This window comes from Camelus dromedarius, chromosome 22 (assembly GCF_036321535.1).
Source record: "Camelus dromedarius isolate mCamDro1 chromosome 22, mCamDro1.pat, whole genome shotgun sequence".
Classification (NCBI taxonomy): Eukaryota; Metazoa; Chordata; class Mammalia; order Artiodactyla; family Camelidae; genus Camelus; species Camelus dromedarius.
The window spans coordinates 26,245,901-26,449,932 of NC_087457.1; the positions used below are offsets into that span (position 1 = coordinate 26,245,901).

General features: G+C 44.3%; 1 protein-coding gene, 1 long non-coding RNA gene and 2 other non-coding genes across 9 annotated transcripts; 2 read left to right on the top strand and 2 right to left on the bottom strand.

Annotated features, from left to right (window-relative positions):
* Positions 1–23,857: 23,857 nt before the first annotated feature.
* TRNAS-AGA (transfer RNA serine (anticodon AGA)) lies at positions 23,858–23,931 on the top strand. The gene has a single exon. It is a non-coding gene; the product is annotated as a tRNA-Ser (tRNA).
* A 23,674-nt stretch (positions 23,932–47,605) lies between these two features.
* IRF2 (interferon regulatory factor 2) lies at positions 47,606–163,075 on the top strand. Of its 6 annotated transcripts, XM_010974560.3 has the most exons (12): positions 47,606–47,739; positions 64,434–64,534; positions 65,405–65,476; positions 67,338–67,570; positions 124,513–124,608; positions 132,123–132,222; positions 133,146–133,322; positions 133,649–133,695; positions 142,848–142,965; positions 153,586–153,750; positions 160,405–160,451; positions 161,716–163,075. In XM_010974560.3, exons 5-12 carry the CDS (start codon positions 124,522–124,524, stop codon positions 162,022–162,024), a joined length of 1,050 nt encoding a protein of 349 aa, XP_010972862.1. In that variant the 5' UTR covers positions 47,606–47,739; positions 64,434–64,534; positions 65,405–65,476; positions 67,338–67,570; positions 124,513–124,521; the 3' UTR covers positions 162,025–163,075. The 6 variants fall into 6 exon arrangements, with proteins under 6 accessions (XP_010972862.1, XP_064333637.1, XP_010972861.1 ...); XM_064477567.1 differs by lacking the exons at positions 47,606–47,739; positions 64,434–64,534; positions 65,405–65,476; positions 67,338–67,570 and adding exons at positions 84,633–84,809; positions 84,930–85,077; XM_010974559.3 differs by lacking the exons at positions 47,606–47,739; positions 64,434–64,534; positions 65,405–65,476; positions 67,338–67,570 and adding an exon at positions 84,633–84,809.
* Positions 47,894–58,909, bottom strand: LOC135318915 (uncharacterized). Its single transcript, XR_010377363.1, has 3 exons — positions 58,742–58,909; positions 51,580–51,683; positions 47,894–47,963 (listed from the first exon to the last, which is right to left on the bottom strand). It is a non-coding gene; the product is annotated as an uncharacterized LOC135318915 (long non-coding RNA).
* TRNAV-UAC (transfer RNA valine (anticodon UAC)) lies at positions 83,252–83,323 on the bottom strand. Its single transcript has one exon. It is a non-coding gene; the product is annotated as a tRNA-Val (tRNA).
* Positions 163,076–204,032: the final 40,957 nt, after the last annotated feature.

Genomic DNA, 204,032 nt, shown 5'->3' on the forward strand with positions numbered 1-204,032 from the left:
ATGAATCCTTTTCCACCCGCAGATTTTTCCCAGGGCTGATAGAGGACGGGCAAAGAACTGGGGGGCTATGGGCTAAACCACTGATGCTCCCTGAGGGTTACCTGGGAGATGGGGTTGTGACACGGGAAGATGTTCCCTGTTTACGTACTTAGAAAAGGAATATGAGAAAGTGCAAAGGGCAGTGGTTTTACATCTCTTCCAATGTTTCTATAGTGAACATACATTACTTTTAAAATCAGAAAACAAGATAAAATTCTCCTAATTGGGAATAGGGGATTATTCCTGTTTCCAAGGAGTAGGGGGCGGATGAATAACTTCTTTGAGACACATTTAAAGCTTTAGTTCTGTACTGTGTTGACAGTCCAGCCCATTTTAATCTCTGCTAAATAAAGAAGTGTTAGATATTAGAAAAAGACCAAGAACTCAATATAAAAATGGACCAAGGACATGAACAGTTCACACACACACAAAAAAAGACCCTTATACCTCAGGTTAAAAAGCTTCAGTCGTCATCATAAGAGAGATGCAAATTAAACTAAGGTATTGTCTGTCATCTATCAGATTGACCAAAATCCTCAAGTTTGATGACATTCTGTCAGCTAGGCTGTGGGGAAACGTATTCTCCATTGGTTGGGAGTGCAAAGTGGCGTAATTCTCTGCAGAGGAGAATCTGACGATACCTGTCATTTTTTAGCCTTTGAAGAAGCACTCTCAGCTCTTGCAATCCACACTACCCACACACCAGTCCCTGTACAAAATGTGCACGATTATTCCTCGCAACATTGTTTCAATGGTAAAAAGAAAATAGCAACCCAACTGTAAAGAAGACAGGCTAATACACTGTGATACATCCACACAGTGGGAACACGACTTGCTATGAAACAGAATAAGGCTCTTTTTCAACTGACAGGTGCAGATCTCCAGCATGCTGATTAAGTGAGAAAGATGGAAACACAGAACACTATAGACAGGATGCTGTTATTTTGTGTGAAAAGGGAAGCGGGGGTGGGGAGGGGATAAGAATATGCATAAAGTAAGACCAGGAGGATAAAGGAAATTAACACAAATGTAAACAGTGGATGGGGACAGGAATGGAAGTGAGATTTCTTTTGTGTTTACCTTTCTATATCATTTGCACTTTTGGGGACCATATCAATGTATTTCCTGGCTTCAAAAAAAATGGAATTAAATCAAGGGAAGGTGGGAGAGTGGCACAAAACTATCTCAGGAATGAGAACGTGGATCAGTACGGGGCTACGGGATGCCATAGCTGTTCAGTGCAGCTGTGTTACGAGATTTCATTTAACTTATTCCCTTCTTTGCCTCAACATCTATAAGGTATTAGCTGAGAACATAACACAATATTAGAACTTGGGCCTAAAGTAATTCTCAGCATCAGCTCTTTTTAGTTCAAGGAGCAAACTAGACTAGTCACATTAGCTTCTTAATTCATTCTCTCATTGTTGCATCCTTATCCTTTGCCATACGATTATAATAAATTATCACATGATGAGGCAGAGCAACAAATATCTACCCAAGAATTTTTGTGCGCAGAATCTCTGCCATCTGCTACATTGAAGATGAAAAGAACTGAAGAACTGACATGTTTAGAGATGTTCAGAAAAAGCCAGCATCTCCTGTTCAAGAAAATTCTGCCAAATGCAAAGTTGGTACAAAAGCTATTAAGTAGCTCGTTTGAGTTTACAAGTGTCCATTGTCTGACCTATCCCTTATGCTTTGTTTTTAGGTGACTTGAATGTCAGCTCAGGGACCTAACAGCCTCATACGCGATTCCCTAAGAGGGAAGCGTGTCTGGCTAATGTGTTGAAATCTAATTCATTGATTTTACCGAAATATTTCCAAAACCTCATTTCTGCCTGGCAGGTTTAAGGAGCACTGAGGAGGCCGCTGTGGATGGAGAAGAGTCAGCAAGCAGAAGGGTAAGTGAGGTTGAGAGAGGAGACAGTGCAGGGCAGGGCCTTGTGGATGCTCTGCTTAGAGATCCCATCTGGGGAGAGTCCATGTGCAAAGGGGAGAGGCTCCAGCATCCCGGGACCGAGGAGAGGAGACAGAAAAAGACCACAGGAGCTGAAGGCGGGAAAACTGGAGTACGAGGTAAGAAAGCCACGGGAGGAAACTGTTCCCCAAGGAAGGGGCCAGCTGGGACGAACTATCCAAAATACAGGGGAAATGAAAATTAGAACTATACACTGGATTTGAGACAAGAGGTTATAGGTGATCATGACAAGTATCGAGGCAGAAGTCACTTAGAAAGGATTGATACACGAGTGTCAGGTAAGGAAACGGAAACTCAAAGTATAGAAAACTTGAGAAATTGGCTACAAAGGACAAGAGAAAGAGGGGGAAGTAGCTAGAGAGGGAAGTGAGTTGAAATGTTGTTGCGTGGGCAGGAGAGTTGAGCCTGTTTAAACGCTAATGGCAAGAATCCAGTCAGGAGAAAGGCTGAAAATACTGGAGGGAAAAGTAACTGACCATGTAGGTTTCCTAAAAAATGAGAGAGGGTTAAATCCAAGCATAATTGTGGGGACGAGAGAGGAGGTTTTTTGTTTGGTGGTGGATGGTGTTTTTTTTTTTTTAAACAGGAGGAAATATGAGAGGCTGAGTGTGAATAAAGGAAGGCTTGTAAATTTTTGTGGCAGGAAGTTCTCTTGTAATATCTTCTATATTTTTTTTTAAGGAGTAGAAGACAAGGGCTGTGCTCAAAGTTAACTGTCCAAAGTGTCAGAAGAGTACGGAAGGTTTAAAACCATCGTTGTCAAGCGCTGGAGAGTCGAGTTGACCAGAGTTTAGTAAGATCACTGGGCAGCGTTTAGGGCCCAGATGAAACCACAGTGTTACCAGCCTGCCCTGCTGTGTGATTTTTATCTAGGAACATGCAGATATTTGAGTATTGGCATGTGTTGGCTTCATTCAGCTTTGGGCTTTAGCCCACATTTTTATAAAAAAGGAGCCACGGATTTTGAGGATCCTGCAAAATGAGTTACTGAATTGATAGACCATGGAATCTAAGCTGGATAGAGAAGGAATGAACAGGGAAGGGGGTTAATTTCAGGGAATAGGAAAAGTGGTCCATAGCCTGGTGGTCCTGATGGATGCAAAGTTCCCTCGTCCAAATAGTGGAACAGTAAGACTAAAATGATGACAGATTGTAGTCAAATTTGATCATGAAAATGATGTAGCTGATTAAAAGGATGAAGTAAAATGAAAGACCATTTTGGAAATGATGTCATGGAACTAAGAGGTGAGAATGTTGGATGTGCCCCCACCATATGGGTACTGATTTGCTCAAATGAGATTCCATATGTGGGAGTAAAAAGATAGTGTGATAAAATGTAGTTGTATTTATAAATCGTTGATTTTATGGAATTTTTAAAAATTTATCTTTTGTTTTTGACAAATAACCTTTTTTAAAAAAAACTACCACCTGTTTCCACCATTATTCATAAAAGAAAGGACATTTTAACTTCCGCCTCCTTAATTTCTTCCTCAACCCCAAAATAAGTAGGGGACATAATCGCAGATTAAAGGATCATACTTTCCAAGGGAAAGTGGTGAGTTTATTACACCCACACACACTATTACCTTTACTTTTCTCAGTTTGCCAGAATCAAACCTGCTGCAGGTTGAAATGTTCCTTGTGATACTATGATTTATAGTCAGTGTGTATTTGATCTTCCTCATCCTAGCACGGAGCTCCTAACCCTTGGAATTTCCTAAATGATGAGAGAGATAAAAATGCCTTTTATGTGTCCGTGAGGGGACTTTTGGAAAGCCCTGAGGTAACCTACGGATGAGACCTGGTTGCCTGGAAAACCTACCATGTGATTAGAGGGTTGGAATTTTCAGCCCCATCCCTGATGTTTAGGGGAGGGGAGAGGAGCTGGAGATCGAGTTTAATTACCTATGGTCAAAGATTTAATCAGCCATGCCTATGTCATGAAGCCTTCATTAAAAAAAAAAAACAAAAAACCTGGGTTTGGATTGCTTTCAGATTGGTGGACATGTGGAGATGCGGGGAGAGTGGTACCTAGAGAGCATGGAAGCTCCGCATCCTTTCCCCAAACCTTGCCCTATGCATCCCTTCCATTTGGCTATTTCTGGGTTACATCCTTTTATAATAAACTGGTAATCTGGTAAATAAAATGTTTCTCTGAGTTGTGTGAGCTGCTTTAACAAATTCATCAAACCCAAGACGGGGATCATTTGAACCTCTGATTTATAGCCGGTTGGTCAGAAGCACAGATGACAATCTGGATCTTTTGTTGACCTGGGGGATGGGGGGTGGAGAGTAGGGGGCAGTCTTGTGGGACTGAGCCCTTAACCTGTGGAATCTGACCCTGTCTCTGGGTAAGAGTGTCAGAATTGAGTTGGGTTGAAGGACTCCCAGCTGGTGTTGAGGAATTATTTGGAAGTATGATGGGGAAAGTCTGTTAGAACTGGTATCAGAATCTAAGTCCTTGAGCTAACATTTGTGAAGCATTACTCTAGTTCTTTAAGATAAAATTTCACTTGCCCCTTGAAATAAATTTGTGCTCTTAAAAATTTCCTTCCCTAATGAGACTTGGGCAGTGAGGAGCAGCAAGGAGATATACAGAGATAGATCCAAATCAAATGCAATAAGCACGTGGGTGTCAGGAACGAGGATCTGGGGGTTCCAGTCCCTAGTAGGCCATTTAACAGAAGAGTGATCTTGGTCAAATTATGATTTCTTGTTCCCCTTCTCTCCACAACCAGATGCATGTGGAAGTTCTTTGACTATGAACTCATGTCAGTACCTGTAGGCAGCGTGCACAGTGATCTCTCTCCATAGCTGAAAATAATTGGCCAGAGCAGAAGCAGCCAGGTGAGCGTGGAAAGCAGAGGAAGCCTTGTGGGGAGATGGCCGAGGTCATCCGAGTACAGAGACTCAGAAGAGGTGGCAAGAAAGGAAACAAAATCTCATATTCCGTAATGTCCATATCGGTTATAATTTAACAGTCTTCGAAGTGAGTTTATTATGGTATTTCCAGATCCTATGGTTAATTTATAGTATTTATTTCTAGGTCTTCAAGTTTTCCAAGGCCCCTGCTCATTATTAAAGCTTAGAAAAATAATTGTTAATTCTGCTCAAAACCTTAATATATATATATATTTTTTTGTTTCCAGTTGTTAATCAGAACATCATACAGTCAAAAGCACAGAGTAGAATAATCGTTCCCTGTTTCCAGCGACGCTGCTGTTTCTCTTTTTCTCTGTTTTGACCGTTTACCTCCGGAGCCATTGTTGCTGATGCGAATTCAGAGGGAGAAGACTGAGAAATAAAATTTGCAAGTGGTATCTGTTGAGAGTTTCTATTATTTGTAAATCTGTGAGAACTAGTTGAACTACTGCTGGGGCCTGGGGCGAGTGACCAAGGCAGTTTGTGTAGGAAAATCTTGTTCCCCATCCAGACAACCTTATCCTGCCCTCCCTGTCTGCTTCTCCCCCTCCAGCCCTCAAAGCTCTAGTCAGTACTTTATCTCTATTGATTAACTTGGTAACTTCTAAACAACTTTTCAAAAAAATCTTTAATGTGAGAAATTTAATGTGAACTTTGTGGGTAGTATGACTGTCTCTGATGTTCAAACCAAATATCCTTTGTATTTCATTTGGATTATAAATACAAAATCATGCAAAATTAGAACCTGATTCATCCTGTTCTCTCCCATCCTCTTATTTGCCCTCAAGCATAGGGCAGAATTAAAAGGTTGAAATAGTTGAACCAGAACAGTGGTTTACGTTTATCCAAGGAGAACATGGAAAAGATAGGCTAGACTCAGAGCCACTAAAATTCATTCATATCCTTAAAGTGAACCACTGGAAATGTTAAATGATTTGCTACAAGTTCTCTTTACAAATTTCTTCCTAAAAGTCATCCGGTCACTGATGGAAGCTCGTTGTGAAAGTAGAGTCTTAAGGTCATGAGCCTTAAAGTCATCCATGTTGTGTTCAAGCCCTGGTGTAAAAGTCCCTTCAAACCGCTGTGTTAAAATCAGCTCACTTAGCTGGAGGGGAGCCTCATTTCAAATTGCATCAAGAAAATGCTGGGGAATTCCGAGCTGACAAATGCAGTCTTTGGAGGTTTTATGTATGTTGGGCAACCCTTTTCTTTTTTCTTTTTCCAGCATGTGAAACTTACAGGTAAACTATGACTAAGAAATGTTTTTCACTAAACACAGTCATAGTTCATTTCAACTCAGAATTCCCCCCTCCCCACTTCACCTCCCACGTGCACACTTCCTCTGTTGGGTTTCCTGTAGTTTGGGTAGTACCAGCTCTGGAGTCTGCTAACTAGCTACTTCTCCCCTAGTCTGAACCCCAGTTTCTCCTTCTCGACAATGGGGGCGACAATATCTTCCTTCCTGTAGGAGTGACATAAAAAAATTTTAAGATAATGATGGAAAAGTTATCTGATAAATGAAAGCTCTAGAGAACCCTGGTAGGTTATTCTATGTATCCATCGTTCTGCAATCTTTGGAAATGTCAGTAGAACTAGGGAAAGAACTTTTCTTATCATCACTTACCGCTCTGAACTTTGTGCCCCATCTATTCTAAGTGATTTATAAATATTAACTCATGTCATCCGCTTATCAACCTTATGCAATATCTCCAATGAACAGAGGGAAGAAACTGAAGGAACTTGACCAAGGGCACAGTGCAGTGAGTGGCACGGTCAGGATTTGAACCCAGGAGTCTGGCTGTGGAGTCTACCCCCTTAACCACAATGCTGGGCCACCTTGACAGTCCCTCTGAGACAGTGACAAGCCAGTCAGCAGGTTTAGCTCTGTGTGCAGACAGTCACTGGGGGATTTAAAGTTTTCATTGAATAACTGTTTACTGAGCATTTACAATTTCTTTGCCAGGCATTGCGCTAGGTGCTGGGGCTATAGAGACAAAAGGCGTGTTTCATACCCCAGAGGAGTTCGTTGGATGGGAAACATGAAATAAGAGGCTGGAGGGGAGGGTGTAACTCAGTGGTAGGGCGCATGCTTAGCATGCCTGAGGTCCTGGGTCCAATCCCCAGTGCCTCCACTTAAAAATAAATCTAATTACCTCCCCTCCCCCCCACACCCCACACACAAAAAACAAACAAACCAAAACCAAAAACCAACCTCTCACCAAATAGGAGGCTATTTCCTTTCTTTCTAGTCAATAAGAATAAACTGAGTCAGAGGAAATCCCAAAGCACGGGAATGCTAACTCCTGCCTTGTCCCAGGTAAGCTTTGGCCAGCCTCCCTATCTCTACCTGTTTATCTGTCAAAAAAGAAAGCAAAAGAATCCTGGATGATTCAACAGTTTAGGAAACCAGAGGTGATGCTGGCCAATGTTAAGGCAGATCAACTAATGGTCTTGGTTTAGCCTCCTTCCTCCAGACCACAGAGTCAGGCCAAGCTAAGTCACAAGAGCTCAGCCTTTTAGGGTCTTAATACCCATGGGTGATCCACTTAGCACTCTTGCTCTGGAGAGAATGATATCCTCACAGGCCTGTACACGGGGAGCGAGTGTGGAGACAGTGCATATCACAACGTTGCAACAAGTGCTGGAAAGACACAGGCCACTCACACCTGTGTGCCTAACACCACAAACCAGATTTAGTGCCTCAGAAGCAGAGGAAAGCAATACGGTCCCGTCTTCATGAAGTTGTGTTCTAAGGAAAACAGTAATGAAGATCAAGATAATACTGGAAACATTTATTGGGGATCTATTCTCATGAAGCGAACGTGGAAGAAATAAGCAAATGAACAAATGGGTCTTTAGAATAGAGACTGATATTCCGCAAGACTTTCTAAAATACGGGCACTTGAAATTCCTTTGTGTGGTGTCCCAAATCTCTTTCTCCTGACATCCTGTTAGGTCTTGGGTTGGGGGTCAGCAAGTCAGGCTGAGAAGTGAGGAGTCAGACTCCAGGGCACAAGGCTGTGCGTGACCTCAGGCCTGACGTGGGGCAATTGCAAAGGCTTTACCTGGCAGATCTCGGTGGGGACAGCTGCCCTCCCCACACACACTGCACGCAAAGCCAGGGCCCGGGGCCAGGTGCCCGTGTGCACTGCTCTGATTCTGGAGGGAGACTCAGGCCCTCCCGGAGGCCTGACACTGCATTCCCAACCCAAACACCTCCATCTGGAGCCTCCTTACTGGGGGGCCCGTGGCTGAGTCCCTTTTCAGACACCTCTGCAGAGACCACCTTATAGGCTTGGAGGGTAGGGGGTTCTGAAGACATTTTTCTTCATTCTGACTCAGTTTTCAGTCCTCTTTCACTCCCAGCCCTTCCCCCTCTCCTCCCACTCCCTCCATAAACTGGCAGGAACCTTCTATCTGGGGCTGCCTGTTTGTGCTGGCCCTGTCCAATGGGGGAAAATAAAACACTGGGAAACACTGCTCTACATTACCTAGGAAAGCTGTTAAGAAAATAAATCCTGAGTTCTCCTCACAAGGGAAAAAAAATTTTTTTCTATGTCTTTAATGTATCTATATGAGATGTAGATGTTCACTAAACTTACTGTGGTCATCATTTCATGATGTATGTGAGGCAGATCATTATTCTGCACACCTTAAACTTACACAGTGTTGCATGTCAATTATATCTCAATAAAACTGGAAGAAAACACAAAAAACCCTAAAACACTGGGAGGACTGGTGCTTTCTCCCATTCAGCTCATTATACTCTCCCAGTAAGGGCTTAAAATTAGGCTTGATTCTTAACTCTCACTCTGGTTTGCTGTCTTAACTGGTCATCTTGACGCCTGGCAGCTCCACTCGCTCCAGCTCCACTATTGCAGGAGGTTAAAACAGAAGGATATTTTCTGATCATAATTAAAGGGGAAGTATTAGAACTGCTAAATTAATTAAACAGGGAGGCACTCAGACTCTTTAACACCTGGGCAGCCTGTGTAAGCAAACCTGAACCTAAACCAGTAATGCCACAAGGTTAGGAGATCAAAGCCCGCGGACAACCACCAACAGCTGACTTTCCCAAATAAAACAACCACTGAAGCTGCAGCCGATCAAGTAATTTCCTTCCTTTGCTTCTCCATCTTCCCTATAAAACCTTCCCCCAGCTCTGTGGGTGGAGGCGCTCCTCACCACTCCCCGTTTGGTGCTACCCAATTCAAATTGCTTTTTGCTCACATGAACTCTTTAAAATGTAGTATGCCTCCATTTATCTTTTAACAAGAATCCTAGCCAACGTAACCAAATAAATAACCTGCCAGGAAAAGCCCTAGTCAACAGCCGCTTTTCTCTGTATGGCCCTAGCACCACAGCCACCCTAGGAATGGATCAGTCCCACCAGCTTCAGATGAACCCTGTTACCATTTGTCAACAAGGATCTTTTGGGTGAAGTTTAGCCAAGGGGATGTTCTAGCTTCCAAATTGTATTGATAATTTTTTTAAAAATCACACATGAAGTCTTAACAATTCGCTTCTTCTGTGGCTAAAATTAGCAGCTTAGATCGGAATCTTAAATCAGATAAAGAGGCAACATCCTAGAAGAAAAAGAACGCCATCCGTTCTATTTCTTAGATTGCCTTGAACTAGAATTGTGTATGTGAAAAAACTAAGCTGCAACAAACATGTGTTTGCTTTAGACCTTCTTTAATCCAAGCATAAGAACCATGAGAAAGTAGAGGGTTGACAGGGGACTGACAAAAGAGGGGACCCAGGAGTCAGGAGAGCAGGGAGGGACACCAGATGACTCAGTGTGTGTGTCTGTGTGTCTGTGTGTCGGTGCACTGGTGCATTTGCTTGGAGGTTCAGTTCATCACACCTACTTTCAGGATATCAGCTAATTAGTGATAAAAAGTTAAGGCAACCATAGTTTTTATCCCCTTCTGTCACTATTTTGTGGATGAAAGATTGGATATTTACTCACTGAAAAGTGTATGACATTTAATAAGTGCTTAATAAATGAAAGCTACTATTATTACTGCTACTATTATGAAATCAGTATAACGGGATTTTTTTCCATCTTAGGTTGACATGGGAGAGGAGCATGTTGCTTGGACTTGGTAACTCAAATTCTCTTCCTCCACCTTCAAGGTAGACCCAGTCACATGGTATTGGATAGTCTGAGGTAAAAGGAGTTACCAGCCTGCCTCCAGTATTGCTTCTAAAGGAAAACAGCATGGGATTCTTTGTTACCAAACTTGCCTTTTCTTGACAGCAAGTGGCCCAAAAAGAATCATCTAAGACCTTGGCAGGTTGTTTGTTATCACCATTCCCAAAGCGGTATGTCCTGTGTGTGGTGAGCATAAATTTCTCAACCCACCAACTCCAGTATCCAAGAAACGTAACTGGAGGGGCAGAAAAAAATTTCCATCATTCCTTCTAGGTCCTTTGGTCCAATAATTAAATTGGCATAAGATAGAATAACAGGCAAAAAATTAATTTCACATGTACAGGGACCCCATAAAAATATGAGACTCACAGGCAGTCAGGTCATTGAGGCTTCTATCCCATCCTGAGCTAAGGAGAAGCGGGTAGGGGTCTGGGGCTTCGAAGGGGAGGAAGACAAATCACAGGAAGATGAGAAGAAAAAGTGTTTGCCCTGCCATGCAGCTAAGTCTTTCGGATATTAAAGTAATCTCTGGTCAAAGCTCTCTTCCTGGTACACACCCTTTGTCTGCATTCTTTTAGGCAGTTAAGGGAGAGGCAAAAAGCTTTCCCAGCGCCTGCTGCCTCTTTACTGCCTTCAGCTCAAAACGACGCACGTGCCAAAGTGGCCTGTTTTGGGGTGGCGCATTCTGTTCCCCCTCCTTTCTCTTGTTAAATGGCAAAACTAAAATGATTTAGTAACGAGTCTGATGCCCCTTATTTAAGGGAGATCTATGCATGGATCGGGGGAATACAGTGCCTAAAAAGCAGTGGAACGCTCTTTCTAAGGGCTCTGGGGCAGGAGTGAGTTTTCCGGAGCATTAGAAGAAGGAATGTGGAAACAGGGCCCGATTGGGGAGTGGGTGGGGTTTCCTTTAAGACTAGCAGGCCCTGTTTTCTAGGGGAGGGTGAACTAGCTGAAGCTGGGTTGGAGGATTGTGACTGGCGCATGTCAGGTTTCCCCGACAGGTGTTTCTGGGAAATGCAGGCTCGTTTAGGTTTAGATTTGTGACGTGGGTGGGGCCACTGGGGTGGTCTCCATTTTGGGAGTCCTGAATATAAATTATCTTTATCACTCTGTTAATAGGTCAGGTTACTTGAACCTCGATTCTGCCTGGTAGTGGAGAACTCATCAGTTTAGAGCAAACCTAGTCCATTCAGAGTTAACCAGCCCGCTTGGGGCTCGCCCCCTGCCTGGGGGTTTGTGAACCATCACATAATGGAGGGAGGAGATGGTTGGAGGCATGGGGACTTCCTTTGTCATAGGTGGTCCCTGGGTCCTGCTGAGACAAGCGACATTCCATTTGGTTGTCCTCGCCTCCCCTCTGGGGCATCCATCACGAAGTCTGTGTTCCCGTGGAGTCTCCGCTCTTAGGGTTTACTCGGAGGCCACTCTGCGTCCTCCCGTCCCCGTCACGAGGCCCCTGTAGGGGAGGAAAAATAATTTTCCCTTTACCCTTCTGAGTTTATGGCTGAGGTCCCTGTAATACAAGATAGAGTCACAAGAGAAAAAACAAACAGTGTGTACGTGGGCGAGATGGGGGAAAACTGAGTAGCTCCCAATGTGACATTAACCCACTGGCTTGAGTAACCTCTTCAGCTACAGGCAAAAGAAAGAAAAGTGAGAGGAGGCTGGTTAAGGGGCAGTTACCAGGAAAAGCAAGGTAAACAAGGGTGAGGTTTGTCACTGCCTCCTCCGTGGATGGGTCTCTTATGATGAAGGGTCACCCTCTTCTCGGTACAGAGAGGGAGACACCCTGACAAGTGGCGATTTCCTTTACAAATGCAAATTGCTCTTTAGAAGAAGAGTAACTTGTGCTTTGTTTTCAGGGCTCCTTCTGTTTCTGGAGTTTCTCAAAATAATCCTGTGCCAAAGAGCTATATTTTAGGGCAGCGTGTTCTGCGGTGACCCTTCACCCCTCAAAGTCAACTGCATCTCAGACCACAGAGGAAGATGACTGAGCTGTGTCAGGAGCAGCAGGGTGTCTGGGAGGCTGCCCCCAACCCACGCACTGCTTAAGCCTTTTCTGCAGCTACCGTGATGGGGAGGACACTGGGAGCTTCCCCGTCAGGGACCCAAGCAGGAAGTGGGGTGCCAGTCCCCTCTAATTCGCAGAACCCCAGATCTACGGGGCTGGAGAGGTGGGCTCCCTCCCTGAGGCCAACACAGTGACTCCCTCCGGCTCTTTTCCTAACTGGGTCTCCTCCCTCCTAGCTCAGAGGACTTTGACTTGGTGGCAGGGAGGACAGGGAGGGAAGAAATAGATCAGGCTTCTGCTTCTGTGTCACACCCAGCCTCCAGCTGTTAAACATCAAAACGCAGGAACTGAATGCGACAGTTCTCCTTGGGGCCACGAAGGCCTCGTGTCTAACAGCCAAATCAACAGCGTGGGAGTAGGAGGTGGTAACAGAGAGAAAGGAAGTGAGGATGCCACTTTTGCCTGTAACAGTGGTTACTCCTATGCAATCTCTCCGCGCCAGACGTTTTACAAACATCATCTCCCTCAATTCTTGAGAGAATCTTATGGAGCACTATTATCTTCCCGATTTTGTGACTGAGGAAATGCAAGCTCAGGGGTTAAACAACCTGCCTACGGTCACACAGCCTGCGGCTGGCAGTGCCTGAACTTGAACCCAGGTATTTCTGACTCCCAAGTCTTTGCTCTTTCCCCCCCCCCGACTACTTGCCTCTCCAAAGGATGCCAAATGAAAAACCCAAGCCAGAGCTCGCACTAGAATCTAGCAGAGAGCGCACGTCTGTAAAACAGGCTAGGAAAACCCCTTACACCTGATTTTTAGAGCTTTGCCTCATGAGATATTGAAGCAGCAGGTGTATGGTGAGTTGGTCGCAGTGATAGCAGATCAGAAAGGACTGGGGTCATAGCACGGGCCTTCCTTGGGAGTCTGCGGAGGAGAGAGCAGAACACATGATCTCAGATCCTTAGAAACAATCTGAACAGATGGCAGAGACTCCCGTTTCCAGAACCTGCCCTCAAGATGGCCAAGAACTGTACTTCACCTCATCACGTCAAGAAGCCACTTTAAAGGAGGGCGAACAAGCCTCAGCACAGACTTGGAACACTACAGAGTCAGAGAGCCAACTCTGGTTGAAAGTGGGCAGACCGCTGTCCTGGGATGTGTACACCGGTTTTCTCAACTAAATTTCTAAGTCTCTTGGCAATACATTTAAAACACCACAGTTTTCTTTTTTCTTTTCCTTTTCAATTTTCTATCCAACGCCATTGTTTTTTCACTCATCTGTTACCTTTGGACCCAGAAAGCAAAGCAGCAGCAGCTGTGAGAGCTGAGGGATCTAAACTGGGAGCATCTGTCCATGGTGTTATGTGTGGGTGGGGGCAAACATACATGAGCAAGAAGACAAAGAGAGTTTGGGCTCCAAGCATTGCTCCAAGCCAGGACTAACTGTGTGGGCATGCCACAGGGCCGGGCACTTGGGATGGCGTGGCTCTTGGGAACTCAAAAACAAAGTGGAAGGTGAGAAACAGGAAAGAGCATTGTGAAATTAAAAGTTCATTAGCTTTAGGGTCAGCGAGATCTGGCCACAAAGCCTGCCATCTCCACTCATTAGCTACATGAGCTTGGGCCTTTAACTTACCCTCGGTCAGCACTGGTTTTCTTGCTCGTGAAATAACTGTCATCATGACATCATCCTTGCAGTGTGGTTGTGAAGATTAGAGATGATAAATATAAAGCACACAGCCTAGGACTTCATAAGCAATCAGTTCTGTCCTACATCAAGGCTCACTTATGTCCTAAGGGATCTTCCACAGCTTCCATCAGATTCTCAGAGCCCATAACAGGTTGGATTCACTGCCCTGCTCTGTGCACAAGGTGCCAGCAGCTCCTGCAGAAAGTTGGGGGGATGTGAGTACCGACTGGTCCCTGCTACATTCATTCTCTACCGATGCATAACCATTTAGCACACACTCAGCATCTGAACACAGCACAGGTTTATTCTCTCACAGTTTCTGTGGCCTGGAGTCCAGGCACAGTGTAGTTAGGTCGTCCGGTCAGGGTCCAACCAGGCTGAGATCAAGGTGCCAGCTGGGCTGTGTTCTTATCTGGAGGTTTAACTAGGGAAGAAACCACTTCCAACCCCGTTAAAGTTACCGGCAGAATTCAGTTCCTTATGGATGTTTTCCTGCTGACTGTCAGCGGGACACCACACCTCTCAGCAACTGTGAGCTGCCCTTGGGTCCTTGCCACGAGGGCCCCGCCACGGGCAGCTGATGACATGCTGTGTGCTCCCAGGCCAGCAGAAGGACCTCTCACTTCAAATACCTCCTGCCTTCAGAGGAGGGACATGCCCTTCTGAAGCATTCACTTGCTCAGGTCAGGCTCACCCAGGAGCATCTCCCTTTTTTTAATTCAAAGTCAACCAATTAGAGACCCTAGTTACACCTGCAAAAAACCCTTCACTTTTACCAGGTAACCTCACCCTACAAAAGGAGCGACATCGCACCCTATTCCCGGGTCTCACCCACCCTCAAAGGGGATGGAATCATACAGGTCTGTACACCAGGGGGCAGGAATTTGGGGGGCCATCTGAGAATTCTCCCGACCATGCCCACTTGGTCACACTCAGCTTCAAGTGAGGACCGAGGGCTGAGCCTTCATACGGGGTGACTAACACGTGGAAGACGCCTGTGAATCAGCTTTGATTCATCTGGAAGTTCACAAGATGGTTTTTCTTCTGGCTAAATTAACATATCCTACAGGATCGCAGCAGGAATTCCAGATGCCGCACCCTGAAAGAATACTGTCCTTTTGGGAAATGGTTCGCCCTGGGGGAAGCATCTCTTACCATCTCCGAAGCGCCCCATTCTGTTCTGCAGACACCCATCCACAGGAATTCAGGTCACGTGGCCTGAGATCTAAATTTTTTAAATTCTCTTAATCTAAATGTGGGGAAAGAAAGCCCAGACAGGACCAAATTCACCTGGTCCCCTACTCTGGGCCTCTTGCAGTGATGTCCTGACCAGAATGTCCACAGATTCAATTGAGCAGGATTCCTAGCAGGTAGTCTAATGAGTAGGTGACCACTAGAAAATGGAAAAAATAGAAGCCAGTGTTGGGTGGGTTGAGGCGTTTTCCAAATAAAATTTAATGTCCCGATGACTCCCACTGTAAAGAGAAAGAGATAGTAAGAATTATTTTCAAATTAATTGAAATTGAATTAATGGAATGAATTGAGGAATATTTCTTTTGCATAAAGACTTTTTTCTCATTCGCAGTGGAGAAACAATTTTGTATTAATATTAATGGGCTCCAGTTGTTCAGTGCTTGCCCTGAACAATAAGTTCATCCTGATACAATTGAAAAGACTCAAAAAAAATCTCCAAGGAGATGTTTTTTCAGCCTACCCATCGTCAGTGGGCAGACAGGTCTAGTGACCATCCCGAGCATCAGCAGTGCGCGATGGCGGTTACACACTGGGATGTTTGCTGCTTTGTTGCCGTGCTCCATCTACACTCTCTGGTCAATGAGTCAGGGCAGGGAGGTAAAGGGGGTTCACTCTTGAAAACCAGGTCTCACCAACTCTCTGGATATCAATGTCTTGACCTCATTATGGTCACTGTGGTCTTATCTTCAGGAACGAAACATACAATAGCAATTTGTTCCCTTACTTATCATGTTGATATACAAAACACTTAAATGCTTGAGAGTCGCTGGCATGCACCACAAAGCACGAAGGGAAAATCCCCATAGAAGAGGCCCTTCTCACCTGAGATGCCGTGTGTGACGGTTGAGTAGTAAAAGGTTGAAAAAACAAAGCTCCCCAAATGTTATGGGTAACACAGCTAGTCTAACTTCACAGAGTTTGTACTTTTCCTTTCCAACTCAGCAGAAAAATACAGAGATAATTAGCAACTGATAGATCAATGTGCTTGGCCATTGACAATTCTGTATTGTTAGAAATTGGCGTTTAATCCTACTCTAGGCTACGTTAAAAAAAAAAGTCCACCCAAACACCTGTAGAATAAGTCTAATGCCACTGTTTCTAGATGACAGTTACAATTGGGAAGGAAATAGTAGTTCACGTGAAACAGGAATACTTAGAACATGTTGCAGAAACTGTAACTTTAAAACAACACAGTCAGAACCCTCTCCCCCGGATACTGACAAACAGTGAACACTATATACTCAGAGATAGACTCGGAAAAGAAATCTGAAGAACCAAAGGTGGGAAATCTTACGAGGAATCAAATTTAAAAGAAAACATTACTAAAGAGGCAACAGAATTGTGGAATAAGAAAATGACAAGAAAACTCAACATTCTGTTTGTTGAAAAGTCTTTTCTGTTTTACTTTTTTTCTCTTTTTAAAAATGACTTAAAGTACACCAAATGGTTTCATCATAATCCTTGGTTTGTGGCGTATCTTGGTTCATAGGTCATTCTTGACTGTGCCTGGGCCTCTATGTAAATATATTTGAATGCACTCGAGTAAAATAGTGATCACCTGTGAACCCATCGCACAAGCCAAGAAGCAGGACTCTGACCGTAACATCTACTAACACCTGCTCTCCCCCTGTCCTTTTCCAGGCCTCACACCCTCCAGCCCAGGGGTAACCCTCCCCTGAGTTTTTGTTTATAATTCCCATGCTTTAAAAAAAATGTTTTGTTGCATACACACGATTGCCTAAACAACATATTGCTTGGCGGTGGGGTTTTTTTTTTTTTTTTTAGTGTATAACGTATTTATCCATTCTCCTATTAATCTGTCCATTTTCTTATTGATGAACGTTCGGTTTATTCTCGGATTTTTGCTTTACTCAGTGCACCATGTGAGGGTTTTTTTTGTCTTCTAGTGCACATGGGCAAGAGTTTCTCTCCAGCTTATAGCAGAGGAATTTTTTCTGCCATAAAATATGAGAAAGTTCAACTTCATGAGATAATCCAATTTATTTTCTGAAGTGCTAGTTCTAATTTGAACTCTGACCAAGTAATGAATAGCTTTCTCTCTCACATTTGACCCACAATCTCTCCATATTGGGTGCTGTCAAACTTCTTAATATTTGTCAATAGAATTGATGCAAAACATCTCATTCATTTTCCTGATTACTCAGGTTGAGCAATTTTTATGTGCTTATTGGCCAGATGTTTCCTCTTCTGTGAAACCCCTATTGTCTTCAGCCAATTTTCTATTGCGTTGTTAGTTTTCATTAATTCATAAGTGCTCCTTAAACTGTGTTTTTATATTAACCCTTTGTAGGTTTTAATGTGCTGCAAATGTCTTTTTTATAGTTTTTCTTTAAACCTTTTGATGAAAGTTCTTAATTTTGCTCTAGTCAAAGTCAAGTCATTAAAAATAAGTAACTAAATTAAAGTAAAATCATGTATGAATTGTGGTTTAGGTTGAGTAATTTCTAGTCACTGTTCTTATGTTCACTGCTTTTTATCTTCTGTTTCTACTCTCCTGTTGAGTTTATCTAGCAAGATTTAAAAAAAATTTTTAGTTGTTATATTTGCTTGAATTTAACAGAAAAAAATAACTGAAGTAAAAGTAAAATCAATGCTGACCTTTAGAAGAATAATTTTTTTCACTCCATGACAAGATAAAGCTATTATTCCCTTTTCTCTTTCTCTTCAATACAGAACGTATTAGCAGGGCCCGTTAGGATTTACTGTAGACCTTCAATTTTGGAAACACCCTTGCTCTTCGCCATATCAAATATGTTAAAGTGATCACATATTTTACATTAAATATAATTTTCCTATAAAATGTTTGAAGGAATTTTAATAACACATCAATTAAATTTTTTATTAATTTTTGTTTTCAATTTGAGACAACAGCAAACATTCTTGGAGGTCCTTTGGTTTTCTGGCCCCGGACTCTGCACCTGGGCTGTCCAACGGCTCTGGACTCACTTTTTAAATTAAAAGGATACTTGATTTAAAATGTTTCAGGTGTATAGTTTTTCAAGATATTGAATATAGTTCCCTGTGCTATATAGTAAGTCTTTGGTGTTTATCTATTTTATATATATTAGTATCAACCTGTTAATCTCAAACTCCTAACTTATTCCTCCCCTGCCTTTCCCCTTTGGTAATGGTTAGTTTGTTTCATAAGTCTGTAAGTCTATTTCTGTTTTGTAAATAAGTTCATTTATATCACATTTTCAGATTCCACATATAAGTGATATCACATATTTGTCTTTCTCTGTCTGACTTACTTAGTATGATCATCTAGGTCCATCTGTCGCCGATAGGTGCAACTGGTGTTCCAGGTACTTGTCCCGTCCCAGAAAGAATTCAGAGACAAGACTTAGAGGTTAAAAAGTTAAAATGAGGATGGATAGTACACTCTCAGGGGAGAGCGGGCAGGCTCAGGTGAGCAGTTGCCCTGAGTTTCTTTGGCAAGTTAGTTACATAGGTTGTAAAAATGAATGGGGAGGGAAGAGTTTGGGGTCGTATTCCCTGATTATCATCCCAACTCCACCTTCCCAAAGGGAGGAGGGATTTTTGTCCTTATTTAGTCTGGATCGGAAGCGTCATGGCATCGGTGTATGATGGGTACTTCTGATCTGTAAGGCTAATTTTATTGAAATGAGGGCATAATGAGTAAAATGTTACATTTGGGCACTGGAAATTCCTGCCTTTTCTGACCTTTCTTTGTTGATCTCCAAGCCAAAAGGTGTGGTCCCTTATCAGCCCAAAGATTCCAGCTTTTCTTTCTCTGCTCAAGGATCCCTGCTGCTCACATGATGTGTGGTTTCCTGCATTTGGCCTGTGCCCCTCCTTTCTGCCTAATTCCTGCCATTTGGTCTGTGTCCCCCTTTCTCTGCTCATATTTATCTATCTGCCTGCTCTAACACATCCATGTTGCTGTAAATGACATTATTTCATTCTTTTTCATGGCTGAGTAGTTATCCATTGTGTTTGTGTGTGTGTGTGTGTGTGTGGTTGTAAATAGTGGGGCTATATAGATTGGGGTGCATGTATCTTTTTGAAATAGTTTTCATCTTTTCTGTATATATGCCCAGGAGTGGGATTGCTGGATCATATGGTAACTTTATTTTTAGTTTTTTAAGGAACCGCCATACTATTTGGCTCTGAACTTATTTGGTTGATGAGAGTGGATTTGACGCCTGGCAGAGCCTTGTCAAATTTTCCTTTCTCTTTCATTAATCATCATCTCCTTCTGAAGTGTATAGCCTGGCATTCATTATACTCTTTTCCAGGCTTGGTTACTCCAGGGAAATTATGCTGTTTCTCCTGGGGGTAGTTTATGTCATTTGATAATGAGGGAGGTAAATCCTATGATGCAACTTTATTCAGTCATCTTTACCCAAAAGCCTAACATTTTCTTAAAAAATGGAAACTATCATTTTTGGTCCTTTCTCAGTGCTATCTAAACCAAGACATTGTTAGCTTTTGATACTTTAGAACATGTCTGTCATTCCTTGGTTATCACTTGCTTAGGTAACATTTCTCCCTAAATTACCAATTAAATCCTAATTAAGTTAAATCCTAAATTTTGGCCTGATTCTTTATAAATGGCTCAAAATTGTTTCCATCTTTTTAGCCAAAGTTGCCCAACTCTAAAGCATCATTCTTTGTTTATCTACTAAGAAGGAATCTATTTCAGGTTACTTTTTGCTGAAATTCGTTCATACGCTCCTCGGATCACTGCATACCGCCTCTTTTCTAGCTTCCGTTCTGCATGACAAAGACGCCCAAAGCTCCGAGTCACGAGGCTTCTTTTCTTTTCCAGGTACTGCCTGCTAAGTTTTTCTGTTTGCTTCATTATCATACTTCCAACCATTTCTATTTAATTTGTAAACGGGCTTATTTTAAAAGTTTGCTCTTTCCATTGTTTTGTTCTGACAACCCTAAGTTTAGCAAGTTATTTTTTTCTTCTCTGATAGCTCTGATGGTCGGTGCTGTTAATAACATTAGTGTAAAAAGTGAAATTTGTCGCTTCTATGTTGATACTGGAAAAATAATAAAGTGGTCAATTTAGTAGGTGTTTTTTAAAAAATGTGACTAGTAGGCAAGGGCTTTTTTCTGTTGTTTGTTTTATTTTGTCTTCAAAGTCCTTCATAGACTAGATTTAAAAGTTTATGGAAGATGGGAAAAATTATTGGGTGAAAGTTGCTTCTTGTGACTTCAGGCTGACCTCAGGCATAGAAGAGTGGATTTGAGAAAGACATCATCCTTCTTGGGGGGTTTGCATTTTAAAAGAGGAGCCCGAAGAGGCAGCTATGGAAGATTTGTTTTAGATGTTAGGGGAAGGAAGAGAGCATCTCTGTACCCCTCCACTTAACAGCCTCTGTTGTTTTAGGGGAAAATATGAAAAATGTCATTATATTACCGATTGTAATGCACACCACACTGAGTGCAGTGATGTGTTGATTGTTCATACCAGGGCAAGAACTGTGCGTTCCTTTGGCCAAAGGCTCTGTATTATTCATCCTTCTAGCCCGAGGGCCTAGAACAGTGCCTGGCCCATAGTTCATCTCAATAAATGTTTGCTGAGTAATACTTGGAAGAGTTAAAACATCTTTCCATGGCCTTGTGTAGGAAGTTAAAATGTGATTTTCCAGTGCTGGTACATAAAAGGTGTTTATTCATAATTTTATGGATGACATTCTAATTTCTGAAGACAAGGACCAAACTGAGGTTACTGTAACATTGTTTATAATGATGAGTCATTGTCTGTCCTCATGTCTGTAAATGTCTTGTTTTCCTGGATGCACTAAACGCCTGTGCCCCGTCCTGGGTGTGCCTTCTTACCTCTACCACTGGGGGGCAGCACAGATAACGAAATCAACTCCATCAGTTTACATCCTGCGGAAGCCCTCCACACCAGTCTACGATACACAAATACTCTTTGCTTGTAGAAAACATTGTCAAATAGCAATATGCAACCATTTTAAGTTTTAGGATTATTTTTTCCAAACCTGTAGAAAACCCCAACACATTACCTTAGACCATAATCCTGTGATAGAATCTCATTTTCTAAGTGAGGGTTTAATCTAAGGTTCCTTTCAGCTCTAAGATGACTGTTTTCCCAGGTGGATCCTCTCTGTACCACCCACCCCATTTCTGATTTTTAAATGTGGGGGTAAATAGTAGATGACCAGGTTCACCTTCAGGTCAGGAGCGGCTGAAGCCTCAGGGCAGAATTGGATGTGAGGAAGAACAGCCCTGTGACCCTAATCAGGCCTCCTACTGCCTGGGAACCCTATTTCCTTCCTTTTTTTTTTTTTTTTTTAAATTGCCTTTTTCTTTTAATCCTCTTCCTGCTCCAACTGTTAAAACATTACCCAGAAATTAAACACAAGGAAGCTCAAAGAGCCCAGGCAAGCCAGCCCAAGGGGCGCAGGCTCCCTCGCCCGGAGGCTGAAGTCTTGGCACAGGGGTCCCCACTCAGAGCCCATAGTAAAAGCTGGTGCGGAATAAGGTAGTTCTGGGGACTGATAGTAACCTGGCCCAGAGGGGCTTTCTACAGTGGGGCACCTCTACCAGGGCTAAGACGTGTTAGAAAAGTGTTGTTTGGCCTTGCCCAAGAGCCCCGTCCTGTGGGCATCCAGGAACTGGGTGCTATGTGCCCCCTAGTAGCCAATCCTAAGGTCCCAGATTCACACAAGGTGCCCAGGCCCCCGAACGCAGCCCCTAGCCTGGCCACAGCTGCGGATGCTCTGGGACCCTACTTTCTGAAGCTTAAATCTGGGCAACGATCTGACCAGAGGAATGTGTTTATAGATCTCATGTCAAAAATATGACCTGGGGACTATCCAGGAAAATCTGGAGTCCGCAGTCCTCAGCCGGATGGTCGGCTGCAGGAAGGGGCCGTTCACACTCTGTCCTGTGCATGGTCATCTCTGATGTCAAATTTGGTCGCAGCTTTTTGCCTCTGGTCTGCTTCCCTTCCTTGTTCATTTCCCATAAGCTGCTCGCTCCACCCTGCCTCCCCACGGGCCACAGTCAATTCGGGGAAGTTTTCATCGTGAAAGCAAGGAACCACACAAGGAATTTAGACACTGAAATAGAGGAAAGAGCAAAGGGACCACCATCCCCTCAAAGAAAAATCAAACCAAACCCAGAACCTCTTTAAAAGGAGTTTGGGTTATAATATAAATGTGTAGAGAATATTTTCACCTTAGGAAACGTCCTTACCTGATCTTTGATGAAGGTCACCAGTGAGGCTGCGCTCATGATGTGGTTGTACTTGGGAGGGGCTGGTCCTTCTGTTTCCTAGATTTGTCTCTCTCTTCTTTTGAGTACCCCTCAAAGCAGAGCCTAAGGGGTGTGGGTGGTTTATTTGGGTGGTGATTCCAGGAAGCAAGAGAGCGAGACGGGGAAGGAGGAAAAGCCAAGACCAGGGTGGGCTGCAGAGATTGCTGCTGTGAGCAGTGTGCTGGTTTCCACCGGGATCTCAAAAGAAGCTCATGCAAAGCTGTTTGGAATTGCCCACCCGAAAAGAATGGGAGGCCTGGGATTTGCCCACCTGCTCCTGATCTGCACTAGTTGAGGTTTCCTCCTAGACGGTAACTTCCAGGTATTTCCGGGCTGCATTGGTATGTGTTGGAGACGACCTTGAGGCAGACAGTTTGGCTTTGGCTTGAGGTTGAGGTAAGATGCTGGCAGCACAAGACAGTCAGTGCTTCCATGGAACCATCCACTGTGGCTGAGACTGAAGGGAAAGGGCTGAGAGGACATGATGCCCCATTGGGTTGAGCAGTTGACTTCGTCAAGGATGCCTTTACCTGGACCTTGTGCTTTGAAAGATGCCTCTCTGGCCTTCCCCTCACTGCCTCCCTTTCCACCCAGAGCTTGCACCCTCTCCTCTGGACCACACCCTGGGTATGCAGGACTCTCCCCAAATGGCTGTGAGCTTGCATGGCCTCGTCCATCTTCCAAGGCAGGCTGCTTGCCCAAAGGGTACCCAAGGTGCTGCTGTCTGAAGGGGGTGAGGATGAGTGGATAGAGCTTGAATGGGGATTAGGGAGCCCACACAGGGGATGCAAGTCCCCTCATGTGAGAACAGGGCTGGGGTGACAGGGAAAGGGATTGGCCCAGGGCTGGGGGCCAGCTTTCCCTCTGCCACCACATTTCTGTCCGGGACACCAAGGAGCCTGAGAATTCCAAACTCAACCTTTGCCTTTGCAGGTCATGTCTGTGGTATATTTGTCAAGGTAGAAGTAGGAACATGCTTTATTTAACAATTTGTTAGCTTGATTTATAACTCATAATTACTTAGACACATGGCAAACGTTGGAGTCAAGCTCCATCACGTTCCAATTTTTGTGGCCTTGAACTAAGAAAAAGGAACCTGGAAAAAAAGGCTTTGTATACTTGCATGATTTTATATAGAATTCCCAAGTTCATTAGCTTTGGTAATGACTCATGGTTGTTACTAAAATAAACTTTATATTATCTTTAAAAACCTAGGGATGTTATTTAGGTCAGCAATTAGAAGGCGCTAGACTCAACATTTCTGTGAACCAAAGGATATGAATGACTAAAAGCTGGGGAAGCGTTGAATTCGAGGGTTGGATCTCAGAACATTACATGCAAAATTGTTTTTGTCAACTCAGTGCTGGCTGAAGCCGGGGCAGGAGAGCGTCATGAACAACACATGTGTGGGTCAGTGAGGAAGGTGGGGAGCAAAGCAGAGAGAAGCGGGCCCTGTCTTAGGTGAAGATGAGCCTTACAAGAAAAGGAGACATTTTAGAAGGAAAAAAAAAAAGGTTAGGGGAAGGTTAGAGCTCAGTGGTAGAGTGTGTGCCTAGAATGCACAAGGTCCTGGGTTCAATCCCCAGTACCTCCGTTAAAAAAAAAAAAAAACAAACCCTAATTACCTACCCCTTGCCAAAAAATTAAATATAAATATAGGAAAACACTGAACTTCATACAACAGAAGGAGGCTACCTGGACTTGCATTTGGGCTCCATCAAATTTGGATGCTGGATTATGGTCAAGTTACTTAGCCTCGCTGTGCCTCAGTTTCTTCATCTGTAAAATGAGGATGATTATAATACCTAACATTTATGATTGGAGACAATATATGCAAAGGGATTTGAAGGGAGTTTGTCACATAGAGAGCACTCAATACTTGTCACCTGCTATTTAGCAATAATAACAGACTGTAAAAGAGAGATTCCTACTTCACACCCAGCTTCTCAAAAGAATATCAGACATTGGCGATGTGACAGGAAATGACATCAATATGATTTTTTTTAAAACTCTATTGTGGTAAGAACACATAACATGAGATCTACCCTCTTCACAGATTTCTAGGTGCACAACACAGTGTTGTCATCTATAGGCACAATGCTGTACCACAGGTCTCCAGAACCTGCATCATCTTGCATGATAGAACTATGCCTGTCGATTCGCTCTTCCCCCTCTCCCCCTCCCGGCGGCTGCTGGCAACTCCCATTCTACTCTCTGCTGACTGTCTAAAATACCACCTATATGGGGATCATGCAGTATTTGTCCTTCTGTAACTGAGCATAATGTCTTCAAGGTTCATTCATGTTGTCATGTGTTATAGGATTTCCTTCCCTTTAAAGGCAGAATAATATTCCATGGTATGGATGTACCACATTTTTCTTTATCTGTTCATCTGTTAATAGATATTTAGATTGTCAGAAATATACCTCTTTCCAAAAGGGTTTTGAAGCTACTTCAAAACTTTTCTCTTAAATTTAGGATTTCAGAGCTTAGCTGCTGAATAAGGGGTGACTCCAACAAGCATTTGGTGAGGACCCACCATCTGCTGGCCCTGTGAGGCGTTTGAGGATAACACATGATGGACAGGCAGAAGCTAATAATAATTTATACTTAAGTCATTGAACAGATTATAACATGAGGCAGAAAGTGGCAGGTGTTCAAGGAGAAGAGGTACAAAGAGCAATGAAATTGTCAAAGTGACGAAAATGATCTCTCAAGGTTCGGGAGCATTGGAAGCGTGTCCGGGGAGAAGTCACTTTGCTCCCGGGCTGGGTGATGAAAGATGGGTAAGAGTTTGACAGTTAGAAATGGAATTTTGTGGACTTGGCCATGTCAATAGAATGTACTCATGTATTTTTATGTCTCCCAAGATTTACTCTTTGTACATTTTTAAAGAGTATTTGTTGAGCACTTACTGTGTACTCTGTGCTGAGTGAGGCACGGGAGTTGCAGGAAACTTATGACACAGTTTCTGCCCTTGAGTAATTTACCCTCTAAAATGGAAAAGAAACATGTATATAAACTCAGTGCAGTCTGATAGTCATATGCAAGTCATCATGATTTTCCATTTTTTAAATAAAATTTTATCTATAATTAAAATTATATGTATTTCTATTTACTTTATAAAATTTTAAACTTAAAAGTATTTCCTCCCTTTTCCCCGAAAAACCCATTACATAATCTTAGAGGAAGTTTCAGTCTGTAACCTTCATATAAACTGCAGTAGCCTCTGCTGCTGAGGTACCGGCTTGTGACTGCTGGCAGAGTCCAGGCATTACTGGGAAAGAATGGCATGACTTTAGAGCTGTACCAGGTACTGTCCGCAGATCTCAGAGCAGGGAAGGGAGTGCTGTGGTTGAGGAAGAAGGCGGCATCCAGACCATTCTCCTAAAGCCCCCAAAGTTCTGCAAATACCTTGCAGGCACAAAGCTCCAAGTACATGCCAACAAATCCTCGTGCCACCAAACTGACACCCTTGCGATCCATTTTTTCACAACAAGTTTCCAATTCAGTCTCTTCCAAGATGACTTTTTAATAGCTGCATATTTCTAAGCTTGTATTGCAAGCAAAGAACAGGTGGGAAGGGGACTAAACTTTGTGGAATGTCACCTGCTCCACAGACCGGGCACTGTCTGGGGAATTTGTGTTCGTCCTCTCTTATCCCACGTCAATCATCATGTGTAGACGTTAACCTCCATTTTGCAGGTGAGGAAATGCAAGCTCTGGGGGAGTTCATAATCTACCCCAAGTCGTGCAGTTTGTATATGTAAGGGCTGGAATTATAATCCAGGCTGTGTGATTCCCAAGTCTCACTCCACCACACAGAGCCCATTTTACTTTGCAATCAGCATAAGTGGGCTATTTCTGCCCTAAAATAATCTGTAGGACTACTGGTCTCTCTCTCTCAACTTAACAACCATGGGTCTGCTTTTTAGTATTTGGAAGTGTCATTACATTACATCAGTTTGCTTTTGTTTGACTAGGGGGCATTATACTATTCAGTTTAGAGATTTGTGATATTCTTGTCTAAACTGAATGAAAGCTATTAGGGGGTCTTTAAAATTAACCTAGTTTGATACAAGAAAACAGAAACAAGTTGAATTGCAATGAGGTTGTCACTTCTGAATTTAAAACTAGTCAGGATAAAGTAGATGTTTAAAAAGATCACTATAATCTTCATGTGAATACGAATACATTTTTTGATCAAACAATATATATGTTTACATGTAGGCAAATAAAACCCACCTTAAAATGCTAATGTCATTTTCTCTGTTATTTCTTGAAGCCAAAAAAAAAAAAAAAGATACTGACCTACTGACTATTAGGCAGCAACACAATGTTGAATAAGTAAATAAGATTTTCAGAGATGAATGAGTCATACACCTGCACACAGCGTGGAACAGCATTTAGTGCTTGGAGAATCCAGCTGCACCAGAATTGTGACAGGAAGACGAGGAATATCATAAAGGAAGAATGTATTTAGCTGAATCTGATCGGGAAGTCAGAAGACGTAATTTCCACGAAGAGTTTCTTGCTTTGTTGATTTGTTGATTCTCCACATTCTTCCAAAAAAAAAAAAAAAAAAATCTAATATCAAACTGTTTAATTTGTTAACAGTGTGACTTTGGCAAAAATCACTTATATGTCTTAGGATCTCAAGCACTGTATTTCTTTCTTTTTCTTCCTAAAAATAACCATGTGAATGTACTTAAAGCTGCTGAACTGTACACCTAAGAATGGTTAAAATGGTATATTTTGCTACATGTATATATCCGCAATAAAAAAAAACTAAAAGCTTTTTAAAAATGAAAGATTTTTTAAACATTTTTGATTGAGTTATAGCCATTTTACAATGTTGTGTCAAAAAATGAAAGATCTTAATAATTAAAATAAAATAAAAATTAATTAAAACTATTTCAAAACTAAAGCTAAAATTAATTCTCCCTCAATCCCCACATCTACATGCCAAGTGTGCTATTTCTGCTCTGATCATTCTACTGTGAGTGTCCATCTGTGGCCTCTTCTGGCTGGTTAGTCACAGTAACCTGGGATGGGCACCATTTCTTCTCATTCTCTTCCTCTGGGCCACCAGCTACATCCTACATCCTGCAGACCACCCCAGACAGCTATTAATTATTGCTCTGCCCCTCCCCCAATTTCCTGCGGTACCTGTTTTTTTATAGCCCACCTCCTGCTGCTCTAGGCTGATCTTCATGCAGTTAGATATCTTGGTATCAGTGACTGTGGACCTGTATAAGCAAGAAATACAATTAAATTGCTCTTTTCTCCTTGGAGAAGATCCAGGAATAGGAATATCTTTGGGTGGCCCATCTCGGTCCATTCCTTCCTATTAGCAATGTAACAAATGTTTTGTGGCTTAGGATTTCAAAGAAGAGGAATTTTATTAATTTATCAGCTGAATCCATATTACAACAGCTTATGAAGAGTTTGCAATTGTTTGGATTTAAAGCAGGGACAACAGTGAAACACTTAATGAAAAACTTGTACAAAACTTGAACTCTTTCCAGCAGCTTAGCTATGTGAGAATAACGTTTACACCATGGCAACCCTAAAAAAGACAACATTTTTAACTTAAAGCTGTTCTTCCAGTTGCTTCTTAAAACTTTATTCCAAAACTGAGATTGCTTTTCAGTAAAATGCAATTACAGGCTTTCCAAAACTAAGCTTATGTTTCCTATTGATGAATTTATTTATTTATCTATTTTTGAATTTATTTTTTATCTTTGAATTCATAGAGTGATTGTCAATAGTATTGCTTATAATTTAATTTCCAATAGAATGATTTTTATTTTTATGTGTTAGCAGAGCTTTAATACTTCTTATGATGTTACCAGATTTTATTTTGTGCTTTGTGATGATGATGCCAGCAAGTTACATTCTTGGCCACATTTTGCAATGTTTTGGATTATTAACAGAACTATCTGTGTTTTAAAACTATGGCATTAAGATATACCCTCAAATAATGCCATTTAATGGTCGTGTGTTTAAAACTTGTGTAAATAACTATGCTGTAAACTATTGCTTAAAAAAGAAATTTTTTATTTCTATCGGAGTAGAGCCGAGTTAGTTTGATTAGAAGTGTGATTCTTAAATTGTGTGCCGACGCACCCCAGGGTGACCCGCAAACTTATGGAGGCACTGTGGGTTATTTTAAGTTTTTGAGGAACATAGGCACCTGCTGGCTACCACATGAACTACGACTACGAAGTTGTTTAGACCTGACTACTTAATCAAGAGAATTATTTAGGTATTTCTTTTGGCCTGGGAGCGCCAAGAACCAGAAAAGTTTGGAAATCTCTGAATTAGAAAGATTAGTGGACATGAAATAAAAGATAACGGAGAATTATTTATACAGTATAATCCTGTCATTTTATAGAGGAGAAAACCGAGGTCCAGCATGGTTAAGATCTTAAAACCCATGAGGCCTAAATACCCAGTCTCCTAGCTCCCTTGTCAGGCTGTAAGTAAAAAAACCTGATGAACTTGATCGTCTGTGGGCATTTCCACTCTACACCATTCCTCTCTGTCTCTCTGCTTTCTGGTCAGTAGATCCAAGCTCGGGAGCCCAGCTTCACCATACAGCAGTCGAATAGCTTAAACCAAGGTCCTTAAACTCTGTGACCCTGAATGTCCTCATTTGCAAAATAATCAGGCCGATGATAACGGCTAATCATAGATAAAAACTGAGTCACATGTAGATCAGTAGAAATAATGCACTTGAAAAAGCCTTTGTAAATAGCCAGACACTTTATAAATTATCAGTGTTCATTCAATAGCATTTAAACATCTACTGTGTGCCAGGCACTGGAGAGGCAAAAAGAAAAACAGAATCACCCCTGTGTTTAAGAGCCTTATCTCCCCTGGAGGGGAGAAATAGAAATGATTATAATAAAAGCTGGTAAAGATTCCAGTAGAGGCAGTGACCAGGTATATGGCAGAGAAGGACTCGGGCTGGAGAAGTCTTGGCGGAAGAGGCAAGGGTTGGGTCTGACTTGGAGGGTGAGTAGGTAGTAAGCGGGGGAGGGAGAGCAGTCCAGGGACCAGAAGTGCTCTGGACCAAGGAGAGAAGTGCAGGAACAGAGTGCCTTCAGGAAACAGCATAGCGAGGGCTGGAGAGAGGAGGATGAGAAACAGGAGGAGCAGGATTACAGATAAGAGAGTAAATGTGTGTGCTGGATCCTGAAAATATTAGATGGAATGTCCCATAAATAAATAATTCGTAAGTTTTAAATTGCAGGCCATTCTGAGGAACTGATGAAATCTCATTCCCTCCACTGTGAGTCATCCCTTTGTCCGGGGCATCCATGCTGTACCAACACCTGCCTGTTTGTGTAGGAAAGAACCGAGCATCTGTAGGGATCGGTACTATCTGTGGTTTCAGGCATCTGCCGGGGGACGTGGAATGTCTCCCCTGTGGTACCACTGAAGCCAGGTAAGATCAGCTTCTCAGTGCTTCCTGGGTACTCAGGAGACCATCACCTGCTGCCACCAGCCCCACCCAGGGACTCCGTACCACTGTACTGTCCTTCCCCCCTAGCTGGGCAAAGCCTGGCTTCCACTGTCAAGACGGAGGGCTTCACTGACTTTTTGCAGAGATGCTCGCTTGTTTTCTGTCTCGATCTTTCACATCTGTCACTTCCTCTCAACTTTGACATTTGCTTTGGTCAGGGGTGAATAAACCATGGATGAGTTCAGGCCTAGAAATCCCTGAGACGAAGCAGGGTTCGAACAAATGAGAGGTGGCAGTTCAAGGACCATGCAGCAGGGCACCTGGGGTACATGCCCCTGACTCCCTCCATCCCTGCAGTCAGACCTGATGAACAGACCTCCACAGCTGGACTCTGGGAACTGGGTTGCTCAGCCTCCAGGATTCCAAACTCCTACATCAGGGTGTTGATACCATAGTTTAGTTATTATTTATTCAGTGTTTATTGTTATTAGATGCCAGATATTACAATAATTGTTACTCCTCATAATTGCCCTTTGTGTTAAGTTCTATTGTTATCGCCTTTGAATTAAGCTCTAATATTATCACCATTTTACAGGTAAGGAAACTGAGGCTTATAGAAACTAAGTATTTTCTCCCAAGTCACATGGGCTGTAAGGGGCAGAGCCTGAATTTGAATTCAGGTCTGACTGATTCCAAAACCCCAGTTCCTCACTGAAGGAACGGGAGCAAGAAGAGAATTTCTGCAGGAAGAACCCAGCATCCTGACACTCCTGTATGTGCTCAGTATCACCGTGTGTGTGTGTGTGTGTGTGTGTGTGTGTGTGTGTGTGTATCTTGATCCAGGATGTGTCGGTGCTGAGTGGTTTTGAAAGTCCTAACTGAAACAGTTAGAATATACATAGGAATTAGCCTCAGCTGAGTAACTTGACCTATGTTTTCTCACGTCATCTTTGCGCTCTGAATGGTTAGCACGGACTTTCACATTCACGTTCTTACTTGCCTCTCTAGGACTGAAATAGGTTAATGCATATCTTGACCACAACACGGGGCTTCTAAAAGGCAAAGTGCATATAACATACGACAACGTCTACTGATAATACTTCTACACTGTAAGTTCTTGGTCGAATCTTTACCAAATTTTTCTTCGAACACACTGAGAACTTTCTATGGCTTAAATGAGCCGGAAGTCAGCTGTCCAGCAGTATACTGGCCTACCCTGGCTCACGAGAACTGGTTGTGTAACTTTCCTTACAATTCTGCATTCGGTGAAGTCAGTTATCCATGATGGAAGTATTTGTACCATGTGTATTCATTTCCTAGGGCTGACAAAAAAGTAACACCCAGTACCATAACTGAGAGTTAACTATTCCTGTTTTATATATTTATTAGTTATTTATTATGTAGTATGCATTATTTTCTTAACCAGTGTAACAGAGCAACTGATTAATATTATAAAGATAATATCAGTGATTTAAATGTACTGTATTCTCCTACAGTTCTGGAAGCTGGAAGTCTGAATCAAGGTGTCAACAGCACTATGTGTCCTCTGAGATTCTGGGTAGAATTCTCTGCGTCCTTCTAGTGTCTGGTGGTGGCTGTCAATCCTTGGCATTCTTTGGCTTATAGATGCATCTCCCCAAATGCTGGCATTCTTCTCTTTGTCTCTTCTCCCTTTCTTATAAGGGCACCAGTAATATTGGATTAAGTGCCCATCCTACCCTGGTATGACCTAATCTTAATTAATTACATCTACGATGACCCTATTTCCAAACAAGGTCACGTTCTGAGGTACTGAGGGTTAGAGTTTCAACATATATTTGGGGCAGGGACACAATTCAACCCATAAATAACACCATGGAAATCAGCCAATGCCACAAATCAGAGCTTTTATTTTTTTGAGTTGGTTTCCAGCATATCAGTGTATTGATCTGTCACCTGACACCAGGGAAGGGCCACCCACCTCAATAATCATTTTTCCATGGGAGTTTTTAATCCAAAATTACATCATACTCCAAATGGACTGTACCTCCCCTGGCAGAGGAAGCATTAAAGGTGGCAGGATGCTCGGTGGGATTTTCCAGCCATTTCTTAGCCCTTTCAAAATTTCTATGTATTTCCATTATAAATTTTTTTGAAAAATACAGAAAAATAGAAAGAGTAGAAAGCTAAAAAATGAATTATTCATAGCTTTATTATCCAGAGAGCTATCATTAATTCTTGATAAAGTTTCTTCAAAATATTTTTGAAACTATGTTTCTCTTTATGCCTAACCTGTTTGAATGTTTTGCCCTCTTTTCCTCATGCTTTTTATTTTATAAATTTAAAAAAATGTGTGAGTAATAATACATGAAGATAACGTTCTAGTTATAAAAAAAAATCACACAATAAGATTAAGCAAAATCCATCTTGAACCCTACCCCCTACCCAATCTTCTCTCTGGAGGTGGACACTGTCATCAGTCTTAAGGGATTTTCCCCATCTTTTAAAATGCATTTTCATGCAGAAACATCTTTGTTCATATAAATAATAGTTTTTCCCCATAAACATAAACCATATTATGCCATGTATTTTACCCCACAGCTTACTTCTCTCCTCCCTCCCACTAAATTGTATGTCTTTGAGAGATTTTTATGTCAGATTTAACTTGTTCTCTTTTATTGATGCAATGTATTTCCTTCTACAGATGTGCCAATAATTTATTTAATTATTTTCTGGTTGCCAATTTGTGGGCATTTTCAATCTTCCACAATTACAACTACGTAGCGATGAAAATCCCTGTACGTGCCTCTTTGTGCATATATACAAGTGTTTCTCTAGGATAAATAGCAAGAAGCTGAATATCCAAATTGAAGAGTATTTATCATTTTAATATGACAATTTTCCTTGAAGATCATCCCAGTTCACCCTTCCACTGATAGGGTAAATAATTGAAAAAATAAAGAAATAAAAACCACAAGCCAGAGGTTCTAACTGGACTTCATATTTGTTTCTTTACATTTAGATTGCAAAAACTTCCAACTTTCTCTTCTCTGTATTTTCTAGGTTACATCCAGATTCTCTGGCTTATAACTTATGTCTTAGCTCCAACTATATATTCCTTGATTGGAGGTTCAAATTCGCAGGTGGCCATGTCACCAGAATCCATTCCTCATTTTCTGGTGGCAGGAGACGTTTCATTAGGTTCAAGCACAGTCTCAAAAAAACTAATTTTTCTATGTTTTGTTTGAGTAGTTGTCTCTCTTTCTTGTGGTATCTTTCTATTTAATGTAAAGAAATAAAGATCTTCTTTTGAAAGTTTATTAAGATGTTTACATCTGCAGTGTAATCTTCAGCCTCCAAACTTAAGGGAATTGTTTGTAGTTGTGAAACATGTTTTTGTAAGAAATTTGTATCAGCTTATGACATACATGATCAATACTTTTCTCTTAAGGTGTAAATGGTGACATCAAATATATTTTCTTCTTCCATCTTTGTAAAAGTTATAAAACTGAGAACAATTTTTGGTTTTTGAGATGCATGCCGTGATTGGTTATCTTATTTTTGTAAGTAATGGAACAACTTATACAAGAATTAATGTACTTTTAATAGTTTTCCAAACCAAAGCACAACATTAAACATTGTTTTATAACAAAAATTCCAGGCACTGGAATTCAGGCATTGATTGAAACAGTAGGCTAACAAAGATAAAAAACACATAAATATTTAAATTAAATACAATTTTATGGGAGCACAGAAGAAGGAAATTCAAGTCCCCAGGAAGCCATGAAGGAAAGAATTTATCTGTTGACAATGGAATGGCTGAATGGGAGGGGAGAGAGCGGTGGGAGGGGGGCCATGCAGGGAGAGTGGGCAGCGCGAACAGTGACGTGGAACATGTCACATGATGTACAACACAATTTGTCCAAAGAATTGCTAGTAGTTTAGTGCAACTGAGACATAGCGAATGAGGCAGAAACAGTAGAAGAGGTAGTTGACAAAGCAGGCAGCTTAGAGACACAGCTGGGAAAGGATGCTGCTGAGCATCTGAGGTGGTAGGAAGCAGAGGAGCCAGTAAATGGGCTAGTGCAGTAATAAAGGCAAGGTTCTGAGCTCAGGCAATAACAGTGGAAAAATGAAAAGGAAGGGAGAGTATCGAGGCCTATTTAAAGAGTGGAATTTATAGAACTTAATGAATGTGAATCGTGAAGGAGAGAAGTGTAGAACGTTTCCTGGATTATTGGCTTGGATGACTGGTTTCTATGAATGGGGTCAGTTAGACAGAGGAACACAGGGTAATGGGACAACTTGGACAAATGGGGCAAGCCTGCAGAAATGTGCAAACAAAAAGAAGCAAAAATTTGATTTCGGCTTTAAGAGGGATCAGTAAGCCATCTCCCCAATGTCCTATAACAATAACAACGAAAGTTCACAGGAAGATTAAAACAAAATCACTGTGAACTTTCATTAGTATTGTTATAGGACACGTGGGAGAGGGCTTACTGATCCATCTTAACAGCCTGGCAATTTCTTATCAACTTAAGCATTTGCTTTAAAATGGACATAGCAAACCCACTCTTATGTATGTACCCAAGAGAAATAAACACTAATTTTCACCCGAAAACCTGTATGCAAACGGTTATAGCAGCTTCATGTATATTTGCCTCAAATTGGGAACAATCCCAAATTTCCTTCAGCTGATAAATACATGAACAAAGTGCAGAACATCTGTGTATCAGGATATTATTGGGCTATAAAAAAATCTCCTGATACACACAATGAAATCCCTGAATCTCAAATGCATTTTACCAAGGCTCAAAAAGCTATGTGATATGTGATTCTGTTCATATCACTGTTGTGAATGGAAGGTTTGTATCCTCCATACCCAAACTTACGTTGAAACCTTAACCCCAAATGCGATGGTATTTGGCAGTGGGGACTTTGGGAGGAAGTTAGATGAGGTCATGAAGGTGGAGCCCCTGTGATGGGATTAGTGTCCTTATAAGAGAGAGAGACCAGAACCCTCCCATTGAGAAGGCAGATGTCTGTAAGCCACGAAGCAGGCTCCCACCAGGAACCAAGTCAGCTGGCACCTTGATCTTGGACTTCTCAGGCCCCACCGTGAGAAATAAATGTCTATTGTTTAAGCTACCTGGTCTGTGATATTTTGTTATAGCAACCAGAGCAGGTAAACACAATCACAGTCTCAAAAAAAAAAAAAAAAAAGCAAAACTCCAGGAATAGAAAACCTGTAAGTGGCTCCCAGGGCTTCAGGTTAGAGCAGCTGTCTACAGAGGAGTATGAGGGAATATTTTGGGGGTGAAAAAGTTTAGCTTTGCTAACTACTGATGAACCTTACTCAATAGTTCCAACTCTAATTTTGTTGCTTGTATAACAGCAAAACACAAAGTCAATGCCTGAAAAGAAAAAAAAATCAGAGGAAGAATGAACTGGTTTATATGTAAATGGGCAAGGAAAAATACAACAAATAAGAGATAATTAGGAATGTTGAAAGTAAACCAAAGTAGGAAAAGCTAGTTTCTGGTGAGAAGCTATTCAGCAGAAAAAGACCAGGGGGTTTCTGTGGCCTATAGGTTCAATATATACACATAGTCTGAGTACAGAGTACACAGTACACAATACTCTGTGTTTGTTGCCATCATAGCTAAAAACCTAAAGCAGCCTTAAGCAGAACTCATTAGAAATATGGTGTTCTCTACACTATCAGGGAAATGTTGCTTAGTTCCTGGCATACATAAAGAAAGGTATTGAGAAGTAGTGTAATAAATTTTAAAATAATTGAAATAAAGAAATAATATAAAGTATTATGAAAAACTTAGAATATAGAGAAAGATATCTTATTAAATGCAATGTAAATCTAAAATAAATTATTTTCCAACACAAACAATATGTGTTTCTTGCAGAAAATTACCAAACATGACGAACAAAAGGAGAAAATAAAGTCCCATTTTCAAAATTTAGAAATTGACAAAAATCAAGTATATCTAAATTAAAATAATAATCAGATACTATTTTAAGTCTATCAAGCTAACAATAAAGAAGTTGTGACAACACTCAGTTATAGCAAAAATGTGGATCTTAGAGAATTCACAATCTATTTTGGTGAAAAGAATGAAAAGAGGTTCAACCACTTTGTAGAGCATTTTGACAGCATCCGGTGAAGCTGAAAATACATATACTCTCAGGGGCTGGCCATTTGCATAATAATATTGTTTACAAGAGCAAAATATTTGGAACAGAGTAAGAATCCCTTATCAGATTAGATAATTAAATTGTGTCATTGTCGTACAATGCAATAGCATATAGAAGTTAAACTGAATGAATCAAAGGTGAGGGTATACCTCAAGTGGTAGAGTGCATGCTTAGCACACACGAAGTCCTGCGTTCAATTCCCAGGACTGCCTCTAAAGATAAACAAGCCTAGTTACCACCGCAGTCCCAAAAGAATGAATTAGAACTATATATGTATTATGTTTTTTGATAAATCTAAAAAAAAAAGGATGAAGGGCAGAGAGAAGAGCAAATTATTTAACGATTCATACGGTATGTATGACACCATTATCTGAAATACATACAATACACATACGTATGTAGATATATATACACATATACATAAAAGCCCTTCAGAATGTATATGTATGTGTATGTATTTCTCTGCAGAAGAAAGAACTACATGAGCTATCTCTATTTGTAGAGTTTTTTCCCCTCTGTAATTTTTTTCTTTTAGAATGAAGAGAAAGAAAAAGGTTGGGTAGGGGAAAAGGAGGAAGGAAGGAAGGACCTAAAGTATGGCAAAGCTTTGTGGTAGCCAGGATGTTTAAAACTTGTGCTATATACTTTTATTCATATTTGAAGTATTTTATACAAAAAAGGAATACATAGCCCTGGTAAACAATTCAGAAAATAAAGTGTAAAAAAAAGTCATTCCTCATTAAAAAAAAAAAAAAAAAAAAAAGAATCTTAACATTTTGTTGCATATTCTTCCAGACTGAGACATACTTTCATTAGTCCGCATGCCATACACAAAATGTTTTTGTACTCTTTTCGAAAAGGCAAAAATTTCTCAAAAATCTTATGATTGATGAGATGCATTGATGTCTGTTCTTTCTCTGAATCTTTGGGATAGCTTCCTTTCCTTCTTCATACGGTATTTTCTCACAGTTCCATAATCCTGTTTGCAGATTCTGTGGCTTGTCCTTAGCCCCACTCAGTCCACATGAGGGCTATCTCAATCCATCTCAGATCTACTGTCGAACGGAAGACGACACGCACAGTTCCCAAACCAAGTATCCCTGTCCCACAGGGATTCACTGAGAGCACTCTAGCCGTCTGACCTCTCCTAACTGCACCGTTTGACCTGCTGACACTCTTACTACACGTAATTCAGGAGAAACTACAATCCCCGTGGGGCTCTCCTCCCTGGCGCCCCGCCTCCATCCCCGCGCCTGCGCACTCTAAGCATGGACTACAATTCCCAGGATGCACCGTGCTGCCGCCCTAGCCGCTTTACTTCCTGCCGGGGCGTTTCCTGAGTAACAGTGGCTCGGCGAGTCCAAGAGAAGTTAAAGGTGGGAGGAGTTTGTGGGTGGCTTGGGAAGCTGTTGGGAGTCGTTTTATTAATTTTTTTTTCTGTCACACAAAAAGCTGCACGTCTGCAGCAGAGATTTCTGGTGCGCACGGGCTTGGCTTTTCTGAACCGGGAGCAAGGTCACTCAGGCGGGCCCTGCACAGGGGGTCGCGGCTTGCTCTCGCCCTTGCAGTCCACTTGTTCGTGGAGTTGTCCGAAGTCCCTCTCGGGGTGTGAGGGTGGCTGACAATCCTGGGTTTTCATGGAGTGGTGGATTTTTTTTTTTTTTTCCTCTTTATATCTTCGCAGGCCATTTCGCGGGAAATTAGAAGACTAGAGGAGGCTGCAAGTCAGATATTTTCTCCTGGAAATCCAGGCGCGCTTCTTGAAAGGTTGTTCCCAGTTATAGTTTCGATCTTTGTTTCATTTGGGCCTGGGATTCCTGTTTTTATGGTCTTTCAACTCGTAATTGTTAATGTGCTGTGAAGAGAGAACCCGGGAGCAATGCCTGTGTTTAAGGGGAAGTAAGGAGTCTCCTAACGCACCGCTTGACTGACATCTTTCATATATGTGATTAAGATATGTAATATGACATACTTAATAAGTGTCACACATGGGAAACTGCAGTCCCCACCCCACACCGTTGAAAGTGGAAACGTTCTAGTTCAGGAGTAAGGGGAATGTCAGAGGGAAATGAGTTGAAGAGTGAATGGTGGGCGCGAGGTGAACGATTAATTACAGGTGACCACAAACTGCTTTTTCAAAAAATGTGTTATTGTTGAGGAGAAAGATGGGTGGTGGGATGAGACCCAGCTCTGCTATTTATTAAGGCCGTCATTTCATACAGTTTAGTTTACCTCTGTGGATCTCAGTTTCCTCATCTGTAAAAGAAGGGTGATTTTACCTTTCCTCCCCACATGACAGTTTTTGAGAAGGCAATTTAAAGTGAAGTATATCAACACAGTTCCTAAACTCCGTACTTACCCAAAGTGAGTTGGTAATGATAGTCATGAGGTGAGGTAATGAAAGGCCAGGGCAACTAGGAATGCCAGTTAAAAGAAGAGTTGAAACCATTAATGGTGGGGTCAAGGCTGACGAGTAAAGCAGATGAATCTGGGAAGGGCCTGAGATTCTGGGAGAAGACAGGTTGGTCAATTGGCAGTATGTCTGTCTTTTCACTAAGCTTAAGGAAGGTAGGAGGCACATCTGTATGTTCACAGCTGTCTGCCTGATGCCTGGTGGTGTCCAGCACATGGTGCCTTTGCTCTTATGTCCCCTCTGCTTGGAACACCCTTACCCCATGTATCCGTCAGGATTCTCCAGAGAAACAGCTGGTGGGGGGGTTGTGTGTATACACACCTGAATGTATGTCTTAGTGTATATACATATACGTGCATATTGTACACATACACACACACACCATATATGTGTATTTTAGCAAGCATACATCATGCATACATACCGTACATATATGCACATGTACTATATGTGTCCAGTAGACACGTACAAATATGTGCCTATGGTAGCACACACACAAATAGAAGATACACTAAAAGATTTATTTCAGTGAATTGGCTTCTGTAATTGCAGGGGCTAGCAAGTCTGAAATCTGTAGGACAGGTTGGAAACGTGGGTGGGAGCTGATGTTACAGGCTTGAGGCAGAACTTCTGTCTCAGGGAAACCTCAGTTTTGGTTTTAAGGCCTTTCAAGTGATTGGATGAGGCCCACCCACGTTCGAGGGGAGTCTCCTGTACAGCTTGTAGCTGTTAAAGACAGCAGCAAGATAGTTCCACAGCAACAGCTAGCTTAGGGGTTGATGAAAAAACTCCGTACTCTGTAGCCCAGCCAAGTTGACACGTGAAACTGACCGTCATGTCCTAGAGGGCCTTTGCTCAATGTTAGGTTTTTAGAACACTTAAAATTGCAGTCCTGCACACACGGTCTTACATCCCCTAAGCTCCTTCTCTTTTCTTACATTTCCTTTAGCACCTGTGATCTTTGAGCCATCACTCTAGTTCCTATTTCCTGTGTGTAATGTCTTTCTGCCCCTTGTCGAATGGAAGCTCGTCAGGGCAGGGATCTGTGTGTGTGTTGTCCCCGGATGTGTCCTTAGCGCCTGGAACAGTACCTAACACACAACAGGCTCTCAGTAAATCTTTGTGAATGACTGAAGGGATTAGGAAGGTGGGCACTTGGTAAACATTTGTGGAGTAAATGGAAGGTTCCATCCTGAAGTATTCCTGAACAGACTTTCTTGAAGTGTAGAAGGATAGTGGATCGTGGGGAAAAAAGGAAGAATTTCAGAGTTTAATGTCTGGGAGGTGGAAGGAGTAATGAAGCCGCAGTATAGACAGGTCAGGATGTGCATTCCCTTTGCCTGTTACTTAGTGGTGTGACTTTGGACAGGTTACCTAATGTCTCTGGGTCTCAGTTTCTTCATCTGTAAACTGGGAATAATACTACTTAGTACACAGGATCGTTCCAATAATGAAGAATTGATGTAATAACAGAGTTGGCCTGGGACCTGCCCCAGGATGAGCATGTAAGAGATAGCTGTTGTCATCATCATCACTATTACTCAATATCAAAGAGGCAACATTAGTGAGAGATTGCAGTAGACTAAAAGAAAAATTGTTAGAATTTAAAAGACAAAGGGCCTGGGAGGTTAGTCTGAAGTGAAGTTAGTACACAAGTTTGGGCCCTGCTGAGAGTTAGGGGCATAGTTCACTTTAGTCAGGGTCCTTTGATTATGTTTCAGAACAGAATGGACATCTTTAGGTGTATGTAGCCCAAAAAACTAATTGACACCAAACCCTTCAGCTTGCCCCCAGCTGCCATTTTAACTGCAGGGCTCATTGGTTCCAGGTCAGAGGCCCCATTCATTGGCTTCCTACTGATACATGAGAGAAAACTGTACGTTTTGGCTGCTAATGTTCTGCTCCCCAGGATTCTTTTGTTTTCTCCTGAGGTTGTTGCTTTGGGCAACAAGAGAGATGTTAGATTCCAAAAAAAGTTTTATATATACCCTGACCCAAATCCACCATAATTATTACTGCATACAGCTAACAGGCGTTTTTAAAACAATCCAGAGGCTTAGGCACTCGCATTGAACCCCGGTACCTGTCTTGTTGCTTACCTGCTGATGCAAACAGAATTGCGAGTTTTGGTCCCCTTCGATGAAACCCTCATTTTTACGGTATGTGGGTTGTGTGTTTATCAGAAAAATACTGATTTTGAAAAAGATAGTGTGGCGCTGGTCATTCTATGACATCATGCCTGATTTTAACTGCTTGCGAGGATACATTTACAGTCATGAAGCCAAGTAGATTTCACACAGAAAAAAAAGATGAAGGCTAGATGTTTGAGGTTTTTCTTCTGGTCTTTCTGCTTCCTGTAGTCTCTGACTACAGCTAGTTATAATGTTTTCTGTTAGTTTAAGGAGCAGGCATATTGTGAAAAAATAGATAATTGGCTGCAGCATTCTGAGCTTTGTTTTTGCTTCTGGATTTCTGGTTTGCTCTGTGGTTCTAAGAAATAAACAGGAGGGAGAGCTGTGTTTAAGAACGATAGATTCTTTCAGCAGTTCTTTTTTTGACCCAAGGCCATTTCTTCACATAGGGAGGATTGTAGAATTTGGAGTAAGATTTTTTTTTCAGTGTCATCCAATTTTGGAAGTCTCGACTTCGGTGGGGAACAGTGGTCACCCTGACCTTCCTTCAAGATTAGAAGGTAATTTCGTGTCTAAATGTTAGGGGTAGATCAAAAAAGGATCACTGTTCTGTGCTCTGTTTCCCAAGTGGAAAAAAAAAGCCCACTGACTTAAGTGGAATTCCTCCTTGCTTTCCTTTGTGTTTGTTTTAGACTTGTTCATAATAAAGAATCAAAACAGTGCTTTCACATTTATTATGTTCACATTAAGGGTAATTGAATGTCAGTTTAACTCAGTGTCAAATTATGACTGATTGATGTTCTGTCCAAAGCATTAGAATATCTTGACAAATCCTTTTCTAGTAGGAATAACCTGGGATACCATTGGGTAGGACTCGACACTTTGTTTTGTTTTAGTGGTAGGATGTCTAAGTCTGCATCCTTTCTGATATTGAAAGCATGTAACAGAGATAGGGCCTCACCTTCTGCTGTTAACCTTGTTTCACAGCCTCAGGCATTTCACTGAACAACCCCAGGAGGTGCCATTCACATCAAGTTGTGAGTTTTTTTCAAGGAGGAGACCTTGATGATTTATTCCCATCAATTTCTTAAAAGGCAGAAAGGAGGATGACTGAGGTTCTATTTATACCTTGCTCTTTTCATTCCTGAGATATGACAGTTGTGGTCACTTTTTGAGTAAAATTGGGATTGAATTGCCACAGTTCCTGCCACTTTCCAGGGACGCTCTGGCTCTGAGTTCTTGTTCTCACCTAACTCGCTATCTCAGCCTCCATGGAGGATCCTTTGCTTTGTCTTGCCAGATTCTTATCAGATGTCTTTTTCTCTTGCTTCCTCCCATGTGTGTGGTTCCCCTTACCTTTTCAGTCTCCTTCCTGTCTCCATGGATTTGCATTGATTGATTACAGTGATTCGGGACATTTCATATAAAGAAATCATGTAACATGGGGCATTTTATGTCTGGCTTCTTTAACTTAGCATAATGTTTTCAAGGTTCAACCACGTTGTAGCCTGTATCAGTATTTTATTCCTTTTTATAACTGAATAATATTATATGAATATAGCACATTTTGTTTATTTATCCATTGATGGATATTTGGGTTGTTTCCAGTTTTTGGCTGTTATGAATGAAACTGCTACGAGCATTTGGGTGTAAGCTTTTGTGTGGCTGTGCTTTCATTTCTCCTGGGTATGTAACTAGGAGTGGAATTGTTAGATGACGTGATGACTCCACACTTAAGCTTTTGAGGAGCTGCCAGGCTGTATTCCATAGCAGCTGTACCAGCATTGTATGAGGGTTTCAATTTCTCCACATCCTCACCAAAACTTACTATTTTATGTCTTTTTTTTTTTTTAAGACAGTAAAAACTTTATTATGGTTATTTTAAGAAGATACACTTGTCATCTGGGTTTATTTAAATATTAGCCTTAGGCTGTCCGTCTTTTAAAAAATGGTAGTTGTGAAGCACCTGGAGTTTTGTTTGAGATGAGTCTGTAAGAACTTACACTTGTACTTTTTTTATGATACCGAAAAGTAACCTTTCAATGTGCCGTATACTCATGTACTAATACCACCATTAATTTTAACATTTGATCTCCTTTACTTTTATTTTTTTTTAACATTTTTTTTATTGAGTTATAGTCATTTGACAGTGTTGTGTCAATTTCCAGTGTAGAGCACAATTTTTCAGTTATTCATGAACATGCATATATTCATTGTCACATTTTTTTTCGCTGTGAGCTCCACAAAGTCTTGTATATATTTCCCTGTGCTTACAGTATAATCTTGTTTATCTATTCTGCATATGCCTGTCAGTATCTACAAATTTTGAAATCCTAGTCTGTCCCTTCCCACCCCCCTATTTTATGTCTTTTGATTATTGTTTAGTGTGTGTTAAGTGGTCTCTTACTGTGGTTTGATTTGCATTTCCCTCATAACTATGAAGAATGAGTTGAACATTTTTTCATGTGCTTATTGGTCATTAGTATATTTTCTTTGGGGAAATGTCTCTTCAAATGCTTTGCCCATTTTTAAATTATATTATGTCTTTTTATTGTTGAGTTTAGTTCTTTATAGAGTCTTAATAGTAGACCGTTATCAGATACATAATCTGCAGATTTTTTCCCCTATTCTGTAAATTGTCTTTTCACTGCCTTGCTAGCAAAAAAGTTTTAAATTTTAAGTCCAGTTTATTTATTTTCTCTTTGATTGCTTATACTTTTGATAGCCTATCCAAGAAACTATTGTCTAACCCAAGGGCATGAAAATTTATATCTATATTTCTTTCTAAGAGTTTTATAGTTTTAGCTCTTATATTTAGATCTTTGATCCATTTTAAGTTAATTTTTGTGAATAATGTGAGGTAAGGTCCAAATACATTCTTTTGCATGTAGATATACAATTGTCCCAACATCATTTATTTAAAAGACTATTTCACCCATCGAATTATCTTAGCACCCTTGTCAGTTGACCATTGATATGTAGATTTATTTCTGAATTCCTATTCTGTTCCACTGAGCTATGTGTTATCCTTATGTCAGTGAGACACAGCTTGAAAACTGTAGCTTTTTAGTATGTTTTGAAATTGGGAAGCTGGGCCTTCCAATTTTGTTCTTCTTTTTCAAGATTGCCTTGGCTATTTCCAGTCTTTTGAAATTCCACGTGAAATTTTAGGATCACTTCATCAATTTCGGTAAAAAAGCCAACTAGGATGATTTATGTTTTAAAAGTAACACTATGGCTATTAGGTGGAGAACGTATTGTAGAGAAACCAGTTAAGAGGCTACTGTTAGTAGTCCGGGTGAAGGACTAATACTGGCTTGAACAGGGTATTAGCTATAGAATTGGTGGGAAGTTTGGTTAGAGTTTGAAGATATGACTCCCTGGGCTTGCAGATGGATTGTGGTGTGAGGGAAGAAGAGGACCTAGGGGAGGTTGAAGGTTTTGATGTAGGCAACTGAGCGAACACTATAGCCATTTACTGAGATGGGGAACCTTGAGGAAAGAGAGCAGATTGGAGGACAAGAATCAAGACTTTGCTTTTGGACATGCTGTGTTTGAGATGCCCATTAGAAATCATTATGGAAATGTCAAGTAAAAACTTATGTATGTATAGTTCTGGAAGAGATCAGAGCTGAAATATAAGTAAGTGTACAGATGGTATTCAACGTTTTGGGACTGAAGTGACTGAAGGAAGGAGTGTGAATAGAGAAGAGTTCTGAAGATGGATTGTGGGGGTACCCTAACTTTGAGAAGCTGGAAAAAAGAAGATGGTCCAATAAAGAGATGTAGATAGCTGCAGAACCAGGACAGTGTGTGTGTGGTATTTTGGATGTGAAAGGAAAACAGATGTTTCAAGATAGAGGAAGTGATTAACTGTGTCACAGGCCACGAGTGTGAGTAAAATGAGGACTGAGAATTGCGCATTGGAGGTCACTGAAGAATATGATTTTAGCAATGTTGGGGACAAAAGATTGGAGTGAGTTTGATAAAGAATGGGAAGGACCGAAGTGGAAATGAAAGACTTTTTCAAGGAATCTCTTTTTCTTTCCTTTTTTTTTTTTTTCTCTTAATTTGTTTTACTTACAGACATTTTCATGACAAAAAAAGCAAGAAGGGAGACCCACTTCTAGCCAAGATGGAGTAACAGGGACCGTATTTACTTTCTTGCATGAAGCAGCTTAAAAATGGACAAAATATATGAAAGAGTGGTTTGAAAGATTTTGGGCAACAGGCAGCAAAAGAGAGTGATCCCTGCGAGGCAAGAAACAAATGAGTGAGCCACAGGACCGCTGCAGCTTTCTCTGCCTGGAGAGTGTTTTCAGGCCTCAGCACAGGGACGGGGACAGAGCCTGTAAACTCCCTGAGTTGAGGAGATGGCGCTGGGAATCTAGGGAGATGAAGGTGGCTAGAGGTCACAGGACAGAGTACTGGAGAGAAGAGAGCTGCACAGAGAGAATTTCAAAGATCTGCAGAGGGTCCCCCTTGATTATTTAGCTGAATACTCATCAGCATATAGTCTCTCTGAAAGGATTAGCAGAAACAGTGTCCCCCAGTGGACTGGGGATGGTGCCTTTTCTGTCTACCCAGAGTGGAAAACATCGAGATTCATGTGGCATTTGGTATGGTACCCAGAAGTTTTTGCCTCCGTAATGAGACTAATTAGCCGTAGATGGAACACCTCTGTGTTTTTGCCTGACACATCTTAAAGGCAAGATTCAAAAAGATCAAATCATTGCCAAGTATCTTAACATCCTAGGACAAAGCTCAAGAATACAGGAATACAAAAATATCCAGCACCCTTCAAGGTAAAATGCATAGTTTGTTGTATCCAATTAGAAATTACCAGATACTGATGAGGAGAGAGGACAAAGGGGTGCATAAGGAAGAGGAACTGACAGATCCTTGAGTGGGCAGGAAAGGCTGGGCTGGTGTCCTGTGTGCCTTGGAGGAGAGGACAGCTCATCCCCAGCAGGAGAAAAGACAAGACCTGGGTGGGGCTTGCTTAATACGCCACACTGGCTCTTTGTTGGTAATGATGGTGATGTCAACAATTACAGCCATGAGAACAGTTAGTAGGCATTGAATTCATTAATAGAATGAGTCACACAAATTGAGCAGTACTTGATTTTCTTTGATGAAGTTTTCAACTAGGATACCAGTGAGTATCCTGTTGGTGCAGATTTCTAGGTATCTCCAGCTAAGAAGGGGTAATGCCTGTACCTCCATCTCTCCTCTGAAGCAGTGCTCACTCGGTCTGAATTGGAGTAATCAATTGATAGAGATAGTGGAAAGTCCCATGCCTGTGTATTCAGTGTGAAATTATACTGCCATTCAAGTTTTTCAGTGTAGCAATATTTTCATAAACAAAACCCTCTGTTCTCTATCCCCTGTCCCCAGTCAGTACCACCACCATCACTCCCACCACCGCTACCTATGCAGCAAAAGAAGCAGTGGCTACCATTTGTTAAGTGGTGCCAGGCATGACTGTCTCAACTGCATCTTCCAGCAGCCCTAGAGGGTAGATGCTTCCCCTGTTAACAGTTGTGGGAAATGAGTCTTACAGAAGTTAGATTGTTGCCAAAGGTCACATCTCAGAAGTATCAGAGCCAGAATTAAAATCCACATCCGTGTGACTCCCAAATCCTTGTTCTTAACAAGAATTGTATGCTGTACCACCTCCCCTTGTGAATGAGCAGTTTTCCTGGCAAGAGTGGATTATATGCATATTTTCCTCCAATTCTTATTCATTGCAAGGACCAACTTTTTGACAATAATAAAGGAACTTAGAAGAATGAAAATAATTCAGTTTCAACATCCTGTCGCAGCAACTGTTTTCATTTTTCTCCATTTCCTTTCGATCCTTATCCATGTGTACATATTTTTCATAGCTGTAGATGAAATTTTATATTCTGCTTTCATGGTTAATGTTATACCAGACATTTTCCTTGTTGCTATTCAGTCTTTAATGGATGCATAATATTCCAGTTTGTTAATGTGCCATGATTTAATTACCCCATCCCTGTGATGAACAAAAGTTGCTCCCAGTTTTTTAGTTTTATAAACTATGCCACAGCAAACCGATTTTTTCCCCATCTTTTGTAATTTAAAATATATTGGGGAGTGGAGGGGAGGTAATTAGGTTTATTTATTTTCTTTATTTTTAATGGAGGTACTGGGGATTGAACCCAGGACCTCGTGCATGCTAAGCACACACTTTAGCACTGAGCACCCCACCCCCCTTTTTAAAAAAGAATAAATTCCTAGCAGTGAGATTTAATTTTATTTTGGGGGGGGGTAATTAGGTTTATTTATTTATTTTTATGGAGGTGGGGATTGAACCCAGGATCTTGTGCATGCTAAGCATGTGCTCTACCACTGAGCTATACCCTCCCCACTCCCCGAAATTTTTTTTTTAAAGAATAAGTTCCCAAGAGTAAAATTACCAAACAAGAATTTGAACATGTTTATGGTTTTGGTACTTGAAATGAGAGTGAAATTAGGAAAGTTTGTACCTTGGATCATGGTGGATACATTTCATAGCTGGCACAAACAGATGAACTAGTTTAAGTATTGTTTAGGAAGACCAAAATTGAAGACAAATGGGGAGTGACTGCTCAATGGTACAGGTTTTCTTTTTGGAGTGATGAAATGTTCTGGAATTAGATAGTGGTGATGGTTGCACGGCTTTGTGAATGTACTAAAAACTGAACTGTGTGTATACTTGAGAAGGGTGAATCTTTATGGTATGTGAATTATAACTCAATAAAGCTGGTATAAAAAATTAGACAATTTCATACATTCCAAGTAATAATTTCAGCCATTGCTAAATTGCTATCAGTGTTCTATGTTTGTTTTTATATTTGGAAGCAGTGTTTCTTAGTGTTTAAGAGCATGGGACTGTCAGGATTTAACTCAGGGCATCACCACTTAGCCGCTGTGTAACCCCCGGTGAATGCCGTGCGTTCCTTCCATCCTCCAGAAGCCCGCGCTGAGACAGTGTGGGGTGCAGGATGTTTATTGAGCACCAGCACTTACGAAGGCAGGGCGGAAGCGGGACTGGGTGGAGGGAGGGATGAAAGTGAAACGCAGGTCTGACACAGCCTCAGATGACCCCGCAGGGAGCTCTGGATTGCCAGTGTCCAGCCCTGGGCTGAAATAGCCAGGCCTTTTTTCACGTGGACCTTGCACAGAAACGTGGTGAGTGCTGCCCGGGAAGGGCAGAGCCACAGCTCAGGGTGTTCTGCACCTGCGGTCGGCCCTGAAGGAGCTGACAGCAGAAGGCTGAGCGTTCCGCTCCCTGAAGGGGACCAACATGACCGGGCGTCTGGGTGCCACTTCTCCACGTCTGTCACAGGAAGTTACTTTAACTTCTTTTGCCTCAATTTCCTTCCCTGTAAACTTGACATAGTGATAGCATCTACCTGTTAGGATTGTTAGAGAATTAAATGAGGTAACACACGGGAGACAGAACAGTGCTTGTCTTATGATAAGTGCTCAAAAAATATTGGCTGTTATTTTATTATTCCATCATTATTTATAATAATATAACTATGTTATTAAATATAATTCATAAGTGTAGTTTCATAATACTGATAAACTGTTAAAAATAATATGTAAATACTACATATAGTATTTGTTACTGTCACTGTTAATGAATAATATAGTTGGTTTTGCCCAGACGATGCTCAAGAGTTGTAATGCAGCATATATCCTGAGAACGCTCTGAAGACTTTTTAAAAATAGTCTTTATTTTTTAGAGCAGTTTAGATTCACAGCGAAATTGAGCAGAAAGTACAGAGAGTTCTGCCCCCTGGGTCCCTCTGCCCCCAACACACGTACAGCCTCCCCCACTACTCTGAAGACTTTTAAGAAAAGGGAAGGACATCTTTCTGAGAAGGCTTGTGTATATTTTGGGGCCAGAATGGGCAGGACCTACGAAGACTGAGCTGAATGATGTTGTGAAACTTCCCTGCCCAAGATTTCCCCATGATCCATCTCCTCCCCACTGGTATTTCTACCCCTTCAATCATTCTTGCTTGTGAACACCTCCACTTGGTGAGATGGATTATTGGATCCTTTCTGCTCTGGCAGTTAGCTGAGAGCAGAACCTCAAGTCAGGGAAAGGAGTTTTGGCAAACAATTGTTGAATAGGGGGAGCTCGCCAGTGCCCCAGTGCCGGGGCTCCAGGGCAATGGGCCCCGAGGTCGAGGTCGCAGGCAGCAGAGCCCGTGCATTTGCCGGGGAGAGTAAGGGGAGGCGGGGAGGGAGGGGGCAGTGTGAGCCCCTGGGTGCCCTGCTTGCAGGTTTGCAGTGGGGGTTGGTCAGGAGAGGAAGGCAGGTGCTTGGAAACAGAGGAGGAAGGTAAAGAGGAGTCTTTGTTTAGTCACAGCTTTACCGAGAGCTGACCCTTGAAAGTGGTTCTGCCAGAGGAGGGAAGACAGCTTAGGTATTTCACTCTTTAATTTTGGATTCAATTTCAGTTTTATCCACATGTATAGGAGAAAATTTCTGAGTGTTGAAGCAGCTTTCCTTTTTAAAAAAAAAAAAAAAACCCATCATTCTGTGAAATGGACTTTCAATGAATTTTTTTTTCCAGTTTTTTTTGGGGGTCGGGGAGGTAATTAGGTTTATTTATTTATTTTTAGAGGAGGTACTGGGGATTGAACCCAGGACCTTGTGCATGTCAAGCGTGCACTCTAGCAGTTGAGCTATGCCCTCCCCCTCTATGAATTTTAACACGTATAAATTCACGTCAGCAGCAGCACCATCAGGGTACAGAACAATTCTACTGCCACATAAAGCCCCGTGTGCTCTGTCTTTGTAGTCACACTCGCCTCTGGCAGCCACTGGCCTGCTCTCCATCGCTACAGTTTGAGACAGCTCTGCCTTGAATAATTTTGTCTTCTATCCTCATGGAGTTTGCAGAGATTGTGGGCCTGTGAGTCAGAGAGAGATGCTACCTCCTCCATTATTAAGTATGTGGGTTTGTGGGGGTTAATTTAATGAGACATGGAAAGAAAAAGTAACATATTTATAAGGTCCTGACCAATGAGAGTAAGCCTGTCTTTGCCATCTTGGTAACTTAGCCTTACTCAGCAGATCAGAGTAAAGTTAAGGTTGGGGGAGGCTTGTCTAGACTAAATGAGATAGTTTATGTGAAGTACTTGGAACAGTGCTTGTCATATAAGAAGTGTTCAGAAAAATCTAGCTGTTACTATTTTATTGTTATTCTTGTGAATAATATAGTCGGTTTTGCCTGGATGCTGAAGAGCTGTGTTGCCACATATACACCAAGCAGGCTCTGAAGACTTTTTCAGGCTACAGACTTTATATTTTAGAGCAGTTTGAGGTTCACAGCAAAACTGATTTACAGTGGGAAGGGTAGAGAATGACTTGGGGAAAGGAGGTGATGGGTTTGGCAGATGAGATGAGATGCGCAGAAAGTAAAAGTGTTGACACAGCAGGGGTTTGAAGAGAAAGTCTGCTTTGTTTTGGGGGGACGGGGTTGAGACATGGGGAGAAAAAACTGGATGTAGTTGAATGCTGTGATCAGTAGGGCTTTGGGCAGATAAATGCTGGCGGAGGAGGCTATTATATAGACGTTTTGTTGTGTATTACAGAAGAAATCTTCTATGACATTTTGAAAAGATGAGCAAGATTTAAGTTGCTTTTAAATTATTTTCCGATATAATTTATTTATGTCTTCTATTTTTGAGGCAGACTTTGAAGCAGTGTGACTGTCGTTTTTATTTATTATGTTATAATTATTATGATGTATATACGGGTTTAATAAATGTGATATAAACACACAGGTTTAATCAACACTCTGGGCCAGGCACTGTTGAAGTGGCCTTAACAACTCTATCTCATTTAATACTGAGAACAACCCTAAGAGATAGATACTGTTATCATTATTCTATTTTACGGAATTGGAAATCAAGATTTCGAGAGGTTGGGTAGCCTACTCAGAGCTGTTAAATGGATCTGAAGGCAGGCTTTTTAATGGCAGAAACCAATCATCTAACCATTATGCTATATCGCTGCCACTCAGGTTCAAATTTCTCATCTGTAAGACAGAGAATAATTCCTAACCCATCAAATCATTCTGAGGGTGAAATGAGATCATTACAAGCTCCCTGAACAGTTTGTTCTTATTCTGCTTTCATTCCAGTTGTCCATTACCGTGCCCTGCACGTAGAAGAGATTTCAATAAAAGCACTACCATTTTGGGGGGGAGAGGGAGGGAGGGAGGAATGAATACATGGAGTACAAGGGGTTTTTAGGGCAATGAAATTATGCTGTAGGATACTATAGTGGTGGCTCCATGTCATTATGCATTTGTCAAAACCCATAGAACATACAACATTAAGAGTGACCCCTAATGTAAACTATGGACTTTGGTTGATAATAATGTGCTCATGTTGCTTCATCAATTGTACCAAATATGCCACACTGATGAGGGATGTTGAGTGTAGGGGAGTATGTATGTGGGGCTGGGGAGGGCTATATACAAACTCTCTATTTTCTGCCCAATTCTGTTACCTGAAACTGCTCTAAAAATTAAAGTCTATTAATAAAAAAAGTAAACAGAAAAATTAAAACAATGAAAAAATTAAAAAATAAATCAGTGGTTTAAAAAAAGCATTACCATTTTATGACTAAGCATATTCCATGCCAACTCCAGGTTTTATGCAAGAAATTTTTGAGTTAATAATCACTGTGCTACCACTGGGGATACAAAGATAAATAATGTCCTTGTCCTAGGAGCTTAAAGTCCTGAGGGCTAGAAACATACGAAGAAATCATTCCCATACATTGTGGGTGAGTGCAGTTATAGCAGAAGTACAGACGTATGGTCCGCTTGAAAGCTGTTTTAACAGATAATTTGGAATTCAGAGGGTAGGTGAGTAGGAAAAGGTGGACATAGGAAGGCAAGACACCGTTTGGAGAATGGAAAACCAGTGGTATCTGGTGTTTGTTGCTGAAGCATAAAATGCTGGGCAAGAAGGCAAGACATGAGGTTGGAGAGGCGGGCACCTGGTGTGCTGTGTGGAAAAACTTGAACTCCATCTCGTGGGCCACTGTTTCCAAAACATCTTGTTTTCCACTCTCTTCAAATTTTTTCCATATCCATGTTGTCTCTGTAATAGTATTTGTTTAATATTAAATCAGCTCATTTTTTACTTAATCTTGGCCTGAGCAATAATATCCCCGAAATCAATTTTGTTCTACTGGTTTTATTTTTCTAATACAGTTTACAATAAATGTACTACAATTAAAAATTTAGAAAGTGTTTATCCATGGATAGCTTAAAATCATCTCCGATACCACTGAGGGGTCAGGGGTCGTGCTTGTTCAGGTAATCAGTGGGGAGTCCTTGAGGGGTTTTCAGCAGGGGAATGATTCAGTTAGATTTACTTTCTCTATGAAAGATAGAAATTTAAAAATTTTACTCAGGAGAAGAGCGAGCAAATAGGCATTTCTCATTACAAAATGTCCTCGTTAAGATTTAGGGCTCCTGTTCCCTTCTCTATTCTCTGGATCCCAGACAGAAACTACTTTGCCAGCTTCAGCCGCAGTACTTCTTTTAAGAAGGTCCAGATGAAGCATTTGCTTATTTTTATAAGCAAATACAAAGCACAGTGGAAAAACCATTCTGCTCATCAGTATGTTTTTGTGATCCTATTGATTTTGATTTTAAGAGTTATCTCCTTTTTCTCTTGTATTCGATTTTGTTTTAGAAGCATGCATTCAAAGTAAAATCTACAAAACAAAGTATTTTCAGAGAAATCTAGGTTCTACCCTTCACCTCTTCTTGTTTGCCTCAATCCACCCTATAGGGAATTATTTTGTTTATCTATTTGTGGTTTATTCTCCCATTTAAAAATATGTATAAGATGTATCTCCACTTTGCTTTAATCACACTGTATTCTGGAGATCACTCCATAGCAATGTATAGAGACATTTTTCATTTAGAGTGCAGTTTTGGGGAGGAAAGTGTGGAATGCAGAAAGTCATACGAAGTAAGTTCTCTGATCACATGAAATTAAGCTGTAAATCAATAAGAGAAAGACATCTAGAAGGAAAAAAATTCAAATACTTAAATATTAATATCTTTCTAAATGGCTAAAGAAGGAATTACAAAGAAAGTGAGAAAATATAATTTGAACAAAATTGATGACACACACATCAAGATACAGTTAAAGCAGACCTCATTGGGAAATGTATGGCATTAAAAGCTTATATTAAAAAGGAAGGAGTTCTCAAATTATTAACCTAAGCTTAAAGAAAACCTTAAGAAAGCTAAAAAATAAGAACAAATTAAACCCAAAACAAGCAGTAGGAAGAAACAATAAAAATAAAATCAGATATTAGTGTACTAGAAAACAGGAAAATAGACAAGACAAAAAGCTGTTTCTTTGAAAAAGGTCAATAAAATTGATAAGCCTCTAGCTAGACTGATAAAGAGGAACAACAACAAAGACACAAATGAACAATATTATGAATGAAAGGGGGCCATTACTGCAGGCTCTACAGATATTAAAATGATAATAAGGAAATATTGTGGTCAACTGTATGTCAATAAGTTTGATAGCTTAGGTATAGACATTTCTTGAAAAACATAAACTACCTAAAGCCCACTCAAGAAGAAGCAGATAACCTGGATAGCCTTATATTAAAAAAAAATTGAATTAAAGAAATTGGATTTGTAATTAAAAACCTTTACAAAAGGAAATTCCAAACCACATGACTTCAATGGTGAATTTTACCAAACATTTAAGAAATAAATAGTATCAATTCTGCACACAAAAATATTTTGTGACCTTGACTTAGGCAAAAATTTCTTAGATAATTTAAAAGACTGGCAGTACTAAGTGCTGGTAAGGATGCAGAACCATTAGAACTCTCATTCGCTGCTGGCTGGTATACAGAATTATGTAGCCGCTTTGGAAAACAGTCCTGTAAAGTGAAGCATACACATACATTTTCTCTATGACCCATAACCCCATTCCCATGTATGTATTTAACCAAGAGAAAGGAAGACATGGGTTCATGCAAAGACACATCTAGGAATGTTTCCAGAGGCTTTATGCATAGTAGCCAAACTGGAAACAACTTAAATGTCCTTCGTCTGGTGAATGGATAAACCAACAGTGACTCATCCATGCAAAGGAGTACTACTCAGTCATAAAAACACTGAACTATTGATACCCACAACAACATGGATGAAATCAAAAGCTTTATGTTAAGTGAAAGTAGCCAGATTCAAAGGTTATATACTATATTGTTCCATTTATATCATAGTCTTTAAAAGGCAAAACTATAGAGAGAAAAATCAGTTAGTAATTGTCAAGGTCAGGAACCATGGAAGGGGATTGACTAAAAGGTCAAGAGCTTTTTGGGGTGATGGAAATGTTCTATAACTTGATTATGGTGGTGGTTACACAACCACATACATTTGTCAAAATTCATCAAAGTACTTAAGGGAGTGAACTTTAATATATTGTACCTTTATTAACTTGACTTTAAAAAATATACTAAAGGTAAACAGGAAGCAAGAAGAAACAATTGAAGACAGAAAAACCAATAAAAAGACAGAAGAAGGGAGGCTTATACTAGGGCAGTGACTGCTAAGTTAGAGGCACAGGGTTTAAGAATCCTTGTCTTTGGAATCAGACAGACTTGACCTTGAATAGTGGCTTTGCCATTAACTAGGGGTGTGATTTTAGGCAAGTTGTTTAATCTCTGTAATCATACCCATCTATGAACGCTTAGTACAATGTCTACAGAAGAGACCACCATTGTATTGTTTAAGTAGTGTTTAAAAGGTAAAAGTGATATGATGTGGTGGCTTGATTAGATCTTGGAAGTAAGGGAATAGAAGGAGGTAAGGCGGGTGATTCACAGGCACGGATTTGGGTGATTGCCACCAGCTGACATACGGTTTTGCGGGGAAGACAATGAATTCAGGTTTAAACATTATGAGACTCAGGAGCTTCTCTGACAGACATCTCGAAGAGCCTTCCACTGAGAGTTGTGTACGGACATCCAGAGCTCAAAGTAAAAGGCTATAGCCCATACAGATCTAACTTTTAAAGCAAAGAAATACCAAAAAAAAAAAAAAAAAAAAGTAGAAAATAAGTTGGATTTTTAATTCAGGCTTGTGTTGAATATATACCTCTGAGGTTCCCACTGATAGTCCAGTGGTTAATCTTATTGGCCTGATATCCAAGCCAACTAGTGTTATGATAATTCCCTATGCCTTAGTGCTGAAACATGGTAGGCACTCAACTAATATTTGTTAAATGAATCTGTTGAATATTTACTCTCTGCCAAGTATTGGAGGCTTCTGTAGTCCCTGGACTCACTGAATCTAGGTGGACTTTGGAGGCAGACTCAGAAATTTAAATTCATGGTGTCTGATGGAAGGATGGGAGGAATTGGTGCTACTTGCTACCTGGTTCCAGTGACTTTGCACCAAACTGATGTAGGGTTTTCTTTGTTCTCTTAAATCCAACTGCAATCCTCCCTTATGCATTCATTGCATTTTTTATTGCATTGGCAGTTAGAGCCATGCAGAAAAGACCTGAATCCTCTCTGAAAACTTTTTTTTTGTTTTTTTAAGTTTGTTTGTTTGTTTTTACAAAGTTTGTGACTTTGGTAACAGGGCCTGGAAGTGTCACAGGGAGAATAACTTTGAGCATCACTACTGTACAGCAGAAAATCATTTTGGCTTTATTGTTACCAGCTCAATCCAGTTTGGGCACCAAAGTATTATGTTTCTAATCGCACAGGAGTCTGTGAATTCAATTAAAATCTGGTGTGACTTCCTGAAAATCACCAGTTAGGTTGACTGCATTCCTTTAACTCAATTGGGCAGGATGGCACATGTCCTAAAACTTTCTGGAGTCTCTTATTAGCATCTATTTCTTATTACCCAGAGTCTAAGAAAGTAGTCCTCACTTTCTGGTTGTTATTTTTTTCTGCAGACCCTCGAACTCCCCTTGTGTGTTTTTTCAGCATCCTGTGCATGGAGCAGGTTGGGTTTGAATGTCACGGTTATTGAGCAAATTTGAAAATAAGTGGGTTTGTAGGAGTCAGAGTGAGAAGGATAGCTGGTCTCGTCAGAGGAGTGAGAAGTTAACGGACTGTGGGAGGGATGAGTCACAGCGGCTCTGAGCTTCAGAAACAGCTCAGCCTGGCCAGCTGCGGGCACTGGCCTCCTCATTTTAGCAAGTGAATCTCTCCATCCTCCCCCAAGTGGGCTGGGGCAGGAATGAGTTGGGAGGTCCTCAAGAGGAAACTCAACATTTAAAAATGGTACCTTCGTATCTCAGTTCCACTCAGGGACAGTCTTTGAAAACCAGTCATCAGTCTGAGCTCCCAGGAGTGACCTGAAGGAGTCACTGCCCAGGTGACAGAGGCCGGAAATCCCAGAATCTCCCCCCGTTGCTCCCCCCCCACCCTTTGTGCACAGAGTTAAACTGAAGGATCTGCTGATATTGCATATTCAAAAGTAGGACATCCCTAATGCTTCATCATTTTCTTCTCGGTTCTGACAAAAAAAAAGTTCACATGTACAATTATGCACCACACCCATAAATGTGTTGGGAGGAATAAGTTTGTAATAAAAAGAAGCTGAAAAAAAAAAGGCAGAGCAATGGAGTCAGGTTCCGTTTGTACTGCCCTCCAACTAGTGATCTCATTGGGGGAAAAGCTCAGAGATGTCAGAGGTGTAGAGAGAAGGAAAGGTGAGTAGTTCCAGGTCGGATCAACCATCCGGCATAGCCATTCATCAGGAGCCGTCCCGGGAGACTCCGGCTGATGGAGGCTGCTGCCGGCCGTTCTGATGAGGCTGTGAGGTTGGGCACGGTGCAGGGGAGTGAAGGGAGGGGCGCTCCCCTTCTCCTCTTGTTGCCCGCCTTCCTTCCCATATCATCCTTGGGTATCTCACCAGGATCCCACATTGTCATTCCCTTCATGGTCTAAAGACTCGACTGTAAAAGGTCCTTGAGCTCTTGGGCAAACACAGTAAGATGAAGACACTGCCAGTGCCTCTGAGTCGCAGCTCTGAGTTAAGACATTTGCTCTTGGGATCCTTGCCTAAAGTCCAGCTCTGCAGGCTCCAATACCAGCGTGCTCCCAAGCTGCTCAGCATGCAGGAAACACAGAAAACACTACCCAGTGCTCGCGTGAGAAACCCCAGCAAGGCTGGCTGTATCAGGCCAACGACTTGTCTCCTGTGGACATTATAATGTGACAAACCCAGGGTCTCTTATTCTGAGTAAGGTCCTCAGGTTTGGAACAGGAAGAGAGAAGGGGTCAGCTGTAGCATCTCTGTTCATGTCCTGTGTAACCTTGTATCCTAGGCCAAAGGTCACTTCAAGTCAAGGACAGCTTGGTTCTGTGGAAAGTAAATGTTTTTCTGAACGTTGCCACCTCGCCACCTGGGTCCCATTTGGGAGGAGGAAAATTAAAGGATACATACAGCAACCTAGTGGCAAAAACAAGACCTCTACATTTGGTTTCTGTTCTATTTTTATGACAGAAACCAAACCCAGATGGAGGGGTTGAATAGATAGCGTGAGACAATGACAGTCACACTAGTTATTTCTTTTTTAAATTCTTGAATCTATAATCACTACCCAGATATTCCTCCAGAAGACAGCTGAATTCCGTACTTTTACACTGAGTGTTACAGATACTTGGAATATGACTAACTCTGGTGCGAGCAATCCTGAACAATCTAAAAAAAAAAAAAGTGACAGCAGAGCAATAAACCAGGGGCTAATGTCTTCTGCTGAAATGCGTGGATGGAAAAGGACCTGGCATATAAATGAAATCTGCCGGGACCTCTCTGAGCCCACTGAGTGCCAAGCCAGGTTTGGTTCAGCGGATTCGGCTTGCCGGGCGGCTATGCCCCTTCTCCCTTCACACATCGAGGGGGCCCCCTCCTAGGCGGGTGCTACTGCCTTACAAGAGTATGTTTTTAGAATTTGAAGGAAAAAACTTGAACTCACACTGATAGAGTTTTTGCAGAGGGAATCCTCCCTAGAATTCAAATATTAAAATTATGGTATTCGTGAATTAGTTCATTCAGCTAGCATGTATTGTCTATCCATTGAACACACGGCTTGTTAGTTGGGTGGGCACTCACTTCTTGGCCATTAGATAGCAGCGCTGAAAAATCTGCAGACTTTTCTCTGTCGTGCCTGGAGGGGATCAGGGCTTTGCACCCCCGTTGCATGCAGGTGTTTCCTTATTCAGAAAGAGGGCTGAAGGCTGCTCCAAACAGAGAACTCTGTCATCTCCAGAACAGCTCTTCTTAGAGGAGCTCTTGCTGAATTGCTCTCCCTTTCTTCTCGCATTCAAAACTGACTCTGTAGGTCTGGAGCTTAATTGGAGAAATACTTTAAATTCCACTGATAGGTGGCCCTTCACTGATTCTTGGAAGCGGAAAAATATTTTGCTTTGGTCTGAAGCAGCTCCAGGGACAATGCACAACATTCAGCCTCTTGCACCAAGTGGTCCAACAGCTGCAGGTTATTACAGGGGCTGGAGAACATTCTGTATTTAAAATGAAATCGCTACACCTGACAGCGGCTGTAAAAGCATCTGTGCAGGAGGGAGAAATGGTTCCCACGGAAAAGCGCCTTTGAAATGTTACACACCAGGACCGAGCCCTCCCGCTGTGAGGCAGGGTGCATTTGTCGGCATCCCACAATTGTTCCCTGTGCAATCTCTAATTACTTATTTGGATTGCCACATTTCTTTTCTCCAAGCAGGCACAAGGGTTTGCTTGCCATCCACCTACTCTTGCTTTTGAAAAGTACGGTCACGTGACGAACCATAACTATTAATGAAGACACTCATTAAATAAAGTCATATATATTTAGAATATTCATCCCTGCTGAACTTTCTTACATTAGCATCAAAATGGTTAGAAGGATAAAAAGCCATGAGAATTCCAGATAGGGCTTTAATCCGAAAGCATAGAAAAACCAAACTAACTATATCCCCAAGGCACTCGAGGGCCTATTTTTCTTGCCGGGCAAAAACATAATCTTGGTCCCTAAGAATCATACCTGACATTTCTCTTGATTTAATTAGATGCAAAAAAGGAACAAAGCCATATTTAAATGAAAGAACATGAATGCCTAATTATTTTTGTTGCAAATGATCTGCATGTTTTCCTTACCTTCGTGTGGCTTGCCGATCCTTTTACAAAATGACCTTACCTACGTTATCTTATTTGAATCGCTCAGCCATCTTGTGAAGAAAAATAGGTGGCAGGAGAGACTGTCAGCGTTTTGCAGGTGAGGGAACTGAGGCTTTAAGAGAGCTGGCCGTGACACTCTGCACCCAAAGTAAGGATTTAATCTTTGCTGCTTTCCGGAAGGAACTGAGGCTGTTTGCCAGTACAGCTAATACTTGTGTGTGTGAGTGCCTTGGTCTAAGTATAGAGGCAAAGGTAGCTGGAAGATTAAACAAGAAAAGAATGAAATGGAAAATGGACTAAGAGGGGATGAGACTAACTAGAGAAGTTATGCAAAAGTGTGGTTCAGTGCAGCAAAGTCAGCCCCATGTACCGTAAGGTGGAGGTATCCAACGAGCAGCTGTCCTATGTGCGACACGTCATGATTTCTCAAAAGATGGCGCATAAGAATTCTTTGGCACCCAAGCTGGTCACCAGGCATTGCTCTTAGCAGATATTGTAGTTAGAACATGGAGTAACAATAAGACCCTCACAAGTTTGAGATAAAGTTAACCTCTGGGACTAAATGAGGAAGTATCAAAAGATAATGAGTGAAGTCAGTAAATTATTGACTAAGGAGACAGAGATGCCCTAAGGTAATCAATGTGTTATATCAGGACATCGGTATTAACTTACCTGAGGCTGAAGATAATAGGTATTATTAACCTGGAGGAATATGAATCAGTTGTGTTTGCTTTATCTAGGGAAGAATGACTGTTAACAGGACGGGGCTGGCTGAACACAGCAGGAATTTGGCAGTTGGGGGGTGGGAGGAAGAAAGTAACTGGCAGCCACTGAAATCCTCTATTATGGGACAGGATGCTTCATCAGCGACTGTGGGGCCTGGGAATCCCTATGCTCTGATTTCATGCTCATCACGCAGCCTATAAGGGACCTAGAACAATGGAAGGGGCTGCTGAGATTGGAGTAAATAGTCTTCGGAGAGATCTAGTCCTCCTTATAAAGTAATAACTTAGCATTCTGGTTTAGATTTCAGGTCTTTGAGGACAGCAGGTGTGAGTCTGTCCTCCCATGATGCAACCAATTCCAGTGGTTCTGGATCAGCGAAGCAGAACCCTGATCAAGACGTGTGACGAGCATGCCAAGGCTCTCTGTCCATTCTGACCATCCTGTCTGGTGGACAGTCAGTCTTCTTTGATCACAGCTCCGACGATCTCCCATAGTGACAGTGGATGTAATGCTTTTTTCTTTTATTTAAATGATTAAGTTACTTGTGGCATGTAGGGCAGTAGTCTGGTTCAAGGGCAGATGCAGCCCTATACTAGGACTGGAGAGAATAGGGGTTCTTGTCTTGGTGTTACCACTAGCCACACCTTTGAAATTTCAAGCTATTTAACCTCGGTCTAGGTTTCCTCATCTATACACTGAAGGGATTTCACCTTATTATCTTTGTAATTTTCCCAAGGCCGCTAAGCTGATCAGTGACAACTGGACCTTTACTCCATTACCCTCGTCCTACTTTACTTCTCTCTGTGTAAACTCGGGAGCAGAGCATGGGTTGGTGAGGGGAATGTCCCAAGGAAAAAGTAAGATAGTTTGAAGTGGATTCCCCTTCTCCTTAACTGGTTGGAATCAAGGTAGATTATGCTCAGATTTTTGTTAGCTACGTGAAAACCTTGTAAATTAAGAATTATTTCAACCACAGCCCAGCCTCCAACCTTCTTCATCTCACTGGACACGTGTTGAGAATGATAATGATAGAAAATTATATCTGTATATTGCATGCTGGGATAAACGCATGGAGCTGCATGTGGCCACCCCAAGGGATGAGGGACTCAGTATTTCGGCCCCACCTGTAACATTTGCCTAAATACACTGGCTGGAATGCTATGTCACCAGCCCTCTCAAACCAGGGCACTACCAGGAATAAAACTAGATTCAGTTATCTCCTCTTCCTGTGATCTATCTCTGATTAGTAGAATAATTTCTTCTCATCCAAAACTAGAGATGCAGGTCACAACCTCCCTCTGTTCTCTATTATATAATGATGGTTTAGTGCATAAGGGCTGCTGTTCAGAAGGAACATGCTTCTTTTGTTTGGTGTCTTTATGTAAAGGAAGGGCATGTTCTATAGCAATATACACAGTATTGCCTATTTTGTTGTTGCTTACTTCTACATTTATCATGACTACTGTCTTCTTTCAGCATGATTTATTGAATGGTATAATAGGCTTTTTTCCTTCATGATTAACATCCTAACAGATGGTAAGGAAGCCAACTTCAATCATTTGATACATTCTAGCAATCTTTTTGTATGTACCATAGAAAGCAGAGTCATCCTTATAAAGTCTTTTCCAGTAGTAATACTCGAAATTTTAAGTCCCATCTCCAAATCTCCTAACTTTGCATTGTTAATACGTAATAACTTACTTGAATGCCACTGTTCTGACAGCAGAGATGGAAGATCAGTCCAGTTAGTACATTTTTTCTTGTTGTTTACTTTTTAAATGAAGTGTAGATTACATACAATAAAGTGCTAGTGCATTTTTTTGCACAGCCCCTTAGCTCAAGTCTGCTCATGTTTGCACGCCTTCCGCAGGTGTTTTTGGCAAACCTCTCGAGTATGAGGGACCATACTTGATCTTTTTTAAAAAAATTATTCAGTTTATTTATTTAATATTTTATTTTGGGGGGGTGAGGTAATTAGGTTTATTTATTTACCTTTGGAGGAGGTACTGGGGATCGAACCCAGGACCTTGTGCATGCTAGCATGTGCTCTACCACTTGAGCTATTTCCTGCCCCGATACTTGATCTTCTTTCTCCTCATTTTCTTTTTCTCACCTTATGATTGTTATCTCTTCCTTTCCTATTTCTCTGAACCTGAATCTGTTTTTTTTCATTTTTGGCACATTCCCCTTAAATTTCCTTCTTTCTCCTTTCCTCATTTTCTCTCTTCCACTTTTTACTTAGTCTGTATTTCTCTATACCATTTCTTTATTTCCATGATAATAATTACATTCATTATTCTTCCCCACATTCACAAGGGGTTGCTAAGCTTCTAATCTGTGGAGGCTTATCATTCCCACCTCATGACAGGCCCTCCTTCCTACTTTGCTGATTCCACATCTGATGGGTGAGGTTACTAGGGGTGGATCGTGGAGGCAGTTCCTAGTTTCAGTGTCCGAGGAGCAGGGTTTCCTAGCCAATGAGGAAGTCAGTGGTCTTACTAAAGACCAAGATGAGAAATGCAACCACAGTGTGAGAACAGTGGGGGTGGGGAAATGTTAGCAACCAAGATGTGGGGCTGGTGGCTCCAAGTGGTAGGTAGGATGATAGATTTGGAGAAAGTCTAAGAGCTAATGAATAAGATACTGAAAGAGCTATTTTTATGATTCTGGTTCTAGTTACCTCTTATCGTGTAACAAACCACCCCAACCTCAGTGCCATAAAACAACACAAACCATTCACTATTATTACCTCTCAGAATTGTGGGGTTGATTCGTTTTGTGGGGGGTTAATTAGGTCTCTTATGTGGTTGCAGTCAGATAGGGGGGCTGGGGTTAGAATCTGGGGTTCATACTGGCTGTCAGCTAGGACTTCAGTTGGGGCTGTCAGTCAGAACACCTCCATGTGACTTCTCCATGTGATCTGGGCTTGTGTACAGCATGGCAGCTAGGCTCCAAAAACATTTTTCCAGAGAAAAATCTAGGAGGATACTGCATTGCCTTTTATGATCTAGTCTTGGAAATTACATAGTATCACTTCTCTATACTCTGTTGGTTGAGGTAGTCACGAAGGTCACGAAGGTTCAAGGGGAAGAGACGTAGACTCCACCTCTTGATGGGAGATGACAAGATCGCATTGTTAAAAGAGCATGTGGGAAGGGAGATACTGTTACGGCCATCTTTGGGTGATATGGTCTGCCAGAGTCTGCCCTCTGCCAGCTGACTTAACACCCCTTCTGCCTGCAAAATACACTCATCCCCTCCCCAAGACCCCCAAGTCTCAATGCTTTATGGCATCAGGACAGTTTGGGAGGAACCAACACAGAGGATTTCCCTCATGACTCTCTCTGTCCTTTGCTTTGATCAGAGAGAGTTTCTCTTGGACTTTTTCCTGTCTGTGCAACTTAAGCAGTTCTGAGTTCCAGACTTTTCCTGCATCTATGACAAGAGATGTGGAAGGGAAAAAACCCCAGGACGCTCATTATCTTATTGGACTTTCTTGGAGTTTCGACTTCCCTTTCCAGTCTACCTGCTACTATTTCCTTTCAGTCTTCATTAGTTTCCCTATGTATTCTGTCTAGAGTTTTTAGATGAATTCAGTGGGAGAGAGATTGTGAGATCTGCTCACTCTATCTTGACTGGAACCAGATCCATAAGCCATTTCTTAACTTTAGATGTTTCTGTCACCTGGGAATGAGAAACCATTTTATTTTCAAACTGAGCAAGACCTGTCACCTTTATATTTAAGTGTTTGTTCTTTAGCTTATCTTCATACACTCTCATTTTATGGTAGGCAGCTGGAAGAGGCCAGGTGGCACTTCCAGCACTGTGCTTGAACATTCCATTGGCTAGATCACACAGTTCATTGGTACGTTTTCTATTTCCTGAGTTATCATGGGTATTAGTGTTGCTAAACTTCCCACCACAATATAAAAAAGCCTCCTTTCTTCCAGATTCCAATGACATTTTCCTCATATTTATTTTAGTCTTCACTAACAGACCTTCAAGGCCAGCCCCAAAGACAGTGCACGAGTTTTAGGTTTTTATTACCCCCACTCTGGTTCCAGAATCTGTATCAGTTAGAGTTTGATCAGAGGAGCAAAACCACTCCGAGGTAAACAAGGAACTTACTGTGGGGGTTAGAACATGCCTGATGACGGGAGCTGGTTATGCTCTCTGTGCAGTCCACATTCCCTGAGTCAGGACTTGGGCCTGAAGTCAGCAGGATGGACCAGCTTCATGCGGGGAGGTTGCATGTGAGCTGGACACGTGAAGACAGCAGGCACACCCCAGAACCTGCCTGGTGGATGAGCTGGAACCCATGTGTCCCACCTCCATCTCTCATGCCACCAGTCCTCCAATTTGATGACGAAGATGATCTGCAGAAGAGCTGGTGCCCTTTGTAATGGAGTTACACACAGTCCTTTAGGATTCAGAGATGCTGAAGAAGCAGTTGGAGGAACTGGAGGCCAAGCTGTTGCCCGCAGAGGCACTGCCTTGTGTTTGAGCTGACATAGCATCTGACCCCGCACCAACCTTCTGGCTTCCGACAAACGTGGCTGCCATCCCACTGCTGCCTTCCAAATGTTGCTCAGGTTTTGTGGGATGCGTAGTTCCAGCTCAGCTACACTGACATCATACACAGCTGCAAAATCTCAAAGCTGCCGGCAAGGGATTAGGAGCACAGCCCGAGAATGTACAGTGTTTGTCCATCTGTAATGGCAGACTGGCCAAATATTTGAGGATGTGTGTAGATCAAGTGCAAAGAACTCAGGCAAAGGTAGGAAAAAGTTAGTATTTAATAAATCATTGATATTAGATATCTAACAAATGAAAATGAATAAATGTCCAGAATAAATTTGAATAAAATTATCAAAAATGATTATTAATGCTATTCTTGTGTATGCCAAACTAAGATGTTAATTGGTTTTCTGCATTCGTTTGCTAGGACAGCCACAACAAAGTGCCACAGACGAGGTGGCTTAAGCAACAGAAATTTATTTTCTCATGGTTCTGAAGCTGGAGGTCTGAGATCAAGATGTCGGCAAGGTTGGTTTCTTCTGAGGCCTCTCCCCTTGGCTTGCAGACGGCTGCCTTCCTGCTGTGCGTTCAGATGGTCATCTCTCCGTGCCTGCACCTGTTGGTGTCTCTGTCATCCTAATCTCCTCCTCTTATAAAGACACCAGTCATTGGATCAGGGCCTACTCTGAAGACTCCACTTTAACTTAATTACCTCTTTAAAGGTCCTGTCTCCAAATACAGTCATGTTCTGAGGTAGTGAGGCTTAGGACTTCAACATTTGAATTTTGAGGGGGAGGTAATTCAGCCTGTATCATTTGCCGCAGTACAATAAAGTTTGAGAAACGCTACATGCTCTGTTTTCTTCTTGGAAATTCACAAAGTCCATCTGTATATGAAAGATGACACAAGTCTGAAAAATATCGAAGATTCATCTTTCACACACCCCATTGCTTTATTCCTTAATTGTCAGTAATCCTAAACTGCCTTTCGTCTTTTGTACATTGGCTGTAGTATTGAATGATTGCGTGGTGATCCCGTCCACCGGCTGGTGCTGACGGTCAGGCAGGGAGATGGACGTGAGGTGGAGGAAAGCGAGTACAAACCAGAACCTGGGTCTGACTCTCATCAGAACCTGTGTTGGGCTCTCACCCCGTCCAAGCCTCAAGCTCTGGAGGTGCTTGGTGAATAGCTGTAGAAGAGCTGTGCTGAGAGATCACTTTGTAAGTGGGAGGAGGGTTGGCCCTTGCCATGTGGAATTGCCCTTCCACCGGTACTAAGGGCATCTTCCAGATTGCTAGGGGCTGGGAATGTCCTTGCTCACCTATAGCTGCTGGCCAGGGTGAGTGGCCTTGTATGGCCCAACTTCTGCTCATGTCTTTGTTTTCTTGTTCTTTGCAGGTGAGGCGAAGAGCAAAGCTGTGGATGCCACTGGGGTGTGACAGGCAGCTGGGCAAGGATCCATCCAGGAAGGTGAGGCCAGGTCTGAGTGGGTGGGGATGGGTAATAAAGGTTACTGGCCTTGCATGGTCAGCTAGTTCTGCAGTGGCAGTGGCAAAAAGAGTCCCCTGCCACGCCCCGGTTCCAGATTCCACATCAGCCGTGTAGGTGTTTACACCACCTGCTCGGGCCTTTCCTGAGTCGTGGCCTATTTTCTGCTTCCTCTTCTTCCCTGTACAACCTAATGCTCATTTCAACTAGAGTCCTTTCCCTGGGCCCTGGGTCCCATTCTGAACAACTCCTGTGGCTCTGGCCTTGCATGAATTGTCTGAGGCAGACCCCAGACTCACTCTACACCTCAGCCGAGTGAGGACCCTCCCTGCCACCCTGGCACCTGCGGAAACAGATGGTTCTCTCTGTTCCTGTAGTGCGCTCGTCCTGAATCCCCTCCCGGTGCCCCAGGCGGGATTTGTCCATTTCTGCTGTCAGCTGTGCTTTCACACGGGTATCTTCGCGGCCTAGTGAAGGTCTATGCTTTAATGAAGCATGTGTCTCAGCAGTGACTGGTCCGGCAGGTTGGCACAGGAATTACTGCTTCTCCGGGGCAGGGCACAGAGCGAGTGGCTCCACGTGCACTATCTCTGCTCCTCATGAAGGCCCGGAGAAGACGAGCTCCTGGAGAGCAGCTTCTCGTGGCCAGAGTCTGTCCGAGCGTCGGCTTGGGCCCCGGCCTGTCTCCCGACTCCAGGGCCATGGCCCTCGCACAAGCCTCAAGGCCCTACTAGCTTATGTTAAAACAGCCAGAGCTCAGCATTGTCCTCACTCTCTACGGATTTACTGCATTTCCCCATAAATCACAGTTCAACATCCCCCCAGTAGCCTCTGTCAGAATGCTCCCCGTGAAATTCCAAACACTCAGTTACACGAAAACCACTCCTATTCCGAACCCCATTCCCGCTGAACTGCTTTGGGAAATATATATATATATATACTTCTTTAAAAATTGAAGTATACTCAGTTTATAATGTGTCAATTTCTGGCGTACAGCACAATGCTTCAGTCATACATCAACATATATGTATTTATTTTCATAATCTTTTTCACTGTAAGCTACTACACGATATTGAATATAGTTCCCTGAGCTTTATATACAGTATAAACTTGTTTATCTGTTTTATATATACCAGTCAGTATCTGCAGAAACAGACTCACAGACACAGAAAGCAAATTTATGGTTACCAGGGGAGAAGGGGATGGGAAGGGATAAATTAGGAGTTTGAAATTTGCAGATACTAATGGGAAGTATATTGTTTCTAAATGAAAACTGCCACATAAATGTGGGAGGAGGTGTGATGCTCCTCTCTCCCTGCGCAGCCTCCATCTGCTACCTGTGCAGCTTTCTTTTCCAGAATCTCCCTTTCTCATCGCTGCCTCAGACAGACCGCCCCCTGCCTCTCACAGAGGGTATCGGCATCTTCAGCCGACATCCCTTAAAACCTTATACACATCTTTTCTTTATATATTTTAAGAACAAAATAACACATTTAAGGACATACCCGTTTAACTAAATAGGCTTAATTGTGGGGGTTATCGCAGCAGTGTTTGTTAGGTGGAGTTTGGTGTTCTCGTTTCACGGCATTAAGAGAGGCTAGGTGGAAGACTTTATATTCCTTTAGGTCAGTTTACAAGGCAGTTTTACAAATGTTCTCATTGGGCCTTTAAGAATCTCTAAGAGGGTTAGACAAGTTGGTATTTTACAGAAGAGGATCCCGGCTCCAAGTGGGTAAGTGACTGTCCATGGTCCTGCAGCTGATTTGGAGAGAGGGGGTCTTCTGGTCTAAGATTAGTGCACTTTGAATCCACTACAGACCAAATTCATGTCCCTTTTATCCAGAGGGTGACTGACTTCTGTGGACCAGTGAGCCATGATGAAATAAAACCTCGTTCTCCTTCCCCCATTCACAAAAAAACAAGAATTCTGGACTGCGCATACTGTTTCGCCGGCTGTCAAATGACAACAGAGCTGTGGCTGAAATGACCACAAAGCCGCCTTGAATTGCGTTGAGTCTGGGAGGTGGATGGAGCACACCGTCTCTTCCTCCAGCTTCCTAGTCTCCTGGTGCGCAGGTAAGGAACATTGATTTGCACCGAATGCAGGAGGAATCGCCAGGTCAGTGGGGGTCAGAGCCCACCCTGGCCTCCAGAAAGCTTCTCATTTCCTTGCTGCTGCCAGAAAGGAAAGAAAGAGCCTTGGATCCAATCTCTCTCCAGGGATCCTTTTATAGGTAAAAGATACAGTCTGAGAGTCTATGCCCTCCTACTGGTTTTGTCCATGTTAAGTGAGACCTTACGGAACAAAGCAGCCATGCAAAGAGCTGCAGAAGAACGTTCTAGGAAGAGAGAACAGGAAATGGAAAGCCCTGAGGAGAGAATGAACAGGGCAAGTTTTAGACACAGGAAGGAGACCAGTGTGATGAAAGCAGGGTTCAACAAACTTTTCTTGCAAAGGGCCAGCTAGTAAATATTTCAGGCTTTTAGGGCCACTTGGTCTCGGTTGCAACTCCTCTGCTCTTGTAGCACAAAAGCCGCTCTGGACAGTGCATACACGAATGAGCATGGCTGGGTCCCAAGAAAACTTGATTTCTGGACACTGGACATCTGATAATTGAGCTGTCTATCATTTTCACATGTCACAAAATAATGTTCTTCTTTTGATGTTTTCCCCAACCGTTTAAAAATGTAAAAGCCATTCTCAGCTCAGGGCCTGTCGGCTGGATTTTGCCCGTGGACTGTAGTTTGCTGACCCCTGGACTAAAGCATGGCAAATGAGTTGGGGTGAGAGAGGGGAATCCCAGATGGATTGAGAGAGGGAGAGGTAGGCACGGGCCAGACCACATGCAGGGGTTTTGTAGGCCACTGAAGTGAGTGTGGATTTTATTCTAATTGCTATGGGAAATGCCTCTGCACACTTTAGGCAGGAGTGTGATATGTTTTAGTAACAGTCTGGTACATGTAGGTCCAGAGTGGATAATATCATTCAAAGTGAGAAGACACATGCTCAAGTCGTGTTAATGACTCTGTGAGAGGATATGTGTGTATGTGTGTATTCATATTCTTGTTGAACCACATGAAATAGCTAAAGTTTTTCTACTGATTAAGATTTATCAAGATCATTGGCGTTATTGGTACTCTGAAAACACATTTAGTTTTCATCTATTTAGTGGTCTTCATTAAAAGCATTAATACATAAATCAAACCATCATATTGTACACCTTAAAGTTATACAGTGATGTATGTCAATTATTTCTCAATAAAACTGGAAAAAAAGAATTAATACATCAAAAAAGATTTTTAAAAATTATCCTTAGCTATAGGGAGAAAAAAAATAACAAACTTACTTGGTAACTTTGCCAGAATTAATAAAGAACTAGTCTTCATGTGCCGTTCCATATTCTCCCAATCTCTTGATCTCACTTGGCACTGAATCAGAATTAAAATGTACGAAACACCGAAGTCAGGAATTGGCTGGATATTGGCAAATTATCAACTTGAAAAAGGAGATGAATCACCCTGGACCCCATATGGGACCACATAAGACCATGAGGTTGAGATGAGAGATGATAAAAATCTAACCAGCCCAGAATCTAGGTGTTCAGTAGACAGTTGTAGGGTTAAAGAGTTTATACCTACTTGACTGTGAACTTAGAAAGGTAGAGGTGGTTAGTCAGTACTTACTGATATTGTATATACTGCAAAAGCATAAATCTGACCACAGTTCTTGGCCTCCGAAGGCTCTGGGGAGAGTCCTTCCCTGCCTCGTCTAGTTTCTGGTGGCCCCAAGCATCCCTTGGCTTGCTGCGCCATCACTGTATGCTCTGCCTTTGTCTTCACATGAGCTTGTCTTTAGTGGGGTTATCTTCTCCTCTTCTGACTTCTGTAAGGACACTTGTCTTTGGATTGAGGGCCCACCAAGATGACCCAGAATGATTTCATTTCCGGATTCTTAACTGTCAAGAAGTCTGCTGCCATCTTTGTTTGTGTTCCTTTTTGTATAATATCTTTCTCTTCTCCAGTTGCTCTTAAGGTTTTTCTCTTTATCATGTGTTTTCAGAAATGTGCTTATGATTTGCCTCGCTGTGTTTTATTGTTTGTTTGTCCTGCTTAAGGTTTGTTGAGCTTCTTGCATCTATGGGTTTCTTCAAACTCAGAAAATTTTTGGTCATTATTTCTTCAAAGATTTTTTTTCTGGCCTCCCCTCTCCTCTTTCCCCTCTCTCTGGGATTTCAGTTATTTATATATAGGTCAGATTGCTTTGCATTATCCCACAGGGTCACTCAGTCTCTGTTTATTTTTTCTCTGTGTTTTTTTAAAAAAATAAATCTATGCTTCATTGTGGATAGATTGTGTTACTATTTCTTCATATTCCCTTCGTACCTAATCTGCTGCAAATCTTACCCAGTGAATTTTTTTAAACAACTTTTTATTTTAGAAGAGTCGTAGATTTACAGAAAAAATTGCAAAGATAATACAGAGAGTTTGTGTATACTCCTCACTGAGTTTCCCCTGTTGCCAACTTTTTACAGTACTGCAGTGCATTTGCTACAGCTAATGATATACTAACCCTGATACGTTACTATTAACTAAAGTCCATATTTTATTCAGATTTCCTTAGTTTTTACTCAGTGTCCTTTTTCACATCTAGGATGCCACATTAGGCTTGTAGCTATCATGCCTCCTTAGGCTTCTCTAGGAGCCTGTGTCAGTTTCTCATGCTTTTTTGTTTTGGATGAGTTTGACAGTTTCGAGGAGGTATTTTGCAGAATGTCCTCAGTTTGGGTTGGTCTGATGTTTTCCTCATGGTTAGACTGAATGTGTTAGTTCTTTATTGTTGCAGTAACAAATTGCTACAAACTTAGTGGCTTAAACAACACAACGCAAATTTATTTCTTACAAATCTGTAGGTTGGAAGTTGCAAGAGTCTCACTGGGCCAGAATCAAAGTGTCAGCAGGGCTGTGTTCCTTTCTGAAAGTTCTGGGGGATTCAGTGTCCTTGCCTTTTCCAGCCTCTAGAGGCCACCTGCAGTTCCTTGGCTGGTGGTCTCTTAATCCATCTACAAACTGAGCAATTCTTTCTGACTCTGCCTCCATCCTCACATCTCTCTCTCTGTCTCTGGTGACAAAGCAGTAAAACACCTCCACTTTGAAGGACTCATGTGATTAGACTGGGTTCACCCAGATAATCCAGGATAATCTCTGAATCTCAGGGTCCACACCCTTAATCTCATCTGCAAAGTCCCTTTTCCCATAAGGTAATATATTCAGGGGTAATATATTTTGGGGGCCATTATTCTGCCTACAACATTGGAGTTCTGAGTTTTTGAGAGGAGGAACACAGAGTCATTCTCATTACATCATGCTAGGGGTTGATGCTGTCAACATGATTTATCACTTATGATGTTAACTTTGATCACTTGGCAAAGGTAGTGTGTGTCAGGTTTCTCCACTGTAAAGTCACCTTTGCCCCTATTTCCATACTGTAGTCTTTGGAAAGAATTCACTGTCTGCATCCCAAACTTAAGGGATGGGGGTTGCTACGCTCTACCTCCTTGAGGGAGCTGGACCTACATAAAATTATTTGAAATTCTTCTATATGAGTATTTGCATTAATTAATTAATTATTATTGAATTATATCAGTATGGACTCATAGATATTTATTCTACGCTTTGGGTTATAATCCAGTACTTCTTCTTTTTTCTTTTTTTGGTTCAAACTGTTTCAACATAGGTCTTTCAGTTGGCTCCTATGTTCCTTTGACATACCTCCATCATTTTTGGGTTCTTTTTGAGAACTTTCTTGCTTTCTGGCCCCAGGTTCATCTTGCATTCTCCCTGCCCCAGCCCTAGAATCTGTATTTTCTCCAAGGAGCTCTGGTTTCTTTTACTGGAGAATGGATTTAGAAACCAAGATCTGGCTCTGGATTCATCCAGTCAAACCTTCCTTTCAGATGGTGTAGTTTTTATCTTAGAATTTTCATTTGGTTCTTTTTGATATCTTCCCTTTTTTTTTTTTTTTTTGCCTCATTAGGGTCATATTTTCCTTTAAATATGTGTTCACAATTATAAGAGCTTTTGAAAAAATTTTGTCTGCTAGTTCCATCATCTCTGGCTTTTTATTTGTATCTATTCCTATTGCTTTTCTTCTTGATTATGGATCAAATTTTCTTACTTCTTGGCATGTTTAGTAATTTTTGTTAGATTTTAGACAGTGTGTGTTTCATGTTGCTGAATGTCTGAATTCTTTTTTTTTTTTTTTTTTTTTGGTCTTACTTTAATGAGTTTTTGGCTTTGTTTAGGCAAATAGTTTTACTTGCAATTTAGCTTTATCCCTTTAAGACCTGTTTTTAATTTTTCTAAGAGGTATAGAAAGTAGCCTTCACTCCAAGGATTGTTCAGCCCTACCAGAGACGTGTAAATGACCTGAATGTTCAGTAAGACCTCTCCATTCTGCCTGTTGGGAATTTGATCAGTTGTAAGGTCTGTGTAAGCTCCGGGAATATTTCATTTATGATGCCCCAGCCATTCTTTGTCCAGCATTTTGGAGTACTTGTTTCTACATGCCTGGTCCAGTACTCAGCAATATTAGAGGGGACTGTACAAATTTCTGGAGCTCTTTTTTTCTGTGTAACTACCTTTTTTTGAGAACTCTGCCTCACAGCTTCCAGCTGTCTAAGCTTCTCTGATGTCTGATCTTTGTTTCCTGCATTTCTTCCCTGGTTCTCTTCAGGTCCCCTGTCGCTGCAGCTGCAGGATGGAAACTGCTTCCAATGGAAAGTGCAGGGCTCACTTTATTTGATTCCCTTTTCTCTGGGATCACTGTCCTGTGCTGCCTGTTGTTCAATGCCTGAAAAACAGTTGTTTCGTACATTTTTCCAGCTTTCTTGTTGTTTACTGCAGGTTGTCAAGTCTAGTCCTTATTACTCTTTCATGGCCAATCTATCCCTTCATTTCTTAATTGTGGTGATGTCTTGCTATAGATTTTCACATTATATCTTTGTTCACATACTGTGCTAGACATCGGGGTGCCTTTTCAATTTGAAATGTCATGTTCCTCAAAATTTCCTGAGGAATTTTCTTATGCCTCTACTAATTTCCTGTCCCCTGTTGCCTCATTTCTCATTTTCTAGAATTTCTATTAGATATCAGATCTGTTGCACTGAGTATCCATTTTTCTTATTTTTTCCTTTTATCTATTTCCTTATTATTTTATTATACTTTATATTGAGATTTACTTGACTTTATGTTCTAATTATTCTATAGAATTAAAAAAATTTCTGACATATTTTTAATTTCTAGGAACTTACTCTCTAATTATTTTTTTTACATCATTTTGTTCTGATTTCATTGATACAATATCTTCTTTCACATCTTTAATGATGTTAAAGTTTTTTTACATTGTCTTTCCTGCATCATCTTTGTTTCCTCTGAGTTCTTTATTCTGTTTGTTTTCATCATGGTTGTATTAGAGTGTCTCTTAGCCCTTAGGTTATCCCCTGGGTGTTCCCTCTTGAAAGTAAGGCACCAAAAGGCTAACCTGACCAGAAGCTCTGTGTCCCTACCTGTGTTGACCTTAGACACTGGTGATCTTCACTGTGACAAATTGGGGGACCAGTTGGTGTTTTTACCGAGGCCCTGTAAATATCACTGTTTGCAAGTATTTACTCTGGGGTAGCACCCTCCAATCTCTTCTATTGGCATTTCAGTCTAGATGTTGGTGTTCTGGGGCTGAGCAGTAGAAAGGAAACAGAGATTTCACTGTTTAGCACACAGACTCCCTCAGTTCTCTTGCTTCAGTTGGAACCCCTCCATCTTTGCTCAACTCAGTCTCTGGAGGGAGAAGAGACGTCAACAGACTGCTCGGGAGCTGGAAGAGGGTGGAGAGCTGGAGGGGTCTAACTGCTCCTTACGGAGATTTTTAATTTAATCTTGCTGCCCCCTGCCCAGTTTTCCCCACTTTTGTGGTTCTGTATGGAAAATTAGCTCACGTTTCATAGGTATTCCTCCAACTCCCTTTGCGGGTTCTAGGTTTGACCTTTGTTCTCTCTGCTCAGTCTTTGATATTCCTCTTTCCAGTTCTGTCTCCAAATACTGTGGGTACAGACATCTCTTGGTTTCCTAATGATGGATATGCATCTGTGTTACCTGCTCTTTTTGATGTTTCTTGGTGAATTTTAGAGAAAGTGGTTGGGAGGGTATGTCTTTACTCCATCATTCTGAAACCAGAGTCTCCCACATATTTGTAGCAGAAAACATGACCCGCCATATTATGGATTCTTATAATTCCTTTATTTTTGTTTAATGAAAGCCTAAACTTGGAGAAAAGTGAAATTTTCATCTAATTTGAGCTTTACACTGGCTAATAGGAAGAAACAAACTATATGGAAAAAGGGTTATAGGTCATCAAACATCTGGATAAAATACTAGTTTAGCACACAGGTGTTTTCATTACATGACCACAAGCTAAACATCTGGATATTAGATATTTTCTTTTTAGTTTTCTCCAGCCGTTTGGTATCATGGGATAGTCATAGCCATGTAATTAAAGTAGCTGGTGAGTGGAATGCTGAGTCAATAAATAACTTGAGGCTACCCTTCTCTGCCTCTTGAATGTGGCCATGAATAGATCTAATCCGCTGCATCAGCCCGTTCACCAGTGCACACCCTGACTTAAGAGTGTCCAAGGAATTCACATTGCACACATTGATCTGGTGCCTATAACTTTTCTCTTTCATTTCTATGGTGCCAAAGTATCACAGGGAAATGGTTCTCAGCGTATAGGTTTAGAGGCTGAAGAGCTGCCTCGGAGATCTTATTAAATGCACATATTTTTTCCACATGTTGGATGTTGGAGTCTTTCTGCTGACCCCCCCCATATCCAATTTTTAATTGAAAAAACCAGTTTCCTAACTTTACCCATATATCTACTGAATAATTCAACAAAATCCCTTTGGCCTAAACACAGAACTGGCCTGGACTATAGGACCAGGTGAGTTTGTTAGATGCATCTTCTGTGTGGGATGACAGGACATTTTAAAGTCTGAAAGCTTCTGTGAAGGATTATTAAAGCTGGCTGTTAAGTACACACATACACACACACACACACACACACACCAATCCATCTTTAATTACTCATTTATTTTTAACCTCTTTAAGGTGTGGCTCAAATCCCACTACCTGTGTGAAGGCTTCTGAGCCTCTCTTTCCATAGTCCTTGCTATGCTTCGTTGTTTACTGTGTGGAACTGTTTACTTTTGTGCTTGACTGATGAAAGTGTCACATTGATGTCATGTCGTGATGTCCATTAGGACACTGTCACTCAGTGAATAATTCTTCAGAAGAGGTACAGAGAAAACTGGATGAAGGTCTCGACTTTTCCTGAGGCCACTGAAAGGATGTCGCGGAGGTACAAGTGAATGTTGAGCAGAAATGCACACAGCATTTTATTAAAGCATATTCCGTGTGCTGGACTCCACCAGCGACTTGCTTCCCTCCTGTGAGTGCATCCAGTCTTCCTGGAAGGAAGCCGTGTTGGTTCTTTAAGATGACGTAGAAGGATTCATCAGGAGGAAGCAGAGAACCCTGCTCTGCTTCCTCCTGAAGGCGGGCTCAGGCTGGCATGAGAGCAACATCCTTTATTCCCATGGCTTTACACTTTAGGAAATGCCTTCTGACCATTTAGGTACAGAGAGGGCTACGATGAGCCCTTCCCACAGGGAGAGCAGGCAGGTCCCATGGGGAAGTGAAATGCCAGCCTGCTCAGAAGGGTCTCCATTGGGGTGTATTAGGTGGCTTTGGGTTAAAGCTCTCCTGCCAGAAAAGCCCTGAAGTGACATAAATATAGTAGACAGTCAAGAAAAGTCTATTTGTAGTTAATTATCAAGGCCAGGTCTCTCTCCCTCTCTCTCTCACACACACATACACGTACACACACACACACACACACACACACTCACACACACACACACTCATACACTATACCTAACAAAACAGAAATCAGAAATCAATGTGTAACTTTTCTCTTTAATCTGCTCTGAATTTCCAAATTTTCATTTTGGCTTAAAATTATCATGTTTTCCTCAATACAGAAATAAAGAAAAAAATGGTAATCTACATGTCCTTAAGGTGACCAATATTGGCAGCTTTGTATCTACACTTTTATCCTTTTAAATTCAAACATTTTGTGGGGAGGGAGTCACTGTTGTCTCTGCAAAAAGGAGATCAAAATATGAACATTTCTTTGCATCTTGATCTTCCTTCTATATGATACATCCTGGTTCCCTGTCCAGAACAAGAGATATTCTTAATTTATAAAAACATTCCATAGATGGATCGACCACAGTTTATTCAATCATTGAGTTATTAACAAACATTCACGTTCTTTCTGATTTGATCATGACAAATAAGTCTGTATTGCTTGAATATTCTACTATAACCATATATTATTTGTATTAGAAAATATCATTAGAATATAAAAGAGAGAAGTACTATAAACTCAAGAAACAGATGCTGAATGAATAGATAAATGAATGTATTAAAATGTTACATGGGAGTGGGTACCATTTCTGTCTTGAAATAATCATCTTTCCACTGTGGGTCCTGTCCCCCAGCATGGACTGCAAATGCCCCGCGGTGAGGAACCAGGCCTCTTTCTTCCTGGGCTCCTCCAAACCGCTGGCTCGGCCCTTCGGCGGGTGGGCCGCCCCAGACCCACACAATCCACTGTGCTCTCCTAGTTTCTTTTCAAAACAGCTAATTAGATTTCAGAAGGAAAGTTTCTCATGTGTACAGTGTTATAAAGTGGTACATTCCCGGGTCAGCCCACAAACTCTTATTTTTTATTTTAACCCATAATGAAGGAAAACCATATATTTGTAGGGCATGATAGTTTCTTATTATTTCTATGGGGAAAATGTTCTGACTTGAGTTTCTGTATGCAGAGAACCCTCCTCTCACTGTGTGTGTGTGTGTGTGTGTGTGTGTATGTGTGTGTGTGTGTGTGTGTGAAAGAGAGAGAGGGAGAGAGAGGGAGAGAGAGGTCCCTTCTTTCACTGCCCTCGGATGAGTTGGTTTCCCTCCCTTTCTGCAATTCTGCTTGTATATATAGAAGCCGAGGAAACAAAATCGGAAATATAATGACTAAATGTGAAAGTGCCAGGAAGAAGACAGGCAAAAAAGAAAAAAAATTAACTTAAAAGATCGATATTTTTCTCAGAGTCCTCATTCATGTTTGAGATCTAAGAATTTGAATTCAATTGCTAAGAATATAGTAATACTCTTGCATACAAATGAAACTTCACAAGTAGAAAAGATTCTTCAGTTGTTAGAGATTTCTCTTAATTCTCCATCTTTTTCAAAGAGCATATTTAAAATATGATGTGAATCAAAGCCAAAGCTTATTTAAATATTAATAATGATCATGGGATTTATCACTTATTAATGGCCATTGATCTGGACACAGGTTCATTTATAAGTTTGTTTTTATATATTCCTTTGGAGAGTCAATATTTGAACTGCTAAGATAAAACACAAATGTATTTTTAAATGAATATTTTGATAAAATAAAAGACTAAGAAACTGTATAGCACTTGTAGGAAAAATTATCTTCTCTGTAACTTAGATTTAAAAATTCTTAGGAGAATGTAGTGTAAAATATAAGATGTATTAATCAGTGCTTTCTCTTTTGAAATCTTGTAGAAGAAACTAGCTAAAACTTATAAGTCATTTATATAAAAATCATAACCATGTCAAATAATTTTCTGAAATTGCTTATAAAAATATATTTAATATTTTACATTAATAAAAGGAAAATCTATTCTTAAAATACTAATTTTTCAATAGGAAAAAAATCACCCATAGTTCCATCGCTGAAAGACAACTGCTATTAATGTTTTGATGTAGTTCCTTTTAGCCTTATTTATATGAACATCTTTGGGGTGATCTTATTGTACATATAAAACCTTGTTTTCCTCTTATCCTCAATGGAGCATATATATTTCCTACTATCAGACTTAATGTCATCATAAGGAAAAATACTAACACAGGTGTGTATGTGGTAAAATATTTGTGAGCCTTTTGAAAGATGACAGGGTTAGGGTAATGTTCCTCCAAGTTCTCAGTGAGGGAAAGGCTTGTCCAAAAGCATCATAAAAACATGACATCAGCTGCATATGTTGTGAAACAAGTGGTCAGGATTCTGTTGGTTCTGCATCCCTGAAAAGATGAAAAGTTCTCATCAAGACAGGAAACAAAAACAAGGAAATATGGAGACAATTTGAGCATCTTAAGTGAGGATGAACCTAGAATGTTGGTCCCTTTAACGAGGCTGGCTCTGCCTGGCTCCCCAGCATGGACCCAACCACATCAGCCCTTCTTCAGGCTTCTGTTCCGTAGTCTCCGTATTTCTTTCTCTCCTTCAGTCTTAAGGTTCTTCACTCCTGGTTTGTAGTGTTTTCTTTCTTATCTCCAATTATAGAAAAATGAACCAAAACTAACAGCCATCTTTGGCTGTTTAATCTTTGTTCCATTTTTTTTTAAGCAACAGAAACTTTTCCCCAGATGAAATCTTATTCAGAACCTCAGTACATCAAAGGGAAGAAGTGGCCCTTTTTTGATTGTCAGGAGAGGAGCGGTGCTAAAACCCAGCGCCACAGCTGGACATTGGGAAAAGATGTGATGGGCTGTTGAAACCAGTATTTGCTTTCTAATGACAAACATCCAAGGCAAATGGCGAAGTTTTACCTGTGCTGATTGTTCTGCCAACAAAAATTCACTTTTGTGGAAACTATTTATTACACACAAGGAGTTTCTGACAGAAAAAAATCTGAACATTTTTAGAAATCAAAAAAATGAAATACACTGAAAACCATTAAACTTTGGAATGAATGTTGATCTTAGGGTGACACAATCTCTGAAAATTAGCATTGTTCACTCAAAACAGTCTGAGGAAACTAGCGTGTTCCTGGAATCCACAGTTGTATTAAAAAAAAAAACAGATCTTTTTTTTTTTTTAAGGAAAGTTTTGATGAGGGGTGGGGTAAAAAAAGGAAAGTAAAAATTTACTTCATTTATTTGTAGAGATGAAAATCAGAAAATTAAAGGCAAATAAATACTTTAACTTATAAATACAAAAATGAAATGAAAAAAGATTAAACTGTTTCAAAATATCATCAGTGAGTTGTGTTTCCTCAACAAATTCATCATGTAATGAACTGAGGGGCGTGAAAGAACAGTTGCAAATTCTTCTAAGAAATGCACAAATTGAGAAATCCTTGCATTTCGTTGATGTTGAGGAGACAGTTGGGAAGTTTATAGCGTGACTTTTTAAAACCACAGAACCCTTCAAAATCTTTCCATTGATCTTAGAATAGATCTTAGCTAATCTTAGATCTTAGCTCCTTGATCTGGCCTCTCCCCACCTGACCTCTGCCTGTGTCCTTCTCACCCTCATTCACAACTCTTCAGTCACATTCAATTTCTTTGGTTTCCAGAATATGCCAGACTCCTTTGCTTCTTAGGCCTTTGTCTCCACTTTTCCTCCCTCCCTGGGGAGTCATCACATAACTGATATCTGTTATGTGTTGAAGTGTGTCCCTCTCAAAATTCATATATTGAAATCCTAATGCCCAGCAGCTCAGAATGTCTTTGCAGATGTCATTAATTAGGGTGAGGTCATATTGGAGTAGGATGGGCCACTAATCCAATGAGACTAGTGTCCCTATAAAATGGGGAAGCCTGGATACAGATGCAATCCAGGGAGAACACCACGCTAAGAGGAAGGCAGAGATGGGATGTTGCTTCTACAAGCCACAGAATGCCCAGGATTGCGGGCCAGCCAGCAGGAGCTAGGAGGCAAGGAACAGATCCTTCCCTCACAACCCTCAGAAGGAACCAATCCCGTAGACACCTGGATCTTGGACTTCTACCTTCCAGAACTGTGAGACATACATTTCTCTTTTTTCAGCCACCTAATTTGTGGTCCTTTGTTACAGCAGCCCCAGGAAACTCTACAGTAACCTCTCCTTCTCCAAGTCTTGGCTTAAATGTCATTTTCTCAGAGGAACATTCCTTGACAGCCTAGATTCCTCCAGTATTTTCTATCAAAGCTCCTGTTTGTTTCCTTCAGAACATGAATACAGATCTGCAACTATTTTATTGGTTTGCTTGTTTGTCTGTTGACATCACCCCCACTAGAACGTAAATTCCACGAGAGCAGGGGCTTGTCTTCTTCTGACTGCCTTCATAGCGACCCTCAGGGGGCCTGGAGCACAGCTGGGAAATGTCTCGGGGTTGCATCAAGGGCGAAGGAGGCAGCACTAAGAACTGTATGTCTGAACTGTCATCACCCTTTGGATGTAGTGGAGATGAAGCTTTTTGAGAAAGTGAGAGTATTTAAAAATACTCTCAATCCTTTGTTTTAGGACACTCTTCTGTCTTTCTGATTGGCAAATTTCCAAATAGTTTCAAACAGAATAAGGTGTATTATTCAAGGTGCTCAGGAGTTTGAGGAGAAAGAGAACAGACTGAACGTCATCAAGGTTCACAGGCTGTGAGCAAGGAGCTTATAAAGAAATGGTGGAAGCTGTAATAAAAAGGTCTTCAAATATTCAGACCCAGTGAATCATGTGGTTTGCTGAATTTACGTTACAACTTTGAAATTTATTTTGTGTTTAAAATATTTTTAATACTTGAAACTATTATAGTAATTCTTTATAAAGAACCTCAGGGCAAAGCTATAGACACTTTCCTTCTGACTTTAAAAGCACTACTTTATAGTTTATCACCTTAGAGAAATAATAAATATTTCAAAGCCATATGGGATGAAGTAGAGAAATTATAGCAAAAATAATTTATGAAGTTTTCAAAGTTGAAAGCCTTCCTTTTGGACAAGAAAAAAACCTTATTTCCCCCCCCCCCTTCTCTCTCTCACACACACACACACACACACATATCCTGGTACTTTTAAAGAATATTTCTCCCCTTCATCAGATGAACAGGACAAAATTAATATTTATTACTAAGGATTGGGCAACATGTTTCTCAATTTAAATTCATGATTTTCAGAGAATAATTGCAACAAAATGAACCTCATTTCAGAGTTTCTAGTAAAATGGAAGAAACAATTACATGAGGTAATAGTCAAGAATTTCTCCAACTTGATGTCTGTGATCCTTGGACTTTGATGGCTTTTTCAACATCTTCACAGCTCTACTGTCTCCATTAAAATCTAATGTGACTATATGTTTATTCAACGCGGACTTCACGATATTTTTGCAATGCAGAACTATAATCTATGGCTTTATATTGGCCAACTGCTCTGGTAAGTATGGAACACTCATTTTCCATGATTTTATAACCTCTGCTGAATTATAGCAGCATGGAAGAGAACCTTGGTGGCCAAGATGGAAGTGATACCCAGAGATACTGTGGGGAAAATTAGGGCATAAACTGAGCAAATGGTGATGGATCACTGATTTAATTGCAGCTATACATACTTAACCCTTTAGTTAGTACACCATCATGTTCTACATTCTTAAGTGGAACGTACAGGTCTAAAGACTGATTTTAGATGGAAGTGATGTCGGTGCCATTCCTGGGATGATACAATAGAAATTAACATTCTAATTTACTAGACTGTGAGGAAACGTCTTGGAAGGCAGAGATTTTCCTTTGTTTTGTTCACAAGAAAAGCTCTTAGACACTTAATAAACATTTACTTGAATGATTATTTTCTCAAACTATTCTTATTTATTAAGAAAATAAATGTAAAAACCCATTTGAAAAGGGCTAACCTTGAGTGTATCTTTAAATTTCATTCATGGAGAGATCAGTTGCTACATGGCCAAGTAATCATTGTTCTTTCTCAATTCCCTTGAAAAGAAATGAGTTCTAATGCATCCAGGTAGATCTTCTTTTTGGATGTTCCATTCCACAGGTGAAACACAGACACACCTCACTCAGCAGCTCACTCTAGTTTTATTCTACAAGATTGCTCAAACATCTTTTGCTTTAGACCAAGGTAGCTGGATTTCTTTGGTATGGCAAAGGTTATTTTTTCCAGAAATTTTCAAAAAGGTTATTATATTTTGCGATATTGATCCATTTTCCACAGAGATTTATGACTATATGCGTCAGAAGGCTAAGAAATATTTCTTGACTATCAATACCGTGTGGATTTTAGGGTCATATTTGTGTTTAGGGTCTGCACTGACATGTTTTCAAGGGTGTAAGAACAGAGTGAAATGCATTCCATGCTTATGAGTTTAGATGCCTGGAAATTGGAAATAAGACCTGTGCTTTGGGGAGAGGCTCAGGAAAGCTGGGAGTTAGTGTTGCCTCCCAGTTTCCTGGCTGGTTAATGAAGTGACAGAGACAAGGGGGTAGGGAAAGAGGTTATGAGTTTAGTTTTGGATGTATGTAATTTGTTGTGCCTGAGGAACATATAGGAGGTAAATGCATCCCAAGCTCAGAAGTTAGAGATTTTGGAGTTATCACCAAATAGTGATAGCTGAAGCTTTTCATGTGGGTGAGAGCACTCAGAAAGGATGTTGAATGAGAGAGTAGGAGGGTTGAGGATAGAATGTCTAGAAACACCATAATTTAGGGGGATGGCAGCAGAAGAGGAATCAGCCAAGAAATAAAACAGAAGGATGTCACACAGGCATCAGGCAGCATGATGGGAATTATTAAATGATACAGAGATGCTGAGCGAATTAGGACTGGAAATTGCCCTTTAGAAAAATTACTAGAAGGAAATACATAAAATATCACCATGTCTATTTCTTACTGGTAAGATTGCCATCTTCTTTCGACTTTTCTGTACTTTCAGCATACAGTACAATAACTAGATTACATTTATATTAAAAGATTAAAATATTCTGTTAAAGTCTAAAATAGTTTATAAGAACAAAAGGCAAGGAACTATGAATTCACAAGTAATTGAATGCCTCTGTGCTGGGCACCATGCTAAGGATAAAACAACGAACAAGAGGATAGCTCTGTTGTTTTACAAAAAAGAATGGCAGCTGGTTTGACAAGGGAGGGGCAGAGGGCTTGTGGGGCACAGGAGATGAGGCTGGAAAAGAAGTCTGATGCCAGATATAACAGACTTTCTGTGTTATGTCAAATAATATGGACTTTATTCTGAAGGGTGCAGGGAGGTTTTTGAGGGGCAGGGTTAGGATTGAAATTGTGCTTCACCTGAAGTTAATTTTCTACTTAACTTGGACAGTAGTGTGGCTGTTAACCTAGAGGAGTTGAAATTAGAAGCCCAGGTCCGAGACCACTGCAATACCTGAATGAATGTGATGCAAAGGGGATGCAGAAGGGGCAAGGTCCAGAGATATTTGGGATCAACACCAATAGGCCAGTAGGATGTGTGTTGTGAAGGAAAACATTAAGGACTACCGAGTTTTTAACTTGAGTCCGTGGGCGGGTAGAGTGACAACTGTCCTACAGAGTTTGTGTATAGTTACTTTAATTGTAATGGTCATTGCTTTATGAAATAAGAAGGTGAGTGCTGTGTCAAATAGTATCATATGAGAGGGTATAAGAAATAATGATGTATGTGAGATCTATTTCTGAAACCACAGCCACAAAACAGAATCCTGAACCCTCAGCTATCGCCTCACCACATGTGCATGTTTGGATACTTCTGTTTCTAGTCCATAGAACTAAATCCTGGAGTTATATATTTTAAAAACATTTCAAAGGGCAGGAGGTAATTAGCTTTCCTGTTTATTTCTTTATTTTTAATGGAGGTACTGGGATTGAACCCAGGACCTGGTGCATGTAAAGCACACACTCTACCACTGAGCTATACCCTCCTCCTGGAGTTATGTTTTTAGAAGTGTTTACATACGAGTAGCTATGGCCTTCCGGGAAGGGACTTCCTGTGTTGGGCAGAGAAGTTTGGGAGAAGGCCAATGAGACTGCATTGGGGCGGGATGGGGGGGGAACGGGGCATGGGGAGAAACAGGTATAAGGTGAGAATCTACTTTAAAGCAAGGGACCCAAAAGCAGCAGGTCCCAAGTGAATTATATTAGTTTGAGCTAACACATCTTGAAGGTGACAGGTGCTGCACCTGTATTCTTGCATTCTGTCACTTATTCTCATTTCAAGGCATTGAATACTGAGGCCTTGGGTTAAGCAATATGACCGAAGATGCCCAGCTAGTAGGTTAGAGAGGCTAAGTCTGAACCTGGCTGGAAGTACTATACTCTAAAACCTCTCTCCTGGACCAGCCACACATTAAGACATCCTGTAGGAAAATCCGCTCTCACCCTTGTCCATCTCTTCCTGCAGGAAGGTTACTTCTGTAGCGGACTCAGTCTGGGAGAACGCTGCTGTTGACTTACTAAAGGAAGGCCTTCCTTATCGCCCAGGACCCAAACGGAGCTCCAGGCGGTGTCCCAAATGACAGCGGCCTCTCAGATGGTTGCACCTTCAACTACTGATAAGGGGTCAAATAAAGTTAAGGACGCATCACTTGGCCCAGTTATTGCACTAATATCCAAGTAATGCTCTTGTCAGTGAATTGCTCCTTTTGTTCCTTTGAAGTGGGCAGTGATACAAAGTGACTTTTTATTCACTCAGAAAACAGAGGCTCTAAACACCGCTTACACCTGCCCCACCAACTGGATGGCAAGAGCTTTGCTTCCCCGATACGCCCTCCTCCTCCCTCCTTCCCCACCTTCAGGTAACCCTAAAGATGGAGAGTCAGGTGGGTACCTGCCTTCCTCTCCTACTGCTACCAGCTTCTGGCCGGACCCCCCGGGCCCCCACTCAAGTGTTCACGCGGCGAGTGTGAGCGCCCGGGTGTGCGAGCAGCAGACTCACGAGCAGACGCTTGTTGCGCCCGCTGCCGCGACGTGGGGAAGTGAAAATGAAATTGACTTTTCAGAGAAATGATGAAAGCGGCGCTGCCTGCCAATGAACGGCGGCGGCGAACTTCCGCACCTCCCGGCCCGGCCGCTCGCGCCCTCCCTCCGCCTCCACCTCCGGGTTGCACAAGCTCGAAACAAACACTGGGGAGGAAGGGCGGAGGGAGGAGGGCGGAGTGGGGAGCGAGGGAGGGAGGGAACGAGGCAGGCTGGAGGGCGGGGGGTGGGGGGATTTCCAGCCTCAGCGCTTCGCAGTTTCCTCTCCTTGTTTTGCTTTCGATCTGGACTGTTCTCAGGCAAGCCGGGGAGTAACTTTTAGTTTTGCTCCTGCGATTATTCAACTGACGGGCTTTCATTTCCATTTCACACACCCTAGCAACACTTAAGCCTTGCGGAATTGTATTGATAGCGTGAAAAAGCACACTGAGAGGTAACATTTTTCAAATAATAGTTGTGACTGTGCGTGTATGTTTTTCTCGAGGGCATGTTTATGAGGACTGGAGGGGATATGTGTGTGCGCGTCCTGATGGTTTGACACGATGTTTTGCAGACGGAAAATGCTGAGGTTCATGAATATTAATACTGATTTTTGGAGGAACAGTCGGCGCTATTATGGATCATCTGATTTTAGGGGAAGCAGGTTCTGCTGCTGCTGCTCCTGCTACTTGGGCTGCTGAGGCTGCAAGGAGGAGGAGGAGGTAGAGAGGGAGGAGGAGGAGGAGGAGGAGGTTGGTGGAGGTTTAATTTCACTTTTGGATTTGCAGATGCGGAGAGGTGGCTCCATGGACACAGACCTGCTCTGTGTGATTCTGCGCCCCAGGTGTTGTGTGTGGGGGTGCAGGTCCGCTGGAGTCGGGCCTCCTTTTAAAACAAAATTACCGTGTGCATGTGTGTGCGTGTGAGTGTTTACAGAAACCGTCGCCACCAGATCCGAAGGAGGAGAGCGGGTCCTTCTCGGTGCCCAGCGGCGGTGCCTCTCTCCAGGCAGCCTCTGGCGTAAATAGGCAGAAACGCGCCGTCCGCCCGCAGCCTGCGCCCCGCACCCGGGGCCGGGAGAGGTGCCTCCCGCCGCGGCCAAGGAAACTTGATGGAGCGCCCGGCGGCGGTCCCGGGGCTCGCCCGCCCGCCAGGCTCGGGGAAGGGTCGTGGGCGTCGGGTGCCAGCGGCCAGGGCCGGCGGGCGGGCTCGGAGCGGGTCTGGGCGCGGGGCCTGGCCGGCGCGCCCGGCTTCCTGGGGGCTGGGCCGTCGCCGCCACCGCCTGGGAGGGACGCCGCGTCCTCCTTCCCGCCGGCCAGCGCCGGGCCTGGCCCTGGGGCTTTGTCACTGCACTTGTCCCGGCGCGCGGGGGGTTCGGGCGGCGCGTCCCGGGAGGGCGCCGCGCCCAGGGGTCAGCGGCCCCGGCCGCGGCCTAGCGCCGGGCGCCTCCGGGTCCCCGCGGGCGCCCCCGGGCCGGCCTCGCGCGCTGGGCCTGACCCGCCTTGGCTACGGAGCGGGCGAGGTGGGGGCGGGGAGCCTCCGGGGACCTAGCGGCGCCCTGCTGGCAGGCCCCGGGGTCGGCGTCCCCTAGGGGTCCGGGGGCGCGGGCGGCGGCGCCGGGGTGGGGACGCGAGTGCCCGCCCCGCGCCCTCCGACCCCGCTTGGGGCGCCGAGTGGCATTCGCCCGCTGGCCGAACGTGGTTGGTGCAAAGCCGCGGCCGCCACTTCCTTTCCGCCTCCCGGGCCGGGCTCGCCCACCGAGCGATGCCCGCCGTGGCCGATCGTGGCGCCCGCCCGCTGTCGGCGCTACGGCCTGGGAGCCGGCCCCGAGAGGGGATCGGGCAGCCCTTCCAAGTTCGAAGGGCTTTCAGCATGTAACTCATCCCCCTCCCAGGACGCACCGACATGTCTGTTTGGGCCCCAGGTATGGCCGCGTTGGCCGCCCTCACCCCCTTGCCCCTTTAGAGCGGCAGAAGAGGGAAGGAGGCTGGCAGCAAGAGCCGGGCGCAGAAACAAGTCTTCCGGGCACCAGGCGAGGCGCCCGAGCCAGTCGGTGCGGGCAGGACCCCTGGTCATCGGCTGTAAATGTGACCCCTGGGACTGGCAGTCGAGGTTGCCACATACTAGCGGCGTGGCTTTCAGTCGTTTTTACCGCCATAGCATAGTGTTTGGAACTTGGGGGCATTTTACCCTCTCCCTTGCTCTTCACCCTCCTGTCTTCAGTGTGGGCAGTGGGTCGTGCTCTCTGTCCTTGGTTAAGAAAATGCAATCTTTCTACTTGAGGGAAAGTACTGGCATTTGCCTTCTGCCGCTGGCCTCCCTGTTGCTGTGGCTGGGTGTGCTTTTGATGAATGGCGAGGGAGGGTGGAGGATAGTTACATTTCCTGTTGTGGATTTTCAGGAATCACCAAGGTTGCCATCAAGCCTGCATTCATTTATTAGTTTTCAGACCGACTGCATTGGAACGTTGCAACTTAAAAGCCTGCGCTTTTTTGGTGCTTAAGGGCAGGTGCAGACAGGGGTCTGGTGCCAGACTGAAGGACAGCAAGGTGGATGATCTTGACCTCAGGCTGATGCACGCTTCTTACCACAACCTGCAGGGCGACCCCTGTTTAACTTCATGCACAAAGATTCAGGATTTTCTAGTCCTCCCTCCAGCCCCCATCATTCCTTTTTTTGGAAGGGGAAAGGGTGGAAATAGAAATTTAACAAAAACCGTGTATTTTCTAAGGAAACTTCAGCAGATGGGATATTTAGAACTTAACCTGGCATTTTTAAGGGGTAACCTTGGAACATCTATTGATTGATGGGGCGAAGTCCAGAATTTCACTGTAATTAGTGAATGATTATAATTTATAACTTAGCCTGTTGTGTAAGAAGTTAGATTTTGGTCTCTTAGATCCAAGAGTTCTTGTCTGTTATGTTTTATAACTGCTTCTTAATATTAAACATTTACATATTTCATTCTCAAAGAGTTGGGTTTTTTCTTTTGACCTTCAAAAGTTAGAGATAATTTTGCATATTTCATGAAAATGTTACCATAATGAAAAGTGTTTGTAGTTAAATTGGAAGCCAGTTATGGCAAACAAAAGTCCTGACGGCTCAGTAAACCATAACCCAACTTTCCTCTGCTTTCCCAAGTACTTTATTAGGCAAATATTCAGTATACCAAACTACTTAAAGATTTTTAAACTTAGTAGTGGAAAATTTGAAACTTTGGATGTTTAACATTCGATGCATATCGATTTTCTCATGTTTCCAAAGACACTGTACTTTTATTCTTGGAATTATAGCATATAAGCTTCATTGTTTTTAAAGCATTTTCACACAATTTCCTTTTGATAGAGAACAGACCACTGAATTCTAAATGGGGTATCTGGGACATGGTTTGGTTATGTGCTTCAGACCAAAAAAGGCTTAAGGCAGATAAGGGACGTTATTCATTTAATAACTATTCTTAGAACATTCACCATGTCCCAGACACAGTGCTAGGCCCTGTGGGTCAGCTGGGGACAGGAAGACAATTTCCTTACCCCCTAGGGAAATTGTATTCTACTTGGTGAGCTGACAATACCCGACTGAAAAATAAAAACAGTAATTACCTTTTAGGGTGAGGTCTATGGAAGGTGCTAATAATACTTAACTGTATATCTAATAGGGTTGCTTTGGGGAACAAATGAGATACTGTTATGAAAGAATGTTGCATAAATTACAGCAGTCTACAAGTGTGTAAGGCATTCACTTTGAGAATTCTGTCAGATTACTCTTAACTTGAAAAGCCAGGGAATCATGACTGTGGATTAAACACTGACTTTCTCATATAGAATTTTCAGCAAGACGGGATTTTACTTGTTCTGAGTATATAGATACTGGTAAGGAATTAAACAGGGAATAGCTATTTAATGTAAAGCATTTAACAGTGAAATATGATATTGTCAGTGAGTCTTTCTTCTGTCAGAAGAGAAGTTGGATGGTGTCCATGGAGACCAAATGATACGGAAATAAAAATTATTGGACCAATGTTATTTTCCCTCTTTTCATTGGGGAAAAACCTTCCCAAGCTCACTGTGCTTTAATCTGAATTTTCTTCATCATTGCTGCAGAATCTTCAATTCATTGTCTGTTATTACAAGTATACCCTTAACTGATTTTAGTTTTTCCTATAACATCATTAAAGGGACTCAGTTAACTTGCATTTACTGAATGCGTACTACGTACCCAGCACTATATATGTGAAAAGGATATGTGACAATATATGTGAAAATAAAGGAATATGTAGTATAGATTCATAATACATAATATAAAATATATAAAGAATTATATAAAAATAACAAATTGCTGTGGAATGTCAGTTATTGTTAATAATAAAATCAGTTCTTCTTTTGGTCTGTATGAGGTACCATGTTCCTTCCCACACAGGGCTAGGAAGTTAGGGCTTTCTGTCCCTATTTGCCCCATTTGTGCCCTACTTTTGGCCAGAGTCTGATCAATCTTTGGTTCTAATGTCTGCCCAAGGCAGGGTGAAGCAGTAGCCCCTCACAGTGGGGGTGGCTGGTGGGAACGGGAGTGCGATTTGATTAAATCTCGATTTTTTTCAACGAAGAATGATAACTTATCTATAGGGTCTAGATTTAAACCTGAAGCCGAAATTTTATATACCATACCAAGGGAAATACACAGGCAGGAAACCAAACCCACAGGCGCCCAAAGTTGAGCTGTGACCTGTCCAGAGAACTCATAGTTGCCAGCGTTTTCCCTTCAACGATCCTTTAACAATGATTTCCCCCCTCACCAGCTCCATCTCTTGACAAACTGTCTCTGAAACAGATTGGGTTTAGTTAGGAAGACTTCATATGCCCATTTTTATTATTCAGAAACACGTAAGACTTGCAGTTAGAACTCCTGATTGACTTAAGAGAACTACCATCGTCAAATTTAGTTGATCTGATTCCAGCCCAAAGTAGAGAAACTCGACGTTGTAGACAGCCTGGGCAGCCGTTTTTTTAGATAAACTGATAGTCCTCTTGGGCTTTCTGAGGTTCTGCAACCAGCTACCACCTTCCCACTCCGATCAGTAACTCTGAGTTCTGCTAGAGATCCGAAGACCCTAGCATAGGAACTATTGCAGTAACCCAGACAATTATTTTGTTAAATGAATGCAAACATCGGGACTTGATTTATTTATTACGTATTTGTTGAAAACTAGCTATGTACAGGCTCTGGGTGGTGGAAGGTGCGTGAACTCGAGTCCAGAGGCCCGGAGTTGACTTTCAGCTCTTTTATTGACTCACCAATCACTTCCCCTTTCTGGACCTTAGTTTTCACATCTGTGAAATGAGGCTGCATAGTTTTATCATCTCTGAGGGATGGGACTTATTATGTGTGTATCCGAATCATCGAGGGGAGGGGGCTTTTAGAAACAACACAGAAAAATCAGATTTCAGACCGTCTGCAGCCCCCTTCTCTCCTCGCTTCTCCCACTCCCATCGTAAGAACACCTCCGATGTTCACCAGCGGACCCTCAGGTATGTGGGTCAGAGCAAAGGTGCAGAACCGCTTAGTCAAGGATGTCCTCCCAGGGCTGTATCTTTCTGTTTTCTCGTTGGCTCAGAGGCCAGGCTGTGTGGGAAAGCAGGCAGATGGAACTTGTTATCCACCTTTTAGGCAGTGCTTTGACTAGGGAATCTGGTCCCTCTCTGTGGGCTCTGCAAAAATGGGATCGGTGTTACGGTTGTGATACTTTGAATTTTCCATTCTGAAGAGGCAAGAAAGACTTTGTTTTATGAGTATGTCTCTGTCTAGGAAGGCCATAAAGAGTCATGGGTTTATTATTTTTTTTTTTCTGTTTTGGCTTATGTTCCCCTTTATCAATTTAGTATTCAGCTTCGATAAGCAAGAAAGAACAACAGTCAAGCAAAAGATGTCTTGTCTGTCCCATGCCCTGCGCGCATGCCTGGTAGTCCCATGTTTATGAGAAACAGAAGGCTGTATGTACCCTTATTTCTGGTGAATGGATTCTAAGCACTTTTATCTCAAGGGCAAGACCAGTTTAGTTCAACAAACTGTCTTGATTTAGGGTTTTTTTGTGTGTGATATCAGCCTGTCCAGTTCTTATTAAATATTTTTTGGAGTTAACTACTTGCTCTGTCATTTTCATAAATAATTTCTTTTCAGGCATCCTTCGCAATCTGTTGCTATCTGTGTGGAAGCATTTGATACTTGAACACCTAATGTGATCAGAGGAAATATGAGCTTCCAATTTAGTTTGTTCTTATTGAGCTTACGGATGTCAGGTGTTTATAGGAGCCAAAGAAATACTTTATAGGCAGAATACACTGTCCTGGCCCCATAAGCTTAGATCCTCTTGAATTTCCTACCTCATGAGGTTGACATTTTGCATGAGAAGGAACGGCATTACATTGCTTTGTTTCAAGTCGTATTTAACATGTTATTTGAAGAGAACTTTTTTGTTCTCCTTACCCTAGAGTTATTGAAGATGATGAGAAAAATTACAGTGGTGGACGAGAGCTTCCTGGCGCCAGGAAAGGGTGTTGTTAGTGGGTGAGCGGGGTGGTGGACCAGAATGGGGTCGGCATTGGAAGGTGAGAGTTGGGGGTGAGGAGATGAAAAAGAGAATAAGGTAGAGAGTGAAACAGTGCCTCCTCAAATTTGGAGTAGGAGCGGGAGAAGAGGCATGCAGGTGGGCAGATTTTCTTTCTGCCACAAATGTCACTGAAGGCCTTCTGGAGGTAGGGAGAACAAGGTGGGTAGTTAATTGCTAGTAACTACAGGACGAGTCACTGGAGGACCCTCCATTTCCAGCTTTGGAGCTCGGCCTTTTTACCTGGGGGTGAGATGGAGTCTGATGGGAAAATGACTGAGCATCAGCCAGCTGCACACAAGCCAGCAGGAGGTCGTGAGGCTGGTCACCGGGGCGGGGTTGAAGCCACCCTGGTAGTCGTAGTGCTAGAGCCGGGGAGGAAGGAGGGACGGGTGCCCCCGCCTCAGGCCTCAGACTCCATCTCAACGGGAGGCAACCGGGGCCCCCTGAGGAAGGTCCACGTTGATGAAATGGGTCCACAATCCTGGAGTAGCTCTGTTAGGCTCTCTTCCCTCCTTCATGCTGGTCTTCCTTGCTGCTGTTTTATTTTTGCCAGGTTGTAGAGGTAAATCGGAATCAGGAAAATAGAATCGGCCAATACTGTGCTCCCCTAAGGAACAGAAGGCACATGTTGAGGCTGAACCGTGGGTGCCATGACTGGTGCTGCAGGTCACTGACTTTGAAGCTAAGCTTGTCATATTGTAGTCAGGGGATGGCACTTTGAAATAAACACTCTGGAATTCAGTTTGGTGGTGTCCACTTAGACTCTTAAAAATGTTGACCTCTCTATTCCAGTAACTCCACTCCTAGGAACCTACACACATGCAGTAGCCAGAAATCGGGCAAAGATTTATGTACAAGGATGTTTACTGTTAGCTTTTGTTATCGTGAAAACTTGGAAACAACCTAAATACCCACAATAGGAGCACACTGACGTGAATTACGGCCCATCCAGCACTGAGTTTTAGATAGCTGATGACGTTCATGTTTTTGCATTTAATGGTGGGGAGATGTCTGTGGTGTATGTTGAGTGAAGAAAAAGAGAATATTCAATTGTGAGCCTAATTTTATTTTTTAAAACGTGTGTGTGTGTTTGTATCCACATCATTTTAAAAAAAACTGGAAGGAAACATTTGGTTGATGAGATTATAGATATTTGGCTTGTTTTCCCCCTTGAAACGCTTGTATTTTCCAAATTTAATACAACAGCGTAATTACTTTCATAAGCAGAACAATATTCTCAAGATGACTCTAAAGTGTTCCCTCTGACCTCACCTCTGGTAAACGTAAGATGAGGATGAGTAAACTGGATGTTGCTGACGAGAATGTTGTGTGTGAACTTGGCCGTTCTCGGGCCCTTTCCACCTTGATGCGCGGAGCCAGGGCTTTCCCCGCCAGCGCTAAGAGACGCCACTGTCTCGATTCAGCTCTTACTACATGAGGACACTGAGACTGACGGTCCCTTGGTGACGCTGGGATATACTGTTTCGTCAAGAACTGTGGGGAGTGTGGGCTGCTACCCCACTTGGCAGATACGTCCTTCATGTACGTGAATACTGCAGAAGCACCAGACACCGGAATCGGAGGAGAAAGTTCTTATTGATCTTTACAACCAGATCAACAGCCAGAGAGACGTTACAGTGTTGGTTCCCCTTACCTAGACCCTCAGGCGAGGCTATGAAAACTGATGGAACGTGAGTGTGGGTCACATTCCCTAGATGATGTCAGAGCCAAAGGAGGGAGAGGGAAGGAAGGACACACACCTTTGCTCCTTTGAGTTGGGATGGAAAGGATCCAGGATTTTCATCCCAACAGTTTGGAACGTAAGGCTTTTCCCACCACAGGTGTCCCTACGTTCTGGGCTTCATCCCTTTTGAAATGTACATGCTTAGAGAGATAGGTCTTCCTGGCACCTTGTGAAATTAACCCAGGGGCCTAGTCCACCCTGTAACCATCTGGGCCTTTTGAGGAGATGAGAGAAGTTTGATTATCCTTCTGGATCAGAGCCATTAATTTAGACTAACGGCTAAGATGCAGTTCTTGTGGTAGGTGAAGAGTAAAACGTTTCTGGGGGAAGGGACTGCAAACATTCCCTATCTTTGTATCTCATATGTTCACTGACTTTCTGTTGGGTGCATTCCTCTGTCTCGAGTGGCCAAGCTGTTTCACAGGAGCACTGAGGAATCCGGGGAAGTTTTACTTTCCGCACACATCAGTCTTTACAAGTCCCCGTTGGAGAGTGACTTAATGTCTCAATCAAGTGTGACTTCTGCCTTTTCATAACTGAAGAGGCCTCCAGATCCCTAATTTGTGTCTGAAAAAAATTTTAGACTAGTTTTAATCCCTTTATAGACATGGGAGATGTTTTTGGATTTGTTATGAAACTAGGGTTGGCATAACTGTCAGGAGTTCAGAGGCAGAATGCTAAAGCATGGCCAAAAGAAAAACAGGCATTGATTAGGACGACACTGCCCAATACAGATATCGTGTGAGCCACACGTATAATTTTTAATTTTCTAGCAGTCATTTCAGAAAAGTAAAAAGAAGTAAGTGAAGTTAATTTTATTTTATTTAGCCTAGTGAGTCCAAAATATTATCTTCTCAACATGTAGTGAATATAGAAGTATTAGTGAGATCATTTATGTTCTTTTTTTCATACTCAATCTTCAAAATGCAATGCGTCTTTTATACCTCCAGTACCTCTTTTTTTTTTTTTTTCCCTCCAGTACATCTTAATTCATCTGGTGGTGTTTCAAGTGTGCAGTTGGCCCGTGTGGCTGGTGGCTGCCGTATTAGATGGTGCGGGATTAGGAAATGAAGCAAAGTGTGAAGAGAAATACAGGGAAATGTTGTAACCCAGGGACTAAACCTAAAAGGGCCAGAGGAAAGCAGAATGAGAGTGGTCGGTTTGGCTATCACCGCATTTCCCTGTGCCTCTCCCCCTCCACCAAACCTTACCTGGTCTCATCAGCCTGAAATGATAAACTGCCCTGAATCTCTTCAGAAACAACACACCGGATATGCCATTCCTTGGGTGATTAGTCACAAACCTCTCGAAGCTCTTCCACCCTCTTGAACTCTTGTGAAAACTGTTGGTTCTCTGGATTTTCCCAGTTACAACACCTCCATGGTTGAGTCAGCTGAGAGCTGGGATTGGGCCATATTTCCCTGCACTCCCCACCAGTACGGGATGCGCGGTCAGCACTAGATAAATATTTGTTGATTTGATTTTCAGCCCTAAAGCAAAGGTGAGCTCCGAAGGCTGGACTCCAGCTCAGGACGGATGGCCCAGATTGCCTTTGTGTTAGAAAGCTAATGGTATATGTACTGAGCACATAAACATTGGGATTTGTCACTTTGCATTAGGATTTGTCACTTTGTATTAGAGGTTCAACATCCGGAAGGTGAAAAAATTGTTTGGTTTTTCTCCTTTGTAGCGAGGCCTTTACAAAAATCTTATCAATCCATTCCTTTGACATTTATATTCCACTGCAGATAGTGAAAGCCTTCCTGTGTGCGTGAGTAAGCTACATGTGCTGATAAACTGGTGGCATACATTTGGGAGCTGCTACTTTCTTAGTGGGTTAGTTATTAACGATAACTTTGTTATTAACAAACACAGCCCATAACCTATATGCAGGGAAATTCTTTTGAAATCAAGTATGGTATCTCACAGTTGTCTTCATTTGTTCTCCTTGAGCATAATTGTTGGGTGGAAGCAACAGACTTATCCAGAGAGCCCAGGCAATTTATTTTTACTGAAGCCTACCTAAGAACTGCTTAGGTAGCTTTTCTCTGTGAGATTAAATACGACCTTCACTGAATCATGTTAGCAGGGCCAGCAGCTAGAAAAATAAAGACTAAACCAAACCTTCAGCAAAGAAACTCCCAGCTGCTCAGTGGGTCAGAGCTTTCCTGATTGCTTTCTTCCAATGAAAACACTGTAGATTAGTTTTAAGTGAATTCTAGTAAGTTTGGGGATTTGCAACTGACAGAAGAACAGGAAAGTATAATCTCACCTTAAAATCGTAATCCTGAAGGTAAATCTTTATTGACTCTTTAGGGGGATGTTGAGATCTCTGTTCATCTGGGAAAACTTAACTCATGTGCACTGTTGAGCTGACCTGGAAGGTTAAGGTCCTCAGGGATAAGTGGGGACAGAGAAGCCGGGCATGAGGCTGGTGCCCCCAGAGGACGCCCTGGGCATGTGGGGTGTCCTAGGTGCCCCCCAGGACTGACACAGATCATGGTGCTTCCCTTTTTTCTCACTGTTAGAGAAGGAAAGTCGAGAGGCCCCCAGGAGGGAATGTGGATGAACTGCTATTTCCCCTTTTGGGTGTGGTTCTACTGATTTGGGAAGTCAGGGTGAGTTTAAAATATAGGGGAGGATTTATTTATTTGTCTTCCAGGTGCTCTGAATGCATTAAGACTTTTTTTGTTTGTTTTTGTTCGTTTTGTTTTGCTTTTCTTCAAAGTTAGGTTGCCATCTGGGCCACAGTTAGGGAGATGGGGTAGATATGGGCCCTAAACTGAAACAGTGGACAGTTTGGATCATCCACCCAGTCAGTCATTTACTTAACAGGGGTGTACGCAGCGCTAACTACTCGCTGACGGCGTGCGTGTAAAAAGGCAGAAAGCTTGGATTTGAGTTGGGTGGGTAAATGATCTGCATTCCCTGCAGTTGGGAGCCTGGGTTTGGGCAACCAGAACCTCAGTCCAGAAGTGATCTTAGGTGTGTGCATCCCTGTTAGAGGTCTTCTCCGCCCAGCCCTGGGCCACCCAGGGCGGGCTCAGACTGGAGAGGAAGCGACAGAGCTCATGTGGCACACTTTTTGGCCAATTACATACAGTTTATTTTGTAAAGGACAGAGTCTTAGTAAATCATATAATATGCATAAAACAACAAACTGTTTTGTTGTCATGGCTATTTCTCCACCATTCCCCCCTCGGCTCTCAGTCTGGCACGGAGAATTCGGAGGTTGCCTGGTGTCTTTTGTCCTCAAGTGGCTAAGTCTCCATAGTTATCTCCACCTTCTGCTTCCCTTCCCCCGACGGCAGACTCTGGAGCTGGCAGTGCTGCTGATAAACGCGATGACCCTGAGTCCTCCCCCAGAGGTTTGTCCTGGGAGAACCTAGCTCTTCACAGGCCATCCAGGAGAGGCTTTGTCCCCACGTGGCTTGAGATAACATCGCCACAAAGGGGAAACCGGCTCTTACTTAATTTTGAAAATCTGCTTTTTTCTCTGTGTGTGTGTGTGTGTGGTGTCAGTAAATACTCCAAGTTACCTGGAAATAAAGAATGACCCTTGGCCACGGCAGGCCTCAAGGAAGGAATGACAGCAAGTAGGGAACTCATAAATGCATGTCTTGTCATTCTTTTTCTTTTTTATTGTGGTAAAAGTTACATGACATAAACTTGCCATTATAATCATCTTTAAGTATACAATCCAGTGGCAAAAAGTTCCTTTACAGTGTTGTGCAACCATCACCCCATCCCTTTTCAGAACTTTTTTTTTCATTGTCTCAAGCAGAAACTCTGTACCCATGAAACAGTAACCCATCCTCCTTCAGCCTGGGCAACCACCACTCTACCTTCTGTCTCTATGAATCTGACTGTTCTAGGTACTTCATATAAGTGGCATCAGACACTATGTGTCCTTTTGTGTCTGGTTTATTTCATTTAGCAGAAAGTTTTCCAGGTTCACCTGTGTTTGTAGCATGTGTCATAGTGTCCTTCCTTTTTAAGACTGAGTAATAGTCCCACATTTTATTTATCCATTCATCTGTTGATGGGCACTTGGGTTGTCACTACCATTTGGCTATTGTGAATAACGCTGCTATGAACACTGCTGTAAAAGTATCCGTTTGAGTCCCTGCTTTCAGTTCTTTCAATACAGAGGATCATACGGTAATTCTAGTAGAACCTTCTGGGTTAAACTGCTTTCTACAGCGGCTGCACCATTTTACATTCCCATCTGTAATGCACAAGGGTTCCAATCTCTATATCCTCACCAAAATTTCTTTTCTTTCCTTTCTGATAATAGCTGCCCTAATTGGTGTGAGGCGGTCTCTTATTGTGGTTTTGATTGCATTTTCCTAACGGCATCTTTTCGTGTGTTTCTTCGCCATTTGCTTATCTTTTTTGGAGACGTATTTATTCCAGTCCTTTGCCCATTTTGTAAATTGGTTGGTTGTTTTTGTTGTTGTTGTTGAGCCATAGAATTGAGTCATTCTTTTTGTGGGTTCCAGAGTGACATACTAGTATGATCTGAAAACTCAGAGATTTCTCTCATCACAGTAGGTGTAGCTCGTGGCACAGCCATTTTTCGAAGTTCGAAATGTTGTAGAGCTGATGAAGCATGTGCTGAGGAATTAAATTGCGCTGACTGAAGTAAATCAGATTGGAAGGGGAAATGGGGAAATAAAAACACTTAACCTTCTCACAGGATACTAGAATTGGCAAGTTTCCTTAGAGAGTATAGCCTGCACCTTCATTTTTACAGCTGGAGAAATCAAGTGACCTGCCCAGGGTCTTGTGGCCTGATTAAGTACTTAGTATGTTTTGTTAAACTCAGGAGTAAAGAATTAATTTTATTTTCTATTTCGAATCCCAAAATTTCTGGTGCGAGGGAAAACATAGCAGTGCTTGAATAGGGTAGTGAATTACTTGTAGCACCGCTCATAGTTCCTTCAGTACTTTGGGCTCATAAGAAAGGCCCCAGGGTGCACCACTTGAGTGGTGTTTCAGGATAAAAGTGAGTAAAAGCGGCCTAAAAATAACTTTTGGGAGCATGAGGATTGAAACATAATATATTCAGTAATGGCTCAATACTACTACTTGAGTGGATGAAAAAAAATATTGCTGTAATAACAGGTCTGTGAGGAAAAGGTGAATAGGAGCATTTGTGTATTTATTGTGAATTATCGACAGAATGAGAAACCACTGATTTGTCCTTATAAGAGCCATAGTAGATGAAGAAACCCAGTGAAATATCAGCTTCACAGTGGCCAATTTATTGTTGGTTTACTTTTATGTTCTGCTCAAGTTTTTTCACTTCACTCAATCCTTTTGAGAAGTTCGTCTTTATTGAATAATACAGCCTGACAAAATAACATGTGAATTATAACTGAGTTAGTTGTAAATAATTGGGAGGAAGATAGATAATGTCCGTGTTTTGACATAAGACAGATAGGTAAAAAGGAGTTGCAAAAATGTATATTTCCAGACTTGTGGCCAAGGCTTCTAAAAAGTCCTTAAAATTAGCCCCAAGTACTATGTAAGGAAGTTTGATGATGAAGCTAAGTTGAAGACCCCTCTGTGCAAACAGATATTTTAAATACAACTCTCAGAAAAATGAATTCCTTCCACAGACGTTTCTGGACTGCTGGGGTGACACCCGAGCCGCGGAGATGTGACGTTGACAATTTCATGTTCTCCCAGAGCTTTTCATTTAGTTCGGGAGACAAGCAGGGAAACAAATAAAAAGAATGAAATACGTGCTTAATAAAGCACAGCAGCAAAAGGCTATGGGAGGGAAAAGGAAGAAACTCCATCTTTGACCAGAGAGATGGGGCGGTGCTTCACCACGACTTCCCACCTTCCCACCAGCTGGCGGGAGGGAGAGGGCGGGGTCACCCGGTGGCCAGTGGGTGAGCAGAGCATCTTTGGTCAAATGAACAGCAAGAGCAAAACCAAGAAAGGTTGAAAATGCCCTACACTCTTGGTGGATGGAGAGTTCTCTGGTCTGATGGGAGCAGACAGGTCCGGGGCGTTTCAGGGACAGAGTTCCTGGTGGCCCTGAATACTTCCTTCAGTGTATGCGTTCCTGTGTTTACTAGCAAGGAAAGGCTTTATTCTGACCACAGAGCAAGCTTTTGGCAGGCAGGGTTATTGAGAATTTGGAACATTTTTCCTACTTACATTTTAGAAGATGATGGTAATGACCGTTAGCCGTTGGATGGGGCAGAGCTGTGAGCTGCCCACTTACAAGGAGATAACAGGAGGTTTGAGAATGACACGTGCATTTCATTCATAGACACACATTGCAGGAAGGACGAGATTGTGCTTTTGATAATAACCAGGCCTGTTTTTTGAGATGCTGCCATATGTTTCTAAGAGAAAGTGATGCACAGGTACAAAGCTATTTTTTGTACTCTTGTTTGCTTTGATTTGGTTTATAAAGAGTGAAGTTATTATGAACAGGTTAAGTGGGGAGGAGATAGAGATGGTTGTCTTCAGTAGGGATGAGAAACTCAGGTTAGATGGCAAGGTGCCCCCCAACAACGCCTGAGCACAGTGGACGTGTCTGGGACAAGGCGTCCCAATGTTTCAAAGAGTGACTGGCTCCCCCTGTCATCTCAGCAGTGGGCCTGGCTGTTGGGGTAGGACATGGGGTGCACTTGGCCATGTTCTCCCAGTGACACCACGGAAGACCATGGTAGGGCTGGGGGGAGGGACGGTACTGGCTGCACCAGCTGGGGCTTCTTCCCACCTGCATCCCCACCGCACCACCAGGGTGGAAATGGCTCCACCATCAGGCACAGAGGCCGTGACAGCTTGATTGACAGCTGCGCTGAGAGCAGTTATTGATATTTCCTGGGCTCTTCTCTTCATTGTAGGGATAAAGTTTGAAGGTCTTATTCACAGATCCTGGGTATCTCTGTGTTATATTTCAGTATATCACGCTCTACATTTATTATCAGTGACTGTCTTTTTGACCTGGTTATACATTTTGGAGTGCTGTTATGTGAGGGCCCAGTGAAATGATTTGCATGTACCCGGCCCTCAATCAATGTTGGATGAATCAAACTGTAATGGTTGACCTGGTTCTCCATGCGTTGCTTCCTGTCTGCACACAGACCCTCTGCAGGACCTCAGCCCCAGCGGGGCTCATGTGCTGTGTTTCCCAGCGAGGAGCAGGGACCAGACAGCAGGTGGGGAGCACTCGGCCACGTGTGCCTGTGCCCTGGGGTGTATCAGGGTGTTTCCCCTCCTCTGTCAACAGAGACCCTTGTTAGGTGCAATGACAAACGTCTCTCTGTTAACTGGCCAAGCTTCGCTGAGCCTTCCAGCTGTTTCTCTGCCATCTCTGCCCATTTTTCCTTGGGCACAGCTTCTCCGTGTTCCTGAAGGTTCAAACATGCCATCCCTGCTCTTCCCTCTTGCCTTTGCTGTTATCTTTCCTCCTGTTAGGAGTGGTTTTCCTTCCTTTCTGCCTGAGAATCCCCTACCTTTCCAGGCCCACGTCAGATGCCCACTCTTCTTTGAAATTGTTCTCTCTCCTGGGCTTTTACATAAGATAGTAAAACTCCCCTAAAATGCCTTCCCAAAAACTCCTCTGTATAAAATCCTATTTACTGTGAGGTTAATGCAATGATGGGGGTGAGTCTGATGCAGAGAATGAACCAAGAGCCAGCTGCGTGGAGCGCTCGTCTCGTGTTCAGTCGTCGTGGGATGTGCTGGAACGTGGGCGCGTGGTGGAAAGCTCTGCCATCTTTGATTTGTTTCTCTAGTGTCACCCTCGTGACGCGATGCCTGGTTTTAGGCTTGGATGTTCATCTTCCTGCCTCCTCCATCATTACACCGTAACTTGTTTAAGGACAGAGATCATGTCCTCATCCTCTTTATCCCCCGCAGAACTTTTCACAGGACTTGGCTCTGTAAGATTTTTTTGAATGAAGTGTTCAATAAATGTAACTCAAAAGTTGTTAACGTCCTTAACTTGATTCACCCGGAAAACGTCATGAAAATAGTAAAATTATTCTTTTTGGGTTTTGCATGCTTTTTTGCAGTCATTCCCCCCCCCCCCCCCCCCGCTTGTTTATGACTTGTTCATGTTAAGTTTTATCCATCACAACATGTAGTTCACATCATCTGCCTTTTCCTCTCCACCCGCTGCTCCCAGGGGGTTCTCCAGGAGGGATTCATCCACTTTAACAACAAATAGTTAGTAAATGTCATTGTGTGTAAGGTGTTGTCCTTGATGTTTTGGGAGGTTTAAAGATGAACAAGATCTGATTACTGCTCACAAGGACTTTACACAGAGCTGTGCCTGTTTTCAAGTACAGGAAACTGTGAGCTTTGTTTGAATTTGGAAAGTGAGAGGAATCGGCGGGAGAAGAAGTCAGAAGGGTGGGATGGGGTGGAGTTATGGTGGTCAAGAGCCCAGATTTTGTTCCGTGGGCATCGTGGAGCCACTGCAAGTTTTGAGCAAGGTGATGAGACATTTGGGAAGATGAATCTGGCCAGCACTGCAGGGTGGAGATGATGCTGATATTCCAGAAGATGGACCCTGGGTACTGTCCTGCTCCTTGTGAGAGAATCCTGCTGTGTTCACTCTGCTGTGAGGTGGGGCACTGGTTCTACTGTTTGAATTGTCTTTGGGGAAGTCTTAACGGGGACCGAAACAATCATCCCATATTTTTCCTCCTATTAGCTGCCCTTCATCTGTTTCTTCCTCACAATAGCTCTGCCAAGTTGCTATTAAGATCTCTGTTTGTAGATGAAGAAGCTCAGATTTGGAGACGTTACAGGTTGTGAGTGGTAAGGTCCAAATCAGGTGTGCGCGACACAGACCTGAACTCTCACCTGAGCTCACCTTCTGCTTCAACAGGGAGAGGGAAGGAAACACTGTGGTCCTGGAAGAGTTGGCAGAGAGGGGGAATGGTGACAATACGGTGGACGGCAAATCCAGTTTCCAGGTACCACTTGGAACTTGCTTAGCGGCAGTGAATCTCTCTTAAAAATGTTTGGAGACATTTCTTTGCTTGCAGAGGAGAAATGTGTCTTGCATCAGGGGTCTTCTGCGGCTCAGACTGGGTAGCAGTTTGGTTCTCTTTGCCGGTTGGAATTCATTGGCAATCAGGATGGCTTATGGCAGGAATGGAATCGTTGGTGCCTAAGGTTACAAGTTTGTGTGTTGGATCTCAACCTGATATGAAAGTAAAGAGCTGAACTGAGTGGCTCTATTACAACAACGACAAGTAGTGACCTTCACCGAGAGCTTACTGGCCGAGGGGACAACTGAGGAGATCCCCGAAGGAAAAGCGGCAGCAAGGAGGAAGCTGTCAGGGACCCTGTGGATGTGGCCTGAGGGGGGGTCATTGTCACCCAGGGGAAAAGATGGACACTGCCCTTTGACATCAGCCTTTTCCCAAGCAGATTATTTTCAGGCAGCTGTCTTTCGGGAAGGCAACGGTTTTTAACACCATTGGCCGGTAATGGATTTGAAATCAGAGGGTAGCAAATATTTTTGTCATTTTATGCAAATAGGTTTTCTTAGAAGGTTCCAGGATGCTGTCCCTTCTAAGATTCCCCGTTACTTGATTTTTCAAACTTAAGTACTAAAAGCATTGCTGTCTCCGTTTTCCTTGTGTCCTCTTGCCTTTTCTGTGCTCCTGGTGGGACAAAACACACCCATTGTAGGTCACAGAGCATCGCAAGGCACTGGCAGGTGTGCAGTGACTTGGGGGTGTAAGCAGCTCAGATGCTTTAGGTCCTGCCCAATTCCTGCCATGCTCCTCCTCCCTCCAAAGCTACTGTGTACGGCCCAATGATCCACTTTGTCGTCCGCAGTTTTCTGATGTGCCCCATCTTATTTACCTTTTTCTGTACCTTCCCGATGTACTTGAGGACCGAAATGTCTTTTCCAGGCTTGTGTATTGCTGACTGAGCTGGATGGCTCCCGGGACACCCATCTATTCATGGAAAGAGGGACAGTCTGAAATGAACTGCTCACTTAACTCCCAAAAGGAGGAGTCATGCCTTTCAGATTTTGCTTTGCTGCAAAGGCAGCGCTCAGAGGACATGCTGATTAAGGGAAAAATAGGGTTGCTTCTTTTCCCATTTTCCATATGGAAAGAAGGTTTGAACGTGCAGTATGAGCCTGAGTCCATATGCTTTGAAATCTGTCCATGATTCTTGCTTTGCTGAATTGCAGAATCTGATGCCGTCTAGGTACTTGGGTCTGGGGCCAAACACACCCAGTGGCCCCAGCATGGCTTCAGATATATGAAATACATGAAATAAAAGCCAGTCTACTCTTTTAGGTTTCTCCTGCCTTCTGTGAATTCTAGAAAATACTCTTTTAAAAGGTGATGGATTTTTTTTTAATGCTCTTAGGTTTTCATAATTTAGATATTTCTGGAGAGTAATTTATCTGTGCAACTTCACACAGTTTTCTCATCTTTTTTTTTTAAAGAAAAGAATATTACATTTCTATAAGTAATAGAATTAGATCTTAGTTTTTAATTAATTAATTAATTAATTAGAAAACATGTTTCACACATGATTAAATTTCTTAGGAAACATTTGACCCATGAGTGGGCCAAAGAATATCCTTTAAAAGTTTTGATACCTGTGGCCAAACTACTGTCTGGAAAATTTGTGCCTGTTTGTACACCAAGCCATGGTACGTGTCAGATGTAAAGCACTATTCTAGGTGTTTCACACGGTTCTTATCTAATCGTTGCAAAGCCCTGTGGGAACAGGTAGGGTTCAGAACCTACCCAAGGTCACACAGCTAATAAGTGAGAGAGCTGGGATTTGGAGCCAGGCCCCCAGCCAGGCTCCAGGGTTCACACCGTGGCCTTTTCTGCTCTGTTATTTCCATGGCAGCCTGTGTGATGAGACTCTTCCTTCCTTCTGTGAGTCTTTAACCCTCATTCTTGACGCGTCAGATAAGATAGGTGCAGAATGACTTTCCCGAGGCAAAACCGTTGGTCTTTACATTCTTTAAGAAACTGGACAATTCAGATTGTCTGTCCCGGAAGAAAGATCTTTCGAGATCCAGCCCCTTTCCTCAGCTCTTCCTTGCCCACTGTTCTGCCAGTTGCAGGGTAAGACAGGCAGGAGACAGTGTTAACATTTTCCCCTTATGACCCTCCTTCCTGCCTCATCCTTGCTCACTGAGGTGTTGCCAGGACCCACGCCTGCCCGTCAAGGACCCCTGTTTGGGGAGCCTCACCGTGATTGCCAACATCCCCCTACCAAGGGCATGTCAGATAGAGATGTGAAGGTTTTGCAAAGTTTTGCTCGGGGACTTCAGGTTTTAAACCCATTCCCCTCTTTGCTGCCAAATCTGGTGAGACAGATCTCTCTCTCACACACACACACACACACACAACACGCGCACGCACGCACGCAGTGTTTTCATCACTGCAGCGCTGGGGTCACGCAGAGTCAAAAGACTTCCTCTTTTAGGAAAAGCCCCAGACAGCTCACTCTTCTTGTTCCATCCTCGTTTGTGGATGATTTGTGTTCTTAGTCGCTCCTCCCTCACAACAGAGACGGAACGAAACAGAAAGGGTCAGAAAATGCCAGCCCAGCTCCGGCTCTGGGTTTTATTCTGGATCTGTAGGCCCAGGGGACTTAGATGCTCATGTTCCTGAAAGGCTCTTGACGCGAGGAAGCAACTGTCAGAACGAGCATGGTGTCCACAAAAAGCTCGGGGAACACCCCCGTTTTCAAGCAGCATGTACGTTTAAGGACCCACGGGGCATGTGTGGAGGAACACTGTCCTCCCAAGGCTGAAGCTTGCTTTGGGTGTAGGGGTCTCATGATGGAGCTCACTGGTGGGGAGTCAGCTTGGGTGTGGGTGAGCCACAGCTGCTTCTTCTGAAAAGGGGAATAATAATAGTCCTGATCTTGTAGGGTTATCACAAGACTAAAGGAGATAATGCATAAAGAGAGTAGAGTCTAATACGAGGTGCATGTCACAGGCGCTGTGTGGTCATTCCCACCACCATCTTTACCCGCTGAGGAACGTTCTGGGAGGCAAGTTTGATGTTTTTACAAATATAGTTATAAGCAATTCAATTCAGTGCATGTAAATGTGATCGCTGGTATGAGTGTCTCGGCCCTTTTGGTAGGAAGGTCTCTGGGGCTCCTTCACCTTGACCATCGTTAGCCTTGGTGGGTTTTCTTTTCTCACGCTGCCAGGAGGAAGCGTGTACCCCAGGGTCTCCAGACCCAGTCCCTACCCAAGCACTGCAGAACTGGAAGGGCTCAATGTCTGTTACACTTCCCACACTGCATTCATACCCTTTCGTTCAAACTCATTCTAAGTGTTGGGGGTGAACTTTCCAGGCAGTTCTCTGAGTAAATTAGCATTTGTGCCACTATGGGCATTCCATCTTTTTGTTTCACAGGAGGGTTTCCACAGAGCAGTAGGGCTTGTATTAAATAAGGAGAGTGGTTCGCATACCTATCTCAATGGATGGTGCACACTGCATCAACGATCGTAAATAAACAAATGTGATTTAACTTGACACTCATAAAAGTCTTCTTTGTAATAAATTTAATTTTTGAAATCAACTATTTAAAATGTTGTAGAAGAAGGAAGATGTCATTATGAACATCATCATAAAGGGAGGCAATTTTGAGAAATTTGGGGTCTTATTTAAAGCTTTCCTTATTTTATAAGTAAATATTTTATGTGTCAGATTGAGAAAGTAAAACATATAGCTGTTGCTAGGTAGACTTAATGTAAAGGCAATAATAATTTTTAGATGGCTACTTCAGATGTCAAATTTGGTAAAAATATTCAGCAAAAGTATTCCCTCATTTTGTAACATGCAAAAGCAGTTTGCATTAAACTTTTCTATTTCGGGACTAAAAATGTGCCAGATTAATTTATAACGTAAGTACAACTTAAGGAAGAAGACGCTGATTTTCTTGTGTAACATGGGAATAATAATATATTCCAAAGATGGAAATAACTTGAAATTAATTACAGATCCCAAATCCCTTCTTTGCAATCCCAAAAGCTCTGAAAGTTTTCATTGTGACTCTTTTGTCAGTATAGTCTGCCCTGAATTGGCATGAAGCTATTCTTAGCTTTTACTAATCCCAGTCAGTGTGAATGTTCATGGTTTACTGCAGCAATGTTCCTGTATTGAATTAAGGGGTTCTGTTCTAGAGATTGCTGGAGGCGTTATGTTCTATATGGTATATGCACCGTGTTACCTCTCTAAAATCCCCATACTGCTCGATTCTAAAACATATCTGGTCCAAGGATTTTGAATAAAAGAGCAATTATCTCCTACAACCTGAGCGCCCCCACATGCTGGTTTTTTCTAGGAACGGCCCATCTTTACCTCTGTTTAGAGCAAGGTATAATTATTAATAAGGCCCCATTCACGCTCAGAAGTCTTCCATTTTGGACAATAAATGACGTGGTCCCCATCCTGACTGACTGCGTTCTGGGTGATGGGAAACGCCATGCTGATGGCCATCAGTCAGTTTCTCACGAATTTCCATGTAGACAACTTTGAAACGAATAAGATTCCAGATTGTATCTTGAAACCCTAAAATCATTTAATGCGCTGTTTATAAGAAATGATTTTTAAAACATATCCCCCACTGCTTTCTTAGACAGAATTCTCCATAGCATTTATATAGACACCATTTTTTTTTTAGAACAAATCATCATTTTCCTCATCATAATTGCTTGTGTACCAGCCTTCCTTAACTAGGCTGCAAGCCCTGTCTCTGTTCCCCATCTCGTTATTTTTGCTGCCCAGTGTACACAGTAAGTCTATCGTTTATCTTCTCGGTGTCAGTCTTTGCCACGCTCTGAGGTCCTGGGAACAGAGTGGTGAACAGACAGTATTGGTCTTGGGCCTCATGGAGATTCTTGTCTAGTGAGGCAGACAGATATGGGGCCCCGCCTGGGCTGGGGAGACTAAGAAAGCTTGCTGAGGGTGTGATTTTGAGGTTAAGACCTGAAGAATGTGAGTCAGCCCGTGAAAGGGGATGCCCTTGAGGCTGAGGGATGGTAGGTCCAGAGGCCTTGGCCTGACCCGCTGGCTGGAGGGTCAGGGAGTGAGGACGGCGGAGCGAGGTGACATGGGAGCCTGTGCTTGTGACAGCAGCGGGCTTTATGCAGATCATATTTGTGCTTTGATAAGCGTGTCCTGGCTGCAGGGCGGATGATAGACTGGGGCTGGAGGTGGGAGAGCCATCAGAGTGGCTGCCTGGTGTGGGCTTTGCTGAAGGAAGAGGTTGTTCTTGATCCACTGGTTTCACTTTCTTTTCTGACAGTTAGAGTCATCCTCTCGGGGCACAGTAACTGTGTGCTCTGCTCGTTTCTTGGAGGCCAAACCAGTTACTGAAAATTATCAGCCAAGTTTGAGCAAGTAGAACTGAAGGTTATTCAGGCTCCGTATTCCCCAAGTTGAGGCAAAGTTGTAAATAAGAAACAAAAAGCAAAGAAAGTCCTTACTCATGGTGGGCCTGTTTTGAGCCAAGTGCTTGAAAGGCTGTGGGTGCGGGGCTATTGTCATGTAAGAAAACGAAACTATGCTGGGAATGCCAGCTCTGGGGGCTCTGGCGACAATGTGGAGCTGGCCTGAAATGCCCTACAGAGAACCGTGTGGTGTGGGGCCTCTGAAAGCGGGACATCTAAAACCAGCCGTCCCTGGCAGCCCAGGGACCTGCTTCTGACTTCCCTCCACCGCTGCTGACCTCACCTGCCAGGTAAAGCAGTGTCACTTGGAAACCAACCTTGTGTTTTAAAATCTAAATAACTTCAATTCAATATTAGTACAAAAGTTTGCCTGGAGGTAAATCTTTGATGCTAAAATCTGAAAACCTCCTTTAAAATAGGCAGGCGGGCTTTTTGATCATGTCTCACTTGGAGTTTTCTGCACAACCTACATTTTCAGTGACTTGTGGACCATCTTCCCCAGGAAATGAAGCTTCGAAGTTCCTTGTTCAGATCATTATTGCTTGATCATCTGGCCCCTTATGGATGGGCGGATAAAGTGACTGATGCCTGTACTTAATACAGTGGCAGTGCCTGGATTAAGGGAAAAAGCCGCCAGCAGTTTAATTCAAGCACCGCACGGGAAATTTGCTTGAGTTTGTTGTATTTGCAGAAATGCTGTCGTTTCCCATTCTGGACTGTAAATCACTTGTTATTGTCTGACTCGCCACGTCTTTTTCTTCGCAACTAATTTCAGACTTACATGAAAGTTGCAACAATATCTGCAAAGAATTTTTTTTCTGAACCTCTGTAGAGTAACTTGCCAACCCGAAGTCCCATCATGCCTGAATCCTTGGGTGCATCTGTCCTGCAGATAAGGGCACTCCAACCTGACCGTCAGAATCAGGCAGTTGACAGGAGGACCATCTAATCCACAGACCCCACTCAGGCTTGCCAGTTGTCTTGATAATGTCCTTTGAAGCAAAAGAACCCCATCCAGGCTCAGGTGTCATGCCTTTGTCATCTTTCCTTAACCTGGTTACACTTGACACTTCTGATGATTACAAGCCAGTTATCTTGCAGAATGTCCATCGTCAGTTTGAGCTTGTTGGCAGTTTCCTCATGATTAGACTCAGGTTGTGTGTTTTCTGCAAGAATATCTCAGACGTGATGCTCCGTTCTTACTGTGTCTTCTCAGGGGTGTATGACTTCGACTTGTCCCTTTATTGGCGATGTTCATTTGATCATTTGAGTAAGGATGGATCTGTCAGGCTTCTCAATTGTAAAGTTACTCTTTTTCCCTTTGTAATAAAAATTTTTTTTTGAGAGAGGTACTTGGAGACTATGTAAGTGTCACATCTCAATCTTTTACCTGCTGGTTTTAGCGTCCAGGATGTTTCTTGACTGAATACTTACTACTTGCATCGTCACCAAATGGCCGTCTTCTTGCTCATCCTCTTTCTGTGGTTATTAGTTGGCACTGCCCTTTGTGGGAAAGCTTTCTCTTCTCCCTGTTTAGTTTTTCATAGATCCCATTTTCTTCCATGGTCTATAACACATTTTTATCATTTTAGTGCTCAAAGTGTCTCAGATTTGGCCAGTGGCAGCCCCTTCAAGCTGGCTGCTGTGTTCTCTTGATGTGTTCCCAGCGTTCTTTGAGCACTTCCTTACTTTCTGGCTCCCATGGTGGCTCAGGCTGATCCTCAGTTTTCCCTGCCCTAGCCCTGGGATCAGCCATTTTCCTGGGAAGCTCTGGTTCCTTTCAATGGAGGATGGTATTTAGAAACTAAGATTTGGGCATTACATGTGCCCATCACCGTCAGCATATGGCTGTCCCCGACCCTCTTAGTGGACAGGGTTAGGGAATATCTGTACAGTTTCTATATTTACTTACTTACTTTTTTACACATACTGTTTTACATCTATTTTTATTTCTGTATATATTGAGATATATGAAAGCCATGAATTCAATCCTATTCTAATCTAACCCCCAGGGTTATTCTAGTTTTCTTTCTGTATTTGAACTTCCTTTTCCAGTAGTGAGAAACCTGGCTCCCATTATCCTTAATATATTAGTTAATTTGCTCAATTGCCTGTATGTATCTGATATCATGTCCCCACGGCCGCCGCGTGCATATTATGTATGTATCTGATCTCATGTCCCCACGGCCGCCCCACCTCACTTCACCCCATGGAGTCCTCCACTCTGGACCAGACTGCTGTCCTCCTGGACAGGATCCCATTCCCTCTGCTTGGGCCCTGATACCCCCTCCCAGCTGCTGCCTCCCTCCTGCCCCACGTGGGCTTCAGTACCCCATGCCTCCTCCCACCCAAATGGACACCCTCTTCATGCCCCACATTGGGATGCTTCTGCCTTGCTTCTCTGATGTCTCCATAGTAAGTCTGCTAGGGCAACCATAAGTTCCCACAAACTGGTGGCTTAAACGACAGAAGTTTATTGTCTCGCAGTTCTGGAGGCCAGAAGTCCTAAGTCAAGGTGTGGGCAGGATTGGTTCCTTCCTGGGCCCTAAGAAAGACTCTGCTCCATGGGGAGAAGTCTCTGCTCCATCCTGGTGGTTGCTGGCAGACCTTGGTTTTCCTTGGCTTATAGGTGCATCACTCCAATCTCTACCTCTGTCTTCATATCGCCTTCTCTGTGTCCAGATTTCCCTCTTATTGCAAGGACACCGATCATATTGGATTTAGAGCCCGTCCTAAACCTCACCGTAGGACCTCACTGTAACTTGATTACATCTGCAAAGACCCTATTTCCAAATAAGGTCACATTCACAGGTTCTGGGCGGACATGAATTTGGGGGAGAACACAGTTCACTCCAATACTTCTGCTTTGCTCGGAATGGTTTTTGGACCACATCTTACATAAAGGGGAGGGAGGGAGGGAGGAAGGATAGAAGGACCTCTCTCAGTCGTTTCAAGAAGAATGTTCTCTGCTGCCATAGTCTTATCTTCTAATCTAAAATTAGGGCACCGCGCTGATGTCAGGACTCTTGGAAGACTCAGGACTTGGAGAGAGCCCAGGATGGATGGCACTCACGTGCTGTCGTGGGATTTTACGATGCCCCGCGGGGACTGTACCCCTCAACACTCTGTACTATAAAGCATGCGGCCCATTACTCCAACTGTTCAGGAAACTTTATATGGTGCCGCCTGGGGTTGGGGGGCCTTGCCCCTCCCCACCCTGTCCCCTTGTTGTCCAGTTCCAAACAACTGTGTCTTGGTGCCCCTTGTCAGTCCCGTACTGGGCGGTGCTGGCCGGCTGTCTGTGAGGACCATGGAGTGCTTGCATGGGGTGAGCTGTGACTGTCAGTGCTGGGCCTCAGCAGCCAGGGGGATGTCCTACAAGTTTATTGCCCCAATGGTTGAAAAACGACCCCCACACCCTGCTTTTGTTCACTTATTAGCTTGTATTATATTCTGAGCTATATTAACTTATATATTACTTATATAGAATATATAAAAATACATAGAATATGTAATTATGTTTACTACTATATTACCATGTATATTTTGAGTACTTTCCCATACAAATGAAATATTCTCCTATAGTCACAATATTCCATTATTTGAGCCTGCCACGTTTTATTTAAACATCTTCCTACCATCTGGGATTTGGATCAATTTAGATTTTTTGCTGTTTGTAATGCGCCATCAAACATCCTTGGCCATAAATTTATGTCTGCAGGAACTATTATTAAATATCCACTATTGGTCAGATAGTAGGCTGGGCACTTTATATGTCTTATTTAATCCTTACCACAAACCCTAAGGAAGTTATCCCCATTTTACAGATGAGAAAACTGAGGCATAGGGATCTTGGCTCTGCTACCCTCTGCATTTGGTTCCTGAAGCAGTGCCGTGGGGAGTGGCCCTAATCACTAATGGAGATTTTCCCAGAGCTGAACAGCTCCTAGAGTGGTGGAGTCTAAGGATTTCTGAGTTTTTAGGGGAATGGCACTTTGACTTCTCGTTTAAGGTCATAAATACCCAGTCTTAGCCTCATATAAGCTATGGTGTTAAGGAAATGGCACTGGACTGGCCACAGACTCTCTCCTTGCCCAGGTGTGGGGGACACAGGCACCGCTGAGGCCTTCCCCGGTCCCCGCCCCACCCAGAGTCATGCTGGCTGTCAGACCTCCAGGGATGTCCTGCATCGTGGCCACCACCCTACCGGATGATAGATAAGGACAGTGCTAGGCCCTGTGGAGATCATAGTCACTTGCTAGGAAGTTCCAGCTCAGATTAATCAGCTGAGCCAGACAAGCTCGATGATGTTCACATTCAGCTATTTCTTAGGGCCGTCACATCAGTGTGAGCAAAATGACCCTTGTGCTACTAACTGAATCTGCACTGGACAGGAAGAGCGTTTTTGGAAGGGTAGATGTAAAAATGGCCCCTTGGGCCGAGGGAGGATCTCAGTGGTAGCGCGCATACTTTGCATGCCCGAGGTCCTGGGTTCGATGCCTGGTACCTCCATAAAACAAACAAACAAACAAACAAACAAACAAACAAACACTGGCCCCTTCATTCCAAGAGGGAAGTGAGCTGGTGTTGAGTGTGGAGGACACACAGGGCGCTGAGAGGTTGAAGCTGGTTGAGATGGCGTTTGTGCACCTGGGAGATGGGCACTCCTTAGAGGTCCTGAAACTAAGAACGAGGGGGAAGCCAGAAAGCTTCACAGGCAAGTGACTGGCCTTCACAGACCCTGAAGGGGGTGGGAATTGACAGATACCCACGATGCCCAGCACTTTAGTGGGTTTTAGTGCCTTCCCAAAGTATTCATGCTGAGATGTTGGCGCCTGTGGGGCTTATTTGTGTTCCTGAAATAGTTCTCCAGGTTAATCAGTAACAGGCTGGCCCAGGGCAGGATGCACTTGCCTCCTCCCCAGCTTTCGTAAGACTCCTCCGGGATCCAGGTGGCCCGTGCTCGGGCCAGGTGACCGTGCTTCGTGGCGGAGGCAGAAACTAAAGTGAAACAACTGGAAAATATGCCTAGTGACTCAAGGGGAAAAAGAAGTTCTTTGATTCTTTCCTGTTGCTTCTTAAAGAGGGGCTAGAGGTGAAGGGGTGGAGAGTGGAAAATATCTTTATTTTGGAGTGTGGGAATGGGGAAATACTGTTTTCCTAATACAAATTACAAAAATAAAGCTCTGGCTGGACAGGTTACACAGTATGTCTTGCTGATTTCCACTGGCCAGGAAGGTACTAAAAGGGCAGGAAGGTACTAAAAGGGCAGGAAATGTCATGAAATGGGGTGGGGCTGGGTAAGGAGGTTGGGGAGCCACTTTCTCTTCCTCGGGCCCCGCTAGTGCAGCCTGAGTGGTGCTCGCCAGCCGGCATGGGCTCCCAGGCGGGCGCCGGGTCAGACTGGGAGGCACTGGGGTCTCAGCGCCTCTCTCCATGGACCCAAGACGGGCCTCATAGTTCACAGGCTAAGTCAGGGCCTAAGACTCCTTCTTTTTAAATCTGAGCTGTACCACCTGCTGCGAGCTTAGGCGAGTTACTTAACCTTACGTGCCTCAGTTTCTTCATCTATCAAATGGGGATTTTTAGTAGCACCTACCTTATAGGGGCGTTGTGAATCCTGGCCAGCTTAGAACTTGCCTGACACTTAATCCTCATGAGCCAGTGTTAGTGTCACGTGGTGTGGTGTGGGGTATTATGCGCATGCCCTGTTCCCAAGTGCTTGCAGGTCCAGGCGCGGGGGTAAGGATGACTCACAGGAGCTCCCTCACTTACCAACAGGTTGCTTTCCCTAAGGTGATTCCGCTTGCAGGGGTGAGTCAGGCCTTTTCAAACCGACCTGACTGAAAACACAAGATAGAACACTCTCAGGCTCAGGTGGGCTCCCTGCCTTCTCAGGAACCCCTCACGGGTATCCTGTGCAGGTACGTTGTTTTTACCAGATGCTCCAACCACTCACTGTGATTTGGAAAGACTGGAACGGGCCTTGAAACTATGTCTTTGGGGAGAAATGGTTCCTCATTCACACCAGCCACATTTCAGGGGTTCAGTAGCCACATGTGGCCACCTTGGACTGTGTGGATATAGACCATGTCCAATGTTGTGCTGGATGCAGCTGGTCTACATTTATTGGCTACTTCCTGGGTGCAGAGTTCAAGACCCGATAGTTCTACATGTTAACGTGTGCAGCAATGTTAGCAGAGGTTTGTCTCAGCGGAGCAAGGCATGTAAAATGCAGCATAAGACGCATGTTAGAGGCAGTGTGTTTTATGAATTTCAAAGGCAGTTTTGAACTGGCCGGGAAGGGATTCGTGGAAGACATGGCATTTGAACAGTCTGTAAAGGGGAGCCTATTTCCAGACTCGACCTTTCTCCTGAGCTCCAGCTTCATGTATCAAATTGCCCACCCAGCATCTCTCGGGATATCCCAAAGGTGACCTCAAATTCAGTAGACCTGAAACCAGTCTCAGTATTTCTCCTCTTAAACCTTCCACATTCCCTGTTCCAGAAAGCGACATTACCACCTACCTGGTCTGAAGAAAGAAAAAAAAGGAATCACAGATAATTTTGCAGAGGGAAAGGAGTGAGAAATTCAGAAAGAAGAGTCTGGTGGCCTCTGCTTCTCTCTCTGAAGCTGGAGGCACAGCCACTTGTTGGGACTGATGAGTGTGGAAGTGAATCATGGAGGGTGAGGATGAAAAAATCCGAAAGTGCTCCTGTGGGGAACGGGAACGGGAACGGGAACTGATGAGGAGGAAAAAAAACCTGCAGAGACTTTTCGAAAGCCCCAGTGAGGTGATAAACCATGCATCTATAATGGTGGTGTTGTTATGACTGGGTATTTTTCAGCCCAGTCCTGAATTTTTGCCACATGAGCAAACAAGAAGAGGGAGGCAGTGGTGAGGCCCGTTTGTAGTGAAGTGGTTGCCAGAGAGCGAGGCTTCTGGGGGAGGGAGCAGGAAGCGGAGTCTGTAGGGCGGGGATGGACCCTCTCTTGGAAAAGCACACATCTGTACAGATGTCACACATTCCATATATTTTCAAGGCTTACCCCCTGGATAGAGGACTTCTGTTCTCTGTAGGCTGCACTGAGAACTGTTTTCTAGAATGACTGTTGGTCTCCTGCAGCAGTGAAAAACAGGTATTTTGGTGTCTTTCGGGCACACATGTGGAGGTCGTAAGTCAACTTCTCTATCAGCTTACAGTTGTGATTCAGAGGCTAAATCACACTGTTTCAGGTACCAGGGTAGTTTGTGGTCAGAGACAGGGAAATTTTCGTGAAGTTGCTGTGGTAATGTCTTCCAAAAGGGTATAGAAAACATGCCTAATAAGAAAATTGTGGGTAGAATGGCAAACATGCAGAAGTATAGTTTGGATGACTCTTAGCATGGGAAATTTGTTCTGTGGTATTGAAAGGCATTTAGCATTTTAGTTTCACATGCATTTACATTCCATTCATGATGAAATCTATTCACTACTGGCCTCCTCATTTTCCCGTGACTCAACTGGAGATGTCTGTTAAACATCTGAGATCTGGAAGGCCAATGGTACCAAATGGCAGTGATACCCACACTCAGCTGCCTATCAGAATTACCCTAGGATAATAAAAAAAAATTCCTGGTTCTTAAGCCCTGGAAATTCTCATTCAGTATTTCTAGCATGAGGCCAGGGAACCTTTTTTTTTGATACCCCAGATAATAAGGTTATGCAGGCAGTTTGGGGATGCTGGTAGGTGAACAGAAAGTATAGCAAGCAAATTATAACTGTGGATTATGATATATTGAGAGTAGCTATTTACAACAATCCTGTTAACATCCTTCAAGGTTGGGTTCCTGAAAAATCCACATACTAGGAGAATTCACGGTTGAATTGCTTAAAATCTTGAGAAACACCAGGCTAGAGACCAACATTCTGAAATGAATGACATGCATCTTCTCAGAGTTCAATGAAACAAAACAGTAAATGTGTGCAGTTACATCCATGGTACAATGGGGAGCATACAATTGGTTTCCGTTTCTTACTGCCACTCCTGAAGTTTAATAAAACCTTAAAATTGCTTTTGCCTTGGTGTGGATAACATGTACACTGAGAGGCAAGCTTTTTCCTGTGTCCCGGACCTCCCTTCCAAATGAATGTCTGATTTCCTGACTGGTAACTGTTGACTTCAGCCTACAGCCGCACCAGAGGCTGCAGAGTGATTTGAAGATTGTAGGCAGAGAAGTATTAAGTACAGCCAAGTGAGTAGGTCTCAAACCCCCTCCCTAATGTACAGAGCCGTGTCATCTTAGCCCCGAACATGGTATTTTCATGCCAAGCACATGCTGTTAAACTTCTCTTGTGCATTTCACTTCTGTCTCCCAGGAGCCAGGACCATTCTAAGGCTTTGCCATTTTCTGTCTTCCTGTAGCCTTCTCTCCTGTTTTCTGCTTCCCACCATTACCGCCGCCTCCCCCACCACCCACATGCCCACACACATCTGTGGACGAAACCGGGAAGCAGCACTCTGATAGTTTCTATTCTGTATTCTTGGTTGTTAAAGTGCCGATCTTCGTCCTGTAATGCCGATCTTATCCAGTAAATTGATTTCATGACCCTTTAATGGGTTGCTACCGGACATTTATAAAACACTGGCTGAGAGGTTTCTGACATGTTGTTCGGAGTCAGGAGGATCTGGATTTGAATCCTAGCTTTTCCACGTGATAGCTCTGCAGCTGGGGAAGTCCTCATCTGTAAGATGGAGATAAGATACTCTACCTCATATAGTTTGTTTGAAGACGGAATGAAATAGTGCATGAAAAGCCCTTGGCCTAGGGTCCAGTTCTCTGTAAGGATCATGTGATGGGGATACAGATGATGGTGATGATGTTTTACAATTTTCAGCTCCAGCTTCCTCCCAGTTCACATAACTTTGAGCTGAAATTCTTATTTTTTCTAAAAGATACACAAAAGTCAGTATGAGGAGTGTAGAATGTCATGTAAGAGGAACTTACATTTTTTGGAAGGATTACTGTATGTCCAGGAAAAGTTACCACTAAAAATTGCTGCTAGAGCCCTGCAAGTGAATTGCCACTTTGTGTGTGCGCGTGTGCTTTTCCTTTGCGTTCCCATAGCCACCATCCTGGACCAGAGCAGTAGCCTCTAGCTTATCTCCTTGTCTCCATTTGCTCCAGCTAGAATGCTGCTTGGTTCACGATGCAACATGGCCATTCAGAAGTTTTCAGTGGCTCCTGTAAACACGCTGAATGTCTAGCTGAGCATTCGAGACCCTCCAGAAAGACCTGGGCTCAAATCTGGTTCCCTATCTGGGGCTTGTGTGACTTGTACACTTTTTTCTTTGTCTTTATTCTTTTTCTAAAGTTACTCTTTCAAGCTGTATTTTCCCTGATCTCTAAAATGGGGATAATAATATTTAACTAATGAGGGCTACGGTGAGGGTGAGCGATGACATACGTAAAGTATCCGGTCCGTGCTTCTCAGATGCTGACTGACTCTTACGAAGCTTCCCCCATGTTGGTACCTAAGTCACTTGCTCTGCCCACAACAGCAAATGTGCCTTCCTCAGTTCTGCTTTGGCCATTCACACCGACCTCTGAAGGCTGCCTGACTTGCTTGCAGCCTTCCCTCTGCCTGAGTGATTCCTCCCCCGTCCTATAAGCTCTTCCTTTATCACAAAGCTTTTGCTTATGAACCCATCTAATAATGATTTATGAATGAGTTCACCTAGTTGGCAATTCATCATACACTGCCTTCTGATCTCTACTGCAGTCTTTTATTATTATAATTAGAGTATTACTAGTCAGCTGTATAAGATTTATGTCTCACGCCCCTAGTTAACTTACTAATTCCTTGAGGGGAGTGATCATGCCTTACACACCTTTGAATCTTCCATAGCCCTTAGCACAGATCCTTGTCATGATATGTGTTTAGTAAATGCTTGTCGGTGCCCTGGATGACTGGGAACTGCAGACAGTACATCATGGGAGAAGAGGGTCCAGTGGTTAAGGTTGTGGGAGAAGGTTTAATGGATGAAAACAGATTTGAGCTGGTTTTTGTTGGGAGGATAACATTTATGCAGGTTAATAAGAAAGGTGGCATGTGGCTACGTAGAGAGAGCTGTTAGGTGACAAGAGCCCTCACAGGTACATTTAAAACAAATGATGCAGCTACAAAAGGGATGGGGCTGAGCACTGCTGTGGTCGGTCTCTGTGCCACAGCCTCAAAGTTAAGCCCCGTGCTCAGCAACTCAGTTCCCGTACTCCTGCCTTTCCTCTTGCCCGGTCGTGACCTATCTCCTGGGACGCTGTAACTGGGGACTGATGAGCTGTGGGGCTGCTGACAGTTCTCTGCGTTTTCCTTTGAGTGAGGATGCCTTTGTTTCCTCTTCAATCTGGAAGGAAATTTGCCCTGTACATAACATTTTAAAATAGCAATGATCTTCTTTGGTTACTTGAAAGACATCCTTCCATAGTCTTCTGTTTTCCATTGTTTCTGTTGAATAGTCATTGTAAGGCTTCTGGGTTCTGTGGGTTTTGTTTTTCATTTTCTGAAGGTAATGAGCCAGTTTTCCCCTGGCTGTTTTTAAGGTTTTTCTCTGTGTTTTTGGTTTTCATCAAGTGTACTACAGTATGCCTGGGAGTAGGTTTATTTATAGTTTTATTTATATTAAGTCTGTGGTAGGATGATAATCGATACTGTCTCTTCAAATTGCTTCCGCCTCATTCTTTCTCTTGTCTTTGTGGAACTTCCAATTACTCATATTTCAAACTTTTTTTAGGTCTAAAATACTGTCTATGGATTTTAGGTCTTCTGTTACACTCCTTTGTCTCAGCACTTCATTCTGCATATTTTCTTCTCACCTGTCTTCTGGTTCACATTTTTCCCCGGTGGTGTCTAATCTATTGATAAACCCATCCACCGAGTTCTTAATTTTAATTATTTATCCTTTAGTTCTAGAATTTCAATTGTTTTATAGCTTCCAGTTCTCTGACAAAAATTTTCCGTCTTGTCTTTTATTTCCTTGAACATATTAGGCATAGTTATTTTAAAGACTATGTCTGAAAACATTTGCATATTCATTTGTATATCTGTATAGTCATAATATCTGTATAAAATCTGTGTATATATCCCTATGGGTCCATATCTATTGTCCATTATTACCCTTGGTTTTCCATTTTGTTGTCTTTTATCCTCATATTCCTAGCTATATTGATTGAATGGTGGCCCTTGTAAATGAGAAACGCCAGAGAGAATATGAACCTTAGGATAATGTTATCTTTCCTCAGGATATGATTTACATTGACTTCTGGTAGTTCCAGATCATTTTAATTTGATCAGGAATTGAGATGATTCAAAGCTGGGCTTTAGTCTTTGAAATTGTTCTATTTCCATGTAGTGTTATCCGTTACAAAGCTTGCATGTGGAGAGGACAGTTTGCAGGACTCCCTTTTCCTAGTTGGGTCCTGATCTTCAGTTCTTATCCCCCTGGTCACTGACTGTGTCAAAAGCTCTGCTCAGCTGCGATGACCTGCAGCCTCCTCCTCTGGCTGCAGCAGATGCCCTAGGCTAGGAAAAGAGCTGCCCCAAACACCAGGCTTCCCTTTATGGGATTCTTTGTTCTCCCAGATCTTGCCCTTCTAATTCTTTACTGCCTTCTTAGTTCTCTGATGTTTTTAAACATATTTTGAAAAAGCACACTTTGTCCAGATTTCTTAGTTATTCACTATGAGAGTTAGGTCTGAATTACCTGCTGTGCCATTAGCAGAAGCACCCTGCTCTCGGCCAAAGATTTTATTATCTAAAATCCAGCAGGGACGCTTGGAAGTCTCTAGAACAGAACATTAACATGACTTAAGTGGTATTTTAGAAAGATTAATATGTCAGTGGTAGGCAAAACAGAGAGGAGTTGGGAAAGTCTCCGTAAGTAGAATGGTTAAAAGACCATCCTCACTGGGTGCTTTCTGAAGTGAGAGGAAGGCAGGCGTTATGGTTTAGGAGCCTGGGCACTGCCGACAGACCTGAACAAGAGTCTGGGCTCCCCTACTGACCAGCAGGTTTCATCTGAGCAGTTCCCCAATCTATCCCCTCATTGGTAATACAGGGTAATAAAGTCCCCACCTCCTAGGGTTGTAAGAGTTAAATGGAAAACTCAGAGAAAACCCTGGCTTTAACATTTGGCACATAGTAAGTGCTCAGTAAGTGGTGGTCATTGCTATTACTTTTCCAAGATCTAAACCTCAGTTATTTACGTTAAGATTCAGGGTCACTGTTAATGGCATTAATCGGGACCATAGTTAGCACTGTCAGCTTTGTGGGGGACATAATTCTACGTCCTCTGAGTCGCAGTGAACAGCTCCAGGGCCTTCACACAGCAGCCCTGTGCCAGTGACATTCTAAATACTTGCCATGTGCTGAGTTGATTTATAGCCTGATGCTCTGGTTTTGAAGATGATCCCAACCCCAGATCTCAAAGATGTAATGATAGCTGCTTTTCAGAAGTGCCTTTTGTCAGGCTTGAGCCTAGATGCTTCATATTTTAGGTTGATAGAACCATCAAACTTAAGCGTTTTACTTTTAAAAGCAGCACGGAGTACAAGAATAGAAGCTTACAAAAAAGACGGACCAGATTATGAGCCTTCATGTTACAGAAGGATTCCGAAAATCACGGATAACCTCTGAAACTATCTTTGTGAACCCTATCCTTTTTCTAGATGATCAGAGTGCCGACCACAGAGAGCGAGTGACTGGCCCAGGGACACACAGTGGTAAACAACAAAGCCAGGACTGGAACACAAGTGTCCCAGTTTCTGGTGTATTTTGATTCTCTTGGGAAAAATAGCACCCTTTTGTTTTCTCTACCCAGTTCTACGCCTTCTGCAACTCTGTTCAAGTTTCATGTGGCCTGGGTGTTGGTGCCCATGGGAAACTTGCCTTAAAGAAGGAAGACCAGCCCATCACCTTGAATTTCACTGTTGGAAGTTAGAAAACACATCCACATGTGTGAGTTTCTGGCGCAAGGCTCAGTGTGTAGAATTCCACCTTCCCTTTCTTTCACAAAAGTTAAGGATGCATACTCAACCTCTTGATAGTCATGAGAGATCTACGTCAAACTATAACCTTTTCCTTCTGGGTCATGTGGCAAAACCACGGGTAACTCATTACCTGTTCAGTGTGTGGGAGGTGGGGCCAGGCTGTAAAATCAAGTAAGAAAGAGGAAGTGCCTTCATGAAAAAGGGTTAGCTTTCATTGTGTGTCATAGGGGATGGCCTAGCTTTTTTTTTTTTTTTTTTTTTAAACACCGTAAGACCTGAAATCAGTGAAGTCCTTTATAATAGAGTTTTCCCTCCCCGGATCAGAGTCTTGCTCTTTTTGCTCTTCCTGAACATCTGCTTATAATTAATGACAGTCCTGATGAAAGATTTAGAATTTCTACCTGTGTGATTTCCATAGTATTTTGGCTACATGGGCGATAAACGTTGAGGCTTGGCTGAGCTACATCCTTGTTAGAAAGACACCGTATGTAAATAAGGGAGGGACCCATTGGTAAATGGTGCAGCAGAATCTGACACACTGAGGCTAACGGAGGAGCTCTGTCTGCCAGGATGACCAGACTTTGTAGCAAGTCGCAGAAGAGCCAGGGGAGTCGTAATTAAAAATGAAAGATAATCTGGAGCCTTGCCCTTCAGAGTGTGGTCCAAGGAACTTGGAGCTTGTGAGAGAATCACGGGGCTCACCTAGACCTGCTGAATCAGGATGTGTGTGCACGTTGCTGAAGGTGAAGCTCAGGTCTAGATTTTGTCATCAGCCCTTATCATCTTTACTGTGAACAGCACTGATCATACCCCTCACTGGTATACATCTCCCGTTTTCTCTTCAGTCTTGGGACAACGACCAAAACCCTAGGTGCGGTTTTCCAGGCCTGCAGGGTCAGCGCGTCTCTGGCACCCTCCCTGCGCTGCCTGCCTTCTGTAGCTGGTCCTCCTGCCCAGGGATCTTGCTCTCACTGCCTCAAGGCACCTTCCTTTACCTGTAGACGGGGTGGGAGCCCTGTCATCTGACTCAGAGCATCTTCTGTTTCCTGGGGCTGCCATAACCAAGTACCACAAACTGTGTGACGACAGAAGTGTATTCTCTCACAGTTCTGGAAGCTCGAAGTCCCAAACTGAAGCATTTATAGGGCTCTTCTCCCACTCAAGCCTCGAGGGGACGATGGGTCCTCGCCTCTTCCAGCTTCTGGTGGTTCCATGCAGTCTTTGGCTTGGGGGCTGCATCATGCAGGTCTCTGCCTCTGTCTTCACATGGCCACCTGCCCCCTGGGTCTGTGTCGTCACATGGCGGTCGCTCTGTGTGTGTCAGTGGCCAAATTTCCCTCTTCTTCTAAAGACATTGGGTTCCTGAGCCTCTGATCACAACATTTTCATCAACCAGTCGATAGATCATCTTGTTTTGTGTGTTTCTGTTTAAAGACTCCATATTTAATATGTATTGTAGATTCAGAGATGTTGAACTCACAGCCCACAACACTATAATTCATGCCCGAAGGAAGTTTCTCCAAAACAGGTATTTTCTCCATAAATCCCACTGCAGCCTTGGGTTTAGGGATGCTAGACAGTGCGTCAGACAGACCACTCTCAGGGGCCATTTTAAACAGCAAAATCACCAGCAAAAAGCAGGAAAATGTGAACGATGTTGCACTAGGTAGACTGAAAAGGACACGTATTTATAGTATGAAAGCTGAAGTAAGAAGGCAGAATGTCACCTGTCCGACCTTCGCTGAGAATGTGCATTGGATGGCAGATTTTTCACCTCTCCGTGCGTGTCTGGCAAGGGCCTGGGAACACCCCGAGAATTGCTTTGGGCGTTAGACACACATTTTAGTGAGAAAGTTATTTTGCAAATATGGATTTGCATCTCCCCAGATAGGCTTTCGTTTTAAAGACAGAGGGCTTTTTTAAATACTTCAGGTGACCATTTCTCCCCCAGATGGGTTGTTTGTGAAAAAAGATATGTATAAGGAGATACATCATTATAATGACGAGTTGGAAGTGGGGCCACTCACACGTCCCCTGGCGTTTCCGCATCGCTAAGTTCAGGCAGGGCCGCCGCTGTCGGGGTCCCCAGCTGCTCTGCTGGTCGTCCTGTCCCCTCGGAAGAGCTCTTCACCCCTGTACCGACTCCCTCTTCCGCTCACCTCTCTACCTTCTTCACTGCCCGGGACTTAGCTGCCCCTCTGTGTCTGGAGATCTTCTCAACAGGGAGGCTCTGACTGGGGTGGCTGGGCCAAGCCCTCGCCGTGGTCAGTCACCCAGTGGGAGCTAACGTGGATGGCTTTTCCCGACGCCCCCAGAACTCTCCAGAACTCTTTATCATTCTGCACACAGGACACTTTGTGCGGTGTGTGAGTTGTCTTCTTCCCTGTCTCCCACTAGGCTGGGAGTCCCTAGATGTCAAGGAATGCTGTATTTCGTCCAGTTCCCAGAGCACCCCTCTTGATAGGTGCTCTTCGGCTGGATGAAGGAATGAGTGATGAGAGCAACCTGAGAACCACGAAGAGCAGCTGTGCTGGGGGCTCCCTGTGGCCGTTCTGGGTCCTTTTGGACCGTCCCTGCGGTTCCTGTTACTCCTGAAGCCCCAGATGGGTGGACAGGGCCAGCCTGCAGTGGTGACCCCATCTCGGCTGATCCTCAGAGCGGCCTGGCCCTTGTGCCGCACACCCCCGGGTGGGAGGCAGCACTCGGGCCTCGTAGGATTATGAAAAGACCCCTAAGAGGCGGGGTTCCTGGTCTTGTGATTTTGCAGTTTGGTTCGGAAGAGGGGGTGTTCACAGCTAAAAAGTTTACATTTAAGGTAAGGGTTAGATGAGATAAAGACAACATGATAATAGCTGCCCTAAAGCAATGTTTGATTTTTAAAAGAGCAGTACAATATCCATGAGTATTGTGGGAGCTGGAGGAGGAAGGATTCCTTCAGCTGGAGCATCTGGGAAGGCCTTGCGGAGAAGGCGGGCAGAGGCTGGGTCTTGGAGAATGGATATGGATACGGATTGACCAAGCTTGGAAAGAGGAGGAGAGCAAGGAGCAGGTGGCGCCTGCGCCAGAGGGTGGGTCAGACTCGGGGAGGAGTCCAGGGGAAAGGCAGGTGCTAGAATTTAGTTTTAGAATCGTATCAGGTTCTGTAGGCAGCGGGTGCGGCCCCCAGTGGATCACGGAGTGATGCTCTCACTCTGGCGTGAGCTGGGGGCAGGGTGTAGAGGAGATGGGAAGCCCTTTTCGAGCTGGAAAATAGAGTTATTGAGACATTGATCATCTCATCTCAGCCCAAAGGCCTCTGAATAGAATTCTCAGAGCTCATTTTTGGAGGAGGAAATGAGTAAAAGAAAGATGAGGCAGCTAAGGGTTGAAAACAGGATCGTGTCACACTGTCCACGAAGCCCTGCAGGATGGGGACTTGCGTCGGCATTGCCTGTGCTTTTGAGCCCTTCATTGAATCTAAATGCCCATGTGACTAGGATGACAGCGCTTTGTTAGCGATCCCGCTGGGTATATTTAGGTGGACGAGGGAAAGACTATCTGGAAGTGTGTCTGGGAAGAGGGGGGAGAGGCGTTATGTGGGCTGGTAGAGGAAAGGTGACCTCAGGTCAGAAGGGGAGAGTGGCAGTGAAGAAAGATTCTTGAGGAAGCACTTTTTTTTCACGTGAAAGCAAAGCTGAAGTCAGAGCAAGAGGCTGGCGTGCTCTGCGGGGAGACAGGGTACATCCGGAGGGGTTGGCTAGCTGCTGAAAGACCTTGGAACCGCCCGAACTGATTGCTTCAGGGCTTTAAAATGCCAACGTCAGGGCTTCGAGGCATTTCTATAACCCAGGTACCCCAGAGGAGTGAATTGGTTATCATAACTCTTTCCCACAACGCTTGTCTTCTGTGTCCACCCTTGACTCTTGGAAGGATAACACCGAAGGTATCTGTAAAATCCTGGTCCTCTGAATGCCAGGCACACTGAAGGTATCTGCTGTAAACCCAGCCAGGTGGGAAGGGGTAAGATCTAGCCTCAGGCACGGCCGCTCACCTCCTGCGTGAGCCGGCCTGAGGAGGTGTCTGGGCCCACCTCCTGCGTCGGGGGACCCTCTGAGCTGAGAGCAGGCTTGGTCCACAGAGAGACAGCCCCTCGGGAATGGATGGAGCACTCAAACAGGGGCTGGGGGCTTGAGGGCAAAGACCCTAATACGCTCCCATAGCCCCCTCCTCCCGTGTACACATAAACCGTGTGGTTTTGAGGAAGGGGAAAATAGAAGAGGGTCAGGCAGCGGTGTCAAACTTCACAGGGCAGAACTGACAGTCAGTGGCAGCAATGCCTAACAGTGTGTTTCTCTCCTGCAGAAGGGCACCATGCCGGTGGAAAGGATGCGGATGCGCCCGTGGCTGGAGGAACAGATCAACTCCAATACGATACCAGGGCTCAAGTGGCTTAACAAGGTAAGTGCGTGGAGGCCTGTGTGTGTGTGCGTGCGCGTGTGCGTGTGTGTGTGTGTGTGCGTGTGCGTGCGTGTGTGCGTGGAGGCCTGTGTGTGTGTGTGTGCGCGCGTGTGCGTGTGTGTGCGTGCGCGTGCGCGCGTGTGCGTGTGTGTGTGCGTGGAGGCCTGTGTGTGTGTGTGCGCGTGTGTGTGTGTGCGTGGAGGCCTGTGTGTGCGTGTGCGTGCGTGTGCGTGCGTGTGCGTGGAGGCCTGCGTGTGTGTGCGCGCGTGTGCGTGTGCGTGGAGGCCTGCGTGTGTGTGTGTGCGCGCGTGTGCGTGTGTGTGAGACAGATCCTTACTAAAAGCAGGTGCACGTGGATCTCCACAAGTAAAAGTTGTTCTTTGTGTTCAAAATATGCTTATTAATTACAAAAACCAACCAACCAAAAATGATCATGAAAATATCAAATTGTCACGTAAGAAAGACATACCATCATCTCAGACTGTAGCCTCGACCCTGATTTAAGGCTTCGGTATTGTGGATGAATAGGGGAAGCTTTCTGCTGTGTTTCTGTTCGGTGACTCCTACCCTCTTCCTCCTCTAAATTCCTTTCTTGATCTCCTGGTTTTCTGGGATTAGAGGACGTGGCAACTCTAGGACTTTCTACTGGGAATGGAGCATACTGATTTTCTTCTCTGCGTAAAGAAAACTTCTGTTTTTGTCCAATTTTTTTCCCCCACTATTATCATGAAATCCTGTTTGTGTGCCTATTTGTCCTAAAATAAAGAAGTCTGCCATCATTTACAACCTCCTCCTCGGCGTTTATACATACAGACTTCCTTACTGTCATCCACCTCAGAACTCTCAGTCCAATTGATCCTACCTCTTAGGGGTGAATCAGGAAGACATCGGGTGTGAAAATAAAGAACACATGGAAACATTTAGTTATAATCTAGAAAAGCAACTAATATGTCATGCTTTCTTTAAGACGGCCCCAGAGAGATTTCTCTCCCACTACCAGGAATATTGCAGTTCTTCTGAGCAAATGTCTGTTTCCTCTTCTCCCTCCCCGCTCATCTTTAATCTTAAGGACACGATGAATAATTTAGCAGGTCAGCCTTTACCTTTGTATCACGTGCTCGAGAGCTTAGAGCCAGATTGTGGCTGCTTCTAACAAGTGTACAAAATATTGCAGCATAATTTTTTTTCTTTTTTACTAATACTACTTGTTACTTCATTTTAGCTTTTTAGATATCTCTCAAATCTTATTTCTTTTTGTTCTTTTCCCCTCATTTACTTAATTTTGTTCACATATTTTAAATGTAATAGTATAACCATATTTGAATATATCTATTTCAATGAGTCCCTTCTGAAACAAGATGGGGTAGAAGTAAACAGAAATAGTTAAGTAAACCATATACTCACTTCATGTGACCTATCATATATCTTAAGGTCTCATGGCAAACGGTGTATTTTTCTAGGCTTGCTATGTCTATTGTGTTTTAGATTTGTATCCTGGAGGGGCTTTGTAATTAGCCTCCCCAAAAGAAACAAGAAATCAGGCTTAGCCCCTTGGCCTGCTGGATTAGCAGGGATGCGGGTGGAGGTGTAAGGAAAGGAGAGATGATAGTTTCGGAGCATTGAAGAGGTAAGAATAATGATAATGATAATAATAAAACTGCCATTTACAAAGTGTCAGATAGTCCCCTGTGCAAGATGATGCATTCACTCCCATAATCCCCACTATGGGGTCGATCCTGTCATTCTTTCCATTTTGCAGACAAGGAAACCAAGGCTTGTAGGTTCTGTAGGATTGTATTTTTGAAGAACAAGATAACATTGCCTATATGTATTTAAAGCATGAAATTAAAGCAGATATTCCTTATTTCTGAATAAGTTGTTTTTGCTTTTTCTTTTTTAAAACACACCCACTAGTTGAGGCTGGCTTGATGCATTGGCACACTTACAATGTCATCATGTCTCCTGTGTCAAGTAGGCACTTAATAGGCTGCAGTTAGCTGTTCTCTGTAGTAGGTTGAATTGTGGTCCCTGTTCCCACTGCCCCGCAAAGAAATGTGCACATCCTGACCCCAAAACTGTGCGTGTGAGCTTACTTGGGAAAAGGGGTCTTGGCAGATGGAATTAACTGAAGGATCTCGAGATGAGATCATCCTGGATTATGCAGCTGGGCCAATCCAATGACAAGAGGAGACACACCGACAGAGGAGGAGGCCGTGTGAGGAAGGAGGCAGAGATCGGAGTGATGCAGCCACCAGCCAAGAACACCTGGAATCCCCAGAAGCTGGAAGAAGCAAGGGGAGATTCTCCCTAGAGCCTTGGAAAGGAATGTAGCCCTGCTGACGTCTTGATTGTGGATTTCTGGCCTCCAGAATTGTGATCAAATCATCTCTGCAGTAGTAAGCCGCCCAGTGTGTGGCAATTTGTTATGACAGCTGTTGGAGACTGACACACCCGCTCAAGGTTGTTTCCTTACTGGGACTCTCCACTGAGATTCCTTTTCCTCCACCCATTCTGTCCATGTTTTTTTGGATAGAAGACCAGAACGTGAGTGGATTCCTCTTTGTGCAGCTGAGCACTCGGCCCCTCTCGGGTGGTTCTTACTGCTGAGCCTCACTCACCTGGCCCTTGGCTGGTGAGTTCTCTTCCCAGCACAGTGGGGCCGAAGACTCCTCCACCATCCTGTCTGGCTCCTCTGCTCCGCTGCACGTGGCCAGTCTGGAGGAAGGGGTGTGTGCGGGGGCCGCAGCAGATGGCGCCTCTCAGGACATTGCTGTCACAGGAGTTCCTGGGCCACCGAGCGGCCAACACAGGCCGTGTTGTCCCTGTCACTGGAGACCTCAGATGGCCTCAGGACATTTCCTCCCTGTCTGTCCCCACACCTCCCCAGGGCATCTTTTTATAGCCTCACTTAGGCTTGTTGGCATTTGTCTGTCCACATAAATATTTAACTCAGACCCTACTATTATTTCCTTCCCATTCATAAGCCGAAGAATCCCAGCTTGTATTTTGAGTGGTTTGAGGCCATTCTGGACTCTCTTCTCCCACTGAAGACTGTTGTGACTCTTAGAAAACAGGTGCTGTGTACGGGGCTTTGTCATTCACTTATGCCTTCGTCGTGTTCTGACCGTTGGTCCTTAAGTAACGGTGAAGGACTCCAGGGAGGGAGGTCCCACGATGGCAGGCGCCACGGATGTCTTGATTTTTGCTGCAAACTCCAGGTCAGGTCTAGTGCCTGACTCTCGGGAGGCTCTAGGCAATACCGTTCTGTGAATAAACAGATGAGGGATGGGCACTTGAAGTGGAGGAACACTAGTGATTCTGTTTTTGTTCCATTAAGATAATTAGACTTAAGAACACTAGGTCATGTCTCTCTCGAGTGGGGAGTCCATCAAATCCAGTGCATTCTTAGTAAGAGACAAATCGGTGGTTAATTAATACCTTAAATTTGTTTCCATCTCCTACTTCCTATACATGAGGAGGTGTGGGACGGGGTGATGGAATGGGTCGTCTGGGTTCCTTGGAAGGAGCTGTGAGGAAGTTTGGAAAAGCAGCATTATAGTTCCTGAAATGGGCCATGGCTTGGGCTAGTTACTTTTTATTAAGAGTGTTTGCAAATGTACACGGTATGCTTGGATGCTCTAATGACTAGAAAGAACAGCATAGCAAATTCTCACCTAGATTTAAAACTCACATCTAGATTGAACAATTATTAACAGTTAAAAAAATCTGTGTGTGTGAGATAAAGCAACTCCCTGACAGTGTACATCTATACCAGACCAAAGAACATTTTCTTTCTTTTTTTTTTTTTTTTAATGGAGATACTGGGGATTGAACCCAGGACCTCATGCATGCTGAGCATGCGCTCTACCACTGAGCTACACCCGCCCCTCCAGAACATTTTCTTATATATTCAGAATACTATTATCAATTAGATAATGATAAATTAATCATAATGAGTCATCATTTAAAATGTCATTACTGCCCTGTTCATATTCACAATGCCTTGAGTATTCCTTTTTTTTTTTTTTTCAATGTTGATTTGTTCAGTCAGAATCCAAAGAAAGCCTGCAGGTTGCATTTGGTTGCTCTGACTTGAAGCATCTCCCGCCTGGGGACAGCACCCTCTCCCTTTTTTCCTTCTCACTCTTGGCTTGTTGAAGAGACCAGGTCAGTTCTGGGTTTGTCTTCCTGCTTAGTTGTGGTTCCCCTGGACTGTTTCCTAAGGAAGGAAGGAGGCAGCCACCTCCAGGTTCATTGCTTTTCTCGTATCTCCAATTGATTCCCGCCCTGGTTATTTCTGTTCTCGTTTCTCACCGGAGATCCTCCTGGACCCGGGCGCCGAGGCCACTCCCCAAGCCCAGGAGATCATCAGGTAGTTCCTGACCTTTTCCTTCTCTGCGCTTTGAAAGCTAGCTTGTGCTCGTGTAAATATCAGGCCATCTCGGAACAAAGTAAGAAGTCCAAGCAAAAATAGCAAACGAAATTGGAACATCTTATACATATTGGGGAAGATAAGAGTTTCCACTTGGGGCCAAAGCAGGTTTGTTCGTGTTGCGCAGGATTACCTCAGATGTTCTCAGCTCCAGCTGGGCTTCTCCCTCCTGCCCACAGCTGGGCAGGGTTCTTGATACGTAAACACAAATGCAGTCCTTCCATTCACGGTGTATGATCACCCCATGTGGGGACCAGGTGCTTGGGGACTCTGATGGCACCTACTAATGTCACAGGGTCTACACAGACACAGAGCAGCGCCCTCCTTGTCCCAGGGTGGGAATGGTCAGTTATAGAAAGAGTTTTGCCTCCTTTATCTTTTAAGATGGTCTTTAAAAAAAAAAAAAAAAGACACGTGTGATACGTTTATTAGCATTTCTTTTTCTCCTGCAGTATGAAAAACGTTAAAAGGTACATGTAGGTTTTTTTCATTTACCATTTTAACCATTTAAAAATGTACAGTTCAGTGGCATTAAGTACATTCACAGTATTATGCAGCCATCAGCACATCTAATCCCAGAACTTTTTCGTCACCCCAGAAGGAAACACTGGACCGTTAAGCAGCCCCTCCCCATTTCCCGTTTCCCCAGCTTGTGGCAACGACTTATCTGCTTTCTTTCTTTGGATTTGCCTTTTCTGGATATTTCATTTAAACAGAATCATTCAATGTGTAGCCTTTTGTGGAAAGCTTCTTAGCATAATGCTTTCAAGGTTCACCCCATTCATAGCATGTATCAGTACAGTGTTCCCTTTTGTGGCTGAGTAATCTTCCGTTTTCTGCACTTTCTTTGCTCCATCAGTTGATGGGCATTTGGATTGTTTCCACCTTTTGACCGTTGTGAGTAGTGCTGCTATGAACGTTCATGTATAAATATTTGCTGGGACAGCTGTTTGTAATTTCTTGAGTGAAATGACTGGGTCATGTGGTAATTTGCGTTTAACTTTTTAAAGAACAGCCAAACTGGTTGCCATAGTGGCTGCACCATTTTACATTCCCACCAGCAGCGTTCCAGTTTCTCCACTTCCTTGCCAACGCTTATTATTTTCTGGGATTAAAAAAAAAATTCTAGCCATCCTAGTGGGTCAAAATGATATCTCATTGCTGTCTTGATTTGCATTTCCCTAATGACTGGTGACACTGAGCATTTTTTCATGTGCTTATTGGTCATTTATTTATCTTTGGAAAAACTGTCCATTTCAGGAAGCTCCATGGTGGATAATTGCTAGGTTCAGTCCTTACTTCTGTGGTTTCATGATTTGGGCATGGTTTCCAGGATACTAGGTTTGGTTTGAGTGTTTGTGTGCACCTGCGAACACAAAAATGGTTGAAAAGATCTACCTCTCAGAATCAACTTTGTGTCTTAGAAGATAGATTTCAGATTGTGTCACCCCAGATCTCCTTTGACCTAGGAAAATACACAACAGCAAATTCTTTTAAGGGTCTATATCTTTAATCATAAACCTTTAGATTCTGTTGTGCACTTCAGGAAAAAATTCTTTCACTGAGATAAATTCATTTTCATTTTTTTCGTTTTCACGTGAATGTCAAAACTGCATTAGGTGATTTTGCTCTCTGATTTTCATCTACATTAAAAAATAAAATTTCACTCAACCCTGTTCTGATCACTGCCCTTTTGAAAATGGTCAGCATGAAGCCCTGCCTCTCTCTTGCTTTCAGTTCTTCTTTACTGACTCAGTTTTAAATACATAGAATTTCCCCTTTTAACAGTTCTGGGGAACCCTCAAATATTCTGACATATTTTTAGTTCAGGCTTTGTAACTGGTTCTATGGAGAGGCGCAGGGTCCCTTTTGGGTCGGTAGGGACCCTTTGTATCTTTCATTGTGTGAAACCAAAGTGGTGGGAAATCCCTACTGCCATTTTCTTCCCTGCTCCAGTGTCTTGTGCAGAGATTCCCCAGATCTAGAAATTGTCAGACCTACCTTGAGAGTTTAAAAAAAAAAAAATGCAGCTTTCCTGGGCTTTAATCTCCACAGAATCCAAGTGAACAGATCTGTTGTAGGATGGGAAATCTGAATCCAAACTCTAGGATACGATGGGTGGTGTAAGTGACTGAATATGGGATCACACGACCTTGGCTTTGAATTTAGACACTTATTGCCATAAGTTCTTTGGTTAGATAATGTAATTCTGGTCCTCAGTTTCCTCAACTGTGAAGTGGAAATCATAACATAGACATAGCTCGTTGGGGTGTTGCAAAAACCAAAACCGAGACCACGTGGACATGCAAAGTGAACCAGGTTTCATGTGTGTAGTTTTACTATGAGTGTGACTGTGTTTCCAAAGCACTAGTTTCTAATCATATGTTTGCCAGGGTCGGTTTAAGCACCTTAAGTTATACCTCTTGGGATATAAGAGAGATGGAGAGAGTCTGCTATGAGAATTGTACCAAGGGACTTTTCTCCAGAAAAGGAGGATCATCTTCATACTAACAGTACCTGTTTGTACTTGCTGCTGTTTCCTGCAGGGTAGCAGACACAGGGATTAAAACAAAAGCTGTGTCTGTTGGTGACGTGAACAGATCGAGCTTCTCAGTCTCTGTGACAATGGCCTCAGACCCCCCCCCCACAACTCCTCTTTAGCAGCAAAATGAGTGTTTTGGAGAAATACCTAATTTTTAATTTATCTAAGGCAGCTGGAGTTCCGCTTTACCAAATGATGGAAATAGGTGATAAGACCAAGCATGAGAAGTTTCAGTAAGTGGTCAGTTACTTGCGGTCCTGCAAAAAGAAGGAGGCACAGATGACGGAACACGCTGGCACGTCCCACATCATCACCCTTGACCTTGGAATACATTCCTGTTCTGCCAGAGTCCACTCGACTCTGAGTGGACTGGTAGACTGCCAAGGTTTAGGGCCTCGAGGGGAAGCGGGTCTGGTTTACAGCGGATAGTCAGCAAACCCAGTGATACCTAGAGGGGTCTTACTAGCTGGGGCTTGAGAACCTTCTGCAACGGTGGCCTGAAACGCACGGCTGCAGTTCTTACTTACTTTTGTTTTTCAGGAAAAGAAGATTTTCCAGATCCCCTGGATGCATGCAGCTAGACATGGCTGGGACGTGGAGAAGGATGCACCGCTCTTTAGAAACTGGGCGATCCATACAGGTATTAACCCGCCTCACCTGTAGCGGCAGGCGCTGTTGCTTCTGTCGTGGTGGTTGATACGCCTTTTTAAAAACCGAGATATAATTGACAAGTAAAATTGTAAGATATTTAAAGTGTACTTTGTTGTTGTTTTTGTTGAGAACATTTAAGTTCTACTCTCTTGGCAAATTTCAGTTAAACAATAGAATGTTAGTTGCTGTTTATTTTTACGACATACATGAAATCTCCTGGCTTATGGCTTCATGAAGATAGTTCTGAAAAACCTGTGACTCGTCCCCAGGCACATCCAGGACACGTAGGGCGCAAATGTCATCACTCAGAAGTGATGCTCCACTCAGTCCATAGAAACTTAGTCCTTAAATTTCCTGTAAATATGGTTTTTGATGAAGTCCCCCAGGTGTGTACCAGGGGGATATAGGACTTATTTGTTCTGGAGCTATAAACTTGAGTTGAATTTCTCTTCCCAAAAGGTAGTCAAGAATATATTTATTTATAATAAAACCTAACTAGGGAGCTATTTACAGGAATGGACTTTTACTTACTGTTGGAGAGTCAGATGAAAAAGAGACCTTCCAGGTACCTGTGCCTGTTGGTCTCCCCAGCCTTCTTGCTTTCTCTTTTCCTTACCTTGATTTTCCATTTTTTCCCCATTATCATTTCCCCTTTAGCTATTTCATAGAGCCAGGGTGACCAGTTTGTCCCAGGTTGCCTGGAACTGTTGGGTTTTAAAACAAAAATTTCCACATTCCAAGAACCTTCTCAGTTCCAAACAAACCAGGATGGTTGGTCACTGTAGGTGTGGCCTGGAATTAAAAGGGCCCTCTGTACTACCTGGCCAGCAGTCCTGTCTCCAGAAATTTTTCCTCTAGATCTCATTTCCCCCCTCCTTTTCGTAACCTTAATACTTTCGGCTATTTTGTTAGGAAAGCATCAACCAGGAGTAGATAAACCCGATCCAAAAACATGGAAGGCGAATTTTCGATGTGCCATGAACTCCCTGCCTGACATTGAAGAGGTCAAGGACAAGAGCATAAAGAAAGGAAACAACGCCTTCCGAGTGTACCGGATGCTGCCCTTATCCGAACGGCCTTCTAAGAAAGGTAGATAAAGATGCTTACCTACTAAAACAGTAACGCCTTAACCTACGTTGTTGTGCCGTTGTGATTTCTTTACTTCCACATCTGTAGTCACAGTGAGGCTAGAACACCTGTTCCCCTTGTGGGTGATAATTAATTCTGCCCTTACCTGGCTGGGGAAGATGACTCCCGGGGCCCCCAAAGGCAGTAAAAGAAACATTTGAGATTGTGGCCATGTACACATTAAAGCAATACATTCATTGAGAGTTTCAGAAAGAATTCAACTTAGGGGGAATGTCTCTGTCTTTCTTCTTCATGAATTAATCCGGAACTATCTTTTGTTGCCACAGGAAAGAAACCAAAGACAGAAAAAGAAGACAGAGTGAAGCACATCAAGGTAATCTTTGGTTGTTCAGAGAGAAGGCCAAAGTCATGACCGTGTTAACGATTCATGTTCTGTCTCACGAGAACAAGTGACATGACCTCTGTGGAGCTTTGAGTCTTTCTTCTTCCATTGTTGTGTTTTACGTGCTTTACCTGTCTCCTCTTTGGCACGTACCCACTTGTAGACTCAAGTACACACATCCCCGGCTTCAGCCAGTTTCCCTGAGCTATTTATGAATGAACTCACAGATCCACGCTGAGCTCGACAGTCTCAAGCCTCCATCTGGTCCCCACAGCTATTGCCAGCTGGTCACTTAGTTCCAGCTAAGCTCCAGCAACCAGCTCCTCTCTGATACTATTACGTGTATTTTCAGGCCATTAAGTATGTTTTACAGTATATTAAGTATTACAGACTTACATTAAAATGTATTACCTACATTTTATATATATATGTGTGTGTGTGTATATACATATATATATATATATATATGTAATCTATGATAGGCCATTAGGTTGGGGGCACAGGGGTCCCTTCAAGCCCTTAGTTTGTATGGATCTCAATAGTTCTTTTTTCTGCTCCGCTATAAAAACTCTCCCAACTCCTAAAGGTTTTCCACAGGGATGTGTTTGTGTGCGTGAGCTTTTCGGTAGGCTCTGTAGCCTGCAGTCCCCTGCAGTGTGAGGGTCTTTGTGTGTAGGTGGGATGGCCCTTGTTCAATAGCCAGAGAATATCCAAGCATCCTGTGTGAAACTGAGGATGAGCTTCAGTTGCTGAGCAAAGAGCAGACACCACAGTCCAGACCCACAGACCATCAGAGAGAGGATTGTCTGTTTCACTGCACCCCGTTTGCAGATGGAGAAACAGAGGCTCAAGAGAGTTGAGTGACATGAGCCCAGGGGCAGTGGGACACGTGGCAAAGTTCACACAGTGGTTTAGAACTGAGCTTAAAAGAGATGCCAGATACTCTGATTTCTACTCAAGAGTAACTGTTGAAGGAAAAGCCAAGTTGTCCAGACAGCACAGTGTTTAAAAGCAAGCCAATCAGTCAGAATAATTGGGGAAAAAAATTTTTTTTAACATTTTTTTATTGAGTTATAGTCATTTTACAATGTTGTGTCAAATTCCTGTGTAGAGCGCAATTTTTCGGTTATACATGAGCAAACATATATTCATTGTCACATTTTTTTCGCTGTGAACTACCACAAGATCTTGTATATATTTCCTTGTGCGATACGGTATAAACTTGTTTATCTGTTCTACATATGCCTGTCAGTATCTACAAATTTTGAACTCCCAGTCTGTCCCTTCCCACCTCCTCCGAAAAAAAATTTTTTTAATGTACTTCCCTGTAAAGTTTGACTTGTGAAGGTAGTTAAAGGGAAAACTTAGGTAGATTGTTAAAGTTTTAGACACATTTACCTCTATAATGGAAAATAAATATTTTAGGTGGAGTGTTCTAGAAACTCCGTTTTCCACTTGCAGTATTTTTACTTGGTGATTTATTTTTAAACATAGTACAATACAGGCCTCATTTTTTCTTTAATTGACGTATAGTCAGTTTATAATGTGTCAATTTCTGGCGTACGGAGTAATAGTTCAGTCATACATACTAACTTTTTATTATGGAAAAGTTTTATACACACAGGAAGGAGGTAGGTGAGGCAAATGTACTCCTTAGACCATGACCCCTGTTTTAACATTAATCATTTTATTTCACTAGTACCTCCATCCACTTCCCTATGTCCAATATGCAACTGCAGGTAGTCAGCCATTTTTGACTTCCAAAAACAATCTCACGTGGTTCAGCTCAATATTTTGAAGCAGATTCTAAACATCCTATTCTTTCTTTCATGACTACTTTAATATGTATCTTTAAAGGATAGGCGTTCTTTAAAAATAGCACAGTTATTATTATATATAATAGCACATTATTGCATCCGAAAAAATTAACAGTAGTTCCTTAATAGCATCAAATATCCAATCAGTGCTCACCTTTCCAATTGTCTCATAAATGTCACAGTTTTTATACAGTCTGTTTACTTGAATCGAGATCCACATCAGGTCCACATGTTGTGATTTTTGGATATTTCTCTTGAGAGTTTTTTAATCTATAGGTCTCCTCTACATTACTTGAAAAATTTATTTTTTTCTTAAAAAAAAAAACCCTAGTTATTAGTTGTATCAAGTTTCCCACAGTTTGAATTTTTTTAGGACCTACATTCTGATTATTGTTGTTTAGTCAGAAAAGTGTAACGTCCACAACGATGTGATCTTGAAGACTCTGCTGTCTTCTTAAGTGTGACTATATCATATTGACTACTGTTCTCACAGCGTCTAATCTAGCTCAGTACCTGCTACAGAACAGATAATCGATACATATTTGATCACCGAATAGACGAATGAGTATTTTTTGACTGAATAGATGCATAAGTAAATATAATACGTGGGAGGGGAGTAGGGGGTTTACATTAGAATGCAGACTTAATTTCATAACCTCAGTTAATGGGGAAATAAGAACGTAGTAACAGATGTTCCCTTGTCAGCCACTTTTGCTCAGACATAACCCACCACCCTGCACTGAATATCTGATGTCAGTGATTTGGGGGTGCATCATTATTTCCTGTCAGCAAGAAAAGCTGCTTGCAATGAAATCATGACACATACTTGATTAGAGGGCACATCCCATTTCAGGGGTGTGGAAGTGCGCACCTTAGAATTGTGACACATGGCATCCTTGTAAGTAAAGGACATCCACAGTCACGCCACCCTCAGCAGTGCCCTCCACAAGGCCACGCAAGTGAGCAAGTTGTGGCAGGTGCCGCCCTGCGTGGGGCCTGGCCCTCCTGACCCAGGGAAGCAAATGAGAGACCTCCTCTTAGGTGCAAGCACGTGAGCCAAGTTCCATCCAGCCAAGAGCACCTGGAGAAGTCCCCCTGTGAAGATGTGGTAACTTGTCCCTCAGAGAGACAGTGTTCCTTCAGCAGAAGGCTGGTGACTCAACAGAAATAAGAGCAACCTAACCTTTAAATTTCTTTAAAAAAAATTTTTTTGAGGGGAGAAGTGATTAGGTTTACTTATTTATTTATTTTTAATGGAAGCACTGGGGATTGAACCCAGGACCTCGTGCATGCTAAGCACACAGTCTACCACTGAGCTACACCCTCCCTGCCACCACAGCCACTTTTCAATTTAAATCTATTCGCATTTGTCCTACAATGAAGCAGCAAAACATGGAAAAGGCCAGTCAGTGGGCTCCCCAAGTTCCATGGCTCTTGACTGTTAACACCATAGCGTTCACTTAATATGTCTATAGAATGGTTCAAAGTTAATTCTCCAGGTTGTCTGGAATTGTATAAAGGACCTTATCCTCACTGAGCTATGAATACATTACTTCTCATTGTGTGTCAAAACACCTAACTGCAAGTCCGCGTGTCCTGGGCATGGATGCAGCTGGACGGAGCAGGTGGGTTTCTTCCATAGAGAAAGTCTGTCTTGTGTGAAGTAACTAGGTATGAAAGTCTGCTGTTCAAAAACAAGCTCTTCCAAATCTTCTTTTAATTCAAGTTGAATTAAAGTTTTAACTAGGAAAGGATGTTTAGAACACATGGGCCAACTGTCAGAAGTTTTCTTGGTGTCATTCAGGCAGTTTATCTCCATGCTGTATGTCTCCTCAGCAAAGAGCTTTTCTGAGACTAGGAGACCCGAGGCCCATTGTCCGTGTAGCAGGTGCAGAAACGCTGCCTCCCTGTCCCCTGATGCTCTTCCTGGGAGTCTACGCTGTGTACTCAGTGAGCCACGCTTTGCTTGAACTAAGCCCCCGCTGTGTGGAGGTAACAAGCCATCTAAGGAAAAGAGAATAAGAAACACAGCGGTGAGCAGTACTCCCTTGTACGTCATCAGAGCGTATTCGTGTTTCAAAAAATGTCACAAGGCAGAGATCAGTAAGGATAGAAGTGAATGAAACAGAGGGGTCTTAGTGGATATTTCTGAGCCTCTGCCAAGTTCCAAGCTCTAATTGTTTCCTCATTTAGTTCTCCCCATGATGGGCAGGCTATTGTCCTTTTGCATATGTGGAAGTGGAGGCACAGAGAGGTTGAGTAATTTTCCCCAGGTTGCACTGCTTTTTGGAGATGGGATTTGAATCCAGGCTAGTCCAACTCCAGACCCTGTGCTCTCTCAGCACACTCAGTGGGTCTCAGTTTCTCGGACATTGTGGGCTCTGAGCCAGGCTGCGGGGGATGGAGCCAGTAAATCGGTGGGCCTTCCCTGGCGCCAGGAGCGTCAGGAGTGAAGGCCTGGAGATCGGAGTTGCTGTTTGGTCTTCACCGGACGAGTCAGGAAACTGACTTGGTTAGAGCAGGAGCTTGTGCGAGGGAACAAGGGGAAACAAAGACGTGCAGGGAGGGAGGGAGGATTAGGAATTAATAACCTCCTGCTTCGGAGGATTGTTTGCAGATGAAATATACATGCTTGGAAACTGTATAGTGTGTCCAGAGCAAAGCATTGGCGTTATGATGGAAAATAAAATCAAGAACATTCTTGAATGTCACATAGTAAAGTGTAGGCCTGGGCTCTGTTTGTTTTGAATGCAGACCTCTGGGTAGAAGTTACAGAAAAGCAGGTGTTGGTTCAGCAGAACTTTCTAGGAGGGCTGTTGGCTCCAACAGTGACTTGAGCTGGATTGAAAAACAGTGTACTCCCTGCCGCTATCCAAAGACAGGCTGAGTGACCACCTGTCAGGGCTGATCCAGGAGTGATCCTTTCACGGGCTGCAGGAGGTCTCCAGTTTTTAAGCCTTAATGAAATGGAAACACAGGCTGGCAACCCCCTTGAAATTTCAAGTCCCCGTGGAGGGAGCAGGTGAGCGGACTCGCCCCACCTGCTTTGGTGTCTCCTTACCCTACTGGAGAGTCTTGAAAGGACCGATCAGAGCACAGTCTGAAGACTGGTTGGCTGAACAACCTCTGTGGCTGCTTTTGTGAAAAAAGGCAGAGTTGAAGTCCTTGGGGAGGATGTGGATCATGGTGGAACTGATGTCTAAGGGAGGGCTCTCTCACGGTGGTGGGAAGCAGTGGAGTGGGGAAGAGAAAGTGTAGATGAAGGTGGTGGCCGTGGGAATGGAGAAGAAGAGATGTTTCTCTGGCAAATGGAAGAGGATGTGGAGGATGAAGACAGGTGTGGATCAAAGAGGAGGCCCCGAGTTTCCAAGCCTCATGGACGGGAGGATTGGGAGTGAAGCGTGTTTTGTGGAGAGGAGGGTGAGTTTATCTTTGAACGTGTTGAGTCAGGAAGGACAGAGGGCCCTCTGAAGCAAATGCCAGATAGGAAGTTGGACCTAACAGAGCTCGGGTAAGTGTTGGAGATGAGATGTGTGGTCATTTACTCAAGAATGATGCTTGAGGCTGTGAGAACAGATGCCTTGTCCAAGAGAGACACCATGTGAGATGAAGACAGAGATTCAAGGAGAAGACATGGAGAAAAGTGAGCCAAGGAAACACGTCTAAGGGGCAGCTGCAGTGGGAGCAGGGGGAGGAGAATGAAGACGCTCTAGTTCCAAGGAAGGAAGCTGTTTCTAGGACTAGGCAGGAGCTCAGTGGAGCTCCTGTTCTTAGTGGCCTCCTGACCTCCGTGGCGTAAAGTGTGCAATTCCCTGGGCTAATTTCATAAAGCCCAGCTGTCCGCCTGAGATTTGGGTTAGTAGAGAGACCTAGAGATGCCCTTAAATTTGGCTTCAAGGAGACTGGCTTTGCACAGACGAATTAGGGCGTTTCTTGGGGTAGGAAGTTTGTTTGGGGATGGGAAAAGGTCTTAATGGCCATTATATTTGGCCTCAAAGGAGGGGACATCTAGACAAGGGGCTGTGGCACAGGGATGAGACAGAATGGGCTTGGAGCTGAGGGGTGAGTGGCCTTGGTTGTCCTCTGACCCAGACCCACCCCCAAACCCCTCCAGCAGGTGTGGCTTTGAGACCAGCCAAAGGAATATAATTTTAGGGATCTAAGGAAGGCTGTCCTGCCCCTAAACTCTCTCTGGTGCAGATTTGCTTTTGCCTAAAATCCCTTAAACTGTAGACCAAACCTTGGATTCTGTCATGAGGAAAACAGTTCCTGGGCATAAATATTTGGCAGAGTTAATGCATCATGGAAGGGCCTGAACCAAAGCACCATCTTTTTTTTTTTTTTTTCTTAGTTTTCTTTGGGGCAAGGTGATTTACAAGAGAGCCTATGTTTAAAGTAAGAAAGGGAACATAAAGAGGAGTCTGGCTGAGGATTACCCAGGCCGGGCTATGACACAGCCAGGTGGGGGCCGGGTGTCACAGATGACCAGGACATGCTGCGGGCAATGGTGTGCGTGACCCACAGGGTCTCTATACACATGTTCCATAGAGAAACTTTCACCCTTTTTCTTAATTTGGGTCCCTTGCTTTTTAAAAATGATATACATAATTTAGGTTTAGATATTTGTATTCTAGTCATTTCCAAATTTTTGATTAAATGTAGTGAAGACCCCTGTTTTCCTGCTCCCTGGATGGTGGATGGAGACCTTTCAGGGAGGTGCTGGCTGCATTTCACTGTGTAATCTGCCGTATTGTCCTTCCAGAGTGATAGTGCCCCCGAGAAGTTTTGCCCTGAAGACTTTGAAATCGACAGGATATTTTTGAAGTGGGGATGGGAGGAGGTAAAACAATGTTCAGAGCAGCCCAACTCAGTCTCCCTTGGCAGGGCACACAGTTCCATTACAGAAGCAGTGCAGGATACGAGGTACGGACCTGGGGAGTAAAACGACGTTGCAGATGGTTCTGTCTCAGTCTCCGTTGGAATTAGTACAGGATCCAAGGGTTTATTGAGACAGAAACTTCTAGAACTGGACCATGTTGCCTGACCAAGGGCTGGGTTCAGTGTCTGTATCTCCTCAGAGTAAAAGTAGTGTGATCTTGGAAAACTAATCTGGTCTCTGAGTCATAGCTTTCTCAAGTGTAACGTGACAGAAGTGGCATTTGCCACTAATTAAACTGTAGATCATGTGAAGCACACAGAGGTCTCCAACTGAGAAATAAGATTAATTGAGGTTTTTAGACATATGCAAGTCCTACTGCCTCCTTACTTTCAGAAGAAACCTAGAAGCAGAATAAGTGGAAAATAAGTTGACAACGAAAGAAACTCATAAAAATGAGCAGTTCTTTCCGTTATTCTTTAAAATGCTCTGCGCTTAGTTACTTTGGGGGGATTGAAGAGATGGAGGTGGAATAAGACGGCACACAGGGCGTGACTGGGGAGGGGGAGATGGAGAGGGGGCCGTGGAGGAAGCCAGAGAGGAGGGCGCCGTCAGGAGAGTGGAGCATCAGGTCGCTTTTGTTAAGAAGGGAGAGAACAGGCCTTCCTACTGGATGCCAGAGTGTGGGGTTGTGGGGGAAGAGACTTGAGGAAAGGTCATTGAATTTGTTTGGGAGAGCAGTTTTATTGGGGACCTTAGATAATGGTGAGTGTTTATTTAATAATAAGTGCCAGGTGAATATTTATCTCATTTAATCTTCACATCATCCCTGTGACATGGCTCCTATTACTGTCCTCAGTTGACAGCTGTCCGCAGCCCCCTACGAGAGCATTAAAGATGTTCAAGTCCTGTAGCCAGTGCAAGGCTTGGGCTCCAGGCCTGTGTGACTCCACAGCCAGGCCTGTCTCCCCACCCGCTCTCCCACCCCAGGAGCTGGGAGCTTGATTCTGAGAGTGTAGTGGCAGCCATACTGCGGGCTTCACCAGCGCACAGGGAGGGGGCGGTGGTGGGAAGGCAGGAGCACGTTCAAGAGTTTGGCTGTAAAGGAGGAGAGTGGTGACTCAAATCACAGGCAAAGGAGGTTCTTCCCAGAAAGGACAGACTCTTGGGAATTTAAAAGAGATGCTGCGGGGGAGAAGGGTAAACACTCTGCCCAGTGGAGCTATCTTGGGCCCTTTCTGTGTTCAACCTTTGGTACATCTGGTCAACCCTGCTGTGTGTGATCTTTTTTGTTGTTGTTGTTAAAGAACTAAGCTATACAGTGAGGGAATGTCTTTAAAATCCTGGTTATCGTGGTGGGAGTTTGCCAGGTGGGATCATGAGGGAGGAGGTAATTTCCCCCTCCTTCCCATGGTGGCTTCTCTAAGATTTTGCAGGATTCACCATCGATTCCAAGCAACACATGAATTGATAAGAACATCCTGCATGCCTTGGAGGTGTCCACCACTCTAGATTTTTCAAAGCACAGCCATATCCACCTCACATGATCTTCTGCTCCCATCTTGTATTCTTTCCCCCTTCCACTCTCCTTTCCAGTTTGGTTTCCCCAGGAGTTGTCATGTGTGGCTTTTTTTTTTGGTCTGATTCTATTGCTATCATAGATGCCAGTGCAATCTCCCCTTGAGGAGAAGCTCTCTTATCAAAACACTGAAAGTCAGTACCCCAGCACTGGCTCGCCCAGAGCTGTCGGCACGTTCAGAGGTTGGAGGGCTCTGGTGCCTTGGCCAAAGCAGAACTGAGAGCTGTGCTAAGGAGAAGGGCCTTGTTCTAGTGTCATTAGCATGAATGTGGAGCCTCTCGGGCTGCAGGGGCCATTCCGGCCCTCGGGAGGCACTACGTGGAGCTGTGGGTGTGGGGCTGCTCCACGGGACTCCACGGGGTGGAGGAGGCTTTGGCTGTGAGTCTGGCCCAGGTTATCAGCCACTCACCCGATGCTCAAGTGGCCAGAGTCCAGGGCAAACCATATCCGAGAAGAACTCGTCTACCGTGTCCTCTGGTTTCCTGTGCTCGGGCCAAAGATTGAGGCTTTTCCTCCGAAATTGTGAAAAGAGGCAGCATGATTCCTTCCTTAGAGGGAAAGCCAGGAGCTGACTCTGTGCAGCTTGGCTTAACCCCAGAGCTGTTGTCTGCAGGTGTAAGCATTTCAGGAAGGCAAGCCAGATACACTGGTACCATCTCGAAGGCAAATCAAAGAAAGTGAACCCTTGATGTGATGCTCTACACAGAAATGTGCTTCTTAAGCTCCAGCTGATTTAAGCCTTGCAGGGAATGCATTTGGGAGATGAACACGACCTTAGCATTCAAGAAAGTAGATAGGGGGTAGAATTTAAGCTAAGGAAAGGGAGGGAAAAGAAAGTGTTCTCAATTCTTTTTTCTTTTCTTCTTCCTAGCAAGAACCAGTTGAGTCATCTTTGGGGCTTAGTAATGGAGGAAGTGATCTTTCTCCTGAGTATGCGGTCCTGACTTCAGCTATAAAAAATGAAGTGGATAGTACGGTGAACATCATAGGTAAACTGTTTTCACGTCTCATTTTTTTTATATATACACACGAGTAGCCCTCTGGGGTCGAGAATTTGTAAAACGTGATTTGAAATAACATAGTCAGCGGGAGGAGGTCTTGGAACCATCTCAAAATGCAAGTTCAGGCCCCCAGATTTCAGGGCTGAAGAACAAAGGCCCTTGAGGATCAGATAAAGGAACCAAGGTGAATCCATCTCAAGAAAACAGGTAGATGAAATGGGTTTTTCCCCCTACCCCCAGTGGCTAATGACTAGCCATTCTCCATCTCTCAATCACTGGTCACGTGGACAAAAGTGCTTATTAACTTGGGAAAAGGAGGGAGGAGACTGTCCCCACGAGTCCTCTCAGCATCTGCTACAGAGGTGGTGCTCATCTGACCGATGGGGAAACTGAGGCACGGAGGCACATGGCCAGAGGGCACACTTTGATCCCACAGAGTTTTGAGGATCTTCCGTAAACCAGACTCAGTGCTACGAGCAGGAAATAGGTTGTGGGGCAAGGCAGGTCCAATTCCTAGTTTCATACAAGGAGACAGACAGTAAACAAGTAAAACCGCACATGACGACAGCACTGTTGTTGTGATAAAGCGGAAGAGGAGAGGAATGGAGGGGTGTGGAGAAGAACCGGCCACCCATCTAGATCGGAGGCTTCTGGGAGGAGCCACGTTCCCCCTGAAGCCGGTGGGTGGAGTTGCAACGGACCCCGATGCAGGAATGGGCTTGGAGGACAGGAGGGAGACTGTGTGGCTGGTGTAGTGAGTTGAGTCTGGGAGAGCACATGAGGCTCCTAGGAAGGGAGGTAGGGCGGGGTTGTGGGAGCCCCTGGGGAGGAGCTTGGGTTTTATTCCCAAACTGCTGTAGAGTGTATTTAAAAAAAATCTTTTTTAAGTTGAAGTATAGCAGATAGTAAAGGACACAAACGTTTTACCTACACACACAGTGTAAATACCACCCCTGGAGGCTTGTAGACAGGAGGGTGACAAGTGTGAATTACATCTCAATAAAGTCCCGCTGGGATGCTGCGGTGACCGGTGAAGGGATGGTGGGGACTCTGCAAGAGTGGAGGCTCAGCCGAGAACTCGTATTCTAACTCCAGGCCTGGAATCCAGAACCCCGGCTCCTTTACCCTCAGTACCTTTTAATTCATGACATTTTGCTCCATTTTGCAAATGATTAGAGCTTCTGATGCTGGTAAGAATGAGAGCGATCAAGCAGGGCTCCGAGAGCAAGCCTCACGTCGGGCACCTTCATTTGTGGCTTCTCAGTTGATGCGGACAGGAGGCTGCAGTCCCTGCCAATGGCAGCCGTTCCTCCTTCCCCTCAGTTCGGGAGTTTGGGAAGCAGAGTTGCGTATGCACGGACCCCCTTGCACGCCGAGGTCTCCTGCAGAACACAGTGTGAGGGGAGAAAGCAGTCTGGGTTGAAATACAGCTTGCTCTGTATCTCAGGGCGGTGGGCCTTGCCTTCTCCCAGGGCTCCCGTCCAGACGGGGCACTTTTGCAGAAACAGATGGTCCCACTGTCACTTTGAGCTGAGTGAGGTCTCCGGGAGCAGGCGTTCTTCTCATTTCCCCTCTGGAGTGAGGCCACGTGGCTGACCGGAACCCAGCTCTCCCTCCCTCCTGGGCCCTTTTCTCCAAGGCCGAGAGCTCCTTCACCAGCACCTGGGTTTTTACCAGCCCTTTCTCAGCAGGCTGTCCCTAGAAAGCCCCCTTTAAAAAAGGAAGATATTTGCCAATCCTCCAGGCATGCTTTCTTAAGATTCAGCCTATTTTTGAGAGAGCTGGTTGGTTTTTGGAGCTCCTCCCTCATGAAGGAGGAGAATTCAGCCTCAAATAAGATGCCAAACAAAAGCTAGACCTGGACCAATTTTTTTCCTTTTTTTTTTTTAACATATTAGTTGAGTCTTCGGTATGTAAATTCTCTGTCAGATGGGTTGTTCTTTTTGGTATGATTGGTGCTGCATGGGGTTGGTACTAATTTAATGAGTCCTTACTTCTAGGACAAAGACGAAGGCCAGGTTTGGTTAGAGGATCACTTACTGGATGAAATGATTCTCTTCCTTGGCCTAATAATAAAATAATAACGGATGACAGCAAAATGAGTTCGAGTATCTCTTTCTAATTGGTCAGTGGCCCTCACAAATGTGTGTAATGATATAAGAAGTGAATCCACGCAAGTATGTTAAAGAAGTGGGTAATTTGTGATCATTGCCAACAACAGCACTGGCTCAGGTTTTAAACCCTTCATAGAGTTTTTGCCTACACTCTCTCACATGACCATTAATTACCCACCCCAGCCTCTGGGACATGTGGACAGAGATAAGAAACATAGGGGTTCTGATTCCAAGGCCACTGGAGGCAGTTGAGAGATTCTTTCTGTCTTTCTTTACTTTTTTTTTTTTAAAAAAGTGTTATTTTAAAATGACACCATTTCTTTTTTTCAGTTCATTTGTTTCTAAATCCAGAGTTCCTTAGAGTTTTGTGTCTAGGCACCAAGATGAAAGCTTCAAGATGTGTTCATTCTACTCTTATAAGCACATGTTTATACGATTAAAAATGGAAGCTGAAATAAGTCCTTAACATGATAGTATTTCCCCCATTGTCAGTAGGTTCTGTCACTAGGGAAATAGATTGAAAATCAATGCCTTAACCCAGCGGCGGCCAGCAACCCAGTACATTTTTATTCTGGAGAGGGTGGCTGTTTGCTAAGCGAATCCAGTAAGGGTGTAAAACACAGAATGTACTGTTACCCTAACAAATGAACTCTTGCCAGACTGCTGCTATATTTTACTTTTATTCTTGCAGCAAATCCTAGCGGGAAAACACACAGGCATGAGCATGCACTGACGGTCGGCGAGCTGTGGCCTGGCCCTGCCTTCTTGTCTGTAACAGCTGCGCGTGCTCCCCAGATTTCCCTGGCTGTGCACTCCAAGCAGGAGTGCGGCGTCTCAGGACTTAGACCAGATCTTTTAATGTTCCATCTCTCCCGTGTGTTTAAATGCACAGGTCAGCATCCCCAGTAGACCTTCCCTGCTCTCCCTTTAAGGAGAGGGAGGGAAAAAAAAAACCTTATTATTATGGGTTTTTTTTACTTTTCTTTCACATTGAATTATTTTGTGTGTGTGGCAACTTCTGTTTTTAGGAAGCAGAAGAAGCCAGCCACATGTTGAATTGTTCTGACAATACCCTGCTGGCGTCTCGCCCGGGTCAGCAGTGCTTCTGCTGAGCTGTATTGAAATCACCTCCAGGCCAGTATGAAAAGTCTGCAGGTGCGGACGTCTGTCTGACTGGCCCAGGCGGGGCTTCAGAACCCCATTGTGTTTCTTGATAGACCGTAACCCCACCCTTCAAGAAAGCAAAGACTGTTGTGAAATAAGGGAGGCTATTCATTACTCTGAAGTAAATCAAGCAGGCCTTTGGTGCCTAGACGTGGAAAGTAGGAAATAATGTGATTTGGATTTTGTCTTGATTTTGGTGGCCCAAAACGTACCTTCTAGGATGTCCTTTTTTGGGGGGTAATTGCTTCCAAATTTGACCGACTTTATCTACAGTAAACCTTGAGTAGCTTTTCTTTTAGTCAAGCTTAGAAACTGAGTACTGAAGGGAACAGAACAGATTCACAACTTAGAGACTAGACTTACAGCCTCCCTACCTGCCCCCTCCCCGCCCCCGTCCCCCAGGGTCTCATGGTTACAACTCAGGGTTGGCAGCCACCGGCACCAGATTTGGAAGGATCTGAGGATGCCAGGTGACTCTAGGCTGTAGAACTGTCTTCATCTTTTTCCAGCTCCTTTGTCCCCTATTCTTTTTGCCTTTTTCCCTGGTGCTTAAGACATGAAAAATTCCATCTGCAAGATGAAAAGTAGCTTTGGGGTAGCTCTTTAGATGGAAGGCACCCATCTTGCGAAGGAGCAAGTGAAGGCTTTCCATGCTCGTTTCCATGGCTGTATGCTGTTCATCCCTCAGGAGCCGGGGCCAGAGTCAAGGCATCCATGTTTATCAGGACCCCTAGAAAACTTGGCAACCTGAAAGCCCGTGTGAGATGTGAACCAGGATATCACAGTGTACCCAGACACAGAACCGATAGTGTATCTTGTTTTCCTTCAGCTGGACCTTGGAAAAGCCAAGGTCACGGAGTGCAACGTGCCCTCGGTCACCATGTGCACAGGAGCCCTGGGCGGTGGAGGTGGGCTGTTACTTTTTCAACCGTAAGGAGTTTTTATTTACCCAAGAAACCCGCCAACTTTTTATGAGGCTACATATTTTTTTCACCTTCCCCTGTCCCTTGCCGCCTTCAGCTCATTTATAATTAACTTTCAAATCCTGTCTTTCCGTGTCTCGCTTCTCAAATCTGAATCCTTTCTGTTTCCGATACGGCTCCCATTCTCCTTCGCTCTCGCCTCAGCTCTGCTTCCAGCTGCCCCCCCACCGCCCCCACAGAATCATTTGTTAAAAAGTACCAGTGTCACCATTGCCCCCCAGGACAAAGACCCTCATGTCCCCAGGGTCCTTGGGACCTAGCTCCTGTCCTCCTCTTCTGTACTTGTCTTGGAACTTGAATTATTCTGAGCAAATGGACTTCCATGTGCCTATCCAGAAAGGTTTTGGCTGTGGGTTTTGTTACCATGGTGCGGAAGCTTGGGCTCTGTCAACACAGCGCGGTGAGAAATGGACCTTGGACAGGTTCCTCATTAAGGGTAAGTGCAACCTGAGAGGTCTTCCCCAGCTTTCCGCTCTCAGACCGCTGACCCTTGAAGCAGATTGATTAACTCGACTGAGTGTTCACTGGGCCCCACTATTTGCCCCCCTTGGCAGCAGAGTGGCATGTGATGCTGTTTGCTCTTGGGAGAGAAGAGTGCATACACTGTACCAGTCACACTCCGGCCCCGCTCTGCACCTCCCTGTCACAGTCGAGGACAGTCTGGCCCGTGCAAGGACACGGCTCCCTTCTCTGAAGTGACTAACCCCATAGAGACTGTCTCTCCCACCATCGCTCTTGGATGCCTAAACCGAATCATGGCTGTATTTTATTTAAAAAAGCCAAACAAAACAAAAGAGCACCAGATGTGAAGCTAAAAGACTGGGGTTTCTACACCAAGTTCTGCAGGTTTTTATTTACCACGTGATCCTGGGCAGAGTCTCCAACCTCTCTGAGTCTCGATTTCATCCTATCTAAAATGGAAATAATAAAACTGGTCCTGGCTGCCGCAGGGACTCGTTGCAAGGATCAAATGAGCGTAACAGAAAAAAATCACTGTGTCAGGTTAGAAGGTGGTAAAACAATGTTATGATTATGGTATTATCACAATCATATTTAAATATGTTTGAGTAAGAGAAGTGGCTGTCTGTCACCAGAGCTGGTATTCACAGGTTAAATTCTCCAACTTTCAGATGAGGCCAAGAAGAAACTGCTCTCCCTGGTAGCATGTGGATGGCCTGCTTATATGCGCCCTACAAAAAAAGCTTTGATCTTGACCCTGTAGCTGCCTGAGTGACCTTGGCAATTTACCGAGCCTCCCTGGGTTTTAGCTTTTTTCAGCTGCAAAGCGGATAGGACCAACCCACCTTCAAAGAACTTTCTGGTTTCGAATAGTCTGCCTTTAAGAGCTTTCTCTGACGTGTGGGGCAACTACTCTCTCAGGTGGGGCCCAGCGTTAAGTCAACAATTGTTAATAAAGTAAGAATGACCTTTTAAGGAATCAAACCGGTTCATCAGTAACCAGCCATGAATAATATTGTTGTGAGTCTCGGCAACAAGGTCCAGATAAAGTTACATTCCTGTGGGTGACTCTTTTCCTGATGTGCTGACCTCCCTAAGCTGGAGAAGCTTAGTGGATTTCTAGCTTCTCCAACCATTTGAGAATTTCCTTGGCACCCAATATAGAACTGTTGAAAAGCAATTTCAGAATTGGTTATGAGCCCAGAGTCTTATTAAGGTGAGATTTGGAAGTTTTTTTTTTTAATCTGAAAAGGGGCTTAGAAAGGCAAGGGCAGCGCAGTTTGAATTTCTTTGACTCTTTCTGTTAGGGAGTCTGTACTGCAGAGCCCTGGGGAGTTGAGCACTGGGTCAGAGAGAGCTGGATTTGAATCCTGGTTCTGCCACTTCCTGGCTATCTGACCTTGACTTAAATCTTTGGACTCTCCATTAGTTATTTAACTCATAAAGCTTTTCCTTGTGTCTCCAATGGGGATGATAACTGTACCTTCCCTAGCGTTTGTGAGGTCTGGCAGGTGGTCAGGCAAGGTGAGAAAGACACAGTTCAGCGCTCCGGAAATGTTATGTTTGGCTATTATTGGGTGTCAGTTAGGACACCCTAGCACGTAGAGGGCTCCCACGTCTGACCTCATGTACTGTAGCAGATTGCCAAGTTTGCTCTCCTTGTGCGACTTCCGTGGTCAGGGATCAGTGGCACTGTCTGTGTTGTCCCCTGGGGCAAATTTTGGTGGCTCAGGGAAATCAGTTCACATCTATCTGTATAGATGGAGAGAGAGAGAAAGAGAGATGGTTTGATTAGGGCAGGGGTGTATGTAACGCATGCCCAGAGAGCATCTCAGATGTTGGGATTTCCCTGCTTCTTCTCTGGACTTGTGACTTGTGAGTTGGGAAGTTTCTAAAGTGCCCTCAATCATGGAGAGCATTGGTCGTCCCTGTCCCAGGCACAAAGCCACACAATCCTAGGTTGACATTTGGCCTTAGAGATAATGTAATTATATTAACTGAGTATCGAGATTGTAGCCCAGAAGACAAAAATCTGTTTTTCTATCTGGGTTACTGGCATTCCGGATAGACTTAAAATCTGAATAGAGGTGCTTATCTACTTTTTTGTCTTAAGGTGTGTGTATTATGTGAAATACAGTAAAACTCACCTGCTTTAGGCATTCAGATCTGTGAATGTTGAGAGACGCCCTCAGTTGGGTAACCACCAGTACATTCAAGACATAGGACTTTTTCCTCATCCCCAAAACATTTCCTCCCCCTCCCCCAGCCCCTGGCAGCTGTGGCCTGCTATGTCTTTATCACTTCATCTAGGTTTTTAAAAGTCCACTCGCCAGGAGTCTTGAAGTTGTCTGGAAAACGTTCATTGTTACGTGCAGTATTTGCAAGTGGTCCTGAACTCCTGCAGGACCCTGGCTCCAGTCTGGGAGCCTTGCTCTGTTCACTCATCTCTTTTCCAGCAGAGATTCATGGAGCTGCCCTCCCGTACAAGCCACAAGCACATGCTGTGACTCGATACAGAAAGTTCTAATGCAGGTTCTCAGCTCTCTTGGGAGCCATCATTTGGTTGGGAGATGACATGTACAAATAAGAAAGCTGAAGGAAGATCTGCAGAATTAACTGGCCACGCGAGGCAGAAAGTCAAGACACGTCCCAAGGTCGCGTGACATTGTAGTTTTGGCTGAGCTGTGGGGACGGGGAGTGAGAGGCCCATGGGAAAGAGAGGGCAGTCTGTTCTGGGGTGGGCAGGAAAAGGCCCCCCGAAGGCAGAGGCATCTAACTCTGCCTCACCCTCCCCTTCCACCCACTGTGTTACTGCCTCATCGGAGCCTTTGGTTTCCTCGTACTGGAAAAAAAATACTCTACTCTTCAACTTTCATCACACGCCCCCCCTCCCTTCTCTCCCTCTCCACCGCAGCCCTCAGCTTTTGCTCTGGAGTATTTAGTGCAGGTCTCTCACCCCACTGGACTTCTTACAAACCAGATCCTATTCCAGATTGCGCTTCCTCTGTCCCTCCTAGTACCTGACGGCAACGCCCTGTGCAAAGAAGGTGCTCCATAAATCTTTGTTAGTTGGAGTTGGGCCTTATGGGGGAGAACCCTGGTCAGAACAAAGGGGTGTAGTTAGCAAGATGCTGGAGCGGCCCCTGTTGTTTATGCTCCCAGCTAGCTCGCCGCCTCTCTCCTTGGAGTGACAGTGCAAGAGAGAAATGAATTTTGCAACATTAGAAATGAAAGTGGCTTTGATTTAAATCAAATTTATATAAGATTTTAATTGCCCTGGGATACAGGGTATCAGTGGTCCCCACCTCCTTGTCAGACACGCGCACGCATGCACACACACACACATGCAGGCGTTTGGCTTCTCTCTCCACCCACCAGCTGCTTCTAGGACTTGGGAAAGAACAGGACAGATCTCGTTTCCCTGCCGTTTTATTTTACTTGGGAGAAGAGGCAGCAGAAACTTGAGAGAGGTCAGTGTCAGCGCTCAGTCTGTGTCTGGTGAACTGCATAATTGATGCTCTCAGGCTCAAGGAGGAGGGTCCAAAAGATAAAATAAGAAATGGGGAGTCTGCCTGCCGTATTTAGCCTGCCTTCCTTTTCTTTAATTTTATTCCCTCCAGGAGAACCTGCTCGGCATCCGATTTCCCCTCCGTTCTGTGTGCAGTGACTTTGTGGACTCTTTATCACATCCCCAGATCTCCTTTCTCAGCCTCTTTGGGGCCTTTCTTTTCTTTACTAGAAAAATCCATGAATTCTCACTCCCTTCTAAATCCTTCCCTGAGTAGAAATCAGGTTATGTTCTCCCTACCTTATGCCAGTCACTTCATCACTGCCATCCCCCCACAAGCACTTAAAACATAAACCCATGTACAAACAGAGATACTTGAGCAATCAAAATACTTTCAGCGGTCAGAACAGGTGCTAGCCCAGGTTGCTAACTTCTCAAAGAGACTGGAATGTGGCCGCCTTCCTGCCTCACCTGAACGTTTTACAGATGACCGAAAAAGGGCAGGGGACGCAGAGCACTGCACATAATCCAAGCTGTGTGGCTTTAGGGAAGCCCCTCGACTTCTCTGTGCCTGAATGGCTTCACTTATAACAGGATAATGATGCTTTCCCTGTCATGCTCCTGGGTTGAAATGTTCAAATGACTTACACAGGCACGACTGAAACATTGATTATGATGGCAAAGCTTTGAGAGAGGCCCTGGGGAAAACATTGTTGTTCTCATTTGTTTGTTGGTGCCAGTTTCCAGGGATATTCCATCCAATCAGTTGCCAGTAGAAGTATAAGGTCGGCTCTGTTTGAAAGTAGGACAGGGCATTAGAGGCATTCAAATTAAAACTGCAATGAAGTATTCCTGCACCTCTACCAGAATGACTAAAGTCAAAAAATAGTGTCAACACCAAAAGCTGACTAAAAGGTGCATAAATTAAGATCATCCGTACATTGTTGGTGGGAATATAAAATGGTATCACCACTCTGGACAATAGTTTGGCAGCTTGTTGTAAAACTAAACATACAACTACCATGGGATCCAGTAATTAACACTCTTGGTCATTTGTCCCAGAGAAATGGAAACTTGCGTTCATATAAAACCTGTGCGCAAATGTTCATAGAACCTTATTTGTAGTAGCCAAAGAATGGAAACAACCCAGAAGTCCTTCAGTGGGTGAATAAAAACAGACTGTGGTACGTCCATGCCATAGAGTATTATGCAACAGTGTAAAGGGACCAACTGTTGATACATGCAACAGCTTGGATGAATCTGCAGGGAATTATGCTGAGTGAAAACAGCCCGTCTCAAGAAGTTACTGTGTGAGTCCATTTATAAAGCATCCTTAAAGGGACAAAAATTATAGAAATGGGAAACAATGAGTGGATATCAGGGGTTAGAGACAAAGGGGGTGGGGGCTGAAGGAAGGTAGATGCAGTTATAGGAGATGGTTGTGATGATGGAACTGGTCAGTGTGATGACTGTGGCGGTGCATACTTGCAACCTCGTTTGTGATAAAACTTCACAACTAAGCACACATACACAGAGGAGCACACGTGAAACGGAGGCAATCTGAAGAACATGCATAGATTGTTATCAACATCAGTATCCTGATACTGTACGTAGTTTTGCAGGATGTTACCATTGGAGGACACCTGGGTAAAGGGCACACTGGATTTCTGTATTATTTCCTACAACTGCATGTGAATCTATAGTGATCTCAAACTGAAAAGTTTAATTTTTAAAAAGTTGTGGGGGTCAGAATTCATCTTACCAGTGTTTCGGGGTATTGACACCACTAAAGTGTGCTGGGACTGGGAAATCACTTTTCTCCATCGTCCTGAGATTACAACCATTGCCTGCGGAGTAGGCAGAGGGCCGGGAGTGTGCACAGAGCATCCCACAGCTAGAAATGACACAGTAGGGTGGATTTTGGTGGTCCCCCTTCCTTATGAGAGTTGATGATGTCTCTCTGGACCCCAGGACTCAGAAAATAGCATGGCAGCTTCCTTCAAAGCAAGAGCAGAAAACAGAGAAGGTCAGGTTCAAAGCACTGTTTCTCTCTCTGGCCCTGGGAAGGGTCTGGATGCAGCCTCTGGTCCTTCAGCCTTGGCTCCTGGCTGAGGAGTTTGGGATGTTGCCACATGTAAGCACCGTTGGCAGGCGCACTGGAAATAGCCCTGGGGAGCCAGATTATTGGCAGGCTACTTCTACGGGGACATTAACCCAAAAGTAAGGCTTGTTCTTATTTCATGGAAGATGCCATTTGGTGACCGGGAATCTGAGTCCCAGCTCTTGGGCTCTCTGCAGGAAGTTTGTGTTTCTTGAGAGTGTGTGCTGGGATGATGAAGGCTGGCGACATTGGTGCATGATGGCTGTCTTTTCTTTGAAGTTGTAGGACAGTCACATCTGGACAGCAACATTGAGGATCAAGAGATTGTCACTAATCCGCCAGACATCTGCCAAGTTGTAGAGGTGACCACCGAGAGCGACGAGCAGCCGGTCAGCATGAGTGAGCTTTACCCTCTGCAGATCTCCCCCGTGTCCTCCTACGCAGGTGAGGGGGTGGGTCGGAAACCTTGCCACCTGAGGAAGGAGCACGGGAGGGCAGGCCTTTAGTCTAGGGTGACCCGTTGCACCAACACAGTAGAGAACCTCTCCTCTGTCCTAAGAATTATTCTGGCTGGAATTATTCTTGCCTTAATTTTCTCAGCCAACATCTTCTTGGACACTTCTGTTCTCAGTCAGGAGACGCGGTCACAGCATTGTGCTTGCCCACCCATAACGTGTTCACACGGGACCCACAGATAGTCAGATTTCTCTGGGGAAGTAGTTTGTCCGAGTCTGTTTTATTTGCACAAATTATCAGCAAGTTGGAAGGGTGTTGTTAATGGAATCTAAGTTTGAGCAAGCTGGACAGGGCCTTAGAGATCACCTTTTCTGGGTCCTTCACTGGAAGGAAGGAACTTCGCTCCAGGTCACAAATCCTTGTTCCACTCTGTCCCACCATGCTTACTTGTCACTTCGTATATTTTCCCCTTCTTTCTTTATTTAGGGCAGCTTCTAGTTGGGCTAGGTGAGTGAGCCCGTTTCTGATTCTCTAGGGAATGCGCCACAGAGTTGCAGGAGTTGGCCCTGACAGTCCAGATTAGAACTAAATTCAGTCAGTTCTTCCATCCTTACAGGATAAATTGATGGCTCCTTTTTCCCACCAACATTACAGCATCTTACACACGCTTTCTGATGATCTCCATTTAACTTCTGGGGACTCCATCACAATTATGAAACAGAAGTTCTGAGTCAGTGTTACTGCTTGCAGATACTCAAAATAAAAAGCAGGGGCCCTGTCAGGGGTGACTGCAGCCCACTCTAATAAATGGTTCAGGAATTCTCCCCAGTGTCCTCTATGTGCTGCCAGATAGCGTGTCCTCCAGCCAGGGTGCCACCCCAGCGACAGGCACAGGGTCAGCAGTAGAGTGAGGTTAATTCAGATGATGAGACGTTTGTGACCTGTCATCCCCTGCCCTAACCTCATTTCCTGAACCCCAACTTACTTTTTTTAACTTCTTTTTTTTCCTGTTTTTATCCTTATCTTTTTTTTTTTTTTTTACTCCTTTTTGTTTTGTTTTTTAAAAAATTGGGGGAAGTGTTAATCAGGTTTGTTTATTTATTTATTTAGTAGTAGTATTTTTTAATGAGGTACTGGGGATTGAACCCAGGCCCTCGTGCTTACTAAGCACACGCTCTACCACTGAGCTAGACCTGCTTCCCTTTTTGTTTTAAATTGTGGCAAACTACACATAACATAACATTTACCATGTTAGCCATTTTGAAGTGTACATTTCAGCAGCATTAGCTGCCTTAACACTGTTGTGCAACCATCACCACCTTCCAGCTGCAGAACTTTTTCATCTTGCAAAACTGAAACTCTGTGCCCATGAAACAGTAACGCCCCACTCCCCTTCCCCCAGCCCCTTGGCAGCTGCCCTTTTACTTTCTGTCCCTGTGAGTCTGGCTCATAGGAGTGGAATTATACAGTGTTTGTTCGTTTACGACTGGCTTAACGTCACTTAGCAGAATGTCCTCAAGGTCCTAGCTTTCTTTTGTGCCGGGAACATGAAAGGAAAGCGAGAACCAGGCTTGGCTACAGGAAGCCTACGATTCGTCCAACAGGATAAGCTTGTCATCAGCTGTTTGTTCATCAAACGTGCTCTGAGCTCCTGCGGGTGCCGCCCCCTCCCCCCCGGTCTTTGCCGGCGCCCCCATGATAATAGCTGCTATTTGTCGTGTGTTTCTTTTGCCCTGGGAGCTGTGCTAAATGCTGGGAATCGATTGCCTTCTTTAATTCTCTTGAGTAAAACCCTGGCAGCCTGGGCACCCTCGTTCCTCTCTCTTTAGAAATTAGGAATCTGAGGCTGACGGGGCGAAGCAGTGTGTCCGGGGCTGGACAGCCAGTCGCACAGTTAGACCCACACGTAGCCGATGCCAGAGGCCTGTTCTTCGTGCCTCCAGGGTGACGCTGCCCTGCACAACCGCACAGGGCTCCGCTGTCCAGAATGGTCCACGTCCCAGGATCTCCAGGACCAACCAGAGGAAGCAGAGCAGGATGTTTATGCCCTGATGTTACTGTTGGAATAACAGGAACTTGAAACACTAAGCTAGTTTGTTCATATTTCCCTGATTGTGGCTGAAAAATGTGGGACTTTCTTCTCTGTCATGCCGCTGCAGGTATCCTTACACCAGTGTGTGTGTGTGTGTGTGTGTGTGTGTGTGTGTGTGTGTGTTGGGGGGAGGCTGGAGTAGACTTTTCTGTTTATCTATTGAGTCACACTTCCCTAAAGTCTTCTCGAGGATTCTGGAAAGGCCTCTTCTTGCTGTTCCCGCCAGCAGTGGCATTTTGCTTTAGCAAAAGAATCCCGAAACAGCTGACTCATGAGAGAGAAATGAAAATTTCATTACCCTTTTCAGGACACTTGCAGGAGTTGAAAAGACGGCGTTTCGGGCGAGGCCGGCAGGCAGCCGGGGTCTGGCTGGAGCCCAGCCTGCACTTCTGCCTGTCGTGTCCGCTGTCTGAATCCTCCTGAACGCTCTGGAGGGAGGCTTACTGGATGGAACCAAGATGTGTCATCACTGCTGCTTTCCTAGAGCCCACGGGCACATAAGAAACTCTCGTGTTCCTGGCCATGGGTAGCTAAAATCTCTCAGCCAGGGACTTCACAGCTCGCTACCAGGAAAGGCAGATTTGGGGGGTGTATTAACTTTCTAACTTTATATTCCCCATGAGAATAGGCTGTTTGCCTGTTTTTCGTGATAGGATTCCGTTGTTTGGACTCTTCAACTGAATTTCAACCTCCTTTAACCCTCCCATCCACTTGTTTAGGAAACCAGTATTTGGAGGTGGTTGTTTGCTGTTTTGGCCCCCTACTGACCACTGAAATATAATCCCAGTAGTATTATAAAACCCACATTCATTTTTGCAAGGCTGGCTTCTCCCTGGTCTAAATATTATGGTGAGCAAGAAAAGAGACAGTGTCTTTGAGTTGACATACATCATTGCATTGGATGGTTTTATTGTTTTAAGACGGCATAAAATTCTAGTTGGATTCATAAAACTTTCATCCTGGGGAGGGGTGTCCCAAAGTTCAACCTTGGGAGGCTCTAGAGAAGAGTGATTTTGTTTTTTAAAGATCTACCATAAAGTGGCCTCTTGCCTGATGTGTGGCACCAGGATTGTTGGTGATACAGTAAAAGGAAGCCCCGGTAGTATTTCAGGGAAGAGTGGATGAGAGATGAAGAAGAAAGCTTAAGACAAAGGATTAATTGGTGATGCGTGAGACAAGAAAGATTTCCTACTGACCAGCAACCAGCAGGCAAGACTTTGGGTCCTTATGGAAACCACAACAGGCTTGCATTTTGTTGGGTGGGGCAAAAATAAAAGTGCTTGGAGATTCACAGGACTCTGATTTGAACCTTTTCTTCGAGCCTTCTAGTGAAAGTAATTGAGGAAATGATCGAGGGAAAGAAATCCTTGTCGATCTTGTTAGTAAAACTTGTGGAACAAGAGCCTTCCAGAAAATGCACCAGGATGTCATAGTGCAAAAAGGCTGTGGCAGAAAACATACTGTCTCTCTCCCCATTGTGTTCCTGAGATGATCTGACAGTAAAAACAGGGCTAACTTGAAGGTGACCTAAGACTGGCGTCATTCCAAAACCTCAGCTCTGGAAGAAGCAGCTTTGGAATCATCTAATCCAAACCGTTCCCTTCATTCTCACCCCAGTTGCTTTCAGGGAAACAGACCAGAAAGATAAACAGACTCCTTGGGTCGCTGTTATTACTCTGTAAACACCCGCAACGTGTTCAGACCATACTAGGGAAGCAACTCCAGGTTTTGTTTTATTCCATGCTACTCGGAACGAATACACAACCAAATCCAAACTAAGCAAAAGGGAAGATGAAACAGCTCACGCTGACGTATCGGCAGTAACGTCGATCTGGAAGCAGCAGCTGCCGTGAACTCGTTTGTTGGTAAGAACCGATCTTGAAAGTGGCAATGGTGAAGGAAAACCAAGAACACAGAGGCAAATGGGCGTGAGTGCCCCCAGCAAAGCACTTTGAGCCAGTGACTCGGGTAGTCGTGAGCACCATGTCATCCAGAGAGAAGGGTCTGGATCCTCGGGCTAGTGCTTCAAGCATCTCCTGCTCCCAGGCTCAAGGCACTCAAGGCCCTTCTTTTAAACAAAATTTAGAAATCTCGGTTTGCTAATCGAAGAGTCTTCCAGACAACTTCAGAAGTAGTTGATCTCCGTTTAGAAACAGTGCTTCTCAGCTAAAAAACTCAAGTGTCAGCAGAAAACGCAAGTTCAGAGCATGTGTGTCTTCTGTCTCCGACTGTCTCCCTGAAGTTAAAAACTGGCTTCTTACAGGCCATTAACAACCTGATCACATTCATGGCCGTCCAAGGTCTTATGCAGGAATCTTCCCCGGGGTCTGCCTCCCCGCCCCTCCTGCGTCTGTGACTTGGGCTGAGGTGGGACCCAGAACCTCAGAGCTACCTGCTCGTTTGCGCCAATTTCCAACCCCCGGAGCATGCCTGGTGGCATCGGGTTTTTATTGGAAGGGGAGAGGAACAGAAGGTGTTGGTGTTTAGGGAGGACGATTAGGAGTGGAGGGGCCTAGACATACAGGAAAGGAAGAGAAACTTTGGCTTCAGAGTACAAAGACAGTGAACCACAAAAATGGAAAGGGGATCTTGAAGTTTCATCAGAGGCCAGAGCCGCGGGAGAGCTTCGGCGCATGGCCCAGAATCAGAGGCCGCTCTGTCGTCCCTGCTTGGCGCTGACTCAGTCCACAACCTTGGCTGGTTTCTCAACATCTCTGTTCCGCATTTTTCTCGGGAGTGGCAGCGCTGATTCCTGCCTCCTGGGGTCCTGAGTGAGTGTGCAGTTTAAGTGAGAAGGGGCATTTTCCCTGGCTGTTGTTTTTAATTTCTTGTGGTGTGGAAACATCTCAGCGGGGCCGGTTTGCTTTGATAATTAGAGTCAAGCCTTCTCGAGCGTCTGCTGCCCCCACCGGGGATGTTTCTGGAAAGTCTGCACAGACTGCAGGGTGGACAGGCCCATCTTCTAGGTCTGAGGGTCACCCTCGGCGATCACTTGGGTGAAGTCACTGGGGAACAGTGGCACAGAAATGTGCATGAAGGCCCCAGTGCAGTCACTTGCGGTTTCTTTGTTTGAGGAATGAATCTGTGACTCAGTTTGTCCATTTGTTCCTTAGGCTTTAATTCATGGAGAGCCTGGTCTGTGGCTGGTGCTCTGGGTGGCCGGGAGGGCTCTGTCTGGGCTGGGAGGCATCTGGTCGCAGCTGTGACACCAGCAAGACTGGAGGCTGGAGGCCGGTCCCTGCATGGGTTTGGGAATGAAGTGGGTAGAAGGCCCGAGAACACACAAGGTCTTCTGCATAAGCGGGGGGGGGGGGGTGATGGGAGCTGCTCCCTGACTTAGGGCCCTTGAGGGACTGAACAAGACCTGCATCGGAGGCGCCGGCATTCAGCAGAACACCCTGCAGAAGTTCACTGTTAGGGTTCCCTCCCGGCCTTGTCTGTGAGATGAATGACCTAGACTCAGGGTCTCTGAGGGCCGTGGGTTTGGGAAGTTCTGCCTGCTGTGCTTTCATTTCTCAACGCTCTGAACACTGAAAAACTGCACACCATCCATTTTGTATTTAAAACAATTAAAATTTTTTTTTACTTAAAAAAATTAAAAATGTGTTGCTTTAAACAAGTCCTGTATTCTGTGTACAGGTGACATGCAGTCACCAGCTGCTGCCTCTGCCTCTGTTAACCCAGCCTGTCGTGCAGATCCAGCCTGGAACGAGGCCAGTGAGCGCAGGGCGAAGGCGCACTGGCCTTGACTGGGTGTAGCGAGGCCCATGCTGGCCTCTCCCCAGTCGTCACATCAGCCCCTTTGGAAGGTGTTTACACTCCCATTTTACAGATGAGGAAACTGGCTCAGTGAGGTTAAGTCACTCGTTCCGTGTCTCACAGCTGGCAGGTTGCATCGGGATGGTAACCGAATTAGCTTATCTATTGCTGCGTGACCATGTAACCACAAACTTACTGGCTTAAAACAACACACGTTTTTCATCCCACAGTTTCTGAGGGTCAGGAGGGCAGGCCTGGCTTCCCTGGGTCCTCTGCTCAGGGCAGTCTCTGCACAGACCAGCAGTTAAGGTCTGCTCCAGGGCCGCTGTCCCATCTGAGGATGGGGTTGGGGAGGCTCTGCTCCCAGGCTCACACGATTTGAGGCAGAACGCAGTTCCTGGCAGGTTGTCAGATGGAGGGCCTCAGTTTCTCGCTGGCTGTTGGCTGGAAGCGGTCCTTAGTTGTCCGAGCATCTAAGCCAGCAAGGGAGACAGACGCACCCCATCCCGGGACCCAGAGGCCGAGAATAAACACAGCCTGGCCCGGGGAACACCAGCCGCCCCTCAGCTCTCAAACTTTCCCCTGAAGGAGCAAAGTGAGAGGAATGAAATTCGCTCTGGCGCCGCCCAGGCCCCAGTGTGGGACCTCACAGGGGGGCGGAGATGATGAGTCTAGGGACCCGGTTCTCTTTTGAAGAAAGGAGTGCTGATCCATTTTGAAAACACTGCCTGAGCCTCGAAACAGTTTGGGGGGCAGGAATGATGGCCCTGTGTTTTTCTCTCTGTGAACAGAAAGCGAAACTACCGATAGTGTGCCCAGTGACGAGGAGAGCTCGGAGGTAAGCGAGGCGGCCGCCCGTGGCCGCAGCAGGCGCCGGGCGGCCGCTCCCCGCGCGCCCGCCGCGTCCCTGCTGCTGGCCAAGTTTCCTTCCTTCTGATCATGAGTTTCCCTTCTGGATTTTTTTTTTTTTTTTTTTTTTTTTTTTGGTGGTGGTGAAATAGACATAATGTAAAATGTACAGTGCTTTTGGATTTTGAATTATAAAATGAAGCTCTGGGAACCGAATGGGAGGGGAGGGAGTAAGACGTTACCGTCAGAAAGGAGGCTATGATGGCAGGAAAAGGCCGGAACCGTTGATATTCTTCCTACCATAAACATCCTGATTTCCAAGCAGAAATGCAAGGTCCCAGGGGCGGCCAAAAGCCAGGATGAAAAGTCAGCGTCAGGAAGTGCTGAGCAAAAGTAGCTCCCCGAAGCCTAGAGGCCCCGCCCTCTGTGATCCGGGCCCAGAGGCCGGGTGTGTGTTCAGTCCGGATTCTCAGTCGCCTGCTTCTGATTTCCCTCCTTCCCCTACACGGGCTCCTACACGGCAGGATATGGCTGTAATGGTGAGGGGAAGTATTCCTGCGAGGCCTGCTTGGTGTCTGTGTTTGAGTGAGAGACAGACAGACTGACTAGTGGTGTTTGGAATTAGCAGTTTCCCAACGTACTAAATACTTGCAAGTCTTGTCCAAGAATTCTGAAAAGACAGTAGGTGTGGATGCTTACGTCCATTCAGACCCCGTTTCTTCAAGGTGGGACTCCAGCTCCTTCTGTCTGCTTGCACACGGGAGCTCTAGGCTGTACCCATTTGGAAGCAGTCGAGGGGCATTCCCCGCTGTCACGAGCGCCTGGCCTCCCTCCTCCCGAGAACGCAGGTTGACTCAAAGATCAGATCGGGCCGTCAGGGAGAAACCAAGCCACCATGACACACCAGCCGCCGTGGCTCGGAGCTGCCTGAGGATGGGGCCGGCCGATGGGAGTAGAGGGGAACCAGAAGCCCAGCGGCCACCTTGTTTTCCTGCCTTCATAGAACAGTCTCGGCTAGGTTTCTGGGAGGTAGCAAGTGGGTGCGGGTGAGAGGGCAGAGAAACCGGTGCCGGGGGCGTGCGTGGCGGGACGGATTTCAGTTCAGGGCTGCAGAGTCGCTCCACTTCTTGTTAACTCCATGGGCCTCTTAAGAAATTCAGACACCGACACGTGGGAAGAGGGGCACGTTATTTTAAAGAAGCCATTCAAGAGAAGGCAAAGAAAATACGTATCTTCCTTGTTTTCTTTGAAAGGGGCGGCCACACTGGCGGAAGAGGAACATTGAAGGCAAGCAGTACCTGAGCAACATGGGGACGCGGAGCACCTACCTGCTGCCCAGCATGGCGACCTTCGTCACCTCCAACAAGCCCGACCTCCAGGTCACCATCAAAGAGGAGAGCTGTCCGGTGCCTTACAACAGCTCCTGGCCCCCTTTCCCAGACCTGCCCCTGGCCCCCTCCGTGACCCCCACGCCCAGCAGCAGTCGGCCCGACCGGGAGACCCGGGCCAGCGTCATCAAGAAGACGTCTGACATCACCCAGGCCCGGGTCAAGAGCTGTTAAGCCTTTGATCCCCCCGGTGGTTGTTGGGATTTCTTGGCTTTGTCTTATTGTTTGTTTGTATTTTTTTTTTTCTCTCTGACACCTATTTTAGACAAATCTTAAGGGAAAAACCTTGACAATAGAACAGTGATTTCTGTGTCCAACTCCAGTACTGGACCTTCTTTTTAAACTCAGGACTCCAGCCCATTGGTAGACGCGAATCTCTAGGCCTGCTGGATCTCCCAGGGCTGCTCCCTCAAGTTCAAGGACGTCATAGGACCAACACCCACACGGGCAGTGGGGTGCTGCATTGCCTGCGGTCAAGGGCAGCATGGTGGAGTGGATGCCTCGGAACGGATGTGAAAATGTGAACTAGCTGGAATTTTTTATTCTTGTGAATATGTACATAGGGCAGTACTAGCGACATTGCAGTCTGCTTCTGCACCTTATCTGAAAGCACTTACAGGTAGACCTTCTTGTGATCTTGCTCTGTTCCACAGCACAGTCAGCATCCTTCCTCCCACCTCCCCTCCCCTCTCCTTCCATCCCACCCCATCCTCTCCCCTCCCCTCCCATCCAGTTTCTTTCCTCCTTTGCCTCCCTTCAAAGGCTGTGTTCCACATCCCTGAGGAGGAGAAGAAAATGAACTTCTCCGCAGATGTCCCATTTTAAGACTGCTTTAAAAAAAAGAAAAAAAAATCTTTCTAATCTGCTATGCTTGAATGCCACGCGGTACAGAGGAAAACTATCCTGGAGACGTTATGCAAATTCCCAGATTTGAAGACGAAATACTCTAATTCTAACCAGAGCAAGCTTTTTTATTTTTTATACAGGGGAATATTTTATTCAAGGTAAAATTCTAAAGAAAATATAATTGTTTTTTATCTTTTCTACAGCAAATTTATAATTTTAAGATTTTCCTTCTCTTGTTTATTGGCAGTTGTTAATACATCCTTCTGGCACATTTTTTTTTAATTTTGTAAAGATGAAAAAGCTTTTATGAGCTTATGTAGCAATCAAATTATCCTGTGGATTGATAATAAATGAATATGATATATAGTTAAATTTTTAATGGGCATCACACTTGGCTTTATCTGTGTCCTCCTTAGAGCGCAGTCACGGGACAGGACTGACAAAGGGCCGTTTCTTTTTTGGGGACCAGAACTTTTCCCCTTTATGATCACAAGAAACCCTGGAGGTTCCTGTTGTGAGGATACGGATGGCTTCCTCTTTCGGGTGCTTGCCCCGAGCTGGACACTGCTGAACATTTTACATGATGGTTTCCCTTCTTCACTCATCAACGTTGTGCACCCGACAGGGGTTTATCTCCATTTCACAGGGAGGAAGTAAAGGAAAATGCCTTTACTCAAGGTCACGTGGGCAGTAAGAGTGCAGGGCAAGAGTTGAGCCCGAGGCCGGCGTGACCCTGGAGGGAGGCTCTTCAACAAACCCTTCCACTCTCCGCTCCGGTCAGCAAATTCCACCTACGCCTGTGTTTTTCCTGTTCTTAAACATATGACTAAAATTCTGTATTTATGTCATAGACCAGGCTCTTGGATAAGACATTTTCAGTAACAGGAAATATTTGTCGGGTTCCTAGTCAACATCAGTCGTCTTTCTAAGACCTGGGGCCTCGGCCCTAGGCCCTGCCCTGAGCACTCAAGGCATGTCTTGTCTTCTCTCTCTTTTTTTTTTTTTTTCCTAATGGAGGTCATGCGGATTGAACCCAGCACCTCGCACAGGCTAAGCACTGAGCTCCACCACCCCTAGGCATGTCTTCTCCAGAAAGAAATGTGGATTCCAGGACCTGGGACTCCACCACCCGCTGGGTGCATCCAGGTGCGTCCCTGACCTGGGGAAGCCGCTGCGCCCCGCCAGCTGCCCGCTGCCCGCTGCCGGAAGATCGGAGTCAGCTGCCTGCATCCTCCCTCTGGGGGTGGCGGGGGAGACTGCAAGGTTAATATTTGAAAAGGTGCCTTCAGTGAGAGGACAAAGGGCTATTTTTAGGCCTCTCTCTATGTGTAGCTGCAGATATAATTAGTGGCCACAAAATTATCCAGCCCTGAACAAAAATTAACTGAAGCATTTTACTGGTGGGCGGGGGATGGTCGAGTTGCCACGTGTGGAGGGTGGACTGCTCCTGGGAGGAGCACTTTGTTCCCCTCAGCGTCACAGGAAAGCCTGGCTTTCTCAGCGAGGGGAGAGGCCACGAGGAGGAGAGATGTCCGCCGCCTTCGCGCTGTGCTCCTCAGACCCACCCTCTCGCAGGTCCTGAATGAACAGGTCCAGTTCTCCGTGACTTGTATCTAACTCCTTCTACCTCGTCATCCTGTTTCAGAGCACACTGAAAACCGGTGACAGAGGGTGGCCCTCAGTCTCACAATCTGGGGATTAAATGGTTAAGTGTAGCCCTTGATCCCTGTCCCCCTACCCTCTTCCAAACCCCAGCTCACAGCGACTCTGCAGGGGGCCCCAGCACCGCCCCAGGTGCTTCCTCCAACGTCCGAGTGATGACCCTAGGCACAGAATCTTCCCAGGCGAGGGAGGATGGAGGATTTGGAAATGCACAGTGGAGGGACCAAAGGGAATCATCCGTGGCCAAGAAGTTTCAGGAGAAACAGAATCCTGTTAAAACTATTTCTGAGAAAGGCTGTCATGTTTCAAAGTGTTACTTGCCAGCAGTGTAGGGACACTAGCTAGTTATCTCGGGCCTGGGCTTGGCAGGAGGAAGAAAAACAAACTAGATGGGGCATCTCAGGGGCTCCAGCCTCAGACCTCATTGTCCGTTAGAGGAAGTTCAGGGGACACGTGCTTCATTCATCTGGCATCTGTGAGAGCTGATATGCTTTTACGATGGGCGCGTGTGTGTGCGTGTGTGTGTGTGTGTGTGTGTGTGTGTGTAACTAGCAGGTTCACCAGCCAGCACCCAGGTCTCCCTTGATAACGAGGACCCTTGCGCAGCTGTGAATTGTGAATTCAGGAACAGGAACTTCCTCCTAGTCAGAAGGTTGAGAGAACCCAGTACGCCGGCGAATCGCAAAGGGTTTCCAGAACACCATTTGTAAGTCTCAAAATAAATCCATGCTCAACCATAACATTTTTTCCATGTTTTGATGAAGTAACTGCCAGAGGAGGTGTTTAGTCTATTTAAATGTATTTATAGAGAAGAAGAAATATACATGGAAAAGAAATACACACAAACCCATTGGACATCAGAATCCCAAAATAGTAGCCTTTTTTTTTTTTTAATTCTCCCAAATGTAAAGGGTACTAAACTATCAGGTAACCACTAGTGAGATAAAAATTTTAGGAACGAGGAAGATTAGTGATTTGGTTTCAGGATTCTGAGTTTTCAAATTGGTGCTTTCGGAAGTATTTTGCATGTGAATAAAAACAATGTTAAGCCCCAAACAGCCTCCTGCCCTAATGGAACATGAGACATTCCATTTGCTTGAGGCCATTCTTTGAACGTTGAATTCATTAGGTTTAAAAGCCCCCTGTTAGTCTAGCTATGGACAAACAGACTCAGATGAAAGGTAAGAGTAAGAACCCCCCTACGCTGCCAAATTTCTGCCGAAGGAAGACAAAAAGCAGGCTAGGGAGAGGTTTGCAAGCAGGTACCCGAGATGGGTCCCTGGCGTGCTGGGTCAGATCCCAGGATCTCAGCACCAGGCTTGTTTTGGGAAGAGAATGGAAGCAGAAACTGGTTTTTACCCAGTGGTGTTCGGCCACCTCATCTTCAAATGCCACCCGCTGGCTTTCCCAGGGCCTGGATGATCAGAGCCAGCGGGACCTGATGCTGATCAGCCAAGGGGGCTGGGAGCCAGCTCTCCATCTGTTCGCAGGCTGCAGCAGACCCCTCCCCGAGGGGGTCCCAGTCCTTGGGACTTGAAGCTTCTCGAGTTTGTGTCTCAGTCACAACGTCGATGTGTGGAAATTAGGCAGTCACCCCAGCACGCTCCTTCCCTGGGATCCACATACCAGTATCCAAAGGACAGGGCTGGGACCTTTGGCTGCGCCCCTTAAGAATATGCCCAGCCACAGACCTGGAGAGGAGTGCCCCCATTGCCAAAGGTTCGGGTCGGGGGACACGGGGAGGCGATGGGTGAGATGTTCCCTCCAGAGGCTGCCTGGCCTCTGGGCCCCGACTGGCCCTCTGGACACTGATCCTGTCCCCTGCCCCGGCTTGGGCAGTGCTAGCGCTGCTGCGCGGACAGATGAGGGTTTTGTCGCAGTTTCCTTCTGTGGCCACACTAACAACAGGTGCAGGGGCTCTGCTACCGAAAATAGCGCCTGGAAGGAAGGAAGTGGCCAGGCCGAGTAGCCGGTGTGAGCAAAAATGTGAAGTCTGGCCAAGAACTTGAGTCATACCGTGGAAGGATCAAGACTTAGGACATTTCAGAGTTCACACATTCGGAAAAGAGCGTTTTCTGGAGTCCTTTGACCAAGCTCTTCAGAAGAAAAGCGGCATGAATGCTTCTGTTCCTCTAAGCAGGTTGGCCTCTGGAGGCTTGGTCAGTTTCTCTGTATCTGCTTCATAAACATGTTCAAACAGAGATCGCTGGCTCCGAGGAACACGCACTGTGCTGGAATTGTGCAACAAGCTCGGTTAACCCCTTGCACACCGGCTGAGCGGCACCACCGCCACATGCAGCAGTCTGTGCAGTGCAAACAGTTGATTTCAGTAACACAACTGTTTTTGCAGGTGCAAAACAAATTCCAGGGTGATAGCATCTCTGAGTTTTGGTTTTGGTTGAGAAGAATATTTTAAAATCTGAACATCCAAATGTTCGTTCAACCACATGAGCCGTCAGGGAGAGAGAATCTCCACGATGATCCAACTACCAGAAGTCTGGGTCGTAGATCTGAGAATGCTCATATTCTCCAAATTCTCCCTAATGCACCAGATCAAAGGCATAATTTCCAATCCACAAATTATACTTGAACATGCTGTCTGAAGTTTCAGGATGTTAGCAGCTAGAGCTGTTGAGTACCTTGTGGTTCATGATGGCTAAGCCTTTATTCATCCCTGGAATTAACATTGATAAATGCTCTCAATAGAATTCACTCTTCTGTTTCCCAATGAGATTATAAACAGACTTCTCTTGCCTTCCCCGAAGGATCTAATGCTGCTATAGCTTTTCTCTGGGATGTTCCTGTATCACATTTTAAAATTTAATTATGAAATATGATATTAATTACATTTCATATACTCAGCTATAGCATATTCAACATGCAGGAAAATAAGAATATTAAAATGTTGAATGCAGCCCAAGGCCATTGTTCAAATTTCACCTTGATCACTTTGGGGATCACTTGCAAGACAGCTGTGATCTGGGAAGGAAACTACAGTCCGGTTTAAAAGATTCATGTTTGCAAATCTTTATTTGCAAGACTGATTTAAATGAATATAATTCCAAATGCCGTTCTTCAGCATCTCATTAATTCAACTAAGGTAACCAGTCATCTTGGTTTGCCCAGGACTGATGGGGTTCCCAGGACGTGAGACTTTAGTGCTAAAGCCGGGAAAGTCTCAGGCAAACTGGAAGGAGTTGATCACCCTAAATTTAATCCTGAGATCCAGAGAACGCATATCATTTTGTGTTTGAGGACTTTCTAAATCCAGGTAAAAGTTCCGTGAAGCGGCATTACTGAGGGTACGTTGCTGATGGCTCTATAACTAATGCATTAATTTCCCAGTAACGTCCGTTAAGAAAGGTAGACTCATTCATTCAGCACCATTTATTGAATTCCCACCATTTGCTAATAGTGTTCTATTACAGGGCTGTACAGAAGTGAACAAAACGAAGACTTTGCTCGAATAGAGCTGAAATTCTAGTGGCGGGTGGGACATCCAACCAAGAAATAATCTTTGAGTGACAGTAACTACTATGGAGAAAAACAAATCCGGAGAAGGGAGACTGGGAGTGATGGAGATATTCAAAGCTCTCATTTTAGAGCTTAAAGGATCAGTTGAAGGATTGACGGTTGCAAAGACCAGCAGTTAGTGGGAAAGATGGAGAAGAGTGCGTATCAGCAAGGCTCAGTTGCCGGAAACAGAAACCACTCTGGCTATTTTCAGCAGAGAGGCACTGACTAGGGAGGTGCAGGTGTTCCCATTGTTGGAAAGAGTTCCTTCCACCTCTGCCACAACCACGAAGGTCGGAAATCGGGAGGCTGGCATCGGAGTACTGACCGTGAGAACATGCTGCTTTAGCTGAAATCTGAGAGCCAGGAAGTCCCTGAGACCCCCACCCTAACTATCTCTCAACAACCATTCAATTAGGGACTGGACATTGAGACGCAGCTTTCCGAAGTCCCCATGTCTCCTATCACATTTGCCAGTGGTTACAGCGATGGCCAGGTGGCGTCTGCTTCAGTCCTGACTCCCAGTCTCACACAAGTGCAGAGAACTAGTTGAACCTAATTCACAGTTAGAAGCCCGGCTGCAAGAAAGACAGGAGATATGGCTGGTAGATTGCCAACTTCTGCGGTAGAGGAAGGCACACTAGGAGATGCGGGTGGGGACTGAATGCCTCTTTAGGACGTGCACCCACCTCCAGGAAACCACTCTGCCAGGAACACCAAAGGAAGTAAAAACTCCAAAATAAGACCATCCAGAGAACAGAATCTTCATCTATACACTCCAGGGCATATGGAAGGGCAGCATGTTGTAGCGGAGAGGGCTTAGGTTTTTGAAATCAGGTGAATCTGGGTTCAGTTTTTGCTTGCTGATGACTTTTGTGCAATGTCTTAATATCTATGAGAAGCAGTTTTCTTTGTATAGAAAATTGGGTATTAATATCTCTTTTGCAAGAATGTGGTAAGAAAGAAGACAGTACTATTAAAGTATGGAGCCCACTGTACACACTCAGTTTTATCAGTCACATACCCTGGATATAAAATAGCTCAGATCCGTATTATGGAACACTGATTCCAAATTACCCATCCTCTCCCGGACTTAAATTAATTCAAGAATTTATCAGAGGATCCCAGAGCTCAAACATGTGACTGCAATTTCTATGTAGCTAAAATTAGTGGGTACTTTTCTCCCCTAGATCCTGGGCCATCCTTTATTGGGCAAGGCTAATGTTATTATTGAGTGGGCTTTAGAAGGAGCTAAGAAAATATTCCTTCCCGGTAGCAGTGGAGGGGGATCAGAACCTGCTGGTGGTGACTTTTACTTTTAACAAGGTGGACTCAAACCCATTTTTTAAATGCCTTATAAAACCACCAGGTGGAATTTAATTAACTTTTGATTATTGAGGTGATCTTAATTTGCTTCCTTCTGGGTCAGCAATATAATTTTCATCGCAGACCAGTTGGCACTATAATTCCCTCCAGATTCATGGGATGCATGACACCTTGACTCAGCAATTTTGAAATTAGGTGCATTTCAACATACTTATAAATCAGACAAACAAACTATTAAGCATTTAAGCTGTTTCTTGATACAGTCCGACCCTATCCTAGAATGTCATCTTAGGTCACGGACGGGACGAGGGGGCTTGTGTGGCAGGTGCTTTGTTAGAGGTTAGATGTACGCCAGGTGTGAGGATGGGAGGACTCCCTTCCAGGGCATCTGTTTGCCTAAAATGATTAACACCAGGGCTGAGAAGCCTCCTCCGAAAAGAACCAGAAGAATATGTCAGAGACTAGATTCCGGGAAGACAATCCAGCATGAGGATGTGACCAGCTGGAGCCAGTAAGATGCTGAAGGTAGTAGGCGCTGTTCTTAGAAGCATCCTGACCGCTCCTTGAGCCCCTAAGGACACTCCGTCACCCTGGAGGGGTGTGAAGCCTGAGAAAGGAATCGCTGAGGGCGTGTAAGCTGCCACCCCAGGACCCACAGCCCCCACCCGTAAGTGGAGGTTTATTTCTTATTTCCCTTACTCTTTTTAGTGGTTTGATTAGCCACGGCCTGAGCCTGGGTGGCCGATCAAGTAGAATGGCAGGAACTCCCCTGAAGTGGGCAGAGGCAGATGACCAGGAGAAGTTCTCGGATGTTCTGGAGTCGGATTGCTCCAGGAGAGTGTGCAGCAGCGTCAGCCAGGGAATGAGGATTCGGCTAAAAGCAGCAAGGCAGTGAGGCCAGCCAAAGGCCCAGGGGGGCAGCGACTCCCAGGCGAGGATGGAACCAATGTGCTTAGCGGACTGATGCACAAGATCAGGAGCCTAAGATCCTCAAGGTCAGGGGGGACTCTGAAAGTGGGTGGTAGCTGTGGCGGGGGGTCTGCTGTTGAATTCCTGAGGTTGCAGGGGTTGGACTTTCCAGCTGAGGACAGCCGGGGTATGTATTAACACGGCATCACTTGTTCCTGCAGGTTGGGAAATAGTGGGGCGTTCAAATTGTTAAGGGAAACCGAATTTTTTTTCCTTATAGTGTGACCATTATGATGTAAAAGTGTATTTCTTTCATTTCTTCTAGATTCTCAACATTTCCCCTCTTGTCTCCTTTTTCTTCACTGTCAAGTCTGCAAGGAGCGCCACTGCCTCTCTCTGTATCTGCTGCTCCTGCAGAAGCAATGCTACCTTCACTCACACTGGAGACCCCATGGGCGATAAGGACCACACAGGATGCCCTTCTACAGACCCTCTCTTAAGGGATGAGTTGCATCCAGCAAAAGATAACTGGAGAAACTTCAGCAAAAGGACTGATGATGAAAGCTTGATGTGTTTAATTGCATGGCCAAGACTAAAACAAGGGCAGGGCAGGGACGGGACGGGAGTCGTAGTATGTGAGTGCACGGTCCGGCAAGGTGGAAAGAATGCAGCTAAATAATGGCGGGAGAAGGGAAAGAGAAGCGGGACTTCTCTCCTTATTCCTTCTCTCGGCTGATATCATTGATACAGTGAATAATATCATGGACAATAGATATTGGGTGTGAGTCAAACTATACCACTAAAAATGGACAGAACAGCCAGTGAGAAGTAAGGAGAGAACAGAGGAATTGAAAAAGGTATCAGTTCAGAGGCATCAAAATGCTTCTGCACCAGACAACTACGGCAAAGTATTCTGATCCAGCGTGACGGCTGCTCTAGACTGAATGTCTGTGTCTCTGCAAAATTCATACGTTGAGGCCTCCTCCCCCAGTGTGATGGTCGGAGGAGGTGAGGCCTCAGGAGGTGATAGGTCACCAGGGTGGGTCCTTCATGAATGGGACTCGTGTCCATATAAAAGAGGCCCCAGAGACCTTCCTTCTGTCATGGAGGTCACAGCAAGAGGACAGCCATCTATGAACCAGGAAGCAGGGCTTCACCAGGCACCAAATCTGACCGTGACTTGATCTTGGACTTCTCAGCCTCCAGAACTGTGAGGAATAGATTTCTGTTGTTTATAAGCCACCCAGTCCACGGTATTTTTGTTAAAGCAGCCTGAACAGACTGAGACAACGGCTCTGGGAATTAGTTGTTTCAGCGATTCAGAAGGAAGTGAGGATGTGTTTATGCATCAGAATCTGGGGAAGGGAAAGGGTGTGTCTGGAAAGATAATAGCACTTTGTCTCATTGCTTTGACTTGTTTCTAGTCATACTATTTCATCTATCTGAACTTTATAACCATTTCAATAGTGTAGGTGATTTTTGTGCTGATGAAGAGAGAAAATGAGTTCCAAAACGTTAAGAAGCACTAAATCCAAGGAAATTTCTAGGTTTGAAGCATAATTGCAGCCACTTGAAATGGAATCTCTTCATACAAACCTTAAATTCCATAGAAGCCCAGGAAGACCACACCCGGGGCGCATGCCTTCTGCATTAACAGAAGATAGAGGTTATGCGCAAAATTGGAATTCTCGGTAAGCAGAGAATTAAACATTGTCTTCCTAGAGCGCTCCCATCACTTGTCAGTGTAAGCTGGGCACAGAGTGTGGGAGAGAGGAGACTTCACATCCCCAGGGAGAAGGGTAAAGAGGCGTGGAGGACTTCGATGTGGCCAAAGTCACCCACAGGAAGAGTGAGTTTCAATACCAAGTGACACGTCCACAGCACAGAGAGAAGGCGCTTGAAAGTGCACCGGCCTGGAAGCAGCAACTTCACAGAAGCACTGCTTCTAGGGAGAATCAGGTGAACTGAGAAAGGACGGAGCATGGTGCCCCTAAGAGACTTGGCGGTGAAGAGGAGGAAGGAAGGAAGGAGAACATTGAGGATTTTGCAGAAATGAAAGAGAAGTAAGACAGCATGACTCCTCACCCCATTACTGTCCACCAAAGACATTCACTGCTCTGATGGGAGAGGATATTCTTGAATTAGAAACTCTGTTCAAAAAATGTCTACAAGAAGAAGAAAAAACAACCTATCTCCATAAAGCCCTTCTACTAGGGGAACACAGAAAATAAGAGTCGTAACAGTTTAACCGTGGTCTACACTGGAATTTGACACAACATTGTAAAATGACTACAATGCAATAAAAAAAGTTAAAAAAAAAAACAAACAGTTTAACCGATGAAAATTATCCACCCAAACACAAACACAGAGCAGAATAAAACTACAGCATTCAAAACTGAAGTAACTATGTTCAAACAGCTGGAGAAATTTAGAAAAAAATTAGAAATTTAAAAACTAAGACCCGTGCTTGGCATGCACAAGGTCCTAGGTTCAATCCCCAGTATCTCTGTTCAAAAACAAATAAATAAAAATAAATAAACCTAATTAACTGCCCCCCCCCAAAAGAAAAACCCTCTGAGTGAGGGGGACACTGAGCCCCTGCAAGGTGACTCCTCCCAGCGCTTTGTGTAAATTCCTTCCAGGTACCTGCACCTTGGCCTGGCTGGACTTTGCCCTCCTGGGTGGGTTCACATAATTCCAGGCTGGGGGACTTCTCCTTTTAAAGCTAAGAGTTTTTTCAGAGGCAGTAAAGCAAAGCTCTTAACTGCCGAACAAGAAGGGAAGGGCTTTGCTGTGCGAAAGCTTGTAATCACCATTAAAAGGTTGTTTGCTTTTATAACTTCATTAAAAAGAAAGGACACCTGAAGCAAAAATAACCACGCACGTGAACACGCGAAACCGCAATAGAACTTTATGGGAGTTACTCCTAATTCCCATGTCAGATGGGAGCTGGGGTTTCACAACAGCCGTGTGTTCACACTCATTCAAAGGAGGTCCGAGGCCCTGAAAAGGGCTTCATACCTTAGCGCAGCCATAAGAACACACAGTTACGTAGGAGCTCTCAGGAAATAAAGTCTGATCTAGAAGAAATTAGCCTATGGGTAGTTCAGACAGGAAGTTTAAAATAAGCAGAACTGTTGTCTTCTTTTTCCTCTTTAGATTGCGTTTCCCTCCAAGCTGTGATTTAAACTCTATTATCTCCAGGGTCGAAGCTGGAGGAGGACTTGGAACGACCGACAGGGCAGAGTCAGGCACGGCTTTTCAGCTGGTGGACGTAGTGGATGTAGCCCCAGCTCTGCAGAATTCGCAAGGCCTTGTAACTTTTGAAAGCTACCCTATTTCCTCTAGTTTAACACTCAATTTATTTTCCCATATGTTAACATTTATGATACTGGGATCTGTACTGCACGCCCTGTCAAAAATATTTGCCAGCTCCCAGGCAGAAGAGTGGGGTGCCAGCATGGTTGGCATTGCCTTTGACCACACAAGCTTTGCCAGCGTAGAGGCATCTATTCATCCACTTTGCCATCTCTGTTTCATTATTTGCTTTGGTAGCACCACACACTGTTAACTTAGATTTGTGTCCCTAATGGTCACTGAAAATGTCTTCACAAAGATTACCCTGCTTTACTGCATTGAGACAAAAGTCACCTCGTCTGCATGGCATGAGCCAAGCATTACAAATCACCCATCACACAAAGTGAATTATAAAATTCCCAAAGCTGGGGGATATTGTTGTGATCACTTCATGCATCATTCAAAAAAAATTTTTTTAAACCTGTGATTCAGACTTTAACGTCTTTCCAGAGTTTCTAGTGACTTTCCATAGTAGCTGCTAACCGTTTATCTTTAAAACAGGAAAGACAAAATTATAAGTTTACTAAAGAGGAAATGCCAACAAACCCCTAGGGTTCTCTGTGATGCCTTCAAATTACGTTGTCAATTGTAAGTGTGCTAAAAAGTCCAAGCTCTTAGATGTGACTGAAAAGCAGTGTGTCCCCATAAGGCTGTGAAAAACTGGGTGACTGAAATGATTTGGAAAAATATTTCGTCTCTGATTATGAAATAAGGTATAGCTGAACTCTGGTAATGAAAACAGTATGTAATTGTGAAGGGTGGAAGGTCTGTGTCTAGAATCTTCTTTTCACATGTGGATATTCAGTTGTTTCAGCACTGTTTGTTGAAAAGACTCTCTTTTCTCCATTGTGTTGCCATTGTCCTTTGTCAAAGATCAGTTAGCTATATTTATTGGAATCTGTTTCTGGGTTCTCTAGTCTGTTCCATTGATCCATTTGTCTGTTCTTTTGCCAACGCCACACTGTTTTGATGACTGTAGCTTTGTAGTTAGTCTTGAAACCAGGTAGCGTCAGTCCTTCATCTTTGTTCTTCTTCAATGTTGTGATGGCTATGCTGGGTCATTTGCCTCTTCCTGTAAAATTCAGAATCAGTTTCTCAATGTCCACAAAATAACATGCTAGGATTTCTACTGGGATTGCATTCAATCTACTGATCAAGTTAGGAAGAACTGACATCTTGACAATGTTGAATCTTCCCCTCTGTGTACATGGAATATCCTCCCATTTATGTAGTTCTTCTCTGATATTTTCCATTGGAGTTTGGTTGGGTTCCTCCAACTTATTTGAGTGGATGGAGAAAGCGTGAGTCTTGGAGTTGTGAGCACAGAAAATAGGTCGGTCAGAAAGGCAGATCAGGAAGTGGCAATCTCAAAAGAAGGGGAGGCAATGAAGTTTGAGCATTTAGAATCCAGGACTTGAGTGGAAGAGATCTTGGTCACCTCCTTGCTGGATGCCTTCACTTAACAGATAAGGAAAATGGGCTCATATGGCAGAAAAAACCCGCAGAGCTGGGACTAGCTCCCAGCTGTCCAGCACCCTGTTCCAGGGGTTTTCACTTGGAGAAGTAAGGTGTGCGTCTCCCCCATGGCCTTCGCACCTGCTGTTCCCTTTGCCCAAACCATTCTGCCCCTATTTGGCTCATGGCTTTCTTCCTCATCTCCTTCGACTTTTTGCTTAAATTCCAATTTCTTAGTGAAATTTTCTCTTACCACCAAACTAACAATTACAAATTCCTACTCCGTACCTTCCCTGCATTTTTGCCCCATAGCATTTACTACTATCTAAAATATTATGTTAATTTACTTATTTTTTTTAATCTTTTTCTAACCTCCATCAATTCACTCCTCCAATGTGAGCACCAATAGGAAAGGCTTTTTCTTTATTAACTGCTGTTGCCTGCTGGGAAATACTTAAAAACAAAATCTCTCCCCCAGTCTCCACCCCAGAAAGGAGGGAGAGAAAGAAAACAATTTCTTGCTGAATAAACAGTAAGCCAGAATATGATGCACATCATAACCATCCACAGAAGGTATTGCAAAGACAGAGAGAAACCTCACTCATCTATGCAGCTAAGTGGGCACAAACCATTCATTACTTAAGTAGGTTTTGCAATTTGGCAACAGCTGAGCTGAGCCCATCTCCTCCCAGGAAACTGGGAGATAGAGGATTATCCTCCTTGATGATTACATTTCAGAGAGATGACTCTCAGGTCCTTGAGAAACATTCTTTGGCTGTGACACTGGAGAGAGGTTTATTTAGACACCAGAAAGATTTACTTCCATTTGAAGAGGGCAGAGAAGGAAATTCTGAAAGAGCAGGGAGAAAGGGGAAGTTCTCGGTCCTTATTTTCATTAGGGAGAATTCAGTTATTTTTAATTTGCATTTGCCTTTAAACACCCAGCATCCAGGACAATGCACATGGTAGTTGCTTGCGGGTATCTGTGGGATGAATAAATAAATGATGGATCCTGCTGCGATTGTCTGAATGCTTCATCTATGATTTCAAACCCCAATTACAAACTATGTTTCAAGTAAAAATAGTTTCCTTGGGATGTGAATAGGCATTCTTTTTAAATTACTTGTTGGGCATTCACTCTGTGCCATTTTTTTCACTGATCCTCACTTTAAAAAAATGATTGCAATATAACTTATATGCAGTAAAATTAACCCTTTAGATGTGTTCAACTCTTTGAGTTTTGAGAAATGCACAGCCATGTAGCCATCACTACAGTCAATGACGTAAAACATTTCTTTCACTCCAGAAACTTTTCCCTGGCCCCTTCGTCCCCATCACCTCCCCTGCTCCCAGACTCTGGCAGCCACCTATCTGTTCTTGTAAGTTTTACATAGTCCAGGATGTCGTATGAATGATATGCAATATGTAGTCTTTTGAGTCTGGCTTCTTTCCTTCACATGATGTCAATTGCTATTCAGCCACGCCCTTGCATGTATCAATAGTTCATTCTTCTTTGTTTCAGAGTAGTATTCCAGTGTATGGATATATCTCACAGTTTGTTCATTTATTGAAGGTGTAGGGAGGAAAAAAATTTCCCCTATCCTCTTAGGTTCAGTGACTGGAGCCCTGCAAATTACACAGACAAAAGATTAACAGGGGGAAAAAAAGGAAGGGAGAAAGTTGTATCCTTTCATCTCAATCCAGGGTCCTTATTTCCTGTCCCAGAAATTCTCTCTTGCCAGAATGATTGGCAGCTGGAATGTTACAACCTTCAGGAGAACCACACCCTCATGTGCATGTGCAAGAGGGTGGTCTGGCTACAAGAAGAGAATCACACCAAAATTATTTTCCCAAGTTTGGTTTCAAAAAAGATAAGGATACAGGTTCACCCTTAGCTTTGGTGACAAATACTTAAGAAAGGGCTAGTGCATTAAAAAAAAAAAAGTAATCTCTGAGTATATATAAAAATCATCTCTTTGCTACCCCAAGGATTCCTAAGATACCTGGAGGAATAGGAACTTCAAAGTGATGCCAAGTTTCTGTAATTTCTCAGGTGAGTCATTGTGCGGTGAAATCACTTTTTTTTTCCAGTTTCATTGAGATCTAATTGACATAAAGCACTGTATAAATTTAAGCCTAAGTTTACAGCATAATGATTTGACTTAAATGCATCATGAAATGATGACCACAATAAGTTTAATAAACATCTATCATCTCATATAGAAACAAAAGAAAAGAAAAAGAAAAAAAACATTTTTTCCCTGGGTTGAGAACTCTTAGGAGTCACTCTCTCAACAACTTTTGTGTATAACTCACAGCGGTATTAATCTTATTTATCATGTTGCACATTACATCCTTAGTACTTATTTATCTTGTGAAATTACTTTCGTCAACAAGTATCAGCTTAGGAATCTTCCTTGTAAAAGCTAATTGCAGGCTTCCTGGGAATTCTTAAATAGCTCAGCAAGCATTTGAAATCTGATATAAGCAAGGAAACTATTTGATTTGGAAGAAATAAACTACCTTAAATACAGACATGTTTGTAAAACTCAGTCATGGCTCTCACCACCTTCTTTTAGTATTTTGGGGGCCAAGCTACTGAATCAAATGCTACACAAAAAGACTTTTTTTTTTCTTTCTTTTTTTTTTTTTTTCTGAAATCAACCTCTAGCAAGGGATTAGCACCAGTTCTGAGAGATTCCATTTGTCTTGTTTACATTCCTTGTGCAATTTCAGAACACTGTGTTCCCTTTCTTGTAATTCCGCAGCAACAACACTGCCATGTAGCCCTGGACAGCTTCCCTCTCCGAGCCGGGTTTCCTCCGGGCTGGCACGCTTTGCAGACAGCTCCGGCTCTCTAGATGGGCTGGTACAGAGAGAAGTCCGCGGGCTTTAGAGACAGTCAGACAAACCTGGGTTCAAGTTCTTCTGCTGCCATTTGCAATGCACTTACTTAGTCTGACTCTTTGTTTCTGTTTTCTTCTATAAAACAGAAATGATATTACAGTCTTTGTTGGATCATGGTAAGGATCAAATAAGACAAGGTATATGAAGCATCCAGCATAGTACCTGCCAATCTCAAGTACTGCAATAAATGATTGTTTTTAATAATGACTCTAAGGGAATATGCAATGTGCTTTTTTGTTGTTGTAATCTCCGACACCAAAGTGCTCTGCCTTTGTTTAAAGTCTACGAAGATACACACAGAAATGTTCTGCCGGAGAAGGTATTACTAAATGATATGGATTCTTGGCTTTAGTAACTATCTTTTGAAATGTTCTGTAACTTGGCAAAAAAGGATGTCTTGGTGAGCAGATGGTCACTCTCTGAATCAATGCTGCTTTTGTAACATCCCCAGAGACAGAGGGATACCTCACTGTTGACTGTGAAGAAGCAGATGTGCGTAATGATGCCACGAACACTTAACAATAATCCAAAACACCTGTCTCTGCAGCTTACCCTTTGAGTGGCTGAAGAGTGGTGGGTGTGGCCACAGGTTACATGTTATTGCTATGCACAGTTATATGCAGTGAAAGCTCACTTTTTGATGAATACATTTTCTTCAAACTTCCTGCACATGGGGGTTAGTCTATCAAGGTGAAGGTGACAGGCTGGCCTGAGCAGTCTGAGAAGCCTTACTTAGGTGAGTCTTGCCAGGGAGGGTTGGTGTTTGCCTTGCGTATAAGCGCCCCACGGTGCGACGGGAGCTGGTGGTACTCATCTTACGGCATGATGGGAGAATGGAGTTTAGAGTTATACACGTCTGGACTTGACTCTCAGCTCAGCCCTCTCGTCATTTACTTTGAATGCTCTGCTTAATCCTGCTGAGGTATCTCATTTTATAAAACAGAAACAATAATGCATTCCTTGCAGAACAATTACAGATAAAAGGTTGTACTGTACTCTGCACAGTGCCCAGTGTAGGGAGCTAACGGTAAATGATGGTTAATACTGCCATTACCTAAGATTGATCTAGACCTACACAGAAGGAGGGTGATGGGGCCACAGAGCAGGCAGATGGACAGGTCTCTATGCAGGTCTTTTTGCCCTGGGCATTGCTTGTTAGTAGCTGCTCACAGTAGAAAAGGAACAGCTAGGATTTATTACTAAGTGGTATTTTGGCCAGGGCCTGGTCCCATGGAAAATCTTCTTGATGCCTGGCGCTGGCTTCCCCAGATTGGCCTGGGGGCACCAACTGTGCTAATGTGTGCGTCTACCACTGAGGACCGGAGGAGCACTGTCCCCTTTCTTGAGGTCCTCCCACATTGGGTGGAGCGCCCTGGGTGAATGAACACTGGAAACGTGAAGGGTCATAGTGTGCCGTGCTGCGGTGTGAGCTGGGCCAGGGTGACCTCATCCACTGGTGCGTATCCTTGCGGGAGGGGCCGTCTCCCGGCTCCAGAGCACTGCTCCAACTTAAATGTGATGCAAACCGAGACAGCAAAGCATGAGACTTTGGGAGCTGGTGGGACTGGGCTGGAGCTGAAGATCTGTGGCGCTGTCCCGCAGGCTGGGAGGGGACAGCTCCACAGTGTAAATGAGATGTGTGGCGGGACGGCTGGTTATTCACTACAGGACTGTTGCCCGGAGGTTGTGCTCATCCAGGGGTGACATTTCCCAGAAACACTTGCATCTAATTTGGGCCATGTGATAGCCTGGCTATCTGAATGTGGGCAAAAGTGATAAACACTTTCAAGCCTGGCCTGTACAATCCTGCAGGACCCTTTGCTCTCTGTAGCCTGTGTTTTGGCCAGACATCACTGCCATGGGAGGCACTGTGAGCCAAGCCTTGAGGACGGCCTTGCCTCTCTCCGCAGGGGTCTCCATGGGATTGTGCAGAGTGGAGCTCTGCCTTTCTCTACCTTGTGTCAGCTGGACACTACATGAGGGGGAGATAAATTTCATAAACACAACTTTATATTTCATAGAAATAAATAATAGTGTTTTTCCCCTGGGGTTTGGGGGTTTAGCTGTGATAGCAGATAGCACCATCTTAGCTAATGCAAGAGGATTTGTGGTTGGCTTTTCTGGAATGCCAGCCAAGGTGGCTGGAGACTTCAGCTATGCGGTGACCAGGTAACTGAGGGTGTCTGGCAGGTGATTACACTAGGACCAACGTACCTTAAACCAGCATTCACTACATGTTTATACCTTTCCGGACAAGGAGAAAGCCTGATATTTAAATTTTAAGTCTGTATCCTTGAATGTTGAGTAGATTTAGAAGGCACAGTAAGTCCCAGCTAAGGGAAGGAAGGAAACATTCACTTATTACAAACTTTTTTAAAGTTCTTTCTTGGATTTCTTTATCCTGCTCAGTAATTATTTACTGATGAATTAATTTAATTGGAGAAGAATATACAAAGGCTTTATATACCCACCCTGGTTTGTGCAAAATTGTTCAGATGTCGTTAACAAACAGATAGTCCAAATAATAATCACTTGGGTTCCTAACTGTCTTCGTGTCTATAAATGACTACTTAGCTGTCAGGATCGGATTACAAAACCTACTGTGTTTTGTTTTCCATTTCAGCCCTTCCCGCACATAAGGAGGGAGCCCATGTGAGGACAGCTCACTTTCGCTTCAGTCGCTTGGTGGGGGTCAGTCCCTTCCCTTTATCAGCCTGTCACAGACGCTTCTTGGACTGGGACGTTTGCCAAGTTCCCCACATTTCAGCCACAGAAAGCAGAACTCAGCGGAAGCACACACTTCCCTTCTCTTCCCAGCAAGAACTACCTTATCCAGTCACCAGGAAGTCCCGCCCCTGGCAGCGGGGCGTGTGCGGGCGCGCGCGCGTGTCTTAACGACAGTGTGGCATTAAGAAAAAAGACATAAATAAGAAACAACAGAAAGACTTTTCTCAAGACTGCCTGGACATCCCTAGCCTGCCTGATCAGCTTCCTTTGTTGCCTTCCTCCTGCAGGGAGCACTCCCGCCTCCGCTAGGGGGGGTCTCCCCGCCCCCTGGAGGGCAGTCCCCCCTGGGGGACACTGGGGGGGAATGTGTGCCTGTTTTCACTGGTCTCCAGGCACGCAAATTCGGCTCACCTTTCTCTTCTAGAAAAGAGATTTACTACCGTTCCCCGCCTCCCCCCCTCCCCCAATATTTTTTTCTTGCTTCAAGTAAAATGATTCTCCTAGAATTGATTCTTACCATGTTTTTCTGACTCCGGAGAAGCCACTCACTGTTCTGTACTTTTCCTGGGCGTTTGTTCATCAGATAGCATAGTCTGATAACTATAATGTTACCTCTGAGTCAGGAACAGTCCCAGACAGTAAATTCCGTGAAAATATGTTAACTACTCATATGGCGCCCCAGTTAGTACTGCTGCATAAGAAGTTGTCCCTAAAGTTTAGCAGCTTAAATCCACCATCTGTTATGCTCATGGGTTCTGTGGGTTTGGAGTTTAGACAGCAGTAATGGCTTGCTACTGTTCCTGATAGCCGGGGCGTGGATGGCTGGAGACAACACAGCCAGTGGGGATAAAGTCATCTGAAGACTCCTTCACTCACATGGCTGGTGCTTGGCCTGGGCGCCTTGAAGATGCCCACTGTGGACTGGAGGACCTGTCCAGGGCCTCTCCGTGTGGCATGGCTTCCTCACAGCATGGTGGCCTCCAGGTGGTTGCACTTCTAATGTGGAAGCTCTGGGCTCCAAGGGCAAGTGCATGAGCAAGCAAGGTGGAATCGCCATGGCCTTTTATGACCTGGAAGTCATAGAGCATCATTTCCACTGGCTTCTGCTGGTTACAGTCAAGTCACTACCCTGCCCTGATTCAAGGGAAAGGGAATCAGACTCTACGTCCTGATGTGTTAGTGGCAAGGTTCTAGATGGGGGATGTTGTAATCTTTCCATCTTTGAAAAATACGATCAGCCACACCAGATTCTGCTTTGAGAAGCTGTAAGGGGATCTGTATTGCAGAATTTGAAACCATACATGGTTGGTGCTCAGCCCTCTGCCAAGAAAGCACTCTGGGGTGCCAGGAGGTGCAACATCTTTTCTCATTGAGATGAATCTGGTTGCATTTAAGTTAAACCAGGCAAGATGGGGAAGGCAAAAGGGAATGCTAGGCAGAGGGGACTATACTTTTAAATACAAGGAGGTAGGGAAGCTCCAGGTAATATGACTACATCATTGTACCTACAGTGCTGGAGGCAGGGCTTAGGGGTGGAGGGAGACAGGTTTGAAATGTACACGAAGCCCAAATTTGTTTGAGCATTTGACTGACAAAGCAAAGCACCAGGAAGGCTGTTCATGTCTGTCCCTCCTGCCTCTCTCTCTCCTCATTAATCTCTCTACGTTTAAAATATTTCATTTGTATCACTTTAAATAAAGTGAACACTCCTTTATTCCTCTGACATATTCAGGCATAAATGTATTTCACTGCCATCTGGGTTCTCATTTTCACACTTTTACATCTTTGCACGCTATCTTGGCTCCTCTCTACCACTTTGATTTTCCCATGACCTTATTCAAAATGCAGAAAGAATGCACCCACTCTGACTCTTTCTCCCTGCTTACCTTCTCCGCTCATTCCAGCTCTCTCTTGCTCTGTAAAACTGCACTTGACTCAGTCTTGCAATTATTTTATCTTTAGTTGAACGTGTTATTCATGCTTTAAAGAGCCTGTCCCCTGGATGCTGACCAGTCATCTTGGAAATTTTGCGAGGCAAATTTATCGAAAGTTGGGGCAGTATTTAATCATCGTCGTACCCCCAGTGCCTAGCGAGAAGGTAAGATGCCGTGGTTGGCTTAGAACAACCCATACCTGGAAGTACCCCTGGGTGTTATTCAAATCAAGATTCAGGAAGGAAAGTTACTTTAAAAATACCCTCTTACTTTTTGAATTGGACAATTGCTGCAGAGAATAAAAATACAAGAAACAGTCAATGGTTTTCCAAGCATGAACACATGGAAAGGGTGGTGGCAGAATAATGGTCCCCCTAAAAAAGTCCACATCCTAATCCTTGGAAACGGTGAATATAAACTTTACGCCACAAAAAGGACTTTGCAGATGTGACTAAGTCAAAGCTCTGAGATGGGGAGCTTATCCTGGATCAGCCAACTTGGCCCAGTGTGATCACACGTGTCCATGTAAGTGAAAGAGAGAGGCAGGAAAGTCAGATTTACACATACAGGAATGACTTGACTGGCCCTTGCTGGCTGTGAGCCAAGACATGAGAACAGACTCTAGAAGCTGGAAAAGGCAGAGAGGAACACAACCCTGCGCAACCACCTTGATTTTAGTCCAGTAAGACTCAGTTTGGGCTTCTGATCCTCAGGCTGTAAGATAAAAAATTTGTGTTCTGCTAAGCCGTTAACCTTGTGGTAACTGGTTACAGCAGCCTGAGAAACTAACACAAGGAGTAAAGTGAAATGAGACAAAAATCCAGAAAACAGTGCCCCTGGTCAATAAACCAGAAATTGCCAAATACCGGGGTTTTTGTGCTAGATGCATCAACCTTCCCCATCCCCGCCAAAACCTGACTTCTAAACAAAGTCAAGCATGAAAAATAACTGGGCTTATGGAAAAAGTACGATTGGGGCAGATAATTTAAATTTACGGAATTTACAACCAGAGCACAAATAAAACCACAAAAATCTCAGCAGGCTTTGCATCTACTGCAGTCAGTCCATCTTTCGTAGCTCTATACCCCGGGCCGGTTGCTTTCTCCTTGAGAGTGGAGAGTTTATACAGGCACTGGTTTCTGATAGTGATCTGCCTCATTCATTAAAGTTAAAAATATAATCCTGAGGTAGCCGCCTTTGTCGATCTTTTTTTTTTTTTTAACACTGAGGGAAATGGCTTTGCAAATCCTTCATCTTCACTTGCAACTGCCCCAGACATATCAGAAAGTCCAGTTTCTTGAAGTTATGAGGCCAGTTCCTACTTGCACTACTGGAAGACACTTCTGTAAGAGGTTCAGATTTTTTTTTTCCCAAGTTTTCATAGAGTGCTAAAACTTGACATTGAATTCTGAAAACCCTTGCTGTTCATTATTGCAAAACGTTGATCTGCTTGGAAAGACCGAGGAAGAACAGACCATAATTGGTAGAAGCAGTGAGTGCTGTGAGTTCGGACAAGGGCGGCGGTGGCGGCCGGTGGGAAAGGCCACCTACCAGAGATGCCGGTGGGCTGAGCCTTGGGAATGAGTAAGGCTGTGGAGGACACAGGTTACCTTCCAGGCGAAGGGAAGAACAATTTCGGCATCATCCAACGTGGGGCGTTTCTGGTGGGCCGGGTGTGGCTCGGGTACCACCGGCTGGTTCAATGGCCAGCGGTAGGAGTCCCTGCGCACATGGCTGCTTCTCACGGCTTTGGACGGTGGGCTTTTAGAAGCTTCTCTCAAAGAGGCAGTGCCGGCCCTGTGCTCCTGTCTACGGTCCTGCAGTTTCCTCACAAGCCCCTCGCCCCTGTGAGTTCCCCTTCAAAGCAGCCTCCTGTGATTCTGTGGCATCGGCACTCTTGGAGGAAAGAAAATTACAGAAGAGAAGGTTCCAGACATGTACACGTCCCCAACATTTCCAGCCAAGGTCCTTCAAATGATTGTAATGCCTCTGCCTGTCCTAGGACCCTGAGAGAGGGCCTCAGCAACAAAGCAGCTACAGGCCAGGTGGGCCTTCAAATGCACGCCCTGCCCCACGGGTGTTAGGGCCTCCTGCGTATTGGTGTGCACGATGACCCTGCACCCCCTGGAGCCACTCAGTCTGGGTCTGTCCCTCCTCCTCCACGTCCTGTGCCCTCCCCTCTCCTCCCCTGCTTCTCTCTGTGTCTCTTTCTCCTCTTTGCCCTTCACATCCACCCTCCAGACTCCAAGATGCCGCTCCTGGTGGGAAGGAGCTGTGAGTGTCCAGCTGGAGCTGTGAAGCCCCAGGCGTGGTCCCCAGGCCCCGGCCCTCGGTGTCGCGCGCTGTCCTGGCCGTCGGCCGCACCTGTCCTGTTTGCACTGCCTGCTGCACTCGGGGTTGGCCTTGGCCTTTGTTCTGAAAGGGTCACTCATGCATCACAGTGTTTTCAGACTCTCTCCCATCCGCCTGCCAGCCATTCACTCAGAAGGAAGCTCAGGGACGGCTTGATGTGCTGGGTCAGGGAAGAAGCCAATCTTCAAGTCTTCAAAGGAGATCTCCAGAGACGATGAGGAAACAGAGGCCACGCGACCTGGGGGAGGAGGCAGGGGGCTGGAGGACCTGCATAGGAGGTTCTTCCACAGACAATGGGGCCCCTTTCTGCCCAACAGGCAGGACATAGCCAGCATCCAGTGAACATTCCCTGAGACGGAGGGGGTGCAGGAGAGGGTACGGGAGGAGAAGCTGCTGCCCGTCGGTCACCAGCACAAGAAGATGCAGAAAGAGGTCTGGGGATGAGAGACACACATGCAACTTCTTCACTCATTCAAGAAATCATGATGAGGCAGGGGCAAATTAGGGGAATGGGGCTAAGAGATGCAAACTATACGTGTGAAACAGGTCAGGAATAAGGGTGTACCGTGCAGCACAGGGGACCATAGCCATTATCTTGTAACCACCGATAATGGAACGTCATCTGCAGAAACAGTGAATCACTATGCCAAACCCAGCAATGTTGCCGATCAATCGTACTTCAATTTAAAAAACAATAATGGCAAGTGCATTACACGCAACGGATCCGTAAATGGTGATGTGGCGCAGAGTGACGACGTGAGGAAACTGGATGTGAACCACACATTACGGAGCTCTGTCCGGGGCAATCACCAACCCCTCTCTGGAAGGCTTTCAAAAGCGGAGCCATTAAACTCGATTTGAGCGGCGACTTATTAGAGGCGAGAGGAGGAAAGGGGGAGGGAGATACCTGTCACCGTGCAGCGCGCTCAGCCCCACCGGTGAGACGGCGCTGCTCACTGCGGTAAATATTTGCCGGCCACTTGGTTGAGCAAATCGAGTTGCTGCCTCACCCACTTGCTTTTAAGCTGGTTGGGTGAGAATCGAGTTGGCCTTTGTGTTCTAAAGAAGGGACATGAATTACAGTGGACCTTGACCTTCAAACACCACCACAGAGAAACGAGCCGCATAATCCACTGAACTCAGTCACCCCGCTGGATTAGCAAGGCTCTCAGGTGGTGTTTTTCCATTCACCGTACCCAGCACAGTGCTCCAGAGAAAAGCCTGGGAGCTGGCACGAGTACAATACAGTACAGGCTGGCGGGGATGGGGAGTGGAGAGGAAAGAAAAGAACTTATATGTTTTTGAAAATCGCTGCCAAAAGATAAGGTTGTTTACTCAACTTCCAACACGGATGGTGGGGGTGTGCGGAGGACTCTGTGCAACCAGGACAGAAAGAACTTCAGTCAGCGTATAAATGCACAACTCACATCAGCCAGCGAGCGGGCAGAGAGGTGAGGGAGGGACCGAGTCCGTAAATAGTCAGCCAGTAATAATTTTTGAAGGCATATCTGGGGCTAGGTGTCTGATTTAATTTTGTTTGCACGGAGTGATGATTTGAAGTCTACATTCAGAAAAATAATTTATCTAATGAAGTACCAGACAAATAGAAGTCTCTTAATAGACCCTGATGGGTGGAGTCAAGTGACTTTCCATGTCCCGGGGGCCTGAGGCTCTGCCGCTGGCCTTGCACTGACCTCTGGGTCACAGAGCCTTGCCACCAGGGAGGAGGAGCTGGGCAGGCACTGAGGGAATTATGAAAGGAGTCAGTCATCTCTATGAGTCCTGCCTGTTACTAGGAAGTGATCTAAAAAAATTGAAAATAAATGTGCATATTAGAAACTGGAACAGGTCTTTTACTGAAAAACTGTTTGGAGAAGTTCACTCATTTCAAGGTATTAAAACCCACTTTCTCTCAGCGTGGAGACACCCCTGGTTGCTCTGTGCTCTGAGTGTGACCAGACCCTGTGACCCGGGACCTCTACCAGGTGGGGTGGGCTCCAGAGGAGGAAGCCTTCCCTTACAAAAGAGCAGAGACTTTGATGAAAGTTTCTCAATGACAAGCTCCTTCATCTATCACTGGTGTCCGGGAGGCAAGTTCCAAAATTCTCCGTAATCGGAACTTAAAGCGATCCAAGGATGTTGTCATGAAGCCTGGGCGAGTCATCCCTAGGCAGACGGACATGGCAGCAACAGAGGAGACTGTGGATGTGGGACGCAAATCCAGCCACGGACAGGCTTTTCCAGGACAACACGCTGCTCTGCTGGGGCAGCTCTCCCAGGAAGATCCCAGCCCAGAGCAAATGGTCTGAGGCGTCCGAATATCCTTGTGATGTTCATTGACATTGTCTAAAGCTCAGGGTGGGGACACCGTGAGACTCAGGGTTAAGATTTAAATGTTGGCAGAATGCTTATGTATGAGTTTTATTTTTAAGTTGTGACTTCCTTCCTGCATGTTGTGGCCAGTGCCTGAGCTAGAGGGGACAGAGTTCTTATCCCCTTACAAGGGATGTTGCCCCAGATTTCTGGGTGGATTCTTGAGTCAATAGAAACCTGACACTGCTGAGAGGTAAGATAGCCCCCCAGGCCCGGGCTCGGGGGCCCCAAGACAGAGTATCACGCTCATTCTTCCACCCACTTCTGTCTGGAGCCGAAGACCCCAGAACAGTGGGAGAGGTTGATTTCTGCAGCGGCATTTGCTGTTCCACAGCTGAAAGAGGAACTAAAATTGAAGGCAGGGAAGTGGCATTTTGAAAATGCCTATGGAATTCACTGAGCATTATAAGGCAATCTGTCTTTAAAACCTCCTGAGAAATCACTACTGGGGATATATTTTTTCGAACTCTTAAGAAGATCTGTTGTGTAGCTGTTGTAAAATGGAAAAATTGCCCAGGACCATTATTGCTTTTCTGATCACCTGCTGAAAATATGGTGGACGTGAAATAGTGGAGTCAGCACCAAATTCCTGGCCAGGAGGAAACCCCTTGTTAGTTGCTTCCCTGGAATAGTTTTTCATAAAAGGATGTTTAAGACCATTTTTCTAGACATGATAATTCACCTCAAACTGAAAACTAGGCTAAAGGAGTTTATTTTGTGGCCTCAGATTATCTCATTTTCTTTCCCTCCTCTCTCTTTCTGAGTTCTTTTCTTTTCTTTCTTTCTTTTTTTGTGAACTATTTTTATTTTTTTTAACACTATTTATTATGGTATGATTCCTTGTTTCTGGGATATGTTTGACATAAATGTATAAAGCTTTTGAACATTGAGATCTTTCATAGAACTAGGTTAAGAGGACAAAATGTTGAGATAGAAAGAATTTTTAGCCAGCAATTTTCCTATAACACAAGATTTTCTTTCTTCTTTCCTTCCTCTTCCTTCCTTCCTCTTCCTTCCTTCCTTCCTCTTCCTTCCTTCCTTCCTTCCTTCCTTCCTTCCTTCCTTCCTTCCTTCCTTCCTTTTCTTTCTTTCTTTCTTTCTTTCTTTCTTTCTTTCTTTCTTTCTTTCTTTCTTTCTTTCTTTCTTTCTTTCTTAGCAAACTTCTTGTTCTTCTTTAGAGGAAAGCAGGGTATCTGGGGTGAGGACATGACTACAAGCTCCCCAGGCAGGAAACACTGTCTTGCAACACCAAATTTTAAGAGGAAGAGATTTTAGAAAAAGGTATATGTTTATGGTTTACTTCTATCATTTTGTTTGATGCCACGGACTCCTTTAGGCTTTGTAGTCGCTTGGAAGGTTGCAAATCTCAAAGTGAGCCCAAGAAATTAAGTTTCATAGCCATTCTTTTCCTAAAAGGCTGGGAATTTTTCCTTTTAAAGGTTAGTGTGTTTTTTCAGTTGGTCAGAAGATATTTATAGGCCCTCCCCGGGGCGCAAAGTGATGTAATGGGTCTTTAGGGATAGCAGTTAGAGAGCAGGATTGGGCCCTGCCCAGCTGTGTTTACAGCCTTTTGAAAGAGGAGGCCTCGTATGTAATGTCAGATGCTTGCCCCGTGGGGCCCAGGGGATCAGATCGGGGTGTGGGCACAGGGGCTGGCCCAGGGTGAGGGGAGAGCAGCAGAAACATTTGACTGGGACCCCAAATTCAAACTTACCCTGGTTTCTGGAAAAAAATAAAAGTAAGTGGCTCAGGCCTCTCTCGGCCTCTGAGAGACACAGGCAGGGAAGAGCGGACGACTGTGCCAAATGCGTAGCTGTCCCAGCCCCTTCTCCCTGTTTCTACACATTTCTGTCCAAACCAGCCATTCAGTTCCTGCCCTCTTCTGCCCAGCACTCTTCCTGGTCCTTAGATGCTTGTATCTTAACTCCCAAAATAGACTGGGAGGCAGCTGGTATCAGGGAAATAATATGGCTTTGGAATATGTCAAACCCGGGTTCCAATCCTCTGTACACACTGATCATGTTAGGCCCTCTGTTTCTACTCTGAGAAGGGGGAGCACCAGTACCTATGAGTCAGGGCTCAAGGCCAGGTAGGTAATGTGTGTCAAATGCACATCATGGTGCCTGGCTCATTACAGAGCTCACTGAAGGTCCCTTGTCCCTCCACCCCTTTGGGGAGCCAGTCACAGGCTCGCCCACACCAATATGCACGGGTGGAATAGACAGGCGTGCAATCTGGCGCTTTGCTGACCAGATGTGAGGTCCCCCAGTTTCCCTGTTTCTAAAGAGGGTAGAAGGATTCCACTGGTGTTTTGCAAAGTGGAGTGTGACATGCAAGCTTTTGCCCACATTTACATACCCCCAGCCAACTCCAAAGGGGTCGATGGCCAGGAGGAGGAGGGGTTTGCTCATCTGATGGTTAAACGTGGGCTGATAGAGTTCTGGTAGAGGTTTTGAAACATTCCACGTATGTTCCCTTTGCTTCAAACAGACTCGAAGAGAAAACATTTGGAGACACGCACACAACGACGTGCCACATCCATGTGTAAGTCGCACACGGTGCTGGTTATTCGTCTGTAGTCTCTCGACGCCACCTCCACTCTCCCTACCCTTCTCAATAGGGGGCTGGAAGCCTGCAAACTACTTTTCCCAGACTCCCCAGCCAGCTGTCTTCCAACTGAGCTCTACCAGTGGGAGACACAGCTGACAGATGCGCAGGTGGGTGGAATGGAGAAGACGATGTTTTTTTCTAATTCTGCTGAAGTCTTTGGCAATGGCCAGGGCCGCAGCCGAGGCAGCAGTGGGGGATGTGGGCTTGTGCTCAGATAGTTGAATTTCCGCAGCAGAGGCCCCTGGCTCTGGTTCTGGCAGCAGCTGCATCAGTGACAGAAAACCATGGGTGGGAGGTCAGCCTCTTGGCTTCCCCAAATGACGTTCCAACAAGAGCAGTGGCGTAGCGGGTATGCCAGCAGCCTCAGTAGTAGAGCAGTTGTGAATTCTGGATAACATCGACTTTTTTTATTTTTCTCTGCTCAACGTCATTTTCTCTTTTGCTCTATCAGCCCTAGGATGATGGTAGCTTCCTGCAGTTACTAATCTCTGAGTGATCTCAGCTTCTCTCTGTCTCTTTTTCTTTTTTGGCCAACACTTCAGCATCTGTGTAGCCAATATCCTATGTTAATGCTCCTTTATTTGAAAGTCCTACAGCGGTTTCTGTTTTGCTGAATGGGCACTGACCAATACCCACACATATAAGCTGCACACAAAAATGGAAGGCAAATCAAATTAAAATTTTGACGTGTTTCATCTCCTACTCCCCTTGCATTTTATTGCTCACAGTAAGGAAGGGATAAACAAGACTTTATGGGAAGATTTGACAACAAAACTCAGTTCCTTGTCATGTCTTGCAGGCTCTACCAAGGAAAAGCTCTAAAACTTGAACCGACGCCTGTCCCGTCCACTCTCCACTGATCCAGGTTAACTCCCTAATTCCTTCCCAGTCTAGTTTCCTCACTCTGTTTAGCATCTTGAAGATGCCTGACCTTTCTTAACAAGCACTGAGAAGAGCCAGGATCTAGAAAGCCTCATTAATAGGTATGACCTTCCAAATGCTATCCCTGGCTTAGGATTTGAGACAGACCTGTATCCAAGCTCGTGGGAGCATTCTCACGGCGGACTCTGACTAGACGTGCAGCTAAATCGTGGTGTTAGACTACTGTCACATCCACCTTAAGTGCTTCTGTTATGCAAGGGGTTTCTCAGAGCACCAGGAGGATGGGTAGCTGTGCTCTCATTGAGTTTACAGAACTGGTTGTACAACTTTTTGGTGCCTGCTGGCTCCCAAATGTTCATTTTATGGCCAGGTTCAGTCTGAGACTTGCTTTCATTGTAACACAGCACCTGATAATGAGCTTGAGGAGAGGAGACCTCAGCCGTCCCCTCAGTTCTGTTGCAGGCACATAGGCCCGCATATGAATGTTCCCATCCCTTAGTTTAAGGAAGTTCTCAGAGGCTCTAAGGATTGAATGAAGCATGAATCTATTGTTAAGGATGCCATTGCAGCAGCAGACATATTCTTTATTTCTATGACCCCTTATATTTCTACATACTGGTTTTCCACCATCAAACCCTTCGTTGTAAGCTGCCTCAGTTCTTTTATCAGAAGGACTTATAAAATGAACTAAATGGCATTGAGCTAGGAGCAAATTAAGGAGCGCCCTGCTGTTCCAGGAACCATTTTTCAAATGGGTGTGTTTGTGTTTCTAGGATAATATTTGTGATGAATCCGTTTCAGATACGTAAGATACTTAAGGCAGGGCTGACATCCTGGCAGCCAACAGAACCCCCTAAAGCTATAATTTCTCCCTCTTGGGCTCGTTTTAATTTCAAAGGCTCAGAAAACCTGCCCCACTCCAACTCAGGTTTGCACTGGGTCCGTTATTTTATTTATTTGTTCTTTTGCTGTCTCTCAGCACCGCCACCTGGGTGGTGTCCTTTTTTCTGCTCCCAGTGCCACCTCTCTGTACCATGCACACGCCCTCGAGTGGCTCTTCCCTTCTGTGTCGGTCCACCTTTGTTTTGGTAAGTGAGAGCGCGCTTACGTGGACTATGGTGTGAAATTCCTTGCGGGAACCCCACCAATAAAATAAATAAGACCCTCAGGAGTCCTTCGACTCGCTAAAATTCCAGACTCTCTAAAAACAATATTTCCTGTCTAATCCTAATGTTAACGAAATGATCATCTGAGAGCCAAAGCATGATTGTGGAATGAGCTATTTTGGACATTAACGGCGTGACGTTTAGAGCGGCCAAGTCACTGTCTACGTTAACTTGTCAGCGTGAAATGTCTGTTTCTCTGATATGAGCTCATATATACCCCCACGCCTGTGTGTGTGTGCTGTGTAAGTGTGCACCCCCAAACGGTAGAGGAAGCTGATAGTTTCGTGTCACTGCAGTGAGAATTCACGTTGAAAATCTACCATCCATTTAACTTTTTTTCACCCCTGGCCTTGAACTCAGCTTCGTGATCACTCTGTGAAAACAAAACCATCCTAGACACAAATCGGCATATGTTAAACGATTCTGCAGCGGTGTTCCTGGGCGGCAAACCGCGTTTTCAGAAAGGGCCTTTGCTCTTTGTTAGAGGCACAAAATATGTTTCCCTAGGACACTTACTTCTTTTTCAAAGGCCAGAGGATGGGAGCAGGGGACCGGGGGTGACTGTCGGACTGGGACCGGTGCCAGAGGAATGCAGGCAAGTAAGGGTTTGCGCTCACCCAGCTGGGCGCGGCACTGTTCAGAAAAGCCAAGGAGATTTTTGGATGCATCAGACTACAGTGATCTTTCTTTCATAAACACTTGGACTATTTATCATTAGGTCTGATGAAGTAGAAGGGTTCCTGGATGTTTAACCAGAATGGTTAAGGACAATCTCTGTTGTTGGATCCGCTCAGCTTGGGTTTGGCAAACAACTTTTGGCTCAAAGACTGTCACCCCCTCACCTGTCTACTTATTCGATGACTCCACCGTTTGCTGTGTTCCTACTGTGTGCCACTCACTGAATTTTATCGGTGAGCAAATCAAAGCTCAGTCATTAGATAATTTCCCCGATGCCAAGAGCTACCAAGAAGCAGACCTGGGCGTTGAAAGCATTTTTAAAGTTCCTTAGACTTTAAGCCCCATGCTTTGTATTCAGTGCCTCTAATTTCAACATCTAGCAAATGTTTAAAAACTGGTGACAATTGACCTCTAATTATGAATGGATCATTTCCCCCTTAAATGGACTTTTCCAGCCATTCTATCCAATTGGCTATCAGTGTTACCTTCTTAAATATCTTTATCTTCTCTAGGCCAATAGGCAATCAATTCAGGAGGAGAAAATTAGGTTTGAGATTGGAAATTGGGAATATTGGTGCAGAGTGGGCTGTAATTACAGGGTCTCCTACACCTTGGATGATACTGTGGGGTAGGAAAAACTTGTTTCCTCTACCCTCCTACATTCAGTAGCCAGGAGCCCTGCAAATTACATTAACAAAAGATGGGTTAACAAGAGAGGAAAAACAGATTTCATTATGCGTGTATGCCTGGGAGTTCATAAATCTGACTCGAGAGGTGGATCAGAATTTGGGGGCTTATATACCATCTTAGGCTAGACCGAGAAAGGGGGTTCAAGCTTCTGGTGTAAGTTATGGGACGGTGGGGGAAGGACAAGGAATAGGGTGGTTTCTTAAGGTTTGTTATGCAGATAAGAGGCATCCAGTCCAGGGGCTGGAGTTGTCTCTGGAGTAGCTCCCCTTTCGGAAGGGAGGGTGACAAGCCCCTTACAAATGGGAATTTGTGTCCTGCTTTTAGACAGAAAGGGAGAGAGCAGAGAGCTAATTGCCTTCAGCTCAAAACGATTTTTATGCTAACGTGGTATATGTTGGTGGTATACTCACACCCAAGCGCACGAATCTGTAGGTATTGGTACCTATCGCCTGCGTTGCTGTTTCTCTTGCAAGGATATCAGCTACTCTAGGAGATGAGAAGTGGTTTATTTGGTTTTGTGTTTGTCACACTACCCCTTAAAAGCTACCCTTTGTTCAGCACCCGTGCTATGCTGCGTACTTTATACGCACTCTCCCCCAAACACCTCAAGGTAATTTTAAAATCTTCCTTTTACAGGTGAAGAAATTGGAGCTCAGAGAGATTACTTAATTGATTTATTGAAATTGTTCTGCAAATATGTAGCAAAGGACCCAAGATTTGTCCCTAGATCTGTGTATTAGTCAGGGATCTAGAGAGAAACAGAATTCTGTGAGCAAATTCCTCAAAATAAATCTCTTTCTCTCTCTCTGTCTAACATTTTAATGTATATAAAATATGTTAATATACAATGTATTATAAGAGATTTGCTCACACAATTATGGAGGCTTACAAGTCCAAAAATCTACAGGGTGAGCCAGCAGGTGAGAGATTTAGGAAGGAGCCAAGGCTGCAGTTCAAGCCCAAAGGCGGTCTTCTGCAGAATTCCCTCTTGCTTGGGGGAGGTCAGTCTTTTGTCCTATTCATGCCGTCAGCTGACTGAATGTGCCCACTCATGTTATGGAGGGCAATCCACTTAACTCACAGTCCACTGATTTACATGTTAATCTCATCCAAAAACACCCTGACAGAAAAATCTAGAATAATGTCTGGCCCAGCCAAACTGACAAATAAAAGTAATTATCACCATCTGTTAACAGCAGATTCCACACTCCTTTTCATTGTGCTGAGGCTCTTCTCAACATGGGTCAATTGGTGACCGTGAGTCACATTCAAGCTGTGCGCACTAATCTTGGGCAAAATCTTCCCCATCTTATATGAACTGTATAATCAGTTAAAAGGTCTTCATTTACAAAGAAAGTCCTTAAGGGATTCTCTGCCTCCTGAAACTTAAAAGGCGAACCTGACATGAATGGGTATAGAGAATGCAGACATCCTCTAAGCATGCTAGCTACAGAGCCAGCTTTGGGGGTCTCTGGGTAAATTTTGGAAAATCATCTAATACGAGGAAGTAAACAAGATGAGAAGTTAGGTTCTTGTATTTAAGCAAAGCCATTAAAAATTTTTTAATCGAAATTTTTAAATTTTTAAAATTTTACTTGGGTGGGGGGTAATTAGATTTGCTAACTTATTTTTAGAGGAGGTACTGGGGATTGAACCCGGGACCTTGTGTATGCTAAGTATGCGCTCTTCCACTTGAGCTATATCCTCCCCTCAAAGCCTTTTTTTTTTTTCACTATTTTTTTTAAATTGAAGTATAGTTGATTTACAATGTTTTAATTTCTGGTGTACAGGATAGTTATTCAGATATATATATACATATATATATATCTGAATACAGATATATAGATATATTCCTATCATACTCTTTTCCACTGTAGGCTATTAGAAGATATTGAACATAGTTCCCTGTGCTATACAGTAGGACCTTGTTGCTTATTTATTTTATATATAGCAGTGTGATTCTGCAAATACTGAGTAAGCGAAGCCACTTTATTCTTACTTTCTGAAATAAGAGAAAAGGAAAATAAAAATAGATTGATCATAGGCTAGGAATTGATACCAGGTGGGAGGAAGTTTCCTTAGAGTTATATTTTAGCCTCCTTTAAATAGAAATTCTGCTTTTAAGGTATTTTTAAATTTTTGATCAAAAACGAAGGCTTCAAGCAAGCCATTCTCCTGAATGTGTCTCTCTGATTCCCTGGAAGCCTCTCTCGGTGAGGCTGATAGGAGAAGTGGTGTTGCCGGGTTGGCAGGAGTGGTCCGGGAGGGACGTCCAGCCAATAGCAAGTGTTTGCAAGTGATCTGTGATGGGAAAGCCTTGGACACGTGGCCTTGACTGTCCTTTCAGCAAAAGGATCCTTCTTGGAACTCAATGCCCAACTTATCTCAACTTTTAACTTATTCCTATTTTTGTATTTTTTTTATTGTGATAAAACATACATAGCATGAAATTTACCATTTTAACAACTTCTAAGTTTACAGTATGGCGGCGTGAATCCCATCTGCAGTGTTGTGAGACCATTACCACTAGTTCTAAAACGTTCTCATCATCCCAAACAGACTCTGCACCATCACGTAATAACGCCCCACTTCTCTTCCCTTCCATCCCTGGTGTCCTCTAATCTTTCTGTCTCTGTGAGTTTGCCTGTTCCAGGTCCCTCATGTAAGTGGAATCTTACGATTTTTATCCTTTTGTGACTGGCTTCTTTCTCAGCATCATGTTTGCAAGTTTCCTCCAAGTTGTAACCTGTGCCAGAACTTCATTCCTGTTTATGGCTGAATAATATACCATTCATTTCTCAACCTGACTTTTTTGGGGGAGGGGGTATTTAGGTTTGTTGTTTTTTTTTAATTATTTATTTATTTATTTTTTATTTGGTGGGGGAGGTAATTAGGTTAATTAATTAATTGATTGATTTATTGTGTATTTATTTTAATGGAGGTATTGTGGATTGAACCCAGTCAGTGTTGGAGGGGATGTGGGATTTCCCAAAGCTGGTCCCTTTTTGTGGTTCCTTGAATATTTCCAGGTCAAGCAAGAGAGATACCCTGTGTATCTATGCAAAGAGAAGTTAAATAATTGCGTCTCCTTTCGTGGTCTCTCTAATGCTCAGAGTGCCCCAGGTGTTCTCGTGCCATGGGGACCACCCCTGCCCCTGCCATCTTTGATTATCCGAGTCTGAAGTTTTATTGTTTAGCTGTTATCATGCTCCACCTTGCAGTCTTTCCAAACACCAGCATAGACGACCTGATGTTAACAGGTTCTCAAATCTTAAGATTAAAAAAATAATAATTTTATGGGAAACATTCTGGAAAACTGACCACTTAAAAATCACAGGCAGGTGTTTCTGGAAAGATTGAACTTCAATTGCCTTTAGGGCAGACTGTTTCCATGTGACTACTGGGTCCTGACCATAAACCAGAAGTAGCCGTGTGCCCACAGCTAAGGCTCTGTCTCAGCCGCTGTTTTGGTGGCACTGAGGGAAGGAGGCCCAAGGCTGGTAGAAGTGCTTCTGGCTTCCCACGGACTTAGGTTGAGTTGTCCAGAGCTGCGCTGGACAGCCTGCACTGCACCCAGCCGGTTCCTCTTGTCGTGAGATTGTGGTCCTCTCTGAACAGGTGTCTGGAAGGGCTGGGAAGTTTCGAGCAGTCTTGTACAGAAGGTTGAGTGGATGGCTCATCACCCGTATCAGAGGAGTGGGTGTCACCAGCACTGGCTTTGGCCCAGCTCTCCCCTGGATTGGGTTTCTGGGGGCCACTGAGTAAGTGTGGTCTCACCGAGTCAAATGCCTGCAGGGGCCAGGCAAGTAGAATCAGTGATTAAGAGACTGGGTGGGATTCTGGCAAATTGGAGACTGTGGCTCTTATTGGAGGGGGGAGCTGCTTCTGAGCTGGATCTGACTGCTGGCAGGCACATGTGTGGGTGCAGGTTGCTCTGCCTTCCTGTCGTTCAAGAGAAGATGGAAATCTTGATTTTTAAAAAGCGTGACTATCTCAATTGGAATATTGATAACAATGCATAGTTTTAAAAAAACTGCATTGCAAGTGTATTACACTGAAGTGGAAAGTCTTTTATCTCAACACTCTGTTCTCCTATACTGTCTACAGATCCATCCCGGACAACAGTAAGAAAATTGACCTGAACTGCCCCTTTCCTTTTAAATTTCCCAGGGCTTGGAATACATGACTTCAAATCCATCAGTTCTTTCAAATGTCCTGCTAGGTGGGCCGGGGTGAGACGCCAGCAGTCTACCCACGAAGCAGACTCCTGGCCCGGAGGGCAGGCCGGGTGTGCCACTGCCCCGCGCTGCTCCCCTTCGCTCCCATTCAGCGCCCCCGGGGGGTGGGGCAGACACCTCCCATTGCCGAAATGCAACCCCTACAGAGTGAGATGGGGCCTGGGGTTTCTACTGCATCAGTGATAACGCCATCTAAAGGTCAAAGAGAGGAAGTAAAAGAAAAGCTCATCAAAACCTATCCAGACCAGCAGGGAAATTCCATGTTGTCGGGTTCTGCCCACACAGGTGGCAGCCCTGCTCTGCGGTGACCCCAGCTCTGTGTCCTGAGGGGTCTCTGAAGCGTCAACAGGAGGTTGACTGATTGAGGCGTGCTCCGGGCTGGCTGAACGTGCCCGTGCAAATGTCACCACCAGCCCCGTCATAATGTCATAGTCTAAAGGTCAACAGATGGGTCCCCTGGCATCTGGGGTCTGCAGGGGGGCGAACGAGCACTGGAAACCCCCTCAGTGTGCGGACCACGTCCATCTGATTGGCTTCCACGGGGCCTGGGGCCAGGTGGGGCGCCCGTGGCGACAGGTGAACAGCGTTTCAGGACTGATGGGTGCGGAGGCGGCGGGGCATTCAGCCAGCCCAGCCGGCGTGCTGCCCTCCCGGCCCCAGGATGAGTCCTGTTCCTGCAGAATGCACTCTCTTCGCCTGCTTTCCTGCCTACCTTGAGCACAGTGTTCAAGGCAACCTCGCGTCCTCTGAGAGGTGATAAAAGCAATGAGACCGAGATGACAGGACTGAAATAGATGTTTTTACTTTGAGCAGATCCCCTATGTGTGTCCTGAAGCGGAGGACCGGTCTGGGGCCTGGGGGCCCATCCTCCGCTCCTGTCTCCTTTAGGGAAGGTCTGTCTGGAGACTTGTTCCTTCGGGATCCTGTCTGCCCTGATTCTCCCTGGGGTCTTCATAGCTCTGCACACTTTTGCTTTACTCAACCAGAGAAACAGCAACGGGAACAGAAACACGACACAGATGTCCACGGTCTCCTCCCCAGCGTCACAGAACTACGCACTCCCTGCTAGCGGTCTTGAGGAATGATGAAAAACATGTGGTTTTACCCCAACTTCCAAGAATTAGAGGCAGATTCTAGGAGGGTGGGGATTGTCTGGGCTTAAAAATGGCAGTACAACACATCTGGTGAGGAGCCACGGTTGCCCATTCAGAGAACAAAGCAAAAGTCAGCCTGGGGGGCAGTACCTGTTCCTGCAGGCCAGCCGCAGCCGGGCCCAGCCCTGGGGGTGCCGCCTGCCCTTGAGGCTGAGGGCGGATTCAGATTTCCCTCCACTTCTAATGTCCACAAGCAGTGAGCATCCTGGTGGTGAGTCATAACCCCCTGTAATCGATCCCCACTTTGTCAGAGAGAAGCTTCTAGAACTCAAGCCTGACCAGCTAGTCACTCCCTGATTTAAATTCACTTTATTGTTTCCCAGACTCCGTAGGTTATACAAGACCCTTCATGATCAGGCTCCAGCTTATCTTTCTACCAGATGACTCACAGGTCCACAAATAGTCCATGTTCTCACTTGCTGTTGATTTGTCCTGTTTCTTCCAATTCTCTCACATTTCAACACTCAGGCACTGGCAGATTTCCTGCCTGGCGCTGCCCACCCCATCCCAGTAGGCACTCAGGACCCGCAGGAGCTGGACCACCCGTGGCTCTGACCCGGTGTTAAGCATGCACTTTGAATTGTCTTTTTCCGTCACACCATGAGATCCTCAAGTGCAGAGCCACATCTCCTCTTTGTGCTCCAGAGTACAAATATTTCTCTCAGTAAACACCCCTTGAGCTCCTGTTATGCTAAGCCCTGTAGACACAGTGGCAAAAAAAAAAAAAAAAAAAAAAAAAAAAAAGCAGAGATAAAGACATGACAGCTGTCTGCATTAGTTTGCTGGGCACCGTAACAAAGCCCCTCAGACTGGGCCGCTCAACAACGGAAGTCTGCTGTCTCACGGGCGTCGGGAACGTTGGCTCCTTCTGAGAGCCCTGGGGAAGCATCTGCTCTGGGCCTCTCCCCTGGCCTCTGGGGGTTTGCTGGCCCTTGGTGCCCTTGGCTTGCAGACGCATCTCCCCCATCTCTGCCTGCATCTCCACATGTGTGCCTCTGCCTCCAGATGTCCCCGTTCCGTAAGGACGTGTTACATTGGATTAGCGCCTACGCTAATGACCTCATTTTAAACTGCTTAGCTCTGTGAAGAGTCTATCTCCAAATAAGAGCACATTTTGGGGCAACAGAGGGTAAGCCTGCAAATATGAGATGGAGGGACACAGTTTAATGCGTGCACCTGCCCTCATGACACTTGTGATTGGGGGGGAGGGCGGGCAGCGCAGTACGACCAGGACAGGCCCACATGTGGCGTGTGCTCACCCGGGAGGCATGCTGAGGTTTGACACGGTCCCTGGGAAGAGGGACTGGCCCCTGAGTCCTTAGGGACAGTGGGAATTCTTCAAGTGAGGGGAACGAGAGGGGTGGGAATAGCCATTGGGAGCAGAGGGAACAGCATGGGTAAGTCCTGAGGCAAGAGAGAATAGGGCTCGTTGTAGAAGCAGAAAGAAGGTTCGTAGGGCAAAAGCGCAGAGCCAGAGGAGGGACTGGAGGTGTGAGTGAGGCTGAAGGGACAGGACAGCCAGGTTTCCGCTGTCAGGAAACCAGGACTTTGTCCTGAGGGCAGGGAAGAGCCCTGGAGGGGTTCTAAGCCGTGGAGAGATGTGAGCTGCCTCAGCCCCCAGGAGCCCGAAGCCTCGTGGGGAAAACAGATCCATGAGCCAATCAGTCAGACCAAGTCATAAGGGCCACGTGTGCGAAGGCAGAGGAAGCCTCCAGGCCGGAGGAAGTCCTGCCTCTGCAGAGGGCTGAGTCAAAAGGGACCCAGGTGGGAGGGGGGCCCGTCAGGAGAAGTGCAAAGTAGATTTGGTTCCAGAACTTCTGCCATGGGCAGAGGGGCCCCAGGATGCTGCTCCTGAAGGTCTTTGCACAGAGGGGTTTACTGGGGGGCTGTGTCCCCACCTACGCTGGGGCCACCCTCCAGCAGGTTGCGGCTGAAACACCGAGTCCTCGCCGAGGGGGTGGTGTAATTATTGTTGGGGTGGGGGGTGGACGTGGACTGAGCAAAACTGCGTAATCTGATAATCATCCAGGCCAGCCCTGATGGCCCTCGTGGGGTACCCAGAGGAAAGGGCATTTGTTCCCAGTCACCAGGTCACATCACGTAAACATGTGACTTGAAATCATGGCAGGTGGTGGGGGTATGTGACGCGCGGGTGCTCCTCCCTGCAGAGCCCCGGGAGGGTCACACCCGAGGGGGTGAGGGAGGTGACTAGGGGAGGCCAGGGGTGGGGTGGTGCTGAGGACGTAACTGAAGGGACTGTGCAGCCCTGAGAGCGAAGGTCGCACAGGGAGGGGCACGTCTGCTTTCCCCGTCACCAAGCTGGACTTGGGCGCTGGCGAGAGGGGCCGGGTGCGGCTGACTTGCCTCTGTGTCATTAGGAACGCGATCCAAAGCGTGTTTTCTCACCCACTGCTTCACTTAAGCCTCAGCTGGCCCTCTGGGTGGGTGGGGCAGGGATTATTGATTCTGCTGCAGGTGAGAAAACAGAGCGAGGCCGGGGCCAAGGCCGTGGGGATGACAGAGCTGCGGCCACACCCGGGCTGACCTCTCTCTGACCTCTGCCCGCCTGCGCAGGGCTCGCGTCCCCTTCCGGCCACGGTCAAGGACACGCGGGGCGTCCTCGTTTCCCCAGTCATGGAAACGGGATTGCTCAGACCGGCCAGTTACTTTCAATTGTACCTTAAAAAAACAAAATGCAGAGAAAAACAGGGCATCTGTGTGGATGTACCCAAGGAAACGGTGGCTTGAAAACAGTGAACAGAGCTGCATGGGTGCATCTTAGGAGCGCAGGGCTGAGAGAAAGGCGAGAAGCAGCGAGAGATACGGGGACACAATAGACTCCAGGTAAATTAAACGCGTGCAGAAAGCCGTAATATTCTTAGAGAACTGGCACAAGTAAAAATCCACCCTTAAGCACATTCCGATGGTTGTATCCATGGGGAGGTGAGCCGGCGAAAGGTAACGAAGGAATAACCGAGGGGAAGGCCAGTGTGCCACGCATAGGGACCCTCTGCCCTTAACCTCCACAGCCAGAGACAGAAAACCAAGGCAACCTCCCTCAGAAATACTGCGAAGAGGTACGAACAGTGAACTTTGCTGGCAGTGAATGGAGGGGCAGAGCGAGCAAAGTGGGCCTCCTTCATTTGTTCGCAGAGAACTCGCTCCCAATGTCTCCTCAGTGAAGGTGTACACCATCCATCCATCCGCACGTATCTCAAGCGCTCCTACGTGTAAGACCCTCTTCTTGGCACTGGGAGGGGCAAAGAGATAAAGAACCATCTCCTCTCCTCTTTGTTTTCAATCCAGTTTAAGGACTAGGGGAACTTGGGTTTGCCTGTACATACACACGGGGACAAGTACATCGTAGGTTGTCAGGGTGACGACGGGGCTCAGACAGGGCTCTCCTCCACACGCTGTCCGTGGGGAGCTCTCCCCAGGCAGTAGGCGGGGCCAGTCATGTGACTGCCCTGTCTCAGGTGGCCCTGCCTGTGATGCTAGTCAGTGTCTGAAAATCATTGCTGTATAAATTTCATCCATCTTTTAGTTGTTTCAGGCAAAAGGGCAAATCTGGTTCCTGTTACTTCATCCTGTTTATAAGCAGATATCTTGGTAAATTGATTTTTCAGTCATTTTCCGGTTCTGTCCTAGGAGCCACATCTGCGTGCTGTTGTCTCTGAGTGCCTGCTTATCTGCAAATATCTTTCTCTCACTGTAACAGGGGATGAGATCTTGGCCGCATCATTTCTTGGGGTGCAGCTCTTTATGTTTAGCATTCTGTCACGTTCCCTAGAATTCCTTCAGATTCCTAGTGTTGCAGGAAAGTCAGACATTCAATTCATTTTCCCCTTTGTATGTAACTTGTTCTAAATGTCAAGAAGTTTGTAACTTATTTCATTTAATCCTTGGAACTCAGAGTTTTTTAAAACTAGGATATGCCTCTTTGGATCAATCCAGCTTAGAACATATTAAACTTTTTCAAACTATAGACCCAGCCTTTCTTCGAGCCAGGGACAGCTTTCCTCTACTTCTTGCCTTCATGCCCACCCTTTTCCCTCTACTGGAAACCCTCATATAGGGTCACCATCCCTTAGCTAAAGTTTTTGTTGTAGTTGTTAGTTTTTTAAAAAAATAAATTTGAAGCAAACGCATTTGGTAGAAAAACATAACCTAAACTAATGTGAGGTTGTTTTTGGTTATTAAAAAATAGTGGTATAAATAGTCATATGTTTTACTGCTGAAAATATTTGATTTCAGAGTATGTTCCATATCTTCCTGGGGATATTATATAGTATATATTATAGATATGTAAATACATAGCGTAAAAATATGATGTATATAAAATGATGAATACATAATACATAAATACATATAATACATCTGTATATGTACCTATATACATATAATACACAGTGTTATTTCTAAAAGCTGAAACAATGTAAATTCCATAGTTCTTCTGGCTTCAGTGGTTTCCGGTGAGAGACTGTAGGTCTGTAATCACATGTTGCTCCCCTGGATCTGTTGTCAGTGCTAACCTTTCCCTAAGTATTCCTCAATCTCTGAACTTTTTTCTTGAAGTTTTCATCTCCGTCACTACCTGACCTTTGTCGCTACTCATCAGACCTCAGTTCTTAACGTTACTGACTTCGCGTATCTGTCTTATCCAAACAATTGGAAATCATGACTTTGTTGATGGTGCGGTTCAACCTCTTTTCCGATCTTTCTCTCCCTGTTTTGGATAAAGCTGTTGTATGCTTTCTCCAGGAGTTCCGTTTTATGACGAAACTGTAATAATAACAGTCTTGCATAACAAGTTTTATAATAAGTCCTGTAGGAGGAAGTGTTTGGTTTGACTGCAAATGACTGATTCCCTCCCATCCCCAAATAAACAAAAACAGCTACTCAAACACGACTGATGTTTATCTTCATATGCAGACTCCCAGTGATCAAGGAAACAAGTCTTTCTATTCTGTTGTGTCACCGTCTTAACATTCGGTTTCCGTATTGTAGTTGGAAGTGGCCATCACATCTGTAATCCAGCCAATGGGACTGAAGTACAAAAAAGAAGCCAGGCAGAGAGCTTTCCCTTTAAGGATGTTTCCCTGAGGTTGTGCATGTCAATTCTGTTTCTGTTCCATTGGCCAGAACTTAGTGACCAAATTGACTACCTTGCAAGGCAGTCTGAGAAACATTGTCCACATCTGGGTGGTCAGGTGCCCAGGTAAAAATCTTTACAGAATATGGGGAGAAGGCCACTGGGAGACTCCTGGCAGTCTCTCCCTCTGACTACCTGAGTACATTAGTGTCTCTTCCCTGCTCCTTAACTCTATTCACCTTTTGTGCTTAGATCAAGTTGTTGGAGTGTTATATGACACTCTACCTGACTACCTCTTAAGATGTACATCT

Coding starts and splice junctions, on each gene's coding strand:
- IRF2 (XM_010974560.3), top strand. CDS start 124,522: ATGCCGGTGGAAAGGATGCGGATGCGCCCGTGGCTGGAGGAACAGATC. Junction 132,223..133,145: donor AAACTGGGCGATCCATACAG/GTATTAACCCGC, acceptor CTATTTTGTTAG/GAAAGCATCAACCAGGAGTA. Junction 160,452..161,715: donor GTGACGAGGAGAGCTCGGAG/GTAAGCGAGGCG, acceptor TTTCTTTGAAAG/GGGCGGCCACACTGGCGGAA.